Consider the following 280632-nt stretch of genomic DNA (forward strand, 5'->3'; position numbering starts at 1 on the left):
GAGAGAGAGAGAGAGAGGAGCTTGCGTGCCCTGGTGGACTAGCTCGGTAACCATGACAACGCAGCCGGGAGAGCAAGAAACAGGAACATACAGAATCTGTTTCTGCTGAGACTTGCACATGTGGCACAGTACTTCTTTTCCTCCGAGAAGAAGAAGTGAAGGGGTGTGCGTGCGTGCGTGTGCGTGTGTGCGTGCGTGTGCGTGTGCGTGTAGGCCCTTATGAAACATACACGCCTGCTGTCTCTCCTACCGAGCTCACTTGCCTGCGCTAGTCACAGAGAAGTGAGTCACACAACACACACACACAAAAAAAGATATTAACAGAAGCGCAACAACCCAGTGTTTAGTGGCGGGCGTTTTTGACGCAGAGGCCTGGCCCTGCAGTTAAGAACTGAAGACAAACAACAACAACAACAACAACAAAAACATAAAATAGAAAGTATATAACGGCGAGAAACGGCAGCATTTTCCCCTGTACAGCCGTTGTTTTTCGCCGATTTTTTTTTTTTTTTTTCCTTTCCTTTCCCTGCGCCTCCACGCCGCTCCCCTTCTCCTGCCTCCCTCGTCTTTTCTCCTTCCTCTCGCTCCTTCTTTCTACAGGCTCGGTCTAACCTCCCCCTCCCCTTTTCCTCAAGGGAATAAAGGTCGTAACGCAAATGATTACTCAAACCCGAGTTGCCATAGAAACGCAGTCATGTGACTGGAGCAGGCATGCATAGACCACAACAAAGAGGTGGATCGGGAACCAGCGCTGGAAAGAGCTGTAGCTCGCCTTACTGGTGCCTCAGTGCATTTCACTCAAACTCCAGCTCCTTTTTTTTTCTTTTTTTCCCCTTCTTCTTATTTATTTATTTATTTATTTTTTTAAATAGCCGAACAGCATTGAAACGCAAGGGGGAGAAAACGACACTGAAAAGAGCTCGGAGCTAGGACGAAAGGCTGTAACACTGCAGTGTGCCATATATTCTACCATTCACCAGCATACCAAGGGTGTGTCCTATTCATCATGTCCTTCTTGGAGGCAGAGCTCAGGCGCCAGTTGTCTGGAATTTCTGTGAAATGGCGTCAGTTGTAGAAATGTAGAGGGTGGTGGATGCGTGTGCTTCTAAAATAGGAGTTGGGAGTATGGAGCTGTAACTTTTTTTTTTTTTTTTTTTTTTTTTTTTTTGGTGTGCTACACTTTCAAATTATTCTCCCGCAAAGAACAAAAACAGATTTGTGTCAATACTAGTGTATGGTTACTTGCCTGAGCAATTTTTTTGTTTTGTTTTTGTTTCCACATACATTTGAAGGCATGGACAAAACTACCAGCATGTAGTGGCTTAAACAGGTTTTGGAATACTATTTACACATAACAACATCTGAAATATGTGTACAATTTGTGTATATATAAATATATATGTGTGTGTGGGTGTGTGTGTATATGTATAACTAAAAAACTAGACAAAAAGTATTGGAATTATGGGAACAAACAGTCTACAACAAAAAACATACAAAGCCCCTTAAATCTATCCTACAGGGTTGAGCTCAAGCAGACTGTAGGCTCCGGGCTGCTGAACACTACAGTCAGTATGTGTCAATCTAAAGCAGGAACCAACACCTGGAGCAGAAGGAGAAGGTGGCCTGCCCCAACAGGATTCAGTCATCCTGCATCCAATCCACCCCCACTGAGATTAGTCAGTGCCCTCTGCCCTGGGTGAACCCGGCGACCTGTGACCATCTCTCAAAAACCAAGCAACACCCCTCCATCTCCCCTCTCAACACACACATACATATAGTCAAGGCTCCATATTCAAAAGTGTCTGGTCGAAACACCTTGAAGGAGATAATAATACAAAATAAAAATAAAAACACTGTATGGCAGCCAGAGTGTAAGTGCAGAATATGTTGGTATCCAAGTTCCTCTCTGTGTTAACAGCCATTCATTTTGGTGCGCTCCATCAACACTAGCAGAGCAAAAGGACTGGGTACATTTTTTTCTGATGAAGTCACCACATCTGCGGTTAGGAGCACTGTGTGTTTCAATGTCTACTCTCTCTTTCTCTCTCCCACACACAACATCTGAATCCAGCCTTGCCTTCACAACCAACAAACACATCCAGTATGTACGGGCAAACACATAAACACTAAATCTAGAGGGGTGTGAGTGCACAGGGTGACCCCCACGCTGACTGACTGCTGGCCATTTCCCTCCAAAGTCCACCTCGGCTCCCATGAGATTTCAGGCAGCAGCTGAGTGTTCGGTGATGTCTGCAATTATCCCGTGTCTAGACAACGTCTAGTGAAAGACAAGGAGATGCACATTCTGCTCAGGCTGTGCTTTATAGAAGAAAAGGCCCGGAGTAGACCACAATGTCTTTCAGGCGCTGACGTAGTGGTTAATGAAAAGGTTAAGGCCAGACTAGGAACTCAGCCAACAAGCACAGACACACAAAAAAAAGAAAACTGTATTCATATATAATTTTAATGAATTCCAAATTATTCTTTCATATGCTCATGGCTCCTAGCAGGCAACATGCAGCGTAGTATTTCTTGAGTTTCATTTTTGTTTTATCTTACTCACAAAAGCCCACTTTTATCTTACTTTTGTGAATTTAAAATGAGTGCTTGAGTCAACTGAATTAAATAAAAAAAAATTGTGGGTTTATCCTTCAAAACGTCTACTCTGCTGTGTGTTATCATGTCCTCCTGCAGCATTTTATTTTGCTTGAACGTGCCATGGATCGAGTTTTCATATTCTGTAGTCAGTTGTGGTTAATATGATGAGTTGAAAGCAAAAATGATGGTGTCAGGGTTTGGACTAAGAAGAATAGAGTGGGAAATATATATATATATATATATTTTTAACATAGAAAAAGATAATGACTAGCAGAAAGAAAGAAATTAAAATAGGGAGTGCAAAATACTAAGCATGGACCTAAAGATGTTAAAAGTCAGTTTTTGGAATAATTATCTTCACTTTGTAGTCTGTCTTTGTAGCTGCTTTCTGCCCTCCTAAAAACGATTCAGCTTTTAACTCTTAAAAATCAAACTTTCCAGAAGAAATTAACCAAGTTATTAAGATCTCAGTTTGGCATAACTTCTCTGTATGGAAAAAAAAAAAATATTCTGAAGTAAATAAAAGAGCTACAAAACAAGCAGAAACACGCAGAAGCTCAAACGATATAATGGGGCTGTGGTGAAAGAAAAGGCTGAGAGAAATGAGCAGGTGTGGTGAGAAAGACCCATGGGCTTCAGGGAGAGAATAGATCAATAACTAATTTCAGTACAGAGCTTCACTCGCACTGTTTTCCAATAAATGCTGGATGGAGAGTACTGGCTTAGCCCTCCTCCCCCCCCACACTATCTCCATTCTATCACCTTCCACAAGCAGGGACTCTATGGAAGAAGCCTGTTTTTTGTGTGTGTGTGTGTCCAGTGTTGTGATTGTTGGTTGAGGTGGATTATGCTCCTGCAGCTCGTGTATGGTGGAAACGCAATCCAACGTTGCCATTTCCATGTGTCCTCCACGAGCGCTCTCACAAGCGTCGCACATATGCCGTCTCTGTATCTTTAATGTTTTTCCACTGTTCTGCCTCCTGCAACCCCCCCTCCCTTCCTCCCTCCCTCCCTCTCTCTCTCCCTCATTCGACCAGGGCCAGTGTTGAGGTTTTGTCAAGAGTATGCAGGGAGATTCAGACAGACAGGAGAGTGAAGCGTGTGTCATGCAGGGCTGCCGCTGCCGCTGCTGCTGAGGCTCTTCTCCTCAGAGGCTGTGACCTAGTTAACCAAGAGGAGCTGGAGCGCCTGCAAGCCTTGGAGCCACTCCAGCTTCAGTAATGTCAGGAAGGGGTTAGTTGTGTAACACAATGTCCTATTTAGTTTGCGCGTCACACACGCACACGCACACACGCACACACGGATGCAAACACGGACAGCATGTAACCTATACCATCACAGCGCGTTTCTTTTAGGAACAGATTGTGTGTTACCGAAGCCGTGGTTGAGCAGCGTGGGGTTTTTGTTCACGAGAGGCAGTGAAAGGGGGAAAAAAAACAAGACCCTTAAATTCATCTGAATTTAAACATAAGCATTAGGAATGCTTGGCGAAACTTTCTACTCCAGCAGCCACTGCAGCTTCATTATGTCACGTTAAGACCACGTCAAAACATCTACAGTCACACTCTCCCTGCTGTGTTGGGGCTTTTTTTTATTCCTGCTTCTTTTTTTCCCCCCACTCCACTGATGTTGGTTTGTGAACACAACCATGAGGTAAATATTCAGCACCAATTATTCCTCTATTACAGGTAGCCTGTGAGTGCGAATCACATTCAGCGTTGCACTGCCACTACCTGGGCCATTTTAAGCAGTAACATGTTGACAAACATTAAATAATTTCAGACTGATGTGTAAAAAAAAAAAAAAAAAAAAAGGGCTATCGGGGCACTGTTGGTGAAACACAGACTGTTTTATTATTCCATCTTCGTGTTGAGCGAGAAGATACACAAATTTCACACGGCACCACCATCATGTTGAGGCGATGAAATATAGATGGACCCTACTGCGCTGGAACAACTTTAATAGGCTGCACTGTGAATAACTAAATCTTTGACCCTGACATCTGAGCTAGTTTTGATATGCAGGAGCAACACTGCCATCTGGTGGATTTTACTTTGCATAGCTACTTCCTTTATGCATTAATATGGTTCACTTTCTGAGACTGCACAGCTATTTAACCATAACATTACAAAAAAGGTAGTAGGCAAACAACCCAAATACTAATTAGTAAAAACATTGCTTTTTATCTCAAAGTAAACATATACACATTTGTCTGTCAATTTGGCACAGACAACAATAAGAGATAAACAAAGGCCTCGATAGTGGGTCAGATTCAGCTTCAATTAAGGATAAATGCTCAGATGTAGTACACAAATAATCACAGGTATGTTCAGTCGTCCATTTCAGGTTTTAGGCAGCCACTAGTTTATGTCTTCAGCGTGGGCTCTGCTGGGGCTTGAAGCAGTCCCAGCCGGGCTTTGCGGTATATGTGTGCTCTGGAAGGAGAAAGTCTTTCAGTCTGTCCGGTAAAGGCAAAGCTTTGACTCTGTCTTCCAGTGGCCAGGGCCGTAAGTGGCTCCTTATGAATGCACGACAAAGGCAACGCAAAGCTGGAGGGCTTGCTTCGTGCTCTACTACACGGCTGTGCAGGTTAACCAGAGCCTGAGCGTAAGGGTGAGAGTCCTGAACCGGCTCCAGCCTGGTAGGGAGATCCATTGCAGGGACGTTTACCCTCGCCAAGTCGAGCAGCGCGTCAGCCTGCTCCAGGAGCTCGGCGGCTTGGCTTTGATCAGAGCACTGCTGCAGGGCTGTTTGGAGCCTCTGGAAAAGGAGGCTATAACCTGACCAACAGGCGTCGCTGTGATAGGAACAAACCAGCGAGGCTCCGCTTTGGATTATGAGCACAGCCAGAGGGAAGAGGAGGTCAAAGTGCTCCAGGCTCGTCTGTGTCAGGGAGGGCTCGCCGTCCTTGTTCAGACAGCAGCTGGGGTCCACACCATGAGACAGCAGCAGTTGCGTGGTTTTCAAGCAGAAGTTACCGATCTCTGCAGCGTCCTCCGCGTTGGCCTCCAGAGCCTCCTTTACCAGAAACACCAAGGAGGACTCGACTGTCTCACCGTCTACAGTTGCAGCATTAACGTCAGCACCTTTAGAGAAGGAAACATCGCTCAGAAACACATTTGGTGACCACTGTACTTATTAGAGCTTGTGTGTTGAGATAGTTTAATGAAACATTATTAATAGACGATATTCCTCAATGACTCTCACAAATGAGTTTTTGTTTTGGTCATTTATGAAACTATAAAAAAAAAAACTGGGTTTTCTGCTTACATGTAAAGGTTTATTTAAGGAAATTTAGTATTGTACTTGAATAGAGCTGGCGGGCAGATGTTTTGGCCATTGATGTATTAAAATGTTGCAGCCATCATTCCTAGTAAGTGCACAATGGCCACATACGATTTGATACAACAACCATGTGTACCGACATGTAGTGTACTAATGGCAGTATCCGAAATGAGACGCACCTATAAACTGCCTATGTGTGATGTACGGTGATAGTAAACATCTGGAACAGACAGGACCATAAAGCAGAAGAAGTCAAGTTTACACAAGAGGCCCCCCCCCCACCTTAGTCTTACGGTGCATGAAATTGTCAGTATACTGTGGAGATTGATGATAACCTTAAAACTCTGCAGACAGAGGAGGATTCACTTTACGTCCTCGTCATCTCTCTTTAAAATCTCAATTGCATTCAAAAGCATAAGTGCATATTTTAGCCTGACACTGACAATTTACGAACTTTACTGTTTTGCAATACACGAGCGGCAATAACACATACCATTTTTGTTATGTTGTTGTTAACGGAAGTGTTTGATTGACCAAATACAGACAAGAAGGCTAAGTGAAAGATGAAGGGTGTTTTAGAGTCGGTACCTCTCCCCAGTAGAAGCCGGATGTTCTCTATGTTATGCACTGTGAGTCCGTCGCTGCTTGCCAGGGCGTGGAGCAAAGGGGTTTTCCCTTTTGAGATGACACCAAAGCAATCATCTTTCAGAATCATTGAATGGATTCATGAATGAATATTTTTCAATAAGGTTGGCAGGGTAAATGTACCGTGTTTATCCTGTGCATTCACATTAGCACCCAGGTCCACCAAGGCAAGCAGGCAGGGCAGTCTCTCTGACTCCTCACTGGCAAGGTCCAAGGGACTGCTCTCATGGATCTACAAAGTAACACACCGTGTATAGTGGTGGTTCTCAACTGGTCAAGCATCAGAACCCACATTTTTCATTAGTCATCACGTAGTGATGCAAATTTTTGACATTTTTGAGCCACAAAATGTGTGGCCATGTTTACAAATACTCTAATAAGAGCTAAGTACTAATGTGGTACTGTCATGACAAGACAAGGCAGCATATGGCTATGGCACACATACTGTGTCATTGCAAATGTATGTCTTTCAAAATAAAAGCGCAGCATCAGAAATTTTGTAGACTTTAAAATAAAAGTTTGCCTTTTTCTCATTCAAAAATGCACTGCGACCCACTTTTGAGTCGCAACTTACCAGCTGAGAATCACTGGTGTATAATATTTATACCTGGCGTTTGAACAAAAATAAGAGGGGACATAGATACTCGTTTACTCACCCTGTCTCTCTTTTCAATGTCTGCTCCGTGCCCGACCAGCTGCAGCACCATGTTTGGCCTGTTCCTCAAAACTGCTATATGTAGTGGATTGTAGTATGATACTGGGTCTTAAGAATGGAAGAAAAACATCCATATTAATCAAATGGAGTCTTTATCAGAGAGAGGAAATATTTCTGACAGATGTTAAAGAAATACAGACAACAAAAGCAAAAATAGAGAACACAAGTAATAAGAGGAAGACCGCAATAGATAAGCCATAGAAGAGATCTGAACTGCAGCACTACAGAAATGTTTTCAGGACTGATTACTTACTGCATGTGTCTATACATACTGTATGTCACTGATACACTCTCTTTTATGAATAAACTATGTTCAGTGTCCTGATTATAGCGGGCCTATTGCAGGACTAGTAACTATCATAACTATTGAAGCCCTTGCTTCAGCAAAGTGTAGATGCTAGACTTTCTTAAACATCAAAGAAGAAAATGGCAATATTTTTTTATTTTTAAGCGGGGGAGATTTTCCATGCAATGAGGGAACATTTGTCACTGTTAACTTTCTGGAAGGAGGCGTTCAAGAAATGTGAAAGATGAATGAAGCAGCCTCTGCCAGAATCCCCTAATTATGTCCCTGGAGAAACGCATGTCTAAAACCACCAGAGGTCACCACAGCAGCGTTTGACTGAGTCCTGGCAGGTTTCGCGCAGCAGCGATACATGCTGTACTCTCCGCTGCAATTTGCTACACGAAGACTTATTCTCTCAAGTGTATATGGATGACAACTTGCTCATTAGACATACTGCATGCAGTTACTTGTGCAAAATATAAAATTGGCAGTTCTCTCATGTTTCAAAGAGCAATCTGTCATTAAATGTTCATTCTGAATTTATAGAATAAAGTTATGAATATTGCTCAGACCCACCATCCAATAAAAAAAAGATGGAGCGCGATGAACGGTAGAAAACTAATTAACTTCAACATATTAACACAAAAATAAAAATTTGTCTGATTTTTTTTTTCCCTACAGCTTCCAATCCTGTCTATCAGAGTTAATATACAGTGTGACACTCACGATTTTACCATGTTCTTACCTTTGATACCTGTGTGCTGTTATCGTGTTCACTTGGTGTAAACTGTAACTGGTATAGATACATAAAGCTGCAACTGGCTGAAGTTATATTTTCTAATTGTCTATTTAATAACATGACGTTTTGAGCTGTAATTTAGTTCCTACCCTAACCCTAATTTGGCTTTCCCAGACTTTTTTTTTTTAGCTTAAAGTTGCGTGGCATGTCTGAAGTTAGCAAGTAAAGTTGCTCCAGAACGATGATGAGAAATCGTGTAAAAAAAAAAGAAAAAAAAAAAGACTTAGCGTAAATATTACAGGCTGTGGTAGCCTATATTACTTATCAATACTAAAGCAGAACCCTTATTTAAAGTCTAAGTGCAGCCACTTAGTAACAAAAAAAACATTCCCAGTTTTGACGCAATACTCCAGATGTTTGCCAAATTCACGGGATTGACCACATCTGATGTTATTCTTTTTAATCAAATCAATAACCATCAGCTTTTTTCACATGGGTGTCATTAAAATGAATATGCCACTGTCCCAGATGCACTCTGTCTGACCCATCTGACTCAGTTTATAACCTATTGAGCACATATGTCATCCCAAATGTGTGACTGGCTCTTTACTTGTCAAGGTACATCACTGGAAATAATAGGTCTCCTAAACCTGGTGCAAGATACCAGTAGAAAAGAGGGAACCGTGTTTTTAATGATTATGATCTTTTTCTTTTTTTTAAATTATCTTTAACACCAATTGTTCAAACGGGAATTAAAATGAATTTCTAAATGAGTGATTTCAGCAAGAAAGCTGCACCATTAGGAATGATGCATGAAAGGACAAACAATATTAAGTACGCTCAAATGAGCACTCACCTTCAAAGTTCAGATCGGCTCCATAGCGTAGAAGGATTTCAGCTGCGTTCACCAGTCCCCGCTCTGCCACTTTAAACAGAGCATAGCTGATGCCCTCCACAAACACCTCTGACTGGGACTCTCGCTCCAGAAGCTCCACTAGAGAGCTGCACTGTCCGGACGCATCCTCAGTGCTTCTGACAGGAGCAGAAGGATGCACCGTTTCATTCAAACTCTCTGCAATGCCACAAGTGTTTCAACAAGGGATGCACCGATCCGATATCAGTCTAATACCGACTCAAATAGTTTGTGGATCAATAGATCAGATATCGACAGCAACGTGTCCTTTTGCACAAAGGAAGTAGCTAACAAAGTGTCCTCGTTTTAGAAGAATTTCATTATTATATTGGCATTATTGCTGGTTTTAAAGGCTGCATTACTGTGAACTGATGTAATTTTCTGAACTTACAGACTGTTGTAGCTGTTCTATTATTTGCCTCTACCCACTTTGTCATTATAGCCATATTACTGATGATAATTTATCAAAAATGTTGTTGTAAAAATATTTTGAGAAAGCATTTGTAGTCATTCCTAGATCATGGCAATATCGATATTGAGGTATTTGATCAAAACTGTCTTGGTATTGTATTTTGTGCATATTGCCCCGGCCCTAATTTTGGCCAGCAAGTTTTACACAGCCACATACAGCCAAGCCATAATTGGAATATCGGCAAAGCCAGTGTTTCAAGGGGCGGCAGTAGCACTTCAAAATACAGCACAACCAACTCAAACAGGCACCTCCAGTAGCAACATGAATCATTAAGTCAAGTCCGATGCTGCACAGTGAGGCAAAACTGTAGCAGTAGTAGAGGCACCATATAACAGGTACGGCAAACCTTTACTGAAAATGAAACATTTACAATATGATGAAATATCAGTATTAGGAGCTTGATCTTCAGATATAAATCATTAAAAGCAGGATCATTTACTTTGTGCTCGTCAACAAAAACACATTTCACTTTAGAACAAATTAAGTTTGATCACTCCCGTGATGAAACATTTTGCGGTGATGCAATGACAAAAGCTGGTGAAATTGATTTCTGCATTTAAACAATCAATCAAAGAGTATTTACGGCTTCAGGTTTACCTCTCCTCGTGACTGCCATCTCCTTCCTCCAGTCCAACGACACACATGACAGCGTCCACCAGCGGCTGGTACTCATAAATGATCCTTCGAAAGCCATGGAGGAAAGGCATGGCTCCTCTGCTCTTCACAGCAGCCGTAAATCAGCGCCTGTAAAACCCATTTCATGAACCGAGAGGGTGTGTCAGTGCCAAACAGAATTTGACTCTTATCTTTGGCTTCATAGATTATCTCTGCAGCACAGCTGACAGCTGACTTATAAAAACGGGTGACTTGTATCGACGTACACGCTTTGCAGATGATCATATCATCCTAAAAAAAAAAAAAAAGGCAGTTTTTTTTTTTTTTTTTTTCATTTCTGAAAAATTCACGAAATTGGACTTCATTGGTGTAAAGTATATTTGACTGTAACGTTAGTTAACCTTATACTTTGGCCAGCAATTACAGTTATTCATCCACTGAGAGAAATGTTAAGCGGTTAAACGTCCCAGCCAATGCCAAAATGGCTGGCTACATACATCACTAATTTACCTGCGAACTTATCTATAAAAGTGTTGGAGTGAAATTACTCTGACAAGGGAAGAAACTCACTCAGATATTGACAGCAGTCGTTTTCCTTCCAAACAGGAAGCTTTAACCACGCCCACGACGGTCCCACGGTGTTTTCGTTCCCCTTTAAACCGCGGAGATAACAAGGGTTCCTCTTCACACAACTAAAAATAGAATCACGAATAAATGAACGAACAGACGTGCATCTATTGTATTGCTTCAGTTGAAAAAAAAAATACAAAACATACAATGTTTTATGCACTTATTATTTTTCGACAGGGCTGTTAAACAATTTGACCACACCACAGTGTCTTTTCAAATTGTTTTAATTATGTGTATGCATGGGAAAATGTTCAGTGGAAATATATTTGAACTATTAACTCCCTTTATAACAATATGAAAATCGACATTGCACTATTCGTTGTGAGTGTCGTGGTTCTGCCTTTTATTTCCGGTTTTACTTTGAAATTACGCACCTTCTTCCTGCTGCAGCTTGTGCACACCTGTGTCTCATTAGCACACCTGCCCCTGCCCTTTTGGGATGTGAGATTATAATATGTTTTTGGCTTTTAGACGACACCCTGTTTTTTTTGTTGTTGTTGTTTTTTTTACCTGAAAGCTGCAGAACTACGTAAGTAAAGCTGGCAAAATTTCAGGTTTGGTGTGTTTGGGTCTTTTCTCTGTATTGTGAGGGATCTGTTTGTAAAGATCAATATAATTATCCTAAACTGACAGTGCCGGCCTGTTGCACTAATTCAGCATCTGGCAGGTAGAGAGGTAGACTGTCACCTCTACCATTAAAACTGTGGTCATAAACTTTGATAATTAGAAAGATTTATTCCAAAAAACAGTTTTAAGAAAGATTCCCTCCTCAACAGACATCTTACTGGTAAACTGTAAACATGCAGTGTGTTAGTCAAAATGAATGCTTTGCAAGTTTTATCTATATTTCTTTGCGTTAAATGGCTTAAGATGTCAGTTTTCTCAGATCAGAAATCATTTTACGGGTTTTGCATCTTACATGGACTGTAATCTCAATCAATTGCTTGCAGAGATCAAGTAGTTTATTAAGCATATCATTATTAGTTTAATTTTCTTTCTGGTCAACAAAATATTTTTCCACAAACAGTTAAAAAAATCAACTTTTTGTCCATATGGCACATTAATCAAGACAGCAGCTTCCAGATATTTTTTTTGACAACTTCTCCATTATGCCGACAGCATCTGGTTGCTAATGGTCGCCTTTGTCCTGTTTAACAAACACCCCCCTGTCGTGTCTGAGTTTGGTGACAGATGGCTCTCTGAGAACAATTGAGGGCTCTCTTACAAGATTGTCATTTTTTAATATGACCGTGCATATTAACACCACATATGTTGTTGTTGACATCCTGCTGAGGAAGACAAATTAGTTAAAAAATGAAAACACATATCCTTTTTAAGAACACCAGGAAATACAATAACCTATTTTTTACTTGAATAGGGAACTGTGTGAAAACAGAGCTGCTATAAAGGCAGCCAATTCTATTTTTTAAACTTATTTGCGTAGAAAACCTGAAATATGCATTCTCTTTGCAGCTGTTTTTGGTGATTACAGTAATAACTCTTTAAAGGAAGCTCATACTGTACTATGATGTACAGACAGGGTGTTAAAACTACAGATTCTGTAATAAAAAAATAAATCAAGAATCGCTTCATCATGTAAATATTTGAAAGTGCTGCACGTTGTATGATTGCTGATAAAATAATGGTTCATTCAAACTCTGTCTTTAGGTGGCAGTATTGCAGCACCAGGCTACTGACAACAGACTGAAATCAGTAGTACATAGCATAGCACGTGCATTACATAGCACATGCATGAGCATGAGTGAATGGCCTTACATGTTCATGAAGGCAAACATAACCCATCATGCAAATGTGGACACGGACTGAATCCCAACCAGCACTGGGAGAATCTGTTTGGCACACTGAGCTCCTCCTCTGGAGTGGAAAACACAATGCTGTTGTGTAATCAGAGTTTGATTAATTCTCATTTTGTCACTTGGAAGACAATTTTCACATCCAAGTAACCTGATCAATAAAGCACGGTTGTCTGAACGGCTGGCAGCTTGCTCATAATCTCTCTAATGTGGCTGAAGTCTCTTTTGCTATTTTCCAGCCACACTTAATTTACCTGCAATTTTCAAGCCATGTGCTCATGAATAATCTACTTTACAAAACCGCCAATGACAAGTGCTTAAGTCTTTGTGCACACACCTGTCAGGGTTCCCCAGTGAAGCGGACAATTTCTCTGTCCCCCCCTCACTTCCCCCCCGCTGTCACCCTGTGGTTACAGGAGCATTCTGCTTCCTGTTAGTCGACACAGTAACAGCAGGTGGCACAACACATCCACCATTAGGCTATAGGGAAAAAAAAACATGTGTATTTCAACTGTATAGGACCCCCTCCCACATCTCAGGCTCAGCTTTAATGCAGTTTCTTGCGGAAGTTTACAAACCTCACTATGGCACAGCAAGTGTCAGTGTTGTTCACAAAGCATTACATGTGAAGTCCCCGCAGGCATCAAAATATAAGATTTGAAAATGCTTCTGCAAAAATTGTCTAAGCTACTGTCACTAGAACTACAGGGCTGATTTATATATTTGGATTTAGTATTTCAACCATAAAATTCAACCCCACAGACAAAACATTTAATTGCAAAATCACAAATATTTAACAGTAATTCAATCGTTCTCAATATTGTATGCGATGGAACACCTCACTAGGATTACTGCAGGGTAATGGTGGTAGTCAAGAACAAAGCTTTGTCAAAAATATCACCCTCTGTGCTGTTTGTCCTTTTCCTGACGTCTAATTTTTAGCTGAATTGGAGGATGGAGGCAAAGCGGAGAGAAAAAAAAGAGGGGAGATAACTACAGTTCCTTCTCTATACCCCATACGAGTAAATTGGCTCTATATCAAATTTTGGCCTCATCTATCAATACAAAGAACGGTATCGAAATTACTTTGTTGGCCACAAATCGGTGGCAACAGATTGAGCCTCTCTTGAAACAAGGCTATCATTTATCTGGTTCATATTTCCTCCTCAGGTGAAAGGAAGCAGGACACAATAAGACTTGTATTTGTTCCCTAGGTGATCGATGTGACCCCCTTGAACCTCTGATTACGAGATTACCACAAGTAAAATAAGAATCTATTAAACGTTTAGACTTGTTGGATCCCTTCGGATTCCCTTTATTTTCATCAAATAGTGCTGTCAGGAGAGCTACAGGCTGGGGAGTCTCCTCTCACCGAGGAGATTTATACAGCTACAGCATTCTGGCTATGCAAAGCTCTGTAATTTGTCCCAGGAGGGTGATGCATAAAAGAAAAGTTAATTATCGTGGATAGAAAGTACTTTTAAGATGTAATAAAACAGCACACACACAGAACACTTCAGCTCCTGAAAATGTTGCACACTCCGAGGTGAGAGGTGATCGAGTACTAGTGGTGAAGGTGAAGGTGAGGCAGTGAAATGATAATAGAGTGGCAGAGCATTGTGGTTTTGGTTCCCCCAGTGCCAGACTGAGAGCTGGAATTATCAGCAGGTCTGGGCCTAATATCCTTTTGTGCTGGCAGCATATTGCAGAGTGAAGATTGTGGATGAAAATAATCAGCCCTTTTAAAGGTCAGAGGAAGTTAAGCACACCCAAAGTAGACCATGACACAGTCTAGCTGATAAGAAATAACTGTGTGTGTAAAGAAGAATGAGGAGAGTTCACCTTGTCCCATTTATGCTATCGTGACCGCTCAGCTGTCAGTCAAAAAATGGCACAGATGAAGTCAATCCAACTGCAGCAGTCTCTTTGCTCGGGTCAGCGTACTTTGAGGCAAACGGCACTGGTATACAAATGGTGGGGTCACTGCAGCTCAAAAGCATTGTGAAACTAGTTTAAGTATTACAGAATGGCAATACAATCACAAACCATAAATTGGAGAGGTGGTGGGGGCTGTAATAACAGTCAACATAATGTATATCAAGTGAACTTCTGGCCACCAAAAGAACAAAGGAACAACATATTTTCAGGTTTAGATCTATTGACAGAAATTGAATCTAATGGTCATTATCATGCTTTCATACGAGTATTATCACCTGAAACTAAGAGTGGTTGTGTTTTTGTTAACTTAGAACGAGTGGGACCTCTTCCACGGAGTGCACCATTTTTCTACAGTAGCTCAAAAGGGACAAACCACACCAACACTGACTGTAGAAAGGACCTCTCGTGGCCACCGTAGATTCACCTACACGTTTGTGAGGGCATAGAGAAGTAAGTGCTTTTCAGTTCAACCTCACTACGAGATGCAAATAAATTACACTGCATAAAATTTATACAGGTATGCATTTATATTTGCGACAACAGGCGGATACGGAGCAATGTGAGAATTCAAGTGAGCTTTTTTCAGAAACAATGATTTTGGAGCAGACAGAAAACAAAACAAGTAGTCATATGAACCATTTAAAGAAATAGTGTGACAGTTTTGGCAGCCAGGCAACTAATGGAGGATTCTCAAGTTAAAAACCGCAAATGAATAGTGTTGACATGTAACCCCGACACATTTTACACTTTGGTTTTGGTACAGGTTGAACAAACAAGATGTTACTTTGTGCACTTTAGAGGTCATCATAGGCAGATGAGATCTTTCTTTTTCGTTCCTGTGTTTGTGCGAAGCTAAGCTGATCAGCTCTTTGCTTTTTTGCTTTGCTCCTCGTGGCCTCATATTTAATGAGCAGCATGAGAGTGGGATCAATCTTTTTCTTTAACTCTTCATCAGAAAGCAAATATGTGTATTTCCCAAATTGTTCAGCTACTCCCTCAACATAAAAATATTGATTTAGGAGCTTTAAAGAAGCATCCCTTTTTTTTTCTTCTTTTTTTTTTTTATCTTCAGGTTTATTAGTGCTCTTGTTGCTGAAAGGCACTTGAATTGCCTTCAGTGGAGTTTAGAAAGCAAAATAAAGGACAATTCATTTGAGACTGGTGACTTACTGCACTGTAGGCCATAGGAAGGTCACTCTTTGCCTTCCCTTTGGGCATCACTCTTGAAAACAGAGTGACGGCCCCAGAGAGGCTGATAAGTAAATACAGTTTTAATGGGCTGTGAATGGCTGGTGGTAATCTGTGCAGGCCCAGAGTGGGCAAGGCGCGGAGGGCGACGGGGCATTTTGCAGCCGTTATTATTAATGCTATCATAGATCAGATAGACCAGTGGAGGAAAATGAAAGGTAGTGATGAATTTGGACCTCCTGTCTACCAAGTGAGTGGAGGACAAGCCACTGAGGCCGGTTAAGGTCATGGATGAAGGATACCACCCAAAAGAAGACACAAGGGACCATCCATTATGTATAATGTAGAGGACAGGGTAGTATATATCCCAGGGGACCGACTGAAGGTCATGGGGTGACAATGTGAAACTAAAAAGGAACAGCCTCTAGTGAGCTTCTACTTATCTGAATATCTCACAGATTTAATATCCAGAACTCTGCAGAAGTTTTAGGTGCTGAGAGTGAAGTGAGAATGCCGCAAATATCTTTATTTATCAATTCCTACAATCTGAAACAGAAAAGAACCTAAACCAAAAAAAAGTATTTGGTCTGGGGACCCTTTGCCCTCAAAGCAGCATCAATTCTCCTCCGTACACTTTTCAAGGTGCTTGCTGTTGTTCCACAGTTCCTCTGTGGATCTGGGCTGTATCAGTTCCTTCTTTCTCTTGAAAATCCCAGACTGAATCCATGATGTTGAGATCAGGGCTCCGTGGGGGCAATGCCATCTGTCAGAGGACATTTTCTTCTTTTCGTCACTGAGGATAGTTGTTTTTGACTGGCTTTGGGGTCATCATGCGGCAGGATGAATCCCGAACCAGTCAGACTCACCGTTGATGTTATTGCATGATTGATAGGAATCCAAACCTCTACAATGTTTACACAGCGCCTTACCAGTAATTGTTTTTTATATTCTAGACAAAAAAATGTGTGCCCTTGCAGGGTACGAAACTTCTTAGCATTCCAAAATAAAATGTGTTGATGGGTGTCTGAAAGTGGAAATACAGTTTGTTGTATCTGAACGTGGCTGGCATTTCAGGCTTGGGTTTGTTTTCAAGGCATGAAAGCTTCCAGATCTTTTTCGAGACATCAAACACTTGAGACCTTTTTCCAGACATCAAAGTCTTGAGACCTGTCCTCGGAGGGGTCTGGAGATCTAAACACCACATCTGTCAAGACACAAGCGCTTGTGATTTTTTTTTTTGCCTTCTAGACATCTCTTTAAATAATGCCTGCAATAGCTCTGCCAGTTTTTAAGACTCCCATGTTTCCAAATTGAATGGGTCTTATCCTCTTTAGGAAGGAGATGGATGGTGTGTGAGTTTTTACTGCAGTCAATGTCTTGGTAATTTAGCCCGGGAAATGGACTTCCCATGTGCAGAACCGAGAGGGGTAGAGCTTTTTATAATGACTTGCAGCTACAGACGATGTAACCAGAGCCATTCAGGTTCTGTCTGGTGCTCTCTCTGATTTCGAGCAACTGAATAGACCTCAGTGTAGTGTGGGCTTCTAGGGATTTGACAGTGTTGGGCTCTAGAAGGGGCTACATTTGGACGGCTACCAGCCTTTGTGTGAGTGATGTTCCAGCCCACCATTACAGCTGGGGAAGTGACGGTTCTACATCAACACTTTTGTCCCCCGCAACTCTAATGCTTTTTGCAGCTGTAGGAGAGTGAACTTGCTTCCAGGATCAAATTGCACACATTTAAGGGGAAGGAAAAGCTCGGCTCCTTTCGGAGAAAAATGGAATTTGATGTGAACCAGAAATGGTTCCTTGAAATCAGGACAAATACAGAGGCCATAACTATAATTTTCTTGGTCAAAGAGATTTCATACTCACACTTGCCTTTTGCAAACATTTACAGCAACTAACTAGAAAAGTGTCTATACACTGTGTGTGAATGTGTTTCCCTGGATGATTCTCTTTCTCTTCCTACTGGCTGTATGCATGAGAAAAACCGGGCTGTTTGCTGATGCATTTTAGATTATAGCATGACAGTTTTCTGAGTTGTGATGCGATATGACGTATGTGATAAACAGACTGACAACATGCGACATGACTTTAAGCCTGAAATCTTTGAAATCAAAATTATAGAAATATTGTGGCTAAAGGTAAACAGTGTGTGGGTGGTCTTGTCATAGACCATGGATTTATGTCTGTATAAAACATTATTATATTGTACACATAGTTTCATCTCCAAACAATTAACATGTACAGGTACAGCAATAAAACACGTGGGCGACTCGTCTGGTATTCCTGTTCAGTGTGCATGGAGCTCTCTTTATCTTTCCTTGTCGACACCATCTGGACCGCTCAGGAAAAAAACCCTCTGCTGTGAGACTCACGGTTTAATCAATTACCAGATAACAAATAAACCATTAGTTATTTACTTTTTTTCTGTTTCAGTTTTGATGACTTCATCAGCAGCCACAATTGTCCTAACTATAACATTCAAATAAGGCAATGACAAATAGGACCAACGACTTTATACGAGTCATGTATGATATGTGCGTAGGAGTTTATAGTCATCCCTGTTTATTTGCTGGACAACATTACCTTATGTAAAGTCTCTCTAATCCTTTTTGATGGATTAGAGTAGGCTAGTATGCTTTAATAAATTAGAAGGCTGCTTTACACACATTCAAAATAAACCATAGGATGTCCCTCATGGACTGAATAAGAATAAAAATGGAATGAATAAATAAATGAAGATGTCACAGTAGAAAAAGTCTGAAAATGCAACAAAGGTGCAAGAATCTCATTGAGCACCAACTACATACTGCAGTGATTGAATGCATGTCTGTCAGCAGAGTCAAGACTTCATTTCAATGCTCTAACAGATTTGCTGATTTGTTGTCACTTTCATTTGCTTCACTATTTCAATTTTTTTTATTTGTTTATTTGTATTTATTGTTGTTGTCGTAGTGTTAAATGTCTATTACCTTCAGTCCACTACCTTCATATACCCAAGTCGCACAAAATCATTCAGTTCAGTTCCTGTGCCACACGGGGTCGCTAGTGCCTGCCAAGTGGCGCAATCAGCCGGACATGTCCGATAATAACTTTTAAAGTCAATTATTATTCTACGCAGAGGGTAACGATGTCAGTGGGAAGCTACATTTAGAAATGGGAAGTGGGAATTTTGCTTAAAAAAAACCATGCTCTGAAAATCCTTCATCTTGTTTGAGGATGAACAGTTCTTTAAATAAGATGACCTTGGTTTTATTTTGAACTTGATTTGGTAAAATTGTAAGATAGAAATCAGTTTATGGTCAACATCATCAGTGGGGTGTGATGTTCCTGAAGCGCCATACGCCTCCCTGTCTCTGCCTGTGGCAGCTATTGTCACTCCTTTCTTCCTCTGCTTCTCTCAACGCGCATTGGACGGGCCGACAGTGCGTAAGCTCCACTGAAAGTGTAGCCTGCAGTCTGTCTACATGAACATGGAAAGATGAAGACTTGAAACCGGACTTTCACATAATATATGAACCACCTGGTGCCAAAGTCTAATTAGAAGTGACAGCTGCCTACTTGGCTCCCCGAACGGAGACTTTGCGCGCTCTGCTGTGGCTGCTGCGTGCCGCTGGAGTTGCGCTCCGGACTTCACAAAACGACAAGCTGTGGATGTATGCTGACCTGTCTTGCGACTTGAACTTTTCCACTTTTATACAATTCATCACACATAATGCCGGGCGGGAAGTGCCAAAGTGCCGGACTTTACTCACGACACAGCAGACAACTTCAGGAGCCTGATGATGCGGAAGATACAGAGCAGACAAACTGACCAACCACGGAGAGAGGATTGAATACGTTTTCAATTTGATTTCTTTTTCCGGGATAAATTGATTTGAAACATTGGCAATCACTATGCAAATATCTCCAAACAGATGTTTCATTGTGAATTTAAGCATTTTGTGAGTCCTCTGAGCGTTTATGCCTCCAAAAAAATGCTGGAAAGAGTGATGCAAAGCTGCGCGCAAGTTCTTTCTCCTCATTTCTTGAATTTTCCGGAGAGAATAAGTATATAAGATAGTACTGAAAAGGCTTTTAGAATTGTTCACTCGAACTATGATTGTTCAGTGTTTACAAATGACTGAACGAGACATGACATTTTTACTAGAAAAGATGTGTTTTTACTACCGATGCTGCGTGTAGGATTTTCTTCTTCGACCTGAGAATACACATTTTGGAGAAATTCTAGTTTTTCTGACGTCTCGAAGAAACATGTTGCATATCCTTGTGCTTCAGTCGTTGGTGTTACTTTTGGGAGGTAAGCACAATTTCAACACGTTTGTCTTCTTGTCCACCGTTTCAAATTAGGAGCTGTGCTTTACTCACAAATAATATACAGGTGAAGTAACCAGCACATGCAGCAGGTCTCCAATTGTGGCTTTTTGTCAAGTATATATCCTATGTGAGATGTACGGGGATGCAGGGCAGGTAACATCTTGTGAGCCACTACTAGGTGAAGGTGTTACGTCTGCTGTCTGAATATTTATGTTTCAGAGAGTTCTGTATACTGCATGACATCTAATTTACTTACATTCCCTGACAAGAATTAGAGTTTAAATGTGTTCAGTCATATATTATGTATGAGTCAGACCCCATTGCAGTGGCTTTGCACCCGTACAAGGAACCCAGAGCAGCTCTGGCCTTAAATAACATTATCTCATGAATATTTCAGTATGACAAGGATTCTCTTGTGCGACAGAAGCACTGGGGATTTATCACCTCTAGGCTTGTCAACTTATTACACCAAAATTCACCTCAAAGCCCATAATTATTTTACAGGAAAAGTTATGACAGTTGCAGAGGGAAGAAATAATCATAGCTCAAATCACAAGATGACAGCAACAGTGACAATCATGGTGAATGATAAACAAACACCTATTTTTGGCAGGGACTTCCCTCCACATGAGTTCTTGCTAAAACTCTTTGTCCATGACACAACATCAGTCAATTAGTTCTGCAAGGAGGAGAACAGCATTTGCTTGCCTTGCAGCCAGGATATACAGATCTGAGGTCAGTTGGTGGTCTGGCTAATGAATCCCGTCTGTCTTGTGGGGAAAGGGTTTAACCTGAAATGCTATTTGGAAATTTGATCCAGTTCACTATTGTGAATAGATTTTCCAGATATGTCGGGCTTTAGCAGCTTTCTATCTGATCAACAGATGTCTTCATGTCTCTGGTTAAAAATATTGGAAGCATTTGCAAATAATCTGTAATATAAAGACTGAAAATATTTTTATTTTTTTTAGACAGTGGCAATACAATGCAAAGAGTCTCATATTAAGGTAAAAGCCTACAGCCAATCATGTATCAGAATTTAAGGTCACACTTTGTCAGAAACCGTCTCCAACACTAAGCATTCTCAAACTGCATCTCTCACATCCGTTGTGCGTGTACACCTTGATAGTGTTTCTTTCTTGGAGCTCAAAAAGGAAGACTCTCATTTGGCAGCACCAGCGCCGACTTCCTGACTAGGAGTGTGCGGTAATGGTGTTTGCCATATGCCGAGGCCCTCTCAGTAACCAGACACTGTATGATCCTAATTGAGCGTTGTGTGTCATAAACCTGCAGGACACAGCTTCTCACTGTGAGTGGTGATGGAAATTGATAATACACTCCAGGAAATGAGAGGATCAGATCAATGGTTGAAAAATGTCTGCACAGCATAATGAGACCATAATTAGAGAGGGAAATTTGGTATTGTGGTGTGACTGATTCTATACTTTTGTTTTTAGGAGCATAAATATTTTCAGGGTAGAGAGATACTAGGCCTGAAACATTGCTTCAAAATCAGTTGAATAAAATGTCTTTGTGATAAAGTGAAGACAAAGACTTATTTTCTTGATTCTTGTTGTTCTGGGTTTTGTACCCTCATGGTTGAAATACACTTATTGTAAGTCGCTTTGGATAAAAGCGTCAGCTAAATGAAATGTAATAATGTAATGTAATAAAAAGACTAAAGGTCTTTTTCTGTTTTCAAAGAATGGGCAGTATTCCTTTATGTTTTAAGCAGTCTGTCTTTTCTTTTATTAATTGAAGCCGCAAGGTGTGTTCCAGTGAGACACCCGGGTGGGATTCCCGAGAGGAAGATCCAATCTTCCCTCCATTTGTCTTATCTTTGAGCTTAACAAGATCCAAAAGGGGATCAAGTACAGATAGCCTTTATTCTACATCTTTAAGTACTAAGCACACAGCCCATGCTGTCTCTTGTCTCCGCCATGTGTCTATCCGTATGCGCCTATATCCCCGCCAAGGGGATGTGACTTGTCCTGTAGAATTTTTTAGGGGGAGAACACCCTGCAGAGATTTTAGGCTCTTTCATAATGGAGAGTTTTTATCTGTAATTGTCTTCACAAAGACCCACTGCTGTGGTCTCTCACCCCAGTACTGTGGCATACTCTCAGCTCCACTTCTTTTGCCCCTGGCAGTCCTTTAAGCCTTGCAATTCATGTCCTTAAGCAAGCAAGGACGAAGAAATGATAGGGGTGTTATACTGTGTGCACAGAAAGCACAGACAGTGTGCATTTTTAAAACTCCCTTTTGGGAAAGAAAAATCTCAACTCTGCAAAACGTGTTATTTGATTGACAGACTGATATCATGTGTCTGTTTCTCATTTATGTGGCTGAACATTGCGTAATTTAATTTTAACTATCTGCTGGGCTGTTGCTGTGGAATTAAAGACAGTGATCAGTCAAGCAAGAGGCCTGATTTAATCAAAAGTCCTTTTTCGTTTTAACTCGACACAACTGTATTTCATTATGCTGGACGATTTTAAATCAAATTCAGGAAGTCTCATTGCGAACTTCTAATCCCAAATTCTATTTCAGACCTTTGATAGCTCATCAATTATACTTGTATCAGGAGCATATGGTCGTTAAGATTTAAATGAGTCTGTACATCAAGTGAGTTTATATTGGGTAAAGACCTATAATGTGGTGTTGCTGGTTTGTTGGCGTTAATTTAGTTATAGAGTATATTTACGGATCAGAGAACATGAAAAGAACAGTAGAAATTCCTGGCTGTGTGGTATTTTTATCAGGGCTATGTTACAGCTGCACTTTGAGCTCACTGTGCTGCACTTCTGAGATTTGCGACGGAGGACACTGATAAAAAGAGGCATATTTTTCCCTTCTCTCAAATCCAATTTGGCGTGGCCTGGGTGGCTTCCGTAGTTTACCTTCATGGAAGGAGAAAGGAAAGGGAACCACAGTGGCAGCTCGGCGTAAGCCGTGGTTTGAACTTCTCTGCTGTTTAATTTACAACCATCACAAATGTTTTATTCTGTGTTTACATGTCAAACTGTGCACCTTTTGTTTGTTTAATGAGCATTTTATGAAACACACCGAGTAGGTGGACTCATCTAAATCCCTTGTACTGCTCTTTCATGCTCATTATACTTAGTGTGTGGGAGGCATACATTGTAGCTTTCCAATCACCAAGTCAAAAGAGGGTTTTTGCCCTGTAAATTTGTATAATGTCCCATAATATTTCCACAAAGCACATCTGCCCTGTGTTAATTGGCTCTTTGTAATTGCGGTGAGCTCACATTCAATTTAATCTCATTTCATAATTAGGGGAGGTGAATGGAGGAAATCTGTGCAAAAGCTTAAAGAGAGAGAGTGTGTGTGTGTGTGTGTGTGTGTGTGAGAGTGTGTGTGTGTGTGTGTGTGTGTGTGTGCGCGCGCGTGTGCATCTGTCCGCCTGCAGGAGGGGCATCATTGTAATAATTGACAAACATGCTGATGCAGTGTTTGTGCTCTCTCATCAGTGGATAGTTGTGTCTGAGCAGAGGACCTCCTCCTCCTCATAAATCTGTTGACCGAGCTCACATCCAGACTGTCTGCTCGGTACGAGGTGTGGCGCAACACAGGGGCAATACCAGAGACCAGAAACTGCTTGTGTCAGGCTGCAGACTGTTCCCAAGTCAGTCTGTGGAACTCGGGCTGCATTGAAATTTGAATTTAGTTTGGGGCTCTTTGAGGTTGTACTAATAACTAACATTAGCGTGCTAACATGCTCACAGTAACAATTCTAACATAGTGATGACAAACAGGCAGCTTTACTGTATTTATCATCCAGGTTCAGCATGTTAGTATGTTAACATTGACTAATTAGAAAGATGAGTTGCTACTAATGAGAATCTCATGAGTTTACATGCAGGTGATCATAAAAGCAGGAATTAGATCAATCAAAATTTTGGCCTGATGATGGCACCAGAGGGAAGGTCAAAAGAAACTACAGTTCTGGCTCACTGTCATGGCACAACGAACGCATCCAACATAGACTGTATATCAAAACTGGATGTAGCCTTCGTGAGGCCACCCATAGGAGCAGATTTGAAGCTCCATCTCACCTGACTCAGTGTTCCAGCTAATCCAAAAATGTGCAGTGAGGTGGTGTGTTGGTGGAGCTGAGGAGAGCTGAATGCTGAAACAAGCACCATGGGGAGCCTCTGTCCCCTTGGTGCAGGCAGCTAGTCAACTAAAAGGGCACCCACTGGTTACTCAAAGAAACCCTGGTCCTGATTATGCTTGAATTCAAACATATAATACATTTTAAATGGGAGAAATAAACAGGTCCTCCTCGTTTACAGATGTCATGATGTACCGGTTTGTAAACGGGTTTACTTTTGCTGTAGAGTTGGTCATTTAAAAATGGAGGGGTTTATGGGGATTAACTTGCTTTTGGGGCCAGCCTCAAGTGGCCATTTGTGGAACTGCAGGTATTGGCACTTCACATTGGCTTCATTTTTCAGCCCCAGAGGGTGCTTCTTGGTATTCAATTTAATTTTGTATCCAACCAATAGCTGTTGAAACATTAAACTCAAAACCACAGATGTCTCCTTTTTGTTGGACTAGAGAAAAGTTGAAGAATCACTAAAGTCATTTTGATTCATCCTCTTGGTGCCATTATTTCCTGTGTAAATGTCTGTGCAAATGTATCAGTTGGATGTTTAGATATTTGACTGAACAAGTGAAACCTTCGACCTACTGGTGGGGGCTTACTGTATAGAGATTCTGAGGATCATAAAATTCATCAGGACTCATCCTCTGGGGACCATGAATGCCTTTACAAAATGCCATTGTGATCTAATCTGATAGACATTTAACTCAATGTGATCACATAAGTCATTAAGATTCATGAACATGATGAATGTCTGTAGAAAACTTTTAGAGCCCTACGTTAGTTGCTCTTAACTATTACACAGCAGTAAAGTTAGTTTTTTTTATTTGCTTGTAATTGTGAAGAAAATACGTGATTTTCAAAACGGCAGCAGTTTTCTGACTCATGAATACATGCCCACTGCTCAGACATCTTAACAGTGTTGTGTAATGATATTTTATTCCTCGCTGATAACATCCCTTAAAGAACACCATTTTTATACTGCGGCCTGTTTCCTTATTGTAAAAGTTGTGACAATTTTTATGAGAGCTGAACAGTTTTATTCTGCATGAAAGGAGGAAAAAGGTATTTTACACTGAAAGCAAAAACAATATTCAAAAACACCAGACCAAGAAGTGGATTACGGTTTTATTCATTACATTAATAAAATGTCATTAGCCTGGGAGCTTTCTCTGGAAACAAAAACTGCTAAGACAGCATTCCACAATATTAGATATTTATGTAATATATCCTGCATTAAGGCTTAAACAGTATGAATACATTGGATAACTTTATTTCCTTCCAAGCACAGATGTGAGGACAAAAGTAACATGAATGCATCATTGGAAAAACTTCAACAAAACATTACTAATTCAAAATAAATATTATTTTGTATCATATTTTCATTTTCCAATCACTTATACTATGTTCTGTTTCTTTCTTGTTTCCCGTCAGCAGAGATGCATCCATAACCCAGTTGGTTATGCATCTTTGATTTGAATAATTACAGGCAGGCGGCTGGACAAAAGGCTGTCACTATACATCTTAGGCAAAGTAGCACTCAGTAGTGTGCAGAGCTGTCACTGCCTATCAGAGGCATCAGAGCTTAATGCATTAGAGGCAATGATCTGACAGGTACATATTGTCAGGGCCCATTGACTTCTTTGTGGTGTGGCTGATTGATTGTTGAGATGATGTAAAAATGGGAGTCGTGCGCCTCTTTGAGATTCAGAGTGGTGCACTCATGCAGTAGAATGCTGAACAGCAGATTTAAAACTACCATTGAATTTTAATTTTAAAATATATTAGTTTTATCCCTTGAGCACTCTGTTCTGTTGGTGAATAATCACTATTGTCTGATGTGGCTAGAACAAGACTGAGGAGTTTGTTGTGCCCTCGCCTCTGTGACAGAAAACCAATGTACAGCTGCTCGACGAATGAATTACGTTGGATGGAAAGGTGCTTCTGACACAGCACATTTTATAACTCAGAACAAAAAGTGTTAGCCTAGCATAAGCCTCTGTTGATATATATATAAAAAAAAAAATCTGCTGTAAGAGATCAGCATATTTATTGTCTGTGAAGCTACTCAGGGCTTTCTCTCCAGTGTGACATCACAGATTAACATTTCAGATGTAGTGACTAACTTTTACTGAGGTTTGTTTCTGTTCAATAAATGAACCACGTTGACAATGAATATGCCCCTGTCTCATGGTTTCACTACCAACTTACAGCTGCTGTATTACTATTTAATGTATTTGATAATATCTATCAACAAGTCACTAAAAAGTAAGAATGGAGCCAAAGGTATTTTGGAGTAGTTTGGAGAGTGAAAAAAAACCTTAAAGACAAATTGCAATGTACGTACTGTAATTTACGGGGAAAGAGAGTTAAATTCCATCTGAAATGCACGGTACTCGGTCGGGGATGTAAAATGTGTCTACAGCATCAACATTTGTTCATCGACCAAAACTCAGTTAAACGTAAACAACCTGAAGTAGGCTTTGACCACCGGCTGGATGGCACTCGGTGAAATTGGAATCCCAGTGTATGTGTGCGTCTCCAATCAGTTCTGACACATCAAGTGGTTCCTAATCAGTGAGAAAGTAATGGCCACCTCAAAGCACAATCAGTGTACAAGTTAGTCAGGCTTTAACTTAATGAAATCCCTCGAGTAAACTCAGCGAGTCAGCGTGACTGTATTCGTAGACAAAGAGCACAAAATTCATTTTTCCGTGCATAAACTTTATGGATTTAAAAAAAAAAAAAAAAGAAGCTTTTCCTGATATTTATTTGTTCTGATGTGCAGCTACAGATGTGGCAAGGACTTGTTGTCATTTTGCCCTTGCTGTGCCGGCCTCTTTGGCTTTTGGCAGCCTAAAGCGCTCATGCTGCTTTTTTTTTCTTCCTTTCATGACATGGAGCTGATGTCGAGGGAGGATTAGAGATGTCCAGTCACAACATAGACAGTGCGGCAATAGTGAATCATTGGTCCTGTGGTGCTCTGTGGTGTCACCGTGCCCAGCAAGGCCGACGCTGGCTGTTAGCACGTCCTGCAACAGCTCATTCTGAATCACTATCTGCGTCTGCAGATTCTCCTCTTAACCCCGAGGCCCTCAATTTCATACAAAATTGGAAAGAGCCACACCAAGCTGAGACAGAATGACCCCGACGATAACGAAGGATTAGACTAACAAAATATTACAGTTTAATTCAAATTGGGAATAGAACTGTAAAAGAATGTTAATGAGTCACTGAATGCTGTCATTTCCACCTGATCAGAATTTTGATTAGTTAAATCATCACTTTATTAACGCTGTATGGCTTAATGCATGGCAATGTTGCTTAGCTGAAATATCATACCGTGTACAACATATCTAACCTTTTACAGAAAGTTCATGGTTCTCAAAGGCTGAATCTTCATGTCTTTCAAAATCCTCTCGCTTTTCATCTAGCGCCAATAGCAGCTCAAAATGTTCCCTTGTTCAGTGAAATATCTAATCGTCCACTGGATTAATTGCCATACATTTTTTTTTTAACAAACATTCATGTTTCTCAGAGGATGAATTAAATAATGACTTATGGGAAATCTATTGGCAACAAATAAAACAAATTCATGTTCTCCTGAGGATGAATTGCCATAAAGTTCCCTTATTTTTCATTTAGTGCCATCATCTGGTCAACCACAAAATGTATTCAATAGTTTATAACCAAGTACATGCAAACTCAGCACAGTCTCAGCTGTAGTTTGTGTTAAATGCTAACTAGCAAATGTTAATACGCTAATACACTAAACTCACAATGTAAACTTTTAATTATTTTTCAACAAGAGGTCACAAAATGTCATGAAGTGATGAAACAGTAATAACTTGCAGTTTACTTACTGACAGGCCTGAGGGTATATGTTGGTGCGAGTAATGGGTAAATAGTATAAAACTAAACTGGAGGCAGATTATTGATTGTGTTGAAGGGGAGTAAAACTTTAGATTTGACTCTAAATTATTTTGGCAGGCAGTGGATCGAGGCTTAAATGGTGGGAGTCTTTGCATCCGTCAAAAGCCTGGCAGCATTTTTTCTACAGCAGTAGGAAGTAAATGGATTTGAATTTGAGTAGTATGGGTTTGAATTTGTAACACTACTATCTCTCCCCCATCACTTGTTTTCGATTTACAGTGGTCTTTTCAATGTGTTGTGTTTAAAACGGTAGAAAACAGCAGCCCTCTCACTTCAACCTCCTCCACTCCTGGCTTGGATCCACTGACAATGATGGAGGCCTTGATAGGATTTTCTCAGAGGACATGCTAACTATTCCCTTGTATGAGCATGATATAAGCGCAAACAAGCAGTTGGCAATTGGTTTATTTGCCCTGCTGGGCTGCAGTTTTATTCCTATTGCTGTCTTGTTTCATGCTGTTTTTGTGCATTCTCGCAGAACCTTGAAGATTGTTGTGTGAAGGCCCTGTAATTAGATGTTCTTGGACTGTGACAACTGCTGAAATTCAGAGTGATGTAATCTGCGCTCCATCCTTAATTGCACATGCCATGTGTAGGATACCTAATTTAGCCCGCAAGAGTGAAGAAACCACAAAGCTTCTTTGGCAGCTTCCGCTTCCCAAAATCAGGATTTCTCTTGTCGAGTTTTATTTTTTACAGAATGTCTGGAACTAACACAAGCATATCGCTGTGACAGAATATGGGAATTTTTTTTCCCCACAAGCAGTGCTACCCTGCGTTCTTGAAGTAAGCATGACTGCTCCAATAATATACATGCCAAACGACAGGGAAAAGCCGTGAGAGAAAGTACAGCATGATTAGGATAAGCAGACGTATGAAACAACTGAGCATGTCAGGTCTTGTACTTATCTGGTCTTTTTAGAGACGGAAGCCAGGCCAGAGAAATATTCAACGTGTGACCTGCATGTCGACAAGGCAGCTTTTGTTCAAATGAGAAATACATCTGAGAAAGGTGGGTTGATCTCGCAGAAGGCAACCTCCTGTGAATGAAGACGGATGAGAAGTGAGGAATCACTCTGTTGCTGCAATATGACACAGTAAACATAAAGTCACCCCTGAGAAAAACACTGAAAACTAAAAAACACAAGTAGAGCTCCTCTCACACAAAAGCATACATGGTACATAGAACCTGAAAGCGTAGGATATAGCAGAATATCATCAATTATTTGATAAGGGATCTGGAGTCACACACAATTTCAGAGAGGGAACTGGGAAGTGAACTTGTGATTTATTTTGGGTCTATCTCGTCATGTTGTAAGAAATAGAGCTATGCTGTAACAATTGGGCAGCGGTGATGCAGAGAGTATCAGGAGCAGTGCTGAAGTAGGGTTTAATCAAATTAATGGCAGTGGTATGACCGAACTGAGTGTGCACGGTTACATGCATTCTGGTTAGAGATTCACCTACATGTCTCCTTTTATCCTCTCTTAGTGAATGAACAGCACTCACATCAAAAAGAACGCTATCCTAAGCTGCTCTGAGGCTGCTGTGTATTTTATTAGGTTCTTTTAGACTGCTCTCAATAATTTAATTTGAACCTAACAACCAGCAAATGTAGGGCTCACTCAAACTGGGTTATAATTTGTGGGTGTGAGAGCCAAATAGACCAATAACAGATGTTAGTTATAATCCAGACAAATCTGTATGATGTCAAGCTAATTATTTGCCGTTTAGACCACCAGAGGAAACAAGTAAGGCGTTATTTTAATGGCGTTGTCATTAAAATAAGGTTTGTTTTATTTTTCCCTCCACATGCTTTACAGCATGTAGCGCTGCTGCCACATGTAGCCTCCAGAGAGTGACTGAGCTGTCAGTTCAATGCACTGATGCTAAATTCTTTGGTCTAGAGAATGGGACACAAATTACAATTCTGCTTACAGCCTCAGATGGCTCGTGTATGTATGAAGGAAATTGTCTCTCAATGTTACTTCTCCCAGGATATCGCTGTCTTCACTTGTGCTCAGTAGCCACGTTGTTTTCTAGCATGTTTTTTGGGTGCACCCATAATCTATGAAGGAAAACAGATGCAATTATGCAGTTAGATGCAGCCTATTTTAGTCCTGGAAGCACGCTAAACTCAGCCGTCCTATAGAGGATGAATGACTCAGGAGAAGTAACCTATAAAGTTGATAAGGAATAGATGATAACATAATCAACCACTCGATTATTTACTGTTTTCCAGTAATGACAGAGCATGTGGAATGCTGTTTTATGCATTTCCTGTGTTATAATCAAGCAATTATAGTCAGATTTTTATCTTATCGTTATTTGAAAATGATATGTATTTTCTTGGTTTCCTCTGCCTGATATTTCTCCAACCAGACATTCTTAGCAGAGCTGGTGGAGGTTTTCTTTGGTTGTTGTTGCTGCAGACACACATTCAAATCTTTTGAGGGAAAAATCTGTGATAACAAATGTTTTCAAGTTAAGTAATGTTTGCATTAATACATCATGCTGGGAATAAATTTTAGGAGGTTGGAAATGTCTTTGTAGATTATTTCTCTCATTGTTTTAAATTCGAGCTTTTTCATATTGATGACGTTCTGGTTTTACTTTATCAAAATGAAATGGAGGTAAAATAATAAAGAATCATTTATCAGGCTAGTTTTCAGGGATAGTTGTGTTTTGCCCGTCATCTTACATACAGCTGTCTTTGTCTGTAAGATGTAGAGCATTGCAGGAGAAATCTCTCTTCTCACAGCTAAAGCAGCTCTAGAAGTAGAGAAATGATGAAGCCTCACTGGGCAAAGTCAGCTAACCAGAGCCAAAAGACAAAATGATCAGAATAAATGTGAGCTAAATGACCAAGTTGATTGGCATAGAAGAGTCTCCATCGAGAATAGAGGTATAAAATATATTGCAAATGACTAACTTCTCTTTCTCGTGCCTAATCCTGGTATCCATTATATTAAAAGAATAGCTAGGATGAACCTGACAGGTAAGGTGTATAATGGCTCACAGGGTTAATTAAATATGCCAAGACTACCTTACTTTCACTTTCTTTTTTCATAGCCAGAGTGTAAAGCTTCATATTGGTTGCCCCCTCCTTTCTCTGCTTTTCACAGGGGTTCAGTCTAACATTAGTTAGCCAGAAAAAAAACGTGCTGCTTTAATTTGGTCTATTGAGGATTAATTCTTGGTGTTTTTTTTGTTTTTTTTTAATCCTGCCTGCAGAGCAGCTCTACATGCAAGATATGTTTGTAGAACTAAAATTATAATTAGCTTCCGTTTCGTTACCTATTTTTCCAAAACATTCGAAAACCCACGTCTGAACAGTTGGCTCAGGAGAAATCGCAGAGTCTTCGAGGAATCCTGCACACTAACTAGAGTGCAGAGTGAGTTGCTGTCGATCACTGGAAAATAGTTCAGCTTGGCAGCTGGACAGGAAGGCTTTAAAAGGAAAATGAACCCTGCATTACTTGTTGGAAAGATTTCTTTAAAACAAACAGATTTGCACAGTGGTGTGGAAGCACGCTGCTTTTGCTTCTGATCCAGTCTGAAATAGAAACATTTCTCTCCCCTTGCTTTAATAGCTTTATTTCCGTTGCCCAAAAATAGAGCAATTTGTTCATGGAGTTAGTTGCCACTCTGACAGGTTTTAGGTTAAACTGCAGATTTAAAGCCGGTCCATCTGGAGCTGCAATAAAAGCTCTTTTCAGAAGGGAATGAGGCAGTGTGGGTTGAATGGACATTTCTTCTTCAGAGGGAAAGGGAACATCATATTTTTTGAAGGTCCACAGTATTAAACACGTGCAATTTATATATTATATAAGCACAGACCTTGCTTTATACACAGTACAGTAATGTCCACTGCAGAGCAAAATCTTACTAAGAGAGAGATGATGAAGGGAGATTTGTGTAAACATAAATAGACTACAGATACGTAGCTCCATAAATCATTGTCACATTAAGTTTGTGTTGTTACCTATGTGTTTTTCTCTTTTGTCCCTTCAGTACACTTAAGTGCAGAATGTGCAGCACTGACATAGGGAGGGACCTTGACCTGTTTTCAGAGATGGAAAGACAGCGAAGAGAGTCATATGGCATCTGTGCAGCGTGTAGCATCCACTGTTGCTTCTGTCATATACAGTGCTGAGATAATGAGGGCAAACACAAAGGTGCAACACGCATGTTTTTCTCAACTCGGTATGTAACAGTTCGACACAGTTTATATTGTTTAGCTACCAACTGCCATATCTCACATGACGGAGGTACACACACACACACACACACACACACACACACACACACACACTGAAATGTACCAACAAGACAGATGGTTGAACGCAATCTGTGGCTTGATGTGAAGTCAAGTATACAAACCAAAGACAATTTTTGTGTTTCTGTATTCGTTTCGATGTTAAGCACTCAAATGATTTTGCAGGCCATGTTTATTAGCCACGAACACCCAGCAGCTGTTTTCCCCATAGCGTGACAGTTCACAGACAGTTCGGCTGTGGCTGTAAAAGCACACAACAAATGTGTTGGTGTGTTTGTTTGCCCGAAAGCTCCGACAGGCTTATTTTATAACTTACCAGAAACTCTTTAGCAGTTTCACTTATTTTCCACCACACCAGTTCGAGCCTGCTGTGTATCTTTATGCATTGCCAAAGTGATATCATACAGTTTAGGGTTGCTATGAATTTCCTGCTCCAGTTTGGAGCATTTTCAAATTAAGCAGAGAAATTGTTGTTTTAGTTTTCAGCGCCATAGCGTGGATCTGAATCTGTTCTCCTCGCAGTCTTTCTTTGAATATGTTCATACCACCTCCAAATTTTGCTCGGCAGTTTCTCCTAATGCTCCATACTGAGCATGAATGTTAAGTACTGCCAGGTATTATCCAGTGAAGGTCAATTAACAGCATTATCTTTTGCAGTAAAAGAAAAGAAAAGTGTACGCTGTATTCATAAACACAGCGTAGCCATAGCAGTGTGGTTGCATTTATAGAAAGTCAGCCTTGTCAGGAGAGGTAGAATGTATCATCCTGTAAGTGGTGACCTTGGGGAGAGGTTTACCAGTAGGTTTGGGGAGATAACAGAGTTGGTGAGAAGGCACTTAAGCATGTGGAGACAGTATGCTACTCTTTCATTTACTAACTGTTTTTCACACCTTGCTCTAAATAAAGGGATTTGAAAGAAAATTTTGCCTCTCTACTGACTATACAAACTGATTTAATTAACTTACGGGTTTTACTGCTGTCATCCCCTGGTTCCTAAGCAAACGCTCTAAAGCCTCACAACTTCGGCTTGAAGAAGTTTTAAGTTCCAACTGTTCACTTCAGGGTTTTTAGAGTGGGCCGTAGTTGAACTCAAAAGTTAAAGTTTCTGGGCTTGAAAACGTTTTTTATTAATGTGTCTTGACCCTTGGAGGAGAGGACATGTTTTGACTCGATTCACACTCACTTTCATTAGCAGAGGCTGCTTCTCATTCCTCAAACTCATCAGAGAGACGCAGTAATTCATTTTAATGCTGCAATATCACAGACAGGCGTCACCATCCATTATTAAAGTCTCTTGGTTGTGTCTTAGTTTGGCTTTCTTTGGTCCCCTGATTTTACCCAATGTTAATTTGATTTGTTGGTGATCACACTGAGAAGAGAACTACACTTTTACTTACTTTGCCATGTAATTGTTGGAGGCTATAATTTCATAATTACATATCCTGTATTTTGTAGGTGGCCAAAAAGTCTTTGTTGGATTTGTGTCCACTTCTTCCTCTGTGCTTTCAGAGCTAACACACCATTAAATGTCCCTTTGCACTCAAGAGGAGGCCGACTGACTCAGCCCAAAGAAAGCATCTGTATTTAGCCTGATTTACGATATCGTTTTGCAATAAAGGCCAGTGTGAGGGAAACAGATTCATTAGGGAGGCCAGTTTATGTTTGAGAGAAGTCCGGAGGGGCCATGGGAATACTGATTGGCACACAGATATGTGCTTGTCTCATCCTCCCAACTAAAGCCAAAAGCTCTCAGCCCCTTTTCCTTCCAGCCATGTGCAATGGATAGCACAAGGGAGGCGTTGTCCTCTGCCCTCAGGATGCCCATGATACCCAGAGTTCTTGCCACTCAATCTGCAGTCGCCCGCTGTGATAACACTGTTACAGACATATCAGACCTCCTTGCAACACCTAAAGGCCCTTCTCAGCATCCCTTAATGACATCCCCACTGACCTTCCAAGCAACTTGGGTTCCTATTTTCCATCCACAACTTTACCAAATAGGCCAGCAGCACAGCATTGCAGTGTTTACTCTTCGTCGGTCGATACTCTAATCCCCGAGATGATGCTTTCTCTCATGAACTCAAAATAGCTCTTCCTCCTCCCCAGTGAAGCCACAGGCCCATTACTCTTTATTAGCTCTTAGCATCTTAAATGTGGCCATCCATTAGGAGCGGGGCAACAAACATCCCCAATGAGTCCCTCAGTAAGCTGCCAGCGCACGCACACACACACACGCACACACACACACACACACACACACACAAGCGCAGCAATTTAAACTGACTCTTAATCAAGACCAATTATTGTGCATTGAATTCAGCTCATCTCAGAGATAAAGAAGAGTCACCTGCAAAGCACGCTCCCTTTGAAGATTTCCAAACTTTGCATCGTGGCCGAGCCTCCCTCCTCCATGACTCTCACTTACTAGCTAGGCAGACTCCACAGACCTCTATGTGCCTGAATGATTTCTTTTCTATGGAGGCTGACATGAAGTAATACCATACTGTGTCATGTATTGATTCTTCTTCCACTGCCTCTTTCTTGAATTTCTTTCTCAAAAGCATAAATCATCTGCAAATGATCCTTGAAGGAAATATTGTATTTATTATTCTTGACGCATGGTCACAAATTCAATAGCCCTTATTAATTGATCATGGTGAGAAATATGTTATAGGTAATGCAATAGGACTAGAGAGCTTTCTCTCATTGCTCATACAGTTTCTAAGACTGTTCTGTTTGGCATTCATGGCAAAGTCCAAGACTGATTCAGGGTCACGATGAGGGTCAAAGAGAATGTAATCATAAACCTTGAAAAAAAAAAGGGTTTGTCTGTCATCTTTGCAATGTCATTTGCTGTTTTTTGTTCCTAGAAAGTCACATGTAGACGACCAATATCAGAGAACTTGTTGGTATGTGCTAATTTAAAACTGGATTTCTAAGCAAATCCAGGTATCATACTAACAGCAATCTTTTCTCGAGGACTTTGCTCATTGTTGCTCACCATCTGCTTTTCGAGCTTTTTGTCCTTGCTCCTTTATTTCTTGTCTGTCTTGACGTGTGTGATGAAGCAGAAAGACAGGCAACCGAGCAGCCAGCCACCAAGGCAGCCACTCACTACTGTGTCTACCCATATTATTACAGCTGGGAGTGGGCAGCAGGAACTTGGCCTCTCTGTCCCTGGTGTCCTCTATTGTGGCTTTTCATTTACTCAGCCTCTGAGTGTGAAGGTTGCTCTTCGCTCCGCCAGTCCTATTCCAGCTCTACATACCCTGGCGTGGCGCCCCAGTGGTAGGATGAGTGAGCCTGTATGAGGCTGGGTACAGGACGGGTGCTGCTTGGTTAGTTGGCGCTCATCGGGGACCTGCCTTTTTCTCCTGCACACCTCTGCACAGCCGTGTCTGACACACGCGCACACAGACAAAAAAAACCTTCTGAATGGTCACCTCACAAACTGGAAAGCTTAAATTGACTGTGTGCATCAGATGTTTTTAAGGGACAACCAGAGTAATTGGAACTAAATTATTTTGTAAGGGTATTACATGCTGCATGCTTGTACACTGCCTTAGAAACTAGATTACACAGAAAATAGAGCAGTGCTGCTGACAGATATCCCAAATCTATTTCCTCTGAGCGACTTTAAGCTTGTCTTCTGCTGAGCTGTGCGACGGTCAGAACTAACGTCTGTGCTTGTTAAGTCCCAGTCTGATTGCATCATTCAAGTACATGTAGTTTTAGGTGACTATTCAAGATCTGCAATTGAAGTGTGAAACCCTTACCTGAAGATGCCTAAACTGTCTATAGTTACCTCAGGCACCAACATGGCCTCAGAAATTCACTGGCTGCACTAACGTTCTGCATCTTCATTAAGGGCATTCACATGCTGAAGTTTACTAACTAACACCAAGTGCAAAGTACAGGAAACAAATTCGTTTTGAAATTATTCATTATAATTTAAAGAGTTTGACAAATTTGAATTTTTACCTAATCTTTGTACTGGATGAAAAATTCTGGGATTAACAATGTTTTATATTTCATCCTGATGGAGACATTGGAATTCAATGTCGTGACAACCGTGCAAGAGTTTACATTTTGCCCAAACCCAAAAATCTCAACCTGACATTGGTGCTGGAGGTAAAGCCAAAGGGTCACGAAAGTCATTTCAATGTTACATCCTCTGGGGACCAAGACGTGAGCTGTACGCAATGCAATGGATGTAGTCATAATTGTCTGGATGTGGAAAAAGATGGTTTCAGAAGAAGTCGGAGGATTACCAAAGTTATTAGGATTCAGCCTCTGTACATCATTCATATTCATACCAAATTATGAGCAAGCTATTCAAAGGCTGCTGAGATGTCTCATTGAAAAACAAAAATTTAATTAACATTAGCACAAGATGAAAAATCAGAGGATCAACAAAGTAATTATGATGAGAGTCTGTCAATACATCCCTAGAACTGAGGTTAAAAAATGTGACATCTACTGAGACATACTTTTATAATGCTCACTCACTTGCATCAAAATTACTCAACCACCCTTTGTTTTTGACGACTGCTGCAATCAACAAGGTCTCATCCACAAGAGGTCCTTTACCATGAGCAAAATGCAGCCTCAATTGTGTTTCCATAAAGAGGGCGTGGGTGAGGAATCCATTTTTATAAAAAATTGGAAATGAAGAAAGTGATTTAAACATTTCAATTTGTCTGGCTCAGCATAATGCTATCCTTTTACAAATTAATGCCACAGAATGGGGGAATTTAATTATACATGATGTGGATCACAAAGTGTATGCTGAAATTGACTTTTTTTCAGTTGAATTATCATTATTATTCTTTCCGTAGCCCAAAAGGAAATTAACCTTTTAACATTTTGGATTCGTACAACAATTACTGCAGTTTTTAGAACAGCTATCCCTCATTTGACTTTATTTTGTATGTTAGATAAATACTCGCTGGTTTTACTTTTTACTTTTGAATGCTTTATTTTTAAAACTAGAAGTGCTGGTAGTCAGCAGTGAGCAGTGTCAACGGTTACAATTACACAACGCGGCAATTTTTTTTTTTTTAACAAAGCTTGCCTGAAAAGAAGCAAAACTGACAACGAAGGTAACGAGAACTAGACAGTCAGAGCCATAGAGGGGCAGGTCTTTGCAGAAGAAAAACGAAGAAAAGTTATCCATCATCTGTTCAGCACAGTATTTATTATTATTGTGTTGCCTTTAATTAAGCAACAGCTTGCATGCTCAGTTCTTTTAAGAGTTTGTATCAGAAACAAATTGCTTTGGCCCAGTTCAGCATTTTTTCTAAGTGGAGAAACATACGTCCACTTGAATTTACATGAAGACAGTGGGCATGCACAGAGATTGCAGCCAGAAAGTAATCAGATGCATAGTTTACATGGTACATTTTGTTTTTTTTTGATCGGTTCATGAAAACGACTAAATTACCCCTCTGCAACTGACTAGAATTTCAATCAGTAGCCGGTCCTGTTAAATCTGAATGAGGTGTTAATGTGGAGCAATATTATTCTGTTTTGAGCATTTAAACTATTTTCAATCAGAATATTAGGCTTCATGTAAGCTATTCCTCTTTCTTTGTATAGGTCCCTGTAACATGGGACACTTATGTACCCCATTAGACTTTACCTGGGAAGTAATGACGGTGTCCCCCAAATACGTTGTTGCATCATGTCCGGCCTCTGTCACAAAGCAATGAAATTGGGTGGAAAGTTGGTGACAGTTGTTGGGGCCGAAGCACGGAGATGGCCCACACAGATTGCAGAAAAGCAGTATTTTATTTAAAAGGAGTGCCTTGAGCAGTATTTTCCCGGGGGTCCAGATATCGGAGTTACACCCAGGCTGCACAAAAAAATAAAGAACTGCTGGAGTTTGAAAAGTGGGTTGGTGCTGTATTTTTCAATTTCTTGTCCCAGAACAAAGGAGCGAGTGATTCATCTTGAAATGGCTTTGTATGATTTATTAATTCCAATCCATAACACAGGCTTACTGATTCCTATTATTTTGGATTTAGGTTTGGAGATTTCAAGGCTTTACTTGGCTTGAGATAGGATTATTTTCAGTTCACTTTATAAATTCTGTCAGTTTCCAGGCTCTGTTCCTTCAAAAAGTTTACATGCTTATGCCTCTTCTAGGCGAACTGACTCAAATATTTGTTGGTAGACAGACACTGAAATTCACTGCAAGGACACAATTAGATTTGGCTGTTTTTCTTTTAAATAAAACATTGGTTAAAGGAAATGTTAAATTACAGGCGAGTCAAAGAGATTTAAACCTAGCTCATCACTGATTCTGAGCCCAGTTCAGTAATTATTACACGTACTGCTCTGTATGCTCTTGACACAGTAGGAGTTTGGTGCAGACATACCAAGGTCCTAATTTGTATTGGATTTTCCATTTTCTGTCCCATTTGCTCCTTTCCACTAGACTAGCTACTCATTTTATTAAGAGATGACTGCGCTCTCAGAGGTTGTTTGTACACAAGCTGTGCCTCATTGCTTTTCTTTAAATATAATTCAAATACTTGGTTTGTAGTTTATGCTCAGTAGTTTGTCAAAAAGCGTTTTTTCTCGAACAAGTTCTTGCTTTGTATAATTTAGCTTCCCCTCCTTGTGCACTTGTGTTGTAATTGTAAGTAATTGGTGACTCTTTCATTTTGTCTTGTTCTTGTTTTTTCTAGATTGCTGTAGTAAAATACGATAAGAGCAGCCTTGCAAAAATTTTACAAATTGTCCAAACTTTTAGAAATGTTCTATGGCTTGGATTACATGGATAATTAATATTTAATAAAAACATTTCAATGTGTCACCCTAACCCTATTTCGCGTATTGTTGCTGCACAGTATAAAATGTGGAAGTCGGTAGTTGGAAATCCGTCACCTAACATGCAATGTTTCATGATTTATTAATGAGGAGTGAGCAGTGAACTTTGCAATCTTGCATTTCCTTGCTTGTGTAGAAGCAGAAGTGTGAGCTCATTTTAATCCTTTCTGTCAACCGTGAAGACAATAAATCACATTTGAACACAGAGCGAGGTGCTCAGTGGAGAGAGCTCTCTGCTTTTACTTTACTTGAGTCATGAGGGTTCAGCCATTACAGTAATGTTTTTACCCAGGAAACCAGAGGATGAATTTGTTCCTGACTTTTGTGTTTTTGGGCTCTAAAGCTTTCCATTGCGAGCAAGTGTAATGTCACGTGTATAACAATGCCTCATGTCAACCATAGAGACAAAGGTCCTGCTTTTTCAGGAAAAATATAACTTTTCTGTGATGTTCTGTTGCACAGAAGTCTGTGTTGCCTGTCGTAAAGACAAAGCTCAGATTGGCACTCAAAAGCAGCTAAGTGATTGTTTCAGTTGGGTCCAGTTCTGCATATGGTTTGAGGTTTTGACTCTTTGCCTGCGACCCCACATCTCTCAATGGGACAGCTGCAGCACTGAGGTCAAGAGGAGTACCATGAATCACAAATCCTCGCCCGATTTGTGACTTGTTAGAACATTGATTTACAAGGGTGATCAGAGGAAAGAAATCCTCCAGCAGCTAGCAAGATGGGAGTGTGCTGAGGGAGTGTAATCATTGAACAGATTGCTCTTGAGAAGAAGGTCACAGCCCACTCTTATTGTGATTAAAATCCTGCTTATGCGTGCTGCACAGTTCCTCAACCAGTACTGCCATACAGTAGGTTGTAACAAAGGAACGGTCAGTCTGTCCTGTGTACTTGTTCTTGGGCCTCGGAGAGTAAAACTACACAGTGGTTTTAATTATGATTATGCCTGGAGTCTGTTTGATGAATAGCCATAATGAGAACATCTCCTCCTTGCATTAGAACTTCCAGAGTATGTGCTACTGATAAATTGAGAATTTGATGCTGCATTTTCCTAAGTAAACACCTTGGGTCCTGGTAATAATGTAGTTGAATTGTTGCTGCAAAGTCCAGAAATATAAATAATAAACAATGATTAGAAGTGGGAATAAATGTTTATAAAATGTGTTATTTTTTTTTTATTTTTATTTTTTTATTTTTTTTTTATGAATTAGTTAGTCGCTTCATTGTTTCAGCCCTACTTATAAATTGCAAAGCTAGACAATGGAAAATCTCAGCCTCAGTAATCTTTCCGGATGTGTCAGTCTCCTCTTTTTTATGCTTTTTAATGTACAGTTGCAACACACAACCACATATGTAACTCTGCAACCTGCAGTAATTCACTCAATTTGATTGCCAACAATACATACAATGGAGTGAAGCAGGGATTATAAATGGCGTGGAACCATATGTAACATCCTATTATGAATAGAATACTACGCTCTAAAGCTCCTTTTTCACTCTAGGTATTGGCTTGACTCGACTCTTTAGTTTTCCATGAGGCAAACGTCGTGTAAAGTAGAAAGAACCTGGTACTCTTTTCGGTATCACCTCCATTAAGGTTCCAAGTGGGCTGAGCCCATACTAAAAACTGACAGTAAAACACTGCAGACTGGTTGGAGTGAATTGTCCCAATCACTGCGTCACTGTGAGTGCAACACAGGACATCCTGCAAAAAACAACCGTTTTTAATTAGCCAAACAAATGTAGCATCCAGAGTTTTTTTTACATTCATCAGACTGCTCGATTGATGTCAACTCACAAGCCTATGCCGTGGTCAGTGTAGGAGGATACCTTTTGTATTTGGTTGCCATAGAAAGAATCCAGCAAGTCCGTTTGTCACGTAAAAGATGATGTCACAGCAGTTTTATGCGGCATCGCTATAGTACCAGTGCTGCATTAAGAGGGTACTATTTGCAGTGGAAAACAAGATCCACAAGAGTACCAAAAGCGAGTATAGTAGAGCTGGTACCGGCCGTGAAAAAGAGGCTTTACAGGAATTTAGTGAAATTAGCTAAACTTTTCTCATTAAGTAAATGTATAAGATCTGTTGATTTCAATTTGGCTCTCCTTGAAATATTGTTTTTATTTTTAGACCACTTCAAAACTTGCCATGTACAAATGTACTGCTGAGAGTTCTTTCAACTCGGTGAATAAGCAGATGTCCCAGCATGCATTTTTTTCAGAGTGAAAACTCTCCAGAGAGCCCTCTGTTTTGTAGACTGAAAAAGAAAATATTTATGGTAACTTGCTGTGTGTCTTCAATACATATTAAATTAAGTCATGGTGGTTTCTTTCTAAAAAATAATGAAAACACTGCTAATCTCGATGAAGGTCGCTGAATTCACTGAAAATTTAACGAGGTCACTGCGAGCAGCCATTCACTTTGTCTTTGCACACACTCGGGTGCTACGTGGCTGAGACAAGCTACATCAAATGAAGAATTTATTTTTTAAATGTGTCTGAAATATATGACAGCATAACGTCACCATTGTTCATTTACCTTAAAATCTTGATTCCTAAAATTTCTTTGGACTAATTACTGAAAGTTCATTTGATTTAGAAGATTTTGCAGCTTGTATTGATTTACATGTAGGAGTGTAGTGATTAGTAAACCTGCCACAGTTCTACATTGATAGAATACTGATTGAGTCCTGTATTTTTTACTGCTTCAAATTGTTGTCTCCAACTATTAGCTTCTAGTTTTTCTTAAAGACTATCTTTATCCATTAAGTGTTTTTTGGCAGAGACAGTTCTAAAAGTGATTCTATGGTGTGCCGAGCCTGACTCAGCTTTTCTCTTGTGTTTTTCAGTAGCCGACTGTCGAGTCTTGGAGGGATTGCAGAGATACTCCTCCATCCCCACATACCTGCCTGTCAACTATCAGCTGCTCAATGCTGACTTGGCGTTTTTCCTGAAGGAAGCCAACCAGGACTTCATGAGGAACTCTAGCCTCATGTCACGGACTGAGCCCTTCTTCATCTACCAGGCCAGAAGTTTGCCCTCAGTGAATGCAAGCTATGGGCCTCTCTCTGTGGAGCAGCCTGTTCCTTTAGAGCTCCTCCAGAGCCCGGGGACCTTTCCTGCCTCCTCTGTGTTTACCTTCAACTGGAAGGTGCAGACCTTTATCATGAATACCCAGATTCACTTGGCCAAGCCCAAAGTCCAGGTGTTGTTTTATGTTGCAGGCAGGGACTGGGATGACTATAGTGCCATCGACAAGCTGCCCTGCGTGCACATGTTTGCTTTCCATGAAACCCAGGAGGTTCGCGGCACTTGCCAGCTGAGGGGGGAGCTGGGGCTGTGTGTGGCTGAGCTGGAGCCACTGGCCAGCTGGTTCAGCCCGCCAAGCATTGTGCCGGGACGCCAGAGGAACCTGGAAGTGTCTGAGGGCACACCAGTGGAGCTCTACTACATTCTGCAGTCCACAGAAGCAGGAGAGTGCCACTCAGAGGAGTCCAGAAAGGACAACTTCATCCGCTCCAGCCAGGAAGGGCTGTTTGGTTCCTATACTTCCACACCACTGAGGAGGATCGGTGGTGTGAGGCTCTACCAGAACCCCACTGAGCCCCCTCTTGCTGATTACAGGCTGGATAATAACTTCATGGTCATGGTGCCAGCCACACCCATGAGACAGAGGGAAACCATCTCTGCTTTTATCACCATGTCAGCCTACTCTCCCGTGGAGATGTTCACTCTCAGGTAAGAATGTATTTTGTTCTGTTCCTTGATTGAATGTCTGGCTGCAGACCTTTTCTGTCCATCTTAGATGATGGAATTCTACAGTCTACTGTCATTATAGTGTTTCTTAAAGATGTAGGCAGTATCCTTACAAAAGTTTAAAAAACAATATATGTCCACATTGAAACACTGAAACAGCAGGAACATGCGTAAATCTCCTCTTTCTTCTCCTGCCCTGTCTGGGTTTGGCTGGTTACACTTCGTTCTTTCCCCTCCTGCTGTGCACAATCACTAATGTTGTGTTTCATTACAATTTATCTGTTCTCATTTACATGTTTTTTTTTTTTCACTCTATGAAGCCAAACAACTGAATGAGTTTAAAATAATCATTTGATCGCAGCTCATAAATGCCACCTGTAAACCACAGCGAACAATAATTGCTCTTCTGCTACATGGAGTTGATCAAATCATTATTGATTGTGAGGTCACCTGACAACATAAACATAAAACAAAGGCTAATGACAATAACTTTGCTGCGTGATTGGCTGTATTGGAATTCACAATGCGTACTCAGAAAGAGTTGGAGTAGAGCTGGTTTGTTAACTGCACTGCCATACAGCACACAACCAATGTCTGTGTTGACATATTGGAAAAGGGCTCTTTATTGTCACCGGTATTAAGATGGGTCTGAAAAAGAAGTCAAGTAACTCCTGCACACTGTAAATGCTAATGGAAAATTAATTCATTAACTATTTTTCTGGCAAGTGACCTTCTCGGAAATGTAATGTAAAAACACCGCTTTGCCATTTAGGGTGATGTGCTAGACTTTCCTGGATGGAACCAGTTACCAAATAAACCGAGAGAGACTCCAGGTCGCTACTGGTCCGGGCCAAATACAAGTCAAATGGTTGCTTTTATGCTTTGGTTTTTTGTATGGATTAATCAGGCAAAATATAACATGGGACTTTGAATTTTAGAGGGGCTGGTTGGTGGATTTTGCTGTATTGCGAAAGATGCTCATTTCAAATAGGGTCATGCTTCCCATGTTCACATAAAGAGTCGATATGAATGCCCCCTCCACCTTGGACCTTGGAAAACTGAGGTTTCATGAAACGTGTTTGCTGACATTTTCAGAAATGTTCATTGCATTGCAGGTTTATATATTTTAATTCTAGTTTTTAGTTTTTCTTTTTAACTCAATAACACGTCTGAGGAAAATGTTGATGCTCCCAACGGCCTTATTGTTCCCCTCTGTCATTAGGCTTTGGCATATCCTGCATTACGTTACCCAACCTGCTTGCTTGCTAAATTGTTAGCCTGTGTGTCTTCTTGATGCCGACAGTAATGTCAGTCACATTACAGTAATGATGCTTTATCGAGGAGTCACATGTTACACGTATCAAAATACTGGAGCAGTGACATCAAACACATGTTAATAGTATATTGAAATAGGTGTTTCTTTCCACTGTGAACATTTGAAATTGAAATCGAAACAGAAAGTAATGACTGGCTTTAGCTTTTATTTTGAGATATTTATATGCAAATAGCATATAGATCAAATAAAAAATAAACTCTTAAGTTCAAACACCTAAAGTAGCAGAAGCATAACTTCCACTTTACTGTTAACACACGTTTGCAGGACTCCGTATATCACAGTCTGTACTAGGTATGTTTTTAGTAGATTATATACCTTATAAAATGTGAGCTCAACATGTATAGATTATAAAGTTATTTTGTTGCTTTTATCTTGCTACCTTAATTATCATATCTTCAGACAGGTAACCAAGCATTTCTTCCATGGTGAAATACAGGAAGAGCAAGGTTATCTCTCGGAAATAGCTTGATTCAGTGAAGCTGTTGATACAGACTAATTACAGTGAGCAGATGAGACAAAATGATTTAGGTAATTAACATGCATTGCAAATGAGGATGTCATTTAATTAAAATTCATGTCCATTAGTGTAATGACTAAAGCCGATCTCAATCACACTGGTTTAGAACATTTATAAACCTTCAGACGAGGGGTCAAGCCAATTTATCAACCTGTGGATAAAGGAAAACAAGCTGTGTGCTGATTGGAAGTGTTTGTTTTTCTGTGTAGACAAGGTGAAAAGCACAGAAGCAATTTTAAAATGAACCATTTATTTATATCAAGCTGTACCACTCATTTTCATTTTCCAGTTGTTTAGTAATGAAGATGATTTTCCCAGCGGACACAAGAGATGCACAGAATGTGCTCAAAATCGGAGCCATGGTAAGCAAGTTAACAACAGCTGTGAAGCTTTAACAAACCAAACAAATGCTCCAGACTCATCCTTCCTATGCTTCATTTAATTACCAACTAGTTGTCCTGAAGTTGTCCTGAGGTGATAAGGCATTTTCTTTTTCCAAACTGAGAAACTCTGAATGATTCATTTCATCAGTAAAATTAACAGGCCCAGCTAGCCACAAAGCCAATGCCTGTGGTGTTTTTATTTGGCAGTGTAGTGCTCGGCAGGCGCAGGTTTTGGCCATCTGAGAGCGACAGATATGGAAAGGCCTCTGTGTGGTCCTAGGTGATAAGGCTGTCCTCACACATGCATTTGTTAGGACGCTTAATCACCAGAGCGAGAAGACTTTGATCTCTATATTTCCAACATCATTATCATCTGTGTACTACACACTCCTGTGGCAGTCATTGTTGGCTGTATCCGTGGATGCAGGATGAGCTTATGATCCTGTGAAATCTGTCAAACGGACTTTTAGTTTTAAATGTGATGGTTTTTAATAACAAAATCCAAGGCTTCGTCCTTCAAATTCAATTTCTTCGTTCTATACATTATTCAGCATGAGTAAACAACCACCAATCTCTATTAAAATTCGCACTTTCATTATACATATGGATGAAAAAATGAAAAGAACATTTAAAAGAAAGTTCAAATGGTCATTGAGACGCTCTGTAATTCTTTCCTCTTCACCAATTCAGTTTTCACCTTTGCCTGATCCATTATGCTGAAAGGCTCACGCTGTGATAGATGTTATGCAATGAAAGCTAATTTCACATATTTTTAATAGCCAATCATCCGGCCAATTTATTGCAATGTGGCTGCCCAGCAGGGTATGGCTTGCTGGGGTATTTCTGTGTTGACATGCTACTTTTAATTTGATGGGTTCTGATTTGATTTGACCTCCTCTGTGTTAATAGACTCTGTCACTCAGAAACTGAAAGGTTTTGCTTATTTTTACTGTAGTTTACTTCCCTCGGCTGTAGAGAGATGTTTTATTTTAGGTGTAAAGCATTAATAGTTGCTACTTTTAGTGCATATCATGAGTCATCCTGACAGATGAGTACATTTCCAATTCCCATCTCTTCTCCCTTTGAAAAGCTACCATAAGCTGGAGAAAATGTGACGTGAGAGAAAACTGCCTGAATTACTATATAAAAGAAGTGTTATGTTTAACATTTTTAAGTACTTCATCACCTTCTTCTGCATAAGCAAGATGGAAGGATCTAGTTTAGAGAGCGCCCATGTTTCAAAATATGCCCCTCGTAGTGCAGTTTTCTTTGGAATAGAAACATATTCACCAAATGCTCATAAAATAATCGTATTTATATTTGATGATACAAGTTGTCTCTCAGTTTACTCTGACTGCTGAATTTATGGAAACGTGCACCACCCTGTTTCCGTGAGTTGTGATTATCTCATGAAGGACTTTTTTTTTTTTAAGCCATTTGTCCTTGGTTGTGAACTTATACAAGCATGTTCACAATCATGGATAAGACAGTCATATGATGTTCAGGGTGTCGTACCATAAGATTTCCATTTAAAATCTAGACTAATTTATAGAAACAAGAAGCGGAAGGAACGGCATCAGAATATAAAGCATAATGTAATATTTTAAGTTTAACTGCATTTTCCCACGAGAAAGAGCATTCAAAGTCAGAGTAACATAATGATGAAATGAAATGATGAAAACATTTCACCGTCAATCACTGATGGCTGATGTCAGTGACGACATGAAGCCAACTTTGTGATCACCTCCCCTGTCCACATGATGCGAGGCAAACAGACAATTGCCTTTGAGCAAATCTAATAAACATATTTCGTGACCTTCCCTGAATGCAAAATTATTTTACTCAAGTGACTCACTATGCAGTTTAGACTTTTGGGGTGTTTTTGTGTCGCAAGTTATCGCTGGGGGAGAGTGGCTCGGTTAAGCAGACACACAGAGATCGAGCTGGTTGGGACTTGGTTTATGTTTGACTGGCAACAGCCGGCAGCTGAGCTGCGTGTGGGAGAGTAACACGGTGTAAACAAACTATGTGACACTGACATGCTATCCTCAAGTGGAATGGCTTGGACTTTGGCATGACATCAGTTTGGCGAATTCGGCAGAAATCACCCAACCCTAACTAGTTCACTTGAAATGATGTTCTGGCCATTTTAAAGAGGTCCATTAACTCCACATAAAATTTAAGTAGTATTTAAATTAATTCCCATTAAGATTGAAATTATAATGGTAATCGGTGGCTGTAGTAGAATATCCTGCAGTATGGTGGGCCACATCGGCTCAAACCTAACACAGACGGCCCACATTAATGAGAAAACATTTATACTCTTTCAGTAAATGAAACAGTAACCTTAGAGAACAGAGGTGCTATTTAATACAGCAAAGGCCATGCGACATCGTATGTGGCAAAACTGACAGCTGAAACTAATAGTATGATAAACATAATTACTTGGAGGCAGGTTTGACTGCAGCTGAATAGTTTTCTAGGTGAAAACTGTGCTGTAAAGTGACAGTCCTGCTCTATGCTCACAGCAGAAGTAATGTCATCATCCATTAAGAAACTGTTAAAACTCTAATTTAGTGAAAAATGCTGGTGAATATAATATTGCTGTGCCATTACACCATCAACCAGAAATTTAAGTCAAAACATTTCATGACTTTTTCAGCAAGTTTACTCATCCTGCAGTCATTTTATTACTCTGTCATGTTAATTTTGCGGAGACTTACTACATATGCTGGAAATTATATTATACAACATGATGATATGTGTTGTTCATGTCAAAGGACATAATCAAATAATTAATTACTGTGATCAAAGCTGAATTAGACCATATATGAACTCTTTGAAAACAGTTTAATTATTTGCTGTATTCCTACTTTGATATTTCCCTCCTTTTGTTGTACTGGATGAGAAACTGTTTCACGTCATATTCTACTGTAAGACTGTCTTATCGTGAACTGGAGTCACTCTTTATAACGTCTTAAAGACATTTCTGCACACAAACAGACCTTGCTCAGTTGCAGGGGAGTCAAATGAAGGAAAAGACATTGAAAAGGCACTTAGGACTTCAGGACCATTAAATTGAATATGCATGTAATGTATAAGCCAAAGTCATTACCATTACATGTTTTCTGGTATCACTGTGAAAGCAGTTTAGATTGTTATGTGCCATTGATAATTCATTATTATCCCTCAGTATTATATGTTTCATATGCAAATCAAATGCAATGAAGGAAATTATTTTAAAGGATATTTTTCCTCCTGCAGTCTCTAGTGGTATAAAAAAAAAAAAAAAAAAAAAAAAACAGCACAAAAGGAAATTGGTCTATTGTCTGCCTTGATGCAGTGCTGCCATACAGGATGAACCACTGTATGGTCAGGGCCATTACATGTGCATTGTCCTCCCTTGCTGTACTCAGTCATTATTTGAACAATTGATAGTCAATTAAAGTAACATATTTCATGAGAGCAGAGCTTCTCCGAGCATACTGTATTACTAATCTATCTAATCTTGATTTTCAAAAAACCTATCTTGCATCGGACTCCGAAGACGTGTTTGATTTGGACTACTACAAGTGGCGTGAAGGGACCAGGTCAGTTAGGCCACGGCAAAGCATTTCCACCACAGTAGATTATTTACCGGACAAAAAGTTCCCTTCTTGCTGTAGTGAAGGAACAGAGGATTATTAGGGACTATATGAAAAAGTAGGGCTTGTCTTCATTGCATTTAGATCAAAGACAATATGACTGCAACTTGACCACAGACAGTTTGGTGTTTTACCACAAGCAGAAAATGTAGCTTCATTTCTTTCTTATTCTACACCTCAACTTTTTTTTAAATTTTCAAACTTGTTATTCTTCAGTCTCAACCGACACTGTCTCAAGTGACTCGAGGCACTCATTTGAGGCAGTTTATCAGATTTTTAGCACAGCTCCCTCGAGGCTTTATACATCTTTTTTTTTTTTCCACATATGCAGTGGTACTCCGCAACACCTGTAAGACTTTGATGAGTAAAAGCAGAGGAGTTCCCCTTTCATACTGAGAGAAAAACTGCAATACATATCTCATGAATATCTTAAAATAAACCAGTATCAGGTGCAATGAGTTTTACCTTTAACTGAAAGAGGCAGAAATAATTTAAGAGTCGGTACCCCACTTTAAATGTTAGCTGAACTATATTTTTAACAGTTCCACTATTGCACAAATCAGGAATTAGATAATAAATTTATAGCAAATATTCCACAAATAAAGAACTACTCCCGTAGGCCTACATTTTACTGCACTATAGTTCTGCTTTTTGTTACGGACTACAATAAGATTTAAGGATGAACGTGTAATAGCTTATGAGAAATGTATTCCTTTTACAACTGTAAAGACTTACTTTTACTATGTTTATCAAAAGTTTAGGGCAGTGGGAAGAAATAACTTTCATGACTAAGGTTAATCAACATCTGCACCTGTGTTATGTGCATTTTTGTGACCACTGTTGTGTGAACATTTGCAATTTCATCATGGACTTGAGCAGGGAGCACGTAACAAATTTTGTGTTAAATTTGCAAAACTGTCTCATGTCCAAGACAGAAGAAGGTGTGTCCGCTCAGGAGCGCAACTGCGCAAGTTTTCTTTGACATTTGTGGAATTGTACACTGTGAATCTGCCCCTCTCTGTCAACGAGTTCTCCTGTGACGTTCTTAGGCATCTGAGGGAAAATATTCCCAACAAATATTACAACCTGAATTATAGCACAGTGGTTCTTCAACATGACAACACGTGTGCTCACAGCGCATTGAGAACATGCATGTTTCTTACCCTCAACAACACAATCATTTGGCTCCCTGGAATGTCTTTCTGTTCTCTGTTCAAGTTTCATGTCCATGGTGAAATTGCAAATGTGCACGTACCAGTGGTCACAAAAACGAATGTAACACAGTTGCTGATGTTGATGAAGTGAAGTAACTTGGAATACTTACTTCCTGGAAGTTATTGCTTCCTGATACTCCAGGCACATCACTTTGCAGTCTTTGAAATTTTGGATCTCACCTTTCTATTTTATACAATCCCTTGAAACCATTGATGGATATGATGACATATGACATCCACTGTAAATGAAGTATATGTAAAATCATCTGTGGTTTCTTCCATCGTCATTACAGTTTTACTTTCTTACAATCAACAAATTAATTATGTGTAAACTGATATAACGTGGTTAGAAACGAGAGTGACTTTACGTTTAGATCTGACAAAAAACTGTTTGCCATTTCAGCATTTTTCTTTGAGACCCAAGGAAGGGAGATCAAAGATTGGAATCAAATTGGCTGCAATGATAAAAAATTTGGCGTTGTTATCTGTGTGTAGATAATAACTGTTATTGCTGTGCTTGTGCTTTCATCTACGTTTTGGCTTTGTATGTTTGTGTGGTAAAATGATGTGGAAGCTGGGCGACTGCGCGCTTATGTATATTTTGTGCGTGTGAGGCAGGTGTGTACACTTGACTGTTTGAATGTCTCAGACATGTGGAGATAAACACCGCTGATCTTCTGAATCCAGTTTGTTTAATAGTGTGCCTTCCATTGAGAACATGCCCTCACACATTTGTTTTCCAATAGACTTTAATCAAAATACCAGCTTTTTGCAATAACCATGTGTATACACGTGTCTCTGCTTGTGTACAACACTATTTGTGAAAATCTTTGTGAGTTGGTGAGTGTTTGTGCCTGTACAGAAGTGTTTGCACATGTATGCTGACAGGTGTTTGCACCATGCTATGCTCACAACATGAGTACTAAAAGTACTGTATGAGTGGCTGTGATGGAATCAGTTTGCCTCCTCTTTAAAAGGCAGTGCATCAGTGAACAAATTATCTACCATTATGCTTCATTATGTCTGCTGATGGGCAACAGGGACTAATGTGTGCAAGAAGCTTTGGCCTAAAATCTCAGCTGTGGTGGGATAGACGGAACAGTTCTTCCCAGGAGGGTTAAAAACCTTCTCAGGCACCTTATACATTTAAAATGCAGTACGAGTCAGTGTATTTTTTTTTTTTTTTCAGAGGGCATAACTTTATTAGCCTGCTGCCTATTGCTCACGCCTTCAGACCTTGCTGTGATTATACCCCAGGGGTCTCCAACTTCTTTTCATCTGGGAGCTACAAAATGAAAATGTCAAAAGAGCTACTCAGGTTTAGGAACATTTATTCATGTAGATGAAGTCCAGCCAAACCAGCTCAATAAGATTCTTTTATGTAAACAACAACAAAATGTTTAACATAAGGCTGCAACTAATGCTTTTTTTCCTTTATCGATTAATCTGATGATTATTTTCCCAATTAATTGTCTTAGTCTGAAAATGTGAGAAGAGAGAAAATTGCCATCACAGTCTCTGAATGTTCGAAGTGATAGAACATAAAAAAAAAACAAGGACAAGCAGCTCTTCATATGAGAGCGGCTGGAACATGGATGATTAATTTTCTGTCACAGTCTACCTTTTTTCAACAAGCTCACATGGGACAGTAGTTGCTCGCATGTACGTGTAAATTCAGTGTCAGGAATATTTTCTCCCGTATTTCTCTGTATTAATTTGCACATTAACAGATTCACTTAATCTCTTAAATCCACATCCTCCAAACATTCCCTCTGGATTAAAGACAGACAGAATAGCAAGTGAGGTCATCTTTAATCACCTTGTTTCAGCTCAAGGCTTGTAGCTACAGACCACCACTGGCTGAAATACAACTAAAATAAAACGAATACTTTGTAGAAATAAATGAACAATGGCGGAGGTTGAGAAATAGACAAGGACATAAATGCTCAGTGGGAGACCCCTCTCTCTTTACACGAGACCATAATACACGGATCAAGTCAGCGGTCACATACTGATGTCCGATTCATTATAGTGCAATCTAATTTGAAAGCCATCATCTCTGGTGATGAACAGGCAGTGAATCAGCAGCCACTGGGGTGCTTCTGCAGGGGAGAGCATGTGATGAAAGAATAAGAAAATGCCTTGTCATTTATTGGCAGGCATCGAAGCCATAAGCTATTTTCCTAAAACAGCTCCACCATTTGAAAGTGGGTGAAAGAAGCACTCTGGGGACAAGATATAGATGATTAAGATTAAACGTATCCGAGAGAGCAGCTTCAAACATGCATTAAATAAATCTGGTCAGATCTCTCCTAGTCGGTATGAATAATTTCTTTGTAGTTTGTTTATATTTATTGTGAGAGGTTTCTGTCTGATTTGCCAACCTGCCACACATTACTTCTGCATTTCCAAAACAAACAGCCTTTTTCCCTGTTAAAGTGGCTAATAGTGTCAACAGCAGAGTTTGTGGAGCCCTCCTGGATGTGGTGATATGCATCCCTGCAAAAAAAATAAAAACAAATGAGAAAATAAATAACCCCAATACACAGCACCTGTGCATTTTAAAGAGCTATTTTTTTTTTTGATGCGGTAAAGAGTCTCCTCACGCTTTCAGGTCGCATCGCGACGGGTGCTACAAGGTGTCAAGTGTCACCGTATCTTATGCTGAGCTTGCCGATTTTAAATTTGTCCCATTATGTTTGTTACATTTTTATTAGCTTGTAGAGAGTGTGGCCTTGCCAAGGGCTGAGTGAGGTTCTGTTAACAAACACAGCTGCCAAAATCTGGGTATACAGAGAGAGCAGAATGGTGCATAGTTCCCACGTGTAGCCCCCATCGTTCCCATTAAACTATATGGGGGGTTTTATCATCTGTTCGGGATCCTTCTGGTTGATCCCTTGGTGAAAATACAGGATTGCACACTAAGGAAGAGTAATTAGACAATAACACAGTGTATACTACGAGGTGTGCGATGGGAGGTTTTGAGCACAGAGGGAAAATTAGTGTCTTAGACTACTGTTGTTGAACATCATATCATAAAATGGTATTCACATTGCAGTCAGCAGTGCAAATATGTTGTGTCCTACTGCTTTAACGCACAATAACACATGTTAAGCAGGAGGGACACATGAATGTAAAGTAAAAACAGCAGTATTTTTTAGATATTTGTAAAGATCTCAGGGGAACTTGTGCCCCATCTCCTCTGTCTGTGTGCACGCTCCTATCTGTTGATCACCAACACTGTAGTGTCCTCTGTGGTCAAGGCTACTGCTAACACGGCCGACGGTAGAAGAAAGTAGCTTCTCTGTACCTCTCATCTTTAAAAACATGTTGGTTATCTGATTTTTGGTACATTTTGTAAGGAAGTGGAAGCGATTGGGTCAACTGACGCACAATGCAACAGGGCATTCACCAGCAGGGAACATCAATTGTGTGAAGCTGTGTCCTGACACTAACTTTCAGATGGTGTAGTTGCAGGGTTTAGCTGGGGCCAGTGGGTGTTCGCGGTGCTCATTCCAAAAGTATATAAATGTCTTTCAGATGAGTGACCAGTGTGCATGGGAGATGTTACGAGAACATGCATCAATTTGAATTTAATGGGAATCCTTAATGTGTTCCTGCATGCACTGTAAACAACAACAACCAAACATGCATACACTGGAAAAAAAAAAAAAAAAAAAGGGGGGTTTCTTTGCAGCTTGTAAATCAGAAGTTGACTGAAACTGTTTGGTTCAGTTGGGATGTGGTAATGTTTCTCCTGATGTGAAGCACAATAATCAAACAGAATGAACAGAAGAAAATGTAAAGGCATGTGGTAAATATGTCCCATTGCCTGCTCACAGTAAATACACGCATACATTTTCCTCATAGACTCAATGCTGAAATCTGTATGTATTGATAAATAATTCTATCGTTGATTTCAGCAGGTGTCCCAATGTCGTCCATTCGGTCTCCAACAGAAATCTCTTAAAGACAATGTATCTTTTTGTTTCATCCACTGATTACATTTGCAACCACCCTGTCCTATTGTTAATGATAAGATTAGCATGTTAATTAAATGTTGATGAATAGTCACTACATTAAAGCTCACGATAAAATATCGTGCTGGAAGGCTAATAGAGGCCAAGTTCTCACTACCAACGAATATATTGACAAGAGCAGATCCTCATAGATCACAATACATTTCCCAAGCTCTACATTATACATGCAGCGGTAATTATTCCTTTGCAGAATGACTGAATTAAATTACAATAACTCCTTCTATCTGTTATTCAGTGCTAATTAATGGGTCAGTTTATTCAATCCCCACTCTTTTACTCTACACTTTCTTTTGGCCCTCACACTTTATTCCCTTCTAAGCATACACATGATCAAAGCATTTTTCTTCTAATTAATTACAGTCTCTAAGCTAGATCCCGTTAGCTTGTAGTCTCATGTTTAATTTAAGGTCAGTATTTAATGGTGAGCGTATCTATGTTCTCAGGTTTCCTAAGTTCCCAAGGTCCTATGTCCCACAGTTCAACCGTAGCCCACAATAGCCCATGATATATTAAGTAAAAAGTACCTCTTTTTTTTATTGTGTGCGATGTAGTGATGGGTGAGCCTGGCTACCAAGCTTTGACACTTTTAGGGCACCAACCAAATTACTTTGGTATCATCAAGTAGAGAAAAAAGCACTATCATATAAGCAACAAACACATTTTGGTTTTATAACGCAGAACTTTTGCTACGTTTACGCAGAAGTATATCTCATCAGCATCACAGAATCCAGTTGCTTTTCATACATAGGCTGTATTTGGTTGGCCCGACTAGGTAAATAAAATAACTCTTTCAACTTGGGTGAGTAAATCTTACACTAATTTTTGGCCACATACCTGTCTAAGCTGGGTGCACTGTAGTAGCTGGAGACTGGAGGCTTCTATGTGAGCCAGCTACCGTCAACCGATGTGCTCATTTGAGGCGTTCAGAGGACATATGTAAGCTGTTGCTATAAAAACTCTCCCCATGTATAAATAATAATTTTCATTCAGTGGAGTCAGTAAAGTTACCAGTATTGAAAATTGCTGATACCCAGCCCCGGATCTGGGGAACGTAGGACCCTGGTAACGTAGGAATGGGTCCATTTCATGCATGCCCCCAGGCTTAATGTAATAGTTGTCATTATTTCACGATTGGATTTAATGTTCAGTTTTCAAATGGATGGCCATTTATTAAATTAGATAAGCAGCTAAAAAAATAGTTTTAGTCATTTATGGCCATATATGTTATATGGCACAATCAAAAGAAAAGCACCTATGGAGAACCTAATTTGATTTTGTTTAAAGATTGTACATAAAAACATGCATCCATTACCCTCATGATTACAAAGAAATACAAGATGCCATGCAGAATACTCTTAAACCTTAACTGTTTGGCCCAGTCTGATTATATTGTCCATTACACTGTGAATGATGCTCAGCTGATTAGCATTCAGGAAGTACAAACGTATGATTTAATGCTGTTTCTTGGCGGGAATACAATAGGACTGAATTGAATAGTTTCCTTATTCATTTTCATGGACTTGAATGTGCCCTTAAAACTCTGTAATTGGCACTGTAACTGGTTGTATTATATCTTCCCGGACACTTGTAGCCAGTTGTTCGCTGGCTTATTATCTCAGATAGTTGCATTCTTGATTTTACGGGATGTAAATACAAATTTAGTCAGCAATTACAAACATGGTTACTCTGTAGGACAAAAGAACATATTTGTGCATGTGAACGCAGACCTTAATTGTTGTGGTGTACATAGATTTTTTTTAAAGCAATATTTAACAAATTTGGATGTGCCTTTTGCAAATTTGTTTTCTTACAAGTTGGATCAGAAGATCAGTGTGACCCCATGTGTGTGTACTTAATATGAAGCTGGAGCCAGCAGCCAGTAGCTTAGCACATTCTGAAGCAGCTAGATAACTCTGCTCATAGATAACAACACATGCCTTCTCACCCCTCTAAAGCCCACTAATTAACGCACTGTATCCTGTTTGTTTATTCTGCATGAAGACGACGAATTCTGTTAGAGGGCGGTTATGCACTGCACAATCTCTTACTTTGGTTTTTGTTTGTATTAAACATAGAAGCTGTGCAATATTAATTGGTGGGCTGTCCAGTAGCAGCAGAGTTCTGTGTCTTTTGGATAGAGCAGGCAAGCTGTTTCCCATCTTTGTGCTGGGCAAAAAAAAAAAACCCTACTCAGATGGCCTCTGGCTCGGTCTCTCTGATTTAGGCATTGAGCTGAAAACACTTTAAAACAGATTTATGTGTTGTAATCCATGCTTCACTCTTCCAGCTACAATTGAGCAATCTATGCATCTTAACATAGATTATGCATAAATACTATGAAAAGAAAATGTATGATAATCCAAAGGTCTCAAACAATGCAAATACTTTTCGAGCTCAGCATCAGCCAGTTTAAAAAGACAAACGTGTCCAATTGCAAGCTTGAAATTTAATTTCTGCGCTGTTGTTTTAATTTGGCCTTTAAGGAAGCACAATGGTGTGCAATGTATGGAAACCACAAGGACACAAGCTCTACTGGGACCAACGTAATCAGTGTCTGCTGTATTTTTCTATTGATTTTGTATTCTAGAAAGAAATGGAAGTCCGGCATAAAGGCAAAGAGGGACACTTTACATTCATTTTGCCCGCTTTAACCTTACTGGACTCGATTACTCTACTGTATTTTTGTGACTGTAAAACCTGCATATTGGACGGTTCTGTTCACATTTTATTGTACAGGTTTGAATGACTCACCTCGTTTTCTGTAGCTCTGGCAGGAGCAGTGCATTATTAAGAGTGGCTGTGCCTCCTTTCCCCTTTCACGATCTTCTGGTTGGATTACTTTGGCCTGTAGGTTACCCTGCCAGAGTGTCACTTTACATATAATTTCTTTCCAGATTCTGATGACCTCTGTGCAAAACCCTGTTGGAAACCACATGGAATGCAGGATTTGAAGGATATCGGTTCATCTCCACAATGTGTTTCAATTAGTGTATATCTGGTTGCATTCAAAGAAAATGTAAGTTACATGCAGAATGTAAACTGATGAGTTAATTATTTTTTTTTTTGATTTGGATAAAATAAAATAAAAAAAAAAAAAAACAAGGTGAATGACTAACACATCTTATTAATTTAGAGAAGAAAATTGGATGTGAACATGTACCTAGCAGCAGTTTTGATTTGTACAGAGAGAATACAGCCCCCTGCGATCACAGTCCCTGAGCACAGCCCCACCCCCTCAGGTCCGCATCAAATCAATGGTCTCAGGCAGAGCGCCATTATACCGCCATATAGTAGGCAGATGTTTTTCCTCGCCCGGTCCTGCCTTTTAGCTGCTGTAAGTACCAAGTACCAAGCCTGTTGTGAGTGCATGATGTTAAACTCCCTTAATACTGAAATAACATCAGTTTCTCTGTGTATACATGTAATGTATAGCACCATGCAGTCGCCCGGACACTCACATTCTTGATAGGATGCCACAAACCTTTGTGTTAAGATGGAATTAAACCTCTTCAGTAAAAGCAAATACCATTTACTTTAAAATCAAAATATGGTATTCTTTTTCACATTTTAATAGCTACCAACTCATCTGCTTATCAGAAATTAAATAGGCTTTGGTCCTCAAATGTGTTCTTGCCCTTGACCATCAGTTGAAGAACAGGATCTTCATCCTACCCGATAAGGTTTTACTATATAACTTAAGCAATAAAGTACTTTTCATTGCCAAAATCAACATTTAACAACTTTATGGAATGAAGGAATAAGTCAAGAATCAAGAAACCATAACAGAAAAAAATTGATAAAAAAAAACCCTCCAAATAATATTGTAAAAGAAACTGTAACTATGATGCATAATGCCACCCACATTCAGGATTCAACCATGTTCATATTGGCTAGGCTACTAATACCGAATGAAGAATACCAGCGACAGGCATACCGGACCTTTGTTGTCATAGTAACAATAATAAAGCAAGTTACGTACATGACGTTAAATACGCTACTTAGGTTAAAAAAAAAACGCAATGCTGACTTTTGTTTTGTCACAGGACACAAACGGTGGTCTCCTGGGTCAATGTCTTGTGTAAAACCATGCGGACTACAGACCTTCTCCCTACGCTGGTCACTCTATACATCACCTGACTTCCTCCTTTGCTCCTGTCATAACAGAGGTCGCAATAAATGTATATGTGGGTTGCTGCTTGCACAGACGACCTTTACGACCGTGTTTTAGGGGAAGACGGTCTCTAACGCAGTATAGATTACTCATTACACACCACTTTAATACAGTACTTTTGTATTGATTCAACTAAACACATAAGTCTCTCTGTTGGACTGTGTTTACCTGCGTCAACTCACCTTTTATGAAAAAACACAATTTCTTTTGGGCTTACAAACAGACCTCCATCATGGAAAGCTGAATGCCGACTCTTTTAAAATCTGATAGAGCTCCTGCTGATACAGCCACAGCATTTGCATGATAAAGGAAATCTACATCCCCTTTTCCCACCCTCAAATTAGCAGCAGCGCTGCAGGAGAACAGCAGGGATTTTAAAATAATGTCATCAAGGAAGAAAAGTGTTCGCACTGGCTGCCTCAGTGATTAACATGACAAACTGTTTGTGGTCACAGCTTGATTGTCCAGACTTGTACAGGCTTCAGGAACCCCAGAAACAGTAAGCACACTGTAATCTCCACAGTACATTCCCCCAATAAATATATATTTGATCATAGTGTTGACTTGCTCTTGGAACGGGCCTGAAAGTTAAATTTTGGGTCTCATTCAAATCTTATTTTGCTCCTATGTTGTTGATTTGGGAGATAAGGGTGAGTATAAGAAATAATTCTTACAGTCATTGCAATTAAATGAAATCAAATAAAACTAAAATGAACAACTGTTTGAATGACCCCAACATATTGGTTTACTAATACAATTAGTTTAAGTGCTTTTATGAAAAGTATTCTGCTGTTATGGAGGGAAATATTCTTAATGGGTTTATGTGACACTTATTTAAGCACCGCATATGTGTGTATGTATATCCATTTCTTTCGTCAATAATACTATTTTAATAAACCCATTTCCACTTCCAGCCAGCCCACGGATGGAAATGGAGCAGAGCTCTACATTATCAGAATACAAGCTTCTTTACATTTCATCCTCTTCTTCCTGTAATAACCTTTGGAAGAAACTGTTATTAACCTGAGGAGACCCTGTTCTCGTAAAAGGAATATGGAGATGGAACGTGAAATGACTTAAATATTAGATTGTATGCCAGGAAGTTGCGGTGGGATAATGCAATATTTGGCCTGAACTGTATGGTGCTTAGAGTGATTTGATGAAGATGTTGTATCTGACCTTGATTGAATAGTTTATCTTGATAATGCTAAAATGCTCTGACTTATATCAGACATTATTTTTTGTGTTTCAGTTCAGTGGAGCCACATTTTGCTCATTATTTATATTTACAGCTTGTCTCCATCTCAGCCCAACACCTTGGGATTTGACCACTCAGATGCTGAACTCTGGCATTTTACATGCACTTCCAAATTTGGTTGTGTTATTCAACTGTCTGGCATTTCCAAAGGTCACAACCTTTACTCGTTCATTTGGTGCCTTCGATGTCAATGTTTCCACGTTCAACATGAGTTTTCCCGGGGCAGATGTCAGAGGTCTGGGCCTTGTTAGGGAAGCAGAAGGGGCTGATCGGTACCATCAATCAATTCTCTGCAGGCCTTCTGTGATCTTTTCTGCCTGTCACTCCCCCCATGATATTCCAAGCTTAATCAATGCACCTAGGGTTTACCCAACAGGTTGCCATATCACAGGTTCAACAGATCTGCGGCGAGATGTGCAGGTACACAGCGAGGACTTCTTCCCAGGGATTTCACTGGGCATGGGTCTGTCATGTAGTGTAGCTGTTTTGTTCCCTCCTCTGCACAGCTTCCTCCTCAACCAGGAGCATTTCAAAAGGAAAACGTTTTGTCTGCTTGGTTTTGTTGATTTTCTGCTATGGTCCTTAATTTTTGTGCTTCTACCTTGGGAAAGTCGGCTACGTCGTTAAATGGTTTCTCTTTTCATCTGTTTTGTTTTTGTTATTTTTTACCGTGTGCTGTAGCCTACAGAGAAAGTAATTACAGTTTGCTGTGTTTTAGGTTTTGAAAACGTAGCTCTATGTAACGTAGAATTATTTTTTAACTATTTTGCATCCAGTGACTGTTAGCAGGAGCAAAATGCATTTCTTCTCCTACTTGAAGGACGTTGATGTTGATGCAGTGATGTGATCTACAATCGAGAGTCTGCACGGAGTGTTTTATTTTTTCAACTGACCAGATTATATACGCCGCTCTTGTCTACCTTCCTGCCCAGTTGCTCTGCTCTGCACAACCTGACATTACTTCCGTCCCGCTTACGCCAAAAATAGACTAGAAGTGTTTTTTTTAGCGGGGCAGAAATACGCTGTGGGAAGCTGCCGACACATACGGCGGCTCAACTAGTTGAATCAGAAGAATTGTCTGGAATGGCCACTCGGCTCCGTTGGCCGTGTTGGAGCCATAACGCAATGCAGGCACTTTCTGTGGAACCCAGCTTTTTAATAAATCCACAGAAGAATAATACAAAAGAAAAGCACACTTAAAAATAGCAACCTCTCAAGCTTGTTGTCAGCTGAAAAAAAAAAATCGAATTCAAACTTTGTTTTACTCTCCAGTGTGTGCCTTTCCTGTCCTTGACAGTATATATCTACCACAGACAAACATGGAGAATATGACAGCTCCTCCTGTAGCTTTAGGTATTATCTGACAGTGGGGAAAGAGAAGGGGAGCAAAATGGTTGGTATGAGTGGCTAAAAACTGAGAGAGATGAACCATGGTGGCATCTTTCTCTCCTGTGAAAGGAGGCTGGGCCCATCCTGCAGCAGCAAGGTTAAGAATTCATCATTGACCAGAAAATTCCAGCATGTATGTGTGATCAAGGCGGCTGGCCGAGCGCTGGGCTAAATGGAAGACTAATGGGTAGAGGGAGCGAGCCTGACGGGCCCTGAGGAGGCCTGTTCTCTCTCCCTCCACCTGTCATCCATCACATTTCCAGCTGATGCTGGAAGATAGCTGTCCCACACTGGTGGGAGGGGAAGGGGGAGTGAGGGAGCACGCAGAAGGGAGGGGGGACACCAGCTGGCTGAGGACAGGGACAGGGATGCGACTACTACATGCCATTAGGAGCAGTCAGTGTTCAGCAGCTGTTCTCATCTGTGGATTGAGGCAGAGGGGAGCCTGTCTGTTTGGGTAAGGCTGCTACCACAGGCGGTGTAAAAACTACAAGTACTAGCAGGTTGACAGTCCGTGCACTCAAACGGCATCCAAACTACATCTGAGCTAATTGGATTTTGATTTGTAGAAGTTGTTCTATTAAATTGCAACACCAAAAGGCGTTTAAAAAGTTTGAAATTGACCGTCAGAGAGGGCAACGAATGCCCTGATGACCATTGTGATTAGCATCGAAGCTTATGTAAGTAAATGTCCAGTATAAAAGATATAATGGTATTCATAAAAAAGGGTGAAGGTTCAGCTGTTCTTCTCCCAGTGAGGAGGCTTTGTAGGAACCTTTTCACATAATCACTGGCTCTGCTTTTTCTTTATGGGATAGAGGACAGCGAAATACACACACACACACACACACACAAACAACAAAAGCCAGTAAAATGGCTTTTGAAATCCCTTTTATATCTGTTCTTTCAGAATAGATGTCACCTTGAGGGCAAATAAAAGGGATCATGGATTTGTTGATCACCTCTCAGTAGTCTTTCACCATGCCTGTGTCCCTAGATTGAATAACAGTAATCAAAAAGTGTATCCCTCCTAGATTAATGCTTACTGTATCCGTACTGTGCCTTGCACGTCATGGGCTTCCAGAATAAAATGCGTTGCATGCTGGACAGTGCACCATCTCATGCTACACAAAACACCACTGATTCAATGGTTACTATGGGAATTAAAGGATAAAATATCATGGTGTGGCCACAGTTATCCCCTGACCTCAACCCTTCTGAGAACCTGTGGAGGATCCTTAAAAAGAAGATCTATGAGGGCGGCAGTATACTTGGAAACAGTAACTCTGGCAGGCCGTTGGCAGCAGAACATATAAAACTTTATGGCATCTGCATAATTAATTGGAGCACAGCGTAATCTTTATCTTCATTTTAATTACTTCTCCGCAGAGTATTTGAACATTTTCAATTGGTCGTTGTCATTTTCCGTCTGCACATTTTTTAATAACAAAGTGTCAGTATACTACAGAATAAATCCTCTCTGAAAGGAAACGGATTCAATTTAGTTTTTATCGATATCCCCGCTGACAAATAATTGTCTCCCTTGCTACTGTTTACTTTCATAGTAACTGTAAAGTGTGCAGTGGTGAGTGACCAGCACGTTAGAAAACCCTGTATGTTTTAGTGCAATCAGGTCAACAGTTTTGCAATAAATACACGCACACACATGCACACACACACGCATACACACATTGAGAATGCATATATTTATTAATCATTGGTTTAGCACTGCTTATTGATGGCTCTTTGGGCCACTTTGGTGTTTAAATCACAGCTCCCCTCAGGGTTTCACAACTGATGTACTGGTTTTCACCAATTACTCACAAACCAAATCAAGCATCTCTGGGAGGAAATCGACCTTACTTTGACCTATTGAACCCCACCTTTTACAGTGTAAGCTGTGTGTGTGTGTGTGTGTGTGTGTGTGTGTGTGTGTGTGTGTGTGTGTGTGTGTGTGTGCGCGCGCGCGCGCTAAAATTGGCCCCCATTTGGTTTTGTGTGTGATTTTGGAGAATACAGTATCTTTGGTACTCCTTAATCAGTTCAGTAATAATTGTAAAAACGTAATGATTTTGTGTGTTGGCCTGGTGAGTTCACAGTGACCATTACCTACAGTACTTTGTAGCCCACGCTTAAAAAGCAATAGCTGGTTTAGAACAGGGTTAAGACGCTCTTCTTTGATTGACAGTGTGATAGGCCAATAAAATGATCTTTTGTGGTGCAACCTGGCTACTAGGCGGGTCGCCACCTTTCCTTGCGAGCTGATCTCGGGCCTGTCACTCAGCCTCTGACCTGTGGATTTTCACCTGCGCCATTATCTCCTGCTTTGACAAGATTTGACAGCTTAAACCAAACACAGAGGCTAAGATTCAGCTTCGTTATCCTGCCAGAGCATGCAGGCATTAATTTTGATCAACGGTGAGTAGCAGAAATTCAGTGAGAAGAAGAGCGATCAATCCGCTAACTGACAATCACAGACTGGATTCAGAGACAATTATTTATTTTATTTGTGCTCATTTTATTATTTTAGTTTGTTATTTTTGGGGGGAATTTTGCCAATTGTTGTTTAACCGTCTGTTCTGAAGTTGTTAATACAATTCATGAAACGTTCATTCCTGTGTTGCGCCTCTTTACTGACGTTTAATTCCTGAGCTCGTGCGGTCCTAGTTCTTTCTGATACTGGTCCACATCACCTTTCTAATCTTTAAACGTAACCAGGGTTACAACTTCACTGAATAGTTTATTTCCATCAGCCTTTTTGGCCTTTAATCAAGCCTGATTAATATGGACAAACAGGTCCAGCTGCTTCTTCATCCAGTCATAAAATCTACATATTTTAACATCAAATGCTGCTATGAGGACTCAAAAGTGTACAAGTAGCAAATAAAACACACGGCCTCCTGAAAAAAGAAGCACTCTGGTTAATTATTTCGCTCATCTTTGACTCCTTGGATAGGAAACTCAAGGACAATATGAAACCCTCAAAATGAAACAATTTGGACTGGGAGTCTAAATAAAACCTGATTAAAACTGCACATCATTTAAGCCTTTGTACTTTAGTTAAGGGCAATAATACAAATATTTGGTTTTCTAAGCAATTTCAACTCAGGGTACAAGTCTGAAAGCTGTTGTATACTTTTAGCGGTATATTTTTCAATAGCTATACCCATGCACTGTCATTTCTTGGACAGATATGCAGAGTTGGTATAAATTTTCCAATATATAAATGAAAAACTTATGTGATACGTTTCATTGTGTGATTTCTGCTGCCCACCAGTTAGCACCCAGATCAGACTTCCTTCACATATTCTCTCCCTCAACTCTCCCTGGTTTTCAGTGCATCATCTTGTATGGCAGTGGCTCTTGACACTTTTGTATACTGTGGCTGTTAAAATGCAAATTTCACGAGATTCAGCTTTCCTGTTCTGTCGGCAATTTACTGTGTGATGTCCCCGTCTCCTTGCTGCTGAGCAGAGGACGTGAGTGTCAGCTATATCCATCCTCCTGTGCCCTGGTAAAACGCTAAAATATCTTTTTGCCCAAACTGCAGCACCCCTCTCGCTCTGTAAAGCAAGAGACCAACGCAGTTACAGGCAGCTTGCTCTCAGGTCTCTTAATGTTTGAGCCCCTGGCATTGTTTGTGCGTTTGTTGTAGGTTTTTTGAGCTGATGAAAGTTTAGGGAAAACCTTAAGTTGTGCTGTTTGCTTGCTGCAGACAGGCAGCAGTGATAGCTGAAGATATCCTGTGTAAACATTGTGCAGAGGAGATTTCAAGACCCTTTTACACCAAGAATACACTTTAAACAGTGCAAGTGTCTAAAAGGCAGGCGGTTGGTAGCGTATTCATGTCACACTATTTTGTAATGCCAGACGAGCATTATGCAGGGCATATTGTCACCTTTTAGATGTCGTACAAGAAGGGCAGGGTGCCTTCTTACAACTATAAGGATTGTGCGGTCGATCTGCTGCTTTTATTAGACTTGGTGATCACAGACATGTTTGGTCTTTGCAAATGTTCTGATAGAATCATCTGCTCCCATGAGAGAAGAGTCTTCTGAGGCCTCTGCTTAAACTCTCAAGTAGTTTATTTGCTGTACCAAGACATGCACACAAGCTCGAAGGATACATCTCTTTCTATGCAGAATTCTTGTCTCCACTTTTTCTAATTTCATCACAGATACTTCATCCGCGACAACAACACTTTGTAAACAAATGGCATTAATTGTCACACTCTCATTAATTCACAGCGTATGCAGAGTAAACAGCCTTAGCTAAGGTGAAATGAAGCATCCTGCAAATAATGTGTACTTGGTAGCGAGTGGAAACAGTGGCATGTCTGTTTGTGGGGGGTTCTTGTTTGCGAACCTACAATAGATTGGCTCAAGGTCACTCGCAGATAACAAGTGGAAATGACAATTGAATGTCAGAGAGAGGAGGTGAGGATGAACGATTGAGAGGATATGGATAGACAACAAAAAACAAAGGAAAAGACCAAAGGCATTAAAAGCATAGTAGGACAGGATTCTTACCGACTTTCCTCTCCTACCTTCTTACTTTTGTCTTCTCAGCTCTATAATGGCACTGAGTCATCAGACACAAGGTCATAAATCAGCCTCTTTATTAACACACTCCTGTCGGTGAAATAACTAGCCATGAAAAAGTATCAAATTGTGTGCATCCTTAAGCCTCACAGAACACGACATCCTCTTACTTATACACATCGCTGACTGACTCTCCTCTATACATAAAGTGTGTTTCAGTATGTACAATATATGCTGATCTGCATAATTTTGGCTTATCTTTTCTTGTTGTTGACCAACTCCTCCCATCTCTGTCCTCTGCCACGTCGGACTACAGATTGTGTCTTTAATATCAGCTCAGTGAAGGTATTGAATAATGCATGAATTATATTGTAGCCTGTATACAGATGTGCTTCATCTGTATACAGGGGTAATGAGGGGAAATAGTAGCCCTTAATTGCTATACTTAAAAGTAGCTAAACCTAACAGTTTTGTGTAAGTCAGTTACTTTCCCTGAAAAATATTAACCTTTGGTGCTTAATTATGCCCCCCCCCCCATTTCACTTCACAGCATTTTTAATCAGAGCAATCGTTTGCCTTCTTTTTTTAAATGACGTTATTCGCTTTCTTGCGAGTAAGAGTCTTAAGCGTAAGATAAGAAAGGTGAAGATTGAAGACCGATCTGTTGTGATCCGCACGGTCTCAGATGGCTGATGTTGTTAGTGGGGTCAGCGTTACATCACCTGACTTCTTCATCTCCTGTTTCGCTCAGACACATGGAAGAACAATTGCGGTGACACTTTATGGTGTGCTCAGGGATTTCAATGGGAGTTGTGTTGGCAGTGCTATGTGATAAGTGACATGTAATTTACTTCAACCTGCAACAACTGATTGTATTTTAGCCACCTGGGGGGCTGTGGAAACAAGCTGTACACCCAACATTGATGTATTATCTCTTTAGAAAGTTGATATGGCACCGTCGTGAGCATACGGCGACTCATCAGACACAGAACAACATGTCGTGTAACTGGCCACCAGATCAAGTCTATTATTTGCTCCTATTTCTGTCTTTAGTCACTTCTGAAAAACACATCTTACTGTTTAGCTGCTAAATGGTACACTAGGTAGTCGCTAATTTTGACACAAAGCTGAAATTCGATACTTTAATGGCACCGACCAAACTGCTTCGGTACTATCAAATATAGAAAAGTCCCTTGTCATACAATGACAAGTTTAAGACCTAGATTTCATCCACACTAAGACATTTTTGTTTTAAAACCACTCACTTTTGCTACATTTACACAGCAATATATCTCATTGGCATCAGTGAGCCACAGCATCTGACATACAGAGCCTCTACTTAGGCGGCCTGCCATCATCGATAAAGTCATTTGGTTTGAACTTATGAGTAAATCTTACGTTAGGATCCGTCTTTTTGCCTCATTAAAAGTTTTCGACCTCACCTGTTAGTGTTGCAGTAACTGGAGGCTTCTTTGTGTGCAGCCAACGAGCTGGCTTCTACCGATAGGCGTTAGGGAACATCAATCAATTTTAGTGTTTAGCAATAGCTTTCACGTGAGGCGTTTAATTGTTTTCACAACAACCAGGGTAACACTCTCCCCCCTCTAAGCTGCATGAAAACTAAAGATTTGTTTTCTAATATGTTTGCTAATTTTCTTTTTGTTACAATGGAATTTTCTAAAAATGGGACTGAAAAAGTATTCCGGTATCAATGTCTACGTATTGGCACCAGTATTGACATTTTTTTTAAACAATACCCAGCATGACTGTGTGCCTTTTGTTTGCTACTTTTGGCAGGAAGGAGTTGTTATTTTCATTAAAGGCTCCTTTAGGGTAGTGAAAGTGAACTAAAACGGTAAAGTTGCTGGTCATACAACCAAAGCAGTGAGTTGAAAGATGCTAAAAAAGACTGCAGAGAGCTCAAAGGAACTATAGAGGCTGCTGTAATGCCTCATTTAATTATATGCTGAATTAAAAATATTGATTATTGCAGCTTTGATAAGGTATACTTTGATGTAGCAGATTTAGTATTTGTCAGGAGGATTTATCAGCAGTCACCTCTGTCTGTGTTTTTCTACACTTCCCAAAAATGCCTTCCAAGAACCATCTAGTCTTGTAATAAAAATAAAAAAAGCCCATGTACATTCCTGAAAAGTCGGCCTGTCTCATGCTGCTCATGATGGAAAAAAAGAAAGAAAAAAAGGTCCATCTCGTCCTCTTTCATAGTAGAATTGTCTCTATTTGGACCTAGAAAGAAGCCCTTGTTCTTTGATTCTGCCTGGCTTTTATGTAAAACGTGTACGATTTAAAATGCTTGAGGAAAGATGTTTCTGTTAAAGATATTCAAAAACCGGGTTACCGTGATTACTATTGTGTGAACGGTCTCTTTTAAGACCTGTGCTGTCATGCTTCATTCAGTTCAGACAAAGCAAGCGTGGATGCATGTCTGCAGTGCTGATGTTGATGTATAAAACAGATGTTTGCATATGCAAGTGAAACACCAGTGCGTATGGAGCTTTCATTTCCTCTCTGTACCATATACTGCAGTATGAGTGCATGTGTTTGTGTGTGGGGGTGTGTGTCAGAGTGAGAATCCTGAAGGACACTTGTCCCTGGTGGGTTCGGAAAGAGCTTTGTGCCCTAAGAGCTGGAGGGCTGGTGCTCTGTCAGGTGAGTCTATCGGCTGTCCTCAGCTCTCTGAACACATATACAGAACAAGGACACAACTTCTGCTGCTCACTTCCATGCAGTGTCACCTGGCCTGTCATAGGCTGTGTCACTTGTCAATCATGGATGAGTAATGTATTGTCACGTGCACAGGACAAGGGCACCGCCAGCTGTGGTTATAATTAACAATGCAGAAGATCATTGAGTCATATAATAGGGGTCAGCACACCCCTCTGTAGTTTTGGCATTAGAATTGTCCATGAGGAGACGTGTCATTAAAATTACATAATGTGGGATTCCAGGCAGCGGTGGGGTGGGCGGGTGGGGTAGTGCTCCCACGTTTCTCATTAGGATCGGCCATGTAGTTTCCCATAGACTGTATATAAATATAAACATAGTCTTCGGGTCTATAAAGAGAAGCCAATAAGTGCCTCTCCAGTTCATCCAAACTTCTGTTTATTAGAAAAACAAGATGGCGATGGCCAGACTGCCAGATTCGAGGCTTCAAAACTGTATATATATATATATATCTATATCTATATATCTATATCTATATATATATGTGTATATATAGATATAGATATAGATATATATAGATATATATATATATCACATATTAAGTTCTTCAATAGAGGATATTTTCTCAGTTGCCATAGATATGCATAATCTTTGAGGAAAAATTTACATTTGGTTAATATTATTTCATCAAAGTACTGATAACCTCTTCCATCTACTTGTGTATCTTTATTTAATGAAAGAAGACATCCACCTATTCACTACAGCTCCATCAGGAACCCCCAGTGTCAGGTTGTGTGTGTTTTTGGCTGTTGTCCATATCCTTGTGGTTTGGTCAGCATGCTTATAAGTGCAGTGGCTTAGGTTTTACCTGACATAATACAACATTAGACACAACAGCCAAAAACACACAACCTGACACTGGGGGTTCCTGATGGAGCTGTAGTGAATAGATGGATGTCTTCTTTCATTAAATAAAGATACACAAGATCCTCATAAAGATTGTGCATATCTACGGCAACTGAGAAAATATCCTCTGTTGAAGACCACAATATGTGATTTACAGTTTCATGAAAGACTAGTAAATAGATTCATTTGAGCAAATTGAAACATGAGTTGAAGCTGCACTTATCAATACCCTAAAACTAATTCTAACCCTCATCAATATTTTTTATATTAACTATAGATCAAGTAACTACATGTTGCATTACCAACTATAAGAGATTCATCTTCTGACTCTTCAGCTCTGCAGAGCATTTTAGTGCCTCAGAGCTTGTTGTTTTGTTTTTTGTGTACCACAACTTTACAGTTTTGGTGTATTCTAATTGATGTCATCATTTCCAGCTGCAGCACACTGTAAACACTGTATGGTACACCTGCCAGCCAACAGACGAAGTTAGCAGACAGCTTGTTTTAAAGTTTTGTCAAACTACTCCAAGGTCAAAAATGCAGTAAACTTTCAAGCTTAATTGCTATTACTGATTTTCTTTTTTTCTGTAAAGAGTGAAGACAAATTACGAGGGGCATATCTTCATTATTACTAAGTAGATACTTAATCAGTATCTACAAACCCTTTTAGATGCCAATCCAATCTGATAAAAGAAAATAAACCGGTGTGATTTCTAAGGTCCTTAGTTCACCCAGTTAATTTATAGGCAATGAGAATGTCCTCAACCTTCCTAATACGCTGTGTAAACCAATAGCAGTTGGATGACAGAGTTTCAGCAACTTGGGTGCCAATTGTGCAGATACGAATTGAGTCTTTAATAGACTGCAATACCTTCTCTTTACACTGTGTTAGGCCATTAGTGGCTCTCTGTGGTTTTGCATGATTTGAAAAGTTATGTCGTTACATTAGCAGCCGGTGTCTCCTTCTAATCCCATTTGCCTCGTGGTTACAAACAAGGTGCCAGCAGAGGCACTCAGCTGAAAGAGCAAGGAATCCATACTTTATACGAAGCCGCCCAAATTCAATTGACATTACTGGCTGGCTTTAATGGATTTTACCTGGTGAGCCTGCAAATTGAATATTTTAAAGCATATCATCTCCTTCGGAGTAAGTGACGAGAGGAGGTACCGTTTTCATTTTGTGAGCCTTTGGTAACGACAGTGATATACAGGAGATTAAAATGTATTGCTCAGGTTTGATTTGATCTGTTTGATTTATCCCGTGTATAGCAGTGTCCCTCTTGCCTTTGGTTCGGGGCTTTTATCTCCTTCAAGTCATTTGATGTTTTTAACCACTGCTTTTTGTTTCTGGAGCAGAGATGCACACGCTTTGATGCATAATCAAATGCACCAAATACACACACACTTCCATCCTTTTGTGCACCTCAGCCCTCCTGGCTCCAGTCACGTCTCTCCGCGAGAAGTCGAACTCTTTGCTGTGTCATCTCATTGAGCTTGTGAGGTTGTTATTGTTTTATCTCTCACTGTGTTGATCTCTGTGCGAGGTGGGAGGCCGTCCTTCCTCTGCCTCTCTCTGTAAAGGTCAGTGAGCTGCAGATGAAGCTGTGTCGATCAGACGAGCGCCATAGACTGACAGCTAATTTTCATCAAAGCAGCTATGGGTCAGGGGGGAGTGAATTGCAGGGTGCCCACGGGCCTTTTACCTCTCTGAGGATTCTGTGCTACTTATCAGACTTACTTACTTGCCTTGTGGAGATGGTCCTGCAGTTTGCTCAGATCAGAGTCTACCGACTCTGTTAAAGGCTGTAATGCACTTGTAACACCACTTTATAAGCTGCAGAGTCGAGGGGAATTGCCACAAATGATATTTTTCATTTGTAGAGCAATCCTGTCTGATGATCTGCACACGGCAGCCTTTGTTCCTCTCATTTTTCTCTCTCTTTCCTCTCGCCTTCTCCTTCCCCAGTATTCTAAACATGGTTTGCATTGATTTATTCTCTTCCACCAATTAAAAGCAATTTTGTGAGCATTAGAATAAGCCATGCCTTGGGCCGTTTACTGCAGCAGGCTGTTCATTACCTCTCTCTGTGTGTGTGTGTGTGTGTGTGTGTGTGTGTGTGTGTGTGTGTGTGTGTGTGTGTGTGTGTGAACTGGGTGCCCCTGTAAATTCTTATTTCACTTGGGGAACGTGTCTGCATGAGCGTGTGTGTGCAAACATGTGCACTTCCATTCATGTTTAGGTATACATGAGCAGATGGGTGCGGGTGGGTATCAGAGATTCCCCGCACGTGCAGGGCATTAGTTCGCTGCTTGCAGGCTAAATCCTCATGTTGTTGAAGCGGTGTCAGTTACCTCTGCCACGACACAAAGCTTATCTTTTACCAACTCCCGTACCCCCTTGGGAAGGGGAGACATGAGGGGCGGGGCAGGGGATGAGGGGATATGTGAAAACAGGCAGGAAGCCATGGGCTGCTGTAAATAACCCTGGGCTCCGGCGGAAGGTTAAGAAGCCAACTCCATTCTGAATACTAAGCGTCATCCCGAAAGGGCCGAGTGCCCCTGGACCCATTCTGTCCTCCCCATCCTGACAGAGCTCTGTGCTGCTGTGTCAGTCATCGCATCAGTATGTCAGTGCGTACAGGTGTATTTGTCAGTAACTCTGTCTGCCGTCCCCCATTTTGATGGACACTTGCTATTTTAATATTCCATCGGTATTCCAACAGGTGACAGACTGAAAGTCTTGGTTTCAGCGAGGGAACATTTTTAAACTGGTAAAGTGACTATAATTTGATCACGTGTATATTTTCCAACTGTCGTCCTCCAGTGCAGAAGTTCAGGGACATTTCAGATCACGTACCACTCTCTACCAATCAAATTTGACAGGTACCAATTAATATATAGCAGAATAGAATCTATTCTATTCTTTCCATTCTCCCAAGTTCGGCAAGTACCAGTTCTCTGCAGATACCATCAGTTATTATTTTATGAAATATAATTCACTGAATTTTTTTTTAAATGCAGTAGTAAATAGGCTAAATAACCACAACATAAGATTTCTGTTTCAAAATGAAAGTATATGTTTACATCTCTTGCTAGAACTGGTGCCAGTCAGAGGCTCAACTAAAGACTGACTCCTCTTCAGCATTTAAAAGTTTGTCTGACCTGTCAGGTGCAGTGTTGTCCCTCTGCCTCGGGACTGGTTTTTGAACCTTGTAGTTATTTCAGAGCATCAAGCTAACATCCCTGTTATGCTATGCTGGATGTGATGCTACGTCCCCCTCCATGGTTCACCAAAGGCAAATTTCATCTCTAAAATATTTAAATTATGAAGAGCTCATTTTTACATCATTGTAATGTGATGTGCATATGTGATAGTATTTATGATGGTATAAAAGGGCACCGAACTGCAGTGTCAACATTGTATAATTTTACCTCCTTTTTTGGAAGTAAATTCACGACACTGTACCAGTTTAGCTATTATCTCAGCCACAATGCAGCAGTCGCTGTTCACAGGAGGCTGAATGCTACTTGAGTTTACTCGCAGGTCATACAGGTGTGCATATTGAATGTGCATACAAAGTAAGCAAGTCTATTTTCATAAAATGTTTCGTACCAGAGGTAACTATGGTAACACCTATTGTTCCTCTGAAAGCGTTCAGGTGAGCCAGTAACGTGTTTGGATGAGACTAACTTAGAAAGTGGAGGCTTGCTTTTTGAAATGCTTTTTGAGGATGTGAAGAATGCACTCTTATAATTACAGCTCTGAACAGGGCAGTTTGTCCTTACAGATTGACCTGCAAAAATGTGGCATTTTCCTAAATCTGCTGAGGTAAATGTACGAGTTAGGATCCTCACCTTTAGGTCATAAATTACACTAATTTTCTTCCAAAACCCAACAACAAACAGAACGGGTTTTACAAATGCTCTACAATTGCTGTTTTCTGCTTTCGCTGTGGGCAGTCCTGCGATAGTAACGCAGTGCTCGGCAGGTAGCACACCGTTATGTCAAATTGACTCAGAGCGCCACCAGCTTCTTTGGAGGTTGAATTACACACATTGGAAAGATTGTGCCGACAGTCACGGGATATGTTTTAGTTTTTATTGGATATATTTTGTTTGTATATGTTTTGGAAGCACGATTTTGTTTTGGAAAATGTTGCATATTAGTTTCATTCCACACGCAGGTTTTTATTTTAGGGAATTGTAGGGCATTTGTAAAACATTTTTTTGTGCTTTTGTCTGGAAATTAGCTCCATAGTAATGCGCCCTTTGACTGTGGCGAACACACTGCATGAAACCAGATGAGACATCAATGTGTGAGGAGCAGTGCCAGAGCCTTTAGTACAGCTTCCCATTTTCGAAACCATTTCCTCTGGGCATGCAACTATTTATTCTCTATATTTTCTCAAAACTGGAAATAAAATGAAAATGAGGAAAAAACTGAAAGAAGGAAAATGTGTGCGGTTAAATCTGTCTCGCCAAAGGCAACATCGTGACATTATCTCTTCGTCACAGCTTAACAGAGGTCTGCTCCTAAGAGTGTGTTTCTGTGTTTGTCTCAGTGTGTACATACATGTGCAACCCACTCATGCAAAAGCACATGTGTACGTATACATTTGTGTGTGTGTGTGTGTGTGTGTGTGTGTGTGTGTGTGTGTGTGTGTCTGTGTCTGTGTGTGTGTGTGTGTGTGTGTGTGTCTGTGTGCCGGCACATTTTCCAGGGCCTGTGAATTCTGAGAGCGTTTGCTGTTGTGCTCAAAATGAAAGGCATCATGTTTACTTACACACACATCCATCTGCAGATTAGCCTGCGGCTGCTGACTTGCCCCCATGCAGAAGAGTTGAAAATACACACTACTTTCCAGCAGCTTTTGTTGAGCCCCTCATACCTGCTCACTATAAATCAGCCCCTCTCAAATTCACTTAAATAGCCTCCAACGAGGGATGATACTGCACTTCACAGGCTACAAGGGGAACTATTTCACCAGCTGTCTCACTAACTGGAGTGCCTCATGTGGCATTAATAGAGAGAGACATTATTGAATTTGATTAATTAAAACGGAGTCTAGTTTGATTGAGGACATTTTATATAATGAAACATGGGAGGGAAGTCTGTGCAAATATTTTAAGCCTTCAAACATCTTAAGAAACACATCCAAGTATTATTGACTCTATTTCTTCCGTCTGATTTTATTTTATTTTTTCCTCCCTGCATGTTTTTTTTCTGTCCTGCTGTGCACTTGGATGTTGTGAAATTCCAATTAGGTGGACACATTCTGTGAGAACACCACAAAACCGCGCTCCATGATAGCAATCACATGAATTCTTCATATGGGATTTTAGATGCTCCCCTCTCTTTGCTCATACCGTGTCTACACAAAAGATAGAGTAATTGGCAAACAGATCTCCATAGAAAATGCTTTCCCCCTTCTCTTTTATGGCCTCTCAGCATAACAATGGGTACTTCTGTAATCTCTGCTGTGTGATTCAGAAATAAAAAACAAAACAATGAAATGCTTCTCCTGGCCTGAGTTTAAAATACTACCGTAGGTAGAGCATATAACCAGCACTTAGTGGCTCCCCCATCGACACATAAGCAAAAGACACATAATAGACAAATTTATTGTATTGTTTCATAGTCCTTTTTGACAGGCCATGGTGCTTCTTACAAGTGCCCTGTTAATCCAAATAAAAACTTAAAGTATTCCTTTTTATAGTCTGTCATAAAGGCTAATATTTGCGCAGATATATATGGGGAATCTTAAATGTATTCTTATCAGTTATGTTCACATTACATTGCTTAAAAAACAGAGCAAATGAATTATTCATACTTAAAGAAAAGGCTGATGTGAGGCCGATAGAGAGAATATTATGTCTAAGTAACTGCTGACAGCAGTATGTGAAGGTCAGTCCAGGCTTCACGCTTTTGATACATTTTCATAAATGTCTGAAACCAAAAGTGCTTTATATTTTTTTTCATGAATTTTACACTGTTCAAATTGTCTTAGCCCATATAGGCCTACTTACAAATCGTACAAACAATCCAACAATTTATAATGCATAATATCAAAGCATATGTTTTTTTTTTTTTTTTTTACTTTGTAGAGTAGCCGAGATGAGCAGTAGCTCAGACCAATTTAAGTGTCATGCAATGTGCCAGCAAATACATTGACTCACTCCCGGAGCCTGTTCCCTGAGCCTTTCTGCTTTTCTTTCTCACTGTTTTTGGATATACCTAAACTTCTACTTAAGTGTGGCCTTACCAGCTATAGCTGTAGCTGTATTTCTTTTCTTTCTTTTTGATTAGGAAAGTAAAAGAAACCAGGCAAGAAAAATGTACTGGTACAGCATATTTCAACAACAATGTAATCCAGAGTGCTTTTCATGAAACATAAAAGGCATCAAGACAAAATGTAAAAGCAGCATGAGACATAAGATTAAAAAAAAAAGCATGAGAGAGCTAAATAGAAAAATAAGATTTACAGTGCAGTGGGATAAATTAGTAATTTTTTACATTCATTACCTAGGCTCAGAGTGTGAAGCTAATGCAGCTCTGTGATGCTGCACAGCAGCGCTTCGACCTTAATGTCAGCTAACATCAATATGCTAATTAATGTGCTCACATTGATGTTAACATGAAGGTGTTATCCGGGTGTAATGGCTGTTTTTCACCACCTTGTTTAGCCTGCTAATGTTTGCTGACAGAGTGTTGAACATTTGGTCAAGTTGAGGATTTTGGGAATGCCATTTCCTGGCTTTCCACACAGACAGAAACATAGGGTGCTTTCACACCAACGTTTTTTTGGTGCGGAGCGTCAGACTTTTCAATTTGACGTACCAAAATAGCAGGTGTGAAACATACGTCATACATGGTCCGGACCAAGGGATCTAAATTTTGGTCAGACCAAAAGAAGTGGTCTTACTGTGGATCAAACTGAGACATGACTTGTTCGTGTGCAGTGCAAATACTTTCTGGAGGGTTTGGAAATTCAGACCAATTTCAGGGAGTTGAGGCAACATATGATCATTCATTAAACAAGAGAAGAAAAGAACAGGATAAGAAGTAAAATTGAGCCACGGTATCATGAGGGGAGGTGGAGATGTTTTAACTTTTTTTTGGTCTGCCGAAGAAATCCAAACTTGGGGGCGGGGGGATAAGTGTTGGTTGTTACACTATTGTACTGTCAAATTGAAAAGGCTACTGCCTGAACTGACAACACGCCAACAACAAACACATGTTGTCTACAAACCAATCACTGTCGAGCATAGAGATGTAGGTATGTCATACAATGTTCTAGTGCGCTCACAAAATCGTGATGTAACCAAACCAAAACCACCTGGATCAAATGTTTACAGTTAAAAAAAACAAAGAAAACATGAAACTTGGTTTAGATCTTCACTCTGACTGTGAGGTGTGAAATCGTCCTTAATGTTGCTGTAATACTGTAACATAACCCGTGTCCATTTATCAATATTAATGTTCAAATAAAAGTCTGTGGGTCCTCTCTATTGTCTGGGGATTTTGAGTTCAAATCTGCAAAAAACATGAATGAACCCTTTTTTAAATTTAATCAAGACTTTGTAAAACTTTCCACGTCTTATTTTACACTGCTGAAATAAAATAAGTCTGTTTTGATATGTCATTTTGGGATTGGAGTGTAGGCGTTTGGCCTGATTTTTTTGCATTTCATTTTTTATTTTCTGTGTGTGTTCGTTCCGATGCTCTTACAGCTGTTACGGTCTACGAAGCATCAGACTCAGAGATGAGCGCAGTGCTTTATGCTGTTCCATTAGCCTTCAACCGCAAACCATCATAAACTACTATCCTCCCACTGTCTCTCTCTGCCATTCCCCCGCACTGTAGCTTCTCTCTTTTCCCCCGTTTCCCACTGAGCTGTTGCATTCCCTGCACACTGTTTATGTAGGCGAGATGGCACAATAAAACAGGAAAATCTTCCTCGGGGAGCTGCTGATTGTGGATGCACATGCTTCTCAAAAGGAGTCCGTGGAGGGGAATGGTCAAAATAGGTCCCCAAACCCTGGGCTGCATGCGAGCCAGGAGGAGCCCAACAGAGCCAGATGGAAACGAGCCACAGAGGTAACTGGAGTGCGGCCCCGCTCGTGGTGCATAGACCACTGGCTGGGGACTCCCATTATCGTACAGCCATAACCTCATTGGATTTCCCCCAGAAATGTTTATTTCTCTCACTGTCCCGCTGAGAAGTAGCTTTCCTACTTATCTCATCACTATTTATTAAAGGAGCCCCTGAGGAGTGCAGGCATACAATCAGGTCTGAGGGAGAGTGGATGGGGAGATGGCAGAGAGACAGTTGAGACAGAAAAATCAACGAGAGCTTATAATTTACAGTGGGTACAGTGTGATTTTCTTCACTTTTGATCCAGGAAAAGAGTCACGGTGACATGAAGGGGCATTGAAGTTGGGAATGCACCTTTCTGTGCTCCCTGATTGCCTCTCTACTACCTGCATCTGGCACAGACTTACTATGATGTCAATAAAGACTCATCAGGGTCTCTTACGATTGCTGACAGTTTTTGAGGAGTTGCATCTCGTGTTACTTTAAACTGTCAGCTAAACTCTGTTGCCTCTTTACACTGTTCCCCGCCTTCCCTCTGTGGGCTGTTGTCTCTCTTCCTTCCCTTTAGTTGTGTAATATTTAGTATTCAGAACATTCAGTCATGATTGTAGCTCCGTGGCTTCACAGAGACATACTTAGAGATCGAGGAGAGCCCAGGTGCATTGATATAAAGTGTTCTCTTGAGGGGAGTGTCAACTTGTCAACATTTGAGGGGAGTTGTTTTTTGACTTGCCCTTCATTCTTTATTTGTGTCCTGGAATGCCATACAACAGGATGATAAAGATTGACTGTAGTACATGTGTACACAAGAACACAAGCTTAAGAAATGCACATAAAAATAGGGCTAGTTTTAACCTATGGTGGAGGACTTTTACTAATAAACGAACATTCATGTCTTTGCCAAATTAGTTCATAAAATGCTGATTAAACACAATATCTCTTTCACAGTAGGTGGTGTTTTTAAATCTGGTGTCTGGTGAGACATTCTCGTGCTGGCTGGATGAATCCATACTGGCCGTGATCCATGGGCAGATCATGCACTCCAGAGACTTCTGCCAGGCTAACTACCAGTTTAACCATATGCTAACTTGAACAGAGAAACAAACAATTCAACCGGGGGGCTCGTCTACACTGTGACAGAATGTATCAGATTCTGATAGTGAAACAAATCATTTTATGGGAATTGTGATGCTCAAATAAATTATCCACTGTTTTACAGTCGCAACTGTTGAGATGGAGGAGGCTACGGTGGAGCCTGTAAGCGTAAGCACACTTAAACAGTGTTTTTTTTATTCGTCAGTCCCTCTTGCGATCGCAATAATTAATGCAAATTCAATCAATCTACGCAATATTTTCGGTAGCTTTCAATTTAGCAAAATTCCGAGCCAATTTTCCTCAAAAATGTTGTCAACAGAAGTTTTGATGAGAGTATTACGGAATAAAATAATCTTTCCAAACAAAACACGTTTTATTAACAATAATAATTATTCATTTACAATCAGCAAGGCTGTGCTTCCTCTCCTCTTATCAGCAAAACCAGCTCTGCATGGAGCAAACCGGGAACATGCAGAAAAAACAGAAGTGATGGGGTTTGTGGGAAATGTTTCAGTTTTCTTCACTGTGAATAACAGTGTGGGTACTTGGCTCGTATTAGCGTTTGCACAGCCACTTTGATGGACGGAGTAATTAGCGACCAGTATCGGTGTCAATTGAACTGATTGATAAAAATCAACTCAAGCCCTACGTCCAGTAGGACGAAATGTCTGCAAACACAGATCCATATATTTACGGAGTTAAATTGGCTTCTGGTTCACACCAGGCTGGGAAATGTGTTCTTTCTGTTACAATTTAACATAATAGTCCTTTAAATTAGTTTTATGCACTTTTCAAATTGCAGTTCGTTATTGTCCGTAGGATATGTTGAATTAATAAAATAGCATCTGAAGCTCTTATTTTGACAGCAGATGTAGCCTTTGTATTCAATATTAGTCATGCATTTTTTTTGTAACGCTACATCACTTCCATGGTTTTCTTTTTAACTTTGAGTCCCAACATTCTCAAAGTTCAATAAATAAAGAAAAAAAAAAGATTAAAACTGGAGATAATAAATCATAACTTTGGCGCCACCGTGGGGTTTTGTGTGAAATGTCTCAAATATTTTTTGATAGATTGCTTTGAATTAATTCATGTCCCCTTCAGTATGAACTGTAATAACTTTTGAAATCCCTTCACATTTTATGTAGCGCCATCAGCAGGTGATAGAGATGCTGTACTTTGTGTTTAGTGCTTATTAGCGAATGTTAGCATGCTAAAAAAAACATTAGTTTTAATATATGATTGCTTAGCTGGCTATATTTTCAACAGTTTCCTGTTTAAGGATTTGATATATATCCTGATTTAGGTTTGAACATAGATCTAATACTCACTAGGACTGATGGTCTGCTGTTCAACCTGCAGGAGAGTCCTTCGCTGGCTGGTTACAAGGCCAAATTGACCATTAGGTCAATAAAAGGCTCTTCGACCGTACTCCAACAACTGCTCTCTGAGCTTGGATATGGTCTGTGGAGTAATGACTGTTCCCTTCTGAGACTCAACTCTATTTAAAACATTTAGAAACCTCACTGGAAGCCACTGATAGACATCCTGTTCACTGAAGTGTAAAGAAACCAGATACAAGACCCTGCCGCTCCCACTGGAACCAGCGGAGAACTGTACATGAGCTTTTTGTGTCACAGTTGTATGCTCACTACCAGTCCGTTTCTTCTCAGCACTTCCTTTTACTCAAGCTCGGATAGTGGATCTACCATTTAGAGGAAAAAAAAAAAAAATCCACTGGTCAGATTGACACTGTATTCTTTTATTTTGTTTTGTGTAGTTCAGAAATTGCTGAAGTGTTGTAAACATTTTTTTTTTTTTTAAAGGAGCCACTTTTTCTCCACTTTTCTCATGAAATAACTAGGATAAGGTGATATCCTGCTGTTTAAATGTGTTTAATCAGGGAGATTCTTTAAAGGAAATATATTGGAATAGGACATCTTTAGCCAAGACTGCGTACACAAATGAGATTTAAGAATCCCAATGTATTCTAGCTTATAGCTTTTTATTATGAGCTATTGATAGGGGATCCTAGTGGGATAAATCTGTGTTAGTGTGGTATAAAACCCAGTTTGACTGTATACCCATCACAATTTTTATAAATATCATTTTTTGAAATCTTTTGGTATAGTAACTAGTGCGTAAGGTCAAAAATAAAAGAAATATGAACCAAGCTTTCAAGCCAAATTTCCTAAAATAGCAGCATATTATATTAAAACTGCACTTTGATGTTTTAGTGTTGAACTTGCTGAATCTCTGGATGTTTACACTCAGAACTCGCATGAGACAGATTTTAAAAAGTAAAATAAATGTCTGAATCAATGCATTAAAAACAGATTTCCTGAACTTTTTACCCCAGTATGGGTCTAGCTTCAAAAATACTCAATCCTTCAATTCCTACTGTTTAATACAACCAACTGCATCTTTACATTAGCATCTTTATGTTCGCCCTTTCTCCCCTGTAAACACCAGTGTCTTTCAGCCTTATCTCCCACAGATGGCATTATTAAACTGTTATATGCAGGCTCAGAAATGCTGTATGACGAGTAAAATGAGCTTCATGTGTAAGCTGTCAGGTGTTCCCCTTTAAATCTATTTACATTACAGTAGTCTGTCTCTTAAACGACATTTACATTTGTGTACAAATTGTTCAGTCCTCTTCCTTTGCTCTCTCTACAGTCTTATGCTTTATTCAGACTGCACAGCATCGGCACAATAATGACCTGATTGGACGGATGTGTGCTTAAAATCACCACTGGGTGTGACGAACGCTCACTTTTCCTGAGTAGTGTGCAACAGTGGACGACGACCAATGCAGCATTTTTCTTCCCATTCTGATTCTTGTTGCGTTCCTTGAAGTTGACCCACAGAATCAAAGAGTGCTCCTCAGTATGTACAGCAAAGACCAGGACTGTTAAATCACCCGAGCACACACGCACATATGTGTGCTGCTCACCCACACAATCACTCTTTCTGCTGCCTGGGAAGGAAAAAGACAGAACCAGCTTCACCGTGTAGTGATGATGAATGGTTCAAGATTTGCTTTTATTCATAAAACCAATATTTGTTGGTGTTGTCACCTGGAACAATAACTTGACACTTTACCATATCCAAATTATGATATTGTGGTCTAAACTCACAAGAAACATGTGAAGTTGGGGCCTGTAAATGTTCTGGATGACTTCATTTATACAGTGCACACACAACACAGAGGGAAGCAGCTGGCAAAAAGATATCAATTTATCAGAGAAACTGCAGCGCAAAAAAAAGTATCATTACACACACGTGGAGTATGCACACGCATTCAGAGTGACCCAGAGGTGTGGTGTTTATCTTCACTCCAATAGAGAGTTGAAGCACACCATCTGTCATATTATCCATTTTCACTTCTCACGTATAACCTCCCTTACCAAATGATAAGACAGAGACTTGACTGGGCGGCCAGATATATTCATCGGCATACAGACAGGCGATTGCATGTTAAAGTGCAGCAACAAATTCAAGATGAAAGCAAAGCCCCATCTTTGGTCTCATCTGCCAACCTGGTATAGATTGAAAAGGGAAAATGATTGGGCCTTCTGTTATAATTTGGTCTGCTCTTCAATCTGGGAACATGGCTGTCACTCTCAGATAAAAATCACACAGGCCTTTGACCATGTTATGTTATGGAACATGAGTCTAAATCTTTTTTACATCAGCCCGTTTACCTTTTTAAATCTGTGTCTGTAAAGTGGATATGGGTTGTATTTAAGAAGAATTTTCATTTACAGTTTTTTTGTATTTTTTTCCCCCTTCTTTGTACTCCACTGAGCCGGGGACATTGATGCTGTAATTTCACTGCAGTCAAAGAAACCTTTTCATAATGTAATTTTCAGGCTACAGAGTGAATCTATTACTGACGGATAATAGGATGGTCACATCACACTTTTGCCTGTATTTTATGGCAAACAGCAACTTTACCACAGATGGCAGTTCCCAAAAGTGTGACAGTTTTTGCTTTGTTCATTTTTGTGTCATTTTGCATGAAACCTAATGAGAATTTAGTAAATGTGTACAGCAACATTGTTTTTAGTGCACAAGCTGCGCAATAAAATAACACAGGATAACATGCATTTTTATAACCAGTTGTCCTCTGGGGAAACAAAAATAGTCTGATCAAAAACCAAGACAACAGCTGGGACATCCTTTGAAGGCAACACAGTGCAGTGAACCATCTGGAAATTGTGTTGCTTCACAGAATGACCAAAAAAAAAAAAAAAAAATCAGTCTTTTTTTTTTTTAATGCAGATGTGACAGAAGGATCAGCTGCATCCATCCAATGAGTCGTTTAAATGAGGATCTTCTTGGCAACAGAAATGATGTATTCATAAGCATGTCTCTTTTTTTTTCTCCACAGAGTGAAGTTGAAAGAAGGAATTATGTTTCTCGGGGCTCGTCCCAGCAACCCCACTCAGTGGATGGTTAGCCAGGAAGCGAGGAGTGAAGGCCACCGAGTGGTGACTCTCCACTGCAGCAGGAAGGAGTCCGGCTACGATCAGCAAAGGTCAGCACATAAATTATTTCACTTCAAAGGAGTACATCACATTTTTGGGAGACTGGCCCATTAGTGGACTTTCTTTAGTAAGTCAAGAACTGTTTTTTGTTGTTGTTAACATCCGCGTGACCCGAAATGACAAGTCAAGGTATGATTTTTCAGGTAAAATCCCACTCCAATGAGACCAGTTCCAATGAGACCAGCATTTACCATACATTGCCTCTACTTTGGTGGCCCGCCCATGTAGATAGAATTAGCTCCAACTTAACTAAATCTGACATTAGAACACCTTATTTTACTATTTAAAAAAAACTTTGGCCACACACCTGTCAGAGTGCAGTGACAGGAGGCTTCTGTGTGTGTAGCCGTCTCGCTAGCGTCTGCTGACAGCATGCGAGGCGTTTACGTGTTAGTCGTAGCTGTAGAAAACAACCTGGGCTACCCTCTAAAATGAATGAAAACTAAAGATTTGTACTGTAATGTGTAATCTTCTTTTTCTTAAAATAAATTTTATAAAATGAGTAGAATAAAAATATAATTCAGGAACTGGTATTTGAGACAAGGCGTTGTGAATCCAACATTTTTGACTAATAGCTCGCCCTACTCTTTGAGATCGTATCATCAGTCCGACGGCTTCAGATGACTTCGGGGACCAGTCTCACTTAAAGATTTTTACCATCTTTCTAGAAAGTGCTTTCGCTGTCGCTCCCATTTTGCAAGGCACACGCACTGAAATGTACTGTGTGAATGGTTATCTAAGTGATGTTCCCTCTGCTTAAATGACACACTTGACTTGACGTAAAGGCCATGTCTGTTGAGACCAATGTGGGGAGAGAAAAGTTCATCGACTATAGCCATATCCCCTCTTTTCTCAATATTTCTCTTGCTCTCTTGCCATCTTTCCCATCCGTTGGTCTGGCCTCTTATTTGTGTAGTTATTTTTTCCCACTGCCAAGCCTCAAAGTTGTTTTGGTCATTTCCTATCTGTATTCACGTCCTTAAACTAATCTGGCAGATAGGGAAGTGATTGCCAGCATGAGGAAAAAGGTTGCCGCGTTAATTAAGTACTGATTGAAGGCCTTTGTGTGTTTTAATGGTTTTTCCTTCTCGGATCAGGAAGGAGTTTTAATAAATATTAAATAAACTTTCTAGTGACAGGTGTAATTTTATGGCTTAGAGGAAGATTTGAGGCTGCGTACAGCTTACTTATAGCTTTCGTTCCACTTAGCAAAACTACTCCCTTAAAAAAATAAGACACTTGACATTGCAACTGCAACTTTATAATCAAAGTTGTGCAGGGGTTATTTAAGTGTAAAGCAGCCTATGAAACACATACAATTTGAATCTTTCGGGCTAGTGATTTCTTTCATTTTCTTTAAGACATGCTTCTATTAGTGGATCATTACAAGGGATGATTATAGTCTAACTACAGTGGTACAGCACATAAAACAAAGACAGCTGTTTGTGGCTTTGAATGGCTGTGGCTATAAAATCAAAAGCAGCCAATAAAGATTTTCTTTAATAGTTCAGTCTTTTTCAGTAATTTCTTGTGCAAAACCGCAGTGCTACATTTAGAGCAGCAGCTGAGTCGTGCCGTGCCAGTTGTACATGGTTGCACTTAGATCTGGTGTCATTATACTCATGTTTAATATTTTTTGATGTCAGAACATACTTTACAACTTTGTTTGACTTTATTAGAAGCCAGTTTCAAACGCGAGCTGCCCCCGAGATCTTAAAGTGGCCTCTGCACCGACAATACTCTTCAGACCTTCCCCTCGCTCGTGTAATACGTTTTGACAACTCAGTCTTAAAAATAGAGAGGTTTTTTGTTGCCTGCAAATATGTACAGGAGTGCGAAATATGGTGCTGAAAATCATCACACTTGTATCTGTCTCATCTACGCTCCTTTTATTCGCACAAAACTAATGTTCAGAGTATCTGTAGCTTCGCTTTGTTTGTTATCATGACACACATGAAGAGTGACACCTGCGAGCAGAAAATGAGTTCTGTTGTGAGATTTGTTGTTGAACTTTGTAAGATTTGAAGTGCATAGTTTTTATATAATTTTAGCAAGAAACCTGAATATATGAAATGTATTTGGAATCTTTTTCGCAGTTGCTGTCAGCACTTTACTGAATTCTCATGGAAATACGATAACCATGCATGTTTAAAGGTATTTTTCCTGGAATTACATTTTAGTTTATAATCCCATAACACTGCATGACAACCTGAATATTTCGGGGAGCCTGCCAACTTTGTCCAAGCTAAATTCTTGGCCTTAAACAATAAAATCCCCATGGATCCAATAATGTCCGCTTGTGCATCGCTCTGAGCACAGCTGCAGCATCTTAAATATCATAAAGAGGAACTTGCAGCAGTGAGCAGCAACACTTGGCCGGTGGCCCCTCCTTCCCTCAGGAGCCATTTCTCCCCCTCTATGCAGGTATTATTTTTTCTTCTCTGTCTCATGACCTCCCCTTTCCTTCCCCCCCCCCCCCCCCCCCCCCCCCACACACACACACATACACACACACGTGCTCCATTACTGTATAAAATTGTGTTTTATTGATTTACTAAGTGAAGGAGCCAGAGACAAGAGTGAGCATATCTAGTCTAATTCCTGCTGTTTGGGCCATGTACGTTGGACTGCTCCTTAATCTCCACAGCTGTCAAAGTCACTTCACACAGAAGACCAAAGACATTCCATGATGGCTATACAATACACAATGCTCCAATTTTTCTTTCGTCTTGTCCTCCCCCTTCCCAGTCATTTCAATGAAGCTCTTTTAGAAGGGGATTAGACATAGCCATCTCATCTGTTGAGCTGTCATCCACTCTGCTTTCTTCTCTCCACTCTTTCCTCCAGAAGAGGAGGATGATGAGGTGTGTGAATGCTACAGGTCAAACAAACGAGCATAATTTTCATTTTCTTACATGATTATCCATTTATCCACTTAAAAGTTTGACACAAGCAGTCAGACATTTTCTCCATTCTGACAACCCCCTCTGCCTAAAAGTCAAATGTATTTGTCCAGTGAACACCTCGATTTTTGATTGTTTTTTAATTATAATTGTAGAATCCATATATTTAGACTTTAATTCAATATTCTTAAGTTTACCATTTAGTTCATACATTTTATTATGAAATTTGTGATGGCATTGGTGCACATGTAGAGGAAAAAAAAAAGAGTGTCTATAGATGGAAGGATAAAAATGGCTCAACAACCTCTGCAGGTGGTCTTATAATTAGCTTATTAAACATATACGTCAATAACACACACACACACACACACACACACACACACACACACACACACACGGCCTGGAAACTGGAGATCAAGAGCAGATTGTCAGCCATGGTGCAAATGGATCAATGGCACTGTCACTGGACCTTGGATTATGGACTGGACTTAAGTGCCTTTGAATGATGTCTGTGGGACTGCAAATTGTGTGTACGTGTGCCATGATGGCAGCCCAGCCCCACTGCGCACATGAGAGCACAGCATTACTGATGGGTCAGGTGTACTCAATGTGCTGGTTCAGTCTCTCACTTTAAAGTGCTCACCCTGGCCAGCTGAGCCACTCCTTTCTGCTCATTCACAGCTGATGCTCCAACCACACCCACCTCGCAGTGACTGCACATTTGGAGAACATATAAAATAGCTGCTTATACTCAGCCTTCAAATTGTTCATCATCTGCTTTACAGATAAACAAAATGTAAATTTTGTTCATTGTACAATATGAATTTTGAAAATATTCATCACAAAATTGTTTTTTATCTTTCCCTGAGCCCTGCTGATATAAGGATTTTCTCATGGTAATGCAAACCTGCACATTCTCATTGACCTTGCAGCATCTTGCCTAATAAAAGCAATATTGAGGTGACAGGTTTTCATCAAGGGGTGTTACAGTGTGAAGACAGGTTGGGACTTTGACTGGAAATAACAGAGCTGAATTCACCCAGGAGGAAAGGCCACCGAACAGCTGATGTCAGGTCTTTCCAATTCGAGGAGAGAAATCTATTAAACACGCAATAATGAGCTAACAGCTATTCAGGATTTTGTCACGAGACGTTTTAATAAAAAGCCGGGTCGCATACATTACCTTAAAGCTAAAGAGTTTAGAGGTCAGTGTTTTTAGTTTTTTTCTTACCATTTGAAATCCAACAGAAGACAAAAAGTGTGAGGAATGGATCAAATTCCCAGTAACATTCAAAAGTTCAGATAACAAAATCCACAGAGGTTGGCCTGAAATAAAATACCTCTTTTTTTTTTCTCCTTGTGAAATGAAGGATCCAAAGGTTTTGTAGCAAACGTGTTACTTCTGTTATCGCAAACTTGATATGTGCCGTCTAGGTTACTAAGGGGAATGGGGCTTGGTTCCTATTACATATTTTTACAAATGTTGTTGTGTGTTATCCTGTGTATACTTTATGAATAATTGATGCCCTGCAAATAGTATGATTTTCATTTTATATACTGTAAACACAACTTCCTGTTTTGTTTTTTTTATCAGCCTGTATAATGAGAGATGACAGTCTTGGCTGTCTGGCAAGTATGCATTTTTGGCCTCATACTGTGTGCACAATTATTAGGCAAGTGAGTATTTTGACCATATCATAATTTTTATGCATATTTTCCACCTCCAAGCTGTATAAACTTGAATGCATATTGCATTTAAGCATGTCAGGTGATGTGTATTTGTGTAATGAGGGAGGGTGTGGCCTAAGGAGATCAACACCCTGTATCAAGGTGTGCATAATTATTAGACAGCTTCTTTTCCTCAGGCAAAATGGGCCAAAAAAGAGATTTAACTGACTCTGAAAAGTCAAACATTTTAAAAAGTCTCTGAGGGATGCAGCACTCTTGAAATTGCTAAGATATTGGGGTGTGATCACAGAACCATCAAACGTTTTGTTGCAAATAGTCAACAGGGTCGCAAGACACGTGTTGAGAAAAAAAGATGCAAATTAACTGCCAAAGATTTGAGAAGAATCAAACGTGAAGCTACCAGGAACCCATTATCCTCCAGTGCTGTCATATTCCAGAACTGCAACCAGGTGTTCAGTGCTCAGAGACATGGCCGAGGTAAGGAAGGCTGAAACCCGACCACCACTGAACAAGACGCATAAGTTGAAACGTCAAGACTGGGCCAAGAAATATCTGAAGACAGATTTTTCAAAGGTTTTATGGACTGATGAGATGAGAGTGACTGTTGACTGACCAGATGGATGGGCCCGTGGCCGGACGGGCCCATGGCTGGATCAGTAACAGAACTCCACTTCGACTCAGACGCCAGCCAGGTGGAGGTGGGGTACTGGTATGGGCTGGTATTATTAAAGATGAGCTAGTTGGACCTTTTCGGGTTGAAGATGGACTCAAAATCAACTCCCAAACCTACTGCTAGTTTTTAGAAGACACTTTCTTCAAGCAGTGGTCCAGGAAAAAGTCTGCTTCTTTCAAGAAGACCATGATTTTTATGCAGGACAATGCTCCATCGCATGCATCGAAGTACTCCACTGCATGGCTAGCCAGTAAAGGCCTTAAAGATGAAAGAATAATGACATGGCCCCCTTCCTCACCTGACCTAAACCCTGTTGAGAACTTGTGGGCCCTTCTTAAACGGGAGATTTACAGTGAAGTAAAACAATCCACCTCTCTGAACAGTGTCTGGGAGGCTGTGGTTGCTGCTGCACAAAAAGTTGATCGTCAACAGATCAAGAAACTGACAGAATCTGTTATTGAAAGAAAGGTGGCTATATTGGTCACAGATTTTTGTTGTTGTTGTTGTTTATTTGTAAATGTTGAGGTGTTTGTTTATTATTCTCGCTTTAACAGATGAAAATATACAAGTGAGATGGGAAAATTTTCATTTTTCATTTAGTTGCATAATAATTGTGCAGACTAATAGTTGCCCAATAATTGTGCACACAGATATTCTCCTAAGAAAGCCAAAACCTCACTTTTACTTTCTTAAATATTCAGGTTTGAGGTTTAGTAACATTTTGGATTGACCGAGAGCACTCTAGTTGTTCAATAATAAAATTAATCCTGAAAAATACAATTTGCCTAATAATTGTGCACACAGTGTATATGTGGATTATTTTCTAATCTCTTGTCATATTTTGTAGGGAACATGGCAGCCTTTCTTTGACAAGTTGAGATTTTCAGTGATGCTGCGTTACTCGGCCAAAGATATTCAACTGAGTCCCTATTGAAAGGGACAAAAGTGCTATGTGGGGTACCCATAATATTGGCTAAAATGCACTCTGGTAGATTGAAAGGTTCACTTTGTCACCATTAAAGGAAGAATCATTCAAAACAAAAGCAGTCCTGCTTCCTCAGCATGTCATAAGCCATAAGTGGAAGCCTCAGTAAAAGTGCTATGTCTGGGTCTTGGTAGTTCATTAAGACTGTCTGGGTGGAGATGGATCTCCCTTATGAGCCACCACTTCATTAATCCCCCCACACCACACCTAGCCAAAGGACAGCAGCCAGTCCACTCAACACAGCCACTGCACAAGAGAGCTGGTCCAAGTGGGAGCAGGTGGGCAGGGAGGACATATAGCTTTTTTATTTTTTTTATTTTCTGGACTTCAAACAGCCCCATCGCAGCCTGTTTTACATTGTCTGAATCAAATTTGCATAGACCTGGGATTAATGTAATTCAATTCAGTTTGCATTCATTTCACTATGAAGGTACATGACTTCTCCACTACAAAGCAGGCTTGTAAATCTCATCAGTGTGGATGGTTAGGATCCTAAAGGGAAAGAAATCACACAGCTGTGTAATAACGGGCGAGATTTGGCAGCGACCTCACAATTTATCTCAATTTCAAAGTCTTGAAAACCTTTAAGAACAAAATTATTTATAGTTTGTGACATGTACAGCAAAACTGAAATGAAACAAAGGACTCGGGATAGATTTTATAGTCCTCTAAGCTCCAGGAAAAAAGATTTACTATGCTTGATGGTGTCATTCTGTCTCTGATATCTCTGATAAATGTGAGCCTGTATGCACCTTACTGCAGAGATATGCAGAAGTCTAGTTACGTTAAGAGTGATGGGACGAGACAAGGAAAAATGAACAACATTATATAACAGTCATTATGAAAAGGTCAGGGCTATGTCAGTGTTTTTAAACTTGATGTGACTGGAGATTGGGTGCTGAACCTTCTTGATTTTTGCATGAATCAAGTTTTTTTAAGGTTCAGCAGTCCTGAGAACGAGCCTCACGCTGTAGGCTTTAATGCTGTATAATGCTGCATCAATCAAGTCCGAAATGAAATGGCCCAATTACATTTGGGGCAAACAGGAATGTTAACTTGATAGTCTTAACGCTAACACCCTTAATAATGAATCAGCCTGATTCCCTGTGGCCTCCATTTACCATAAAAACAGTCATTGGAGCCTCATTGGCCGTATTTACTAACACGCAGCTGTCCACACTGCTCTGCTTTTTTTTTTTTTTTTTTTATCCTTTCGCAGCAATAGAAATGAGATGTAAACAATACGTGTTTGTGACAGCCCAGATGTGTCATAGGTTTCTACTGACGCTCTTTTTTTTTTTTTTCTTACCAAGTGTGAACACTGGGACTGTTGGAAGGTGCTATAATGTGAGGCTGATGAGAAAGGAACATTAAAATTACTTTTAATAGAACATATATGACTTGGTTTCCTTTATCAGGACTGGAGTAGAACTGTAACATATTCTATGTCTTCCCAGGAAAGCCAGTTGATTACAGTAGTCAGTCCAGATTACATTTGACTGTTCAGGCTGCTCCGCTGGTCCATTTCCAGGGACAATGTGAGGAAATTATGCTCCAATGTGCCTCATTGCACTTTTTCCCAGTTCACCAATCAGACAGTAATAACACTCAATGGGGAACATCTGATCTATTCTGTATACATCTACACCAAATGGGCATAAAGTTACTTGGGTAACCTGTATTCATACAATACAGAGCACCGGCTTCACACTGTATCCTGAAAAGCTTTTCAGTGACCCAAAACAGGGAGATTTTAGGTTCCATGGTAGCTCGTTCACTCATCTCACGCCACAGCATGCATGCTGTCTGTCAGAATTCAGTTTGTGGCCAGCACCATGTGGTAGATCGTGTATGCTCAGAGGAGAGACAGATTGTGGTTTGCATGTGTCCCGGAGAGTTCATGTGTTTCAGAATTATAAAGGTTTATGAGTGAATATCCTGCTCTTAGAGGTTAATCCTTCAGAGGATTAGACTGTGGCCATCAGTGTTTGGAGGTTTGTATCACCAGAAGGATTTTTTTTTTTTTGTAGTTGGATAATAACGGATAATAACTGTTAGGAGTATTGTTTTACTATGACATGCAAACTCCTTTTATGTAATGTCTATATCTATAGTTTTTTTTTGTTGTTTTTTTTGTACAGCAGTTTTTGATTTCATTACATTTTTGATCAAGTTACCTTTCTTTTTTTAAAATTGGTGTCAGTTTCTTACCATCTGTATTAAATTATATGTAAGATTTTCAAAATAATGATAACATACAGGAGAACAGTGGGGTACATTTGACAATTATAATTCTGCAATCACGGTTTAGCATTCAAAAGTTTTGAAAGTGGCACCGATACCTTACAAAAAAAAAGAAAACTGCTTTACACATTACAGTACAAACCTTTAGTTTTCATGCAGTTTAGAGGGGGAGAGTGTAACCCATGTGGTTTTCTATCCCTAAAATGAGCATTCCCCTTCAGGATTCACATGCAGGTTATCTATTATTGCTATCGCGAGACACTGTAATTCACCAATTTTCCCAAAAGGGCTAACATGCTATCTGTAGACACCAGACAGTCAGCTATGCACAGAGAAGCCTTCGACTACTGCAGTGCGCGCAACTCAGACAGACATGTGGCCGAATACGGGCTCTTAAGAGTGTGAAATAAATTGTACTAATGTAAAATTGATCTAAGTTAGGATGCCTCAGTGAGGCCTAAGTTGAAGCAGAGTGATTTTATAATGTGGTCGGGCTACTGAATTAGATGCTACATATGCTAAAAGCCTCAGTATTGAAATTTGGTACCCAGCGACGATACATTTGTCGAGAGTACCACAGTAATTCGGCTGATGCCATAAAAGTACCAATGCCTGGTACCTAGGCCTGTCATAACAGAAACAAAGAGTTTGCTCTGTCATGTAATCATACCATAAACAAGAAAGCAGCAGAAAGCAAATGCTAATTTTACTGGAATCTAGTGGACTAAATAAAACATAAAGAATCGAGCAGGAAAGCATTCAGTAAATCTCATGTCAATTTTCTCTTGATTTTTATCACCTGATGTGAGTATTTCCATCTGGACTACTGTGCATTACCTTTTTGGTGACAGTACAGTACAATCAGGAAAAATAATTCAAAATGTGAAAGAAGGCTCCTTTATTACAGTGCAGGTCCATGGTATGTGGACTCTTATACCAAGTTGGCGTCTGTTCACCCCTTTTTATTGTAAGTATTGAAGTAAATAACGATATGAAAAATATTTACTGTATAATTTGGGACTGTACTGTAAAGGTAATACATTTAACAAGTTCAAAAAGAATCTTCTAAAAGCCATCAGTCTACAGCGGTTTAGCTAAGTCTGTAGTCTCCGTCCGAGGTAATGACACATGTCATCGACTCCTCCGCATTTCCAACATCCCCCTGTGAGGGATCAGTCTTTTGTTTTTGTTTTGAAATGCTTCAGTGTGGAACAAAGGGCACAAATAAGCAACACTTGGATTTATTTCCCCATAAATGAATGTATTACTGAATCCTCTGCAGGAATTTCCTTACATTCTGGGCACACAGACCCAGTTTTGAGGAAATTATACCTCTGGTTAGATCCAAATTGTTGCTGTTGTTGCTGTGCTCGCTTCAGGTAGCACTCAGCCGGGGAGGCAAAGTGTGTTGAGATGTAAACATGCAATTGTCTATAGACCTCCAACAAACATGATAGTTGTTTCTCTGCTAATTGCATCTTTGTAGAGTCTATTGAATAAGTACTCAGTTTGGATTCCATTGCAATGAAGTTTATTTCATTCAGCACTCTGTCTCTGAAGAACAATGGTTGAGGGGTGAGAATCGGCTCCACTTGTCTTTAATATTGCCATTCAAATTTTACTTCAAAACTCCTTCCTCACAGATTTATCTAAATTAATCGGCAAAAGAAATCTTAGGCCGCAGTTGGCTTCAATTAACCTCAGTTTAGCTTGGCTTTAAGATGATTGGCTTTTATACTGAAACCTATCCCACTCAAAGAAAGGCCTGGCCTGGAACCAATACTGTCTGAATCCTCTAACCTGCACAGGAGAAATATTTAAATGAGCCTGTTAAAAGACGCTGTTGAGAAAGGTATAGAAATAGTGTTTGTAGAAAACAAATACAAGGAGGGGGCTCCTTGTGCAGAAAAGAAAGGGGATGTTCAAGAACTTAACACAAGGAACACAAATGGGCAGCTCTGCTTTCAGTCAGGAGGAGATTCAATCAACCAGAAGACAAACAGAGAAGGTGGGAGTCACATCCTCTCATCTGCACTACAGCGCCTGTGCATGCTAACACTGACAAGCAATCTTTTGCTGTCCTCTGTTATCATTCCCAACATAACAGGTCGGAAGAACAACTCGGCCCAGCTGATAACATGCAGGGAAAATTAAGATGCCACTGTAGGCACTTCTCTCCTGCATCCCGGTGGCTGCTTAGCAGGACGTACCAGCCCTGACATGTAATCAGGCAGTGTGTACACACCAGTGGGCCACTCGGCTATCGAAAGCTAGAGTCTCAACACGGCAAGACCAGAGAACGCGTTCATGCCTCCAGATGAGATGCCACACTTTGTACGCGTCACCTTTTCCACCTTCAACCTGCATGCGTAAACACTCAGCAAAGATTGCATACTCATGTTTCGACAGAACATAAGTGTAGACACTTGCTTACACACACACACACACACACACACAGATTCATGTGTGCTGTCTGAGTGACTCAAGTTTGAACCTCAGGTGAGAGTAAAGCATCTGACGCTGTCCTTGGCTCATGGAGGTCACGCTGAAAAGACACCCACAAAAGCTCCTCAGTTAAGCGATGACTTCACTCCTTTCACTGCCATTTGTATCGAGACCAGATTCAGGATTTATCGTTATCAGAAGACCTTGATACATATCTGCATGTTTTTAATTGATGTGTCTGTTGGTGACAAAAAGGCTTCTTAGTCAGTGAGCCGTTTCAGACACTTGTCATTAGTCCATCATTGTGTGATCCGGCTCAACTTTTCACGGCCTCTAGATCAACCCTCCATCTCTCACAGGCTGTAAGTCAGCGAGCAGCATTGAATCACTGTGCTGAATATGTAAATGGTTGCCATTAAAGCTCTCTTTCTTTAATTAGTCTTTAGATTTCATGACTGAGTGCTTCCAATTATGGATCAATGTCTCATTTCTGCACACAGACCCCTGGGTGTGTAGAGGCAGTTTTTCAGTTACCAAAATGCTTTATAATTTCTCATTTGCCAAGACAGCCATTCACGTCATCCTCCCTAACTGCTGATCAATGAGAAATTCTGCTGCTGTAAGGCTGCTGATATGTGTACTATGTGCAGCCGTGTTATTTTTTCATAAACATGATCAAATATATACGGTTGGATTTATTGGATAGTCTGTCTGAATTTGGACTGTAGATGTGTATAGAGAGGAAAATATAGGCTGTGTGTGTGTGTGTGTGTGTGTGTGCGTGCGTGGAAAATTGCTCTGGTAGTAATTTAGCACTGTGCACATGAAGTGGTGCATAAGGGGGGGCTAAACTCTGCTTCATATCTAAATGCGTTCGTGACTGGAACTGGTGGTATACTGGGAGGAGGTGCTGATATAGCGCTTTGGGGAAGTAAAATGCTTCTCATGTTTTGTGAAAAAATGCCATTTAAGGTCCATGGATTCAGTTCCTGGAGCCCATGATAGCAGCTTTTATAAATCCATGATATTAACTAATCTCTGTTAATTGCTCAATGCAACACTAATGCTTGCGTGTACTGGGATTTCAAAGGCACAAACAGAGAAGGAAAGCTTCCAGATTTCTGAACAAGATTGAATATATTTCTTTCCATCTACGGACTGAAACTTATCCTCCTGAGTTATTATTGTGTCTGTTAAGTTACAATGTCAGCTTTCAATTCAATATTAATCCGATAAGTAATTGTGTGTTTCTGCCGTAAATGAGCTGTCAAATCCCTGTTATATCGTTCAAAGTGCACCCAAATTGACCTTTTGTGACTAGCACAACATAGAATCAATCGTTTGCATAATCAGCTATTCATTTGAAGTGAAATGTACGAATTCTTGGACATAGAATTGATTTTAAACTCCCATTTTGAAGCCAATCTAAATGCCAGGTGTGCATGAAAGGGAATGGACGCCAAAGAAAAAATTATCTTAAATGTGAAAAGTATTGCTACTCTGTGGGTGTCGGGTACATTTGTGAAAGTCTCTGAATTAAAATGGATGTCCTATCGACTTTTAAGAGGGTAGGAGATGCGTTGCATCACAACCTCTCACCTCTCTGGGCCGCGAGACACTGCATTAAGACTAAAGTACAAGGCAATCATACCCACACAGCTTCTGCATCATTTCCTCACTAACTCTGTAATTATCGCAAACAAAGCCGTTCTGTTTACACATTTGATGTTCATGGTTCTAAAACAGCGGGACTGTAACTTGTATATTGAAGTGTATCCCTGTTAATATTTCCCATAAATGTACAGGTGTCTATTTAGTGTACATGCATGAGTTAACATGACTGCATGTTTTATGTTTGTTGACTAGTCAGTTTTGGATGAGGCTAAAAGGGCTCTGCTGGAGTTTGTTGAGGTTAAATGCCTCCTATTTAGCTCTTTACAGTATTTTTCCATAAGATGCCGGCACTGATCTCGCTCTGCTGTTACAGAAAATTCGACATCTGGCTCTGCTGTCCTTGTTTAACACTGACCTGTTTGCAAAACGCATGCTGTACTATTGAGCTGATCCTTTCCGTGACACCCTTTTTTGTGCCTTATGAGCTGAAGCTTAACCTTGCACATCCTACAAGCCTGGGAGGAGGGGTGAAGCCTAGGTGGCAATAGAGTACCATTGATCTGATAGTCTGGGCCTCACTGGTCAATGACTCTTGTGTGTTCTGAAGGTTCTGTTGCCATGCCAACAGTGTCAGAGCTGAAAGGAGGTTTTGCGGGCCTTTAAGGAGTTTTCTGAGCAGGACAGGCACTGCCAGTGTCAAAGCACCTGCAGGTGCAAGTGCAGGCCCTGGTGGTCACATGATGTCGCCCACAGATCAACCAGGGGGAGACTGTAGGAGGGGAATGCATTTATCTGCACAAACATTTCCATCAGTGCCCCAGGGCTCAGTGTCTGCTGCCCCCTAGTGTGTACGGGGATGAGTTATCTGCAGCTTTGCTGGTTGTTCCCAGTAGGTAATGTCTGTTATCCAGCTTTGAGTTGAGTGCTTTGATGTGGGGAAAATTGAGTGCAACTATCAGGACAAGTAGCAATTTATTATATTGCAATTTGCTATTTAGATAGATTTTCTATGAATGAGACAGATATAGAGTGCAACTAACTGAAAACTGATGTCAGATGCAAAAAGGTCTGAGGTCACCGGTGATGATAACAACCATCATTAGGGATCCATTACACTATGGAGCCTACTTCAGCTGATGGACTCTAATGACGCTGCTCTGCAGAAAAGCATTTAGTTTTGATTAGACATCGGTGGAATGGTGCATTTCATTAACTCTGAGATGAGATTTTGTTGTCTGGGAATTTATTTGCCACTGTTTGAGCTAGGCTCACACTGACTGTGGCCTGCTTTCCTCAAGGCAATCTGGAGCAATATAAGAAACAAATGCTATGAAGGAATATTCCCCTCCTGACACTTCTCTATCTTTTACATCCACTGTTTTTCCCTCTTTGTTTCCCCCTGAAACAAACTGACTTTGAACTAGCCTGGAAATGTGGTGTCTATTTTTTTTCCACTGCATACTGATGCACTGTTAAAATGTTTGTATAAAATAGTGTCTTAAAGTCTGAGTAGAAGCTGATCAACCTGCTAACTAAACATGCTTTCATCAAACAATGATTTAAGTGATTGAACAAAGCAATGGCAAACACTTGAAGTGTCCACTTCAAGTCCACATATGGTAGTTATGTATTTGGACAGACAGAATTCTCAATTTTTCCATGTACATTGAATCATGTGTCTGACAGTTAGCGTGACTTCGAGAGGGAGCGAGTCCAGCTGAGGAGGGGAAGGAAGCTTGTCAGTGAGTGTGTGTAGGAGTTGAATATTTTAGCTGATGAATGCTGCAGAACACTGTTTAGATAATCGGAAATTTTATCCCCTTATTGGGTTTGATTCACACAAGCCAGAAGCCCTCAGTTTGTATCCATGCTTCATTATAATCGTATAATTAATAGTACTCAGCCCTTCTTGTCTGTGTCGATGTTAGAAAGAATAAATGATTAAATTAAAGGGAATCGGATGCTTATTAAAAGTGGATTTTAATTTCGGCACTGCAGGTTCTTTGAAATATAACAGTCCAATCTTTTTCATGTGCCCCTTGAGAATGAGATCAATGAAAATTACATTTCCACAAGTATTTTCTCCCTATATAGAAGAACAAAATAGTACAAGCATCACTTTTAATACTTTAATTTTTAAGGCATTTTATGCCTTTACTGTTCAGCCCAAGATGGAATGAATAAGAGGAACAGACGACATGCAACAAGGGTCCCAGACCAGACGTCAACCAGCAACACTGCAGTTCATGGTCAGTGAAGTTCAATGTTCAATAACCATGTCCTAATCCCGAGGCTATCAGGATTCCCTATTGAGCATTAAGCATGAAGCAGTATAAAGATGCAGGAAATGGAAATAAAACTTCAACACCTCAAAGTTGTACTTGACAAAATGTACCCAGTTTTTTTTTTACCACCACTGCTTATGATTACAAAATAAAGATTTAGAAGAATAGGAAATAATTCAAAGGGGGGCAACACCAATTGTAAACATTGAAGTGTGTTTTACTTTATAAAAAAGTTGTAAATCCTTTTTTATGAGAGTCATGGAATTTGATAAACTGCCTAAACTGATGTCACTTGGGTCAGCTCAGGCTGAAGACTACAAGTTTGAAAATACAAAAAAGAGGGGATGTGGATATTGAGGCTACATTAGTCACCACTGGAATAACACACCAGAATCTCAGTCAGAACTGTCGGTAGTACTGCTGCATTGTGGGTAATGTAGCTGCCCGGTTTTGCCAAGAAGAGTATATGGAATTAAAACTGCAAGCAGTGATATGCGGGCCCTCGCACACTGCACATCGGGGATCCAGCGGGTCGGGGCCGCCGGCTCCCCGACGTGTAGCACGCGAAGGTCAGCATATTCCAGTTTTAATTTTGTTCTTGATCTTGTTCCTTATTCTTCTTCTTTTTTTTTTTTAATTGCTTTTTTTTGGCAGCTTTAACATCTTCAAAAACTCATGAAAGTTGGTGCCTGACACGTGCAAAGTTTTGTGAGGTTTGGAGCATCGTTTGACCTTAAACATCAACTTCCTGTGTCACGTCCTGTATATATACTATATACTGTATACTGTATACTCTATATTTTTGGAGTATGACCTTTTTCTGAACTGACATGCATGCCTCAAGTTACTTCTCACTGTGAGGCAACTGCTCTAACCAGTGCACAATGAAAAAAAAAGTATCTTTTAGACTTTTTTTTTGTTTGAGTTTTGTATTGTTGTTGACCTTTAATTTGTGGTATTAGTATGACTGCATGTACAAACCCGAACCTGTGTGGCTTACCCCCAGAGGGACTCGCCTTAGGGGGACTCACCCCCCGTGAACCATGTGGCTTACCCTTAGAGGGATTCGCTTTAGGAGGTCTCACCCTCCGTGAACCACGTGGCCTTACCCTTAGAGGGATTTGCTCTCCGTGGACCGTGTGGCTTATTAAGGGGACTCGCCCTCCGTAAACCATGAACCATGTGTGTTACCTTGGCGGGGCTCGAACCCGTGTCTTCATGAGGTCTTTTCCAGCTCGGAGTCGGCACCGACAGTCTGGTTAACCCAACAGGTAAAAGATTCTACTTCACCAAGGTTGCTATTAATGGTTCAGATTCCACCTTGGCCTGTTGATGGTGATTTAACTTTTTGTGAAGTTGAAACGTTTGGAGAAATTGAAAAAGTTTTGCATACACTACACATTACATGAAGATATTTAATATCACTGCAGACCTCCTTGAAAACACGTATATCAACAATCCAAAGAATGTCTGCGGCAATTTTGGTCGCATTTGAATGAATATTTATGGACGATGGCGTTATAGGTTGCAGTTGGCCAAAGCTTTCTCACAATGCGCTATAACTCTGAAGATTGGTGGTGTAGTGGTTAGCACTGCTCCCTCTCAACTAGAAGGTTTGGGGTTCAATCTCCCCCCCTTTGTCATGACCTAAAAAAAAAATCATAAGTCATTTTTCATTTTGAAAATGCCGGTCAATTTTTGAACATGCTATAGCATGACTTCTGGGTCACTTTTTGGCCGCCACACCACGGACACACTGATTTTGATAACTTTTAATTCCAAACATGTTAAGAGTGCACAGACTAAATTTCAAGTCGGTCTGACAAAATCTGTAGGAGGAATTTTTCACCGGGAGATATTTTTGGACCAACTTTCATGAGTTTTTGAATATGATAAAGCCTCCAAAAATGCACTTAATCTTTCAGGATAAAAATAATAATATTTTTTACAAATAACAATAGGGCTTTCGTACCTTCGGTGCTCGGGCCCTAATAAAAACAAGACAATTATTGTAGTTCTTCTGCATTTATTTTGATGCCATCTTCAGTGTGCAATGCAATGAGGGGATATATATGTATATATATTTTTTTCTTTTTTTTTTACTTGTTTTATGAGTGAGGAAGATGTGCAAAAGAAGTTAGGTGTAACATTGTATTTACCTCAGGGGACCACTTTACCTTTCAGGAAAGCTTCCTGTACTTTTTTTAGAATCCGTGTCAAAGTAATTGTGCAAAATAAATGATTTTACGGCCTGACAGTGGGAATTTTACTCAAGGAGAGTTTGTGCCAAAACAGAGATGTGTTAAAGGATTTATGCTTATTGTAGTGAATTTAAAAGAATGTTACTACCTATGTTTTTTTCTTGCACATCCCCATTACAACCTTTAAAACAGAGAGCTTCTTTTAACAGCCCAGTTCAGTATTTTCTCTATTTTTCTTCTACCAGTTTAGAGAGGTATAAAATGAATGTCAGTTGACGCACCATAAATCAAAGTTATTGGTTTAGTATCTTGGAGGAAATTATAGCAACATGAGGGATGCTCCGGTTCGCTTGATTGTATCACTAGCCGTTTGCTGCAGCCGTCATGTAGGAAACACTTTGACAGGTCTGAAATACAGGAATCTTGGATTCATATGGATCTGCTTATACCTGACATGCATATACTTCAAAATGCTCAACATTCAGAAGCAGCTCGCTATTCAAATTTTATCATATGTAAATATGGCACTATTTTGAACGTCATATTGACAAGTTAATGTTGGTCATTGGTGGCTTCCGTCAGATGGATTTTTATAGCTCACATCCTGGAAAGCACAGAAATACCACTCACAGACTGAAAGAATTGTGTCTGTCAGGTAAAAGGGAAAAAAAAGGGGGGGGGCTTTGAAGACAGAGTTCTTTCCCCACTTGATGTTTTATCTACAGAGAAATCTTCAGTCGACACATTTACAACCAAGGCATGCTTGAAATCTTACAAACTTTACAATGCTACGAATTTGATTCCTCATTTTTGAAACGTATACTAACTGTAACGGTGTCAGTCGGTTCACTTTTAAGTATGTACTTTTCACATCTCTTCTGCCATGTGTAGATTTCAAATTAGATGCACTAAAAGAAGTGATATCTTTATTGTTGATTGTGCAATCGGATGGCATTGCACATGTTTTTAAATCATCACATGAATCCACTCTCTTCTACTCGCTTTATCTCAGATCGTCTGTATTCTTGTATGGTTTCTTTTCCCTCCATCCGACTCCAACTCTCCTGTGGCCACTACATACACTACATCTCTGCATAACCATGAACCTCCAACACCACAGAGGCAGCTACACCTCGCTGACATTTATCACTATTATTCTCATTTCTGTCTTCTCTTTATTTGACAGTGTTTCAGGGGGAGTTTACACCTTTTTCTCCTGCTGTCACTATCTCTCTTTTCTATTCTGGACAAGGCTGAATTGAAAAGGTCTGCTGGGTATAGGTGTCTAAGGGCGCTTTTCCTCCTACACTCCCATCTCCACTACTCCCCAGCCCCCACTTCTAACTCTTCGGCTCGGCTCCTTTTCAGAAACATACCACATTTGACTGGAAAAGGGAAGATAGATATCATATCTGCCATGTTTCCTTTCCTAACTTGCAGAAATTGATTGTCCTTCAGTGTAGCTCCACCTCTGCACTCAAACTCTGGTGTAAAATTAGCGTAATAATAAATATTGCATAAATAATTAGTATCCATGGAAACTTAAGTCCATATACTGTGTTTCTTCTTTCTCAACACACTGTGTAGTTTTTATTGTCATCTGTATTGACATTTTGGCTTTTAAATGTATCCATGACAACAGAACGTTCAGGCTCTGAATAATTTGCTTTTGATTGCAAAGTATCAAATCACAAAGCCACAAAAGTGTGATTTGTCTCTGGTTCCTCAGCACAGGGATTGTGATTCATGCTATGATCGTTGGAGTCTTTTATCAGAAATCAGGCCTAAAAAGACGCTCAGGCCTCCGAGGTGGATGTTCATTGGAAGTGGCCCCGGGATAATTCACTATTAATGGGCACCCCTCAGACCGAGAAATGAAATTCGTCTACTGCTTGGAGAAATCACACACTTGTGTCTGTCTTCCTATTTACGTACTAATATTGTTGTCTAAAATATTTATGTGTTTAAATTAAAAAACAAAATCAGGGACTTAATACACAAAGAAACGTGACTATTTTAAAGGTCACATATTTCACACATTTCCAGTGGGTTTTTTTTTCCAGTCATGATCTCTCCTAAACTTCTTTCTAAAGGCTCTACCAACAACAGGCTGTTTTGTGTCTTTGTCTTTAAGGCACATTGATATCAGTGACCCTCTCGTCCAATCAACAGGCTCTTTTCTGAGTGGCACGTGCCCAGGCTTTCTTCCACTTGCTTACTCCTCGATGGAATGACTGCTCTTTTTTCTTGCACATAAAAGGTTGGATAATAGGCCACGCTAAAAGTGGACAGACATATGATATGAGCGTGATTTTGTGACATCACTAACTTGGTCCAAGTGGCACAGTTGCCTAAAAACAGGTTGTGTGCATTTGTTCAAGGACTGAGATTTTTGAAACTTTAATAGTATTTATTTAGCACCTAGACCTGCTTTGCAGTACAATTCAAAAATAAATGTAAGTCTGAATTTGGACAATATGGGACCTTTTAAAGATTTGATTTGTATGTTTAAATAACAGTTTCAGCCTCAGCTGGTGGCAGTAATTCTATCGGCAGTTGCTGTAAAATGAATAACACCAGAAGCCTATTTGAAAGATTTAAAAATACATTTACATGCATCACCACACTTTGACCAGATGTTCTAATCAGACTAATAATTTATACATTAATGGCAATGCAGCATGAGAATACAGACATTCAGGGAGTTGAGAAGTCAGGAAGAAATCTCTTGATCAAATTATCCAGTAGGTGAAAGTATTAGTGATATATGTATTGGTTTATTGATAGAAAATTAGTGAAACATTGAAGTTCCCTGTGGAGTATAAATTCCAAACTCTCAGCTACTCAAACAGGAGAGGGTTTTTTGTGTTGTGAAGTGAAAATCTTGAATGGATTTTGAAATATTGATTGGACAAAACAAGATATCTGAGAACATCCACTCGGGCACAAAGAAGCCATTTGTCCCTGTTTTCTGAACAAATGATTGTCAATAAAATGATGACAAACAAGAGATTGTTAAGAGAGTCAAGAAAATGTTGGATCTTTTGGTCTCTTACAGCGAGGAGCTGATTATTATTTGTGATTTCTTGTTGTTACAAATTGATATTTTAAATAGTTTTCAAGCTGATTTGGACCATGTAGTTTTTACATGTTGCACAAGAGTTTTTGAAGATGCAAACATATGTAAATTTGATAGTACAACGTTCGACAAGAGTCAAGACTGAATGCTGTTTATTATTATTGGATGTATTGTCTTAGATTTATAAAACTTGTGGTGTGTGTGTGTGTGTGTGTGTGTGTGTGTGTGTGTGTCCTGGCTTCATCCTGCTGACTGGTTTATTGCTGTTCCAGGTGACAGAGCATGAGAACAGCAGAGTTTCAGGGTGCTGTTTTCAAGCACCACTGAAGCCTCAAATTTGATTATTACTTTTTTTTTTCATCCACAAGTAGTTTAGAGTTCCCTGCATGACCCCCACCACCACCACCACCACCCCTACCCCACCCACCCACCCACACACATACAGACATACACATCCCGCTGCCTCAGACTGGTCTGGACAGCATCTCCACTCTCATCAGCCATCATTATGCATCTTCATTCCGCTTGACGTCTCCTGTTGCAGTGAATCGGCATCGTTATCATGTTGCTCTGTTCAGATTCGTTACCAACCTTTGTGGAACACCTACACTATCGTATACATGAAACATCTGTAGAAAAGCGTCTGGCCTGAGCTTCAAGTGTTTTGCCAGACAGAGGCTGCATCAATCTGTTGCTCTAATGCTCAATAACATCAGAGGATGTCTCCGAATCCTTGATCTACAAGTTGAAAAATGAAGAAATTGGACATGAAAATGTCAATTTCTTTATCTCACAAAAGCACCCTGTCTATCCCTCCAAACTCTTTTCTCTAAACCCCATGAGGCAGTGGACACAATGATCCTATCACATCAGGAGGAGATTAAACAAGGAGTGTCACAATGACACAGTGAGTTTGATAATGGCACAATAGAAGCTCTTTCAATTATCGTTCTTTCTCTAGAGAAATCTCCTTAAAAGGAAATTCTTCCAATAACTTTGTCATGTGTCTGTTTATTCATTTTGACATTTAATTCTATCTTTCTTTAACCTTATGGCAGTCTAAATTCAATAGCTCTCCAACACGGTCCTATCAAGATAAGATGGAACTAAATCACTGCCGAAGACCTCCTTAGACTGTATAATTAGGGAAGTTAAACAATAGAAGTTAGTTTGTTGTTGCACATTTTTAGAGGGGCATGCAGAAGAATATTGTGCAAAGTTAAACTATTTGCGTTAACTTAAAAGTTACCTGCTACCCTCTGCTTACTGAGCCTTTTATATTTGCAAAGTAGAGCTGAAATTATTAATTGATTAAATGCTTTGACCAAGTAACAATTGATTAGCATCTATTTGGAACAATGCTTTGTCATTTGAAGCATTTTTGAACAGAAATGCCAAACAATTTGTATTTCAGCCTCTCAATTGGGGGAACTTGCTGCGTTTCTATGCCATACATGACAGTGAACTTTATGCTTCTGAGTGTTTGTCAGACTGTTTTACTTTTTAGATTAAAGCAATAGTTTGATATTTTGAGAAAATATCACATTTTCTTTTTAGTTAATAAGTTTAATTTTGATATTACTGTCATGGTTGTCTGTTATATGTAACATAATAAACAGACTTCACATGGTGGCTTACCATAACAGTGAGCCACCAAGATCTCCAACATCACTAATTAACACCTTATATTTAGTTTGTTTAATGATGCAGAACACTGAGGAAGAAATATGTGAATTTCTGGTTTCACGGCGGATTTCTCACTGTTGCCTGGGAATGGTTACTAACCAATCAGACTGTAGCCTTTTATTTATGGCAGTGCGTTGAGAGGTGACTGTCGCCAGTCGTCATACTCTCATCTGGTTATGACAGCCATTGGCTTTGCATTATCATGTTAATGTATTAAAAACCCTACAAATGGCATCCTTAACAAATGCATGATGCTGCTAAGCTGTTCACTTATGTTTCATTGTGCACCACTGCATGTCCCACAGATCTGCTGGTGTCACTGTGATTAATGGGCATCCTGAATGTGCCTAAACAGCACCCTCTCAGCCATCTCTGTTATTCACAGTGAGTCAGTTGTCAGCCGTCACCGGCAGCACCTTGTCAAGTCGGATTTCCTCTGCAGGCCGGTGTTGAAAGCCAGAGGGTCAAGCTGGTTCCAACTTTAGGGCCTGTTATCTCCTTGCCTTTGGCTGCCCTCCGGTCGTCTGTCTGGCCTCAGATTTAGTCGAACCGCAGCTAGCTTACAGATAATTATCAGGCTGAGGCCAGCTGTGTGGCACACATCCACAGGCCCTTTGTTGCTAATTGAATTAGACCCCACGCTGGAAGTGACAGAGAAATGAACAGTTTCCCCCAGTGAGCCATGTGATTAGCAGGCTTGGAGAGGAGAGGTCGACTCAGGATGCCATGCTGGTGTATACGGTTGATGTCGATGACTCAACGTCTGCGTCAGCCCGACATTGATGTTTCTGTCAGGTTTCATTTTATGAGGCGTGTCAATGGGGGTCAAGTACAGCGGACAATCAAAAATGGACTGCCGCCAGGCTTTTGATGTGAAGAGCCCAAAATATCTGTTTATTGTTCCCTCTTTTCTGCCATCTGCTTTACAATTTATTGGGCAGCAACCAGCAGCAGTTTTTGTTTTTAAGACTCATCATAAAATATGCAATAAATAAACCATTTTCACCATGAACATTGTATTTATAGTCACAGCTTAATGAATATAGCACTTTAATGATTTCTTACCTAAATCACAAACCTGCTGCTGCACACTTTTGGGCATCCATCAGAAAATGATTACATATTAGGTTGATTTGTTTTTGAAAACAGACACAATTACATTCATCCATTATCTTTACCTGTTTTTATCCTGAACAGGGTCACGGGGGGGGGGGGGGGGGGGCTGGAGCCTATCCCAGCTCACATAGGGCAAAGGCAGGGTACACCCTAGACAGATTGCCAGTCCATCACAGGGCCAACACATAAAGACAGAAGGAAACAAAGACCATCCACGCTCTCATTCACACCTAAGGGCAATTTGTAGAACCACCAATTAACCTGAGACGCATGTCTTTTGGATGGTGGGAGGAAGCCGGAGTACCCGGAGAGAACCCACGCAGGCACAGGGAGAACATGCAAACTCTACACAGAAAGGCCCAGGCTTGAACCCGGAACCTTTTTACTGTGAGGCAACAATGCTAACCACTGCACCACCATGCCGCCCACAATTACATTCATATATACATAAAAAAAAAAAAAAAGCCTTCCTCCAAATCTTAATTCACTTTTTTTATGGAAAAAAAATGATATGCAAAAGTCAGAAATGATTAAACCCCCCTTGGCAGATGTAACCGCTCGGAAAGGCTGTTGGTTCCCTGTTAGGAGAGTCTTTCTATTCTTGATGTAGAAATTTTCACCTATTCTTCCTTGCAGATTACTTTATTATATTCTCTCTGACAATCACAGCATGTTTAAAATCTACTCACAGATTTTCATTGATATTCAGGTAACATTGAGGACCACTCCAACAGCTTCTGCTTACAGTTCATTGTGGAGTTTGATGTTTGCTTTAGATTATTGTCCTGTTGTGGAAACCAGCCTTTTTTAAATTCCAGTTTTTCGACTGGTTGCGTGATATTTAGTGGAATTCATTCTTTGCCCTACCGATGCAGTGTTTCCTTTGCTACTGATTTTTTATGAAACCCCCCCACTCCCTCCTTCCCCATCCTGAACAGCTGGCGAGGTGCTCTTTTCATTCAATTCTTGCCCCTGTTGTCCTGCAAACATACCTGGTGATTGTGGCCAAAAAGTCAATTTTAACTTCATCTGTCCACAGCACTTGTTTGCAAATTGACTTTGGCTTATCCAGATGTTACTTTGCACACATTAGACATTGACTTTTGTGATGAGGTCTCCAGTAAAGTTTTCTGTGCAAACCCTGTTTGTTCATCCTCAATGCTGCACAGTGGAAAAGTGCACCACCACTCCTGTTTCAGCTAAACCTTCCTGTAGGTCCTTTACAGACATATGGCGGAGTTTCTTTTCTCTGTCTGTCCAGCAGTTATGATGTTTTATCTGAAAGTTATCTCGGTCTTCTAGATCGTGTCTTGACTTTAAACGTTTACATATAACTGTGTCCTCTACACACTGCATTTTTTCCATTAAGTCTCCTGCAAAGGTGAAGTCAAAGAATGGCGAAGGTGAAAAGTGATAGTCTGCATTTCTGTCTTTGATCTCAAATTTGCACCTCTTCCCTTCACTCGTCCTTGTTTTCATAGTGCTATCATTTCTCAGGTCTTCTCTTAAAGTCACAGAATATGCTGAATTAGCAGCATGTCTGCATGCTAAAATAAGAGACCTGTTTGTACACCTTTGCAATCTTATAATCGCAGATATTTTCTTGGCACTTTTATTGTAGGAAGAAATATGAAAACCTTATAAAATCCATCTGAGTTACTGCTGCTATTAAACTCAACCAGCTGGCTCATTTGTGGAGGGAGGTAATTGACATCACTCAAAGAGAAAAAAAAGCTGATAACATAACTTTTCTATCTTTTCCGGGGGCCCATTAACTCTGTAAAGGTGTGAGTTCAGTTCCTGCTCCTGGTGTATATACAGTATAATCAAACCTTTCTGCTGCACAATCACTTTCATTATTTTGCCTGTCTTTCTTGCTGCCTGCCTGACGAGTAGGATGTTTACCAGAGCAACCTGTGCAGTAAAAACCTGCCTGTTCTGAAAGAAAGTAGGCCATCTGTGCTGGTGACTGACACACAGAGTTTTTGTGTGACACTCGGTAACTGGAGCACTTAAAGATTCATTTTTGGACGTGTAAGTGCATCATCTGTTACCTTTGTGGCTGGTCTGCAAACAGAGATCAGCATCTGCCTTTTATTTTTTTTTATTTTTATTTTTTATTACCGCATTGTGGGACCATTATGTAAGCCCTTGTTGTTGTACTCAGCCTTCAACGGTTCGCTACTCTGATTGGTACGATGTTATGAAATGTGACACAAGTTATTTGGTTGTCATCTTAATTATTTATACACACCTCTGTTGGATGTGAAAATTGGGTTGTTGTGCTCTGCTGTGCAACAAATCTTCCATTCTCTCAGTGTAAAACGGAATAATATGAGAACGGTGGAAATAGTGCCCTATGCGAGTACGAGAGCAGTGGATAAAACGTTTTCTATTATTTATTCTTTTACTGTTTTTAGCTGTCTATTCATAATTTAGGATGTTATACATTTATGTGTGGTGTCTTTCCAAGAGGTACAATATGTATAATCTCTCATTATGGTATTGTTGTCTGTTTGACATTGAATTTGGCTTGAAAACTTTTCTTATTTTCTGCCTCACGCTTCACAGTATTTTCTACATGTTACATGCACCATGTGGATTTATCCTCTGTCCCCCCCCCCCACCCCCCTACCCCGCCTCCTTCAAATTACATGATCCCGTGGTTTGTTTTTGGTTTTTTTGCTTCTTTTTTTTCCCATGTGCCACAGAGACCATGCATGAAATTTATTGGCCCCCAGTCCTGCCATTTCACACGCGAGACGTGACTAACAGATCTTGTGCCATTTCCCATCTCCGTCGGCTCCTGTGTAAAGCTGACCTTTCCTGCCTCCAGGCTATATTTAAACCGTGAGCACCAGAGACTTATGGGGCCGTGGTAAATTTTATTATCAACGCTCTCCATTTGTCTGACTTAATTCAGGTCCGGTGTAGATCGTGCCAAAGCATGCTATATATTTACACTCTTCTATGGCAAACAAGGGCACCGGTGACAAACTCAACCATCAGCACCTTTGCTGGGAGGTGGGCGGGGTCACGGGGGGCGATGCCTGGTGAAACATTCCTTTGAACTGCGTCAAGAGATTATACTGTAGGTGTTATTTACAGGGCACATCACCTATGGTTAAGTGTGAGAGGGATAAAGAAAATGGTGTTTCATATTATACCATCTGGCGGAGGGTTGACCAGAGAGTCAAACACAAAGGGACTTGACATTTTGAAGAATCTCAGTTGGTAAAATGTCACAGATTTCAACCTCAGACATATTCATCAGTCTTTACCATTTGTCGTCATTAGAGCAGACAGCAGGTTGAATGAGCTCACGGACAAACATGACCCTCGCACGTACACGCACACACACGCACACGCGCACACACACACACACACGCACACACTCATTCCTTTTGCGACTCTTTTTCACTTGTCTGCTTAACCATTCTCTCTATTTTTCCTGCGCTCTGGTAGGTCTGAGATGGGAGTTCAGAGGGTGCTCCAGGTGGATCTGAAAATGGAAAGCTTCCCAGAGCCGACGGGCAGCCGCTGGATGGCCTGGCAGGTGGAGTACCCGGCCAGTCGTGCTGCCACACAAGAGGTTGAGACGGAGATCCACCTGGCACAGGAGGACCTCGCGGGCATTGTGCCCCTGGCCATGGTGAGTGAAGCCACTTACAGCTTAGTGCAACTAGACTGCTGCACACTCATTACTCTGAATGTGAAGTGGTGCATCCTGGTAATGTAGAATGCCATATTCTAAATTTACACTTCGAATCAACATTTCCATATCTGTTTTTACTACATGAAAGAAACACATTGCTTTAGAAATGGCTGAGAATTGCTTCTCTTTTAATCAAGACTAGTGACAACGTGACGGATAAAGATACATGTTTTGTACATATCTTATAGTAACAAAACATTGCTAAACTTTGGAATAACAAGCAGGATATTTGCATTTACAATATGTAGAGTTAAAGTAATTTAACTGACATTGAAATGCTCTTTATGATAGTGCATTTATATCAATACAAGGAGGCCATCGTCCACATAATGTCTATCAGTTACTGCTAAGCTACAAGTGAGTACATTCATTCAAGTAGCGATGTTTTTTGCCGTTTTCTTCTCTACATTTTCAGGGAAAATACTTTTATTCATTACATTTATCTAACAACTGTAGTTGGCAGTTTATTCTTTAGTTTGATATTTTAGATATTATTCACGAGTCTCCCTAATCAGACAGTCGTAAAATTACAGACCCCAGAAATGTATGCAAAGGTTTTGGCGTTTTCTTTTTGTGTTCTTTACTTTTTGGCAAGAAAGCAAAAAAAGAACAAAGTCAAAAGAATAAAGTCCGAAAAACCATGTTGGCCTTAACATTGGAACAGCCTCTCTGAAAAGTGGATCAATCAGTCATTAGTGTTGCTGGCTAAGTGCATTGACGTTGATATCAAGTGTTTATTTGTAAATGCACTTTACAAGGTGGTAGAGTTTGGGGGCATATGGTGCTCTATGCCACTTGGTAAAGGCTGCTCCAGTAGTTTCAGGGAATTTGGGTCTGGAAAGACCATGCTTCCTGTGCTCCTCTGGTTTAAAAAAAACAAAAAAAAAAAACAAAAAAAAAAAAACCATAGTCCCCAATAGCATGCTGGTCCTGCACCGGTTTGAATATTTAAGCCTTAGAAATAAAAACAATATTAAATAAAATTCATGCAATATAAAATCAATATATGAAATGATAAAATGCAGCCCCACTTCTTGCTACAAAAACAAAATGCTGCATACATGCTAATGCATCAGTAACAATAATCCAAGCATATATTATATATACAAAATGACACTGTGAGTGGGGGCCATTCTGCATAAGTGCTTTTGATGCCTGGAGTATATTTTGCTGATCATTTCTAAGTACCTTTACTTTAATGTTTAATGACAGGTCTTTTACTGTAACAGACTACTTTTGCATTGCAGTAGAACAATTTTAAGTGGAGGATTTGAATTCCTCTTCCACCACTGATCCTTAGATTTAAATGACGGAAGTTATATTGTAGGTCTGTGCCCACAAAGGGTGTTTAGGAGCCGGGCAGGAAGAGAGCGTCTGTCGCTCCCAGCTGGCCTCAGATGGAGTCTGGAGGCGGGCACTGGCCTGGGGGTAAGCCCCGAGCTGTGTGTCTCCCTCAGCGCGGCACAGGTAGTGTGTTGTGTAGATTAACCCTTATAGAAGTTGACACGGGGTGCCTTTCATGAATCTTTGTAACTTTGTTCAGCGACCCAGAGATCACCGCTTCTGATTTAGATCAAGAGCGTTCAGGTGAATAAATGAGTAACATCAATTGTGGTGACTAAAGAGAAAGACGCGCTGTCACATCAGTGCTGATTACTAAAACAAAGATTGCATTCATCTCTATTTCGGTGCTTCTGATCTTCATGCTCGAGACCTGACTGTTGTGTTATTGTTATTCTCTAAGTATTGCCCGTAGCTGTGTAGATGATAGATGCCTGTGGGTGGCTGTTCCTGGATTCAGAGCAGCGCAAGGCATCCTCACCCACAGATCCATTCTCAGGATAATTGAAGCTGTGTGTTTAATGCTCCAGTATTTTTCGAGTTCCCTCTCTCACATCCCTTTCATGTCACTGATATATCAACAGCTTTTCTTGCTCTAGGAATATATAGTTTGTTCCCACACCCTTCCACTGACAACAACTGCAAAGATGATTTGCATGGTTATCTCAAAGTCTCGACTTATAAAAAGAGATTCAACCAAATAATTTACCATCGCCTGCTCAACAAAAAACAACAACACTCTAAATAAGATCTTTGCTTCATTTGATTTTATTTAGCTGTTGTGAAAGGGCGTATCACTGGTAACATTTCCATGATTGTTTTTGTACAATAATTTCTGTGAATGAACGTGCACTCATCAATCAATCCTCCAAGTGTCTGCTTTTTCCCTCCGATTATTCTGCTCATTTTACATAAAAGAAGGGTTTTCATTGCTCATTATAAATCACAAAGTTTTTTTCTTAGTGGCAAAAATCCATCTCCATTAACCCAATATTACAACTACTTGCTGAACTTGGCTAAATCAGTGAGGGGCAGCATAATTCAGGCAGGAGCCTCACTGGGTATAAAGATGAATAGTGTTTCATGTGTACTAAAACAGATGATATAGTCTGTGTGTGTGTGTGTGTGTGTGTGTGTGTGTGTGTGTGTGTGTACGTACGTGTGTGTACGTGTGTGTACGTGCACCCTACATATAGAGAAAGGATTGATTTTCCCCCTTTTCCTTGCCTTGATTTTCCATTCTGTTCAGAGGGCTTGTCAGTGAGTCAGTGAAGCAGCTGCTATTGTGTCAGAGAGTGTGTGGATACAGTGTATTGAAAGGATCAGGTTCACAGATCAGCATATACCTTTGATACCAACATTTCAAACATTTTCATCATCTGACATTAAATGAAAGGAGGCTGATTCAGTCAATTTTATTTCATTTTATTTAGCTTTATCACGAGGCTGAACACACTCCCTGCTTTTCAACTTAATTTTCTTCCATGTGCGTCTCCTGCACAGACATCTTCCCTAAAGTGAACAGCATCTGCAGCCAACCCCATGGTACAGTACTTAACACAACACAAATACTTATACATGGAGACACATTCAGAACTCATTAACTCTGTCTGTCTTCCTCTATCCCCTTTCCTCCAACCTCTCTCTCCTTCACTCTTACACACACACACACACACACACACACACACACACACACACACACACACACACACACACACACACACACACACAAGCACATAAGACTTTTGCAATCTGCATGCACCAATATGAGAGAAGCACACAAGCGAGAAAGAGGAAGGCTGAATTAGATTACTTGGGATCACTGTGGCATGAAAAGGCCCACAGATAAGTTCCTCTCCCTCCTCCCTGCTACACTCCTCGCTGATAGAAAAGAGGAAGTAAGGTAATGTAAGAGCAGCGCCGTCAGCCCCTTCTTACAAACACACACGCAAGACCCCCTCCCCCCCCCCTTCCACCACCATCACAACCTTCCCTCCACAAGAGAAAACAAAATCCAATTCCAGATAGAAAAGAGGGTACTGCACACAGAACTGAAGTCACCGTAATACGAGTAGTGAAGATAGAGAAGTAGCAGACTTACACAGCATATGAAATGTGGGACAGAATTTATGACAATTACGTGCACAGTAACAATGAGGTTCATTGCCGTAGGATATATCACTTGTGTCTCACGGGAAGGGTTGTAAACTTTGTAAAATAAATGTTGAATTACTTGAAGGGGGCACTCATATTTTGCAGTATGGGACCATTGCAAATATTACATGAGGTGGTGAGACTGAAAACTCCAAGATGCCTGCCAGCCTGGTACAGATGCGGCATCATGTTATTACCAGTTACTAGGTAATTGGCTTAAAACATCTTCATTTTAGATTTACTGATGGGAAAAAAGACTTTACTGACCATAATGCATTTTTCCAGGTTCAGATTTGGAAGGGATAAAGAAGAAAATACAGAATTATGTTGTCCTTGTACGCAATGTTACAAGTTCAATCTACAAACCAACCTTTTTTTCAAAAGTTAAGGTTTAATTTTCTTGTTTTTGCTTTTTCTATATATGTATATATATATATATATATATATAAATATAAAAAAAATTAAAATAGATAAAGTCCTTCAATATCCCAGAGTAGACTGTACGTAACCTGTAAGGAAAAAAAAAAAAATTAAAATCAGATTTTCTCTATTTTCTACGATTATCTGAGCACACAATAATAACTATTACTAAATTTGTTTGAGTTTGTATACAACCCAGTTTGTCCCCAAAAGTTGGCAAATACAATTCTGTTTTTATTTAAAATGCAAGCGATGACTAACAAATCATGTAAACCCATATTTAATTGAAAATATACCAAAAACAAAATATAAAATGTTGAAACTGAGAAATGTTATTGTTTTATGACAAAATATGTGCTCATTTTGAATTTGATGCCAGTAACAGATTTAAAAAAAAGTTGGGATAGGGGCATGTTTACTATTGTGTTACATCACCTCTTCTTTTAACAACACTGTAAATGTTTGGGAACTGAGGAGACCTGTTGCTGGAGTTTTGAAAGTGAAATGTTGTCCTATTCTTGCCTGATATAGGATTTCAGCTACTTTTAGATATTTACCAAGCTTGTCGCCCTGTTCCCAATTACATTCTTGGCACAGGTTGTCATAAACGTGAAGTTTAAATTCTCTCTGATATTTTTAAGTCAATATTTATCATTTTTAATTAGCATCTGATCTGCAATATGTCAATATGTCTCCTTTGGCAAGCCTTAAACATTGCTGATACATCTAGCAGAAACAGAGCAGCACTGCTTTTCCATCAAAGTCCTTGCCATCATTTCCTGCCACTATTCAAATGCTAGTTCAATACTCAGTTGTGTTTTGCCTCTTGTTTCATCCTTGACAAAAAAAAAATCGGAAACTATTGAGCTGAACATTATCGAAAGCTGCATTAGGCTGCAGACTGGAGTGTTGATCTTCAGTGGGATCGGCAGCATTAGAAATATTACATCACAAAAAAATATTATTGTGGAGCTGCCTTTGTTGTTTGCTACAATGTAACTCTCAAGGTAAAGTTGAACTAAAGGTTATTTAAGGCAGTCTCTTTGTTGCCATCGATATTGTTATCGTCTTTATATATTTCTGTTTGGGAGGGGCATTTTTGTGATCAGTGAAGTTGATAGTAAATCAAGGTTACAGATAAAAGAAAAGACAAAAGAAGTGCAGTGAAGGGAAGAAACACTGACTGGAAAATAGGGGGGGGTGTATTCAGAGATATTGGAGAGGGAGAAACACATGGGGTAATTCTCCAATCTTTTTTAATCAAGTTAAGAGGGAAGACTTCACAGAGCATGCTGAAGGCATCTGTTGACACTACAGCTTCTCTAGAAAGTCTTCTCATCTGTAATTAGCACTAATTAGTCTAATAAGATGGACTGGATTTCGTCATAATGTAAAAGCTGCTGTAATTCTGTTTTGACTGGAAATAATCTCATCAACTGAATGAAGATCCATAACTGACCGTGTCTCCAAAGGTTGTAATGTAATAAAGCTAATGACTATTAGTAATGGGAAGCTTATTTGGGGTTTGATCACGTTTATGGCCTATTACTTCGATGGCTCCTCAGACCCGTTCCCTGCCCATTTATGGCGTGTTCTAAATTACTGCGCCCTTGCCGGAATTGATTATTATAAAAAGGTCTTTTTATTGCATTATACCAGCCAAATGATAGGCTGTGCCATGGGTGACACTTCTGGGAAAGCAGCGGCATCGTTTTGAAAGACGAGCTCGCTTATTTCTTCCGCTCCCTTTGAAGAGGGCTCCTCCTGTGCGTGTTGTCACAGACCCACCTGCATTGGGAGGGCTCAGAGCGCCACTCGCCGCCACTTTGTCACCACTTTCAAACCGTGAAGCAGGAGTTGTGCTAATGCAGCAATTATTTCAAAAGCAGAAAATGAAAGAGTACTCAAAAGTTTTCGTCAGTTGCGAGCGAGGAAATGCCTCAGTGCTCTTTCTGTCGACTGTAATACAGCGTGCCTGTCCTTGCTTGTCTCATCTTCACCTGCTCTTTTACAAATTCTCATCCTCTCTTTAGTTCTTCTGTCGACCCCAGACAAACATACATTAATATATTAACAATGTGGATTAATTTGCTCCCTTGTCACCCTCCGCCTCCTTTCACAAGTGTGAAAGAGATGTGGGGGTTTTTTTGGGTCATCACGAGATGGATCTTAAAGGCAGTAATTGGATGCCTGAGCAGTTCCCCCTGCACAGTAGGAGGCTGGTCCATTATCTTTTACCATCGTGGAGTAATATGCTCCTGTCCAGGCTGCCCTCATCATCATTACCCATGCTGTGGATTCCTGGTGATGGAGAGGGAGCAGGAGGACAGGGCATACATCATATCTGGACTCATCAGTCTTCCTGTTCCAGCCGAGACACCAAACTGTGCTCACTCACACGAGCACTCGGAGGCATAGAGATGAGGAGAAATGAAAGCAGCCGCTTGTATTCACGCACTGCTCCAATGTATTGTTAAACAATACATCATCACCCCGGCCTTCTCTGGCCACTTCTGCTCTCGCATGATAAAGTCATCTATCAACATCTTCCAATGAATGTTTCATTTTACTCCTTTCGATTCCATTCCTTCTGTTGCAATGCACATCTTTTCTGCCAGGCAAGTGAAATCTGGAGAACCATTTATCAAACACATAGTTAGACATACAGACATGAGCACTTTCATGCTAGCTAATCCTGCAGAAATGCATCATAGGGGCAGTAATACCCTGCACGCTGTTTATCAGAATAGCACCTAGTGTACACATTGCCTAAATTACCGGATTTCAGTCGTCTAATAAGCTTAGCCACTCCACTCCACTACTGCTGCGTCTCTGTTGCACGCGCCTGCTGGTTTAATGGAACAGGATAAAACATAGCATTTTTGTCACATAGCATGCGTCATGCAGTTTAAAATAAAGGTCTGATGGATGGACCCCAAGCGAGCAATCCATTAGCATCTGCTACAGCTTAGAGGCTGGTGATGAAGTGGTAGCGCTAATTGAGGCTGCCGCCGTATGCGCACGTGGCACACAACATGTATCGCTAATTAGGACAACGGATTGTGACAAATGCTCCTCTAATCCAAGAACACAATCTGAGGTCTTGAGACTGTTAGGCTCAACATTTGCCGTGTTCCCCAACATCATTTGTCATCACAGGAGATGAAAGGTATTTGGTATACCTGACAGTCATTTTCCCTGTCTCTGTTTGTCCAGTGGGAAGTGAGTGGATGAACTACGGTACCTTTTTTTATGGCACTGCGGCACAGTTATTTTCAAAAAGAACAGTTACTGCACACCAAGCTCTACTGGCACATTCATTTGGCATCACTCAGGAGGTAACATTTCATAAGTGAAAGACTAAAAGTGAGTGGGATCATACCTTTCAAAGCTTGATCATTACAGTGACATCAGAGAATTATCAGTCACCATGAAGACAAGCTAGCCTTCCTGTCATGCTTTTAAAAGCACCTCCAGAAGTGAGGTCAGGTTGCTTGTTTACTGTGCTGTTGCAATTCTCTGAAGATGACCCCACAAAGCGTTGCGTAATTTATGGATACAAAACTGAATTTGTGTAAAGGTTTGTTTTGCTATGTCTGCAGGAAAATTGTTAAGACCTGAACCCTGTGGAACCACTTATAGTCTCGTTTCACTAATACAATGCCATAAACCTTCATGCCTGTCACAGTAGCCCTCTCAGCTCATCTAACGCTGTCAGACTGGGTGGAAAAACATTTTTTTTTACAGCAAAGCAAAAACTTGAAACGATGATGTGAAGGGCAGGATGGAGACTATCTGATCAATCACAGAGTGACGCTTATGTGTACCTCACATCTCCTCATAATTGTTAACATCCCACTTCACATTCTGGCCCACTTCTGTTCATCTTCACTTTAATCCTTACCCACTGAGGTTTGAGAGGAATGTGTTTATTTATTTATTTATTTTTTAGCAGTAATGGACTCTACAATGGAGCTGACCTTTGTGCCTGCTGAGAGGTCTGTGTCCAGAGGGCAGCTAAGCCAAGCTAAGCTGGCAGTATGGATCTCGATCAGAGACGGGTGAAGAAATCAGACAGAGAGCAGGAGGTCATCCCCCTACAGGCATGGTGTTGGCTGTTGGTGAAGAACTCTTCATCGATCGGCTGTGTGTGATAGATAATGGGCTGAAATTGAGCAGACTGGCGCAGGCAGGGTTGTTTCCCTGCCTTCTGGCCTCTGGGCCCCCACTCAATGGGCGAACAGCGGGGGCACACGCAAGGCATTGCGATACCAGAGCCAGCATCAGTCAAAGAGCCCACCAACCACCTCCCCTGAGCACCTGCAGTTCTCTCACTCATAGGCTGGTGGAGCGCTGGATGTGTCCCTGGTGCCTGACCTTGATTCTTCCAGAGCTGAATCTCACTGTCGCTGAAACCCACCAGGGACACCCACTCCTCCCTCCTGACCCACTGATCTAGATGTATTACAGGTACGATATTCATGAGAATCGCAGAGGATTCGTCCAATAAACTTAAAATGTAAGTACCTCCATGGCCAGCCATATTTTATTCACGAGCTCCCTTTCACAGCATGAGGTGCAGTTCCTGCCCACGGGGCTCCTGATGGTGGCTCCGTCCTTCTTGCACCAGCCTTCAATAATTCCTATAAATCAAATTTTGCAAGCACAGACAATAATAAGCTCTGTTAATGGACTTTCATGGACAGGTGGGTTTACAAGAGATGGCCTGAAGATGAATAGGTACAGAACCAAGTTCTATAACAGCATAAACCATCAGTGTTGTCATACCACACTGAAAATGTCTTCCTTTGCATTCTTTGTCCTCATTAGTAATAAAATGTTGGTATTATTTCAGGGAGACTTTTAAATAGATCCTTGTATTGTCAGGAATCAGGGACGATACATATTGTAATTAATATTTGTGGGGAGATTTGTCTTGTCAGCATGTCATTGTGACACTTCTCCAAAGTCAAAGTTTACCCATAAATCATGTGCACTCATAAATAATTTACAGTTGAGAGCAATTGAGTGAGACTAAAACATCAATACTTTCCATGAACTGTTGTGTGACTCCACTTGCATAACTGTACATGCAGCTCAGATGAAGGGAGTTCTTGATTCATCATTGTTTGCCCTTCTTTTGGAGGCCGTGAGGGTTAACAATTCATTCCACCGCTGAGGCCATTAAGAGCAGGGATTTCTTTTCAAGTTCATGCAGCATTTTTTTTTACTTCAGGTACAGTGGGAAGTGTCTTTTGAAGTGTTTTTTTTGTATTTATTTTTTTTATTAACATGCTGTTTTCAGAGCCTGACTGTCATCAAAAGTCAAATTCGGGACAGACATTTAGAAAGAACGCTTTATTCTTTCAATTCAGTCAGAGACACTCATGTTAAGGCTGACAAGTATTAGACGTCTGATTGTCTAACATGTTACATTTAGACTTAGGTCTTTGGGGGACCTTAGCAGCACTGAATCTACAGCCATTTGAGGCTTAGCTCAGCATAAAAAGTGGAAGCAGGGGGGAACAGGTAGCATGGTTAGCAACTTGTGGTTTTATTGGGGATTATTTGCTGGATGTTTCATTTCCAACTGCAGCTTCATTTCCTGGAGTCTTTTCATCACAGAGCGGTCACCAGGCAACCAGCAGAGACTCTAGTGGCACTGCTCCCAGCCAAGAAATTGTCCAGTAAATATCAACCAGAACTGGTCTTTTCTGCATTGCAGTTAGTTTTCGGCTTGAACAAACAAGACTCGCATATTAATTAGTGAGCTTTTGAAGTGCCGATTGGTGAATTTCCCACTGTTTTCCCCTGCTTGCAGTCTTAAGGCTAAGCTTAGGTAATTGGCTTCTGGTGGAAGAATCATGTTACTGCACAGACATGAGAGTTGTGTCAATCTTCTTGTCTAACTCTTTGAAAAAGTAAAGTTACATTAAATCTGAGTTTACCTGTGGGGTGGTGGGGAGGGCAGCAAACAGCAGTGGATCTACGGATATGGACATGAATGTGTATTAACAGTGTTATACTGAGAAGTGTAACCATACTGTATTTATAGCCATATTGTACCATTGCTTAAATGTTATTGGGACATAATTAGTCAACTGCTAATCAACACAGCAAATTTCTGGAGTGAAATATCCTGGAGTTAAATAGAGTTTGATTTTGGGAGTTTATTTTCTAAGTTAGACTACAGCTTGTGTTCAGTGTTACTTTCTGGTGGGGTAATATTTTGGTGTTCTTTCGTTGAGTGTTAAGGAGCATGATTCAACATGACTCCCGGTGTTGACTGCACAGCTTTGTTGCCGTATCAGCATTCCCTAGCATGCCTTGGTTATTCCTTCGTAACTTTTGAGAATAAAGCAACCAAATTAAATCTAAGTGAGGGGCAGAGATGATATTTTGTTTTGTTAAAACATGCTGTTTATTAATATTTCAATGAAGACATAATGATAAATAAAATGGGGCTATCATTCAAAACCATAAGTGGACAAAGTAGGAACGTAACATACACCAATCACAGTGGCAATAAAACTTTGTTTAGTTTGAAACTTGTTACACATAGTTTTCATGCGGCAGTAATTGTTGCACACTGCATATAATCACAATGCATATAATTGTTAACTATAAATTTGTGACGAATATGTTGTTATTTTGTTGTCAGTCTTACCTAAAACCTTTATAGTGTGATGAAATTTGAACTCCATGACTGTCAAACAATACATACTTTGAAGTGTTGACTGTAAACACTGTGAAAGAGTTCACATTCAAACAACTCAAGGTTAAAGTAAAATTTACTCCCAAAGAGTTCAGGTTCAACTCCTGAAAAGTGTTAAAAATCAACTCAGATTTGTTCTCTGCTTGAGAGTGAATTTGATGGTCTTACATGTACAAGCAAAAAGAGTTGATTTGAACTCAGATAGTTCATTCGAAAAATGTGAATTTGCTGTGATAAATGGGTGCAGTATTTTTGAATTGTGAATGTAACAGCTAATGCAAATCAACAAGGGAAACACTATGCTATTGTTATGCAAGGTGTAACTAATAAAAAAGGAAGTAAATGTATATATACCTCCTGTCTTATTCAGAATTTTGTATTCATATATTTGAGATGAGCCACAATCTACCGTCATACACCCCTTTATAACAGCAGCCACCATAACGATTCAGCTTTCTCACATATGACCATTTGTGTGGTTCATCTCTACCATGAGCGTTGACAGGGAATGAGGTGCCCTTTCTATAATGTCTCTTAATTATTGACTGAGGTACCTACTTAAGTGGCCCTCGACATTACCTCTAATTCTGAGGCGCCAATTCATCCTGTCCATGTCCTCGACATGATCTCTCATTACATCTCCTTTTAAACTGAGCAGATCAACTATCAAAGCAGCCATCGAGTCCAGTTAATCTTCCCTCTGCCAGACACAGCCAACGGTAATGAGCAGATCAGATCTCTGACCGGCATGTACCTCAGACAGGGCGCTGCTACTGAAAAGCAGTTAGATGGTGTTTTAGGAGGCAGCGAAGGATGACCGCCAAATGGAGATGGGCCCCGGTATGCTGCACACTGCAGCCGCCTTTATCCCATCACCCAGGAAGAAACAAGGAAAAAGGGGGAAATGAAGACAGGAGAGTAACTGGTTCTTTCTTGGAGGAGCAAGAGAGGGAAGAGAAAAGAAAGGGGAGCAAGAGTGAGGCCCTCATTAAAAGGCAGTGTGTTGGCTTCACAACCATCCCACCACTTCAATGCGCTGTCATGCCGTGATGTATCGCTCTGCATGGTGCTACCAAGGCCTTTATTCCCACTCTCCTCCATGTTTCTCGCTTCTAGCCAATTAAACGCCCACTGGAATAGAGGGGAGGAAGTGCCACATTGAGCATTGCACAATATGGAGAGAAGAACTGATGAAAGGACGCGTCTCTTTTAGTCTGCTTAATAGCTCCAGGACACTGTCTGAGTGGCATTTAATGTCTACATCCTATTATTCACTATCCATGCCCTCCCATTCTAACTTCCTCACACGTATGCATATTTTATCGCCAAGGGATGAAAATGTTTATCAGAACTATGAATATTTCATTTACTATAAATTGGCTGACTATTGGCATACTTCATTGCCCTTTTAATGCTTTTGCTCTTGAAATGACATGCAGCATCATAATGAGACTCGTGTCCAATGACAAGTCATCGATCACGGTAGTAAAAGCACCAGATTAGGTGTTTTGTCTTATTAGGATTAGAGGTTTCAGCTCAGGCATTGTGGTTCATCGCGACAGCCTGTTGGCTTTAGGACAACAGCAACAGTGCCGGGCTGACATAAACAGGTGCACCACCCTCTCTTTGTTCTGCTACACCATGAATAATGCAGCCCCCAAAAATCCTCAACTCAACACTGTGTTTGACCTGTTCATTTGTACCTGTAGCCGGGATGCTGGGGTCAGAATGTGGATGTGTTAGTGCAGGGCGAAGGGAGGCAGAAGCTAATCGCCACACCAGAATGGCCAGATTTGCTACTTCGCATGCTGCCCGTGTCACTCAGGCTGACACCATAAATCTCACTTATTTTCAGATCCAGCCGAGGCACAGGCAGAAATTACAGCCCAGAACATATTACCAGCCACAGCAGCGTGCTGAATGCTAACAGAGAGATCCTTGATAAAGCAGACAAGCACTTCTCTCACAGATTATTGAACAGATAGACTCCTATCTGTAGGATTCGAGGGGGCAGATTGGCTAGTAAGTAAATCACAAACAGGTGACAATCAAATGAACATGCACGTTAATCAGAAATGTCTTTTAAGATTTTAATGAAGGCTTTTGTATCATTCTCATCTGTATAAATTCCATACTGGAGGCGGTGGATGAAAAAGTATTCAGATCCTTTATTTATATAAAATTACGTGTAGAGCAGTGTAAAATATTTTTACACTGCTCTATATATATATATATATGGTGAAGTAATTCATTCAGACATTTACAGTTATGACACACGTCATTGTGCATTATTTTGCAGCAAGACTGCCTTGTATTTTCCGACATACAACATGCACTGTGTGTCATGGAAAATCCACGGCCTCATTAATCTTGAAATAACATGCCATAATCTTGAGCAAACGAGTACATTCCCAACAGGCTCCAGCTATCCTGCAATGGATGTGTAATGTGCTGGGTTATTATTTGATACTAAGGAAGATAGGTTTATGACTGCATATAAACCATACAGGCAGCTTGTTATCAAGGGCTTCTATTAGTTCTTTATTAGATCTTGTCCTTTCTGATGTGATGGTGCTTATTAACATCTTTACATTCTGCAAGCAGCTCATAAATAATCACAAATGCTTCATGTAGCTCCGTTTAATATTCTAAAATAAAGTGCCATAAAAGCAAAGAAGTTACAGAGCTACTGTTATAATATATTTTTGTTGCATTTCCCTTTAGGATACCCACAATCTAAAATAAGAAACTGACATAATACAAACTCATCAGCTGATGGACAAATGTTTCCAGTTTTATGGACCCATACTTCATTGTGACTTCATTCGGACTGCTTTAAGCTGCTGATATGCACCACTGGTCTCCATTTTGTGTTTAATTGTGCTGTCTATGGCGGAGTGTGTGGACCACGATGCATTATCGTGGGATCCCGCTGTGGCTTATTACTGCCAGGCTCTGCTCTCTGTTGCTCTTAACCTGCTGGGTCATTTCCAGCTGCTGTAATCTAACATTAGCCTCTGCTTTCACCAGGTCCCAACCATTTACCCCATCATGTATTATAGATGACCCTCTGGAAATGGAGGAATCCCAGCAGACATGGAATTAATTTACAGCAATCCTCAATTTTAGGGGAATTGAATCAAAGTCAGCGGCACAGTGAGAGGGGGGTTTATATTGCTATAAAACATTGTCACAGTCTATAAAATTGTAATGAAAAGCCATTTGAAGATTAAGTGTTTTTTGTGATTCATTGGTATCTCTTGGCTCAGCTAATAATCATTTCACTCCAAAGCTGAATAGTCTTACAAACGACCAGGCTGCTTTCAATCAAACTTAATCCTCCTTTTCTCTCTTTTTTTGTATAAGTCCAATTTGCAAGCTCACAAACACAAGGGGAAGCCTTTAGAAACCAAGTTGACGGAGCAGTGTGCAAACACACATGAATAAAGACAGGAAGTAAGACACTGTAGATGGGGCCTGTCTGTGCTTGTCAGGTTTAGTGATATTACTCGAAACAAATGTGACATTTAATTCAACAGAGTTAGATTTCTCTGTTAAAAGAAAAATAATAGTGGCTAAACGTCTTCAGTGCTGGCAGAGCTTCAATACAGTGGGGACAAAGATGGATGCCTTGGGGTTGCCGCCTTTTGAAAATAAGGAAATTGGAGCAGGGCTTTTGTGTAAGACCATGCAAGTAGCAGAACAAAAACAGCTTGCAATGAGAGGCTTTTGTCATGCTTTACAATTAGCTAAAGTCATTTCAGTTCACCAATTGCAAGAAGTGTGTCTGTTGTACAGTACGACGACTGAAAAGTAGACTTTGACCTCGATAGCAGCTATTTACTGTGGTGCCCAGGGTTTTGTAGCAATTTGTATAATTGAAGTGCAATTTCTTTGGGCTGAATAGACAGAAGGGACAATCCAATGTGCATTGCTAACTGTAGAGAGAAAAAGTTACCTCGGACTTATCTTAATTGGCCCCAATTATCTTCTGTGACAATACCGGTGTGTGTGTGTGTGTGTGTGTGTGTGTGTGTGTGTGTGTGCGTGTGCGTGTGCGTGTGAATGTTAGAGAGAGAGAGAGAGAGAGAGAGAGAGAGATATATGTGTGTATCTGTAATGAAAGGTTAAGAGTTCTGTTCTGAGTAATGAAGCTGTGCCATTAAACTTAAAGAACCAGGACTGTTGAGACCACTGAGGTCATTTACATTTACTGAGAGTACCTCCATGGCAGTCCAGAGTCAGGTAGCATTTGGTGCTTTTTTTACATAGAGCCTTGTTAAGACTGATTGGGCAGTAAGTACTCATTTACACAAGATGGCCCTGACTAGTCTTGGCGGGTTAAGTTTCACTATGATTTTTATAAACTATGTGTTGAATATATTATTCTCCCATAAAAAGGCAAAATGCAGTAATTATATTTTTTGTCATTTTATGAACAAGGCACATCAAATCTATCTAAAAATGGATATAGTTTCAAGGTCTGAAAAGTGAAGGCAAAGCAAAAGTGCCTTAAAATGCAAAACCACTGAGGGCCAATAGTGGCTGGCCTCTAAAAATCTTTAGCTTTAACAGATGCCCATTCAAAAAGTGTCAACTTCTGTCAGGAAATATAACTTCAGTAAATGTTTTACATTTGTCATTGTGGTGTCATTACATTAGATACCTTCCCTTTGATCAGTGTTTTGGTGTTCCTTCTGAAAATATTTCCTTTATTATTTAGATAATAGGCCTCAAAGAGAGGTATGTTTCAGTATATGGTTGACGATATAGGTGGGCCGGCGTAGTGCCCTCAGGTTCTCAGTCAGATCAACCCACCACCTCCCCCACCACACACACACACACACACACACACACACACACTCCTCCCCAGCACGTCCAAACATGGTCACCTCTTGGTCCAAAAGAACAAGATGACGGCAGTCAAAAAGTCAGACTTGGAGGCTTCAAAATGTCAGTTCACAAACCATTGGGTAACGTCACTTTGGGTTGCCACTTGACAAGAAAGCTAAAAGAACAATATGTTGGTGGACATGACATTTTCTCTCTGCGGTCTTAGAAACTTATTCGAAGGCATTGTGGAGTGACTGCAAGTTATTATGTAGGTTCTACTAGTAAGAACTCTTACCATGTAATTACAACTTCACAAGCGGCAGGTAATAAGCAACCATCAGCGAGTACAAAGAGGGTCATCTAATTGCAGTTGGCCCACAACTACATGAATAAAAAGCTGGATAAACCCTGGCATTGGAAACACTCAGTGACTTCATGTTGTGCTTCCATGTTGGGTTTCTGATGAGGTGTAAGAGCAGAGAAGGAGCATGATTCATGGAGAATTTCTCGTATAAAAAAGCACAAGTTATTTTCTGTCATAATATTTTTTTTTCAGCTCTTAATTTTGTAATTTTATTCTCCTGTCATTTATTAAACCAACTAAAACTTTGATCCACTGATATATAATCCCACTGACTAGCCAAATACAGTGCTGGCTGGCTGACGAGCACATCAGAAAGGGTGCTTTCTTCTTCCCAATGATTAGAATAACTCCCAAACATCTATGGTTAATTTCAGCTAACAATGGGAACAAAATTCTGCATGTTGTACCTTTAAAAATGACTTTATCTTTTTTTCTACAGACCAAAAACCCAAAGGGAAGTTCAAACTAAATTCCAGTTGGGCAGTGGACCCAACACGATCAAATTTCTGTGAAAAAACATGCACTTTCAGCTGCTGTAACAACATCCTGGATAATGAGCTCACCAGCTGCCATCGCTTATTAGCTGTCCACCCAGCAGCAGTTCTAGCTTCACAGCAGTTTACCCAATAATCACTAATTCAGTGGTGATTGTGCAGATCCTCTTGAGGTCATTTTCAGTACCACTTGTAAGTCATACATTTTATATTATTTCTGAGCTGGTAATTACTGTTACTGTTGGGTGGATTAAAAACCTGCTGGGCTCTCTGCCAGTACTTTGTTGATCTCTGTTTTCCTTTGTGTCTCCAGGACTCTGAGATTTTGAACACCGCCGTCCTGACTGGAAAGACAGTGGCTGTCCCAGTGAAGGTGGTGACCATTGGAGTAGACGCCTCTGTTACAGATGTCTCCGAAGCAGTAAAGTGTCGCTCGACAGAAGAGGATGTGGTCAAGGTCAGTAAGATGAAACAAGCCTCTGCATCTCTGCTTTCATAAAAACAACATGCTGTCGGCTGCTCCGTATTCTATAGATTTTTGTTGATGTTTGTCAAAGTCTGGCATAGATTCAAAAAAATGTTTTTACATTAGCAGCTAAAACATTGTGCAGCATCAATGAGGAAAAAGCAAAAAAGGATCCTGCATGTGATAATGGATGGGGACATTGTTTCTTTTCCGTTTCTGTTCAGCATGTAAAAGGTCTTTGTCAATGAATCTCGGTTAAAAATAAGTGATGTCACATTTTGTACATTTTGTAATTTACCAGCAAATTACATTTAAGTGGTTGATATTTAATCAGTTAAAACATGAATAATGAATCATTTAAAATGTGTGCATTACATTAACAGTAATAGCCTTGACTTTTCAAGTCAGTCATGTTTTTTAGAGAGACTCAAAAGACCTGCAGGAATTACTATAAAAACTGAAAAAGGATTTACTACAAATGTGTGCATTTAATGAATAATTTCAGACCATGGAGATATTGTGAAGCTTTGTAGAAATCGTACTGTAAGTGTTAGAATTAGATGAGAAGATCTATGTTTAGCACATCTATATAAATCCTCCAGAAAGGATAAACAAACACAGGCAAACAACATGAAAGAGTGTGTTTGATATGCAACGACTACTGACAAGTTCTTCTTTATTTGTATACCCCCCTTTCAAACCTGGGGCACAAGGCGCAACGGAGTAAAAAGTCCTTTACAGTGTTATAAAGTTGAGCCCTGGTATCAGTGGCTTCGCTCTGCAAACAAAAGAAGTCATTCTGCTGCAGAATCCTAAAGACTCTACGAAAACCCGGAGGCAAAAAAAAATCATTCTTCGGTCTATTTCCAAGTCTAAACAGCTGAGATGTTGCTCCATGTCAAGAAGGGATTGTAAACAGATCAAACTCGTGTGGTAAACACTAATAAGTTATAATGAAACACAACCGAAAACCAGAGAATATTCTGCCACATTGAACATTGAACATCGAATATCATGTCTGATACGTGACTTCGGGGCACTTAAGTGTGCTTCAGAGGGAAATTAAGCCGACAAGAAGGTTTAAAAAAAAAAAAAAAAAAGCCACAGCTGCCGCTGACATCTCTCTCTGGGTCAAAGGGTTACTGCTCAGGGAAGTTCGCCTCTAATCATAGCCTGCGATGGCATGTGTGTAAACATTATTAACTTATCTAAATTTTACTTAGTGATTTAGCAATAAATAAACACAGAGTGACATTAAACCTGAATTATGAATCACTGTGCACATTAAATTATGCATCTACTTCCTTGTGGCCTCAATTACAGTGAATTCAAAAGACATACCTCAGGTCACATGTTGTTGTTTTTTTAAAACCTCTTTGGAGATTTGTCTTATTCACACTAATTTGATCTGACACGTGTAGGCAGCAATATGGCTGTGCCATCATTATTTTGCACGCACATTTTGTTTTTTCTGGATTAACATTTTGACAGTTGAGTTTAGGGCCCGTACATGTTGCCGGGTTCACAGTTTGAGCTGTGTGGGCTGTGTTTGTGTGTATCTGGAAGGATAGGAGGGCCTCTACTACTCATTATACAGCTTTACATGTTGCAGCTACATACAGCGAGGTCATTCAAAAAGTCAATACTTCAAGGAGAAAGGGGTCGCGTCCCGGGATCATCATCACCCAACTCTGCAGTTGCCCTCAGTTCTGTGCAGCGTTGTAGCATCATTCAGGTCAATGTTTTGGGCTCTGTGGCCTCAAATTTACTGTTTTGATTCACTTGCAGGTCTCTGGTTACTTCGTGCTTACAAATTCGAAAGTACAAATGGAAAAATATTTTAGTAGTTCACACAAAAAGAATAGTTAAGACTACAGCAGGACAATCATACCCCACAGTTGTATATTTATAAGTTTTCATGGAAAATATTCCATCTTCACTGAAGCCATGAACGGAAGGTCATGTTATGAGCAAGCTTTTACAACTCCTGCTTACCATGGAGCGAGGGTTGTGAACACGGTTCTGTATTCTGTATTTTACAAAATTATAATAGTAGGGCAGTTCGAAAATTGTATGTGCAGAGCTTCCTCTTGCATTGAGGTGAGTTTTGTAGCTTGTGCAGCGTAGTCTGAGTGGCTTAATTGCTTCTGCCAAGTATACAAGCCAGAGCTAGACTCACCCCACCTTCATGCTCCCTACTCCCATCGCTCATATCTGCTGTGGATTGTATCTGTCTGGTGAGTTGTTAATTTCCTGGGCTTGATCCAGAGACAGCCTTAATGTCCTCTGTAAGTATTCTCCCGTTAGCTGCCTAATGTGTCTGATTAATGTGGCAGCGGATCCTCCTGGACGTTTATGATACTTTGCGAAGCAGAATGATGGAGGCTGTGTAATTCACAGAGACAGTCGCACTCTGAGTTTGGCACAGCTCACATCCAGGCAGGGAGGGTGTATGAGGGGTTAAAGAGGCTGCTGATTAAGAGGTGATGCCCTTTTATGTTAAAATATTGATTTGAGGCTATGTTGGCCAACTAGGCAGCACAGCAGGAAGGTGTAAGCACGTCACTGTAATGTGCTGGGACGGCTGGATGTCAGCTGCCATGTTCTCCATAATTGTTTCTGCTTAGATTGTTTGGGAGTAGATCGAAGAAATGCCAGCAGGCAGTTAATTTCCCTGTCATGAGACACACTGTAGCACAGCTGTGTTAATAAATCCCACACTCATTTCCTAATTCTTTTTACTACAACAGAAAACGTCACACCATTTTTATGAATTTGGCGAAAAATAAGACAGATAAGACTGATAATGATATTTGTTAGCAGCCTCTGATTTATTGATCATTCATATCGCCATTTGATATGAATAATGAGCCACACATGGAGCCCAGTCAGGTGTTACGCAGTCTGCAACCCACCCGCTCGTGCAGACAGGTTTGCAGAGTCCAAACGAAGAGAAGTCTGAGATGAAGGGGCTGTCAAAGGCACTTCAGTCTCAACAGATTGAGCATAGTGAGAGAAAAAGAGGAGAACAACGAGCTCCGATAAGGGGCAGGGACTCCTCTGACATCTTTATCAGTTCAAACACACTGTCACACCCGCAGCCCTGACGGAGTCCAATCTGCTCCATAACTGACTGTAGCCAGGGGAGGGACGTCGCCCTTGTAGAAATGTTCAAAAGCTTCATTAAGCAACTCCGTCAGTCCTGGTTACATTGCAGTGTTGTGCAGCGCACGAGCGTGAGCAAGGAACTACTTTGTATGTTCTCTTTATTCACTGAAATAACATCGAGGAAATACCCATTGATCCCGAATGTGTTCACTTGAAAATGCAGGGCTTGTGGAGTCCTTAAGTAAAGCTCTCTGGTTGGCTGTAGAAGCAGCTGCTGCTTTTCAGATTCTTCACCGGTCTTCTTCTCGGTCTCTGGACATAAAGTTCACTGAATTTGTTAGCATGCTGTCGGAGGAGATAATGTTTTTGTACAATTTCAGAATGGTTACCTCCCCTCTAAAAGGAAATGCTTCTCGAGTTATAATACATTTTTGTGAAGTAATTTGTGTAGATTGCTAAAAAAAAATTAATTATCAATACGAAGAAATGTAAGTTTATTTTCTTGTTTCTGCTGTGACAACGCTTCCAACATGAATATTCTACTTAAAATCAGTGTTCACGTTAGCAGGCTAGGCTAACTGCACTAGATTTTGATTTTGAGAGGAATCCATACTTACCAGCCAGTTGGATCCTTACAAAAGGACACATTTGTGTAATAATCAACACTAGTGGTGTTTTTGAAAAACTGTAAGTCCTCTCTCAGCCACGTGTGCCCTCAAATGTCAGTAAAACACTTGAAAAGGAAACCACCCATCCAGAGACTTAGGGCCTGATTTACTAAGATCTCAAATAAAGGGTACTAAACTGCGTGTTTTTTCCAAAACTTTGCACATTGTTTTTGCACGCGTTTTGCAGGTGATTTACTAAGAATATTTACGTCACTGATATCAGGTGCAAATCCCTGTATTTAAATGAGGGGTTTGCATATGTTGAAGTGATTCCAGCAATGGAAAACAAAGCGACCGAAAAAGGAAAAGGAAATCTGATCCCATTGAAATTAAGAAATATAAAAATAGCAAGAACAAAACGCTATATATGAGATTATCAGCAAGGAAGTCAATACTGTGGGAAAAACAAAAAGGCGAAAAAAACGGCTAAATAATAAAACGTCGGCAATCAAACAGTGCGGGATGGTGGATGAGATGTTTCTAACCAACACTGAGCAGCAGGTCCAGCTCTTTCTGTGATGGTGAATTAGTCTCAATAAATGTCGCAAAAAATTCTGTCATTGTTGGTATTTTGTGGCTCCTCCTTGTTGGCTGTAAATCACCATTCAGTTCACTGAAAAACTCAGAAAGGTCATTGCTGGACAAACGATATGTCAAAATAATTTTTTGCCTCTGACATCTCAGAAATGTTTAAATGGTTTGCTTTCCTGCGTCTCCTTCTCACCACAACAATAAGAGCAGCCGTCTCTCCAGATTTGCGCACCTGATTAATACGTTCCTTTCAGTCGTACTAAAATACACACGCAAGCACTTCTCCTATTTCTACTTTTAGGTTTAGTAAATATCGTTGCAGGTGCTAAATGTATGTATTCGCGCCCCAGTATTTTGCACGTTCAAGTAGAAATGCCCAATATTACATATGCATGCAGACAAACACGCAAAATGGACAAGGTGTGTTAAATTGCACATTTGAAAGATGCAATCCTCACAGCACGTCGTTAGTAGATCAGCTTGGACATATTTTTGCAGGTAATGTGAAGTTTGCACGTGATTTTACACAAGCAAACCTTTAGTAAATCAGTCCCTTAATGCATACAAATATGGTAAAAATTGTTTTACCAATTTTTAAAGTATTTATACATCCTCGCATCATGTTTATTCTTTGATGTCTTTCTTCAGTTTGCAGCAGTCTGTTTACATTATTGTGTCTACACGGATGTAAGCAGAAGAAATCAACCGGAAGGTCTCTAATGACTGTTTAATCAAGCCAACACCATGATAATTGCATCCAACCATGCACAGGTTTTCCAGGAACGCTACTAGATCAGCCAGTGAGCTCGCGCCGGTGCAGATTGTAAAATCAATGCAGCAAATCTCTAAATATCTACTTTTATTTATACAAAACGGCCAAATTAAGTTTCCACAGTACCCCAAAAACTCTACTGCTGGCTTCACGCTGGAGTCGAAGAGTGAATGAGGCTCCCACAAAGCACAGAATAGAATGTGTCACGCACAAAGTTTTCTTCCTGGTCACAGAGGATCTGCTGCCACAGCTTCATGATGAATGGCTGTTTGTGGTTTTATCTCACAGTGGAGAAATAACTTGGAAGTAGAAAAAAAGATATTTCCCCAGACCATGTAATTCTATCTGGCTCCAGCTAGTAGTAGTCTGCTATATGATGGGATCAATAAGATTGACAAAGTGCCTGAAGAAAACCCAACTGCTTATCTCCGTTTAAGATGTACTGATTAATTACCTCTGCAAGTGTGTGTGTGTGTGTGTGTGTGTGTGTGTGTGTGTGTGTGCGTGCGCGTGCGTGCGTGCGCGTGCGTGTGTGTTGAGTATCCCTATTAAGACCATCAAAAAACACTATATAGTACTTGAACAGGCATAGGGAACATACGGAATTTTGAGAGACAGAGAAAGAGGATATGTGGACATTAATCAAACACTAGTATGAATAAGGAGCAACAGACGGGGCTTTAAAGCAAGTGAGTTAAAGCATCAAGGAGTTGTGCCTTTCGATAGCACAGAATTGTCCCACTTATTCTTTTTGTAAAGTAATTTAAAAAACAGATGGCTTTGAGTTTGGTCATTTTATCAAGAGACAGTTCCATCTGTTGGTTCTTCTGTTAGCTGTGGGCTGAACAATAATAACAGCAGATCATGGCCTGTTTTCCCTCAGGTTAAAACATGTACTTGCTGCTCTCCTATCTCTTTTCCTGAGCGTGCAGCAGATAGAGGACCTTTCATCTTTTTCAAAGTAGTTACAGGAATACTCCATCAGTGGAGAGCTTGGAAGTGTAAAGCCTTATAATCAACTCGCAGGGCCCGGCCAACATTGCATACTGTACAGTGTATTGCACTGTGTAATTCACTGTGTAGTCATCTAATGTAACTGTCAGAAGAGCTCAACTTTAAATGTTGTCTCTCTTAATCCTCTCCTCTCCTCCCACGCAGGTGTCTGACCGGTGCGACTATATTTTTGTGAATGGCAAGGAGATGAAGGGCAAGGTGAAGATGATGGTGAACTTCACGTACGGATACCTAAGTGCTCAGCTGGAGCTCAACGTGTGGATCCCGCGCCTCCCCCTCCAGATTGAGGTGTCTGACACGGAGCTGAGCCAGATCAAAGGCTGGAGGGTGCCCATCATGGCCACCAGTCAGAGGTACAGTAGTGAATGCATTTATCACTTGCAAGGCCTGTGCCTCATCTATTAGACTATGCCAGAAGTCACCCTCTTGTATCTTTTTCACCGTTTGTCAGAATGGGTTCAACCAATGAAATAGAATTACGCAAAAAAATAAAGTTGTTTTCACATGTTTGTAATAAACTGGAAGGCATTTGTTTTGCTAATTGGAGGGGTTATAAGTCCACTTATATATTTAAAAATGTTAAGACACTTACATTTTTGTGCCATCTGCTGTGCCGTGTAAACCAGATGTAATAATATTATAAAATTGCTGTATCAGGGTCACTGAGGAACTTTTATTTTGAGTAGATACATAACATATATTATAAATGCACTTAGTTTTTTCCTTTCTCAAACAACCGCATTGTGCTTTTGGATTTTTCTCTTGGTTTCATACAAGTGCTCATGATCAGAGTCCTTTGTCCACTTGTGCAGCCACGGTAGCTTGGTTTAAGAGTGGCTTTTATTCCACGTGATGCATTTTATTTCAGTCATGGCGCAGATAAGATAATGATGAGAAGTGTGACTGAACACCCCCCCTCCTCCTGACTTCAGTCTTACTGACGGTTCTTAGCTGATAATACAATGGCTGACCTGTGCAATGCAGCTTGTCATTACGACTGGTTTAAGGTGGCCTGCCACTGCGCCTCTTAGTTGTCAGTAGGACAGAACAGTATTAGAGCTGTCTGGAGGTCAGACTTCTCCCCTGGGGCCTCATCACTGGCAGCACCTCTGCCAACGTTGCTGTGCACCGCGACTTTGCAACTGTTGAAATCCATCAATTGATTGAGCAGCTATCAGCCTACCTGCAGTAATTACTTCTGGAAAAGCGTTGAAGTTGGACTTGGAGTCATCCCACGCACGAGTGTGGCTACTCTAATTATCCCAGCTCCCTTCTTATTTTGAGTGACAGAGGTACAGCATTCAACTAATGCCACGGCTTGTCGAGGATGTCGCTTTTTTAGCTGCGTGCTGGTATGCCTTTATCAGTGGGGACAGCCAAGCTGTGTTGTCATTGTTGACGCCAGCACCACTGCTGATGGGCTGCAGAGAGCTTTGTCTCTCGCTGTCTTCCACCCGTCTTTGTTTATCAGGGGATAACAGGCGTGACCTTGCAAAGTAGCACTATGCCTGTTGGTGAGAATGGGCACTGGTCCACTGTTCATAAGCCCACGAGGAACTAAGCCAATAACAGACAATAGCTAGCAGCAGGACCGTCCTCTATCAACCAGGCTCGCAAGTTGTGGCCATACTGGGGGGAAAGAGAGAAATGAAAAATAAAGAGACATCAAGCCTGTTAGTAGGACAGCTGCAGAAGTACTCCGTACGCAGTTTTTGACTGACGCTGTCTGTATGGCTCACCTCTTCCCTCCCTAAGCTCTGTCAAAACAGGGACAAGATAAGCCTTTGAAGACAGCTAACTTAAGTGTATGCGTAGAACTCAGGCATCCACCACTCCTTTAACGCATCTTTTAATATATCTATATTAAGATTCCTTTTTCCACTTGTTAAACTGCTTTAAAATTCTGTTGTAGTTACCTTTCATTCAATGATTTGGACTTATTGTTCTCCTTCTGCTGTGAAATAAATAGCTGCATTGAAATCCCTCCAAGATTCAAAGAATCAGAAGACACATTGTCAGACAGAGCTGCGTCTGCGTATATAGAAACAACACTGCCTATTTCTGTCCAAATGACCTTCGTCACGTTATTGTAGCAGAAAATACAATGCACCAAAATGCCAAAACATATCCAGCACACCATCCACAGGGCACAAACAAAAATAAGCATGTCACATGCATTAATATGCAGCATCTCGTCTGAAGTCTGAGCTGGGCTTGAAAGTGAATGAAGCGGAAAGAAAAATTGCTTTGTTAAGCAGGTTGTTCGCGGCACTGAGTACGATTTGTTTATTAGATTAACCTTAAATTAGATTTTGAGATGGCTGCACAGGCATCGGCATATCAGCTTTATACTGGAGCTAAAATGGTCGGACTTCACTATCAGCTTGTTTACTCCTGAATCCATTACACCTGACTGATATCAGCATCTATAAATGCCCTTATAAATGTAGTGCTTCAATGCTGATTCAGTCAATATGTCTACATAATTTGTAAAAATCAGTGCTATTTACAATCTCATTAACCTTGAATGTCAACTAACTGTTTACACTCAAAAACCACTCACAAAGGGATTTAACCAAAGCATTCATTTGGTGAGAAACTTTTGATTACTGCCTTTGGAATAATAAGATCATGCCTGAAATTATTGGCAGGTGATTTTTTTTTTTCTCCTGCATTTTAATATGTGAATGAGTGGAGAGAGAAAGAGATATTAAAGAACAGTGATTTATGAAAGCAGAACAGAAATTTGAAAGACCAATGAATGTTTGATCACAAATTCATGAGTTACAAACCTTGTCAGTCTGTTGGAATAAACGACGCATCTGAGCAAATGTTCGATTTTATGCCGCTGATAGCTTTTTCATGTTTATGTGAATTGGAAGGTGACTCAGGGAGGAAGCTGCTTGCATTTCATAAAACGTAAAATATTGTTGGCGAGAATGACTCAAATACCTCCATCCTTTTCGGGGACTTTGGCAGCGTGTTCTGCATAGAAACAACAAATCTAGTGGAGCAAACATTTCTGTAGTAGTGTTAGAATATAACTTTTAAAATACAAACACTGTCAGCAAAGTTATGCGAAGGACAAACGCAGGATCGACAGACATCCAGCCATGCATTACACAGTGATCGGACTTTGGCTAATAAGCCTGGACTGATGTACTTTAATTTCCCCTTTTGGTATTCTGCTCCCAAAACGCCAAGGAATTCCTCATTGATAAAGTTGAATTTCTTTCAGTTTCAATGTGGGGTACTTGGATAAGTGGTGAAGGTCAAATCCTGCAAAAACTAACAAACAAACATGTTGTTATACCTCTAGGGCAGATCGGCCACGCCAGTATTAACAACCTTTCCTCCCGAGTAGCTTCTTGTTGCAATTGATGATCACACTGTTTTTTGCCAAAGTTATACAAATTGTGGCCATTTGAGATTTGAGTTTTTTTGTCTTTCTTTGTGCTAATCTCACAGGTTGGAGCTAGCTGCAACCTAGTTCGAAAAACATGATGTCACATTCTTCTGTGCACCAATCAGGCGGATTGGTTCAAGTTGTAGGGAGATATGTTGATATTTTCAGGGGCTTTGAAGTTGCAAGACTCAGCCGTAAAGACAATAAAGTTAAACATTTAGTAAATTATGGTCTTAGTGAAACTATAGCAAAAAGTTATAGTAAAATGTGATTTGTATTTGGATGCCACAATACAGTCAAAACTTAAAGAGACTTAATACAAGTATGTCCTCGTCACACCGTCACCGTTTGAGTTGGGGATTTTGTCACTTGGCTTGTTAATTGTAATTGTGATGATGCCATGAACTCTAAATATGTCGGTTTTCTTTTAGTGTTTCAATATTCACAGCAGAACAATTTCTTCTGTTAATGGCTGTCATTCAGTTGCATGTGAAATCAGTCCCACCAGCAAAGCTTTTAGGTCTTAACTTTAAAGCTCTCTGTACTCTTGGCTCTTTCTCTGGAGCATGCAACTAACATCTCTATTCCCACGACTTCGCATGCAGCCAGATTTCTCAGGGGATTCAGACAGAAAGAGCCAAGCAGAGCGGATAATCGCAAGAAAAACAGTTTAAGAGATGAATTTCTTTTCTTCTCCCCTTTATCATGATCTCAACCTTTACTAGTGTGTGGGTGTGGGTGTATGTGTGTGAGAACGAGAGACAGGGGAACAAATGACGATGATTAGACAGAAAGGTGGATTTAAGTCTGTAGTACAGTTTATGATTAATAGCTGTGTTGACAAAGCACTTTTCTGTTTGTAAGTATCCTGACTGTGCCCCCGTGTGAGACTGAAGAGCTGTAACAGCATTTATTCTCCCAAATCAACCGTTCAAACATTGCTCTCTCAACATCCCAGTGTGCTTTATTTGTTGTTTTTAAAAAGGCGTTTGTGGAAGCAAAAATTAAAAAAAAAAAAAAAAAGCAGTTATGGGCAAAATCTAATGATATTGTAGCTGTATTGTAACCGTTTAAACCCAGTTTGTCATACTTAAAACAATTTTCCTGGTGAGAATGAGTCGTGCCTCTGTTGGCTGATTTGTTGCCTAAAGTAATAAAATTAGATTTGCTAGCAACAGAGCAATCACAGACGCCATTAAGTAAAGCAGTAAGGAGGTGTGTGCACATTCACAATCCAGACCGGGTGCTCAGAAATGGTGGAGGAGAGACACTGAGAAAGAAAAATGATAGCCATTCACTGGATTGATCGTCTCTTACTGGTTTAATCAACAACATTGTATCATAACATGATGATCGTTGGGTAAACATGCCCGTATGAGTCACATCAATCTGTGTCTGACTGAGATCAGTTCAACTTTGAACGCTGTTGGCAATCTACAAACCAAACTTCAGTGCAAAATGAATATTTTAGATTCTAGATCGTTTTCGACTGTAATATAGCAAGAAGCACCAAGTGCACTGAATTCTGGCAATCAATGTAATATATCGACAAAATAATATTTGCCATACATATATATGGCATACATGATGAACAAGACAGATTCTGCAAACTTGTTGATATCAGCATGTTTAAATTAGATTATGAGACCCAAACACAAAGGACAGTAAGGACTGATGAAGGTGTTTTATGACCTGTCATAAAACAAATAATTGGACAAATTCCATTTGTGGCCTGATGTTGGATCTGAAATAAGGAATAACCAAAAATTCTTACACTTGAGGGAAATATGAATGAAGGGCAGGTTAACAAAACTTCAAACCTTTTATGGCACCTACCGAATTGTTTCGATACTGTCTACTATTGAAAAAAGCTTTGTCATTTGATACTCAGTTTCGAAAGCCAGGCTACATTGACCTCAACACATTTTTGTTTTAACACGCAGCTTTTGCTGCCTTTACACAGGAGTAAATATAATCAGCATCAGTGAGCCACAGCGTTCACCATGTGAAGCATCCACTCGGGTGGCCTGTCAAAATAGTTCAGCTCACTGACTTTCAACTTTGGTAAATCTTACATTACAATTCCTAACTTCACTCTGTTCAAAGACATTTTTGGACACATATCTGCCTGAGTCCCGTGCGCTGCAGTAACTGGAGGCTTGTCTGTGCACAGACAGCTAGCTAACGTCTACAGTCTACAGAGGCTACATTAGTACATTTTAGTGTCTAGCAAAAGCTTGCATGTGAGCCATTTTCAGGGGACATATAAATTGTTGGTACAGAAAACAACCTGGGTTACACTCTCTCCCCCCTAAGCTGCATGAAAACTAAAGATTTGTACCATCATGAATAATCAAATTTTCTTTTTCTTAAAATAAATTATACAGAATCAGTATTTAAAAAAAGTATTATTGTTTCAAAGTGAAACTATCTTCAAAGTTGTGCCGTTTATTGTTTGCGGACCATGAGTGTCTCTATCAAATTGCCTAAAGTATGAAGAACTGTATCGTCAGTAGTAAGAGCACCTTGGAGTGGTAAGTCGCTGTTTCTCAGTCTGGACTGAGGCAGTGGATCAACCGGCGCTGCCATCTCATAAGGCATGCCGCCAGCAGGGCTAAAGAAAATATATATATATATATATTCCATGTTAGCACATCAGGTTCTTATTTTTTTTTTGGCAGGTCCACACGGGACAGCGAGGATGAGGACGATGAAGACAGGCGAGGACGAAGCTGCACTTTACAGTACCAGCACGCCATGGTCAAAGTCCTGACCCATTTTGTAGCCGAGTCAGCTGATCCTCGAGGGCAGACCAGCTTCATGCTGGGCACGGATTGGCAGGTGGACATCACAGAGCTCGTGTGGGACTTCCTGAAGGTAGAGGATCCCCAGATTGCACAGCTCCTGGACAGAAGGATACTGGTGGGACTCGACGTAGGGATGACCACTATACAGGTACACCATGTCTTCATTTAACGCGTCACTGCAGTCAACTGCACATGCTAACAACTTACAATTAACGGCTCCACAAATATGCGGGCCAAAAAAAAAGAAGGTCTCAGCTCGTATCTTTACCCGATGCTCACGGCATTGGTCATGATACAGGTGTTAGGAAGCGTATGTCAATTTAGCGTTTGATTTGTGTCTATTCAAATCGAGGCCAGAGATTGTTGCCTGCTTCCAATCGTGTTGCTTCAGTTTATTATCCAGATTACCACCAAACATTAGTGTATAAACCTAAATGAAGACTTTTCTCAGCTTTACTGTGGTCATTATTCTGCCAAACAAAAAAAACAACATGTTCGAATAATAAACTGGAGGAACAAGAACATGTTGTTTTTTTTCCAAGGACAACAGCAGCTGCCAACGTCACTGCCAGGGCTTGACTCACACCTCCTTTTGTCCTGAGCAGACAGGTGCTCACTGGTGTGTCACAGCCTGTGTTTCAGGCTCTCAGCAGCGAGTGGGTCCTCGGCCCTTCGGTTTGTCAGCCCTCTTCACGCTAACCAAATGGATATCAACCCCCTAATGACATCTGTGAGAGTGGGATCTGCATCCCAGTGTCGAGGACTCGCCTGTCTGTCTGTCTGCAAACCCTCCGCACGCTCGCACAGAACAAAGCACAAACCGGAAAAGCATAACGAGAGCGGAGGTCTGACAGCTGCGACTAACTCTGCCATGCATCACGTTGACTGATGCACGAGGAGACGTTTAAAAGGGTTTTCATTCGGAGGAAGTCACGCGTAGCTCACGTGGCGTTGATCACACGCTCAGTTAGACTTCCTGCTCCTGTTTTGAGGTTAAAGTGTGCCTCTCCTCCAGATTACCAGTATTAATCAAAGGGAATGGATTCTTACCTACAGGAGGTTTAGGGGCTGAATGGCAGCCAAGTTGAGTCCCTGTTTGATCTCCCCAGCCTGAGTAAGAGATAAAATAAAATGAAGGTTTTGTGTATCATTTTGCATATTGCGCAGGAGCTTTTAAGCCTTTTATGTTAGATGAAACACTCGGAAAAGCATTTTCTTAAATCACCTGTAACTCCAGGTAATCTGCTTTTTTTTCATGTCGCTGACATCTTCACTGCTAGATGCTGATTTATGTGATGGTTTTGCATACTACTTGCCAGGAATCCCCTGTCAAACACACAATGTGACCAGTGGTGACTTATTTCTGTTTTAATTTTCGTATTCTCTGTTCAGCTGTTTGCCAATGCTGCGGATTTCTCTTGAAAAAGAACTTCCCCACTCCGAGTGTTAATAGCAGGAAATGAAAAGGCTTTTATGAGCCGGTTATACATTGGATTGTAAAGTAACACACCTGTAATTCTTCATACCACAATGTCACACGTTACCACAATCACACATTTGTTAGGAATTAGTAGGAAGCAAGAAATTTTAACGTGCATCTTTTTCCTGTTATAATTACTTGAAGGTTGTAATCTGTGATTTCTTTCCTCCTCTTCTTCACTGTCTTCTTTCTTAGGTGTTGTCTCCTTTGTCAGACTCAATCCTGGCAGAGAAGACTATCACAGTGGTGGATGACAAAGTGACCATCACCGAGTTGGGTGTGCAGCTGGTGACGGGCCTCTCCATGAGCCTGCAGCTCAGCGCTGGCAGCAACAGAGCGATCCTAGCTACTACCACCACACAGGAGGTTCTGCAGAGCCCCAAACAGGTCTGGATGCTGTCGTACGCAGAAGTACAGCGGGAATGATTTAATGATTAATCAATTAAAAGAAGGACAGAATCCTTTCGTCCTTTCATATACTAATGGATTTTGTAATTTTATTAACAAAAATTGCAAATATTTGAGGGTTCCAGCTTCTTGAAAAGGATGATTTGTTGATTTCCTTATTCATACCCAGCGTTTCCCCTAGTTTGACTTCTTTTGGGGGGCAGGATAGGCCAGGGTGGTTTGGGGGGAGAGGAATTATAATCAGTGCTAGGGATTATATTCGATCAGTTCTCTCTCTCCTCCGGGCCACGTGGGAAAGCTTTTTCCTTTAATTTGATTGCAATCCGAGTGCTACAATATTTTATGGAGTTGTAGCCTGTGTACATTTTTGTATTTCATTTTGCACCAAACTTACCAATATGGTTGGCGGCCCCCTCAAGGCCAGGAAAAGGAAAACGCTGGTCATACCTAATAGTAAACAGAATATTTTGAACATTGTTCAAATACAATATAAAAGTTAAGTACAAATCAGACCTCAAATTACCAGTTTGTTTTGTTAATTCTTAATTTTAAGACAAACTCCAAGCAAAGAGTATATTTAACCAGAAGCAATATATTCTTTCCATCTAAACATGGCATGATCTATTACTGCATAATGATCATCAAATTCACATGACCTTAGGCTGCAGGAAATTATAGTGTACTTTTCCTCTGCTTTCTGACAATTCACAGACAAAGCAATTAATGGAGAGAACGAGAGGACAATCAGCAGGTTAAGTAATAATGAAGATAATTATTTGGTGCAGCATCGTGTGTAAGAGACTCAAGCCTAAATTCAAATTTTGTTCTATTATCCACAATTTAATACAAAGCCTTGTTTATAAAAATGAGTGGTGATTCTTATCCAATAGATAAAAAACAAAGACCAGAAATTATTTGCACACCATTTAGCCGGATCCAATTATTACAGATGATGATGGTAATTTGTTTTACGCAATAATTATTATCTCCTAGCATATTAAATCATTTCTCTTTTGATGAATAACTGATTTTTCTTTTAGATATCTGCTGATACCAAAGATTTGCATTTTCCGCCTTTCATAGTGTGTTTCCAAAACAACACACTCACCTCCAGACTGCATTTCACACTATCAGGGTCCTTGGATGAGAAATTCTACACGTAAAGAAAGCTTCACTGTGCATGTGCTGGTGTTCACGTGACTGTTTGTTCAACACTTTCCCTAACCGTCTTAACTCTGAGGCTTGAAAGCCAAAGTGTGACAGAATGTTTTTCCTTCAGTATCTAATAGAAACAGAAGCTTAATCTCAGCATGCAAACGCACCATCACAGCTACAGTACAAGAATATGTACAGTCCAAACTTGGCTTTTCTCTTATATTCTGCTTCTCTTTCTAATTTGCCGTGGCTTCTCTTGTTGAAGCCTCTTTGATCTGCCCATCGTCTTCTCTAACTGCCCCCCTCTTCCTCTTCCTCTAACTGAGGAAGGAAGCGAAGGACATTTATCTGCCCGATCTCACGCACAGTGTGAAGATAAGTAGGCAGCACTGCACTGTAAGTCCTCTGGTGTCAGTAATTGGGAAGCATTGACAGACCACTGCAGGGATCTACTCGTGCGCCTTTGGGGATTTGTCCTTCGGCGACATTAAAAGGCAAATTGTGAGACTGCAGTAGAAGGCGGCCTCGAGACGCCCGTGTGTGGCAAATCTTCATTCGCATGAACAATGTTTAATGTTACTGTTTGATCCTTTCTGGTCTCTTTTAATCTGTATCTGTATCCTATCACCTTATAGAGAATAGCCACTGAGTTAGCAGAACCGTGCAACCCAGTAAGCTTATATTTGACTCGCAATGTTATCCACAAGTAGAAACCTCCATATATACACTGTGTGTATATGGTGCCCTGACAAAAGGCACATTAAATGTAAATAATCAACAGGAACACCATCTAGGTGAAGTTGTAAGTACCCAGAAAAGAGGCCTTGCAATTTCCAGAGCTAATATATAAAAAAATAACCTGTGCCTGTCTTTTTCCATGAAATCAGCTTGGATTTTTACACCATCATTTTCATTCCTTTTTAATGCAAAAGGTCCATATGTTGTCTTGCGTCACTGACTATTTCCTTTCTCTCTTTTTATGTGTTTGTATTTCCACAGGAGGCCCTGATCAGCGCCTGGCTGCAGTTTAGTGACGGCTCTGTGGCTCCGCTAGACCTCTACAATTCTGACTTTTTTGTCCTGACGGCCACATCTCTGGACGAAGATGTGGTGACAGTGCAGCAGGACCCGTCGTGGAAATGGCCTGTCATCATGACGGAGGCGGAGGGTCAGGGCCTGCTGGTCAGGGTGGAAATGACTGTTTGCGAAGTCTGCCATAAGTTTAAGCGTCGCAGCATCCTCGCAGCGGGGAACTGTAACGTCAGGGTGAAGTTCGGTCACGGTGACAGCGCGAGGGGAGGGAGCAGCGACTATGGCCCAGATGGAGATGAGATGGACACCAGAGGCAGGCTCTCCTCCTCCCAGGACAGGACGGGCATTGACACCCACTACTATGGCAGCTCTGTCTCTGACATGGAGGATGGGGTGTTGAGGAGAGCCACCACTACAAGGAGCGCAATAATGCGCAGACCCAATGGGGACAAACTTTCAGACAATGGTGGCCAGAACATTCCAATCGACTTTGCTGACTTCCCTGCGCAAGTAGATCTGCCCCGTGGCCGCAATATGGACGATGACCTCATTCAGACTGCCCGAGGGCTCACAGACCTAGAGATCGGCATGTACGCCCTGCTGGGGGTCTTCTGCCTCGCCATCCTGGTCTTTCTTATTAACTGCATTTCCTATACCCTCAAATACCGCCACAAGGAGCTCTCCATCGAGGGCCAGGAGAACATGAACCACGCCCACGACTGGGTGTGGCTGGGGAACGAGGCAGAGCTGCTGGAGAGCCAAATCAGCCTTTCGCCCCAGCAGGAGGAGCAGACCTCCATGATGGACTCGAGTAGCGGCCTCGAGGAGGGCAGCCACCTACTGAACGGAGGCTCTGCCCAGAAACACGTGCAGAGCCAGGTGCACCGGGCGGCAGACACGGGCTGCCTAGCCAAGGACAGCAAAGGAGACTCCCCCACCACCAAGAGGAAGCGAGTCAAGTTCACTACGTTCACCACCATCCCCTCAGACAGTAGCTACCCCACTGTGAACACACTGACTGGAAGCCACAGCCACGACATTAAGTGGGTGTGCCAAGACGTGCAGCTGGGAGACTCCAAGGAGTTGCGCAACTACATGGAAAGGTTAAATGACAGTGCTTTAAAAGAGGTGGCATAATGTACAGTGTGCACTTGTAACAAACTCACCCTTATGCCTTCCAGAGGAAAGTGGGTCACAACCGAAAGTGGACCCACAGATGGTGAAAGAGGAGGAAATTTACTCCAAACTGCCAAAGGGTCATTCAATTTAGGAGAGCTGTCACGATTCCACAAGTGACTGATGATAAATCAACAACAAACTGTGAGGACGTCAGTTGGTTTCTTTTTCATTTGTTTATCAGATGATTACCTTTTTATCATCATTTTATTATTACAGGGTTCAGAATCTAAACGAGGACCCAGGATTGACCTGCAGCAATGACGGCCTGTGACCACAGATGTGAAAACAAACAGTACCGTGATTAGATAGATGTTCTGAATGTGTGTGCACATTAAATGGCTTTGGAACTTTTGTACCATTTTTTGGGGGATATTAATTTCTTACGTCAGATCTGTGGAAGAGTTCTGAAAAGGCCAAAGCAAGCCAAGAGAAATTTCTGCATGTGGCTGAAAAAGAAGAAAAAAAGAAAAGAAAAAAAAAAAAAGCTGAAGTTTCTGGTTCATTGTCATCCTCCTTACTAAGGCAGAGGACCTGTTATGTATATACTGAACAGTCTCCAAAGCATTGTATTGTTACTCTGTATATTGTATTTTCATAACATTTAAGGAATACACAACAATGTCAAAACTGTGCATCTGCTTTTATTGACCGCAGCATCATTACGCCATTCATTCCTTAAGGTCAGCAGAGGGGGAGCCAATTACACATTCATCGTTTTATCAAAGAGTATTTTTATGAAATGCAATTTACCCCCCAACACAATCTGCTCCCTTTTAATGCCGGCAGGTGGAGGAAGGTGTTAATACTCTCATCTGGTCTGTTAGCACACAGCACCCCGACATGACGGCCAGGTATGATGAGCTTTTAAACAAAACTGCTGTGTAATCGTTGAAGAAAATGACAATTAATGTCTCGTTAACCTCTGTCCCATAGCGAGCACTGAAAGCATACTGATGGACAAACGGCAACAAAATACGCTCTCCATGTCTTCGGTGAGCGTGAGGCTCACAAAAGTAATAATTACAAGCAAGGTGGGAAATGTTTTCTTTTTGGAAATGGATCTTTTATTATGCAGATAATTGCACAAATAATAATCATCTCCGAAAACTTGCTAAACAAAGGCAGTGGGTTGAAAAATTGCATTTTGCTCAGTGAACGTTATTATCATCACAGCAGTGTTGGCTGATTGTGTTTTGTGTGTGTGTGCGTGCGTGTGTTATTATTTTCCATCAAGCAGAGAAATATTCACATTATGATAACCGTTGCCGCAGTGTGGATCTGCTCGTTAATCGGCAACACTCACAGTGTTACCTGGAAGAGAGTAGGTGAGATGCCTCAGCGAGTGGCAGCTCTACCTGGAGTGTAATTAGGGATGCCATTTAGATGTCAACAGTCAGCAGTGAATGGAGGCCCTCCAGACACCTGCATGAAAGTCTAGCAGCATTTTAGCTTTTATGTAATTTGTGTTTTATTCAACTTGTCGATTAATTCTTGTTTTTCTTCTTCTGTGAGGCTGCTATTGATCCAATGCACGGCATGAATTTACAGTACAAAGTAGGCCTATCAACAAATAGAGTTCAAATGGAAAGAAAACAAACTATAGCAGGAATTAGAGGTAGTTCAGCATTTTGGCCTACTTTTTTTTGTTGTTGTTGGCAAGTGTTAGATTGATACCACTCATAAATATAAAGCTACAGTCAGCTTAGTTTAGCATGAAGACCAGAATCAGAGGGAAACGGCTACACTGGCTGTGATTTGTTTATGTGCAAAATAAAACTGACACATTATTTTTCAGGGGGTTGTGTGGCGGATTAGTTGTTGGTCGACACAGAGACCTCCTGCTGTAAAGCTGTAAAGGTGCTGGTCGGCCGAACCAGGTGCCGCTTCCCTGTTTCCAGCCTGTGTGCTAAGCTAAGCTAACTGGTAGTCGTTTCATAATTACAGAAGTGTCAGTCATCTCAAATGAACTCTCAGCAAAAAAGAAAATGATGATTATTCTTAAAATATCAAGCTATGGTTTTCTGCGGTTGCACCGATTTCTTAAGAAACTGAGGTCAGTAAAAGTGAAGACGTCAGCTGTGCCCTTCTACTGTTTAATGACTAAATCCACAATACAGCAGCTACCAACAATTAAATTGGCAATGTAGCTTGCACACACACATGCATGCACACTAACAAAATCACTCTTGTTTCTGCTCTGTCCTGAATTCCTTGTTTCCTGCGCTGTGATCTGCCACCTCCTGTGCGGTTGTCCTGCTTCTGTGACTCTGTGTGGCCGCAGGTGGACCGAAGCGAGGTCCATGAGCAGCGTGAGCTGTGTGCTGGGACCGCGGCTGCTGTGCGCAGCCTGTGGACTGTGAAGGGCACGCAGAGCCTGAGTAGATATGGGAGGGATTTGACTGTCAGCCACATGGGGCATGATTGATGGAGGGCCCCGTGTAATTAAAACACCGCTGCGACTCCTTCCGTGACCATTGTCGGTGGGTTCAGCCTCTTCAGGTAGGAACAGAGCAGCTCAGCCCATTAAAGACCCACCATTTCCACACCCTTGGGCTCCGGTTTCAGATGTGTTCATACCTGCTGGGATGTGGCTCAGGAGACATAATGACTGTATTCACTTCCTTTTTTTTATAGCGTGGTAACTCAAGACTCATTTTTGTTGGCCTTGAAGACTTGACTTCCTTGAAAGAGAAAGAAAAAAAACCTTCCTCAGGCCTCCATCTTAAATGGATTTTTAATTAAATTGATGATGTGAGACCAACAAACTCTCACTAATGGTTGGCTGTGCTCCCTGTGGTCCTAATGTGCCGGGCCCATATTTGCAATTTCCAAATGATTATTCGCAGCTTGATTTATGTTACTTCCTTTGAATTCATTTTAAAGTCAGTTCACAGACACAAACATGCTGTTGTAGAAGAGCAAAGGAGCAGCCGACAAGGTCGGCTCGACATCCTGCACCGACCAATTTTTACACATGGAGCCACAGGGAACCAAAAACAACACTGTTCATAAACAAAGCCCTTGTGCCAAATCTTTGCCTTGTAAACACAATCTCCCTCCTGACCAGTGCAACACAGCGGGAAGACAAACACCAGAGTGCACACATAAGCAAATGTTCACACACACACAAAGGAGATTGTTTCACTATCCTTGTAAGGGCTTGACCCTGTTAGAGACAACCTGAAGATGTAAAGCTTTGAAAAACAAAAGAAGATCACAAATAGGAAGTTTAATTATTTAAAATGGGAACAAGTAAATAGTATATTTGTGTGGGACTACTTTTCGCTGCGGATAGATATTTAATTACATCAGCAAGTGTATGCTCTCAAAAAACCTTAGACATGCGATCAAAAAAGTTGTGAGACCGCTCCTATAACAACCAAAAACTTTACCTGATTTAACACTGGCTGTCATTCCCTTCAAAGTTGTCCCCTTGTGAAGTGATACTCACCTCTCAGCGACCCCGCCATGTTTGAAACTCTCTGAAAGGCCCGTTGTGTATGTGTGGAAAGCACCTTCTGCTATTTGTGCTTGATGATGTCAAAACTGTGTCTTTTCAGCTTTAACTTTATTTTGGGGAACAGAAAGAGGTTGCAGACAACCCAAATCCGGTACGTAGGAGGGTTGGGGGACCAAAAATTGTGTTGTTGTGGGAAACAACCAAACAATTTAAAACGCGTTGCCGTGTTGACGAACCAAAGTGCCATCGCACCAAAGTTGAGTTCGTTTGCACTGAACGTTTCCCCTCACAGGCCTCAGAACGTCACAGGGGAACTCGGCGTTGACAGTCTGACCCTGGTTGTTGACGCGCCTCATCTGGCACGTCTTCTTCCGTCTTGGACGGTGACATTTTGCCCCTGTTGAAATGCGAACGCTCCTCCAAACACCTCGCCGGGCTCATTGCTTCATGAAGGGAGACGGATCCCCGTGACGCCAGTGGAGAATCCCGTTTCGATTCCAACGAAGTGATATAAATTCAAATTCAGACGTCGGCATAAGCAGTTGCACAACATAAAATATCAACAATGACTCAAAAGCCCAAAGGCAATAAACAACTAGAGTAGCTAGCAAAGCCCTTTCGTGGCATGACTTGAGCATCCGACCATGTCATTTAGATATATTGGGGCGGGAGAACTAGTGGGGCACAGTGTTCACGAGGGAGCGACGTATCAGGCGGCGGACTGACACAAGCTGAGGTATTTTTTTCTGCCTGCTGGAAAACAGCAGAATGTCGGGGTGCTTCCAAGATACACCTGGCATTTAAGATCTTCCTCAGTGTGGCTGAAAAGGTTTTACCTTAATACCTGTCCTGTTTAATGGGAGTCAAGTCCCATTCTGTACAAATAAGATGTGCTAAACCACCTAATAACCGAGGTTAATGCCATAAATCCAGATGTATGTACGCTGCTGAAGCATTTAACAGTTGCTTATGTCACAGACCATCTGTCTGAACGAACGTCATTAAAGTGCTGTCATATCCAGTCCCACAGAAAACGATCTTTCAAGAGACAAGCGGCACATTTTCTGGAACAGGAAATTGCGAGAGGCTCTACGTATGCTTTCTTTTCCATCGTATACTCATCAAGCCCGAGTTAAACAACTATTGGAATATTTAAACATTAGAAATCTCCCATTGAAAAGATTTCAGGATGCTGGCCGACAAAGACAGGTCAGATAACATAATTAAGTCTGTGTAAATGAGGATGATTAGTACTTGGAGATGGGCGATGTGTCTGCTCGGCTGTTTTCTTGAACATTGTGTCTGCATTAGCTTATCTTAATTAACACGGGATGATACCCCCTAATCCTCCAATTACTGGAGCAACATCTTTGGGAGTATCTTCCAGCCGCTCATTACGCAGGTAAGACTCAGTAATACAATTAAAAGCAGCTTAACATTCAGTAGATTATGTTATGACTGCCACACGCCTCCTAAAACTCATTGACATACAACATGGACAATGGTCTTAACTAAGCAATATATGGACATGGAATTTATATAAAACTTGAATTACTGCCTCTTCGTTTCAGACCTCCACCTACCAGTTAAGTTGCAGTTTATATCCATGTCTGTCCAGACTCGTATATGTAGTGAAGACTTTGAAAGAATTTGGCCAATACAAAGTTGTTTACAAATTAAGCACTGTGTAAACTTCAGAGGCTACACATGACCTTGTCCCATAGAAAACACGCTGCAAAATAACAGTGGCGGGTTTAAATGTATACAGAAGGTTTTCCAAGGAAATGTTGTGCGCTCAAATTCGGACTCAGACACCATCTTAAAATACAGGGAGGCTGGCACCTAAACTATACATCTGCGTGTTATTGCCTTGCCTCCCTAACCGCTCGGATGTGTCAGAAAGTCCGCTCAACATGAGAAACAAGCCGCCACACTAGAATAATAACCTGGAGGCATTGTGTAGGTTTCAAACTTCAAGCTGTCTGCTCAGTCACAGCTTTGTGGGCTCTCTGACCAAATTAAACAGGAAATGGCCCTCTGCGAGCCCCCTGGCTAGAAGGCTTTGGCATTAAAAAATGATCTGTGATGACGTTGATTTCAATCTGCGTCTGATGAAACGAAGAGGAAACTGGCTGCCTCCCCCTATGGGAAAGCAAAATGAGGCTTTACACCTCTGTCTAAGCAACCCTTTTCCTTCCAGCCTGCCACAGGGTGTGTTTTTTTCTTTAATATAAATAATTTAGGCACTCTCCTTTGAGTTTGCCTTAAAACCAACAAACCATAACCCTAATTATTGAAGCAGGCTTTATGAGCACAATGTGTGGTTCACATGTAAACAGTATCCCCACAGAGCCTGAATTTAAAACGCTGGAACGTGTTTCCACTCCAGTTATTATTGTTTCTGATGCTTCAGGTTTTTCCTAATATCAGTAATATTAATGCACATGGGATTAAATGCATTGATATATAATTCCTTGGGAATATAGATAGACTACTAATTTATCATTATATGTATATCTCATGACTACAAAACCTGCAACAAAGCAGTGCTGGCTTGCAAAAAAAACCAATGCATTAAAATAAGGAGTATACAGATGTGACAGATGTTTGAACGAGCTTTGCTAGTTATGCTTTATTAAGGCACCAGCTGAAAACGACAAAGCAAATTCTCAATGTAATATACTTTAATAGGCACAAATATAATCACAAAACAATATTCCAGTTCTGTATCATTTTGAAAACAGAATATATTTCCAAAATAAATGTAATAAATCTTTTTAAAATGACTTGAGATGACAAAGTAAGTAAAATATGCAGTACAACAAATAAACATACATTTATCATTATGATCACATAAAAACAAACATAAATCAGATCAATTTAGCATTCTACCTCTGGTTGGACCTCGGTTTGACAACCGGGCGTTTTGTATCGTCATTGAAATAAATTCCAGCTTTTTATGTGCCGTTACAAATGTAACTTTATTTACACCGGACAACCAACACCGCTCTGAGCTCTCAAAGGCAGTTTTAAATTTTGTGGAGACTTATGTCACTTGACGCTAGTCCTAGAGCCCTGAGAGTTTTCCTGTTTTAATAAAATTCTGTACCATGCGTTCTACCCAATCTGGGGATTGAATAAACACACACACACACACACACACACACACACACACACACACACTTATTCTTAAACGCATGAAGCTAAAACAAATGCATCACAGTCTTATAAATACAACAAAACAGAAGCTTAATTTCTTTTCATAAATTTTTTTTCTGGCAAAGCTGCAAAGCCATGATAACACTGCAAAAAGTTTCTGAGAGCAAATACTGTGCACGTTGTGATTTATTTTTGCCATGGAAGTCTAAATACAGCAAGGATATCAGTGTGGACGGGTTCCGTTTTTAATTTTCATGTATTGCTTCCTTTTTAGCCTATCCAGCTGCTGAGAAGCTACATTGGAGTCATGGAGTGTTTTTAACATGAGCTGTCATTATTCATGTGTGGTGATGTCTGAGGATTTATGGAGTGGATTCATGTGGCTTTACATTATGTACTGTTATCACGCACAGAGAAAGCATATGTGGGAGATTTTCTTTTCTCAATATTAGATTTAAATATGAGATTAATCAAACCAAAAATCTGTGTTCATTTGAAATCTCCTCATACAAAAGTCCTATTCTTTTTGTCTTTTAAATATTGTTTCTTGTGACTTTTTTTTGTCTTTATTCAGAAAGGCACAGTGTAGACAGACAGTACATGTTGGAAAACAGAGAAGGGGAATGACATGCAGTAAAGGTCTGGCCAGCTCAGCATGTTGTCATTCTCAGGGCCTCAAATACTGACGGTTTTGTCAAAACCATTGAGAGATACGCACATGGTGCTCTTTGGGCTGTGCGTCGCCATGACACTTGGGTTGAAGAAGGAGGTCATGTGACGGAGCAGAAGTGTGACTAAGTCAGCATCATAGACTGTATATAAAAGTGGGCGCAGCTTCTAAGTCTAAAAAATGAGGCCAATGTGGAAGTGCCGTTAACTTGCAATACCACTTAGGGACACTAGGGGTCGGCTCCATAGACTCCCGTTCAATTGCTCATGAAATACAGAGTCAATACGTGTTTTCCACAAGTTGTTATGGTGTTGTTAGCTAAAGTCCCTCCTTCTTATTAGTTTTCTGGAGGTCCACGTGGAAATCATCCCATCATTAATTCAATATTAGACCTCAAAAAGCAGTATGTTTGGAGGCGTGTCTGTTTGATTGACAGACCTGTGGTGCAGTTAGGGCATAGAAAGAATTTCCCCTTGGGATTAATAAACTAACTAACTAACTAACTAACTAACTAACTAACGAACGGTCTGTCTGTCTGTCTATCATAGTGTCCTCGGGTTCCCACTTAGATCGAGTCAAATTTGCTGATTGTTCCTCCCCAGCTCGTCCAAATGTGGTCACTTATGGCTCAAAAATTCGAGGTTTCAGAACAACACTTCACAAACAAATGGATGACGTCATGGTTGGATGACATCATGGTTAGTCCGCATAGCGAGGAGGTTGAGGGTGGTTGGATAGAATATACCCAGGACCTTTGCCAGGGAGGCCGGTGTTTGAGTTCGAGAGAAAGCAAAAGTAAACATGGATCTCTTTGAAGTAACATAACACATTACTTGCATGATGCATCTAACATTTGTTACTTAAAATTACATACTTAAACCCAAACCCTGATCTTTTCCGGACCACATAGTTTTGGTGATTAAACCTAAGGCTCCTTGTGGGTATATCTGAAACACCAGCAGGATGAGACAAACTGCAGTATGACATCCTGTGATGAGGGGAATCGAACCAGAGAACAACAACAGAGAAATCATAAATCATTGGCCATTTTGTTTGCTTCCTACTAACACGGCTCTCAAGTCATCTGCAATAAGGTCAAATGTCCTTGTGTATTAAAACTTTACCAATTACATCACTACTTTGTTACTGAATGAGTGTTTGAAGCTATCTAGAAGCCCAATGGGGGTAATTGAAATAATGCTAACATTCAAGTACACTTAATGCACAAACACCCCAATTTCAGGTCATGGATGATCTAGAAATTATTCAAATTATAAATACTGATGTCTCATACAATAAAATGATGAGCAGAAAAGTCAAAAAAATAAGTCTTTGTTAGAATAGAGAAAGTAAACCTATAAAAAACAACTGAGCATTCTTCATAATTAGAAAATATCACACTTTATGGCACCACTCCTCAACTTAAGTGCAAATGATCGAAGAAAGGCAACAGGAGTAAACAAACAACAGTAAAGGAGTACAGTGGAGACTATTCAAACGCAGCTCCTGCATTCATCTCGACACTTTCAGTGGCACGTGTGCAGTCATCCAGTGATGTAAAACCATTATTGTCATAAGAAAGCATAAAGAATACGACATCCAAAACTCAAACATAAATAAGTTCAAAGTCATGACCGAATCATACGAGACCTTTTATAAAATAGGCAACTCAAACTGCCGTAGGACGATTAAATCAGTACCTATTGGAGGGGGTCTTTGGGCACTGAGTGATGTGACAGGAAAAGGCAGGTTTGGTGGTGGTAAAGGGGCTCCTGGGACGCCTGCTGGGGTCAAGAGGAGATGGTTCTCTGTCGAGGACTTCCTGCTCTGCCCTTCTGCTTGTCATACTTGACAGAGACGATGAGGAAGACCAGCAAGGTGATGCCCTGGATCCCCGCCAGGAGGAAGAAGTAGTAGTGCAGAGAGCAGTCGTTGATATTACCTACAAGAGAGACAATGAGGGCGTGATTTAAAAAAAAATATGTCAGGCTTTCGCTGAGACACCAAACAATAAAACTGGCATTTGGATAACACTTGGAAACTGGCAGGGGAACGGCAAATGACAAATATGGAAATTTGGAGAACAAAAGTGTCACTCGCAACATATTCAGAAGGGGACAGCAGGGGGGTTCTTTTATCACAAAGTGCTACTCCACATTAAAAGAAATAACAAAGGTAAATGGCCACAAGCTCACAACTGTGGCAGGCTGCTCTGTATTTACTCGACATAAAAGTCGAGCTTGAAGTGAGCATGGCAGAGAAACATGATTCTGTCAGGAATTAGAACTCAGCGGGGGGCGGCAGAGCTTGTTACTTCTCATTTCACCACAGTGAAACCTCCCGAAAGTGAAGACGATTGACCCTGCACTTCAGCGTTGATACAGGAAGGCGGTATTGATGATCTGGAACTGAAATATCAGAGAATAACAGCAGTACAAACTCTCAGCTGTGATTCGAGCTAGGGAGTCTTTCATCACTACCAAAGAACAGTTTGTTTCCTCACGGGACCAGGATGTGATAAAGAGGAGGAACAAAATTAACTGATGCCTCCGCTGTGATTTGTAGGACTGAAATATGACTTGTTGGCAGAGGAGGACAAACAGACATTATTTGTTGACATCCCCGGTCTGTTTTTTTTCCTTATGGGTTTGGAGAATTTGGCCAGGAGCCTTTAAAATCGTAACATTTGCTGCACTGTTGACTGAAGTGGTCGTCGTCATTCAGCGGCAAAGCTCAAGAGGAAAAGCGCAAAACAAATCCTGTTTTCGTGTTGCTCGGGGTTTACATGAAGGGCAAAGCTGACGACAATACAATTGTCTTTACTGTTCAAGTATGGAGAGAATTGGTTTGGCGTTAGAGCAGCTTTTGTCCTCTTGACCATGTGAGGCAGACCAATTGACTTTGGAGCCGACGGCATGAGATGATGCTCGTTACTACTCTGCTGGACAAGGAGGCATTTTAGGTTGATTGCTTGTTGAAAGGGTCATTATACAAAGGGAATATACAACAGCATATTTAAAAGTATGGCTTTTGGTTCATGAAACAGTCTCCATGTACAGCACAGTTTTACCAGTGGACAGAGATACCTATATCTTCCATCTTTCATTATCTGTAAATGTGAAGCCCTGGATCAATCTTGTGTCGTCCTCTGAAAGCTCCCATTAGCTTCTCCATGTGGATCTGTCACACTGAATAAAGAGCCAGAGAACGAGAAGCGGGCTTGATTTTAATTAGACATGTATAAGTTCCGTGTACTCGAGTACAGTCTAATTACACCTGCCAGTTTAAAGTTAACACACCCTTGGGTCAAGATGGCACTTATGCTGAAAGAGTTTTCAATTATTTCACTTTCCGACTATTTTACAGAGTCACTTTGGAACGTGTTCAATGCGATGCGGGTCAGATGTATTTTAACAAACCTGCCGTTGGCCGACTATTTCAGTCAACTTTCTACTCCTCCTTACTGTGTTCGAAATCCTCGTCGTTATGGGAATCATGAACAACCTCCGAGCTAGCAACATATATGCGGGAGATGGCGTATAAATCTCTGAAGATAACTTCATCCGTCCACCGCTAGTGGAAACCTGACTGCGGCACAGGCCTGTCAATCATCAGACACGCCTCTAAACATACCACTTATGAGGCCTAATATCTCATTTATGATGGGATTATTTTCAGATGGACTGCCAGAAAACTATTAAGAAGGAATGACTTTAGTGAATGAGACCATAATGACTTGTGGAAAAAATGTATTGACTTTGTATTTCATTAGAGAAGTTGAATGGGAGTCAATGGAGCCCGAGGCTTTTTGGAGCGAACCCCCTGGCGGTTTTGCACTTTAAGGCCCTTACGCCCTGGCTTAACTTTTCCAATCTGGAAGCTATGTCCACTTTTATATACAGTTTATAGTCACCATATAAATACGGCCCGAGTAGTTTATAGCCACTATGAGCTAATGTCTAGCGGCTATATTTAACATTTAATGCGTTCATAATAATTTTATAGAAAGAACTCTGTGATTTGATACTAAATACAGCAAAAATCCCTTCAAAATAAATCTCATTTGAAACCTGAGTAAATATTTTATTAATTTATCTCATGGGAAATTGAAACCCTTTGCACTGACTAAAACACTGTCTTGGTTACACAAGCAATTAATTGGATAAGAACCAACTAAACGTCTTCTGTTTTCCACTAAATAAAACCAAATTAAAAATGTATTTAAAAATTAGGACTCATTAATATTTCTTTCCTGAAAACCATGAATGTCTGTACCCAAGTTTTTGGCCGTCCATCCAGCGGTTGTTCAATTATTTTAGTCCGGACCAGAGTGATGGATTAACTGCCATCCCAAAGTTTTAGACGACAGACTTCACTGCTTGCTATGAATGGAAAATTCTATTTATCAAACCAGAGATCATGGAGGGCAGAATATTGGTATGTCAAGAATACAGAAAAGTAAGATGATTCTCGACAAATATACACAGACGATAAAACAATATATTAACCCGATAAACAAGAATGTGTAATATCAACCAAAGCCCTGTATAACAGCCACCTCACTTAGAGGCAGCTGCGTCACAAAGTATCTTCAGCTTCGTGTTCTTGAACATGATTTCACAGGACATCCTTTGCCACCAATAAAAGAACAAGATGCGGTGAAGATTCAAAAGTGATTCGGTGGCGTGGCACGATCACCAGCGATCGGTAGAGCAGATCACACTCCATGATGTCACCACGCGTATCGTGCATATAAATGATTCTTGTCCCACTCTCTCCGCTCTGTGCATGTCTTTGAGGATAATTAGAAATTGAGGAGAATAAAGGGACACGGCGATGATGGGAGGCATGACTCAGGAGTGATTCTTTGTCAATGCTCTGTGCACCGGGCTATCTCTACAGCAGGAAACCTTTGATCGAGGAACACAGACCGGGCTGATGACTCTGAAGTTCTGCCAGAGCATTAATGACGCGAGTGGCAAGCGGGAAAGCTGACAAACACTTTGACCCCCGCCGCAGTTTCAATTTATGTTGTTGTCATCTTAATCTGGTCAAAGGTTTTAAATTGTGAGAAATAAGATCAAGAAACAAAACGTCATTTGAATAATTAATTATGTACAAAACAATATGCTTGACCGCAGGCCGGGGGAGGAAGAGGGAAGTGCGTTTGCAGTGAGGGCGCTTGTATTTTCGATCGATATGTTGCTTTAACAGATAAGTGAAGCAAGACTCTGCTGCTGCAGTCTTAATTATAGGAGCCGCTCACAAAACGCAAGTAATTCAGCATACAAATTATGTGGGCGAAGACATGTGTATGCTTGCCAGCAATGTCCAGAGTGTTTAGCAAAATATGATCCGTTTAAAGGGAAATATGAACAACGTGAAAATAAGTGGAGGATTTGCAGCAACGTATTCAACAATTTCTGCTCGTGGGAAGATAGTGAATATCAGCACCAAGCCTGTTACAAATCCTGATTTTAGGGCATTTTTACTCCTTTGAAGGAAAAAAAAAATGTTGCAGCAGCCTTAAGATTATTCTGACAGATGACTGGATCGCAACCTTTGTTCTAGTTTTCTAAACTTCTCAGCACCCAAGGAAAGAAAAAGGGGGACTGGCAAAAAGCAACATACAATTTCTGAAACGGTGCTGTAAAATTGTGCAAGGTTTCAATTTTGTTCTTGCTCTAATTACATTATACATTAAATTAGGCTCAACCTCCTTCTTTCAGTCTCCGCCCCTTCCACCCTCCCACCCCCCGGGTCCACTCAGCTGCCAAGCACTTTCACAAAATATGGAAGGCTAATTATGGTAGCAAAAGACCAAAGAAGGACATATTGTAAAATCGTTAATGAAGCCCATAAACGTTCATCAGTTATTTTAAAGGCAGGGAATAGTGTAAAACAATCATATTGTTGTGACGTATTGCTGTTACACAATTTGAGATTTCTGCATGTGGCCGGAGGTTGTGTTTGATAGCTCACAGTTAGTAAATTACAAGCTAGTGATTACACTGAATGCCCCAACAGAAGGGGTTAGCCATCGAATATCTGAGTGATATAAACTTGCAGGACAATATACCTGCGAGTGGGTTTGAGCAGACTATGCGAGTCCAGATGAAACGGGTCAATATCAATTTAATGTTTGAAAATGGATCAATTGATCTAGACCCTTCAGTGCAATGACCCAACATTTTAATGCTTCAGTGACTTCAATGCCATCCTCTGCCTCAGAATGAAGTCCGAGAGAGGGAATCAATGCATGTTTGTTTCAGCTATAAATATAGTTATTTTCTGCAGATCTGCCTTGAAAAACTTTATGATTGATGGTGCAGTTTTCTAACTGGCCACAACATGCCAACCATCTTTATGTGCCCTATGTTACCTCTGACGGATCAGAAATTACATTTTCATACAGGCCTTTCAGACAGAAAAAGAGTTCCTGTAAAATTTGCCATATGTGACATTAAAGACTTCTATTAAAACCCTGACATTTCACTGAGTGTGACCCAACAGGATGTCCGAATGTCAGCTCTGTGAATATCTGAACACTTCCCAGACATCTAATAGAACATCAGTCGGGACTTGAAGACTGGTCAAAGAAAAGGCCATTTCCTGCAGTGTGACTGTACTGGTTCACAAAAAGCATTCACTTTGAGTGAATGATACTTTCACAAAAGGGGAGACCATTTAATTCAAAAGCCATTTTCTAAAGACAAAAAGCTCCTCCTGCAAAAAGGAACATTTTGTGAAGAGAGTAAAGGTTCATCTATGATTGACGTGGCTTATAAAAGTAAAACAGCTGCATGCTACCTTTGACAGGAAATGATGTAGTGTATACCAGGCTTATAAAAATACTAATAAAAGAACGTGATGGATGACTACTCAACCATATGTTTTCACAGTGGCAAACAATGTGCAGTGGGATTTGAGGAATCAATAATTTCAACATGAGCTCACTATGATTTAAGTTTGAGAACAGATGTGGCCAAAACACTCCATAAATATTTTCACCGCTGCTCTGCAGCCCGCTGCCACATACGTCATTCACTCCAAAGAACAAGAGCAGTGACAGCACTTTAAAGAAGTGACCTGTTTTTTGGGTTGTTTTTTTTTATCTGTGTGAGACACACGAGTAAACCTGACATACCAAAGCGTGTAATACACTCGTCTTTTATTGTACAGTATCGGTGTCACGTTTTGCGAAGGAGTGAGAAGTAAGATACCTTATGTTTGGGCACCAAAAACCACGTGGTTATGTTTAGGAAAAGATCACGGTTGGGTTAAAATAAGTAATTTTACATAGGTAATATCACGTACGTTATGTAATTTAAATACATTGCGTTATGGTTGCACTTACATACTTGTCCTTAGTGTGTCACAGACTCAAACACCAGTTGTCCAGCTGAAAGTCTGTTCTGTCCCTTTACCCCCGATCTCCTCCCTACTCGGACTTTATCCCTCTTAGTTCTTCGTGACATTACCTTCTTCTTTGACCGTGATCATACGTGCGTGTACTGGACGAGGCGTAATGTAACACTGACACGGTGTCCTCTAGTGGACTGATGGGTGTATTACAGGCTTTGACGTGATACTAGAATAACGTAATGAAGGACAAACTGGATGGGGTCTTTGTGTGACCCTACCTATGCCGACTAGCATTCGTTTATGCACAGAAAGGCGGGATGATGGAGCGACAGCTTGACAGGAGAGCTGAGCATCCACCAGTGTGATGCCAAACCAGCAGTGCCGTCCTCCACGTACCGCCCCGGGGACGGCTTTACTTAAGAGGAGCGGGGCTACGTAATCGGACCCCCAGCCTGTGATTAATGTTTGCTGTCTGTCTTCAGGCGCGTGCAGCTCAGTACAACTGAGCACAGCTCACCCAGGATGCTGTTTACCGCACACCATGCTGCCCGCAGCCATGGAAATAAGTTGAATCCATGGCACCTAGAGAGCCATGAAATGTGGTAGAACCTAACATCCAACAAACTGTGAAAAACAGCCAGAAAAACAAACTGCATGATTCCTAAATGTACCTAATGCCTAAGCTTCGTGCCATGTGTCTTTTATCAGTGGCCAGGAGGATGTTTTGTTCCATTCCTGCAGCTCACCTTCTTTTAAATGACTTGTTTTGGAAAGCAAAAGGAGTCTTACAGGCAATCCGACTTTAGTTTAACTTCCCCTCGAGTGACACAAGCCTGAGCAAGGGATGGATTTATGAAGCACGCCAAGCATCTTCCAGTGCTAACATCATCAAAAGTACCTCCCTACCTGTCGGCACACTGTATTAATGAGCTATTAGGTGTTTGAGAGTAAACAATTTACAGTGCTGGCTTATTTACCGCATGATCAGGGAAAAGTGCATCTGGGTTGGGAGCCTCCTCTCGCTAGGGAGCCCATCCATCTGCTGCCACCACCACGCTATTCATTCCAGCACTTGGACAGATTTACACAAACCTTTTGTCGTTAGCCTGACATCCCTATTCATAATGTGAAACACTTAAAACAAGAGACCTGCACAGGGTGTGCCCCCCCCCCTCTTGGGACTAATTTACAGAAGCTGTAAGTGGATTTTAAATCAGCTCGAGCTATGAACATTCTTAGGGTATGTTGGAAAATTAATTTCTATATATTTTTTTAATCGATTCCAACAATTCTCTCGGGTGTTCATACATACAGTCAATGCTGAAAGTCAATAGTACATTCTTCTTGCATGGGGCATCTAACAGCAGGCTTGGCAAACTGTAGTTCAGAAAGATTGTAGACAAAATACTGGAAATCAATCACCACTATTGTCCTATTTGGATAATGATCATGTGATAAAGATATTTCAAAGAGATCATTCTTTAAATTGAAGCAAAAACAAAGTCATCTCATAAACCACTCCCATGAGCCTGACTGCATCTGCATGTTAAATGGCAATGAATCAATCATCCAATCACATCCATACCCACTAGAATCTCAGCATGTAGGTCAATAGCTTGTTTCTGCGCAACATCAGTGCCCATATTGTAATATGTTTGATATATATATCCAATAATTGCACTTTATTAATATTTACTCAAAGCCCCTTATTGAAGAAAATGTGATTATTATCCTAGAGGTGGTATAGAATGTTTTTGTGACTGCAGAAAGAAGTGCAAACACAACATTGATATAATGATCACATTTTAAGTTAATATGTCAAAGTCGTTAGCTAACAGTTGCCTATTTCTACACACGGCAGTCACATAACGACATTGTCAGTCATTTGGAGTCCAATATTCAGTGTCCTTTTAACTCTGGAAATACCTGGCTCCTTCACTGCTACATGTTTCACTGTGCTTGCTGTCTAGTTGCTAACTTTGTCTCTTTGTTGAGGTAGTGCGCAGTGAGTTTTTAAAGCTTTTACCGTTTTACAGATTTCTGCTGCAGCCAAATATTAACCAAAGAGAGAGGTGAGAGAGAACCAACACAGGAAAGTTTCAGGTATAAAACCCAAAATGGTGGGATGAAAGAAGCTGTGATAGACAAGTAAGCCCTTGTATCTGAAGTAATAATCGCTAATTAACGATTTTTCCTTCACGGGCAGTGGTTGTTCTACCACAGAGGATGGGCGGAGCTAACAAAACATGCTCGCTATTCAAGTCTGTTGTCTGTAAATTGCCAACTGGCTGACGTCACACATGTGAGGCTGTTTGGATCTCTGGGAAGTGAAGTCCAAAAAACAATTAGCGCTTATCGCCAGAGGTACCGCCAAAGAGAACGAATCGGAGCGATTCCAGATTGCAGCTTTAAATATCAGTTACAGTTACGGCTGCTTTCGTTTGTGAAGTTCTGCACCACTTGGTGGCGGTGTGTGCCTTAAACGTCCCAAATTATGAGTGTAAAATCTCTTACCGAAGTCTTTGTGGGATGACATCCAGCCGATCTCCTTGATGGAGACAATAGCCAACAAACCGGAGCCCACAAAGGAGCCGATCCCCGAGAAGAAGAAGAAGAGCCCCATGATGGCGCTCTGCATGGACTTAGGGGCAGCAGAATAGGCAAACTCCAGACCTGTAGCAAAGAGCGTACACAGACATATATTTGTTTTACTGTTGTGGAATATTTAAGATATAAATAGAGGAAATAGTTTATACGACCTGAAGCAAACAATAGAGAAAGCTCGATAGCGAGCGGCAGTGTATTGTACCCTGTGATATAACGCTATGGAGAGAGACACTTTGCCTGAACACGTGTTGTGGAGTTCATGAAGGTGATAGTTGAGCAACAAGGTAACACGATGTTCTGGGGTATATCATCAATCCTTATCCATTCATTATGTAACATAATGGTTTTTGTTGAAAGTGACTGCTCCCTTTTAAATATACTGCATTTGAAAACAAAAGGCCTCCTCGGCAGTAGTGGCTCTGGTACCTGTTCGGCTTGGTACTGGGCTCAAAACGGTTATTTGTGGAAAACACATCACTTAGCATTTACTGTGCCATGAAAGAGAAGGATTAAGAAAATTGGTAAGAAACCTAAGAGAAAGACAGATGAGTGTAGGCAAAAGAGACACAGATTTTGTTTTCTTTCCCAGAGATCAGTCTTCCTGCAAGCTGACATTGATAATTTCATGGCAACTCAAACATGTGATTTTTCAGATGAGGCCCTATAGCTACATCTGTCAGGAGAGATTAGGGAGCTGTGGTTAAATACATTTGCCTTTCAACACCTTCCTTTAAGGGGGATGTTGCACAAGTGAATGTTTCCTGACAGATACCTGTGCTAGTTGTGTAAAAAATTAAAACTTCATTAAAAAAAAAAAAAAAAAAAAAGAAGGAGATGGGAGCAAGATTATTACTCCTACTACAACATGAATGACCTTTCCAGAGGTTCACAGGAATACATTTGTTTCTATCCTGAGCAGACGTTCGGATAGCACCGAGCACTGGTCAATAGCCCTGCATATCACGGGGGATTTCAAAGGTTGTTGGGAGTTCTGAGGTACAGCTCTGCACTGCCGAGGGAACAGCACAAACCAGCGTTGTCATTATGCTCAATACAGCTGTATGTGTGTGACAACAACTTGAGATCCAAACAAAGTAATGCCAATGACTTTCACCACATGCAAAACAACAGCCTGACCATTCTCAGCCAAAAGGAGAGAAATCGTATAAATGCAATGAATATATATATATTGGTTTGTTTTTTTTCCTTAGAGAAGAGGTCAATTTTTTGTCTTAAAAAATAACATTAGCCTTTAACTTTTTCAATAGTGAAATACATCATTAAAAAATAATGCAGGGGGTCATTTTGCAAATGTTTTTTCTGATACGTATTGCCTGAAAGCAGACTAACTTGTGTGGTGTGTGTGTGTGGAAAGTATTAACCATTGTCCTACTAAACTGAGGATGGCAGCGAGGAAGTTCGATGGCACAGAAGGTTTTAAAACAGGTATATTGAAATAGAGAGCGACTAAGGGGGATAGTTCTTCTTTACCAGACATATGTCACAATTCTGTCATCCAGTTTTCCTCAAAGTAAGCCCAGTGGGATTGTATGGCAGGAGAGAGGAGAGTACGTTTATTTTAAGGATCCCTATAGCTTAGTTAAGTCTGGATTGGACTTTGTCATATGGACCTTGTTGGATTTGTGTAAATTCCTCTGCTTTTTAGGAGCCTTATGGATTTCTGTTCAAGGGCTATATAATACCCAAGCTCATTAAGCAAATTTCAATGTCTGCACATTTTAAACTTAAAGATGATAAATGTTCATTCCCACAAAACGCTGATGATGAAGGGATGAGAAAAAAAGTATTTCAATATTCAAGGTTCAATCTTCACTGTTGATCCAGAAATAAAGTACTATATGGAAGACCCTACAACATGACCCGTAGTAATAGGTCAAATGACTCAATCATGGCTGGAGGCCTTTATTAACTTGAATCACTAAAATAATTGAGGACTGAGGTCATGACTGTAGAGGAATAGAAATAAACAAAGACAGATATAAACGGATATATAGGCTCCAAACAGATAAACAAAAGGCAGATTTCTGCTGTCTAGTGCAGGTGTATTGTTGGGTAGAAATGCTGCCACACTGCATGGTTCTGAAGTTCTGACAGACATAAACTCCTCTTTTAATAAAGACCAATATTGTTGCTGTTGTTTCCATTTATGTCTCAGTTTGTGCGACCACAGTTTAATATAGAATTAGAGCGACTCCTCACTGTCACATTATTGTTTTACTGGGACAACATACTCTTCTCATGGCTGCTTATGAAATTACATTTTGTCTTTAGACCAGGGCTCAGAAGAAATGAGAGCCAGCTTACTGAGCCGTTTTCAGTTTATGCCCAAAAAGTATCGACATTTTTTTTTTTGCAGCTGTCATTTCCAACCTGAACTGTTCTGACCTGCTTTTTTTTTTTTTTTTTTTTTTTTTTTTTTTCTTTAACCATTTTTCAAAAAGGAACTGGATATCTATTTTTCTGCAGAACATAAACACTGCTAAAGTTCTTGACAAGGATTATGAGCCTAATTTGAATGAAATTTACTGGAATGAATCCTCTGACCAGCAACAAAAAGACACTTTGGATTCATGACTGAAAATATACTGTGATTAGAGTCTGCTCAACATACCAGCTGGATGATTTTACAAATATCACATCTATTAGTAACGCCGCATATGTTACGAATGTCCCCCGAAATGAAAACTATTCTTGACCGAACATAATGCAGAAAAAGATGCTTGTGGTAAATTAGACATTGTTCTGGTTTTTTTTATTTTTTTATAGTGATTTATGATTATTAAATTCCCAGTGCAGGACTGATGTCAGTGGAAAGAAAACACTGTAAAATATCATGCCTCCAAAACAAGGGTTTGATAACCTCAGGGACTGAGGGATCATTGCGAAGAAAGTGTGTTTATATATATCGTATGTACTGTATACATATAAGGAATAACGGGCGGTATATCAATATCAAAGTACTTGTATTCCATAAAATTGGTATCAGCATCTGCCCCAAAAATTCAGTTTCAGCCGAGCTATAACTGTGATAGACTTTATCCATATTGCTCAGAATTCCATACAGTTAAACTATAATTGATGTCCAATTTCATGTGAAATATTTTGTTGGCTTTACAGTGAATCACAGGCTGCTCCTTTCTTCCTGCTGTCATTAACAGTCGACAGAATAAAAGTGGGAGTTGACACACTGAGTTCTTATAAAGATGTTTAGTCTGAATGTAACTGTCAGCTTCTTCAAAATGCTGGACTGACAATAAACATACAATCATTTTCTGTGTAATATGACCTTATTAACAGCATGTCTGCTGGGGAAGCATGCTAATTGGATAATTACAAGTTTAACTTGCAATATAGTGTGTGTCAGTACGATTTGTTGATAATATCTCTACTGACTGTGTGGTGTCTAGTGTGAAGCGGAGGTCATACATTTATATCATTTGCTAGTACATATTTAAGTTCATTGTGGTACATGTCAGCGTAGCAGCTGACTGAACATTGAGGTGAAAAGTTGATATCATGATGTTAATTGTGTTGCGACAGTGACTAGAGCCTCAGGGATATACAGGACAGTGTAATGTACATGTCTGTGTATCTATCCATCTTACTAACTATTGTATCAGCAGCAGAGAAAGAGGTCGGTAACTGGTTGCCGCTAATGCAAAGCGTTCATCATTCAAATGTAAAAAGGTTACTTCATCGTCACCTTATTTATAAAACGTCCCTTTACTGAACAGTCGAGTGAGAAAATCAGGATGATCAATTATCAATTGACGTCTTGGGCTATTTGCTCTGGACTACAACCCACAAACACATTAAGCTGGTGCAGTCTGGCAATGAATCAAACAAAGTGTTCAAAAAGGGTTTACGCATTAATCTTCATCGCATTCTGCTTACAACAATGGGCACTACGGGGTTTTAGCCCACAATATATTCAGAGTGGTTCAGTGGGAAGGCAAAGCACCAGGCTCATCACTGCAAGATACTGTATTTCACTATTAGTCTAAATCATAATGTTTCCCTGACCACAGTATTAAATGAGAACACGGAGAGGAACATTTCACACAATATGTCAAACAGCTGTACCTGCAATGCTGGCAAAGATTTCGCTGATTCCTATCAGCACGTACTGAGGCACTTGCCACCATATGGGTAAATCTGCTGCGTAGTAGATAACGTTGCCCAGCACCTGGTCAATGGTACCATTTGATTTGACAATCTCCAGACGTTTGGTCTCCAAAATACCTGACGGGTTGGACACAGAAAACAGTTCACATGAACACATTGAGCTGAAGGTTAGAGAAAGACATGATATCCTAAATAAACTACACATATACATATATATAGTTATAATTGTACAACACATGAACTCAAATATATAATTCAAGCAGGGCATTGGATAAATCTTATGGCTTGTATATTTCGGGAAGGGTAAAGAAACACTCTGAAGTTTGTGACATCAACAAACAGCCGAGGACTCAGTGACAGTCCATTAAGGATTTAGCTAGTTTAAGGCTACCCCACCACTTCATTAAGATCACATCTGCACGCTTCTCTATTCTGGCAGTTAGTAATGGGACAGTGTAGACAGTTCAATAATAAGAACCAAGCAGTTGTCATCAGCTGCTGCTGCCTCCTAAAAGCTTTATTCGATAGCCATTATCATGTAACCAATGGCTATTTCCAGATAACTCCTAGAGACAGCTTCCTATCATAACTACACTTAATGCTGTATTTGAGTAGAGTTGTAGCCTTGTAATCCGGATATCCTATAATACCAGTCGTCCATCTCATGCGGCGTGGCTACTGGGCAGTCCAAAGCGAATCTCACTCTATAAACACACATCCCTGCTTTTTTCTTTTTCTCTCTAACTAAATATCACAGATCAGACAACCCAGTGTGATTCCTGGCAACTCTGGCTTTTGGACACCTAAAAGCCACTGAGCTTCAACCAAACCGGATTAGTACAGAAACTTAAGAGAATGTGATAAAACTTGTGGGGGGAAAAAAAAAGAATCGCTTCGAAACCAGTATCTGCACAGATTTTCAGAGCTGGTCTCAGTGTGTGGCAGAAGTCTGTGACTGCTGTACACAAATGATCACAAACAGCCCACTGTCTGCTTGACAGCATGTCTTCAGCCGTCTCTTTGCACTGAACGGAAGGTCCCGCTGTCCTCACACCACGTGCGTCAGCACGTACGATGAAACCCTGTGAAATATTGCTTGCACCCAAACATGACAAATTCCGGCACATTTCATGCACAAGGTGATGAAAGTGATTCTAACGCTGAGCAGCAGCAGTGTGACCAATGCCGTGGGCAGGCTGACAATGTAATGGGTTCAACTGGCTTTTCTGTGGGCACGAGATGCCACGCTTGGACATTCACAACTATCCATCTGTCAGTCTCTAAACATCATGATTTCAGCTTGTGGACAGATGCCGATAAGCACTGAGGGCTCACATAAAGCCAACAATGGATACAGTTAATAATAATGTAAGGCAGCTCACAGGACTTACTGTTACCGAGTCACATGAATGTGAAGCAGGGCAATGCTGGGGATAAACAGCGCCAATGCTCAGCACATTATTTTTGCATGAATAGTTATCACAATAAGCTGCAGCAGCGTCTCAATAACTCGTTTTAAAAAACATATAACTGGACAGATTGGATCCAGTCATCTGATTTATTTCCTAAAATAATCCAGTTCAGAACTGTGTTGCACACTAGTTGTGTATTCACCTACTGTTCTGTGACCAATGCTCACACCACTGCACCATCGTAAACCCTTTCTCTCCACTCCCAGAACTCAAAATTGCTTTCTACAATATTCAGAATTTATTTAGGCCTGAATTCAAATGCAAGGATTGCATCTTCTTTCAAGAAGCCAAATGGAAAAGTAAACACCTGAATGCCTTGCAATGAACATGTTAGAGCACTTCTCATTGTAGGAAAGCCCGTGTCCCTTGAAAAGAAAATATTACATTTTACCAGAAAGTAGACACATTAGATTTGGTTAATGGACCACATCACGCTGATTGAAAAGGATGCTTCTGATGGGCTAAGTCAGACTATAATAACCCTCAAACTATAACATCTGAAGGCTGTCCCCCCAACACACTTTGTGGTCTTTATGCCTCACTCTATTTGGATGGGGTGCGGAAGAGATGAGAGTTTGGTCCGGCACCCTTTCCCCTCTCTCACCCATAAAAAACACCACACACATATTTAAATGGAAATTATTACCTTCAAATCAGCAGAGCATCCCTTCAGTCTATAAACTCAACATGAACAGTGTATAAAGCTGCATGAATCAGCCATTAGTTGTTTGTGAATTTGGATTTGAGCAGATTAAAACACTGTTCATGTCATCCAGCAGGCTTTTACCATAGGTGGAAAAATGTATGGCTTCTTTTTAGATAATGAACCATATTTAACTGCTGTGTTTTATACGTACTGGTCTGTGTTTTATACGTACTGTGGCCTTTTACACACTCAGATGACTATAAACAGGCAAGAATGAATACTTTATTATTATGCAAGTGAGGATTAAGAGAGTTACCGGGTTGTGAATATTAAGTGAAAAATATAATAACTGTGATCTAATGAGATTTCACCTGGTGAACTCCAGTAGTCTCGTTGCGAATTGATAATGCAGCTTACAAAACTGCTTTTTTTTTTTCCTTGCAACAGGTAAACAATAGCTAATTTGTATGCTCAAATTGGACCTTTTCAATCTGAACTCAAAAATAATGTGAAATAATAGGAAAGAATGAATTAGGATCCCCTGATCTCTTTGGGGGTTAAATTCACTAATGAGACAGCAAATCATATTATATTATATTATATATTAACGATTTTGACCTGTGTGTTTGCCAATCCCTACTTTATCTTTCTTTTATTTTGTGTGAAAAAATATTCTCTCACAACCACTGTCAGTTTTGATGAATTGCATGTTTAACAATCAATTGGAAAAAGCCCACCAGGCAATATCTAAAGGTCACTAATAATGATAGGCTGTGTTCATATTCTATGTGGAGGATGTAAAGTGCACCTGCAAAAAAAAGAAGAAAAAGCAGTGGTTGATGAAAATGTAATGTACATTGATTCTCAGGAGGGTTGCTGATTTGCTTTCTTCCTGCCTTAAGGCTTGAATCTCTTAGAACATTTTAGCCTGGATGTATCAGTGCGGCGGCAGCAGCCGCTGACAGGGCCTGGCTAGAAAGGCTGTTTTCACAATAATGGACACACTCCGAGTGAAAGGACTGGGGAGCGTTGCTGCATGTGGGTGCAGTCACACAGGACTACACTGTTAGATACCACAGCTCCTCCTGTGATCTACTGGGTGGGAGTGGAAAAAAAAAGGACCAAACTCCGGGCTGCTTTTCCTTTGCCAGCTCGAAAGTGATGTTTTGATATCTGTGACAGACCATCTGCTGAGTCCCACAAAAACCAAAGGCAATCATTAGTTAACAAAAGGATTTGCCAAATACCTGTAAATCATCCTCAGAGCAGATCAAAAGTTGCCTCAGCAACAGCATTCCCCATATAGTATGCCACAGTTGTATCACAACTGGTGAAAGAAGACTGATGTTTCATAAGTTCTCAAAAACAATGCTGAAAATTAAAATAATAAATGACACAGATGTGGCTCTGCAGCTGCATTCCTCGTTGTTCTGACTGCATGTGGCATTTACCACAGCAAATAGGAGCTAACTTTGTTGTTTCCTTAGTGTTTGTCTGGCCTAGTTAAGTGACAATGCAGAGAGAGCATGTCTGTTGGTGCACTCACCCGCTGCCACAGCCGACCACATAACAAAGAACATCCCCACTGCAATCCTCTTTAGAGAGGACGGCAGCAGGCCACGCCGCTTCAGGATGGGGTCTACCACTTTGTCTTTCAGGGGAATCAGCATAAGGATGAGCACTGCATCAAACATGGTGAGCCAGGCAGCCGGGAAGTGGAATGTCATCTGGTGGATCCAGAGGAGAGACATGAGATAAAAGTGTACAAAAAGCAACAAAGCATGAAAACTACAGAGGATGTCAGTGCAGCCCAACACAGTTCACCAAGTGTTTGTGTTCAAGATTGTGCATGTGTGTTTACTTCAGTCTTGATACTACTTTGGCACCACCAAGTGGTCAAAAGCAAACATAATGTGATGAAAAAATATGCATTCAATTCACAGCAAAGAAAGCACACAGTTAAATAAATGTATTATTACTGAATAAATAGTAGAATTATTCATACTAATACCAACAGCAGCAGCAGTATTACTGATGGCATTATTGTTTTTTTTTTAACATGGTTATTTATTAAAATTGGCACGAGACAAATTTATTACAATATATCCTATAATAAAAGTTTTTCAACTCAAATCTGAATCTATTATCATCTTTGAAAGGATTCACAGTGTGCAAACAGACTGGATGACAAATCAATCAGATAGAAAATCCATTCTAAGCATACAAAGCATCTTCAGGTTGAGGCAATATCTCAGTGAGTGAACAATGAAACAGTGCACACTGCTGGAGCTGTTTTTTTAGCAATTCAAATTCCAAGAGCTATCAGCTCCTGATGTGTCCCTGGTTTAACACTTCTGATAGCATCATTTATTCTCAAATTGAATTTCCATTTCTGGGGAGTAACTGCTGGCAATCTATACACAGGTCCTTTGAGAGTGTTTTCCTCTCTTGTTTGTGCATTATCATATTCAAAATGATAGGTAGTCCTAAGTGACACTTCTTGGTCAAGAAAAGCCTGGCATTAATGACAGAGATGTCCCAGCAGACCCAAGTCACTTCCCTAAATGAACTGCATACATGCATACGCATATTGCATGCATATACTGTACAGTGCAGTGGGCTCCATATCACGGCTTCACAAGATGATTAACAATTATCATATATAAATATATATTTCAAAATATAAATATTTCTGCAAGGTAAATTGTTTGGATATTTATATTCAAACTGAATCATCTTTGCTTTTTTGTTATTTTTTGTGTACCTGTTCTTTGCTTTCTTGTTAAATATTGTATAGTTTCGTCAGTACCCGACACGCCAGATGGTTTGTTACACAGAACCATCTGAGTACTGTAGTTGTCCTTGGAAACAGTTTGGAAAAGGGCATGCACTTTCAAAAAATACTTGGCAGGTGATTAGATGAACCATCTGTCTATCATGAGCTAACTTCAACCAATCAGATTACTGTTGTTTTTGAACAAAGAGTTGCATCTCTCTGTTGTCACACCTAAACCACTCTCGTAGCTGCCAGTATAGGTTCTTAAATAGGACGCTGATCAGTCCGAACCACCACCGGTTCAGACACAAACTCATAACTTGAAGAACAGATTCCTTACAAAATGTAATTTAAACATGTAAATAGTCAAACATGTATTGTAAATTAACAGATTTAATCTGGCCATAAAAAAAAACCTAACACATTCACTCTTGCCACCCATTTCCACTTATTATTATCATTAGTATGGGTTCTGTTTCCTTGAAGAAACAGTGTTTGTTCAGTTTAGCTACTGAAATGTGTTGGGTGAGGTGAGGAAGCAAATCACAGAGGCATCTAATCTCACTTCCCTTTTGATGTTGAGAAGTGTCGAGGCTGGTAGCAGAAGAGGCTTAGTTCCGTTTTTGATACCAGATAAATAGTACGTGAAAAAAATAAATAAAATGTGAGTATGGTTCTAAAACAAGGGTAGAAAAAAATGATGGAAGATGAGTAAACAAAACTCTGTCTAAGAGTGTCAGAGTCACAAGTCTCAGTGCATATTATTGTGAAATATAGGAATATATATGTGGTATTTGTACAGCACTAAGTTAAACTGTGTGGTTTACAGGCAAGTGTTTCACTTCACCTTTTCATGAAGTCAGTACTGTTATCCCAAGCAGGCCTGTCCAAAAATACCAACAGGCACATTACAATATAAAACTGCACTTTCGAGTCTATTCACTTTCATAGTTTTTGAACCTTTGATTTTTGGGGAGTCCAGTACCATGTGGAACAGCTGAGGGACTTTCAGTCATCAAAGCCCCCCAGAACTCAATATACAATCTGTCAGTGATACACAGGTACAGGACCAACACTCACCAGAACGAATCAGGTGGAGGCGCTGCTGTGGAGAGATATAATAACTGCAAGGTTGCTAATCTGCGCGGTATTAGTCTGTGAAATTCTGACTTAATCCCAAAGGCATTACCAGCCTCCGCTGCTGCCTCCAGCTGTTGCCTACCATTGTGAGTCACTGACCTACTGACTCCTTTAGTTTCAACAGTGACAAATGTAGTTAAAAAAAAAAAAACGTATGGGGAAATAATCATAGAGTATAGTTACAGTACCAAATCACAATGTCAGACCACACTGAGGCTATTTTTTTAATTAAACAAAAAGCAAGGTCAGCATGTTTACCTGATGAGAGTCAGCAGTGCTGTTCGAGGCTGCATCTGGAATCCTCAGATGGAAGCTCTGCAGGATGTACGTTGTCTGCATCTGCAACACAATAAGGAGATTAGAGTCTCAGCATGAAGTAATTCTGCACTTTATGATCACCAGGGTGTCTAGTACAAAGCCATTCTTCTCTAATTTAAAACCGGAAAATAATCTCCCCTCATATGTGTGTGTGTGTGTGTGTGTGTGTGTGTGTGTGTGTGTGTGTGTGTGTGTGTGTGTGTGTGTGTGTGTGTGTGTGTGTGTGTGTGCATCCAGAAAAGCTTGTATTGGCATATTGAATTACTATATATATCGTAAAATATATGTCATAATTTTTTTTATCTAACTTAAAGTGGGTGGATCTTACCTGAAAGTACACTGTCCAGTAAGGTATAAGGGCAAAGAAAACCGGAAGGATTTTCACCAGGGCTTTCACTTCCTCTACTTTTTCTTCTGGAAATTTTCCACCGTAGGTCACTTTGGCACTGTCTAGTAGTCCTGGGTTCTTGCTTTATGGGAACAAAAACAAAAGGAAATAACTTTAAAACTACAGTGGAATTAATAACATAAATGAAAAAGTAAATAAATAGAGAATAAGCTAGAATTAGTCTGAACTGTTGAAGACTTAATCAGCCTTTTTTTGTGAACATTTTACCCTTAAACAACAGCACTTCTAGAGATAGGAAGCAAACTTTTTTCTAAAGCCTATAATCCCCATCTCTGGAGGAAATGCCTTAATAAAGAATTCTTGAAAGGCTGCGGGATTGTCCAATTTAAAATATTCAATGTCAAGTTTCTGAGCCGATTGTGCTGCTTTGGTTCAAAGTCAAGTATCAGCACTTCAGAATAACTTTTCACCACAGGGGAGGAAGATTAACGCCTGGACCAGGGGAGAAACAATTTTTTTTTTTTTTACAGGGGGATGAAAGCAGGCTTTAAGATAAAGGTCTATCAACAACACCTGGCTGTGTTATTCCACTGGATCAGTCACCATCCCACTGAACTCTGCCATGAACGAAAACACTTACTACACTGCTGGAAGGAGGTTCCCATTCAGACTGATGAATGCTCATTGAAGGAATTTTTACCCCTTTTATTCCCTTGAAATGCTGTTTTATATCATCTTGGTCTCATCACTGCATAAAATGCACTAAAATGACACTCAGGGGTGTCATGCCGTTCTCACCGGAGCAAGTTAGGCTCCTTTGGTTTCTGTGAACAGCAGGCGTAGCCCAGGATCTTGAACAAATCTGTGAAGGCGCTGCCGTCAGCGGGCTTGGTGATGAAAACAGTACGTCCCAGGAGAAAGACCAGGAAGGAGACTCCGAGGCACACAGTGGGAATGATGTAGCCGAGCGCAAAGCTGATGTTTTGCTGGATGTAGGCCACGCCACCCAGAGACAGGATGGCTCCTAAATTGATGCACCAGTAGAACCAGTTGAAGAATCTGCGCGTGGCCTCTGGTCCTCGGTCTTTGACCTGTGATCACACAGAGCACATGATGACAACAGTCATGTCACACATACAGATGTTCACACAGGGAGAATGTAAGACAAATCAAAGTCATACAAAATGACTCATACTCTGAACTATATAATAGTTGTTTGTCGTACCAGTTTGGATGTCAACTAGCAGCTTTTTTCAGCTTTACAAGAAGTTTGGTCATCAGTAAAAACAGGACTCCAGAGAGACCAAAATAAATACAAAATACATTACATAGATCAGCTTGAAAAAATAAATAAAACACTTGAGAACACATGACAGAAAACTAAGACGAACAAAGGGGAACAATAATCCCAAATTGAAACTGAGTGGGATGTTGCGTCACATTTGATTCAAATAGTAAAATGTTAAAAAAATACTGTAGTATTTTATGCTATCATTGCATGGAATATCTTTGGTCATATTAACAGCAATTTCTGAATTATTCTTTCTCTGCTCGGTGTGGCTTTGAGCCTTCTCAAAGAATCTGCAATAATAGTGTCCAATATTAGTTTAGCAATGCTAAAATAAATCCAGTTAACCATCACTGAAAGGAAATAACATTATTCTAGCAATGGTACTGACCCACTCCACATGCAGTTATTCTTGTGGAACAAAAGATTTTATCAGTGCATGATGAAGTGGATATGTCTTTTATATATGAGCACAAAAGACGCACTGGTACAGATACAATTAACTACTGAGAAGATACTGTCACGACACTCGGCATAAATCTTTCTGGCCTTCCTCACTGCAGTGGTACAGTGTCACTCCCACAATTAATCACTTCATTTCAATGTTACCAACAACTATATTCAAATATGTTTTAAAATGAAACACTCCGAGCACATTTGCTTTAGATCCTTCTACATTTAGTTTTGACACAAGATCAGTGAGTGAGTGGTGGTACTCCCTCCAGATTTTAGTCGTTCCAGTATAAGACAAACATTTAGTACACTATCTTGTTAAAGTGTTGACCTTTGATCAAATATACAATGTGATCAGTATATATTATACTGAGTGTAGGCAGACAGATACAACATCTGAAGTGACTCTACAGTTTCCTCCCTTCTGATTCCTGCTTTAACTTCACACCCTGACTTTAAGATTTACCCACCACCAGCTGCCTACACAGATGCCTCTCCTTTGGTCCAGTGTAAAGTCCCAGGATAATTGATTTTATGATGCAAATTCACATGAACTATGGCAATTTCTATGCTGCACGAGGGTGCCATTACTTCTTAGACAGGATTCAGGCCATATGAAACAGAACATTTTTAGTACCTCTCAAGTGTTCACAGTTCCCACAGATTTAGGACTCAGCTGGAAGATCATTTGTGGGAAAATAGTGTCTTTATATGGTAAATTTAAGATTTCTGTAAAACTTCACACACTGAAGTAACATAATGTTTATGTAAGTATAATTGAGTTATATTGACTTGCCTCAATGCTGACTGACACAGGCAAATAACTAGCTAATGTATTCTTTATTTCTCCTTGGTATTACTTTAACACATGTTTAAACTTGGAAAAGAAACATTGACAGAAATGTAAAAATCGTATAATATGTGTAGTGGGATCAAGTACTAATCATGTTAATGCTGCAAGTCCCCTTTGAACGGTTTTACCCACTCCTGATTAGATTATTTTGAGAAACAATGACTCCATTGATTAACTTATCCATTTCTATGACTGCTCCTTGTAAAGAGTCTTTCGGATAAATTGACATTATTTTGACAGCAAACTGAAAGATGTGTGTTTCACTTCTTATTACCACCAAAATATGAATGAATCTGTGTGAGGGAGATATGTAATAGATTTGAAATTATGTTTCAAAATGTATACTTTTTTTAAACGGAAATACTTAAAAGCGGCCGTGATGATCAAGAGCATGAATATCTCAGTGAAATGTCATGGTACAGCAGAAATCCCATCATATGTCTGATCCTCCATGAAGTCACACTGCATTCTCAATTTTATACAGGCCTGTCAGAAAACAAATCTTCCAATCTACATTAACTCAGTGTCATCTGATTTAATACAGACCTTGAGATCTGAAAGTAAAAAAAAAAAATGTATACTCTACCTGATCTGCTCCAAATGGAGTGATGTTGGACTTCACAGTGCCCACACCTAATGCAATTATAAAAAGTCCACTGTAGATTACTGGGGCACAATATGAGGCGCGAATGGGGCAGGTTACGTTACTCGGAGGGGTACTGTTTGTGCTTAGACACTCAGCAGGTTGTACAGGAAACGCTGCCTCTTCTCCACATAAGTGATTCCTGGTGTCTTCACTTGAGATGAAAGGGAAAAATAGCAAGCCGATAAAATACAGGATCAAACTTGAAGCGATGGTCACGAATTTTCCAAAGTAGGCGTCTGCCAGCCAGCCTCCAAACGGTGAAATCAGGTACGTGATCCCCATGAACATCAGGGGTGCCTGACTCGCCTGAGTACCCTCCCAGTAAAAAGGACTACCATTGAGGAAAAGAACCAGATTGGATGTGATGCCGTAAAACGCAATCCTCTCCAATGATTCAGCCAGCAGAATGGCTGCACAGGCCAGTCTTCTCCCCTGAAAGACTGACGGTGGTGGAGGTCGAGCAGAACCTGACTCCAAAAGAGGGGAGCTCTCGTTGGTATCCCTGTTGTTCGCCATTCTCAACCAACTTAATGGAATTAGGTTTTCTTCCTGATTCAGTCCAAACCTGCATGTAAAATACAGATGGGGTTAAAAATAAAAATAAATTTAAATAAAAAAAAAAAAAAGTAAATCAAACGCTGTCACCACTGTTAACACAGATTAAAACAGCCAGCTGTGCCAAACCTCACAACAAATGTATTGTCACGTGCTTTTGTATGTACAATACAAGCACTTGGCATAGTACAAACATTAAGCAAGATAGCTTTAGCACGCCGATAGCTTGGTAATAATTTGGTTTTACATTACCTTTAATTACTGACACGAGTCCCAGTAGCCTTCAGTAAACTCCATTAACCTGGATTATACTAACTGCTCAAAGGTTGACACTGTCTCGTCTAAAATCGGTACTTTATCACCAGAGAACTGGAAGTCAACACACACACAAAAAACAAAAAAACAGTCACAGTACTACCGCGTGACACACAGCCCAGCCGACGAACTGTCACTCTTGCGTTGCTTAGGTGACGATCTATAAGTGACACGCACGCGACGTGCCAGTGAAAAGAGCATAGCAACGGTCCATCCATATGAGTTGGAAGTTTGTTCCTTTTACGCAGACGGTGTAACATCGGGAGAAGGAAGTGGTGGTGCGGTTTCTTTTTATATATGTATGTATATATATACATATATATGTGTTGTTACTGCTGGTTCTGTATTTTCAAAGTTCTCATCACACAATGGGTGTACTACTTTTTTTTTTTTTTTTTTTTTTTTTTAAGTGGGTTTGAAATAATGGGAACAAAAATACTGAAACGGCGAGCAAAGCTCCACCGCTGCAGTCATGTGTTTCCAGGGGAACATATAGTGGACGGACTTGTAAACATTTCAAGCATGGGGCACTGCCGGGATGGGCTCGTCGAGCTGTTGCTCGCTGCTTGCCCTACTTGTATGTTACAGGCGTTGGTCCAGGAAATGTAATAGGAGTCAAGTTTAGCGATCTTGCTTAAACACATAGGTCCTGCTTGCTACATCGTTCCATTTGGTTTTAATAATATTTATGCTTTAACAAGTTAGTTAACTCGGAAAAACCAGACTATAGTGGAGATATGAAATTACTCTTTCTTGCCTGTCTTAAACCCAAAACTGGGAACCACACGACAGCTGAGAGAATAAGGTAATTTACATCGTTGTCTAGTTCTTTGTTGAAACGTATTGTTTAGCCTATGAAACTGAATTACACCATAGAAACAAGTTAACTGTTAACCAGGGCTATTTAAAAATACAGCTGTTGTTGCCTACCTTACGGCACAATGGCTGTAAAAAAACAACTGTACTATTATAATTGAACTGCCTCTCTTCTTGTACAGTGGCTTTAGCCGCTGTAACTTTGTTTAACCACCTTGTTTTCCTACCAGTCATCCATAATCAGTGTTTTCTAGATCTCACATTGAGTCAGCAGGACACACTTGCGAGCTCAGAGATCCAGAAGAATTCCAGTCTCCTGCTGATGTGGCAAATCTAGTGTCCAGAAATCCTCCATTTGAGGGTGCACTGGCCATTCATCTGTTCAGGGCAGGCAGACTTCTCTTGGGTAAACATGCTCACTGTCATATGATCTATTTACCAATGGTGGAAAGAGTATACAGATCCATTACTGAAGTAAACTTCCAATACTGCAGTGTAAAAGTATCACATCATGAAAAGTCCTGCTTAAATAAAAGTTAATAATATTTAGCAGCAAAATGTAGGTAAAATCTTAAAGTGAAAATACTGGTTTGGTCCACTGACTGATATATTATTATATAGAGTTTATTTATACTGAAGCATCAGTGTATAAGCTGCATGCAACTGTTGTAGCTGCTGGAAGGGAACCTAGTTTGACCTACTTTCTGTACAGTTTTATATACAGGGACAGAAGATAGATATGCGGGTTTGTCAGATGATTACCGGGAAAGGAAAGAAAAAGTAAAACAATTAAATTTCTTAACAGCGTTAAATCCTGACAACAAAAGTGTTTTAATACACAAATCTCTTTTCAGTTTTTTGACTTTTTCTCTTAGATTTGTGGTCAGATTAAGGATCATTTGAACATTTATTGAAATTAAGCCATGTGAAAAATATTCATCTTAAAAGTAAACCGTCACCTAAATGTTGTTAAGTAATAAGTAAAATATTTCCATCTGCAATGATGTCAAATTGAAATACAAAGTAGCATATCATGGAAATACTACTATCAGGAAAGCAGAAGTACCTCAAAATTGTACCAAAGTACAGTACTTGAGTAAATGGATTTCATAACTTATCTACTATTCATACTTTCTGTAATTTGCATTTCTCAGAATAATAATATACCTGTAAATATGCAGCTACCTGTCATTATGTCATTACCTTTCTGTTTTATGTCTGCTCCTCACAACAGACATCCAAGTACCGTTTGGTGTTATCTTTGGTGGAACAGACATAAATGAAGATGTGAAAGTTGAGCAGAAGCGTGTGGTTATGGAGCAGGTGCTACTGAAAGCCAGGTGATGTTGCTGCAAACATTTTTTTTTAAACACTTCATTCCAAATAGCTCCAAGATCAGTATACAACTTTTAGTCCTTGCTTCAACACATTATACAAACTACACCTTTTTCTAAAATGTTTATTGAAAAGTTTGTTAAAATAACTGCAGCTTTACAGCTTGCAAAAAAAAAAAAAATACAAGATGAAGAATATATTCTGTCCCGTTTGTTTGTTTATATCGTTGTTAGTTAATTAGACATACCATTTGATTAATGAATGTGTAATAGGCTGTTTATACTGGACATTTTTGAACATATCAAATAATTACATTTATTATGGAAATATTCCATTTAGGAGCACCAATTCAAAGGTCCTGTCACTGTGCATGGTCATTCATTGGCATGGCTGTCATGTGACTTTTAAAAGGAAGCAAGCTATCATTCCTTTGATTTCTGTTATAACTGCGCTTGTTCTAAGTAAAATGTCTGCCAAACATAAGGCCTGCTAGCTGTGTTTGAAGAAATTATGTTTTATGAGTGTGACATTATTTTGACCAAATATGTTCGTATTGTTACCATGGTTTACTAACTGAGGTTTGATGCAGCTGTCACGGTGCGTCTTGAAATGCGAGTAGGAAGTAAATGTTACCACTTATGTATCTTAGACAATCTATAATTCCATTAATCATGGAATTTTTAAGTCTTAGACTAAATTTACAGTTTGGCCAGGTCACTAAATGCTAAAAAAAAAAAAAAATGTCCCAATTACTTTAATTGTTGCAAAGAATTTGAATGATTTTTACTGGGGTATCATTTATCAGATGGTAAAACAGGTCTAGATCTCTGCAAGAACCTCCAGTGCCTGCGGTACTGGCATGAAAGAATGAGGATGTGCAGATTGTGTGTTCTCTACTTCCTTAATGAACTTTTATCAGTATTTTTCCTGTGCACTGACATCCGACTGTGCTGTCTATGTTTTCACTGTGATGACACTAGATTGTAGAGCATCCTTCTAGTAAGTCTAAGGGGATAATAGTTTCCTTCTGGGAGAACTGGGAAGATCCAACTCTTGCGACTTCAAACATCTCAATCCATGCACCTCCTGCTGTTAGTACTTTCTCACACAAACCTTCATGAGATTCAGTCACCACCCAGAGCTCGTTGGTTTGTTAAATAATGCACGCTCACACATGCAAATTAATCCTCACCGTTTTTTATTCAGTATTTCCTTTTCCTCATTATATTCTTCCTGAAATTTTGTGCTTTCAAGCCACTAGCAGCTTCTATGCTCTCATTTCTCAACCAGAAGACTTTAGTGTTTTATTGTTGTTTCCACTGCGTCTTCCTCTATTGTTGTCAAAGTTGTCATATCGTATAAAAGGATCAAATGTACTGTCTATATTGAAAATGTCTTTTACAGCAGTGATAATGACGTGTTTTTTGTTCCCAATCAGGTTTGCTGTTGCATTTACTAGCAAACTGAAAGAAGAGGCAGAGTTATTTTTGGTAGGTCTACACTCTTTTTTATTCTGATACACTAAGTGCAGTAGTTTATACTGTATCTATATTAGTGCTCATTTTCAGACATTCTCTCCAGGGAGACATTGGCTATGTTGCATTGGGTTGTACACATGAAAAGCGCCGCAAATAATTAACACATAAAAGAAAAAGTGATATATATTACTGATATAATTAACCACAATTCATTGCAATACATGGAGTAAGTTTTCCAGATGCTGACTAAAATAAGAAAAATAACTATAAAAGTGAAAAACAATTACACTATTAAAACATTACTTGAATCTTGTAGGCCAGAAATAATATTCAACGACATAAAGATATAGAAATGTGTGGCGGTATAGGCTACCGAAATAATCAAAATGCTTTTTATTATTGTGGTCTTTAGGCCTGTCTGTCATTGGCTTATATCGCCCTGCAGTCTCTTGCCCTTGTAAACATCACGTGATGATGGTGAACACATCAGAGTACGTGTGACTGAAGTCCACGGGTGCAGAAAGTGCACGTTTTGATGCCCAAATGCCCTAGCCTTGCCTGCATACCTGGGCTGCCTGCCTGGTACTGATTGTTACGTTGTGGGAGGATTAGGATTAGGGGCAGGGGGCAGATGAGTCACTGTCAAACAACCAATCACAGCAGCAGAGAGTTTAGAGCGTATGTAGGCCCAGCAGGGGCTTTTAGTGGCTTCCCTGTCCAACCATTTGACATGCAGTCTAAACTTTGATGCTTGATGTTTACCTGTGAGAGTTTCACACATGCAGTATGTTTGCAACCAGCTCTACATGTTTACATTTTACAACAACATTTCTGTATGTGCTTTATTGTTGGTTCATCATTATGATTATGGCTGCCTACTATGGGATAAAGGATATTTTAGCATTAACAGAACATTGACCCTTTGCTCAATGAGATCATTTCCTGCACTACAATGCTGTGAAAAACCACTACATTTTATGCTTTATGGTACATCTTTAGACAGCAGGGGCATGACAGCATCAATAACTATAACAGAAGGGCTTTTACCATACAAACACAATATCTTTCCCCGTCCCATAATAGTGTGGCATTAAAACAATATTACCCTGTTTTATTTTCAGATTAGAGTTCAGCCGTAGGCTGCAGATTGAGGCAAGTGGCATGCTTTATCTCTGCCATTTAGTGCTGACAGCAGGCAGATAGGACAGACACTGAGAGGCATCGGCAGGCTTTTTATTGTGACAGAAAACACACATAGGGGATGAATCTGGTATGATAAAATCCAGTCAATTTCTTTTTCATCCCCTCTGATTTATTTTGCAGCACCCCCATTATCTTAGCAACTGCTTTCTTGACTCTCTTTTAAAGTTTGAATTTTGTATAAATATGCTTTGATTTCAAAGAGCGATAAATAGCTCTTTCTATTGTCTGACATAAAAAGACAGAAGCACAGTCAGTAATAATTAAATATAATTTACACAACACTGCCTGTGATTATTGATGGATTTAAAACACTCATGTGATTTGGTATTTGTTTTAATCACAGATTTTTTTTTTTATGTTTTCCCTCCAAAGGTGTCCCAGAGCAGCAAAATCTATGTGCAGCCCCAAGGTATGCTCTGCAGGATGAATATCCTCCCCGATGCTTTGCATCCCTAACTCTATTGAAGTGTAACATTAATCAGCTTTGACATTTTTTCCTCCATTATCATACTGTCTGCAGTACTGAGTTGTATTTGCTCTTGCCATTGGCCACTGTGCCATGTAGGACAGCCCAAATCACTCTTCCATGTTGTTTCCCACCAGTAGCCTTGTTTGGCAAATAGTGTCCTTTCATAGATTAGATGTGAGCCCCTGGGCAAGCTGCATGGCTGAGCCCTGACCAGTGAAAGCTTATTTTTTTTTCAGCTTGTCACCAGACAGTGATCACATTGAAGTGCTTTTTACATGGTGTGTACAAAATAATATTTTGGATGATGAGTACTTTGTTAGAGCTGATGTCCAGTAAAATCTTTATGAAGAGCTCTGTGCCTTTTCTTTGTGTTTATTTGTAAAGGTATCCAGACTGAAGTGACTGAGAAATTCTGCTGGACTGAATTCTTGAGGAGCTCAGGTACTAAAAATAAAAAGTTACATCCCCACACTGAAATGTAAATTCCCTTGTAAATCAGGTTTGGTGGGGTTGTTTTGACCAGGTACACACACACACACACACACACACACACACACACACACACACACACACACACACACACACGTGCCACATTTTGTAACCATTGGTAGCATTGTCCACATCCCTTGTCCCTCTGCCATATTTTAGATTACATCCCCTTCTTACCTCCATTATTAGACACAGTTGGTGTGGTGCAGTGAAGCCACCTCTGGGAGTACAGTGGGGAATGCATTCATACTCCCCTGATATGAAAAGTACCAATAAGAGAGCATAAATTTACTGTGCTGTTTTAAATGCATCCATGCGGTGGTCTCTGAAGTTTTCACTCATTACGTCCGATCTTCCTGCTCCCATTTGAATTGCTCAGTAAATATGTAGTTGCTCCGAGTTACTCGTCTTCACTAACAGCCAGGACTTTAAATACTACATTGCAAGATGATGTCCATCCCAAGTACATTAGCGCTCATGGAGAGCACCGTTGAATACATAGAGGAACAGTTGATTAATAGCTCTCAAGCTCAAGGCCATTTATCACAATGTTTCACAACTGGTGCAAGTGATTCTAATTTTCCACAGCAATTTCTCTATTTTGTTAGACTTGAAATTAGAGTCACTGTTATTGGGCATTTACCCAGATGAAAGCAATGTTCTTTGACTCACAGTTGTTTTTTAGGCCTGTAAACATTGTTCCAGTTTCTGCATATGTGCTGAACTGACGGTGGTAATTTGTCTGAATTGTTTAATGTGGATGAAGGACAGATGCTTTTCATTTCCATTAGACAATTGTTGTATTTTTCTCTCCACTGTGCTTTAACAACACAACACATGTTCAGGATTTTTACTTGTAATTAAATGTGAAAAAGCCTCATTCCAATTAGCTGATTCTGCAGTCTACACTTTATTTTCATAAATGTGCTTTTGTGAGGACAAATGTGTAAAGTTGTCATTAAAAACTGAAAAAGATTTAGTCATTGTCGTTTAGTTTTCAGCGTGCAGCCTTGGTTCTCTGCTGTCTAAAAGAGTAGATGTTGCATGCGCTCCTTTTGAACCTCGATGACCTGCTTTGTCACCCTCAATTATCAGTGTCAACAACTTGGCACATGTTTTACTTATCCTCAAACATAACAACGCAGTCTGACAGAAGTGACTCCCGCAGCAATCTGTATTCTCTCCTGTCAGCTCTCATCCGCCCTTTGTCACACACACACACACACACACACACACACACACACACACACACACACACACACACACACACACACACACACACACACACAACAGGGGGCACCATCCGTTGTGTGTATTGTCTCCTCCCAGATCCTGGTGTATATTGATTTACTTCTTCATCCTTCCATCTGGTGTGACATAAATTAATCAGCACTAAATCGCAAAACGTAGAGCGTATCGTATATAGGGCTGGCTGAATGGAGGTATGTGAGCATTCAGGAATATATTCTCTGTGAACCAGTACTGCAGTGCCTCACTGCAAAAAGCCCTCTAATGGTGAACATAAAAGAGGCAAAGCAATCCTGCCACCTGATTGAAGACACACGACTATACCGTATGTGTCTCTGTTATCCTTTGGATGTCTTGTAGCCTCCAAAGGCACAAACTTCAGTACTGAAATCCAGAGGCTAATGAAAGCCACTCTGTATGTGTCTTTGTCCGTGTGTGTTGTTTTGTGCCCCTGCTGTGAACCTTGTTAGGTAGGGTTAAGGGGATAGAAGAAGTACAGCACAGTAGACGGAGCAGTGCTATTTTAAATCACTGAGGGATGAAGGAAAACAAGCAGGGAGTTGTCTGCTACCTTGTCCAGTTACATGGTTGTCAAGGAGGAGCACGATTATTGAATGAATTACACAGGAAGCTTTTAGTGAGGTCAGTGTATTGGTTAAAAAGGTTAAAAGTGCAATGCCTATTATTATCTTACAGTGGAAGAACATGGGCTTTATCTTTCACCCAGCGTCCATCACTCGCTTTATTTATATTGCAAATGTACACATCTGAGCATCACACCATGAAAATAACAAAAGTGGATTTAGACAAAACCTAAATGCACTTGCGCAACACGCTTTAGACTGTTTGCATAGTTTGTTCAAATTGTAGCCCCCTACCTGTTTTTTGTTTTTTTTCATGCTTGAAAATGGTGTCATGTCCTTGATCACTATACTACCATCAATTTTCAGACTATCGCTTCCATATTGAAACAAAACTGATAGATCACTTATATTTCTGAATACTTGTCTCACACCCAGATTCAGCTGCAGTTATTTAGGCTCTAAACTTTTCTCTGCTATTTAAAGAAAGCTCATTCTTTAAGTAGCCCCGTTTTTAACACATCAGCACAGAAATCAACAAATTGACCAGCCCATAGTGAAACGTTTTGACCATTTGCAGCACAAATGAGACTGCTTCTGTTTGTCCAGTCTGGTTTTTATTTTCTTAAGTGCTGTTGGACAGTCACAGTCCCTGCCTTACTGGTGTGCATCTCTGCTGTGGTGGCTTCATAACTGTGAGCATTGACTCAAGCATGTAAAGTAATGCATAATTCATATTTGAAAAACCAAAATGCAGGCTGTACATTTCATATCTGGCTTGCATGTTTGTGCAGTGCTGATGTAAAGAGTCCATATAATGTAAAGTTTGGACAATGTAATTTCTCTTCAGAACTCGTAAGCTGACTTAAAACTGAACATATACTGTACAGTAGAACTGTTGATCATCAAACCTCTTTAAGATTTAGACATATTGCTAATCATCCTAATATTTCACCTGTGCAGCTTTGCTCATTAATGTGATTTACTGTTTAGACGGAGTTGTCATTCTTTGTGTACTCCCTGCAGACTCTGTTCTTTGTGCCACGCAACTAATTTATATGAGCTGTTCTGATAGAAACAGTATGTGCACCCACATCCATGCCTACAATAACACATGCACACGGACTGATTAAAGCATTAGGAAGATGTTCAGAATTCTGAAATCAAAGTCAAACGAACAAAAACATGTTTTGCATAGAACTCGCACAACTGCAGAGAAAGAGAGAAAAGATTGCTGCTGGCACAGCAGATGATTTGTACAATTTGTTTTTCTTCCCTGAGTAAAGATTAATTGTGTCTCAGATACAAAAAAGGAGTTTCTTTTGAGTTTCTCGTTCGTTTTGACAGGTCTGCACTCTGGTATGACTCCAGCTATCTTACATTACTTTTCTTTACCTTGTTCTGCAGAGATTGACAGTGGTGTTTAACTTAGCTGATGTTTTTTTTCTCCTATTGCGAATCGATACGATAAACTTCGATAAGTCCCGCGGAAGTAAGAGCTTTTTTGACAATCGGCTCCGAGGATCAGGGTCAATGCCCAGACTCCATGTTGTCATTTTAAGATGCTCTTTAATAGCATTAAAAGAGCTTCTTCAAGCCTTCTGATCTGGACTTATCTGGCAGCAGGGGATTTCTCTCGACTGTCACCGTGCTCGAAGCACGTGTTGGTGTCTGTCTGTGGTATTAATTTCAAAATGATTTCCTTTTTATTTTGTCTGACACTGACTAAATTTTTTTTTTTTTACTTCTCTTAAATTGCTAGTGCTGTTGCCAGCACAGCTATCTCAATATTTATGATTTTTTTTTTTTTTTTTAATTTTGCGTCTTTATCAAGCGTAGAAGATCAGGGATTAAAAATTTATTTTCTGACCCTCTAATATCACAATATCCTTATAAATCTATGCATGAAGTAATTTTCTTCCATATATTCATAAGACTTCTACTTCAAATTGCCTTTAAGGTTCCTAGACTGTCTTCTCATGCTTCAGATCTGGGCATGATGCCCTCAAAACTAAAGTAAAGGCTAACTCTTCTCTTCACGAGGTTTTTTGTATATGCCATATGGCGGTTTAGCAAGCTTTTGGGTTGATTGCCATTCAATTTTGTACAGAATATTTATGGTACTCAAAGAACCAAAACTGACCTTGAAAATGAATTCTTTTGGAGCCACCAGACAGGTTAAAATTTGCACTTATACGCAGTAAAATGTGTCAACATCTACGAGATGGATTGGCACAAAACTTTCCAGGTTCATTGATGATGGATCTTCTGACTTCTGCACTCACCATGAAAATTGGTACAGAAGGTCACCGTCCTCTCAAGTTAAATTGTTGTAATTTTTGTGAGCCCTTAACCTTCAGTGCCATGATCAAAATGTATTCAAATGTTGCCATTATTCTTACCAATGCTTTATGTTTTGTCTTTATTAGCAATTTTTTAGCACGTTAACACAATAAACTGAGGTAATACACATGGTAAACATGATACAACAGTCCTTTGTTTATAGTTTAGGCCTTTTGAGCGTTTTATCGATTGTACAAAGGGAGTACAGTGGTATTACCCATTTATTTTTCAGAGTCTGTTTACTTGTAAGAAGTCTGAGACCAACAGGCTGGTGTGTGTGTGTGTGTGTGTGTGTGTGTGTGTGTGTGTGTGTGTGTGTGTGTGTGTGTGTGTGTGTGTGTGTGTGTGTTTGTGTGTGTGTTGCCTTCGTAGTGGAGCTATGTTGTTTGGATCAGAACCGTTATCCTTTATTTGCCTTTGGAGGGTCAGGTGCCACGCAAAAAGAAGTTGGCATTGAGCACAATTGTATGCCTGCCAGTTTCTGACTAATCTCTGGATTGAACCTGAAAGTTGGATGATCAGAGGAAAGAGCTGATTCCGCAGCACTTGATCTTGTTAGCATGCTGTTGTGTTGGCAAATTTTTTTTATCTCGGGTTATTCAGTGAGCAAATTGTCACCCAAACACTGTGGCTCTGTTAGTTATGATGCTGCATTACACATCGAATTGGCTGCAACCTTCCAGTGTTTTCAGCAGACTATTTCCCCGCCGATCAGAGAATTGTGCAAGCACATTAGTCACTGCTCTCTTATTTTCTTCATGACCTTGGGTGATGTATTGCTTTCATTATCTGCTGATGTACTTGGAATGTTCATTATGCAATGTTTTGATATTGTGGTGCTGTATTTGTGTGCATTTGGCTTCTCTCCAGGTGTGAGAAGTGAGCATGTGGATGAGCTGCGTGTCTTCCTATTGGTCTGCGGCCTCAGGAGAGTCAAGGACCCTCTCTATTTGGTGGAGGAATTTTCAGGTATGACATGAAATACATTATGTTTACCATGTATTTTTTTATACGGTATGTACGAGGGGTTGAAGCGTTCACAAAATGTAAGCTTCGGTTCAGTTCGGTACGTTTATTCTTTTCATGTAGCAAACTCAAGTTAACAACTGTATAACAAACTTCTGTCTAAGAACATAAGGAACATACACATTCTTCATTGTCAAACTTTAATTAAAAGAATAGGTTTTCCAATTAGTGCAAACAAAAATATAACTTGAATAAAAAAATTGCCTCCTTAAAGACATAAAGACCGTCAACAATAAGAGAGAGACACTTGCCTGTGTGGCTTCTTATGAGGAGGGTGTGTCTGCATAATGGAGCTTTTTATCTAACACTCCAAAGTTATACAGGGGGCAGTCACAGTCAGGTAACTTTCAGTAGCTCTGAAGGTCCGTCCATGTGTAGTAAAAGTTGTGAAGGCTGTGTTAGACAATTCTTTTAACAATTCCTCATCGTGACTGTTCATAAAGTTTAGGAATTACTGCACAGCTCAAGTACTTCATCATATGCTGACCCCACATCCTCCATAACTGCGTAGGACTGTATGTGTTTTACTATCAACACCCCTCCAGGCTTTAGTTCTGGATTGTGCTTGTGTCTAAATCTTCATGGAGAGATTGCTTAAATGCTGCGGGGAGAAGGAGTTGCTCTTTCCTACCCGAGTCTCTCCTACTTGCACTGTCATGGGACACACTTGGGAGATGTTTTCCTTAAATGGTTCATCATATTGGAAATATTGCCGCTAGCATAAGCAACACTTGTTGCACAGTGCTTGCACACAGTCGCCATTTTATCCACCACTTTTTCTTTTTTTTTTTCCATCATCGTCATAACACTAAACCCGTAATGCGCCCATACAGCAGACCGAAACAATGCTTGCGGATGTTTCACTGGGTTATGGTGCAAGGCTTTTTTTTGCCCTAATAGCTATTTGACATTTTTTTCTGAGCATGCCTCATAGCTTATTTCAAATGAACCCAATAACAGACATGCAACAAACCGAATTGGTCTGATTTTCTTTTCTTTCCTTTTTTTTTAACCATCCCACCCTGACTATCCACTGACCCTTAAAAACAAAACTAAATCAGTCAAGTAAGATAAAAAGGTTCTGATTTTTCAACTAGATTAATCTTAATGTTGGTTAAACCATCGAATGCGAAGCCTTTCTGAATGTATTTCTGTAGTAGCCTGTGGATGAGGCAGTGTCCTCATCAATTAGGAATGATGTTAGATCTCCACGGTTGAGTTTCAACTAATTGAAAATTTATGTGAAAGTGCAGTGAGCTTGTTCACACAGCTCATCTTGTTGAGCCTTGCCTTTTAATGGTGTTTCATTTTATACTTTTTTTTTTTTTATACATTTAATAATTACAGCTGTGAAAATTGCCACTCATTGACAGGAGTGGCCTATATTTTTAAATCATGTATTTTATGTGATTTTCAGAGAACACAGTTGAGGTAGTAATAAGGCAGCACTAGAGGGCGTCAAATTGCATATTCATATTTGGGTGAGCTAGATGTTTGGATTTTCATGTGCTGTTTCTTTGATTGAAAGAGTACTATCCACATGCTTAAGAATTACAGCATATAGTGCACTAAGAAAATATACCAGTAAAACAGTTATGCAAAAACAGGTTTACTTCTTTTGAGAAATTTGTTGCTGCTAATTTTTTCCCCAAACTGTCGTGTTTTTGTTTATACTGCCAGTTTTATGCTGTTTCTTTCAGAGTGGCATTGTGAGAATCTGCTGAATGTTTTGATCATTATTGGGCCGAAGGTAAATACACAGTCATCACACATTGAGTCTCTTTCTTTTTTCTTCATACCTGCCATGTTTCATCCTCTAAACCGTGCCTCTTCGTGCTGTTGAAATTATCTAGAAACCTTTCCTGGGAATTCAGGCAGCCTCTAATTGGATGAAGCAGAGATACAGGCTTTAGCCGTTTAGCTGGAATTAACGTGCAGCGCTGGAAGGAAATGTCTTCTGCAAACTGGGGGCGAGTCAGCAACAGCAGCGGTCCTATTTGTTTTGTTTGATGCACAGATGCATTGCCCACTCCAGATTAGCACTTGCCTTTGATGACCTCTAAAGAGCTACCTCATTTTAATACGTGTAAATGGGGATACATCTGGAAATGTAAATGAAAGGCAAAGCAGATTTTAGCCCCATCACCCACCATCATTCTTCTGGCCTGTGCATCTCCCCTGATATAACATAAAGGCTACATATGGAGCTTCATGTCCAGCAAGTCACATAATTGGAAAAAAGCATTAGCTCTCATTGCCTGCCATGATTTATGACTTTCATAAATCAACCAATCAAAATCAAATCAGAGGAGTTTTTAAACATTTACTCTAAAAGCTTTTTTTAAAGCTGATTTCTTATACTACAATTTCTGTCTTCTTGGTCCTGCAGATAGTTTTATCCCGGCCAACGGCAGGAGCCTCAGTGCTTTGTTCTTTATTTTTTCTTTCCTCCATTTCATTTCCAATCTCTCACTCATTTATTTCTCCTCATGCTTTTCTTCATCTTCTCTTCCCCCTGACTTGCTTTGATATGACATCAGTGTACAGTACTTTAGCGTCTGTTCTTTCTTTCTAGCAGTGGTGTCAGGCAAAAGGTACGTTCTGCTTTAGTTTTGCTCAAAAACAACTCAATTAGACATGGCCAAGGGCTTATACACAGCCTCACCGCAGCTTCTTGCTCCGCTCTGCTTTGTTGTTGTTGTTGTTTGATGAAATGGTTCAGTGGAAGCAGAGACGTGTGATTCATCTCGACACCCCTGTATCACAGCGGAAGCATGCTTGTTTGTCTGAGAAATGAAAAAATACTATTATTATTATCATTATTATTATTGTAAACACGTAGGACCGCCAGATTATCCCCATGTTAATTATAGCGTTTTACCTTTGGTTAAACTTAAACTGTACTGAACAGATTGTAAGAAATAAAAGTATTGTCTATAAATACAAACAGGAGGTTGAAGGAGACATGCGTCGCTCAGAATGGTGTACTATAAATCCAAAGCTACTTCATTCAAGTAATAAGTGCTCTGGCTATACAGCATCTGTCATTAAGAGGAAAATTCAGGTCAGTTTGTCAGGGATGACACATCTCACTCCACTGTAACGGAGCTTTATCAAGCACCACAATCTGCTACATATTCTCCTTAATGAAATACATCCAAAGACTGTTCTAAAAATATCATGTCAGATTGTGGGAAGCTTGCAGGATAGAAAATTTATAAAATAAAACAAGTACCTTAATATAGTGTCTGCCTTTGCCTTCGTACTGGTCACATTTCTGGTGAGTCACTATGGGACAGGGCTTAAATCATTTGTGTTTGTCGGTATAGCCTTTATCATGATTCATCCCCTGCTGGTTTTACAAAGTCCACTAAATCCCAGATTACACCAAGATATGAAATGTTTTCCCTATTTAGATCCTTTGACGTTAATGCATGTGTACTTTATAACAAATTCAACATAGATATTTCTTGGCCTATGAACTAAAAGAGGAAATAGTAGCAGCTTGCTTGATGCTACATCTTTGACCTAAATTGCTATGCTTTGACTTTTCCGTGGGCAAGCTAATGCACGCAAATCCCACATTGCAATTAATCAGATTGGCCACCCACCACACCCTGACCCCAATCTCTGAAAATACAGGATTTTCAGAGAATGATTTCCTCATGATAGAAATTATTAATTGTGTCATTGTTTATTTTATCCGTCCGATTAAATTTCCACCGGCATCCTTGAAGACAACAGAGTTGTATGACCGCTGGAAAAGGGGCTTCACGTGTCACACTAATCTTTGTTTTTGTTTTGTTTTTCAGATTGATCCTCTGCTTACTGCTAAAGTGGAAGCTGTTGTTAAAAGGTAAGCCTTCTGCTTCGTTTTATTTTTTTATCAGCTGCATATCTCCAAGAAGAGACTTTGAGATTTGACAGTCCAATTGCCATGATCTTGCTTCTTTTAAAGACTGCTTAACATTCCATTTATCCCATGTGGTGCACAAATACTTCTAAGCAAATGTATCTTACATTTATATGAACATAATGTGAACAGAATGCAAATCGAAGTGGAGCGCCAAAATTCTGTTTGTTTTTTTCATCTGTCCTCCCACTCTCAAGTCTTGGCTGATCTTTCAGTATTTTGCCAAGGGCCTTCACCACAACAAACATCTTTGCAGCAGGAAACTGCCCTCTCTGATTAAGACTTTACCTGGACGCTCCGTGCGTGTCACACATAATGCAGCCGTGTTTCCTACCCTGAGCTTGTCACTGCTGTTCAGCTTCATTCACGCCTCTATGAGCCCTGAGTCACGCAAAACTGAGCTTTGCCACTGCTTCTGCAGAACAGCAGGGGTCTTCTTGGCCCAGGAGAGGAGCCAACAGGAGCTTCATGCCGCAATGAAAAGGTGCTTTGCCATGGTCAACAGCTCCGTCTCTGAGGGCATGTCAGCAGCCATCTTGGAGGTAAATATCTTCAGGGCTCATGGGTAATTGGACAGTGGCATGCCCAGACTTCAGCAAGAACAAAAGTTTAGGAATGGGAATTTGATGTATCAAGTTATTTACGTGGAATTTATTCATCCGAAGTCCTTTTAAAAGAATCGAAACCACCTAAATATTTTATAGTTTTTCTTATCACGCTCTTTGTGGCTTAATCACAATGTTATCTGGCCACCTCAGGGACAATTAGCCAAATTAATTGCTTGACTTCAATGTTCACATCCCTGACTGAACAAAACCTCCAAATCTACTTAATCTCTTTTTAGCATAGTCAATTAAGACAACCCACAGTGGGCTTAAAGGGATAGTTCATTTTTTTTTAAGTGGGGTTACATGAGGTATTTATCCTTCGTCAGTGTATTACCTGCAATAGATGGGGGTCAGCACATCCCCAGTTTGAAGAAGCAGGCAGCTGTACCAGCACAGAAGCTAAGCTATGTAGTGCTGTAGACAGGGTCAGCAAAAAAACATATTTTAGCCACCTAAAAAAGACACACCTAAAAAACATTTCATTGTACACCATATTTAGAATATTTTCACCACTTTGCCTTGCCATCAGACAGCCATTTCCAAACAGGGACTGAAGCCGTTAAAGTGCTCTTTTTAAAGCCACCAGACTCCCTTGAAAAAAAAACAGTAATTTAGCCTCATAGAACACTGGAGTTGCCGGTCTATTGCTCGGTTAGTTTGTTTGTGTTATTGGGGGACTTCTGTCACTTCTGTTCACACAACAGACACACAAACAAACTAACCAATCAAGGCAGCGGTAGACCAGCAACTCCCGTATTCTGTGTGGCAAAATTATTGTTTTTGACATATAACGGTTCCCTGTTGTAAAAGCCTGTCGAGGGTAAGGTAAAGCTGTTATAAATATTCTAAATAAAGTGCCACTTAAACTACTCGTGGCTAAAATACATTTTGACTGACCCCGTCTACAGCCGTACATACTGTAGCTTTGCTTCTTTAAAGGTGCAGCTGCCGGCTTCTCCAAACTGGAGACGTGCTGAACCCCATCAACTGCAGGTAATACACTGATTAAGTACCTCATACTTAAAAAATATGAACGGCCCCTTTTAAAGTCTGATTAGTATGTTACTCTGTTACACTCAACAACTTGCTGAAAGTGCAGTATTAGCTGACAGATTGTTAAGTCTGCACTAAAGAGCAGAAATGCACAGCTGTTACAATTTCCAATGTGCTTAGATGCTTTTTTTTTTTTTTTTTTTTTTTTCCAATTAATGATAGAATGAGCTTGAAGCTTTGCTCGATGACTGTTTAATGCTCTCTGCTCCAACAGGCCATGCACCTTGGTGTACCTGTGTTAGCCAGAGACATTCCAGGAAATGCAGCTGTGGTGCAGCACAAGGTCACCGGTCTGCTGTATTCTTCTCCTCAGGTATAAGATAGTGACTGACCTGGTCACCACATGTGTCTCGTCCTATTAAGCTCTGCAGTGCATAAACACAGTCACTGTATCTGCAGAGCGGATATACTGTTGGGACATTTACAGCTACTCGACTGACCAGAAAAACTCCTTACGGCTAATAAGAAGTACTAAACCATTGACCCAGGACAAGTGAAAGTGATTATGTCCCCTTCTTGCCACACTTTATCTTATAAGTCTCACAATTTTAATGAGAAAAAGTCTTAGCTTTTCATCAGTTTGTAAAACTTTGTACTTTAAATTCTTATCATTAGTCCAACCACTGTAGGTAAAATATAACAAAAGGCACCTCCCTTTGTTATATTTTATTTTTTCTCAGGTGCTTAGATTAGAATCAAAAAGCTTAGCCTGTAGAGACCAAAGATACCACATAATCATGTAGTGATGCAACACAAGCAGTAAGCTGGAAACAGGAAGCCCGCATGTGAACTATTCATTCTGATCTCTATTGAGGCTTGATGCAAAGTGAGAATAACAGGCCAAGGCCAGTTGACAGAGGGCTTAAGCGTGGTGTTCCCAGACAACATGCTGTAGCGTGATGCTGTTGTCATGGCGGAGATAATTCCTCTCAGCACGTGTGCTCAGCTGAGCTGCTGGAAGGGAAGCTCACACAGATGGTTGTAGCAACTTTGGTCGGATAAACTATGACCTCAGCCAGGACTGATGGGCGGAAAGTGTGAGTTCCTCAGCCATCCTCGCAGTGTCTCACAGTCAAAGACTTTTTTGCATGCTTTAAAATCTTCTCCTTTTTTTGATTGACAGTGTTACTAGTTCTCTGCGACGTCAAAGTAATTACATGAGGAGTATGGGTATCAAGAGACGTGTCAAAAGAAACAGACACTAGCACTTGTAAGCTTTAAAGAGAAAAATGGCCTTCCTGTCTGGCTCTCTAATTTGCACTAAGAGTGAAGTGATTATAAGCACTCCGCTCATAAATTGAGCTTTAATCCTGTTGCTGAGGATTTATAGCTCCATACAGAAGAGCTGTTTTCCACCAAGAGCCTCTCCAGACATAATCACATCACTTGAAATGAAGTGAAGTGAAGTGGCCTGTTGACTGGCAGTGGCTGAAACTTTGAGGGCCCATTGGCTCTCTTAAGCGGTAAAAGTTAGCTGCCATGTTTTCAAGGCACTTTGAGTTCATTTTGATGGAGGTTTCTCTCAGGCAGTGGGCCAACACAGGACCAACTACGCCTCCGGATGCTGTGTGAATGCACCACGTCTCTGTCACCATCACTCTTAATTTAATTGTCAGATTTGTGTCTTCATCTTTTCCTCCCTGTGTATCTGTGACAGCTGGTTGGGCAGTACTTCTTAACTGTGGCAGTTGCTTTGATTGTTTTTGCATCTCTTCATAAGCAAATGAAAGGTGGCAACTATTAGTGTAAGTTAAAGAGATCTATTGGACATCCATATTTGGATCTGGAGCCACAAATATCTTCCTTTGGCAATGTAGAGACACTTTTGAAGTATTTGCTTAGGCTTCTATCTGTGTTCTGTTCTTGTGCCTTGGATTATATTTTTATGCTTTAAAAAAAATATCTCCAGGCACCCTCTCTGGTGAGCTTTAAATGGCATTTGGCAGTAAATGAGACTTATTTTGCCTTTATCTTTGCCAGGAATTTGTGCATCAATCTGAGAGGCTGTTGTCAGATCATGAGCTGAGAGAGAGAGTGGTGAGGAATGGAAAACTCTACGTGGAGGAGCATCACAGCCTGAAACAGGAGAGAGGAACCTACCAGCGACTGGTGGACACACTGCATTGAGCATAAGGTGTATACTGTATACTTTCTCAGGAACTAAAGCAGCATGGCATTAAGCCGGTGTTTTTACTTTACATAGGTGCAATTAATACAAGTGTCTTTATTGGCACAAAATAATCCTGTTTTATCTGCACTGACAGACTGAAAATTATGCTGTGGGTCACTTTGAACCAAAGACTTTGAGTAGCAATTATTGATTGCCTTGTTTACATATTTTATGCATGAAAATCTCATGATGTACTGTTATTTATGCCTTAGTATAAATAAAGCAAAAACGTAGATTCTCTGTTTATTCATTCTACTTAATAAACTAGAGGCAAACAGCCCCACTGGTTGGTTTTGACTACTTGGTGATCTGAACATGTTTTCTGTTGAGAGCAAAATCTTTATTTGTCATACTTAAAGAAAATTCTGAAGTTCCCTTTTTTTTAGACGTTTCCACGGTCTCTGCAGTATTTATCCTACCCCATTCATTCAAAGGTTGATTTTGGCAACGCAGGTTAAAAAACCTGAAAGAAATAAACAATATGCAAACTACAGATGAGCATCAGTAGTTGACCTACATACTGTTAGCAGTATTAAAAACCGGTCGATGCTTGACATAGCAAATAAAGTGATGGGAAATATTAAAGATCATAGTGTTTTAATGAAAAATGAAAATAAATGAAATGAAAATTACAAAGAAAAGGGTCTTCTATATAGCATTATAGAAAACACCCATTTTAGTTTGTATTCTTTTTAATCAAAGCCACATTTCTGGTGAAATCCATGACTGAGGTCTGGATTACAACTGATAATTGATATATTTGTAATCGGGGATATTGTTTCAGTGTTTCTTTGTACTGTACATACCAGCATGTGTGCAAAAATTCAGAGAAGTAGATATTCACATGCAGCATTAACATTTGGTGGCTTTACATTGTGTAACTAAGAGTCCATCTGGTCAGCCATCTGAAACATCATCACACTCATCCTCTCTACAGTATTAACAATAATATACAGTACACATGTACATGTAAAAGGCCTTGATAGGTAATGAAATGTAGAGGGCCGTTCCAAAATCACATTGTCCTGACAATTGTCGGAGTTGACAAAGGCATTGAGGTGATCAAAGCCACATCTACTGTACATGTGAGGTCTGATCAGGTTGTGTATTATAACGGGTCCCCAGGCTCGGTGATGGGCACTTGAGGCTCCTCCCCACAACTGTCCTCCTTCCCAACCCAGTGGATGCCATGGCCGTTCTCCCTGGGCAGGATGTGTGGCAAATGCTGGCGCTCTAGTGTGGAGAAAGTGGTGAACTGGACTCTCTTTCTCTTGCTGGTGGGCGAGTGGAGAGACTCAGTGTGCATAGGTTTGCTCCTCAGGGAACCTACGCAGCTGACGGGGGAGTCTGTGACAGAGGCCAGACAACTGGGCCTCCTGGAAAGCGAGGCAGTCTTATCAGGCCCTATGTCTATCACAGTGGTTGTAGTGTGGGAGTCTTGCTGGACCGGGCTGCCTGGCACACTCATCACCAGCTCGGCATCTGTACCGAGCCACACCCAATCGTGCCTGTGCCCTGTTGGCTCCTGGTTATGAGAGAGAGGCTTCTTGTGCCTGAACTTAATAACATATGAGATACAGTTCACCAGAAACACCAGGATGGCCAGGCAAAAGACACCCAACAGAGCATACATGCCGATCTCCAAGTCTGTGAGTGGCCTGTTGGCCAATATTTCCTCGCCACCAAATTCTACCTCTTCTGTGTCCTGGTCAGGTATCTCCACCTTGGTGGGGTAGTTGTTGTAGTTTACCAGATTCCCAGGGGCTTTCACAGTGCTTGTAAAGCCAACACTGCTCATATCCTTTGCTATCATATTATCAGAGCCAAATCCTTTGATGCGGTCACTGGGGCTGCTCATTAGGCTCACATTCACCACACTGGTAGGACTGCCTGGGTTTCCATAATTATTGATCTTACCCACTCCTCCAAGGCTTCCGCTGGTTATCAAGGTTCTCTCTGTGGATTTAATGGTGGTTGTGATCTTCTGCATGGCACTCTCCTCTCTGTCTGAGTTTGAGATGCGTGATGGACGATCCTGAGACGGCTTCCTCGGCTTCCTCTCACTGTCCACCTCTTCCCCATCACTCCCATAGTCACTGCCGTTGTCCTTGTTGCTGACAGTGCTGCTGTCGAAGAGGCTGGTGTTGCCGTCCGGCCGCCAACTGTTCACCTGGAACTTGACCTTGAGGCTACCGTTTCCCACAGCCACGGTGCTTTTGCGTTTGGATTTCTGGCAGGCCTCACAGATGGACATTTCGACTTTGACCAGGACTCCCTCGCCCTCTCCCTCAGCCACCACAACAGGAGGGATGCCCTGCACTGACACCACCCCCTGATCTAGAGATGTCACAGTCACACGGTAGTAGGCTGGATCATAAATGTCAAGAGGTGTCTGGTTGCCATCACTGAACTGTACCCAGGCACTGACCAAAGCTTCCTGAGAGAACAGAAAATGTAATTGCACTTAAAATCAAAAAATATTTCTAAAGGACATTTTATAAGATAATGAGTGTTACCTGTTTGGGGCTCTGTAGAACTTCCTGTGTGGTTGTGGTGGCCAAGATGGCCCTGTTGCTTCCTGTACTGAGCTGTAAGGTCATGGAGAGGCTTGTAACCAGCTGGACCCCCAACTCTGTGATGGTCACTTTGTCATCTACAACTTTGATAGTTGTTTTAGCCAATATGGTATCAGACAGCGGGGAAAACACCTGTCAAATAACAACATCAGGTAAAATAAATAAATTAGGCTGCCTCAGACTGTATCTTCTTGTCCGAATCCACTCGATTCATCAGATTCAAAGTAAAACTTTATTCTTTTTAAAGCCTAAATCCAACTTTTGTCTACCCAAATAGGAAATTAAAGCATCATATCCAGGGTCTGACTAGCTGTTGACTATGAAGTTGGACACAGGTTGTCTGGGCAAACTGTAATGCAAGAAGTAGTTCAGTTTTTTACCTGTATGGTGGTGGTACCGACGTCTCGCCCCGACAGCACCTTTCCTCCCTGTAGCCTTGCCACTCGAGGGTCCTCTACCTTCATGAAGTATCGAACCAACCTTGTGACATCCACCTGCCAATCAGGGCCTAGGAAATAGGCCTGAGGATCACGAGGTTCTTGTTGCTCTGCCACAAAACTGGTTATCACTCGCACAAAGGCGTGCTGAAACTGCAGCATGCAGCCCTTCCCCTTCCGGTCCTCCTCCTCACTGTTCCAGCCAGTTCTGGGATACAAGTCCAAAAATTCACGTGCAGTTAACACCTGTCACACAGTAAATACTTTCACTTGCTATTCTCTAATCCCTTAACCCCAACTCTTTGCTTGATTGGATCACACTGAGATATTGCAATACATTATGTAATGGATTCAGACACGTAAATCCTGAGAGATATTGTTTGGATTTGTATGGACTAAATAATGCCTCTGGAAATTACTCCCGGAAACCAAACGGGGAGTTTCTATGTTAAATAAATATTTTGTATTTCCCACCTTTTTGAGGTTAGGATGGGTACCCTCCAGCTCTTGATCTGGCTCAGCTCTGTGTCTGACACCTCAATCTGGAGGGGGAGTTGGGGCATCCACACATTCAGTTCCAGCTGAGCACTCAGGTAGCTGTAGGTGAAGTTTACCATCATCTTCACCTTGCCATTCGTTTCTTTGCCATTTACGAAAACATAGTCACACCTGTCTGACACCTGGATAGGAGGAGATAATATTACAGGGAAACAATCCATCAGATGATATCATTTTAATTTCCCTGATAACATTAAAGAGTTTGTATAAGTACGCTTGTGTAAACAATCTATATCAAACCCAGAATGAAATTGTTGTCAGTGTAGGAGACGTTAGTCATCTAACCAATGACAAAAAATAATCAAATATTCTCATAAAAGTCACTATTTTAACAAAAGGCTATTCTTACAACAACAAATGGGCTTGCAGCACTTTTGCACTGCATGTGTTACCACAGTAATGTCAGCTGGCTGTAATAAACTACTGCGATGATCACCGGTCCGAAGCGTTAGGAAGAAGCAGCATTGCAATTTTATGTTAATGAAAATATCATGTGGTGCAGCGCAGAACATCATTCCTTCACAGCCAAGTGCATTCATTACAGTATGATTTCAAAGGTGACCTTTGCAAGTTTGGGCAACTACTCAAAGATCTCATGAAATTCAGTTACTAGCTGGTGGAACTGCACACGGGAGTGGATGGACTGACAGATAGCCTAAAGAGGAGTACAAATGGGAAATGGATTCCTGCTCTTGTTTGTGTGAACCCAGTATTTAGGTGGGTGATAAACTGCCACAGCTACACGCTATTTTTTAGAGGATCTTGTGTCATCATTGCATCTGAGCATGAGTCATCCTGCACTCATGACCGGAGCTGAAGCTCTAGAACGACTACATCACTGTGTCATATTTGCTGATAACTTGGGCCCTGTTCACATCTACCATTGAAAGGTTTGGTAAGTGATCCGATCCCAAGTAGACAACTCTACTGTAAGTACGCATTGAGGACATATTGAGAGTGGATCTGCTCAGACCACGGCATGGGCTGAATATGGCCACATTCTTTTAGCAGTGTGTGCATAAATGCATGCTGGGACCATAAACTTCCAAGCTTCCAGAACCAAAAAGCCAATACAGAAGTGCCTTAAAGTGCAATACCACTGAGGGCACCAAAAACATCTGGCTCCACAGACTCCCATTCAGCTTCTCTCATGAAATACAAAGTCAAAATTTTCTCCACAAATCCTTATGGTGTCATTAGCTAAAGTCACTCCTTCTGATTAATGTTCTAGTAGTCCTTCTGAAAATATTCTGATAATCATTAGCGGTATGTTTGGGGCTGTGTCTGGTTTCACTGAGATGCCTCGTGTGCATTCAGGTTTCAGGTATATATAGGTCCATGGGTTCTCAGTCAGATCGAGTCAGATCCTCTGCTCATTTCTCCCCAGTTCATCCAAATATGGTCACTTCTGCCTCCAAAAAGCCAAGATGGCGATGGCCAAAATCGTCCACCAGTGTCATCATTTTAAAATGTAAAACAGCATGAAGAAGCCAGATGTTTTGACATCTACGCATGGAAGCTCATTGCTGTCTGCCACCAGTTAAAAAAAAAAAATGCATTTGTTTTTTCAAAACAGAAATTATATATTTGTTTATTTGCTAATGGAACTGGAGAAACATGTGGAGATGCATCTTAATGACAGGTGTGAACTGACATACTCAAAGCTCTTCACTTGTGATCGGATCACCCAAGACCTTTGTTGAAGCCAGATGTAAACAGGACCTGAGATGGAATGACATCTTCTCTACAAACAATCCTTTGCTTGATTGTACATTTAAACAGCAGATTCAAAATATGTGAAACTGAAGCCCCCTGATTAGTTCTCAAAGAAAAGTTCAAATGCAAGCTTGAAACAATAAAAAAGAGCTGATTTATTTTCAGTGAAGTCGTGTCTAGTTCTCGTTTTAATTCGATGTGGAGGCAGTCAATCAGTGATCCATAATCTAAGACAATTTGCTCATTTCTTCTTCTTTAGAGGCACCTTCCAAGAGCTCCATTGAACTTAACAAGGGCCTTGTTCAAATAATACTCTGAAGCATCAGTTAGAAGGGAATGCCATTTTAATGTGCCATCCGCCCACTCATCCCAGTCACAATCTCATTCTGTGTCCAAGAATATGCCTGTGTTTTTGGTGTCGGAAAAGATATTTATGTGAAATGGGATTTGACTTTAATCACTGGGTACGGTATTAGAAACAGGCAGAAATAAAAAAAAAATTTTTAAAAATGCTGAAATGTGCGCTTCACCCACACAACTGTGACTTTCATTTTTTTGTGCAAATAAAAAAATGTAATAATTATGCATACTCATTAAATAAGAATTTTAATGGGTATAGCAGACCGAATCGGTTGCAAAGGGACGAATTAAGTTCAAGTGTTAAACTGTGTTCAGGCCTGATATAAATGAGTTAGTTCAATTGCTGTATCGCACCATAAAACGACTGGATTCATCAACTAAGTAAACATTTATGTTTGAAATGCTAAAGTGCCAGTGCTTCAATCCTGAAGTGATTAAGAGAGTGTCTCTGCACATTTTAAGTTTCCTCATTATTCCTGGACAGTTTAACAACCTTTCCGCCACTGCAGATCAAACTTTGTTTCGCTTTTGTTTTGTCACGAGCTCTACATCCTAAATAAATCCCTCCCCGTCTATCACTGGCAGATTTTATACTCTTCAGGCACACAGAAGAGAAAAGATATTTGTCAAGCTGTTAGACTAAGAAGATTAAAGGGAATATTAGTGAGTGAAGCTGCTATCTGGTCAGCAAATAGCTACAGTAAGCTTAGAACAACAGCAGAGACGGCTACATTACAGGGTTGAACAGAGTGATTTAGTCTACATTCGCCCTTTTGACATCCTCATGTAATCCTGCTTTTCTTATAACTGGCACCCATCTGCGCCTAATACAAGTAAACTTACTGTTTATCCCTTATTTCAAATCTCCTCATGCAGCAAAAATCTAAATAAAATACCGCATTTATTTATTAGCCAAGACATCTGTTGTTTGTTATAACCACTTTGGGCAATATTTGGCATGCAAAAAAATGCATTTGGAGCGCTGGAGTCTATTGCATGTCTTAATTCTTTGTTTATCGTTGAGTATATTCACAGCCTTTGACCTTAGGGTCCAGGGTTTGACTTTCAGTTTCATCTAGTAAACAAAGCTGGCTTTTGGCAGTCAGCCGTCCTCAGGTCCACGGGATAAAGGCAACGAGTCGCGGGATAAAGGGGACAGGCCGCGGGATGAGGCACAGACGTAAACTGTGAGGTCACGTGTAGTAAGCAATTTAGGACACTGGCTGTTTACTGTCAGGGAGATTGATAGGCGGTATTGTTGGAGTCTAGCTAATAGTTTGTTTTACCATGTGGAAGAGACACAAAGCAGGAGTGACTTTGGTACCACTTATTTGTCCGTGGCTGTTGTTCCAGTTACACATGAAACCACTCTTGCCCCTGTGGAGAAGTTTCTAACAACCACTACAAATTGCTCTCTTTCCCTGAGCATCAGGACAGCCAGAGAAGATACAAACAACTCACACTCTTTAATGGAAAAATGTATAACTAGCGAACATTTTTACAAAATGCTGCTGCAACAGAGTGATAGAGTGATTAAGATTCTGAAACAAATTTGAAGCAATTTCCATCCCTCTTGACTTGTCTTATTCCCTTTTATGAAAGAATCTTAAAATTGTACTTGGAATGAGTGAAACCAAACAAATTAGAAATGATGAATCAGAGGGATGGTGTGCAGTATGTGGAGATATATAAAAGAAGGAAGAGGAAGTTCTACCTTGAGAACATCTTCATCAGTGGTGCTACAGTCTGTGTAGTCAGATACGTCTGTGACGACTCCATCCTCCTCCACAGCTACCGTCCTCACAGGCAAAACCACCTTCTTTCCAGTCAGCACAGCTGTGTTCAGGATCTCTGTGTCCTGCAGAGAGAGGGGAAAATGTGCTGCAGTCATAACACAAAATTAACAAAACCCATTCAACAATTCCTGATGGTTTACATTTTGTTTTGCAACTGTCCGACAGCTAAAAGGGTTTGTAATAGGAGTGACACGGGGTGCGAGTAAAGACGGGAGGTAGAAGACATGTGTGACGAATTGTGACTGACTAACTCAGCAGTCCGTGAGGTAAGAAGGCCAGTCCCCCTTTTGGAAGCCAGGAGGGGAAGCAGAGTCAAGGCTGGGTGATGGCCAGGTCACTTAAGGGAGAGCTAATCTTGGTTTTCTCTGCACAAGCGTGCCCCTCAGAGGGATGCTGTATCAGTTCAAACATGGCCAAATAACTACAAACATGGACTAAAAATGATCTCTACACATATACAATAAAACCTGTTCTTTAATGTATGGTGTATTATTAAAGAAGGCAGCTGTGGCAGGGGAGAGTAAGAAGTTTTCTTCTAATAGCATGGTTGGCGCTTTGATCTCTGGCTCCCTCTCCACAAGTCAGAAGTGCCTTGTTTGGTGGGTGGTGTGGAAGATTTTTTTTGTACTCAGCATATATTTCCATTCAAGTTGTTGATTAAATCTTAATTTTTGAATATTAAGATTTAATATGAGTATTAATTTGTTTAACATCGGAGTATACAGTGCCACCGAGCAGCATCTGATGGGGGATGTGTTTGATTGAGAAGACTGCTGTGGCAGCGGACCCAAGCCATTCTGGTCCTGGTAGTGGAGAGACTGCATTAGGAATACAGGCTAATTAACATTACATAAATGATAAGGTGTTTTGTTAAAAGGAATGTATATGAATACCACTATTAGTAGTAAAGTGGTCATCTCTCTGTCTAATATGCGTTAATTTGCACAGGCATGCATGTGTATGCATGCTTGGATAATCAAAGCGGGAAGCAGATGGATATGCGTTGTCCTCTATAAAAAACATGCTGTTTTAATTGAAGTTGAAATAATAGAATATCATATGTATGAATTAGTGTGAGAGCAGTGTAGCGCAGCTCGGTTGAGTTGTGTGAATGATCACTTAAATCAAATTTAAAGAGACACTTGGCCACTGTCAGGATGAAAATGAAGCAGATGGATATGTGTCCCTCGACTGTAAAACTGGTTAAATGAAGCTGAAATATCTAAACGTCTTTTTTTCCCCAATTAAAAACACTGATCTGAAGGTTATGTCAGAGAGGCTTTTGCCATTACATAGAAGTATTGAGCAGCAGCACAAGCTGGAGTTTGTGGAGAAAGGTTAAGAGTGATCCGTCAGTGCTAATGTCCCTTTGCGCCAACCATCAAATCTCCTCGTTTGGCCCTCGGCCTGAGGTCGGCTTCTAATCCACAGGAGAGATGAACCATGTCAAATTCACAAATCAGGATACTGTAGCATATCCTCATAACTTTAAGCACTCCAGCACCAGTGATGGAAATGCAGCAGATAGCCTGTGAAATATTAGAAAGCTACTGCCTAAAAGTAAAATTATAACAAATATTAACTTTTAGATCTATTTCTATGTTTATGTTGCCCCTCCAAACAATGTTTTAGTCAGAGGTTAGTGACCAAGGTTATAAATACCTCATTATGATTCAAAGTGCTATAATGTTCCGTATTTAGTAGTGCAGATTATATCACTGAGTAATTATAGAGGTAGCATGATAAAGAGGCCGGCGGCACCAAAATAGAAGCACATGAAGCAGCTGTAAGGAGGAGAGGATGACCACATATTGCATGCCACAACAGAACAGAGCAGAACAACACAGAATAGAGACATCAGCTAGCTGACAGTCAACAACACAAGGTCACTCTGCTGAAAATAGAACCCATTTACTAAACAATCCAAAGCATATCCAACCGTCTAAGTATGCAAACCAGACAGGAATGGATCAGAGCAAAGTGCATTTTATGATATTTTCATGCACTAACGCTCAAAGGATGCAGTCCAACTGTTTGCGTTATTGGAGACGCTGCTGTCAGTAACATTTGTATAGTGATTAGGTGTGACATGAGAGCTGTCAGCTAACTCACCATTATGAGAGGAGCCAGGCCGACAAAGTCTCTCTGAGTGGTATAGATCCTCATGGCTCCTTCGGTCTTGGTTACATTTTTAGATGAGGAGGGTATCTCCAGCTTCCATATGATCACCTGACTGTCGAGCGGACTGCTCAGCTCCTCAACCTCAAAATCCATCTGAAGTATCTCCAGCAGACTGCTTTCGAGCCTGCAAGAGAAGCAAAGAGCTGGATTAATTAGACAGATAAAGTATGCAAACAAACTTACCTGCCTACATTTCTAATGCAACAAATCATGTGCAAAAATGATTGATAAAATTGTAAGACAAAACAGATTCCAAATACAGTGCTGCTACTTCCCAATGTCTCATTTAAATGCTGGATCAAGCAGTAACATTTTGTGTTTTGACTGGTTGGAAAGGATTTTTCAACATCTTCATTATGTACATTTGCATCAGAAAGAGAAATCACTACACAAAAGTTTGCTGACGCTTAATATAGTCATTTCATCGTTGGACTCTTCACTTATCTTCCCCCACACTAAGTTTCCGTAAAGACAATTACATCTGAGGTGCAGTGATTATTTAGTAGTGTATTTAACCCATGGCTCAGTGCTCACAGTGCAGGACTACTTAGTGTAGCCCAAAGGTTGTGGTTACTGGAGACCAAAAAGTGTGATGTAAAAACATTGCAGTAGGATGTTTGATATTTAACTTGATAAATATCATTAAGAGAACAGCCACACTAGCAGCTCCGTGCAGCTGTACCAAGGAAGAATGCGGCTTTGATAAAGTATTAATGGGAACATTTGTACATGCTAAAACAGTAATGGTGCACTCTTTTCAAATCATATCCGATTTCAAAAACGTGTCAGATCACAGACAATAATAACACACACCAGGCCATTCAGACAAGTAACAGGGCCACACACTCGCAGTTTACGGGCTACTTCACGATTTCCGAAGTGGCGATTCTAAGGGACTTAAGATCCCACAGAAACTCGCGAGATCAAACGTGACTTCGAAGCAAAAACAAAGATGGAGGCGGTCCGTCGACGTAAAATTGTTTAACCGGCTGTGTTTTGCGCCACAAACCTAACCGGATGCACTGCGGATGAAGTCATGACTGAGTAAACGGAATTAGGGAGGTTTATCCGTTTTGCAGAACAAGATGGTGGTAAGTTATAAAATGTTACTACTACTTTCAAACGGGGCTAGTTGAAGCTACTGCTAAGGCTAGTGTTGGTTCGAGATATAATTCCAGTAGACAAGACATCTCTAATATATGGACTGGGTATTATTTTAATTTCTACTATCAAACTTTGAATCTACAATTGGTTGAGTTTTAGGAAGTTTTTGTGACAGTTCTTGTTCAGGTTGATACTGGAGTTTTGCTGATATCCTGCTATAAATTCATACTGATATGTTGTGAATTTGTGCCCATGGATAAAAAAAAAAAAAAAAAAAAAAAAAAAAAAGTGAAGACATTTTTAGAAGAGGGATGTGATTCCAGTAGTTGTGACAAGATACAGTCCCCCTCCTTTTTTTTTTTTGGAGAGGCCTTTGCCTCTCAAGGCATCCTCGCAAACTCAACTAAGAAAGTACAGAGCAGAATTTCTCTTTGCTGGCTCGACACTGAAGTTGCCGGTAGCGTTGGATGTGCGTAGAGAAGAAGGTGGTCAGAGGACAGTTGCGTCCTGCATACATAACAAAGTGTAAGCCTCTGTAACTTATAATGGCCTCTCGGTGATGCCAGATAGAACAGAGTGTCCCAACCATGGATTCAATTTTCTCCTGCGGCCCAAGTTAGTGTCCTGGGTTTTTATTTCTTGGCTCTGTATTGAACTACAGAAAAGATATATTGGCAAACAAAAACACAATAAGCATGACCACATGAGCATTATCAGACTTGCTGCTGCATCTTTGTGTGCATGTTATAAATCGGTGTCAGAGCTGTGCAGACACACAGTAAGTCCTCCTTACTGCATGATAATGAGATCCAAGGGACTGCATGCTCGCTGCCTTCCCACACTATAGCAACAACAATTGGAGGAAGTGTAAATTTTGCTAAGCCTCCATTAATTTTCAAACTCAGTAACAAAGCATGCAAAAGGCCTTTTTTTCTGTATCCTCCTCTTGCATGAGCCTCCATTACATCTGCCCTTATTAAGGGCATGACAGAGATTTACTATAATTTAATAATTTTAGCATATTGCTCAGAGACCTGAGATTAAAAGATGATAATTGCATTTTGGTCAAGTATCAAAACAGGATAAACTTGACTTTCATAAGCATGCTTATATCCCCTAAAGTCTGCATTAACACAGATATCCACAAGATAGGGGATGTTGTCATGCTACTTACGCCCACTGTCATTCTTATGAAGCTTGCAGGGGATTGATGCTTGTACAACTTGTTTACAGCCGGCAGTCTGTCTGTGAGTAGCACCGCTTTAATATTAAGATCCAAACCAAACTGCATCAACAAAGGATAAAAAAAAACAAAAAAAAAACACTTAAATTTACAAATGCTACAAATACTTTTAGTACTCGCTAAAGCCAGGAAGGCAAAAGGCGGAGATCCCCGCAGTGGCATGACAGTAGACACTCTCGGCAGGGGTCCTGTGAGATTCATGACATTTTAGAGAGGATTAGACAAAATTACTGGGTGGAAAAATATGTTAACCCATAAAGAAGTTGTAATAAACAATGTCATAATCCACAATAAATGGGGAAAACAAATTAATGAGGTCAAATAAATAACGATACAGATAAATTAAATTTTCTGTCTCTGTCTGAAGCAAAGTCTCTTGTGGTCTATAACCTGACAAGTCTCTCTTAAACAAGTCCACGTTCAGATTCAGGATCTATAAAATTATCCTTTATCCTGGAGTAAAATAACATTATTTTTGTAATTGTTGAAATAAATCCGGTAAAAGGATGTTATTCTTTTTTATACTTGTATTAGTTACAGGGGGAGCAGTAGTAGTGTGGGGTAGAGACCAATACATCAAAGAGGCCACACGACAACTGGATAATCGTGAGTATTATGAACCTCTACAGTCTAACCCAATAGAACAAAATCCAATGGAACTTGAAGAAATGCTCTTACAGGCAAAATATTAAGATTGGATTTCACAAAAAGAACAAGAATACCTGCTTTTTATGTTTCCCAAAATACATAAGAACTTAGAAAATCCACCAGGGGGACCAATAATAAGTGGGAATAAGTCAGTCACAGAACCAGCATTAAAATTGTTATGTAGCATCAAGGTTTGTGATCCTCCTGCATTTATTCATGACAGCATACAAGTGCAAAACAAAATTAAAGACATAAAGAATATTGGATCAACATCGTTTTTAGTGATCATGGATGTAGAATCACTTTATACTAACATTGATCATAAGGAGGGACTAGAGGCTTTATCCCATTTCTTGGAAACGACACAACCAGAACAGAGGCCCCCTGCTGCCTTTATCTTGCAACTTGCAGAATGGGCTTTGAATAATAATGCCTTCCAGTTTCAGAATAAATTTAATAAACCGAAAAAAGGTACAGCAATGGGAGCATGTTTTGCACCTAATTATTCCAATCTGTTTATGGGAAGAATGATTTGTGTATTTGGGCATAAATACGTATCTAGATAAGATTATATGGTGAGGCAGATACATAGATGAAATTCTTCTACTGTGGTCTGGGTCAGAGCGAGAACTTCTTCAGTTCCACTCAGATTTAAACAACACTAATAGCAACTTAAAGCTTGGTCTAGAGTTTTCTTTAACAGAAATTAATTTTCTTGATCTAAAGATTTCTAATGATGACAATGGCATCCTACATACTTTCATATTCAGAAAACCAAAAGACCGCAAAACCATTCTTGGAGCAGACAGTTTCCATCCACGGTGAGTGATAGACAACATACCTTTCGGTCAATTCCAGAGACATAAACGTATCTGTGACTCAGAGGAAGACTTTGAAAGAAATGCTCAAGATATGCACAAAAGGTTTGAGAATAGAGGATATAAACTTAAAACTATATCAACAGCTTATAATAAAGCAAAATGTCTCAGCAGAGAACAGTTACTGGACCACAAGCAAAAGCAACCGCAGTGCTCAGGTCAAGTGTACTTTGTAACACAATACATCAGTGAAGCAACAGAATTAAACAGATTATCACAAGAAACTGGGACATATTGAAAAGCGACAGTTTCCTAAGAGAAACACTTCCAGATACCCCCACCATCTTCTTCAGAGTAGCCCCAATGCTGAACGACAAACTTGAACCTCTACAACAGAAAACTTGGTTGACCACAAGAACAGGTAACCACAAGTGTGGAAATTGTAATCATTTATAAACTGCAATACATCTTGTGTTGTTTACAGACTTGAGTGTCCATGTGTTTGTTTCTACATCGGAAGAAGGAAACGTAAACTGAAAGCCAGACTGGCTGAACATAAACCTGCTGTTCGAACTGGTAACCCACAATACCCAAAGGCTTTACATTACAAAGAGGCTGGGCACGGACACTAATTCATTGAGGAGATCTGGTATCGAGCATGTAGAAAAGTCAGTGAGGGGCGGCGACAGGTTAAAAAGTGTCTTACAAAGAGAATCATTTTGGTTCTACACATTAAATATCCCGGTTTGAATGGAGAACTTGATTTGTCTCCATTTCTGTAACTGTGCCTTTGTGTATTGTTTTTTCTCTCTCTCTCTCTCTCTTTGGAAAAGAGACTTTCCACTTAATGTTTAAATGTATGTTAAACTTTTAAGAGATTTTAAGATTTTGATTAATATCTGCATTTGTTTTGTAGTCCGGACATTATGTTTCCTATCATGTGTTTGTACCTGCTCCCATGAACCGGGTGACAGTTCATTGATCCATACTGGCCATGTGACCACTGACCAACACATATAAGGAACAGCCTAAAGGCACCTTATTTGTACCTGCCATGCTGAAGGCCTTAGAGGCTGAATGAGTTTTTACTATGATTGAATAGCCACGACTGATTAAAGGCTTTTTAATTAATCACCCGCTTGAGTTTTCAACTCTACTTTTATTAGTATTTATTTTTATCCGGTGAAAGTTGGCTGCTCTTTTCCAGCTCTGCCAACCAGTCACACACAAATTAAAGGTTTACTTTTACAAGTATTTCATGTCACTGTTCTAGTGGCACAAATAATCTTAGTGTTTGGATTAAATCTCAATATATCAGTTTTCTTTTGTTCACTGGCAATCTTGAATTGGAAAAAAGAATTATAATTAAGTGCTCAACAACATGAATAGTATTACCCTGAATATACCGCATGTTGCGTGCAGGACAGTTGGATTAAGCTCACGTAGATGACTTATTACACTGCTCGTGACATGGCCATGCTGGTGTATTGGTCCACAGCTTCCCCTCAAAGTGAAATATCTCAAGGTTTATAGGTTAGGATTTCAATGATAATTTTTAGAGAGAGACTTGTGTTCATGCTCCCCAGAGAATGAATCGTATTGACTGTAGTGATCTCCTGACTTTTCATTAAGCGCCACCAAGAGGTTGACATCTGTGCTGTCCATGAGCAAAATGTCTCCACAGTCATTGGATGAAATTTGGGGCAGACATTCATATCAGGAAATTTAGATCAGGATTCAATTCCCTCAGGATGCATTGTAATAGCACTGGTGATCCTTTATCTTTTTTTATCTAGTGCCCTCATCTGATCCACATTTCAGTTTGTCCCATACTTTGATTTATAACCAAATACTCTACATATAAATAATGACATTATCAGCCTCAGCTGACCTACTTTGTGTTTATTGTATATCAGTAAATGTTTGCATGCCAACAAGCTAAAAGGGAAAAAATTAGGAAGCAATTTTATAAAACAGATGGCTTGAAAGAATGTGGAATAGACTTTCTACCCTGTGTTGTCTGTTCCCTTTTTTAAAACAGGTGCCTTATAATCTCAGGAGGCTTGGGCCTTACTTATTGGATTTAACTCCTAATTGAAGTCAACTCATCCCCGTTCAATGAAATAAAGCTGCACCCGGCTGAACTTGTAAGGACATGTGAGATAGGTTGGTTGTCAGGGAAAGGTTGTAGTCCCGTTTAATGAGATTAAGAAGAAAGTCAAGAACTTCTAAGGAGCCCAGAGAGCTGAGTTTGATCAAACAAACCTGCAGTTGTCCAGTAAATAGTTTTAGTGTGATGCTTGAAATTGGCTCCTGATGGTCAGCCTCTAACTCCTAAGTTCAAATAAGCTTAATTGCATGGTAAGCATGAATGGACGTGCACAGCTGGTAAATGTTTCAAAAATATTATAGTGCAGAGGAGAAATGGACAATAAAGTTTAAAAAAAATAGCAACACCTGTATACAAGTGTCAGATTTACAAGAGCATCAGTTTACATCGTAACCTGAGATGTCCTACCAGAATGCAATAATCCGGTGCCCATGTGCGAATGGTTTTGTGTTTTGCTGTTTGGGTGCAGAAACAAATACTGATATGGTTTGCAGGACACAAGATGCAACAGTGCCACATTTAACAGGTAGAGACACAGGCAGCCAATAATCCCCTGAAATCCCCTTTTGACCTTTGGAGTGTAAATATATATAAAAGTGATAAATTCCCAAGCAACAAAAAAATAGAGACATATAAATAGCCTATACCTGCATAAAGAGTAATGTGAGGAGAACAGACCTTTTCCCAGGTATGGGTGCCTTTCTCTGACAAATAACAGCGATGGCTCCGTCTGCACCCATATCCAGAGTGATGTCCCATAGTAAAGAGTTACTGGGTGTCGCTGTTCGAAAGGTTACACCTTTCTTTACCGTCGCTCTGTGAAAAGTCAAAAACGAAAAAGGTCAAGAATGTGGTAAATGTGAAATGTCCCATATTAATAACCACAAGAATTCAAGCCAATGAAACATTATTTTGGCAAAATATGAAATGGTTTATGATGTGCACAGTCAACCAAATACATTTTTCTGAGCTTCATTCTTTTATGCACATGACATTTATGTTACATAAGTAGTCCCCAGCCATAGTGTTCAGTAGATTTAAACTTGCACATGGAAATGTATTTACAGTTCAATGCATTAATCTAGACTACTTGTCCTGTCACAATAAATCCAGGATTTCTGAAACATGAAGGCAGCCTAAAAGATTTAGCGATTGAGAAGTTATAGTATCCAAATGGTCATAAAAAAAAAAAAAATTATAAATCAAATAGTTAATGCAAATATGATCTTGTCTTATTTCCCTTGTTTTTACAGGCACCTGTAATTATTCAATTCAATTATATTTATGTTGCGCCGAGGAACACCACAAGTTATTTCAAGGCACTTAACATGGTAAATCTTCACAATCTTACAACATTATAGAAAAGAACCCAACATTTCAACAACAATATAGCGTTACTCCTGCCATTAGGTCGCAGTAATGCACTTAAAATCCATTTGCCCAACCGTCTTTAAGAATCAACACGCTAATAAGCGTGTGTGGCTCTGTAAGATTAGATGCTACAGTACAAACAGGAGAAACATGCAGAGATACCTACGGCCATCAAAAAGTTCTGTGTGCAAATCAACAAAAATGAGACGCCATGGAAACTTTGCCAGGTAAAACTACTATGTCATAAGTCTATCACAGCTATGCACTGTCATTTGACAGTAAAGCACCCATAGCATACGCTCCATGCCCAACAATACATCAACAGTCAGTGGCTAGCTATGTCACCAGTAGGAGTACGTTTTATATTAAACATGCGGAACAAACGTCGCTCATCTCCAAGATGAAACTAAAGACAGGCTTCTCATCAGCTGTGTCAAAGGCGAGGGTTGTCGAAGTTTGATGGCATTTGTTGAGGCCGTGTTCAGAGCATGAGTGAGTCTCTTTCTATTTCTGTGTGTGTGTTTGCTTGTACATACAGCGGCAGAGGGTCCTTCGAATATTACCCAAATAGTCCCCAGCAAGCATCGAATAGAATTTTTGCATGAAATGTGCATTCCTATTCAGGACAGCAACTGAGCAAATAAGAACAAAAAGCAGAGAAAGTTGTAAAAGAAAATATTGAAAATCTGCAACATACAACAACACGTACACCACTCGTTCATCACCCTCACCCCCTTTGCAGGAGCAATGAAAACTGTTGTTTTGTCTGTCAATTTTGATCTCATTTTTCAAAATGTTCTGATGAATTATTAGTTTTCTTGACCTCCGGTTTGTGAATGCTGTGCATAATGCAGCCAAACTATCCATATGTATTGGTTCTTGATTATAGCGAGACCTGCTGAATATGCAGCAACAGCACGGACAGAAAAACATTCCAGTGTAATTCGTTGGTTTTCCTCTGCGTGCAAAGCTGTGTGGTTTATCTCTGAATCTGTGAGATTCGACTTTTGAGTGCATGATGACTCTCTGGAGGTGTAATCTACGAAGGGAGCAACAGCAGTCTGAGCACTTCTCCGGCTCTGGCTTTGGTTTTAACTTCCAATACCAGTCCAAAGAGGAGAAGGATCTGCTCCCTCTTCAACACGGCTAAACAAACGGTCCTTTACGCATGCCTTATCGTCGAATTGAAATACTGACGTACTGGTGTGCACAGTTGTGTTTGCATGTGTGAGACCTTGTTTTGGTCAACATCTACAACATCTATTCTGGAAGGAAGGTCTCAAGTGACCGGCTGACCACAGTCATTTATAGTAATCGTTTCCATTCATCTGTATAAAACATCTGGATGCCACTGACAGACGTGTCATATTTCCTTCACTAGTTCAATGCCCTATTCCAGCGTTTGAGGTTTGACTGAAAAATAAAAAAAATAAAAAATGTAATCGTTAATCTCAATTTATAAAAATTTCTTGATAAAAATGTAATGATCATGACAGCCTAATGACCTGCTGTCTGAACGGCAGGAGAGCGAGACAGAAAGGTGTCCCCTTCTCCTTTCTCAGAATGAATGAATCCGGCTCATCTTGTAGCATTTGTGACACTTTAAAGTTCAAGGAGAAAAGGTCACTATTAAAATGGGATGAGCAGTGTCATTTTCAATAGCTGTTTAATTTTGTGCAATTGTGACAGGCTTGTTGCCATTCCAGTTTCTTACTGCGGAAGCTGATGTATCTGATTAACACAGGTTTATCCAGGGAGCAGAGGGATTAAAAAGGTGTGATCATCTAGTGCTGAGTGATTCTAAACAGAAAACTTTTGTTGACAATTGCACACAGCTGAATGCCACAGTTTCAGTCAGTGGACACTTTATATGACGCATTAGTTACACGTAAACCGTCTCGTTGAGTTGAAGCGTCTGACTTCTCACTCAATTTTAGCACAGAGGTTGCTACAGCAATGCAACGTGTTGCTGGAATTTGCACTAAACTTGCAGACGGATAACTTATTAAATCACCTCCAGCTCTCTGCAATCCTCGTCAAAAATTGCACAAGTTGGACCGAAATACTGTATCTTCTGAGAGTGAGTGACAGAACAGAAAATAAAGGGGTAACCATCATTGTTATCAGTCGGAGGGTTCCCAGGAGGCAGCAGAGCCAACAACAGCGAGGGAAAACACTCAGTCTAGTCTAAATGAGCCAGGAGGAATACACAAGGTTTTGATGTCAGGGGCTGCAGATTTGTGATTGGGATGGCTGCACCCTGTTACCTACGCTAATGGCAACACAATAGAGGTAACGGGGCACATACAAATTATTTCTGTCTCTGAAATCACTTTGCATATCAGTGGTTTGAATTACCTCGCCACAGTTTCCATTTAAAACTGGTGATCAAATGTTTTCTGTAGCTACGACAAGAAATGTTTAAAAATGGCAATGCGTCAGTTTTTGTACAAATGTCCCTGCTTCCTGTCTTCATGCTAAGCTAAGCTAACTTGCTGCTCGTGGTATAGCTTCATATTCATTTTACAGACACGAACGGAGCATCACTTAAAGGAATAGTTGGTTTTAGCTATTGGTAATTAGAGATAAATATATTTAAAAAAAACACACAAATTGAACAATTTCTAAATTACCCCAAGCATCTTATTCTGCACTATGTTTTGATTAATAAAAGTTTTCATATATCCACTATATCTGATAGCCCAGTGTCGGCTGATGAAATGGGTCAGCCAGAATATCAATCCAGCTCTAGTTTGGGAAGTTGGCTTGTTGCTTTACCTGCATAAAAAAATTATGAGGCATAAAACCCCATCCACATGTAATGCATCAAACCGAGCACATGCAATATGTATACAAAATTTGCAATGGATTTTTTTTTTTTCAACATGTAAGAGCCTACCTCGCTTTAGTTCAACCAACATTACATTTTCTCCTTTGTATTAAATTCAATACCGCTGACTGTAGAGAATTAAGAGTGCAGTGTGCAGTTTGCTTTCAGTGGGGGGAAAAAAATTTAATCCAGCATAATCAATGAGGTAAACAGGATGACATGTTCAGTGTATTAATGAGAGAACTGTGGAGGACTGTTAATCTAGTAATGGCTTCTGAATAACATGACCTGCTGTGATGAAACACCTCTGTGTATTGAGCTGAGTGGAGCAGGGTTTAACTAATAAAAAGTGACAGTAACAAGAAGACTTATCTCAAGCCCCTTTTTTTCTGTCTCTCTCTCTCTCTCTCTCTCTCTCTCTCAGCTAACTGTGTAAAAAATGATTAAATTTTTTTTTTTTTTTTTTTTTAAACATCCCAAAAAACAACCTGTGACTGGAAAAGGCGTTTTTCTTCTGAGTGGTTGGAACTAGTGTCCATGGCGTTAGTTAGCAGGCCCTGAGGAGGCACCAGGGCAGAGAAGATGGATGGCTGCTGAGACTGAATCTGACAAGTGTGGGAGAAAAGCAGCTCTCAGGTGCTGCACCTGCCATCCATCTCACTTCTGACCAGGCATGGCATGAGTGGCACTATTGTTTCACCTTTTACCCACTCCTCATTCACTCACACGTACATGCACGCACGTAAAAATACGACCAACGCAAGAGAAGTGGCACATAAATGCACGGACACACATGCTGTCAGATACACTCAAAGCAAAGCTTGATGGCTCTTGGTCTTCATCAGCCAGCTCCCTCCCCTGACTAGTTTGTGGGATGTAGTATTCTTTGAACTTATGCTGACTGCATGACCAACAAAGACAGTAACACAATGAAACAATACAGTGAACACATAACACAATAAAACAAACTGGTTTTGATCAAAGACCCACATTAGAAAATGAATTTTATCATCCATTAGAGTACGGCATCCTGTCCCAGATGCATTCCTATCAAGATGCTACACAGGGATCGTAATAATGTGTGTTCCCATCTATAGCTTTGTTAATGCTTCTCTGTTGGGCCACAATACCACTAGTCAACCCCAGAGCGATCACAAACAGATGCAATTGTTAATTATGCAGGCAAATGTCCACAGTTTAGCCAGTCTGATGGCGAGCCATCGGCAACGTGCTTATCCTACTTATGGAGCAGTTTAGGGAGTTGTGGCGACCAGATGGCAGGAACCACGGCACTAAAAATGGATGTTAAAACACTATTTGTCACGCAGATGAATAATTGAACTCTGTGGTTGAAAAGCTCACTGACACAGTGTCCTATTGAAACAGAAGCTCAATGTTAATGTATTGCTACCGTGTTACTTTGAAATAAAACCCTGAGAACATCGCTGACTTTTAAAAGCTGTCAAGAAGAAAACAAAAAGAAAGATATCCGTTCTAACTTTATGCAACTCTATGAGTAAAGGGATAATCTGATTGCCCTTCCTGTGGGTAGCGTCATGACGGCAAAACAATACTTTATCTATGACCTTTATCAAAGCCTCTCTGAGAATGACAGGTTCATTTTGCTGTAACGGACAGGTGTGGCTTGTCTTTTTCTCAATTGACCTCAAATTTGTCTGTCCCTTGACTCTGGCTATAGACATCAATAACAGGTTTATCGTGCTGATGAACAAGTATTAAGCAAAGCTTAATGGGACATTCAGACAGTGATAAAGCACACAGACAGCTGTTGAGGACCGGATGCACAGTGCTTGTTAATGGGTTGATAAGCTGGGGGAGGGTAGCGCTGTCTCAGTGATAATATAACCTAAAGGAACAGTGACTGAGTTATGTTTATGTGATGGGAAAAAAAAAGAAGAAATTTCAGAGTTTAGTCCCCAATACATTCTGTATAGACATAATTGCCCATCACATGTTTAATTACTACAAAGCTCCCTAACAAGAGTGTTAATTTTCCAACCAAGTACAGAAACAGCTGTGAGGAGAGGAGAAGAGACGAAAAAGAAACGAAACACTCAGGGGAGAAGACAAAAAGAAAAGATTGAAGAAGTGAGGTGGCGTTATGGTTTTCTGCGCTTTGTTCGTGTTCATATGTGTGACTGAGTAAGTGAATTAAAGCAGCAATGATTAAAAGCGACAGGATGAGGAGGGGGAATCAGGATTTCTTTTTTTGCCTTCATCGCTTCAGCTGAAATAAGGAGACAGAAAGAAAAAGACTCCAGCTAATTAATTCAAATGCATGGTCTAACCTTTTAAAATACATGAATGTGCGAGCACTGATCTATAACGCAATTTAACGATCCGCCGATACTCTTGGAAATTCAACAACTCGGGGAATATGGGCCAAAACCCCTGCAGCTTCACGTTTCTCCGTTTCCTTTTGGTGCACCAGAGAAGAACTGAATACCTGAAAGAAATGTTGAAACCTGACAATGAAGTTAAGTGCCTTCATGCACAGCTGTCTGCTCAGTCAATATTTACCTTTCCCAGCATTCACAATCCATGACTCTCCTCACCTGTTCACCTCCACTGAAGCATGCATGAGCAAGTCGTGGCGGAAGTAACTCAGCGAGTATTTATTTTTCAGGAGTTATTGATTGTGTATTGCAGTGTTTTTCAAACTACGAGGACAGACTGTGAATACTGTCCAGGTTCAATTGCTGCCTTAAACAACTTTCATGTAAGGCCTACAGTGAAACTTTGGTATGAATCAACCTTGATCCTGTTACCCCATTATTTGGGGTATAAGTGACTAATTGGTGGTTGCAATTTTTGATATTGGTCCTGTGTTTGGGGGCGCAGGGACCCTCAGCTGGCAGCTGCAAAGCGGGCTGCAATGTAATACTTTGAGGCAATTCGGCCTTCTAAATGTACGTTCTCTTAAAAAGCTTGTTTTTGTCACTGACAGGCTCAGATTCTTAATATAATTGTCTGACAACATTATGGAAATGGTCTCTAACCTGAAACAGAAATCTTGCAAGAGGCAAGATGTTGCAGGAAACCTCGGTGAGAGTTGGAGTAGGAGTTCCGACAAGAATTTGCTGTGTTGGAGTACAGACAGAGGGTAGCTTAGTGTTATCTAAAAGATTAAAGAAAACATTGGTTTGTGTTTGTGTTTTTCCGAATCGTGCCACTGTAATGTCTCGCAGCACTTCATTCAACTTTCATCTGTCTTTGTTGGATAGGGACATACAGAAGTTGTGGCTTGTTGTGTTACAAATGGGTGCTCACTTCAGTGTCCACTGCCCCATATGCAGACCATCAGGTCAGGAGTGAAAGTTTTTACTGGGATCACTACTGCAACCCGAATAAGAGAAGGTTTCCCATAACAAAGCACTTTTTCTTAAAGATTGCTGCAGAGCGGCGGTAATGGTATTAGCTAGAGTGATTGTGGTGTTTGAGAGTTAAGAGACTTGTCCTTGAGTGAGACTTCTTTCGAAGAAATGTAGTTTATCAAAGCCCCGTGAAGTGTTGTGAGATTTTGTTGGCACAAGTTGGAAAATGCAAACATACAAACCTTTTTATTTTTCCACTCTTTTAGATAACACAGAGCTTCTCTCTCCGTATGACACAACAAACTCCTGTTTCCACTGCCGGCTTCCTGCAACAACTCACTTCTTACAAGATTTCAGAGAGAAATCTCCTTGAATCAGATTTCTGTCTCGGGTTGAGGATCCTTTACAGGATGTCAGACATTTATATTAACAATCTGAGCCTGTCAGTGGCAAAAACAAGCACTCTGAGAGGATGAACATTGACAGAGCGTAACTGCCCCGAAGTATTACATTGCAGCCCGTTTTGCTGCTGCTGTCTAAGGCGCTCTCCCTCAATACCAATTTCAAAAACTGTTGTCCCTTTTGTCACTTGGAAATTATGGGCAAATAAGGTCTAGCTTGAAAAATACAAAAAAATGTCCTCCTGCTGGACATCACTTAACAGCACTGCAGGACAGCATTAACATAGAAATTAATTTATTACGAGATGTGAAACCAAATGACATATTAAAGACAAATTTATGACATGCTCAAACAAACCAAATCAATAACTGGGACTTGTGAGGAAAATGCATTTCATGCCTTTGACAGACCATTATTCACTGGCTTAGAGCAAAGCAGATATTTTCTTGAATAATGATAAATAATAATAATAATAAAGATCAGTCTCTAATCAGGTCAGCTTAAATCTCTGCTCGTCTGCTCTGACAGCTCACCTCGACAAATCCAGCTTCGGTGCAGTGTGGTTCTGTTTGATCTCTGTCTGCATGACAATAACAAAAGACCGCAGATGACCACAAAAAAACACCAATGAATTGGTGAGAGCAAGTTGGAAGCATTTAATTGAAATCCAGTTTGAGGTGCCAATCTATCATGTTGCATCATTTCACTCAGAAAAGGGAAGTAAAAAGCTGACATCTTGAGAGAAAGCCATGAGAGCAGAATTAAACGTTGTTTTTCTTGCTTTTGTATTTTTCTTTTCCTCTAGAGGAAAATAAGTCAGATGGTTGAGGCAGAGGCATTAGTTCTTTGGAAATATATTAGCGCAAGTCTTTTGAAATATCTCATAACATTAGCCTCCATTACAAAGTGTGTCAGAGACCTCATGAGGAATATCTATTTCTTCTCGATGGTACTACAAATGCGCTCATCTCCAGTCAAAAAGGAACATTATGTATTGCAAGATGAGAACAGAGCTTTCAAGTAAATTGAGCTATGCCAGTAATCCCCATAATCTTCATACAGTTAACAGCAGTGCACTGATAAAGCACAGATCCTGAACATACCCTTAAAAGCGGAGAAATAATGAGTCACATGCTACACGTGATTTCCTTTGATTCATGTCAACCTTGATGACTGCTGCTCCTGAAGCATTGCTTAATGTCATCAGGCTGTGCTCACTCAAATAATCTACCCCATTTCCCAGAGAGATAGTTAACCACTGATATGTTCAGAGAAATGCCATAATCCATGCTCAATCTAATTTCCTCCAATATTCACTTATTTATGATTGCACACGATTTGTGCAAGAATTAGTGAAGATGATTAATACAGTTAGTGAACACTTCCCCAATCTGAATTCCTATTGACCACATAGTTCAGACTAATTGCAGAAATGACAGGGATATGTGAAGTGGTGACAATATTTCTCTCACAATAACAATGTCAGTCACATCACTGCTGAACACTGCAAACGGAGAAGCAACAAAAAACACTGTTTTACCTGAGCGTGAAGTTTATCAGCTGAGCGGAGCTAGCCATGAGTATGTAGAAAGTGGCGATGTCGGTCTTCTTCAGAGGTTTGGAGGACGTCCGTATGACGATGGCGTTGCCAAGCTTGAGCCGTGAAAGCGTCGCCATTCCTTTAGGCACCTGCAGGAGACGTACGCTGCCAATCCTCTGCATGGGAGTGACCGGAACATACTCGGCCTGCTGCTGTGGACCACCCCAACGACTTCCCTCCACAGAGTTGCACTTCCCATTGACTTTGGGCCGAGCCTGGTAGTAAAGCTCCACGGGGTTTCCAGCGGATGGATCCTGCCTCTCCCTGCTGGTGCCCTCTGACCCCGGAGCAAACCAGCCGGGCGCAGGAGCCAGCTCAGCCATGCAGGTTCCTCTCTCTCCTCCAATGGCACAGGAACCTCTCACCTCCTGGGTTTGCCAAAAGGCATACACTGTCACACATGGTAGCTCATCCACAGCTGCTTCCACGCGGCTCCAGTCCCTCCCTGCAACATAGAAGAGGACCCGCACTTTGGGCTTGGAGGAGAAAACCCGAGGAGTCAGCACGAAGGCCTGGATTTTCCAATTAAAGGTGAAGACCTCTGGGGCGTTAAAGAGCTGCACAGACTGGACCAGATCTCGAGGCACAAGCTTCTCTGTGGACATAGTACCGTAGCTGGCGTTGACAGCTGGCTGGCGGCTGGCTCTTAAAATAACAAAGGGCTGCGTGTTACTCTGCATGCTGGAGTTCCTCATGAATTCCTGCCCAGCCTCCTTCAGAAACAGGTAGTCAGCATCATACACCTCGTAGTTGACCGGCAAGAAGACAGGGAAAGGCACTGGGCTCTTACTGTAAGTCACTTCTTTACTGCTCAAATCTGTAACATAAAAATAGAAAATTACATTCAGCTTGTTGTCATAGAACCGTCTGACAACCACATTTCTAAGCAATTTTATTTGACATAAAAACAGAACTGTAGAAATGAATTCTCCTCTACATTTTAGAGTGAAATACTCTTGAGCATAAAAGTCAGCCAAGGCCAACTGATCAGCTGAGTGGGGCATCAAAGTATTACACTAAATGTTCTCTCAGCTTAACCTTAAAATATCTGTAACACAGTACATATGTGAAATAATGTAAATTACTATCAGAGAAGCTTAAAAGAGTGTTTTAGTTTCTGAGGCACCAACTTCTGTTACGAAGCAGCTGTTGAACTCTGTTGCTTTGTGACAACATTGTCGGCCCCTTTTTAAACTGAGGGCATCAAATACTGGCGTTTTGTCAGAGCCATTGGCGTCATAAAAATGAGTGGTTGGATGGAACAATTACAGGACTTGAACTTGGGAAACCAGCCTTCAAGTCCTTAAAAGACAAAAGCTATTGGTAATTTTCTTGAGTAAAGTAAGTATTTTACATTCGACATGTAACATATTTAGTTTGCATAATGTACATACAGTAACTTGCATGACAGATGTACCAATACTTACATAAAATGACTTACTTTAACACAAACATGAGATTTTCTTACCAAGTTTAACCCGAACCAAATAGATTTGGTGCCCAAACCTAAAAAAAATTGGTCTCTTTCTATCAAACCATGTAGTTTTTGGTGCCTCAACCATGAGGCCTTCTGTGTGTAAGAGACACCAGCGAGCTGGTAAAAAATGGCAGTATTTGATGCCCCGGGAAGAGAATGAGTTAAAGTTATTGGGGTGGTGAAGGGGGGTTTGAATCTTATTTCTTAATTTGTAAAAAAGCAAAGCCTTTCCCAGGATAATATTTTCTTTGAACGCTGCTCTGAAAAAAACACAAGAAATGTCTCATAACTGGTAAAACATGTTTAATCATGTACCCCAATCTAAATGTTAGCACCTTGATGGAACTCCAAATGAGCACCTCAGATTTGCACATAATGAAAACCCTTATACAACGACAGAACAGTTATACTGGGTATATTATAAAGTGCACCTTAATGGAACATGGAACAAATATTGAACTTTGCCTAAATGTTAACTACATTTGCAAAAGAAGTCTGAAATAAGATGTGTATTTAGGAAGAGAAAAGAAAGTCAGCTCAACCTACTGTCAGTTAAAATAAAAATATGCTGCCCTTTTGCTGAACCCGATGTCCACCTCTTATAAATTTTTAATACACTATCTTAATAATATCCAGGTAGCTAATATTGTCATAGGAAGGTTTCAAAATGACTACTTAATTTTCCATGGAAATTACTGTTTAGAATCTGTTTGCTACAGAAATGTGGTGTGATTTAAAGTATTAATTTTTCTTTAAAAATATTGCATTTCATGTAGGAATGAATATTCAAGTGCTCCAGTTTCATTTCTCTCATGGATGATCTGCCTTCCCTAGGCGCAAGGTTGAAATCAGCCATCAAAAATTGGGATTAAAATGGCTTTTCAGATTGTCATCAGGCAGAGCCTCCACACGAAAAAATACTAAGTGCAAAATTGATGAAAATATTAAGGTAACAAAAAGTAGCAGTACATCTGAAAAATGTTATATTACTCAGTAAGATATACTGTATATTGAAGAAGCAGATGTTTTGTGTCATGCAGTATACATTTACAAGGATTACAGGCTGACTGTTAAATACTAACTAGTGTGTAGAATGACCTTTGTATGTCAGCGAGTAAAACCAAACCAACAACATGAATATGCTCTGATCTGCTTTAAAAGCTTGACAGTAGGGTGTTTGGCTCAGTGGGAGTGAGGAGAGGTGGCGGTCACCCAGCCATCATGTGTCCTCAATAAAATGTCCATTTTTATAGAATTATGAAGATTATGGCAGCTGACCTGAGTGTGCACTGTTTATGTGGTGGCTAATTGCCCAACTTGGTGAATTAAGGACAAAAAACGCTGATGTTTACTCTGGAGATTATAACAAAATGGATGCACTAAGTATGGTATTGCATAGTGAAAACAGCTTTAGCAGCAAATCATCCCAAAATCGGCAATGTCTTAGAAAAGAGATCATGTCAAGACCTTTAGACTTGTGTGAGACAGATTTGTGAAATAATATCAAAATATGCCACATACAGTGTGGTTTGTCTCTGAATTATTAATTGTTATTGATCCAGCGAGGAAGGTTTAAAGCTTTTCTATGTCAAAATCGGTCGTCACGTCCCTCGGGGCGGCAGGCATTTGATGGATCTGTCTATCATGGTCTCGTCTGCTTTTCATCCCCAGTCATCCAGCCCGGCAAAGAGCCTGTCAAGATGGTCTGACAGTTCACACAGCAATGACTGTACTGTACATGTCACAATCATGTCAACCCGGCAGCCCTCAAAGGAAGACAACAAAATCTATTTTTTCCCCTCCCTTCCGCACAGAAAAGCGTGTCGGGCATGTTCACTGAGTGGACAACACACTGCATGAGGCAGAGGCTGCAGCCGGGATCTGGGCTTGTCCTGGCTTAGCCAACCAGTGGCCACAGTGACAGATGTGCTGTTTAATACCAGAGCTGGCGGCAGCTGCGGTTGGAGTGAATATGAACTGGCTCACTCTCTCCAGGAGGGAGCATGCACCACCTCTGTAGCAACAAAGTACTTCACATGGAAGCCCATCCCTTTATGGCTCAGTTTGATGGGCCATTTGTGCCCCTTTTGTTATTTTACATGCTTTTAGTTTGGCACACATTTATGCACAATCTATGTGTAGATATGGTAGCACACTTTGCAGGCTATGTCTGTTCATGGCAGGCCAAGAGATGTAGCCTTCTCCTTTGCCAATCTTTTAGATATTTAACAAGCAGCCAATGTAAGTAAAAACTTGTATCATGATTGAGAGTCCTGCCCTCAACTGATAAACATGAGAGCAAATCTGCAGCACCAGCTGTTCCTCATTTTGAAGACCCTGAGCTTCTCGTGCTCCTTGGCTGAGTCAGAAAGCATCAGCGTTGCCATGCAGATGCTCCAACTGCCTCTAAAAGCCAATTCTCCTGGAGACAAAACATGTTTAGTACCTTGAACCAATTCTTCATTTAATTTAACAGAAGACTCACTCCATGCCAGCACCTTTTTCTTAAATAAATCTTTGTTCATCCCTATCTTTGTCCAAATGAAAATGCTCCCTGTATGAAAGTAGTTTTACAAATTGTTTTAACACATCATTTGAGACTTACACCTCATCCCAAAATAAATACACGGCTATTTAAGATCGAGCTTTTCACCAGCAGCCAGAGCTGTACTGTCATGCATTAAAATGGAAGTGAAAAGTTCTCAGGATACTTAAACTTGAAAGTTTAGTACTATAACTTGATATTTGCTCCACGGTGCTTGTAAGCAACTACAAAGTTGACCTTTTTAAGGACTTGAGGCTTTGTTTATTCAAGACATGTTTCTTTCAAATATTGTTCCCCATCACCGGTTTTATTAAAAACACTGTTGTTTCTAATGAGCTACATTTTCCACTGCAGTTTGTCTTATGGCTCCATATTCAATTCTTTTCATTGGCATGATGGCTAACTGCTTTTCAGTGTGTTTGGCTTTTAGCATTATTTTCTCAAATGTAATCAATCTTTGTATTATTCTATTAAAATGCACAAAGCCTGAGCAACCGTGGTGAATTCTAATGTGCACTAATGGCTTTTACCATATGTGCAAAACAGCTTGCAGAAGTGAGTCGATTCCCAGTAGCATCACAAGGCGACATTGGATGTGTCTGTGTTGGAATTAGTTATTGAAAGATTAAAAGATGTATTTCAAAGTTTCTCCTTCATGCTGCTGTTAAAGGCTTTTGATCAAACATTGGTTAGATATGTAGCAACATGCTGATTATAAGCACTTTAAAATACAAAAGTGTTGGTAATGGCTCAGCTGCTAATGGCGCTAACTATGACCAATAGCAGAGAACACTTTCTTAATCTAATGTTAGCACTGCGTATTTTTATCTTTTGATTGGTAGACCTTCCCCATGCATACAGTTCACTGGAGGACACCGTGGCAGTGTTGCGTTTTGCTTTGCCTGGACATGAACAGCTTGTCTGAGGAGGTCAGGGATGGTTGGATGGAACAAACACAGGACTTTCACCCAGGAGACATTGTTTGAATTTCTGATGACGTCAACTTGGTTACTGACATAATTCAACGTATTGAAGTCAAGTAACATACATTAAATAGCTTACATGACGTATGTAACATTACTTTGTAAAATTACCCAAACCCATGATCTTTTCCTTAACCAACTTAACCAAACTGATACTGTGTCAAATCTAACCCAAATCACAATCTTTTCGTAACCCTAACAATGTGTTTTTTGGTGCCTAAGCTACATGTGCGTGTTTTTCAAAGCGTGACACTGACACTGTATCCTGTAGTGGACTGATGGGCGTATTACACAGTTTGGTGTGATAACCAGATTGGCTTTAATCGCTCTCATTATAATCTGACAATTTGCCAACGGATAGGTCCTTAAATACAAAGATTTGTACTGATGTTTTCTGTGAGGCACTTAGGAGTCCACTTGGGAGATAAACAGCAGCGTAAACAACAGACTGGTCAGAGAAAAGAAAAGCTTTTTGTATGTTCATGAATTATTATTTTTTTAAGTTTCAGAAAGTTAACATTCCTTATATCATTGTGGTTAATTATCAAAGAGCATCTAGAAAGTGGGATAAACCTTCAACCAAAAAAATCTGGAAGACATAGTATGCGTCAGAAACACAAGTGCTATAATGTGGTGTCTTTTACAGGGAGCTAATTAGAGTATTATGGTCCATATTAAACGAAAAGTCACAAAGATCTAAGTTTGCTTTGTTGTTACAATGTCTACGTAAAATGCATTAAATTTAACCAAAAATGATTTTAAAAATAGTGTTCAAAACTTCTCACTGGTAGTGTATTTACAGCATGTTTTGTGGTCAATATTCTCTTGCCCACTTTGTTTACTATCGCTATGTCTCAGTGAATCATGATCAGACAACCATAAAGCTGCAAAAAGAACTGACCAAAGGCACTTTGCAGAATACAAGTTAGACTGCAAGACTTCTTATCAGTCAGATCTCCTATTGTAGTCAATATAGTCTTTATAGCACCATATTGTTATCTTACATGCTTTATTAAATGCTTTACAATGTATAAACATACAGATCTGATGCACTATTTATCATATAGCATGCAATGCTCTGAAGTGCTTGGGGACAGAGCGGAGAAGATAAGGAAAGACAAGGCGAGGGCGAAAGAGACAGAGAGAGGAAGGCTTAAGATTATGCAGGGATTACTTCTATATGTCAAATAAGACTCTTTAAGCTACTTTAAAAATCTGTTTTATCACTGTATCTTAGTTTTTTGTCATCTTATTATACCCACAAATCAGCCAGCCTGCATTCCCTAGCAATGGCCATTTAAGAGGCAGTTATTGGCTTTACAGCAAATGCCTTTGTGATGTGCCTTTTTCTCCTTTTTCATTACCAAGTTGGGAATTTAGATTGTCTGCTTCTTGTTTGCCTTGCTGTGTGTGAAAATGGGGTTTCTCAGGTGGTATCCGAGCAGACATCCATAAGGGAAAGTAATACCTCCCCACGAGGAGTAAAGTACTGAGCATTGAAGCATGGCTCAAGTTGTAATATAAACCCATCAAGTTATTTTACTCCTCACTGATTTCATCCTAAATGTTTAATATCCTACTCACTGCTGTGACACCCCCTCCACCGCAAGTAAGACACATATGCTCATGTTGAGCCCACTGGAATGCTGTACTACTATGGAGTAAAATGAGAGCATTTAATTATTATTTAGACTTTTAGAGAATTTTTACTGGTGGAATGGCATTGCTGGCAGAAGGCCCACCTCCCATCAGTAACATGCACAACGTGAGGAGTTCAGTCTAGCTCATTTGTTTTCAGCTGTTATCGTGATATACAGTGTGGACCCTGTGCAAGTCTAATCAAGAGGTTGTAGATGAATTCATTGCACTTTGGCATGCGCTGGTCTTTAAGTCATTCCTCAGGAGTTGGCTACTCAGATTTAGAAACGTCAAAACAAGCGCAATCACCCCCAGATCACTTACCTTGAGTGACAACTCCTGCGATTGTTGCAAAGACTAACTGTAAGATCCTCCAGCTTTGCCAATAAAGGCTCATTTTGGCACTCAGTGCGGCTCGCTGTTCCAGGCAGGTTCCCAGTGTCCGTGTGGTCGGCTTCTGTTTCAGCACAGTATGGAGCGGATCGTTTCATCCATTCCTGCAGTTCGCGTACTTAACATAATCACACCTGTGGGAGTGTAAATTGTAGTGTAGTCCGTGTTGCGGGTGACATGGACCGCGCATCGAGATTTGTTCACCGGCAGCTCCCCGGCTGTGCGTAAAAGTTGTGCGTAACGACCCTGGAGATATATCTCCTAAAGGCTTTGTGACCGGTCAGACGAAACTGTTTGGCAGATAATTCCCTGTTTGGATCAATATTACCCTTCTCAACGAATTATCTCAGCAAGTCGTTCAGATTGAGTCGTTCTCCCAGACTGCTGCTGCGGCTGGGACTCTGCGGTGTTAAACGGCTGTTTGCAGATCACTGACTGTCTTGTGCGCAATCCTCAGGGCACTAAACTCATCATCTGTCACTGTTCTTCCCTTCGGGAAGCCACGTCCAGTACGCAGATGGTAGGATTAACCCTGCGTTTGGTTTCAATGTAATGGCAGAAGAAATTATCAAATTTGACGTTTTTGACTTAATCTGCGTCATTGTATGTCAACCCAGAGTCTATATATATACATATTTATATATATATATATATATATATATATATATATAGTGTAGGCTACTTCCATTAAGGATAATTAATTCCCAGATCTAATCAGTGAAACTGGCATCAAACACATATAAAATTGTGTTTGTTGGAAACAATAAAATTGTACTACTTATATGACAATGATGTCATTTGTGTTTGAAGGGATGTTGGTTCTCTTTTAATAACGGTTATTTTCTACTGAGAGTTTTGTTCAACATTGGCTCGTTGACGTTTTCATCATTAGAATTTTTTTTTGGAGTATCAGTTATTATGAAATGTAAATGCACTGACTGCATCCCGAAGTCGTATGGAAAAGTAACTCCATGACGCAATTTCACAAAATTTTCTGCTCATGTTCAACCTTTTTTAACAGTGGAAAAGTTCATTATTTTTCACCTATAATCGGAGACGATTTTCGACACGGAGACTCCAGATATTGCCACCTTGATTGCTGGAGTGCTGATAATAATCGCAATTTAAATCCAACCAGGTTAAAGCAGGAAAGTTGGGACATGATTGCATCACACTTTAGTCATTATTATAATTCATTCAAAATGTAGTGATTGACTAAAGAGAAACTTCCTTTTTACATTCTAATTATGACCACATTTTTTTAACTTTCACTACTTTTTAGGAAAAGGTCCATCAAAAATACATCAGCTTTGATTCCAGAGATCTTTAAATTCTAATGGTCCCTGCATGTTTTAGAGCATCAGGTGGATTTTTAGTGCCCTCTGATGGTAAAAATTAGTTTCTATGTCAGTAAAGCAAAGGTGAGTGATTGACTTGCAGCCAAGTTGCATCAGAAATGATTAGGTTTTCCACTTATTTTAGCTCTTTTTTTTTTTTAACAGAGAACCTGATGAGTAGAAGAGCAAATTTAAAATTCATACACGCATCTGCATATTTTAATGTGCAAGCACTGCATTTATGAAAGTAATGCTAACACTTGTGCAGCATCATGTTTATGAATGTTTTATTTCAGCAGGATGAAAAACATCAGTCAATTAGTGTTCAGAAACAAAATACAAATATTAGTAGTTATACCTCAATGGTTAAACTTGGTGCTCATGCTGACTTCTTTCAGTCCAACAAAAGTTACTTGCTCATAGTTTTGTACTTGTAGCTTGCAGACTTGTTGTGATAAATGTAATGGGGCTTTATTGACTAATAAAGAGGATTAACCGACATATCACCACAGAGTGTCTGAGGAGAGCTCAGTATCTGGAGACAGGAATAAGTTGCCACAAGCTACTGCTGTGAGCACATTTGAGCTCCTCCCTGGCACTGCAGCACTGTGATAAGCAGCAACAGCAGCATCTGTGTGCTGGGTTTGCTCCAGTGCTGTAGTGCTGCCGAAGGAAAATGTTGATCCTTTCCTATTTACCTGCTCCTCACATACAGAGAAACAGCAACCACACCATGTGCCATATTAAGAAAGGTTGAGGAAACCCCTCAAAACCGGCACTGAAGCGCACAGGGTTGCATGAACATTCATAATCACAAATGCTAGACTGGAGACTGAATGAGAAAGACGTAAATACTCGCCATACAAGCATACAAATACAAATACTTCAGCAGTCTTAATAGCTGCAAGTAAACACAACCACAATTTTCCCTGCTATGTAAATTCAACAGTATGACTTGAGGAATTGCTGGCTGAACGGTTGAGTAATCTTCCAACGAAATCTTAATTAAAATAGCAGAGGCATGCTCTGGTAATGAAACGGCCTCTTTATCACCTGATGTTGCACATAAGGCCAATCACTTGTCAGAACCGTCACACATTCACCCATTATTTGACATGACATTAAGCTGTGTGGGTAAAAAAAACAAGAATTGTGACCTTCCTTTAGCGACACTCTACAAGAAGGTCAAGTAGCTTACAGATGCAGAGAAAACATATGGTGCAACCTGTCAAGAATATGTTATAAACACTTAAAGGACAGAGAGAAAACACGGGCCTCCGGATATGCAAGTTAGGACATTGACATAGATGGATGTCACGGCAGAGATGTGCTGGAGTGGCGAGAGTGGCCATAAACTGGTGATAGATGTGAGTGCCACGAGGAAGGGAATGTGTTTTCAATGTACATCATCCTTCTGTGTGACAGATAGAGGTAACTTCTGCTGCGGTGTAGTTAGCCACACACAACGCTCTAATGTTTCCATTCTCATTTTCATTGGGAACTCACAAAGGGAGTGCACTAAAATGTACATATCTTTACAATGGCATTGTTATAACCATTGAAAGCTGAATATGCAGAGTCATAGACAGAGTATTTATGTGTGGACTGATCTGCATACTGCTGTCTATGTCTTTCACCAGTCCTTTCTTTCTTGTTCTACCATAAATTCTACTATGCTTGAATTGTTTTGAATAACAATATATACTGTATGATTCTCTTTGATAATAACGCATTTGTAAAAGTTGGTGATATTCACGAAACAATCATTTCTGCTCTTGTTATGGTTAAAAGATGTGTTCAACATTTTGGGAAATACTAATTTTTGGCTTCTTACTGAGAGTTAAGATCTATAACACTCCCGTGTCTGTCTGTTAACAGGCTTCACCTGATGTTAAGACAGCACAAAGACTGGACACAGTGGTGGAAACAGCTTAACATCTGTAAAGGTAACAACAGCTTCCACATCTGTACACAAACTTACAAGTCTAAAAAGACAGTTTTTCATTTTACTAACTATTTTATTGCTCGAGTGGGAACCACCTAAAGTCTCTGCTGGTTGCTTTCCAAACGGTTCCTGCTTTAAAGGAGCAAAGAGACATATTTTGTTACCTTTAGAAAATGGCAAAGCTGCCTGTTTTCCTGCGTGTTTCTAGGCTTTATGCTAAGCTAAGCTTGCAGGCTGTCGGTTAAAATGCTGTGCAAACATGAAAGTGGCATCAATCTTCACATGCAGGTCTTGCGAAGAAAGGAAATATTTCGGCAAATTGAAAACTATTGCTTTTATAATAAGTCACCAAACGGATTGTGTTCAGGAGGCTCTGCAGCAAGTTTGCAGAAAGTATTTGGTCAAAAGCATCAATGGGAGAGTTTTTTTCTCTAGAAAAAGCATCCAATAAGACAAAGCTAGTTTAAGGAGAATAAACACCAGCTAAAAAGTTTCTTATCTTTTTTGATACAGACTGGCAACCCAAAAGTTTTTTAGATCTAAAAAGCTTCAAAAATGCTTTATCAGCTTTTAATGAAGCCACTTCATAAAGTCTTTTAAATTAGGTATTGTTAGAAAGCTGTATAACTTATTATGGTTTCTCTGCGGTTGAGATGCTTTCACACCATTAAAAATAAATTTCCCCGATGAAAGAAGTTACAAGAGTGTTGAACACCAACACTCTGCCAGTGTTTGCTGAATATTAATCATGAAGTTATCTTGGCCATAACTAGCCTGATTGTTGTCATTCATGCATATTCCGCAGTGTTGATAAGTTCTGACGAACTGACAGCTATTTTGAGTTAACAAGCGTTGACATTTCTCCCATTTCTCACTGGATAAATCAACACTTGTGCAGATGTAGCTCAATATTCAAAATTGCTTCAAGGTGTTTGCAGGACTTTGGCAGAGCCTGTTACACACAAACTCGGCCTATTGAAGTAACAGAAGCTTTGTAGAAACAGTGTCATTAGGACGAACAGGGGAAAGCATGTAGCTTAGCTGAGACCTCAGGCTTTTTGCAGGTGGTGTTGGCCATTATTGAACACAGGAACAACCTGCGAGCCAAAGTGAAAGTGTAATGTGACTAAGAACAAGAATAAAATCTGACAAGTCAAACTACACCCACGTACACTTCAGATCAAACACAGTCTTCTTAAACTATGTCAGTCACTATATGCAATTACAGTTACTCCCACACAGAGTAGGTTCTGTCTCCACTTTTATTTATCCAATAAACCTTCAAACAGTGCACATTGTTCAATCTCCAAAGAATAACAAGCCCTCCATTTACAAAGCACATGTTTCCATTATATTCTACACTGGATAAAACAGTGACAGGCAAATCTTTATTATGCTGGAGGCTTCATCATATTAAATGACAGAGAAAATGGCTGCTGTGTCCTTAATAGAAGGGAGGCAACCGGAGGCTTTTTCATATGACATGCCTGTGCAGCTTCCACTGCACTCCCACACAAGCCGCTGCTCTCCAAACATTAATAGCAGGTCTGTAAAACTTGAAAGGTCCAAAGCAGAGACCTGAGCAAACACAAGCTGGGATGACTCAAATACACCCAGAGAGCCTGATCTCGGTTCATTCCCCAGGGTCCTAGAGGCATACAGGTCAGCTCTGCACCAATGTCACTGAGAGTTAGTCTCAAACATGCATCAAGCCTGAGTATAAGAGTAATTCTGATCACTTGGTGTCAGTGTTGGACATTTGACAGTCTCTTGAAGTGTAAAGTGTGCACTGGCATCATTTTCTGCAGTGAGATCCACACAAAGATGAATGTCCTGCCAGTGCTTGAGTCAAAATTGTAATGCAAATTTATAGAATTTGCACACACTTTTATTTAAATAGTACAGCAGTAGTTGTTTATTCCAAACTCAAATGTTGAGGAAATGTTGTCTGCAGCTTCTTAATCTTGCCCAAACTGGGCCATGAGAGACAGCTCTCCATGTTTGGGTTGAATACCCCCAGGCAGCCGAAGACGAGTTTGTTTAGCCTAATCTCCACTGTGTGATGTATGACTTCTTCCCCTGCTGTCGTACTCATGTAATCTGTTGTTTGTGACGCTTTAAATCCGGGGACTAGCGAGGGGTTGAAGAGGGAGACTACATGATGGGAACTGTCATCTCCGTCCCATCGACGGGTGCTGCCAGTATCCTGCTAATCCCTAGAGTAATCCCACAACCACAACAGAGAAATCAGACACACCAAGGCAGGCAGGACAGTGCTCTGCAGGGCTCTACACAGCCAACGCAGACTGTAGTGTACATACACAAGCACATGCACACAGTGTTAACACAGTGACAGCAGCCACTTTACATGAAAATTGCCTCTCATGCTTGATTGACGATTGAATTGATGTTTACACGTCTTGACAAATAACAAATATGTATGAAGCGACTAAGGACTGTTTGCAACTTGAGTGAAATTGAGTCACGTCTAGGGTAGGAAAAAAAAAATGACTCAGATGTCCAATCTGGGATGTGCGTGATTGAGTTCTGTGGCATACGACTATGTTGTCACATTCTTTCCTGACCTTAAACCATCCGAGAGGAAAAAAAATCACATAAATACCATTTATTTAGTTCAGAAATGACTTTTATTGAACTTTAATTAGTTCAACAAAAACACTCTGGACCTGCTGAAAGAAATCCATCAGACTTTCTGTATCGGTTTTCATTTCATTTTCTGTCTTGTTTGGTTATGTGAAAGCAGAGGATCTTGAGGATCATCCAACCAAAGCAAATTCATTTATATATTCTGATGTCACCTCCATGTGCCATCTCACAGCTGTCTTAAAAGACCAGATGGAATATTACTGCATGAAAACCAGATGTTTGGTTTCTCTGTAAAAGTTGATTCTTACTCAATGATGCAAACATTTCCTCTTCTCCTATTCTTATATTTTTGTCTGATGAGGAGGCTTTGATGTCTCTGAACCAAATAGTTCTTCCTGCAGGCAATTTTGACAATTCTCCAAATAATATTTTAACAATAACGACATAAAACAATAATAAAATCCTGACATCTAACGATTTATTTCCTTTTAAAGCCAAAAGATGAATGCCTTTCAAGCAATTATAAGACAGTTGATTTTCCTCCTAAAAAGATGATTTGTTACAAACAAAATCCTCATGTTTTAATAATCAGATCATCCTGTTTGGTTATCTTAAGGAGGTCGTAAAGAAATCATGCATATCTCACAAAAGACTCATTATCCCCTCATCTGTCTCATTCATTATGTTAATTTTTCCCCAAAGCAGCATGACTCTATGGGTGGGAAATGACAGTTGGTTAACCTACACCAGTGCTATCAACTTAGATAGCAAGAGGGCCAAATAGCAAAATTATTAGGAGCTCATGGGCTTTTTTTTAATTAATGGCTGCAAATAACTCTTACAGTATGTTAATAGATATATTACCACAAGGAATAAACTAGTGACATGCATATATTTTCTTTAAATGTTATTGTATCAACTCCAGACAGCAGCAAGTTCATACAAAAAACCTTGAAAGTTACAGTTACAAAGTAAAAAGTCTAAAACACCAAGAAGATATGAGGTATTCTGCTGACAAGTCCATATCCGCAAATGTAGAAGACAAGGTGAACATAGGAGGAAAGTATGCATCAGACTACCAATAGATGGTTGTGTTTATGATACCACCACAAAACAATTCCAAGCAGGTGCTTAATGCAGGTCCATATCCATATTTTTCTGAAAGTTGACAACAGTAAATCAGAAAAACAGTAAGACATGTTTGAATCATCATAAAACAGATCTTTAATCTTTGCATTTTCACAAGAATAGCATTACATGCATCAAGCAGGTGGTATACCTCTATAGAACTATCATTCCTATCAGACTTCTGTCATTTTGAGCCTGTTTGAGTCAGTGAGAGAAATTACACTGCCTTGATTTTTCTATTTTAGCATCAAGATATTACCTCTTTTGCTTTTACACAGAAGTCTGCTTCAGGCTTGATGGAAAACAGGTCATGAGCAAACTGCATTACCTCAATGGGAATGCTGAAGCTGGTCATGATGGGCGTTGTGTGTGCCCCAAGTGCTGCGCTCATGAATGCATGGAGGTGAGCTGCACTTTCCTTTTCCTTTCATCCGAGCCTGCAGGAAAACTGACAGAAAATGTGCCGTGATTTGACTTTAGGGACTCTTCACGTTGTATTTTTTTTAATCACAGCAATACACCTGTTCCACAATTAATACATTGGTTTATTACTTACTGCAGCCATCAAACCAAATAAATACCTGTTAGTTTATTCATTCTGGAATTCACAATTTACAGAATCAACTTTATTTTTTTTGGCTTTTAAGAGAGACTTTTTGAAGCATGTTGTTAAGCTAACTGACTCTCTCGTTAGCAGGCGCAGGTTTACCTCTGCAGTCAGTCAGAGCTGGGGAGGAGTAAAGGTAGATCTCATTCATAGTGGTGGCCTTCAGTGGTATTGCACTTTACAACTTCACTTTTCAGCCTCTGAGACTATGTCCACTTTTATAAACTGTCTATGATAGTAGCAAGCTAAACTATGATGCTGAACATGGTAAACATTGTCTGCATGTTAGAATTTTGTGTGGCCTTGTTAGCAAATTGACATTACCATTATCTCTGCTGTGCCAAAAGTACTCATGACACCCAGCATCGCTGTAGACTCTGTTATACAGAAATGCCTGAGAGGAAGTTTCCAGTTTTGGGGTTGGAAAGGAATACCTCGAAGAATAAATTCTTCCCTCTCCTCTTTGGTAGAAAACTGTGTAGAGGTTAAGTGGTAAAATGGATAAGAGAGGACTGAGTTTGTTTTTTATGGCAGCATCGCTCGCTCCATGACAGCTATAGTGGATTAAATCTCTACTACAATACAGTTTGGGTGACAGTTTTAGAGGTCAACCAAGGAGACTAGACAGTTATTTCTGTTGCTGGCAAGCTGAGAGGCCTTGACCCAAATTGAATATGTTTGCCAAAAGGACATGTACATACTCAATAAGAGGAGGTTGTTGGCTGTGCACCTTAACAGTGAAAGAGAACCAAGAATAGATGATAAAGTGATGTCTAGCCTTGTCTGTAATTGGACGAGTGAACTAAAGGGCAAAGATGACAGGTTATTTAAGTGCAAGGACAGTTAAGTACAATGCAGGCAGGCAGCAAAGATATTAATCTAGTTTGAGAGTGGCCAATAAATGCTACCCAAAGGACCTATGAGGCTGATGAGGTTGATGGAGGGGTCAGCGTGAGTGAATTGCAACACCCCATTGGTTGAACATTAAGGTCATGAGGTGGACCTTGGTAGAATCAGATTGTCAAGGATGAGAGGTGCCGGGGGCAACGTTCAATAAAACATGAGAGCAATCTTCTCACCAGGAGTAAAAGTGCTTGGCAGTTCAACTCGAGACAGCCCAAACAGATTTCCCCTGTGAGCCAAAAGCACTGCAGCCGCTCATTCACCACAGCCGGCAATCCAAGCTGCCATCAAATCGACAGCCGTTGCCAGAAATAGTGCTGGAAATTGGTCAAACTATCACACAGTATCTGACCTCTGACAAAGCTTATCTTGCACATGAAAACGTATGGAGCTGAAATGATAGTGTCTGTCTGCTCCAACTCCCCTTTCTGCCTCATTAGTTGCTGATATTGGATAGGTTATCTCAGCTTACAGCACATTTTAAAGTTGTAGCTGGCTCACCTTATCCTGAAACTGCTACGGTGGAAAGGTTACATTTTCCTGAGAATATCACACCTGAAACCCCTTTTTTTAAAAATGACGATTAGATATGTGCTTGCTCCCTCTTCTGTATGTTTCCTGTGTAGCAATTAAGGTGTGTCAGTGATGGCTACATCCTGAGTTTATTCCTTCGCTGAAGACTGTCTGCTACAGGGCATGAAATGAGGAGACAGATGATAAGCTTCTCCCTCCTGCTCTGGGGAACACAGTCAGTCATGATGGAATGAATCATGACGGGCAGGAATCTCACAGTCAGAAAAGTATGTTTATAGCAACACCACCCAATGATTCACAACAACAATATGGACAGCACGTGGTCTCTCTTGGGACATGTTCATCAAATTCTTGGAGTTTTGGATGCAGGAGATTCCTCAACACTGATTATACATGCATGATGATACATAGTATGGATGCAGTTTATATCATATGTTGTCATTTATTAGACATTATTCCTCGATTAAATCTGAAACAAATGAACATGCATGTGTTTCAGTTTGGATTTAATTCATTCACATGAACAGAAACAGCAGCCGAGGATCAGTAAGTAGTACAGACTGTAAACATTAAACTTCCATGTCTTCCCCTTCAGCATTCTTAAAGACACTCTGAATGACCAGAGGGGCTGCACATCTTAATCCCAATTTCCTTTCACTGATAGAGTGCCAAATTCCAGGAATTACCTGGCAAACCGTGATCAGGTCCAGAGGATTAACAGGAATATTCTCATCCAAAAGTCTGACTGCTTTTTTCATATCCAGAGGATGGTTTAGGAGAAGGCCAATGAGTGGATGTCAGACCTCAACTTTAATTTATGTATACTTCTTTTCATGCGAGCTCACAACAGCATGACATGCAGGCTGAGCGGTTAGTCATCCATGTTATTAGATTTTTTTTTTTTTCTTACTGGGTATAGTGGTGTGCACATGAGGAGTTTTAGGGCAGGCAACATGTCAATCTTACAGCATGTGAATGGGCAGATATGACATTATATGTAATCATGTTATGTCACACAAATGATCAGATGAAATGTGTGAATGTCTAACTATTCAATCAGGACGAAGTGCAGCAGTGCAGCTGTGCTGCCATCTAGTGCTTCAGTGCTGCACCTCTCTGCTTGTTGAGTCTGCAGTGGGACGAGAAATGAATTCATTTCTGCACAGCATTCATTTTCTTTCCATTTATCTCCCATGGAGCGAATGTGTGTGTGTGTGTGTGTGTGTGTGTGTGTGTGTGTGTGTGTGTGTGTGTGTGTGTATGTGTGTGTGTCACTGGGGATTGTGCCCTCGCACACACTTTTATTCTGAGAATTTGACAGTGCCTTGGAGTGCACATATCTCCTGTATGGGTAATCCCAGAGGGAATCAAAGCTGTAGTCCTGGCAGGGTTATTGCCACGCTTCATCCATTGAAGTTTACTGTGTGTATATATATATATGAGATTTTTGCCCCTGCCACAATGCATTCAAATTATAATTTAAAAAGTACTTTCTTCCAAAGACGTCCCTGAACTGGTCACATTGTGTTCTGCGAATTATCAGTAAGTGGGACATTTTCCATGAACATTTTTTTTTTGCTGTTAAAGAAATAGTTCAATATAATTGGAATTGTGCTTTTTCACTTTCTTGCAGTAAGTTTAATAAGATAAACACTGCTCTCATATTTGCGAATATGAAGTTCTAGACAGTTTGCTTAGCTTAACATAAACACAGAAAACTGGGAAACCAGTTAACCTAGGTCTGACCAAAGTTAGCAAAAGCATCCAAAATACACCAACTAAAAATTTCCCTTATTAGCATGCTATTTCTAGTTTGTTTAATCCCATGTTTAAAAAAAAAAAAAGACAAATTGTGGTTTTACAGAGACTAAAGTGCAGGACAGTTTCTTGGTTGGGAGCAGTGACTTTCCAAAGTCTTGTAGTCAGTGAGGTGAGGCATGAGGAGAGAGTCTCTGTGCTCAGCCAAAAAACTGTTCTGCTCTGCAAAGCCCTGTTGGCTGAGGGGTAAAGGCATCAAGCATGAACCTCAACGGCCCCTGCCTGTGTCCAAACAGGGCTCCTTATTCTCTCACTGTTGTTTCCCGTCATCTGCTGATGGGCAGATTTTTTTTTTTTTTTTGGAGGCAGAGCCAGCCCAGCTGTTTCCCTGTGTCAAGTGTGTTTGCTGTTGTCTTATAGTTACCAAGCAGATGCCTAAAAGTTAAAGCTATTCCTTAAATGTTTAAAATGTAATACGTTGTTGCTTTGATCACCACAAATGAAATTCACCTCTGTTGTATTGGTGCGGAGGGAGAAAACTTAAAAGCTGGAGGAAACCCTGGCTTCATGTGTTCAAATGATGAAATATGACTTTTTGTATTTTTTGTATTTTTTTCATTGAGTTCTGCATTGGTAACCAAACAATTTAAATAATACAATAATTGCTCTAACCGCATAGCTCTCTTAATCCATGTTTATACAGTGAACTATTTGTGCATAGTGACTATTTGACATGACCACTATAATTTTTGCATAATCGTCAGAATCATTTCCATTCCATTCAACAGCTAAAATGAACAGAAATGTCATATTTCCATTACCATCCGTGCCATTTTCCCTCGTCTGAGGTATGACTGGCGAATGACATCATCTCGTTTGATGTCATCTCGCTCCATGCTTCTGGTTTAGTGGCATATGAGTGGAGAATTAGCGCCACACACTGTTTATCTTGGGGCACTTAACTTCTAATAGTCGACTGACATTTGGATGAGCATTTACTGACATTAATATCATGGATTTAGTTGCAGGGCCAAACACCACAGCCATTAATTGCCTTGTATTTATAAGGTGTGTTTGTGTTATTAAATTGTGATTATACTACAATTGTTGCATAAAATGAACAGAAAAAGTTATTTGTATGATAGTTACTTCTGAAATGTCATGATTGTGACAGCCTTATAGACAGCTGGACACTGTATAGCATAGAAATCCTCAGTAGCATAATACTTTGTGTGAAAGGTAACCAGTTTCCATCATCAAACACTTTGTATTCAGTGCAATTTAACAAACCAAATCAACACACTAACAAATCAACACACTATCTGCAAGTCATAAACAGTTACTGTGGCAAAAGTAGAAGAAGTCGTGTACTGGACCTGCACTAGGAAATTCTTTTGTCACTTCAGGTGATACAGATGTCACCTCTAGTTTTGTTATTGCTCTGCTGTCCTCCACAAGCTGCTGCTGTGCTGTGGCTCATCCCTGTGATTGACTATGTGCGCAGCAGGATGAGCCACATCAGGACAGAGCCACTTATCACTCCGGGAGCAATGGACGACCCCACGAACAGAGATGCAGCCAGGACCGCACACCGTGTCATCTGTCAGCCGGCTGCGTAGGTGAACCGGAGGATGAGAGGAGATGAGCAGAACTGAGATTTAGAGCCGGCCCTCCTCACATTATTTCCCCCCCTCACACCATTGCTCATGTTGTGAAACCTCCTGGAGCTGAGAGCCACTGGAACAGACCTTACAACCATGGAATAAAGGGACAGCTGAAGGATGAGGGGAGGCATACTGTTATGGTCCTATTTCTAATAGAAATTAGACTGTTTTCATCCAGCTCAGTGAGTGTCAGGAAATTTGTCTTGTCAGCACAGATGCAAGGACATATCGACAACTCTGCACCAATGCCAGCTTGACTTATGTCAGGACATTTATTCTCAAGGAGAGGTAATTACAGTTTGAATATAAACTTTCCCCTCGCCATTATCCTTAACCTGTTAGTTCTTGAAGCTGTGATTGGGTCAGTGGATGACCATCCCAGGGGATTATATAATTACACCCCATATGTACATCAAAATTAATGTACTTATGATAAACTGACTCAGCTAAAGTCCCTCCTCCATAAAAGAGAAGTCATTTCTAAGACTGTCTGCATGTGCAGTTTAGTCAGCTGTCCAGTCTGCTGTTTGTGAGGTAGAGACACGAGCTGACAGGTACCTACCTCTGATTCAGTGTGATTTATTTCCACCCAGAGCTTGGACGTGGCCAGTCCATCGGCAGGTCAATTTGGTTTGTGTAGCAGAAGAGTTCTCTGATTGATAGAGAGGGGGCGAGCCATGTTCTCTCCGCTCAGCTCCCCCTCCATCAGGGCCCCTGCTATGGCCGATTAGTCCTGTGTACACAGAGCATGGGCTCTGGCAGGGATTTTGTGTGTTTGTGTCGGTGTGAGCCTCCATCTCTGACCTAAGACTGCCTCCTTCTGGAAGCAAGCTGCCATGGGGTTCATTTTGGCATTGGGGCAGCTTGTTAGTTTGGACATTTTGGAAGATTTTCATACAATAAAACCCTGAAAATGGTCTGGAGTCCTCCATTAGCCACAGCTCCAAAGTGCTGCAGGAATTAGAATAAATCAAATACTGGAGCCACCACTAGATGGCAATATCAGCTCAAATAAATTTTTTATTTTTCTATATTACTGTGAACAAAATTAATGAAACAACTGCACTGATTTCATAAATGTATTAATCTCAGTAAACTGTGCCCCCAACCTTTGATTATTTTGCTTCAAAGAACTTAAACATACATTTTTCTTTCCCTTCATCTAAATCAATAATTCCCAGCCCTCAATCTTTGTTTGAACCATCAGTGTTATGAGTGTTTGCCTGACAAATGCACAGAGAAATGCAACTCAGTCCTGAGATAGACATTTCTTCCCTTTATACATTACTTCTGGTAAAGTATTTCAGCCATTTACCTATTACTATTACAGAAAAAACACATTAGTATTCCATGTTCCCACATGTGATAACCTGGGGGAAATATGTGGAAAAGTTTTCACTTGTAATCTACATGTGCTTCACACATTAAATCATAAAAATGTTCCAAAATCAAATGTTCCCAGTGGGCAAAGTACATATTTCACATGTGCACAATCACGTGCATAAATTTAGCAACATATTTATTTTCACTGTTTATTTATCTCCATTTATTTATCTGTTTGCTATCTAATTCAACCATTTTGGCCATTCATCTATTATTCTTAGCTACCTTTTGCTTCTCTGCTCACTTTTATCTATTTTTCACTCATTTTTAATCAAAATATGGTGTTCAGGTGTTATAACTGACTTAATATGTGGACATATTCTTAGTAAAATTATAAATTCCTTTTTTTCTTTCAAATAATCCGAGCCACTTCACTCATCCCTCCCAGGGAAAAAAAAACCCTGGGGTAAAAATACCCTGGTTGGAATTCACTGATCTAAATGTCAGCTTCATGTGGTTTTTATATATGCAATCAATAAAACAAAATTATTCCCCTGCTTCCACACAATGACTCTCCAAAGCAGGCAAATGAAGGAGAGCAAAGAGCTGCTGACTCGCTCCTTTATCAGTCACAACAGTGTAGCCAGCCCGCTCCCTGTAGTTCACTTCAATCTCACTCTCCAGGTGCCTTCTCTCAGTGCGCACACCCTGAGCCTGGATGTGTTGGATGAGACTTAACCGACCCTCTGCCCCTTACAACTTCAAGGCTCTGAGTAGTCAAAGTGCTGCCTGATGTCCCACTGACCCAGCCCACTGCAGAGTATGTGTCCATGGCCTCTCTTTTTGTGTGAACCCCCCCCCCCCCTCCCAAAAAGGCTTTTTATCCCTTTATCCAGGCAAGAGATCAAAATTCCAGATCAGGATTAGGGTCAGTATCGGGATCAGTTGTATCAGATTGAAGCATATCTTTCCATCTCTCTCTCTCTCTCCTCTCTATCTTTGCTGGTCCACCAAAAGACGTTTTATCTTGTGTTCTCCTCCTCCTCTCTCCTGGAGATGAGTGACACATCAGAGATAGCCTTCAACTAATCCTATCCTTTATGCTCTGTGAAAGTAAGTTGCGAGCCTGTAGCCCTTTCACACTTTATTTGTTGTCGTTTGAAATCATACTTAATGTCATGCTCAATGTCAGACGGGGAGATCTGTAGCCTTTTTTTTTTTTACTGAGTCAGTGAAACTTAAACATCAAAGGAAGACGAAAAGTCTTCCAGTCGAACTGTTGGTTATTGTTGGATTTGCTCCAAGAAAGAGTTGATGAATGCATTGGCACCTTGCCTTTAAAGCCAGCTTCCCAAACTGCTGTCATTATACAACACTGGCCTCAGACTATTTATAGAGTATGATACATACAAGGAAGCATTGCTGTTATTTTTGTCTTTATAGCAGCTCTGTGAGCTATTTTATAATCTCACTAATGATGTTCTGCTTTGGTTAAATGTAAATGTGTTACCACAGGAGCTGATATTGCTGTTAGTAACATTGTGCACTTATCAGTTGTTTGTACTCATTTCTCCACTAGGTGGTGCTGGAGAGCTTGTGTTCCCCTGGACGGCTGAAGTTGGGAAACAGTGCGGATGTGGATGGAGGACCTGTCCCCAGAGCTCCACCTGACCTCCCATTCCCATCTGTTGCAAACACCTTGTCAGCAGGTTTGGCCTTATCTCTCTCTGCCTGAACTGAGCCATTGAGCGCACACTTGACCTTGTCATTATCTTGTACCTGGCTTTGTTTCCACTTTCTTTTCTCCCTTTTGTGTGCTTCCTGACTTTTCCTTTCCACACTATTTGAACAAAGATAAGAGTGGAGTCTATGTACTACCCCCCCACACACACACACACACGCACATATCAACAAACAAACACACACTAGGTCTGTGTTTATTACAGAGGCCCTGACAGTGACTTTCAATGGCAGTTTGAGGTGTATGAGTCAACACCATAGAGTCTTCTTTCTCTCATTTACAATAAAAAGGAAGGATACAGGATCAAACTTCTTTTTAATCTTAAGTACAAAGCATATTTCATGTTGTATGTGGATGCTCTTCCTGTTAAACAGTCTACAAAATTCATACAATGAACTAACTTGGACTCCAAAGAAAGGCAGGAAGGGAAGGAACACAGGCCATTAATCCCATCAGTTATGTGCAGTATAAAGCCCAAATAAAGAGAGAAATATCATTTGAAGTGAGCCATAGCAGACACAATTTCATGAAGTCAGTGATGAGAATAAAGTGTAATTATAGTGAGGCAGGTTTAACTGTAAAATATGTCTAACTCTTCCATTAAAGGAATAGTTTGACATTTCAGAAACTGTGTTTATTCTCTTTTTTGCTGAGGGTTAGATAAGAAGGTCGATACAGCTTGTCATATGTATCCATCAAATAAAGCTACACCCACGAGGCATTTAGCTGGCTTATCAGGTACAGCCAAGAAATGCACATAATCCTCGTAAAATCATAAATTAACTTTGGCTTTATTTTCACTGATGAAATGAACAACGTGTTATTACTGAGCCTTACGGGCTAGCTCACGTCTAACTACCTGCTTCCCCTGTAAGTGTAACTGTTGGCTGGTTTCAGCTTCCTATTGAAGGGCAGTGTATCGATCCCCCAATCAAACGCTAATAAGCTTCTCCCAAATTGTCAAACTAGTCTGAACAGTATCACCATCATGGGAATGCTCTGTAATGAGAAGATGAAATAATAGCTGTGAATAGTAGTCACCGGTTGTTACTGCTTTAGTTTTATGTATATGTATATGTATAGGAAGGAATTAATGCATTGTACTCCACAGTCTTGTAGTAAATCTTCATTGTGCGTGTGATATATCGAGCAGCAGACGTTGCTCTAATGTTTATCGCATTTCAAACAGTACATTCTTCTGACCTGAAATAAATGGAGGGAAACAGTGACGGCGGTTTAGGAGCTCGTTCTCACTGTAACTACGGGATGCGATCGAGTTTCAAAGACGCTTTTAGAATTACAATACATATGCTACCCATAAAGCAAGCCTCAATATATCTGTCCATCAAAAAGTTCACTGACAGCATGAGCAGAGATGGTGCTGGCCTTTGATTCTAATGCTAAGAGCATAATTTATGTAAGATGTTTGAATGGCTTTTTGAGTAAGAATAGATTAAAGGAAGTTTCATGTTTGAGGAGCCAAAAAAAAGTGCCTGCAAAGCAGTGTTTTTAAAACTCCTGGGGCTGCGAGAGGGTTGATGAACAGGGCGGATGCAAATGGTGATTAGCTAAAGCCATTTATTGCACTAACAAAACAGTTTGCCAATCACGGCCATCCCTAGAGTTTTCCTCTTTTCTGTAAATATGAAAGACCTTGTCCCGACAGTGACTTCAAACGTGGCAGCAGCAGGCCCCATACCAGGCCGTGGCGTCTCCCTGAGCCTTTCCCCTCCACACATCAAACCCCAGCTGACAAAAGCAGCTCTAGGTGGCATAATGAGACGCACCGCTCCTTTCAACTATGTGTGAACTGTGACATTCTGTGTCTTCTTGTGTCATGTGTTGACACTGCGGCTTGTGTGTGAGGAGTTGACCGGACAGTCCAGACAGCCCTCTTCCCCTTGGACACTAGCCACTGAGGGCAGCATCAAAGCCCTGTGAGTTCCTTAGGTCAACAGTCAGGGTCGTGTACACACAATCTCACACACACAAACACACACACACACACACACACACACGACTGACACAAAGGGAAAGAAGAGCAGTTTCGGTTGGGCTCTCCCTTCTGCAGCTTCCTCAAGATATTAGATTGTCCAGAGTAACGTCTTTACACTAAAATATCGACCGGTAACTCTGTCTTCGTGAGTCCGTTTTAGGAGGCGGTGGTGATCTGTAAAACTGTTTTAGGTCTACATTTCATGCACACGTGCACCCTATCAGATAGTAGATCATGGAAGACATGCGTCTGTCTTGTGACTGACTCTGTGGTATTTTTGGAGGTGATGAAGGCCATTATCAGTGGATTAGCAGAAACTAAGATGGTGGGGGTGCATTAAAATGGTGTTGGAACATACCGCCCTAATTCTCCCTCACCTGTATCCCATGTATTAGCCTTGTCCACTGGCCTGCAGATAAGATCCCTCAGACAGACAGAAGCTATGCAACCATACACTGCACCTCCCATATGACCACAATGCCAGAGCCAAAAGTAATGAGCAGGTTCAGTAAGCTGCAACAGGCCTACATGCCCCAATCCACAGACAACTTCTCCAAAAAAAAAAAAAAATAGAGGATACCTGCGCTCTGAATCCTCCAGAAGCAAATAAAGTATTATTTAACATGTCACAACACAGCCAAAATAACAAAACAAAAAAGACTAGTTTCTGCTCTCTGGAAGAACACACAAGAGCTGCATTCATATTCCGCCACCATTCATCCCGATTCATAGCATAATACAATTGGACAGGTGGATTGATAATCTAATATGTCTTAGTTTTTTTTTTATCCTATTCCTCTCACTTTTCAAATAGTTTACTTGGAGCCCGAGGGTGTGAGCCATCCTGTTTTCTATGGCTGCCGAATTACCTCAGAGCGCGCAGTGCCGAGCTCGCTGCCAGAGAGGGAGGCGAGTATTGTTTTCATGACAGAGATCAATGGGTGGGTGAATGTGCTTTAATTCTGCAGGAGCTCCTCTCCCAGGCTAATAAATGCAAGCCTCCCTGCTGACTGGGCTGTCGTGCTGAGCCCAGCGGGGGTCAGCCTTTTTGTGTTCCTCTGCCCAAATTATGGAACCATCAATACACTCCCTGGAACCAGTCAATAGAAACCTGCTTTGTGGCCGAGGGGAGACCAACTTCAAGGCTGATATAAAAAAAAAAAAAAAAAAAAGGAAAAAAAAAAAACCCCTAAGCTCTGACACATTTACCAAATAAGATCAGGATGAGAAGTTACCGATGTTATACATTTAAATTTGGAATTAGTTTGTGTGCAACAGTTAATGGGTGTGTCTGCTTCATCCAGTTAAACCTGTTTACCTCTTAAACATTTTGTTAATAGTTATTTACATCCTGTAAATTCTTTAACACCGTGAGGTTCACTGTGTCCATGAGAATCATTTTAGCTGTTTTCTGCAAAGCTATAAGGAAATAAAATGGAAATAATGCTTATGCTAGTAGCATCAACATTTCAAATTGATGTTGTACAAAAGCTTAAACGTGATCTTTTTTCTTTTTTTTTGGACTTTTTCAAAATCCCCCAATTTTTTTTTAGCACAATTTACTTTGGAACATGAGTTTGCTTTTGAGGATCCCCGAAACTCGAGTTCTCCAAAAAATCCTCCATTTCTGTTTCCGGAACCAGAGGTTGCGACATACTTTATTTTGACAACGCACAGGCAATGAAAGCTGTTGTCATGCATGAGTGTGTTTCCGTACTGCCTTACTGCTGCTTGTAGCATCAAGTGAATTATTAAGTATCCAGCTTCAAAAAGCTTGTAAAACTCTGTCCTCCTCAAAATCGGAAACTTTTTTTCTTCACTTCACCCCTTTTCTCTCCTTCTTTTATTTTTGTCGGCTTCTCAAACATCAAGTTGTCTCCGGATTTTCAAACGGGTTGAAAAATAAGAGTTTCCCCAGCTTGCAAGCGCATTCAAAGGGCTCGTTCTTCAGATGTGCCACCTTGCAGCGTGGTGGTGGCTGTGCAGGAACAGGATCATTCAGATATGCTAATGGATCAGCGGGGTAGCTCCGAGCGCGGCTTACCCCGCTTTAAAAGACAGCTGCCTTCTCCCTTTCTTTTCATGCCCTACTCTCAGCCTGCCTCTCTCTTCCCCACTCTACATTGATAGCAGGTTGAAATTTAATAACCATTAAATTTCTACTAATTAGACAGATAGAGCAATTAGCCGGGTGCATGTAAATCCAGGTTGTGAAATATGTTGGACAAAGAGAGTTCAGAGGATGAGTTTGGGCAGTCGCTGAACGCAGCTGAGGTTAGTGTCGGCACAGTGTAATGATATCATGCTCAATGCGTAGAGCTGCAGATAATAGAGCTAGTGCCCACTGGCCCTCCCCTTGGTAAAGTGGCCCTCTGTGTCAGTGCCTGTGTATTAGCCGTTGGCTCTACTGCCGTCCCACACTCTCCTGGGCTATCTATTCTCTCCAGCCAGAGTCATGCTGCGCAGGAATCCTGGGTGATTGGGTTTCTTTCAGGGGCCTTATAGTCAGTCATAAATCGGAGGGGATCCTGCCCGGCCCCTCGCTCTCGCCCCTAACCCTGGCTCCAGCTGGCAGGGGACGATTGTTGGAGAGCCGAGGTCATTGCAGGGTCGCTCTCTGTGGCGTTTCTTAACTCCCCTTGCCTATCCCCCCCCCCCCCCCCCTCTCCACTATTACCCCCACCCCCCACCCCCGTTTTTTTTTTCTTTTTTTTCTCTCTGTCTCGGCTGAGGTTGCTAGGGCTTGGTATTTGCTTTTTAAGACCATGTTGTAATTACAGAGGAGCTCTACTCCCCTTGCCGCCTCTGGCGCTCTCCTCTTTTTTTTTTGTATCACTGCTGATTGGTGGTAAGAACCTATACTGGGGCCATCTCACCCCCCACAACAGGCTTTTGTGCTGCCTCTTCCCTGGGCACACACAGAACTGATTCATTCACATCTCCTAACCTTTACAGAAGTTGAAAAAGAGGGCGGCGCTCTCACCCCAATCAGACAGCAGCCAAAGGAGTGGAGGTGGGAGTCACGTACGGAGAGGAAATGGCTACAGATCTTTCAGCATTTGTATGCTGGCCCTGCAAAATCAACTCTCGGAAAACAGGTATTATCAGTAACACTACCTGTAGCTCAAACACTGTAAATATGTCAGTAAAACTTGTTAACTTTGACAAACAAACCAGGTTGCCACAGGCTAAATTCACGTTCCTTTCCAGTATAAGATCAAAGCTGCTCGCTGTTTTAGGAGAAAGAGTCTGTGTTTGCTTTTTTAGCAGCACTGCACCACAGAGAACATCAGACACAACTCTGAACTGTCTTTTCTGTGGGATTGCACCCCTCTGCCAACATCTGGGACCATAAACCAAGATCAAAAAGTGACAGTGAAAACAATACCACAATGACAACAAACAATCATACCATTGGACAAGAAGTGGAGGAGGAGTCGCCTTAAACCACAGTTTGGCCGGGGGGTCCTCACAAAGAAGATGAGAGCAGTCACTAAACTATCTGGCGGCTTCACTGCTGTCTCTTTTGTAAGTCTTGAATTTAATTTGTAACATTAGGAAATGGAGCTCAAAGGCCTAACTTCAAAACAACTTTGGGATAAAGGCTAACATTTTACTGCAGCTGCTGCACAAACCTTCACTGTATAAAGGCCTGAGATGCCGCAGCTAATCATAAATATACTGTACGTACTGTATTAAACAGTCTGGAACTAAATGATTATATCTGCCTCACAAATCCTTGAGAATGAGTGAAACATTTGATGCGACGCAGAGGCTTGTCTTTCCTCTGACACACTTCAAAGCAAACGGAACCAAAATATCACAAAAATGCGTACAGTGCATAGCTATAGAAGCACGGCTTCTCTTTTGTGCATATGGAAAAGTGCCATAAACTAAGCATTGTTCCATATGAAATAGGATACGGGCTTGGAAAAAGCATTGTTCTATTTCAGTTTGCTTGAATCTGTTCTGTTGCATGCTGGCTCGCTGTTTCACCATTCTGACTTCTGACAAACAGCATCTGCACGAGGGATGCCACTTCCTCCCATGAGGCAGATGGGAACAAAACCCACTATAATCACTTCAAATAAACAGGATGCCAATAATTGTTTGCCCCATCAATTGAAGTATATCCCTTGGTATTTAACGAGAACTTGATTAATCATTTTAATGGTTTGACTTATTGGATGCCAGTGAGTAGAGATGAATTGTCTGGCATGGAACAAATCGCTGGTTAAAGCCAACATTACTCTGCCGAGGCCAGACTTATTCATAACTATAGACAGTGAATTCATACTGTAGCTCTAACATGACTGCATGTAACTGGTTAGCCAAAGTAAAACCACACCAGAATTTCTGGGATTTGTTATTACAACCAAATTTAAAATCATAAATATAGTCAACAGTCTGTTATATCCTTCAGTCTTTTTTACAGTATAATCTAACAATTGTTTGTTCAATATTTCTCTCTTTAACCAACTTTAACAAACAGTATTTCCCATAAGCTCTACACCATTGCAGCTTACATGTCACTAGTTTGATGTAACAGATGTGTGGGGGCCATGGCTAGTTCAGACTTGTGTACACGGCATCAGTGACAGCTCAAAAATGTGGAGAGATGATAGTGAAATACAGTCGGTATCACAGGTTTCTGTCCATAGTGCAAATTTCAATAATAAAAGTGCACAAAAGAATGAGGTGGGAAAAAAATGTGTGAAATGTGATTTAAATATGGATTTTATGTTGTTTCAATGTATTTATGTGAAAAAGGTTACAGTCTTCTTGTAGGTCCACAGAGCTCTGATGTTTTAATTCTTAAGGCCAATTCACGGTGTCCACATCCACTGACTGATGCAAACTTTGAACATGAACAGTTCCATTCATATCACAATTTCAATTCAAACATGACATAGTTCAGCCCTCGCTGAAAAAAACTAATTTGGATCCCACCCTCCACACAAACTATCGACCCATATCCAAACTGCCTTTTGTGGCCAAGCTGCATTTTTATGCTGATGACATACAGCTGTATTGCTCTTTTAAATATGATCGAGGCAACCAACTGTCCATTTTAAATGACTGTTTGAATGCCATTGAGACTTGGATGACTGACAACCAACTTCAGTTAATGCGAAAAAAACAACAACAAAAAAAAACAACCTGAAGCCCTGATAATCGAAACCTAGGTGTCATCTTTGACCAGTCACTCTCTTTGGATAATCATGTCAGTCAACAAATACGCTCTTGTTTTTATCAATTGAGAAACATAGCAAAACTAAGAAATGTTGTGACCAAGGTGAAGATGGAGATGATTGTTCATGCTTTTATTTCTTCTCAGTTAGACTATTGCAATGCTGCTTTTAACTGTTTAAGTCAGGCCTCTTTAAACCGGCTTCAAACTGTTCAAAATGCAGCTGCTCCCCTTTTAACTGGTCATAACAGGAGATCACACATCGCCCCAATTCTATCCACACTTCACTGGCTTCCGATAAATTCCGCTTTCATTTTAAAATTCTGCTGCTGACCTTTAGAGCTCTCGACGGTCAAACACCCCAGTACACTGCTGATTTACTCCTTCCATACACACCCAATCGCGCACTTCGGTCCCCCGACCAAAAATTACTGCCCGTCCCTCGAACCCATTTCAAAACCCGAAGTGACCGAACTTTTCAGACTGTTGCACCAAAATTGTGGAACGCTCTCCCCCTGTCACTACGATCTGTCGACTCCTGCAACAACTTCAGCGGACGTAACCTGTTATATTTATATCATGATTCTATTAGTCTGTTTTCCTTTTGCTGTTTTGTTTTTATCAATATACCAACCACCCTCATCTAGATATCTTTTATTATATTTTATATTTTTGTATTATCTTCTAATAGCAAGTGAAGTCGAGGCTATGAATTTATATAGAATTTGGACAGCAAGTTTTTGAGAAAAATTAATGAAAGAAATGTTGAATAATAGATTGGATTGAATTACAGTGTCTAGTTGGAGAGAAGCGAGCCCAGAGTTTGACATCAGTAGTTCAGCTCTCTATTGTCTGTGTGAACATGTTTGCAAAGTAAAATGACCCATTGAAATGTATGTAAAGATGCCAACAAGAAATGTTATCCTCATATTTCTGAGCTAAAACGATGGACTACACTAAAGAATGACATTTGTTCAAGGTAGATATCGCTAACACGTATCAGACATAAACACTGAGCCAAATGTCAATAGATGTAAACCAACACCTCCAGACAGCAAAGCAAACAGTTATTACTGCGAGTATTTACTGAACTGAGGACTTCCTCCTCGTGTTGTAGGGTCTGTCTGCTTTGACGTCGTCACAGTGGCAGGTAAATAGGCCAGCTGTGGCCAGATCTCAAGGGCTGTAACGGCTGGATGAAAGGACTTCACCAAAAGGTGCTAATGGAAACGTCCTGAACCTGAAACCCCAGCCTCTTTGTCAAAACCTCAGCGGGAAAGGGGGTGTGAGAGTGAAGACGACACAGACACTGAACTCTAGAGAGGCAGCAGTTGTTTGTCCAGACTGAGAAGGTCAGGGTGGTGACAGCATGTCCTATTCTTTATAGTGATTCCTAGTAGGGGACAAGAGTGTCAGTCATCACAAGAGTTTGGGGTTGGAGAGGGGGGGGGAAAGAGAGGTTGACAAGTTTGTGTCGGCACCCAAAGGACAGAAGGCCAGCTGAGACCGTGTTGTCTTTCATTCCTCCTGACCTGTTTGAACTACAGTGGGCCGTCCGCTGTCGACCTGTTTAGACAGCTAACAGTCTGCTTACTCTAAACCAGACTGTCAACACCACTTCACACTTAAGACAGCACTTAAGGCAGGAAAGTTTTGTTTACCCTCCTTTTGGTCTCCTTCTTAGGCAAATGAAGGTATACATCTTCTCAGGGTCTGTAGGGAAGATGAAACAGAATAATAATTGCGTAGAGCCATGAAAAAGGCTGCTGTCATTGAGATCATCCTCGTTGGTGTGAAGAGGAATTTACAAGTTAAATGGGTTGTTAGAGCAGCAGATAGAAGTTAAAACATGCACAGACACACATTTGAAATATACAAAATATTGTGCAATTGAAACCTTACAGGTTTGTCAAGTTCCAGCTGTTAAGATATAAAATAAAGTAAAGTTTAGAAGCAATGCGTTTGAGCAAACAAACTTAAAAAGGCTCTCAGTGACACAAACCCAGGCAAAAGTTTTTTTGTTTTTTTATATGTTTTGGCATTAATAACAGTTGGAATTTGCCCGTAAGAACTTAAATTATCAGCATTTAAAATCAAACATTTTATTGGGCCAGCAAATTGAGCTTGTCTCTTGTTTCGACAAGTGAGAAAGTCTTTTCAAATTGAGTCTGTGGTTTGTTACATAGCAAGAGTTTCATATTGACTTAAGTTCTTGTGTTGGGGAATTCAAGACAATTTTCACTGTGTTTTATTCTATCCATTGTACTATAAAGTCTGTAGGTTATATTAACAAAACTTTTATTTCATTATCTTCATCAAACTGAATAAGTTTCTGTTGAGTTGAAATTATTTAATATTTTATTTAATAATTAATTAGTTAAAACGTAAATCTATGGGCAGAACTGCAATATGATATTGATAATTATGTTTTCATTAGAGTATAATCACGTGAAGCTAAGAATCTTTGTGATTTTGTGATCTTACAATAAGCCCTTCATATAGCAGTACCTTCTCTACAGAGGCAGCCATGTTTCACATTTTACCCCAGTTTCACAGTCATCGTAGATTCTCAGACACTTGGGAGGGGAGGGTGAAGAGAGGGAATATCTCAGCTGCAATCTGCAAACTCACCCCCAGTCGCCGCTAAATTCTGCACACTGCTTCCATAAAGCAACATTATGCAACTTTTGCTTAGCTGCAGCAACAGCGCCACCTGTGGCCACAAGTGGTAATCACACAAAATCTTAATTTCAATAGAAAGCAGCAATCGCACTTTAGAATCATGTCAAGTCAGAATACATGGGATGCCGAAGAACAGCTGGTCAACTAAATTAACCTGACAAAACGTGGATTCCCTGACACAAAGTGATGCAAATTTGGGTGGCAAGCTAGCCAACATAGCTAGACTGCAACTAATGAAAAAGGGCTCATAACCAATCCTAGTGTTCAATTGTGTTGTAAAGCAAGTTTACTAACATCACCCTCAGATATCTGGGTTGCTGCTAAACCTCTTTTCAAATGGGCCGACTTGACATTTGATAGCTATCGCCAACAACTGAAAGCCAGTCCGAGATTTACTCTAGTCCGGCCTCTTGCTCTCTTTTTCTTTTCTTAGTTTCCTCCATACGGACCTGAAGGCGTTTACCATAGTCCCTGATATGATTCGTGATTTGCCTAAAATCACTGTCACAGGCTAGATTTACTAAAAACTGAATATAGAGGCAAGAGGGGATCCAGCATACCTCAATTACAATACTTTTAAAGATTATCAGGGAATTTTAGCCCAATGTCTCAAAAAGAAATATAAACCCCATCTACCCCAGCTGTCAGTGGCTTTTTTAACTATGGACAGATCAAGGCTGGTGTTGGCTCTCTAGCTGAGATAACCTGGCTCTAGCCTTATATATACTGGGCAGATATGAGAATGGTATCAACTTTTACATTTATGACTCTTTAAAAATGCAAATAAATGCAAAATTTCAAACGATTGCTTTAGGTCTGTACAATAACAATAAATGTACGAACTGCTGGGAAATTGTTCTTTAGAGAATTTTAAATATTTTCACAAACACTGATGAAAGAAATGCTAAAAGAAAGATTGCACCGGTTTACAAGAGCTAGTGGAACAGAGGCTGGCCCAGCGGTGACGTCATAACTGGTCTCTGTAGACTTTGTTTACCTAAATTTGTCCAGGGAACATTCAAATCTGTGCAAATAATGCTAGACAAAAAAAGATGCTCAGTCTGAATAAACCTTGAGTTAAACATCATACATTCCTCTCGACTGGGTTGCCATGATTGTTTGAAGTGAAATACTTTGTTATGAATTAAATAATGATGACTTTAAAAGTCAGACAAAACCTGCTCCTGGCTTTTGGTGATGAATAATTTAAATAACGAGGTTAAGAGCTCAAATCCGGCCTGAGTCTATTACACCCAATCTACACTGATAATTGTACATCCTCACAACAGCCGTCTTTAAACATTCAGTTTGCTCTCTTTTCTCTGCTAAAATCACTGGCTTCTTATCAGAGCTGCCACCGGTAAGACCGCTTTCATATCCTCTTCTAAAACGGGCGACGTCAACATCCTTTCCCATAACAAGAAGCCGCGATGGTCATGTGAAGAAGAGAGTGTCTGTTTGCATGTGTGTGTGATAGACAGAGATACTTTGGAGATGAAAACCGAAGCATATCAAACAGGATGTATGAAACTTGCATGTCAAACAGCTCCGAACAGGAAGACTTTTAACTGACTGTCGCAGTGGCTTCCTCTTTTGACAGACTTGGAGATGTCACAGGTTCCCCATTCGATCACTCAGGAGGCGCCGAGGCAGTGATGTGAAATGGAAATCACTTGGTATTAAGTTTGATATCAGTGTCTGGGACACCTCTTGAACACCACACGTAAAAGTTAAACAGCCATTGCACTTGCTCAGTGTGAGGGGGGGGAAAAAAAATCCCAGAGGCACATTCCAGAACTGGGTTACCAACAGCTGTCTCTATGACAAGGGTTGAAATTTGTGAAAACAAGACACTTCTAACTCCTGCTATAATTTTACTTTATTTCTAAATCATTTTACTCCATTCCAGATGATACAAGTTCACCTGATAACAACGTTTCTGTTGTTATTTCTTATTTATGGAATCCAACGCCCTCCTTTTTCTTTGTCTATAATTGTATGTGCCGTGTTACAACCTTTAAACTTTACATCTTTACAGTTGTCGCAGGGGTCATTCTTTTTCCCCCAAAACTGGACCACAAGGATGATCTCGCACCAGCATCCGTGTTCTAAGAAAGGAGAATGACAAGTTATTCAGTGCTGTTTTGATATTTGAGCCTGAGGAATGCCTACAGAGACAGTGATCCCTCTGTCTGTGAAGGAAGCTTCATAGATGAGGTAAGACTGCTTACAGCTATGAAACAAAATCTGAAACAGATTAAAAAATATTTTCCTGAGCTTGATTCATGTTGCTTTCAGCTTGCCCAGGTGTTACACCTCAAAACAGAAAAGGCAAAGAGAGGATGTGTGCAAATACAATCTTGCATGTGTTTGGTAGAAACAAAAAGCAAAAAGAGCTTATTTTTTTGTGTAAGTTGTTGAAGCTTCCAGTGTTGACATTTTAGATTTGGCTTTCCAACATCTTTGCTACATTGTTCCACTGTAGATAAACATTGATGTGTAAGACTATGTAAAGATCCTACATGAGGAGAATTACATCAGCAAGAGAGAAGCACGGTTGGTTTTGTGGCATCTGCAGACACTGATTGTTCCAGCTTGTCTTCATACCTGTTCAGGTTTCACTGCAAGGCTTGTCAATCCCTCCCAGGACTTCAAACACACTGAATCCTTCACCTGCACCTTCACTCATCCCTTCACACCTTGCCGACAACCTGCAGCACAAGTGGAGATGGTAAATTCCCCGTAATTACCTTGATTGGAGCTCTGCCTAACAAAGACATTTTGTTTGCTGTTGTGTTATTACTGGAACCTCACATTGAAGCGAGCTCTCTCTAATTAAAGCTGACATCTTTCCAGCGTGCAGTTGTCTGCTGTGCGACACAGAAAACTTCATGTGTCAGATTTTTTTGTGCTAGCCCTGAAGATGAAAGCAAATAAAACTGGCCAGAGAAATGTCTGTGAGAGACGCTCTTCAGTGTTTTTGCAAATCTAAATAAACTTTAGAGAGAAAAACTCCACATGTGGTTCCTTAGAAAAGAAACCCATGCACCGGATGAAAAGACAATGACAAAACTTGGCGCTACACGCCTTATTTTAGCCAGAGAAATCACAGCTAACAACAGCACAAGACAATGCGGTTCCCATGCTCGCTCCTCATGCCACTATCATGCTTGCCATTAGATGTTCTCATTTATTCTTCTCCATGTCCTAATGCAAAGTGAAAACAGATTTGGACAGCAATGAAAAGTTACCCAATCACTTAGATCTCAAGCGCTCTGTGAAATCAGTTTATCCCTGATCATTATGACAGTGTTTTTCTGTCTGTATCGATAGTCATTTCCTTTCTCCCTGCAGCAGCCTTAGAGTCTCCAATGCTGGCGCTGAGCACAGCACAGCCAGCACAGTCCCATGGAGTGCAAGCAAAGGAGGAAATCAATAGAGAAAATATCGCTGCAGGCTCACACATTTTTATCTTGCTTTGAACGAGTCAGCTTTAATTTTGCTTTGATCTCAATTTGCTGCTTTTGGGATAGCTTGGCTGCACATTGAACCAGGAGGAATAAGCTTCCACCAGGGCTTTCTTACAAAAGACCCTTTCAACTGACGCCTTTATTTTGCCTATATGCGTCAGTGTCCATTACTGGTTTACAAAGAATAAAGATACAAGGAATCAAAACAACTAATACAAGAAGACTGGTACACACTGGTGCACATCTCACGCAGACAGTTCGCCAACTGAATTTTATCTATTCTGGTCAGGGAGGATTTACGGCCAAGCAGAGCAAATGTTGGACAATGTTAGCGAGGGGCCACAATAAAGAGATCCTTAGTGTTGTTGTCAGAAACGGCTCTGTGTGGTTGTGGGGTAACAGGTTGACATGATGCACAGCTGGCGCTGTTCTCACTGCTCTACCGACCACACCACCACACCACTCCTCTCCCCCCCACACATCATTAGAGCTGACACCAAAGGGAAGGCAATATTATAGCATCACCTACGGTCTGCTAAAGATGTCTGCCCTTCCCTCATCCTTTTCCATACCAGCGCATTCTTAGGAGGGGAGTTGTTTGGGAATTTGTTTCTCTTTTCTAAAGCAGAGACAAAAGGGTAGGATAAATGACCAGGCAGAGAAAAGACCAGCGCCTTGCTGGGGAGAAAGGGAAGGGTCTAATCTAATTTGGTCAGAGGAGGATGTGTGTTGTGTGGGTGCGTGCACATATGTGTGTGTGCACATGCAAGGCTGCGCTGCACAGTGTGAGGGGACTGTGGGAATGGGACAGGAGGCCTGCGCTATTGAATGGAGCCTCCAGAGCCAGAAGCAGTGGGGAGTCTCCCCAGACGCACTGATTCCAGGCCGGCTACTCAAAGAGGGATTAGACCAGAGAGGCCTTCCTGATTAACAATTCACACTCAAGTGCCCCCACAAGGACCTCGGGTAATAATATTGCCATCAGTGTCCTTCACCAATGCCGGCAATAAAATGTTTACCCCTATTCTGACTTTATTCCTCCACCTTCTTTTTTAACGTCTGTTAATCTCTCTCATGCTCCGAAGAACTTTGCAGAAAAGTCAACCAACTCTTGAACACGTCTCTGCTGCGTCTGGTGTGACTTTCTTGAACAAAAATGCATTTTGCAGGCCGCTGACTGAAACTGCTTTGGTTCATTGCTTCGTCTCAAGCTGCTGAACTCCAACAACCAACTCCCTCCTCCTCCTCCCCCTCCTCCTCTTCTTCTTCTTCCACTCCTTCTTCCTCCCTTCTTCATCTCTTTGCTGTTAAACGACCACCACATAAAAGAGTGTGATGTAAGAACACCCCACTAAACTAATATTGCTGTTCCAAAGCAGCTTCAACACAGATGTTATTGAGCTTCACAACAAACAAAATTCATTACAATGCTGTTTATGGCAGATTGGCCGCTTCCCCAGTCACATAAAGGTCCACCATCCTTATAATTATACTAATCTACTCTATAAACACTTGAAAGGTTACAATAAAGCAGTGACGTGCTCTTATCAACCAGACTACACAATGAATGAGGTCAGAGGGTTAACCTTCAACTGATGGGACTCTGCTCATAATAGCAGGAGTGAAACAAAGCAGATTTTAATGGAGCAAAATGGAAAAGAAAGTGAAACAATTTAGTCCTCATTACTAAGTTACTTTATTGAACTATTTAAACCATATGAGCAAAGAATACTGCAGGCTTTGATGTTGACAGGGCTCTTCAATAATTAATTGTTTGATTCATATGCATTTCCTCAAACCGTCTGACCCTTTACTAAAACTGATGCTCTTAATAAAGATCCGGCATTTCAAACAGGACAGAAAACTACCATGTATACTATTAAACTGAATTATCTTTGCGAAGCAAATTTTCAAGTAAAAAACATTTTAAGATGAAATGGGAGAGAGTTTTTCTTTAATATTCAAGCATTTCTTATTTTTTTATAAGCAAGTTATCTGTCCATGTCCAGATGCAATTGCTTTCCCATCCCTTTTTTTGGGGGGGTGGGTGGGTGGGGTGTTGGCACCAACCTCTTCAGACATTGTTGAGTGGCAATAAGAGAGAAAATAACAGATTATGTTGATAAATAGGATCATCCTGAGCTAAACGCTGAATGCGTGCGATCAGGAGGGAGAACAGGATCCTTGGACAATGTGCAGGGCATGTGGACAAATAGTCTCACCTCCAACTGAGTGTGTTGTTTCTTCTCATTGTGCTCTCTGAAAGAGTAGAGGAGGGCCTTGGTTAAGAAGATTATAGTCCTACCCCACCCGTACGTTTAATCAACATGCCCTTTCAACGCCGGCAACAATGCCGAACATGTCTAAAACGTCCCCCATCTCTCCCATAGCATACCTCACATGTTGGAACAGCAAGCAAGTCGTCTAACCACAGCAATTAACAGAAAATACTATGATTACTTTTACTGATACTGAGTTGGTGTAAGCAGATCAAGTTTCCCATCAAAGAACTGATGGCATCAATTTCAGAAATGTCACCATCATAGTGACGTGTTTGATCTAATTTCAGGCCGCGCAAACAAAAACGTATTAGCTTCAACTCATTTTTACTGATCAAAATTCCCTTAAGAACCCAAGGAGCTTTGCTTCCTCACCCTTCATTTCTTTCATCCATGGTTAAATATGTAAATAAAATGTCTAAAGTCATTCTTCAAAGGGGAACAAAAGAAAAAAGGGGGCTGAGGGAAAAGACAGCCATAAAATTCCTCCGATTCTCCATAACATTAGCCAGAGGGGGGCCAGCTTCCAGCCAGAGCCTAGCAGCAGGGGAGCGAGCTCGCTCCATAGAATCACACATCTCAAATCCCACACACAAAAAAAATAAAATATCTTTTCAGCTTCAGCCATCAAAGGGCCCTCCCTTTCACTTTATTAGTTACAGAATTATCTCACAGTTGCTGATTTCTCAGAGATGGAGCAGCGCTGCTTTTCTTCATCGCGCTGTTGTGGTTGCAAAGATGAGATAAAGTTGCTGTGTGTGTGTGAGACAGAGAGAGAGAGAGAGTGAGAGTGAGAGAGTGTTTTTGCACATGTGTGAGTAGGAATGAGCTATAGGAGGGGGGTTGTATAAAAATGAGGGATGCTACAAAAAAAATATCATAAAAGAGACAGTGGTAGCTGCTGAGGCTACAGATGCAAAAGACTGAACAGGCCTGATTTCTTTCCTTTTCTTCTCATTTTCAAAGAGATATCATCACAACCAGCAAAACAATCATGACAGAGAGGGAGGCAGGAGAAAAGACAGGAAAGAGAACAAAACAAAGGCGGCGAATTACAACAAGCCAGTCGACTGGGTCTTCTTATTAGTCTGTGACAATTTTGTCTTGTCAGCTTCATTACACCAAAGGCACTGATAATAGGGGCAGATATTTGCTTTAAAATATGACAGACAAGATTTCCTGAAAGCCAGATGATCAGTAAAAGGAGAGCGGAACTGGCCCCGGCCCTGGGAACGCATCAATGTTACATTATTCTTCTTCATATTAAAGCTGTCATCTCTTTTTGTTCTACTTCTACACATCAGCCACATAATAAACGTCAAGGGGAGCAGGAGGGACATGGCAGGCATGTCAGCTGTTGTCCTTATCTTTGTGAGGGGTCACAATATGTAAAATGCATGCTGCTTTAGCATCTGGACTTTTTTTTTTTAAAAAGGAAAATGATTTGCATTCATTTAATAATTTCCCACCAAAATGATTTAAAATAAAGAGTTCCTATTTTAAATAAATCCTATCTGTCAGGAAATCAAGCTAGCACAGCGGCAAAAGGCTTAAAAACTGATGACACATTAGCACATAAACATATAAGCAGTAATTGTATGATATTTTTCCACAAAAGTGATGAACACCAAGTATTTTCTCCTCATGTTCAAGTCCAAACGTCCTCAAACGATAACAGCTGGATATGTGAAATCTGAGGAGCACATGTGCTGCATAGGAGGAGGGTATTGTGTTTATAAGTGTATTCATACCCTATATTTATGCTCCCGCTCCTCACACTGAGCACTAACAGCTGAAGTGCCACCACTAAGATACGCTGTGCTTAAACCATTTAGGCACGCTGGTGCCAGGTTTCTCATCTCGCCTGGACACATTTCTGAAATACTTCTAAAAGCACTTTAGTGACTCTTGTAAAAATGTACTCTGAGCACTTGTGTTTACTTGTGATCAGTATTTCACCCGTGATGAAGACCACAGCCAGGCCTGAATCCTGCAGCTAAAAACATTTACAAGGTAACATGAGCGTGGCCTGGAAGATCTCACACATTAAACAGGCAGAGAGCCCCATAAACTATTCTGTCAGCCATCACGCTGCTACATGAACAGGATGATCTAAGATGGAGTTATTTGACTATAACAGCAATGCATCATTAAGCGCTGCCTATGCCAGTCATTACAGCCAATCAGGAGTGTCCCTTTTTATTTTGATACCTTGTTCCTCTAGTATAGTTGTATCTTCAGTGTTGGCACTCTGCTAATGAAATCTCATCCATCCATTCATTCATCTTTTACACCACTTATCCTGTTCAGACTCACAGGGGATGGAGCCTATCCCCATGCAGGAGCCGGCATACTCACTGGACAGTTTATCACAGTGCCAGACAAACATATCGTACCTATGGGGAAGTGCAGAAATTACCATGAAAGAAAAAAGCTTTCTTTAGGGAAAGCTGCAGAGAACCAACCTTATTTCAGCTACAGTGGGCTCATGTTGGTGTCTTTTTTTTTTTGCATGGGGACAGTAGCACCCGAGTAGGACACAGTGTTTTATGAATGTTGTAGAATATGATCAATTAAATATTTTTCCACTGATTTTTAAGGCTGTTTATAGCTTTTTCAGTGTGTTAATATGAGTCCCAGCTGGTTATAAATCAGTCATACGGGGCAAAACACTGCAGCATGCTGTAACAGTTCATTTATGGCTCCAGGCGTAACACAACCAAAGAAATGGACACCCAAGCGAGATGGTGAACACTGAAATTGTCCAGATCTGGTGAGAATACAGATGTCACTGTAAGAAAGGCTAGGCAGTACCTGAATTATTGATGCTGGCTTACTCCTCTGGGCTTCACAAAAGAACAATGTCAACACTTTAGGCTGACATTATCAAAAGGAATTTAAACTTCTTATTTGTTTGCAGGATTACTTCCTTCATTGAAAAAGATAGGAAATGACTGCAGGCTGTTGTTGAATTTTGCACACTGATCCCTGCACTGCTGAACAGATCCCAAAATTGGATATACTTTTCATCAACATCCATACACATTTTCTCCATGAGTGGTTTGTTCTGGTGCTTTAAAGAATTTTCCAGACAAGTTTCAGACAGATAAATCTCTCTGCCAACAGAATATAGCCATATAACTTTTTGTTGCCATTTTTTTCTGTTTTTTCTGGTTGTTGCTTGAACTGCGTACTGCCCTAAGGAATGAATGAAGTATATTCAACTGGGCTGAATTGAATTATAACATGTCATAAAATGTATGTTTTACAAAAAAAAAACAAAAAAAAACAGTAGGTCTGTCTGTCCCTTTTACATATATGGGGACTTTATGAATGTACAATATATATTTTGCTTAACATAACTCATGCATGTTTTGTATTTATTTTGCTGGCATAATGCCGAAGGGTCTGGTCCATAATTATCATATTTCAGTTCAGTTTTTTTACAACAGTAAATCCAGTCAGTCTGCATAAAGTTGTCAATGACAGTGATGGAAAGTAACTACTTTTACTTAAGTATACTGTGCTCAATCACCATTTTGAAATACCAGTACTTTAAATAAATGTTTAAATTTTACGCTGCTCTGCACTCCTACATGTCAGGGGGAAATATTGTACTTTTTTACTATTACTTTATGTGAATGCTACAGGCTATGATTTTTACATTCACACATATCAATAAACAAAACATGAGGCTGTTTAACAGAATATACTACACAACAGTATATTTAGTATTATGTCCACTTGGACCAGCAATAACAAAAGTCTGCTGAGATATAAAGAGTAAGAACTCTAAGAATAAAACAATATAAGACTGACTACTACTTTGATGCATATTTCGTTGTTGATACTTCATAGGCTATTCCTACTCTTGAATGCAGTACTTTTACTTGTGTTTTTCCACAGTGGTATTACTCCCCTTACTTGACCAAAGGCTCTGAGTAGGCTGCTTCATCCATCACTGGTCACTGAGCCAGTGAATGTCTCTGGAGAACACCATCATCTCTTCAACAATATAATAAACGAGTTGTCCTATGCACTACTCTATTATTTACAGTATCCTTAGGCTAATTTACATTAAGGACCACTATTCTATGAAAACAAAAAGTTGCACTGATTTAAAAACATTGTTTGAAAAAATAAAAATTCTGAGAAAATGTTGAAAAGTCAACTCAAAATTGTAAATAGTCATGGTTTTAACAAAAAGGAGATGCATAGGGAAACTTAATTTACAAAGAAAAAACAAGGAAAGGAAAAAGGAACAGAAAATGCATTGTCCATTATTTTATTTTTTTTACATGTGTATTGTGGATAAAATATCTTTGTGACCAAAGCTCTGGTTTTTGGTGCGCCTCTGAACCTGAGGAGCCATGTTGCGCAACATACTGGGATTCTCATAAAAATGTGTCTCTGTCCTGATGTAGTTGAAGTTTGTGTCTGAGTACAAACAAATAGAGAGAAGGAAGTTCGCTGTGAGCCTTTGAAACTGCTGTAATGAACAAGCTGTTCCGCACGATTTGAAAATAATCCGCGTGTCAGTGTCATCTTTCTTATGCAAAGTAGCTGTCTTTGAAGGCGGATCTTTTGGCAGGTTAGACTGGGACGGAGGCTCCGACCAGCTCAGACGAGCACCGCCACCAAACGCATCAACTGCCTTCTCAGACGGGAGGAGCATAATTCTGCGTTTCTGGGACACATTTATTATTATCACCGTGGATATTTATTTACCTTACTTTTTCTGACTGGTTAATTGTTTCTGCTGCCTTCCGAGGACGCATCCTCACCAACTAAAACGCTGGAGCAAATCTATTTTTGTTGTTTTTCTCAAGTTGTCGCGCAAGGACTGAGATCGCACCGCTCCACAAGAGAGCCTCCCGAAAAGTGTCATGAAATGTGAAAACGGACCGGTGAGTCTTTTGGAAACAAGAAGGAAACAAATCGAGACACGTAAAGCAAATCTCTTTCACTCACAGTAGAGTGAAATGTGCGGTGCAAGAGACTGAACAAGTAGCTCCAGCACTTCACCCACAAACTGAGCGCTTAAAGCATGGACCAGACGGCACACTTCCAGCCAGACAACATTTTCGGACCATCGCGGGATTTGTGTTTTTATCAAACTCACTAATTCTAAAGTGAGGAAATAATGATCTTGCTGCAGATAGTTGAGTAAGTTTTTCCCCATTGATCCTACCCGCCGACACCAGCTTAATCACTGACTTTTTAATGAAAGAAACTTGTGAGTGGAGGTTGTAGTGAACATTTCTCCGTATTTTTCTTTAAATTAAGAGAGGAGAATGTGTTCAACTGTAAAGCTGAGCCTCTTCTCTGTGCTGCTGGTGCTGTGGAGCAGTGGGGGTTCAGCCATTAGCTCTATAGACCCTGACTGGTCAGGAGAGGGGAGATGTCAATACATCAACATCCCCCAGTGTAAAGACATCGGCTACAACATGACCCGCATGCCAAACCTCATGGGCCACGATGACCAAAAAGAGGCTGCGATAAAGCTGCAGGAGTTTGCGACGCTGATACAGTTCGGATGCCACAGTCACCTCAAATTTTTCCTGTGCTCACTTTATGCTCCAATGTGCACAGAGCAGGTGTCAAACCCCATCCCAGCATGCAGAGTTATGTGTGAGCAGGTCAAGCTAAAATGCTCACCCATCATGAAGCAGTTCGACTTCCCCTGGCCCGACTCCCTGGACTGCTCCCGCCTGCCGACCAAAAACGACCCAAACAACCTCTGCATGGAGGCGCCCAACAACGGCTCGGATGAGCCTCCCAAAGTCTCCCACACCCAACCTCCAGACTTCAGGCCACAGCGGCCTCTGAGTGGACAGGACCTGCACCTGAAGGACAGCGGCAGCAAGCAGACGTGCAGTAACCCGGGCAAGTTCCATTTTGTGGAGAAGAGTGAGTCCTGTGCCCCCAAATGCTACCCAAAAGTGGATGTATACTGGAGCCAGGGAGACAAGCAGTTCTCTCTGGTGTGGATGGCCATCTGGTCCATCCTCTGCTTTGTTTCCAGCGCCTTCACTGTGCTCACTTTCCTCATTGACCCGCAGCGATTCAAATACCCCGAGAGGCCGATCATTTTCCTCTCCATGTCCTACTGTGTTTACTCTGTGGGCTACCTCATTCGATTGTTTGTGGGAGCAGACAGAATCGCCTGCGACAGAGACAATGGGGTCCAGTATATTATCCAGGAGGGTCTGGAGAGCACCGGCTGCACTATTGTGTTCCTCATCCTGTATTATTTTGGCATGGCCAGCTCCCTTTGGTGGGTTATCCTGACCCTCACATGGTTTCTGGCCGCAGGGAAGAAGTGGGGTCACGAGGCCATCGAGGCCAACAGCAGTTACTTCCACCTGGCAGCGTGGGCCATCCCAGCCGTAAAGACCATCATGATCCTTGTGATGAGGAAGGTGGCGGGGGACGAGCTGACGGGTGTCTGCTATGTGGGCAGCATGGATGTCAAAGCTCTGACAGGCTTTGTGCTCATTCCTCTCTCCTGCTATCTTATTATTGGCACTTCGTTCCTGCTGTCTGGCTTTGTGGCTCTCTTCCACATCCGCAAGATTATGAAAACAGAGGGAGAGAACACGGACAAGCTTGAGAAGCTGATGGTCCGTATCGGGGTCTTCTCTGTGCTCTACACTGTCCCGGCCACCTGTGTCATCGCCTGCTATTTCTACGAGAGGCTCAACATGGACTACTGGCGCATCCTGGCAGGGGAGCAGAAATGCGTGGACAGCAGCAGGCCGGAATCAGACGAGTGCGTCATGAAGACCTCCATCCCCGCGGTTGAGATCTTCATGGTGAAGATCTTCATGCTGCTGGTGGTGGGCATCACTAGCGGTATGTGGATCTGGACCTCAAAGACACTGCAATCGTGGCAGAATGTTTTCAGCAGGAAGCTAAAGAAGAGGACGCAGAGGAAGGCTGCCAGTGTTTTCACTAGCAGCAGGCCTTACATCAAACCTCACCCATCTCTCAAAGGGCACAACACTAAGTACGAGCCTACACGGCCTCCTCCAACCTGTGTATGAGCTGGCGCTCATTTTGTACAAACCCCAAAAATACTTTTAACGCCCTAAACAAGACTTATAATAATCAGAGTGCCATCAAAAGAATCAAGGTTCATGTTTTATTTATGCAAAATGCATTGAAGATAATACAACCTAAGGTTTTTATTGTATCTTGAGCCATGTCACACAACAAGAGCTGCCTTTGTTTGGGAAAAAAATCTGCTACTCCTGGATTCACTTATCCTATTGAGGAACTTGGTAGAGAAAAAAATCGTATTGTTCCCAAGACAGAAAGAGTGGAATAAACCATTTGGATGTGACATGGGGTTACTTGAATAATGTGCAATAGATGTTTTCCTTACAGTCAAAAAGACACTTGTACTGTTAGTGACAGATTACAGACAATAAAAGGAACCCCCTCTCCCCCTCGATAATGGAGGCAAATGGTCAAGAGAGATGCGTGTTGAGACTTTTTAATGGGAATCGAGGCAGTGTCATAGACGTTTGAACTGGACTGAGAGCAGCTGTTGAAAGGCGCTCAAGACCTTACTAACTGCCCATTGTGAGGCAAATTCATGCCATAAATTAATCAAGCACTCGATATGGAAGAGTTATTTGTACATGCAGTTTTCCTGTTTTTTTTTTTTTTTCTTTGCTGTTTTATAGCACAAGGGAACATTTGTATATATTTCTAAAAAAGTTGAGATTTTATAGAAAAATTAATAAAACGTTCTAGTTTTAAAAGGTTTTAAAGCCGGAAATATGTATTGTATTGTATGTGTTGTTATTCTCTCTGCTGGAGTGAGTCTCCGTCTTCATACAGCCTCACAAAGCTTGTGGTTTTTTTTGTGGTTTTTTTGCATTTACAGCACATTGTGTTTGACACCCTCGCTATGCACACAGGGTGTAGCAGTCATTTTAATGCAACATGAAAATCTAAAACATTTACCTTAATTTGTAAGTATGATGGTATGTCAGAGCTGGGTTTTAAAATATATACGCTTTTCATCAATTATAGTTTTAAGAATAATTAACAGTCGACAAATAGAGACATATTTTTCTGCAGGAAGACATAAATGGTTTAAAGAGCAGTTCAGATCACTTCATAAATATTGAACATGCACACTATATCTGGAAAAAAATGCATTTGTACATCTAAAACAATTATGAATATCTTACCGTGTCTTGTAGAAAACAGGACATGTTGGTACTTAACTCAACAAGAAACATAAATAGTGGCATTTCAATTCTTGTTTTTAAATGTTCATAAGGAAACAGTTGAACTTTTATGTTTGTTCCACTGTGGTGACTTCAAAGACAACTAATGGCAAAAAATGTTTGTCATTAAATTATTGTCCGTGGCCTTTTGTTTGCTATTTGTATAGAAGGCAACATGGTAACTTTAGTGCAACATTTTACATACTGTTCAGCCTATTCTATGAAATTACATGTAAAGTCTTTAATTTTGATATGTTTGCCCCATCTAAAACAAAAACAGTTCTTCCCAAAGAGATCATTAATATTTAATTCTCAGATTTTTGCTGTCGATTTAAATGTTCCAGTCAGGATTCATCCTATTTGATTGAAAAGGTGATTATAATTAATGTCATTAGTGGACATTTTTGTCAATTTGAGTAAACATGAGAAGTGAAAGTGGTGAAGTCATGAAGAGAAGATATTAACATTTTAATATTTTGTTTATTTGACCAAATATCACTGTGTTCTCTGGTTTGCATCAGTTTTGATAACCTCTTAATAATTTATTTTTTTCATATTCCTAACTTCTGGGTGTTTATATAAGCTTTTCTATAGTTCTGCACCTTAGCTGAAGTGAATATACAACTTTATTTTAGTCCTCTATCTTCCCCTCCAGTCTGTCTTTCTCTCTCTCCCCCTCGCTGTGTTGCATGTGTCGGTGCGTATCAATGAAGGGGTTATACAATAATCCAGCTCTCATTCAGGACCGGATTAAACTGTTTGAAGGGTTTGACTTTGAAAAGAGGATCGCTGGAAACCAAAATACAGAATATCTGTCATCTCTTCTCCTCTTATCAGCGGGGCATAGTGACATTTCTAAAGACACATCTGGCCTGGATTTGAAGTAGCTACATATTGACTGAAGTGATTTTTATTTTTTTTGAAAGTACGAGCAGACTGAATACATTGTTTGGTATCCGAGATGTTTGGTGTTAAACGATCCGTACACTGTCAAAATGTTAAGGTGCTTGCACAGAGGGGCCACAAGTCTAGTCTTGAATACAAGTAACGGCAATTGACTTTTGTCTTCACATTGCTGTTGGAGCGATGGGAAAACATGGATGCAATGTCAATGATTCGAGTCAAACACATGTAGAGATATTGACAAATTGTCATAAGTGAACTTTAAATATAACAAGTGAGCATAACGTTATCCTTTTGGGTAAATGATGCCGTTTTTTAGTGCTGGACCATTTTCAACCTTTATCTGCCTCATTTTCAAGTCTTTTTTTGAGGTTGGTAGGTTCTGCCTCTTTTGGCTGTATCAAATAAGAAAAATATTAGTGTTTAAAACCTAAGGTAGAAAGTCCTCTCTGGTCGAATAAAGTTTCAGAAGTGTAGTAATGCTTTATCCCCAAGGGCATTCAAGTTCCAGCGTCAACCCAACCCGTTTTAACAGTCAAAAGCACATGACTCACAAACTCTATGTGGCTGAATCAAAGTCAGACAGTGTCTATTGATACTCTGAGTTGTGAAAAAGGTGAGTGCTTCTGAGAGCTTCAACAGAGGCCACCTGGATAACAGCCCCCAAGGTGTCTGGGAAGGCTGTAAATATAAATGACAGTTACCACCCCCCTCCAGGGCTTCTTCAGCCAAGCAGGCTTCACTTCTCTTCTCCTCTCTTCAAAGTGAAAAATCCTGCTCATAGCAAGGGCAAAGTATTGCTGGCAAGATTTTTGGGGGGGAAAATCACACTCAACTTTACTTCGGCTTTAAAAAATATAGATCTTATCGCATCAGATCACAGGTTATCAAGCAGGAGAGTCAAACAGCTGATGCCTCATGTTGACTATCAAATGCACACATTTTATTTGACCATGTGGGGAATCCCACCACAGACATGTGACCAAGGCTCATGAAACCCACATATCTTGAAATTCCACCAGGATGAATGCCGTCACCCACATACTCATCCACGTCCTGCCTCTCGTTCTTTCTGCTGTGCCACGCAGGAGATAGCAGTCAGTGTTTGCTTATGATGTGTTGGACAAAAAAAATTGCTTTTGCTTGTGATCAGCGTTGTTGAAACAGCATCAAACCTGTGATAATTACATGATTTAATTTAATCTGACTGGTTTGCCAGCAAGCCAGGATTTGCAGCTTTTCACACTCCGTAATTGAGCTGATGTTAAGTGTCTTTGCGGTACAGAGCAGTTTTACCAACATGAAGTTGAAATGACAGAACAATTAAGCCTCCTCTGCATGTTAAAGGCAGCTTCAGCTTCAGAGGGAAAGTGGCAAGGAAACCTCACCAGTAGAAAAGTCTGCTTCTATCAATAGATGACTATACCTTCCTCTCGACGACACACTGTTGTGTGCCCGGGTGTGGAGGGACTTGTGTATCTTTACTTTGTCTTCTGCTTTTGCGAGCAGTCATAAACTTCTCTGACACAGTGGCATAAATCAAGTGGCTGGGATGACTGGCGGCTGAGGCAACTTCTCTTTGATCAGGCTTTGTGGAGACGCCCCATGTCCTCATCCTCAGCTGCTCCAGCAGCACCTGTTTACCAGTCCAGGCCTGTCTGTTTGGAAAGCAGCGCTTAGTCTCTCAATGTCATAGACTCATACATGACGCATGCACACGTAACATACACACAAAGGAATTTGGCTGGTGCTCAGGGGCGGGTGGGTTTCCTCCAACATGCATCCTCCTAATGTGCTAGACCCACGCTGATTCTTGGCACTTGTTTCTTATTAGGCAGCTGCTCTACATGTAAATTTGTCGCCTTTTGGAGACTTCTGATTCCTTTGGCTGCACCAGAGAAAAAGAATAGTTGATGTATCATAACAAACGAAACAGCTTTGTTTTCCTCTTGAAGACGTATATCTGAGTATGAGTGTTACTGAAGAAAAAAAAAAAAACCTTTACAGAAAGACAGAGCTGCAAGTTTCACAGACCAAAGTGTTATCATAGAATGCAATGAAAGCACTCTCTCATCCCTCAAGTTCTTGTGGTACATAAATCCAGAGTTATTATGGTTAAAGAAGTGTGGGTGGGCTTCATGTTCTGAATTGATCTGTACAGCAAAGAAAGTAGGGCAATGTAAGAGTACAGTATATATACCCAATCTGCAGCAACAAGCACCAGTAATAGTTCAATGACACACACACACACAGTCACACTTCAGTCTGTTGTGGAGGCAGTTGTTCCCAGCTGCCACTGAAGGTGAGAGTAATTACATAAAAACCTGGCAACAATGAGTTCTCTCCTTGCGAGCCGGGGGCAGGGCCCTTTTATTTCAAATGCATAATGATCTGCCTCTCAGGGCCTCTGCTGATCAAACAAGTGTTTGATAGTGGCTTTGGTTTGAAAGAGGCCTGAATATGTTTATTTGCATGTGGAGAAGCGAGTGACTTTGAGGTGGAGATCAGGCAGATTAGTGTTAACTGACAGAGACCTGTGCAAACAGACACTCCCCCTGCATACAAGCAGGCCAGTGGCGTACTTCCTCTGCGGACCAGAGTATGGCAACTCCTGCTCTGTTTCAGACACAATTCTTTGTATGCCAACGTGCACTCTTAGACCTGACTATTTTTTTTTCATAGGTTTTGGCTTGTCTGCTTGTGGCATGTGAAAACATGCCGATTGAAAGCTGGCAAACAATGTAATGGATGGGAAATCCAATAACTTGCAGCAATTCATTAAAGATATTTTCTAAGAATTCATTCTAGAAATTACCTCAGAACCACATTCACAGCTCGAGTGACACATTTATCTGAAGCTATTTTAAGGTGAAAGTAGTGCACAGTGTGAAACATTTGGTAATGGGATAACAGGTGCACTTTTTCAGTATCAATCTGCTCAGTTGTAGTCTAACTATTGCTTTAACAATGTGATCAGTCTTATCTGTCTAATTTGGCCAGTAGGACATAGCACACATGTTCTCTACTGTCACAGTGACAGATATGCAACATTCAACACAAAACTGGCAGATGTAAGGCAGATGTAAGGCGGCTGTATTACGTGCGGTGGTGGCACCCATGGGCTGCAACGTGACTGAGAAGGCAAGTGATTGCGTGGTTTGAGGGAAGTGAAAAGTCTGGTGTCAGCTAGAAGCAAGGTTTTTTGCCATGGTGATTTAGCAGCAGACTCTAATCTGCCACCTTCCTAATCCACACTGCTAAGAGCCCTGATCATTTTAAAACACAGCAGAATATCAGGAGTGGGGACGTCATCCCTTTGTGCGAGGACATTCTCATACTTCTTTGTAACTGTGTGAGCACATGTGTACATAACCGTGCTTGTCACATGTTAGTGGTGTTTTTCAGAGATGTTATGAAGGCAGCGACAGGATTGATGGAGGAGTAGAGAGAGCAAGCACAACAGGAGATTGTCTAGATGTGTAAATACTATGTGTGTGTGTGTGTGTGTGTGTGTGTGTGTGTGTGTGTGTGTGTGTGTGTGTGTGTGTGTGTGTGTGTGTGTGTGTGTGTGTGTGTGAGTGTGTGAGAGAGAGAGAGTTTACATACAGTATATAGGAGCTATAGAGGGATAGGGAGAGGGATGATGATGGATCTGGCAGGCCTCATGAACACTGCTGAGAGAAAATGCCTGTGGTTCAAAGACACTCTCAGCAAACTTAACAAAAAAAGATGGCACAGAGGGGGAGAACATGAAAGGATACACACAATCAACTGTCACATAAACTGGGGGAAAATATCTTGGCCCTGCTGGCAGAATATACTGTATGCAATCAGTTGGCTATTTTAATATTAACTGCATGCAATGGACAAAGCAAGACACCGGATAATATATTTGCAGATAAAACATCGGCCCATCTCTCCTTTAGTTTATGACTAACTCACAAAATTTAAGGTGCTACTGTAATTTCATCACAAATCTGTGTGAATGAATCAAACCATAACACAGCCTGTGTTAACACTTTCCACTCAATGATGTGGTTTCAAAAATGTCTGTGTATTGTAATTGCTTATCGCTGTTTGTTGATTAAGCAGGTATTTAATTAAAGGAAACATCTTTGTTCACTGGAGCTTTAGTCTATTCGAAATTTATGGAATAATTCATGTTTATAAATGTCTAAACTGTCGAGGTTGTAATTCACAATCTGAAATGTCAGGTTCAGGACCTGATAATATCAGTTTTGGTTCAGATTCTTCAAATATTCCACCAGGTTTGAGAGAATCGGTTGTGTTGCGGTGGATTAATGAACTGTGCTATGCATTCAACAGAATCACAGGATATTTCTTGTGACAACAAAAAATACATCAAAGAGCAGTCGGAGATCTTCAGATGTGAAAACGGTTTGAATGGAGAAAAACAAACAAATTTGCTGTAATGTGGACAGTAACATGTGGACTCACCAGGTCAGACACAAACACAAGAATGGGGCATTGAGAGCTGCATTCAGTATTTTTATTTCTTATTCATTAGATGTCAGTTGAGCAGGTGGTCCTTTACTGTGGCCCAGGACACATTTGCATTCATACTTCTAAAATAACGTGGTCATATCCGTCCTAGACCTTCTCTGAATGTGATCTGAGCAGATCGGATCAAATGCGTCCTGGTGTGTTCACACCTGTACTTTTAGCTGAACTCCTGTAAAAACATCACGCAAACGTGAACAGCCTGTTAAAGACAGTAGACATGGTGATTTGAAACCAGATAAAAGATAACATTTGGAAATTAGCAAGTGGTAAACGCAGTAGCTATTTAGATGCTTTGCAATACAACAATGGAAAAATACTCCATTGCAAGTAGTCCTGGATTCAAAATATTAAAGAAGGTAGAGAATGATAATCAATGTCAAATGTAAAAGTATTTATCACACAGAGAAAAAGCCTATATGAAGTGTATATTGTTATATATTATTGGAATGATTTTAACCATTTGAGTTAGAGAGGAGATCATTATCACCATTGTGTCTGTACAGTAAATATGTAGCTGGAGCCTGAAGTCAGTTAGCTTAGCTTAGCATCAAGACATAAAACATGTAGCTAGGGCCTGTCCAAAAGTTTAAAAAAAAATTGTATACCATGATTAAGTATATAAAACTGAACTCTACTTAAGTAAATGTAGGCGACCTTAATTACACTCCACCAATGAAAGACACACATACTGTACACAAGAGAAACTGCATAAGAGATCTTAAATTCAGTCTATGAACAAACAACAGATGGAAGAAACAAACAAAAACAGTGTTTGTCAGCTGTGGTGTTCAGTTACTTTGTATCTGCTGTGATTTTGTACCCTCTAAGTCATACTTCAAATAGTTGGAAAATACAAGGTAACATGACTTCAGTGTTTGTCAGCATGCTTGTGTTGTTTCTGTTCAGGTTTTGGCCACATTTCCTTTGCTCTGGCCAAAATCCTTGGAAAGCTTTTCTTTTCTTTTCTTTTCTTTTCTTTTCTTTTCTTTTCTTTTCTTTTCTTTTCTTTTCTTTTCTTTTCTTTTCTTTTCTTTTCTTTTCTTTTCTTTTCTTTTCTTTTCTTTTCTTTTCTTTTCTTTTCTTTTCTTTTCTGTGGGCCAACACAACACATAACATGTGTTGGTCTACAGCAGCCCAAGATAATGTCCCGTTTGACTTCCAGCTTGCTTTATGCAGTGACAGGACTGGAAGCAGTTTGGACTAAGCACTGAGGAACAGTTGAGATGATAAAATACTTTATTGTTGGGTTTTGTGGCTATATCTGATACCAGTACATGTGTTCCTTTGAGTAATCAAGCTATAGCATGGCAAAGGAATCTTGGTTTCCTGGACACTGGTGGTGGGCCAGATTGTCTGGTCCTGATAATATTAATGGGAGTGATGGCAGCAGCCGCTAATCTACTCCGAGAAGGGGTCAGGACCCACTTATCTGGCCTGAGTGGAAAATAACGGCCCACTTAAAGAGCCAAGCTGTGAGTTACAGTAAGACAACACAGTCGAAACACTGTTGCCCCACTGCTGTCTTCGTTTACATATAGTGAGACATTTTTTTCACACCAAAATGTATTTTCTGAGCTTTTGATGTGAGACTTGAGGCTGATCAAGGTTTGTTTACATTTATACACTTGTCAAAACTTGAATGAAATGCACTCGTATTTTTGGGTACGATGGTTTTAGGAAGAGTTTCCGAACAGATTTATTACATTCTGCATGTCAGAGTCTTTAAGAACAGATATGAGCATAGTCAGGATTTACATGGACAAACACAAAACTGATTGTAGTCCATAAAACAGCTGTTATACAGTAAGACAGGGTCAAGTCAGAGGCATCACATGCTGAGGTAAAGGAGGGTTCCACAAAAGCATGCAAACCATGCGTCTACATATTCACAGTTGCACAGCATGTTTAGGAATGTTCACAATACAGTGTACCATCAGCCACAATGCCCAACATGGAAATGAAGGACTAAATTTAGCCCTCTCTTTGATCACTGCCTCGGGTCATGGACACCACTTTGAACCGACATGGCTAGATTCACGAAACAACATAAAGACAAGTCTCTGTTCTTCAAAGGACCGAAAGGATAACTGCAGATAACAAAATGTTCTATTAAGCAGGAAACACGTGACGTGATGTGGATTGGGATTGAAATGATGGGCGGTGCCGCTGCAGGAATGCCGCTCTGGTTGCAGAACCTACCATGAGTTTTCTTATGTGTAAAACATGTCCTCTCTTACCGTGGCGCTCAACCTTTTTTTTATCTGACCATCCGACTCATAGCAGTAAGATGAGCTCAATAACCCTTCACTGATTCCACTCATCATGTTTTAACGTTCACTGTAATAATAATTCCTACTTGGTCTTAAGAAATACGACATCTCATGACACCGTTTTTTTCTTACAGTGGAACAGTTGATGTTTAGGTTGGCTTGCATTCAACTGCAACTTTCAATCATGTATCACTTTCAACCAAAAGTAAGCTATACATGACTTGCAGCTTTATTTTTCATCTGTTTGTCCATCACTTTTAGCGAACAATTCCTAAGATTCAGTATCAATATTTTTTTTTCTGTTCTTGGCTATGTCATTTTCATCATTTACTTTTAGCCTTTTCATCTTTTCATCTCTTTATCCATTAATTTGAGCTAATTACTTCAACATCGTATCTAATTTAAATCAACTACTACAAGAATTTATGCTTTACTTATTTACAGTTTTTATATTGACAGCATTGATTACTTTTAGCAAAAGAATTTAAGCATTTCAATTTTGTTTTTTCTGTTATTAGCTAGTGAAATTCCTCGAAGTAAAAGATCACCTTTTCATATCCATTCACTTTGTGTAATTGTTTCAAAGGTTTATCCAAACTTTTAGCTCAATTCTACGACTGTTGATGTACTTTTAGCAACGTTTTTTTAGGGACTTATTTATATACTTGTGGTTGATAATGTCAGCTGTTTTTCTGTCAATTGATATATTAAATACCTTGAGCTAAAACTATTAAAAACCACTCAATAAACAAGTCTGAATACTTTTAGCAAACTATCTTAACATTTTGTCTCCCTTACTAACTAGTTTTCATGCACTTTTGCTGTTAGCATATAGCTTTAATGCATCTGTTGCGAACCCGCTACACATCAAATCAAGTCCTGTGTGAGCAATCTGTTGTAGCAAGCATACTCATTATGACAATAAACAAACGTTATCACACCGAGTCTTAATACTATTACTCTCTTTAACACAAATATGTAAGTCATTGTTTGCATTTAACCATACTGTCTATTTATTTTAAACTTAGTTCCTACTCACAGTCACTGCTGTAGCCAACAAGAACTTAACTGAGTAGACTGGAAGCAGGAAGCAGGAATTCATGTGTGCTGATTAAGTGTTGTTTAACCCCATGGAATCAGTCTTTCTGGTCTGAATGCAGCAAGAGGCTGGAAGCAGGTCAGGAGAGGTCAGAGAAGACAGCGAGACCTTCTTATTTGAGCTGAACAGTTTTGAGGGCCACTGCTAGGGGCACTGAGTCAGTTCATTGATATTCAAGCATTTGACCCGCCGACAACAGGGATGTCACAGAGGTTAACACAGCCGTGCCTCTCCGTATTGTACCCGGCCGCAAAGCCAGGGGGTCCCCCAGCCCTCCGCCCCCCTCTGCACGGTTGTCATGGTGAGCAAATCAGTCCAGCAGCACTATGTCACACTCATGTGGGCACATTCTCTCTTTCTTCTTCTCTGTCTTTTCTTTCTCTGACTTTCTATCATGCTGTTTCACTGAGGGGGCTGCCAAAGAGAGCTTTCTGTACGCTCACAAAGCCTGGTGTGTCATGGACATCCACATACATATGCAGTGCAAAGAAGACCAAGCACTGAAAATCCGAGGGTTGCTTTTCCCAAAACGCATGGCAACAGATACAGTATATTTCCCCTCTGTTGTGGGTTCTGAGTGAGACTTTTATATCCGAGAACGTGTCGGGTCAGGTGGCGAATCTGTGCCGGAGGTCTAAACAACTGCCAATCATATTTTATCCCACTGCTGGAGTGAAGGTCTGTTGCATAAGTTAGACCTCACGACAAGCGAGCTGGTGTCATGTGCAAAACTTTGAGCTAATATTGTATCCTGACTGTAGTTTGGACCACAGCTCACTGATAAAAGCAAAAATCATTTAACAGAAGTTAATTTGACTCGCTGAACGTGCTGTCTCTGCGTCTCCTAATGGAAAACAATTGACTAATGTTTGGCAGGAGGCCTTTGCAGTGTCTTGTTGCCACACAAATATGTTCCAAGAGCCAATGTCAAGGAGATTAGACTGAAGGGAAAATTGCAGCTGTATACAGCAGTAGAGCTGGCGAGTCACTGCTCTCAGGTGATGGGGCATGTCTGTGCCTCACCCCATCTGAACCTGACGGCTGCTGCGGTTGACGCTGTAATTACCGAGGTTAGACATAAATCACAAGGCAAGAGGTGGGAGAGGGAGAGAGAGAGTCAGGGTGGGGGGGATGGAGAAAGTAGAGAGAGAGACAGACTAGTAGCCTCGGGGCCGGTGGAGGCCCTGATGCTCAGAAACACACTGTTCCCTCCTAAACACTCTCCTTAGCCCCTCCATTTTCTTTCTTTCAATTTTTTTCCCCCTCCATCTCAGTGCTGCCACACGGTTAAACACAAACACACTTGCAGTCTGGGCTCCACCTCCTTCACGCAATTGGACCATCATGGGTGTTTTACTGGTCCTGTGGGTACACTTTAAAGCAGTAAACACCAAACCTCAGGAAATAATGGTTGTGACTGCTGATGTGGACTCATGTCATGTCATGTTTTCTCCTCCAACTGCAGGGAAATTTTAGATCCTCTGCAAAAAGTGTCACATCCAGCATCGTAGCAAAAACAACAAACCACATTTAATTTTGCAGAAAATATTCCTCTCATATTTTTGGCAGGCAGGTGTCTTTACATGGTCTTCACAAACAACACGTCTTATGTATTATCTAAACACGATTGATCACACACAACGTATCTTTGTACTTGTGAATATGAATGCCGACTGTGCCACTCGCTAACAATACTAGCGACATGTAGTAATGAGTAAGACACAGTCAAGGAAGATTAAGAAACGGGAAATGTGATAAATACCTTTAATGAATCCCAAAACAAGAGATGCCATCTTGTGTGTGAAGGAAGAAAATAGACATGATAAATGATTGATTAGATGATCGGTGTTTTCCAGACCAAGTCACATTGAATAAATTGTAAACTCACAAAGTCAAAAGCATGCCGGTGAACTTATTGGATGAATCCTTAAAAAGGCATCCTGTGTTTGTGAGAGAGAAACAAATATGATAAATAATTGATCAATTTATCAGTGTCTTCCACATAAAAGTAGCATTACCGTACATAAACTGTAAACTCACACAAAAGTTGGCTCCCAAATATGTTTTTTTTTCAGCTCCCAAAAGAGCACTATTCACCCTATAGCCTAATAAATAAATGAACAAAACAAGAAACGCTGCTAGCTGATCACTGCTAATGTTGATGAATGGTTGATGAACAAAATAACTATGTTATTCTGATAATACAACATATCAGAGCCACGTTAAAAGATATTTTAGCTCACCAGGAAAAATATGAGAGTTTGCTACTCGTGAGCAAATATTTATCAACTGTCTTAGCCAGCACCCAACAATGGGTTAACTAGCTATCATGACATCTCTATGGAAACATGGATGTTATAAATAGCTAGTTAACTCATAATTTAAAGACATGTCAACAAAGAAGTCTTTAACTGTTTTATTAACCAGAAATTATTATCTAAATCCTGTCGGCCCGGTGGAAAGTGCCGTCTGTAGATGTCCAGTCCAGCTGTATACCACTGGTGTTGTAAGCTGTAAGTACAAAGAGTAGTCAATGTGATTAGTTAACAGTCAGATAATTTTCGAATACAAAAACTTACTTTAACAAAATTACACTATTTGCCAATCATACTTTCTAATTTGAATTTAGCAGCAAGATCACATTCAGTTCTTTTTTAATATGATTTTGGGGCATTTGACAAATAATGTGGCAAAAAAAGAATCATGTCTATTGATGTGCATTAAAGAGACTGTCCTCCTCCAAACACAGCCCCTTAGGTCTTTTGTGCAAGCAGTTTATTATGACCCACAGTTACATTTTAAAGCTAAGCGACTTCTATGGTTATATACTGTAAATGATGACAATCTGGTGTCTTGTCAACAAGTGACCTTTGACCCTATGTGAAATGACTACAGCCTTTTGATACAACAGCGTACAGTGCATGGGTGCGGGAGATGCCTGTTTGCTTTCTGTTTCGAGTTGGGACAGTTTTTTAAAACCACGCTTACTGTTGCCATGACATAACTTTAAGAAAGTAGCACCGTTAATGCTTTACATCAGTTTAACCTCAACAATTATTTTTCCCTAACCCGAACAAAGTAAGTTTGTGTGTCCCTCTTGCTTACATTATACTACATCTGCTTTTCAACTTGGTCAAATGACCTCCATCATATTACCCGTCTCATGTTACGTGCATCTACTTTCACACTAAGGTGACGCAAACTCACAAAGATGCATAACCCTCTAGTGGACTGTGTATTACATGCTTTGTTGTGATACTGATTTGAGGGCAGGAACAAACAACCTGCAGTATATGCATGTCTGATTGGCTCCAAAAGTCTCAACAAGGTAATGAGGCACTCCAACACTTCCATAAAATTGAGGGACTTGTGAGCGACAGAATAAAGGGAACGGTCAAAATCAAAGCAGCATAAAGTGTAAATCCAGATTTTTAGACCGTATTACAAATCAAGCAACAAGCTGGATATTATATCTCCCGCAATGTCACTTGATAGCATCATTCATTAGACACTGGCATCATCACAACTCGTTCCACTCACTGGCATGACCAAAACAAAACATGCTGAGGACAACATCACATTCTCTTTCATTGTGGTTGGGATTAAAATGACTGCTTAGTTAAGGTTGGGGGATTATAAAAAAAAACACAAAAAAAAACAAAAAAAACACTGACTGTCGGTAGGAAACAAAAAGCATCACACTCCTTCCAAAAATCACAATTTCTATGGCTTTGAGAGGGTTTTGTCACTCAAAGCATGTGTTGTTTTGAGGCATTTTCTGAAACACTGACGCGACACGTAAACTGAACTTCATGTGTGAAATCAGTGGAGTGTCCCTTTAAATGAAATGAAGCAAAGATAAAAAAAAAACTAAAAAAAACTTGCATATATTGTATGTAGTAAAGATAAAGATGATCTTCATTGTATTCACAAATTTTAAAAAACAAACTCCTCTGCATACATCCCATAAAAGCAAAAATCATGTTTATAAGTTAAATAAAGTTCTTTAAAAATAATGTTTACTGGAATTATTTTATTTTGATCACTTTATACTTTCCATTTGGGAAAAGTTCTTTTAAAAAGCTACAAATGTTATTTCTTCTTAAAGAACTAGTAACTACTAACCTCAACTTAACCTTGATATGCAGCATGAGTTCATGTAGAGCTTTCTGAATATTTGCAAACACAATATGAAGTCAGCTGATAAATAACACTGAGAAACCGAAATATAACTTTTTCTGATCTTCAGTCAACTGCACATTTTGTCTGTACAATCAAATCATACATCACCTCTGTCTAACAAGCAATGTCTTATGCGGAAAAAAGAGTCTGAATCATTCCATCCTTTGAACTGTGAAATAGAGTGAAATGGAGAGTCTGCAGCCAGCTGAATTAGGACATATGGAAATTAACATACAGTATCTCGGGTGCAGCTGCATCCATATCAGTCAAAGATGTAAGCACAGCTCTCAAGGTCACTGCTTTTCATGTAAAGATAGTGTTGCTAAGAAGACAATCAACACTTGTGTTTAGAGCCAAGACCATAATATGACTTCCATTGATCCATAAAATCATTACCAAGAAGCTTTTAACAGGTTCCAAGGACCACGACTTACTTTTTAAATAAAATATAAACAAGGGAAAATATCAAACCCATTAATCTTTCATTAAGCTTGCCGGATAAAAAAGAATCGCTTAAAGTATCATTCGTTACCATCACTGCGAGTGCAAAAGCCCCCTGCTAACATCAAAGGCTTCTCAAAGAAACAGAGTGGGAGAGAGTCAGTTAGCTGAATTTGGCTGAGAACCAGCTTCTGGTTGGGTTTTTAATTTCGACCCACTCATAATGGCACTGAAGAGGAAATAATGGTTTTTGTGGCATCGACGCTTTATTTTTTGCACAAACACACGCACAAACAAAGCGCCGCTGTTATCAAAAGAGCACTAGATGTTGACAAAGGTGCAACATCCCATCTGAATCCTCATTGTGCGCGAGTCCTTTGTGTCACTGAAAGATCTTCTCATGGCCAAAGAATGGGGAGAGTCCATTTCAAATACATATCTGACACACACACATTGTGCAGCAGGAGGAGGAGTGGTTGGCTTGTTTGTGAAGGCTATGTAACAGCAGTCTTTAGGAAAGCACTGATCTTGCTTTGTGTTTGGGTGGGGCATCTTGCAACTATTCACCAACTCTTCAATGGAGGATCAGAGAGGAGTTTTGAAAATGCATGCGCAATGAGTTGGAATTTCTTTATCAAACCATTTGATAAGTGCTTCCAGTGTTTCTGCAGATCTTGCTGTCAGGGTTCGCAACACACCACCACCTATGACTACTTAGAACTGGCTATTGAAGGGTAGTACTTACCTGAAAGAAACACAATCATGCTGACATCCTTTCTTTTCCATTAGCTCTCTTCAAGTCATTTGAATGCACTAAAACAGCCTGGCAGTG

The 280632-nt window shown here is 40.4% G+C and overlaps 6 protein-coding genes across 8 annotated transcripts; 3 read left to right on the forward strand and 3 right to left on the reverse strand.

The window, feature by feature from the left end:
* Positions 1-4428: 4428 nt before the first annotated feature.
* asb6 (ankyrin repeat and SOCS box containing 6) lies at positions 4429-10899 on the reverse strand. Of its 2 annotated transcripts, none has more exons than XM_069138915.1 (7): positions 10839-10899; positions 10251-10397; positions 9125-9297; positions 7185-7291; positions 6652-6760; positions 6472-6558; positions 4429-5684 (listed from the first exon to the last, which is right to left on the reverse strand). In XM_069138915.1, exons 2-7 carry the CDS (start codon positions 10358-10360, stop codon positions 4972-4974), a joined length of 1299 nt encoding a protein of 432 aa, XP_068995016.1. In that variant the 5' UTR covers positions 10361-10397; positions 10839-10899; the 3' UTR covers positions 4429-4971. The 2 variants fall into 2 exon arrangements, with proteins under 2 accessions (XP_068995016.1, XP_068995015.1); XM_069138914.1 differs by having other exon boundaries at positions 9125-9300.
* Positions 10900-19190: 8291 nt separating this feature from the next.
* Positions 19191-144520, forward strand: LOC138191853 (transmembrane protein 132C). 2 transcript variants are annotated; one of them, XM_069138905.1, is made up of 9 exons: positions 19191-20144; positions 42186-43074; positions 82764-82910; positions 109306-109492; positions 126190-126333; positions 132580-132788; positions 138523-138796; positions 140324-140515; positions 142691-144520. In XM_069138905.1, the coding sequence occupies exons 1-9, from the start codon at positions 20099-20101 to the stop codon at positions 143858-143860; spliced, it is 3258 nt and encodes a 1085-aa protein (XP_068995006.1). In that variant the 5' UTR covers positions 19191-20098; the 3' UTR covers positions 143861-144520. The 2 variants fall into 2 exon arrangements, with proteins under 2 accessions (XP_068995006.1, XP_068995007.1); XM_069138906.1 differs by having other exon boundaries at positions 42189-43074.
* Positions 144521-149979: 5459 nt separating this feature from the next.
* slc15a4 (solute carrier family 15 member 4) lies at positions 149980-176219 on the reverse strand. The gene is made up of 9 exons (XM_069138652.1): positions 176058-176219; positions 175191-175815; positions 172809-173101; positions 171990-172131; positions 171602-171682; positions 168974-169154; positions 165268-165426; positions 161071-161229; positions 149980-153133 (listed from the first exon to the last, which is right to left on the reverse strand). Exons 2-9 carry the CDS (start codon positions 175764-175766, stop codon positions 152982-152984), a joined length of 1743 nt encoding a protein of 580 aa, XP_068994753.1. The 5' UTR covers positions 175767-175815; positions 176058-176219; the 3' UTR covers positions 149980-152981.
* Positions 176220-176604: 385 nt separating this feature from the next.
* Positions 176605-195127, forward strand: glt1d1 (glycosyltransferase 1 domain containing 1). The gene is made up of 12 exons (XM_069178163.1): positions 176605-176925; positions 177191-177342; positions 178171-178276; positions 179710-179761; positions 181325-181361; positions 181806-181862; positions 186953-187051; positions 188809-188858; positions 190921-190964; positions 191443-191563; positions 192897-192995; positions 194663-195127. Exons 1-12 carry the CDS (start codon positions 176858-176860, stop codon positions 194807-194809), a joined length of 1032 nt encoding a protein of 343 aa, XP_069034264.1. The 5' UTR covers positions 176605-176857; the 3' UTR covers positions 194810-195127.
* Positions 195128-195438: 311 nt separating this feature from the next.
* On the reverse strand, positions 195439-227366 carry LOC138191937 (transmembrane protein 132D). The gene is made up of 9 exons (XM_069139037.1): positions 226905-227366; positions 219878-220754; positions 211078-211215; positions 204408-204600; positions 202214-202357; positions 198340-198545; positions 197809-198073; positions 197369-197560; positions 195439-197289 (listed from the first exon to the last, which is right to left on the reverse strand). The coding sequence occupies exons 1-9, from the start codon at positions 226975-226977 to the stop codon at positions 195961-195963; spliced, it is 3417 nt and encodes a 1138-aa protein (XP_068995138.1). The 5' UTR covers positions 226978-227366; the 3' UTR covers positions 195439-195960.
* A 35392-nt stretch (positions 227367-262758) lies between these two features.
* Positions 262759-266002, forward strand: fzd10 (frizzled class receptor 10). Its single transcript, XM_069138459.1, has one exon. The coding sequence runs from the start codon at positions 263433-263435 to the stop codon at positions 265182-265184; it is 1752 nt and encodes a 583-aa protein (XP_068994560.1). The 5' UTR covers positions 262759-263432; the 3' UTR covers positions 265185-266002.
* The last annotated feature ends 14630 nt before the right edge of the window (positions 266003-280632 follow it).

The sequence above is a fragment of the Embiotoca jacksoni genome, unplaced genomic scaffold (genome assembly GCF_022577435.1).
Source record: "Embiotoca jacksoni isolate LCO1_2020_lvr unplaced genomic scaffold, fEmbJac1.0.p SCAF_8, whole genome shotgun sequence".
Taxonomy (NCBI): domain Eukaryota; kingdom Metazoa; phylum Chordata; class Actinopteri; family Embiotocidae; genus Embiotoca; species Embiotoca jacksoni.

Coding starts and splice junctions, on each gene's coding strand:
- glt1d1 (XM_069178163.1), top strand. CDS start 176,858: ATGAAATTACTCTTTCTTGCCTGTCTTAAACCCAAAACTGGGAACCAC. Junction 181,362..181,805: donor AATCTATGTGCAGCCCCAAG/GTATGCTCTGCA, acceptor TTATTTGTAAAG/GTATCCAGACTGAAGTGACT. Junction 192,996..194,662: donor TGCTGTATTCTTCTCCTCAG/GTATAAGATAGT, acceptor TATCTTTGCCAG/GAATTTGTGCATCAATCTGA.
- LOC138191853 (XM_069138905.1), top strand. CDS start 20,099: ATGTTGCATATCCTTGTGCTTCAGTCGTTGGTGTTACTTTTGGGAG. Junction 126,334..132,579: donor CAGAAGAGGATGTGGTCAAG/GTCAGTAAGATG, acceptor CCTCCCACGCAG/GTGTCTGACCGGTGCGACTA. Junction 138,797..140,323: donor TAGGGATGACCACTATACAG/GTACACCATGTC, acceptor CTTCTTTCTTAG/GTGTTGTCTCCTTTGTCAGA.
- LOC138191937 (XM_069139037.1), bottom strand. CDS start 226,977: ATGAGCCTTTATTGGCAAAGCTGGAGGATCTTACAGTTAGTCTTTGCA. Junction 198,074..198,339: donor CCCATCCTAACCTCAAAAAG/GTGGGAAATACA, acceptor CTTGTATCCCAG/AACTGGCTGGAACAGTGAGG. Junction 197,290..197,368: donor TTCTACAGAGCCCCAAACAG/GTAACACTCATT, acceptor CTGTTCTCTCAG/GAAGCTTTGGTCAGTGCCTG.
- slc15a4 (XM_069138652.1), bottom strand. CDS start 175,766: ATGGCGAACAACAGGGATACCAACGAGAGCTCCCCTCTTTTGGAGTCA. Junction 173,102..175,190: donor CTCCATTTGGAGCAGATCAG/GTAGAGTATACA, acceptor GTGTGATCACAG/GTCAAAGACCGAGGACCAGA. Junction 165,427..168,973: donor GTGGTCGGCTGTGGCAGCGG/GTGAGTGCACCA, acceptor CCAACCCGTCAG/GTATTTTGGAGACCAAACGT.
- asb6 (XM_069138914.1), bottom strand. CDS start 10,360: ATGCCTTTCCTCCATGGCTTTCGAAGGATCATTTATGAGTACCAGCCG. Junction 7,292..9,124: donor AGCCGATCTGAACTTTGAAG/GTGAGTGCTCAT, acceptor TCCATTCTTAAG/ACCCAGTATCATACTACAAT. Junction 6,559..6,651: donor GAATGCACAGGATAAACACG/GTACATTTACCC, acceptor TCATCTCAAAAG/GGAAAACCCCTTTGCTCCAC.
- fzd10 (XM_069138459.1), top strand. CDS start 263,433: ATGTGTTCAACTGTAAAGCTGAGCCTCTTCTCTGTGCTGCTGGTGCTG.